This window comes from Triturus cristatus, chromosome 5_1 (assembly GCF_964204655.1).
Source record: "Triturus cristatus chromosome 5_1, aTriCri1.1, whole genome shotgun sequence".
In the NCBI taxonomy this organism is placed as follows: Eukaryota; Metazoa; Chordata; class Amphibia; order Caudata; family Salamandridae; genus Triturus; species Triturus cristatus.
Window position 1 is genome coordinate 505,498,883 of NC_140587.1, and position 288,358 is coordinate 505,787,240.

A 288,358-nucleotide genomic window follows, 5' to 3' on the forward strand; every position below is an offset into this window, starting at 1 on the left:
ACTGAAGCATTCTCAATATGCTATACTACGAAGGCATGGTTGTTGCTGATTTATCTTTTGCAACTAACAACCATTGACAAAGCCAATAGTACTGGCTTGCTGTAAGTGTAATGTTACTTGCTGTATTATATATCTGGATGTAATGACAGAAGTAGCACAAAACCAGTGGGGCGGCACACTAAGTTAAGCATAGATTTTCAGTTTATGTGCTTTTAAGCCAAACCCTTAATTACATCGGCCACGACCCTTTCAGAGACCCTACAGTTTTTTAATCCTACTTAAAGCCCTGCTTATACAAGACCCTTTACAGACGGGCCACACGCTGAGTCAAGGTATGTGCGCAGCCACCCTTTACCTCCCAACTACTTGCTACATGACCCAGCGCTTACCTACCCAGACACTCAATGCACGCTTCACCCAACAAGCAGACGACACTGGTGCTGGTGGGGTAATCGCTAGTGGATGCATGCCCGCACAGTCCTCTAGGTAACCTGTGCGAGAGCACTTTGAAATACTTGCCATGATTAGGCACATGTTGTTCCCTGCAATGTGCCCATAACCCCCAGGCTTCGCATGTTTTGATTTTTGAGCATCCGGGATTAAGTTATCTTCACCTTGAAAGCGACGCTGTTTAGGCTCTGGGGCTTCAGGAGTTAACTGTACTTGACATAGTTCTCGTTGACTAACACTGTTTGCCTGAAAGCAACGGTGTGCACTGATTCATGAGATGACGAGCACTGTACATGCCTCTTCCCGGTATCTCCGCGCCTAGATAAATCTTAGTTTGGAGTTCCCACCTTGCCATCCCACTTTTCCTGTGGCATTTGATCGTCCAGACAGAGTCGTGGATAGCACCACAGCAGCTATCACAGACTGTTAGAAGGATTTTTCAAAAACCAATGTCAGACTCGCAGAATCCAACAGAAAAACACATGTAAAGGATTAAACGAAATCTTTGTAATTCCAATACTGAGTACAAATCCATCAATCTATCTAACCTACCGTCCCTTTCAGACACTATGACTAGTAGGATGTAATCTATGATTATAATACCTTCAGGATTCATCTCAATTATTTTCAAGGAGAAAAATGGAAGTACACACAAGGCCAGGCATACACCCTCCCCATCCGCCCAAAAAAATAACGTAATGGGGAGCCACAGCCAACGGCCAATAAGTCAAGGGAGCCGCTGGTCTACAAAGTTTGGAAAACACTGCTTAAGATGTTCCTGGTGCCATCTGCGAATATGATGGCCCTAATTACCCCGTGGGCTGGCACATCTAGGTCCATGGAAAATACATTTTGTGTATAAAGTTTAGCAAAAAAAACAAATTGTAGCAAAGGTGCAGAATGTTTAAACTCTGCATAAGTGTTTCTGTGGTGGTGCACAAAAAAAGGGGAATTAGTTTGACTAAATAGATTTTATTTATGTATGCTGCTGCTTGCTGTACTTGTTATTGTTTTACCAGTCACTTTGAAATATTTGCACCTTCATGCACAAGCACAAACCAAAAGATCATTGGTTGACTAAAGTGGTTTGATTTTTGTATGCTGCTGCCTGCTATACTTGTTACTGTTTTGCTAGTCACTTTGAAATATTTGAGCCTTCAAAAAGGGAATTGTTAGTTTAAACTGGTTTGATTATTGTACGGTGCTGTAGTTGTTATTGTTTACCAGTTGCTTTGAAATATATGTGCCTATATGCACACACCAAATAGGGAATTGTGCGACTAACCTGGCTTCATTTTTGCATACTGCTGGACTTGTTTTTATCATGTACTTTGAATGTATTTTCACGTTGATGCAAGAAGTTAATTTTTTTGCTAAACATGCTTGATTTTTGGTTATTGCCAGACTGGTGATTGCTTTATTGTGCACTTTGAAAGTATTTGCACTTTTCTTTTGCTTTACCAATTACAGTTTGTATAGATTGTCATTAGGTACTTGCTGATATGGCTTGTTTTTATTCTACATGCAGTGTTATTTATAGTGTTGCTTGCACTTGTCTGTAATACGTGTGCCTTAAATCTTGTATTGACTAATACCGATTGTGTCCTCCGTGTGTACTGACTGGCGCGCTCATGTAAAGCCAGCCGCGCTAATACTTCCGAGTCGCGTTCCCGCTATATAAACATTAACACTTTTTGAATTGCAGAGTGACTACTTCTCTAGATTTTGTCTACAGAGAGTGAACAATACGTTAATCATAACATTTCTTCTTGAATGCTGCTAGTTTGTGACCTGTTTAGTTGTTTGTTTAGTTGTTTGCAGTCTATATAAAAAAAATCTGTGAGGTTCTCAGCATTGTATCTTGAAGTCTGTTATGAAGCTCTGTGGTTATACTGAATAAGCAGCTACCATGTTGTTATATGACATGCCTTTATTAATGTAATACCTGCACTTTCACAGTTGCTTAATTAACCTTCTTGCTACTCATATTTGCTTGAAAATGCACCATTTACCCACTCTTTTTTCAAAATTTTCTCGGGGGGAGACCCCCCCAAGCCCCCTTTTTATTTGTTCAGGCTCACTTGCTCACCACAGTGCTCTCCCACAGAACATTACTTCTCACCACTTTCAAATGTCACCAGCCACCACTGATTGTCAGTCGAGTCATAGTTATTCTTCAGCCATATGCAGTTCCTGAACAATAGGACCGCTCTTTGGCATTGTTCTGATTGCTGCCGTTCCTGGGACAATAGGATCGCTCCTTGGCATTGTTCTGATTGCTGCAGTACCTGAGACAATAGGATCGCTCCTTGGCATTGTTCTGATTGCTGCCTCAGTTAAATAATCTGCTTTTGACATTTTTGCTACAAATGGCGTAGTTTATATGTCAAGAGGGTTTCCCACTTTCGCATAAGAACTTTGAGAAAGACAATATAGAGGCATTTAATTTAAATGTTGGAGGTTTCAAATCAAAATATGCCAGATTTTTGGGCGGTGGGGCAAAGTGGTAAGTGGTGGGCCAAGCCGCCGTGGGGGGCCCCTCCATGTGTTTTGCAGGGGGGCCCCCTCAAGTTTCGTTACGCCACTGGATGTGTCTCGTCACCAGTTATCTCTCTCTCTCACACTTTTCACTTACATCTCCGAGTTGTTTGATTTTGAAATGTCATGCAACATTGTCTCATTGTGCATAGTTCAAGTATTACTTTTAAGTTTTGTTTGGCATTTTGATGTCTGGGTAAAGGAGGAATGTTAGGTTAGGTTATGTTCGGGGATGGACCACCCCATGGTGTAAGAAGTACTGAGGGGTGATCATGATGTGAACCCAGTGAATGGGACCAGGCAGGCAACTAGAGCCAAATTTCGGGGGGGGGGGCTGAAAAATATTTCGGGGGGGGCTAAGTCTTCGAGCCATAGGCAGAGTGGCTATAAGCAGGGGTGAAACCACAACAAAAGCCTCATTAACGAGTAAATGGTCTTTTAAAGACCTGTGAAGTACTCGGGTGCGGCTGCAATTAGATGGACGCCAGCCCGCGAGGCTGTCTCAGCCCGGCTGACACACACGACGGGGGGGGCTGAAGCCCGGTGAGCCCAATGGGTGTTGCGCGCCTGAATGGGACTAAGGTGGTTACGGTCGTGACGTCATGACCGAAGGCAATAACAGTGGCTGGGACCCAACCTCATGGCCCTTAGCCTGTGCGATACTAGACCACTTAGGTCCTCACTGTTATAGCAGCGATGCGCGGCATAAATACCAAGTATTGGACCGGCCGATGCGTGTTTTAACAAGTTGCCTTGACCTGTTTGATAGGTCCTGGCGTTGTGCGTGCAATACACGCGAATGCCCAGCAGAGGGCGCGGCGAATTATTTTAAAGAAGGTAGAGTACGGATGGAAGCATGAATTTAGCAGCTGAACGTAATTATGTACGTTTTCAAGATACACGTTTAGCGTGTCACCCGTCGCTTGAACCTTAACGTGTCATGCAACCGAGCGTTTTAAGGAAACAAAACGAGTTAAACGAAGAATGAAAAGTGCTCCTTACCCAACGTAGTATGGAACGGGAGCGTTATTCGAGAACTGAACCTGATTCTTTCACCTAATTAGGGTTATTAAATACAAAATAATCAAAATCCGACCTACGGCTTTTAATTTATTTTACAGGAAGCAATTCGCCAATTTATTCAATCACACTTCAATGTCTCACTCTAGTTACATAAGTAGGTAAAGTCTTACCGGAATGACCTTTCAAAGATGGCCGCCCCTTTTGTCTAACTTTTTATTTTCGCACTCTGCACTTTCTCTAAAATCTATAGAACCACAGATGAGAGAACTCTGCAGTAGCCGATCTGAAGAGTATTCGTTACTCCGATCTCTGTAGCCTGTCGGGGATGGCGGAACTGGACATTGGGCAGCACTGCGAAGCTGATCACTGCAGCCAGCTAGGTAAAGCATACCAAGAATGTGAGCAGTTAGGATGTATGGCCTGTGCATCTCGAGAGCTGACAACATAATTGATTAGTGACATGTTAACAAGCTCTTTAATGCACGCTCTTATATAGGAGACTCAAAATTAAACATTTTTTTAGAACTACTCAGTGGGAGAGAGGATGGCGTAATAGCCAGAGCTGCCGACTTTGGAACTGGGTTTGAAATTTAGCTTTAGCTTAACATCTGTGATTCTGAATTATTCTAATCTCCCCGTGCCGTCAAAACGATTGTGACTGGTACTGAGCTAGAGCGCAGCAATACCTTTGGGCCAGGTTAGTGCTATATGTATATAAAACTGCGAAAACAATTCAGGTTTCTCTGGTCCGCAGCATGAGCGGCTCATCTAGACCAGTTTTTTCGTTGCACGTAGTCATTATTTTAAATGGACCATACCTACAACTCTAGAATGCAAAGTTATATGAAGGTGGTGACAGAATGGCAAGAAAATTCAGGAATTAATAAGCTACTCGAGCTTGTATATAGGATACTTGAAAGCTCCTGCTCGATCTCAACCTACAGACACTACTGCCTCATTAGAGCTTTTGTTTGTGCAGAACAATTCCTGAGAGCCACAGAGGCTGGGCAGCTCTGCTAAGTTTTCCATGCCCATGTGTGATTTGCGGCTCCAGTTCAGATCTTTTTTCATTTGAATTGTGGTACTTGTAGTCTTATTTATTCCAATATAAAACAGGACTGGACTACAGGTCCCAGAATTAAAAGAGAAAAAATACTCCTTTGACATATACATTCTCCCCACCAAACTTGAAAACAATAAATTAACACACAGTCTCAGAAATGTTCCTTTTCAGATCTTCAGTATGAGAAAATCTAGACCTAAAACGTGGGAGGTTTATTGTATCTTAATCTTCCATTCGATTGTTACATCTCCCATTAACTCTTTATCAGTATATTTCATTTGGATTCAACAGTTTTGCTGGTGCCAGATTTTAGGAGGGAGTATGCTGCATTGAAGACATTCTCTCTCAAATTGTTCTCCTTATTTTGTCTTCAAGGGCTCCTTCTCATATCTTTTAGCCCCCTAGCCTTCTTCCTAGGAGGTGAAGGATATATGGTGCTAGATTTGAAAGCAATAGCCTTAAACTCTAAATGCATCATCTTTCAGCACTGTTTTTCCATTTTTCCTCTGGAGAGGGTGTCTAGGCTGCCTCTAAGGTTTGCTTTATAGAGTTGAATTCCAGCTTCAGAAACAGTCCTTTACCTATGATGTTACTTACCTCTTCAGAGCACCCCTCTTTATACAAAAATAGTGTGCTGGATTCCCAAAGCGAAAGCAGAAACTCGTGCATGAGTATTCTGCACTCTGTTCAATGTCCATGCAAATTCCTCCAATATAGCTGGCCTCCACTCCAACATTCACCCTTATAACTCCAATAACACAAAAAAGAACAATGGTACTCTTATTTGCATGTCGTACTGTTAAAAAGTGGATCTCTAGTTGGCAGAGGGTTGCACCCTCTCCAAGTAGGGACCACAATCCTAGTCAGGGTAAGCTAGATACACACTCTAAATTAACGTGTCCTCACCCTCTGGTAGCTTTGCACAGAGCAGGAATGGTTAACTTAAGAGGCAGTGTGCAAAGTATTTGTGCATCATACAGTACCACCATGAAAACACCACAAAAGACTCCACACAGGTTTAGAAAAATAAGGATTTATCTGACTAAAACAAGATGAAATCAACAAAAAACAAATTAGTAAGAACCACAGTTATGAATTTTTGAAGAATAAGTCAAAAACAGTGCTTAGAAGTCAATAGGGCTAAAAGGTTACTTGAGATTATGCCAAAGTTCAGCAGACAGCGATGGATGGCAAGCCGGCTACGAGATTCACGTAGGTCCCGCTGAAAAAGTGCCTTTCACTGAGCGAAATGTCAATGCTGAGGGTAGGATGCATCGATCTTTTCTAGTCAGTCGGGTCACTATGTTGCCGTCGTGCTCCATTGAGGTGAAGGCAAAGCCTCATCGGGCCGTGCAGGCTATAGAACGGCTGTTGTCGAACTGCCTCTGCGTTGAAGGGCGATGCTTTGGCTCCGATTGACGCAAAGGGGACAATGCGTCGGTTTTGAAGTAAAACAGCGGCAGAATCCACTTCTGAGGTCCAAGACTGGAGGGGCACCTCAGGCAAGGGTGGAACTCACAGATGGCAGTGTCCAACAGCACCAGCAGCATTTCAGGAAGTCTTTTGTGTCACTGAGACTTCAGAAAACAGGGGGCAAGTCAGCAATCCCTTGGAGTCACTCTGGGTTCAAGTGAGATGGGTCCAGTCCTTGTCCTGAGCAGGGCAGAGGGCAGCAGGACAGCTCAGCAAAGCTGAGAAGCAGTTTCTCAGGCAAAGTGGCAAACCGCACAGCATTCTTTACTCCAGCAGAGTTCTTCCCAGGTCCAGTAGTGTACTGATTTGGTACAGTCAGAGCACCAGTACTTGAACCGAAATGTACTTTTGAAGTGGGAGGGACTTCTGAGCAGCTTGTTGAAGTACACAGGTCTCCTTACAGCCCAGCTCTATCACCCAGGCTATCTGTGGATCTATGGGGGGGTGGGGGAGGCTAGCGGTAGTAATCAGTCCTTTGTGTGAGGACAGGACACAGCCTATTCAGATGTAAGTGTGAGCTCCCTCTCCCCCCTTTCTGCCCAGGAAGGTTATCGGAATACAGATGAGGCCACTGTAACACCCACCCTTCCTGTGTTTTTAGTGGTCTAGAGGAAATGCACTAAGTGTAGCTGTCACACAGCCCAGATATGTATTGGAGACAGCTACAAGGCACACATATCAAAGTTGATAACATAGGAATATCCACTTTCTGAAAGTGTCATTTCTAAAATAGTAATGTCAAATACACGTTGGCACTAAAGAGGGTTTATCATTACCATTCCAAAGGTATGAAACATGATTTAGCTACTTCTTTCTAATCAGGAATTATAGCTTAAAAGTGTTTTATGGAATTCCAAATGCTAGCCCATGAGAGGACTAGGCCTCACAGTAGTGAAAATCAAATGTAGCTGTTTGTTAATACCAGGAATTAAAAGTACATGTTCTACCCAGGGCCGAAATAGGAACGCAAATCTGCCCTGGCAATTGAGTTGTCCGGCTGTGGGGGGTTGAGGGGGGTGATGGAGGAGGTAACAAAAACGGCCTTCAGGGGTCTTCAACTAGCCCCTATCTTGGTGTCCCACAGGGGAAACACCTGGTGCCCGATACAGCCAGTCCGGCCCTGGTCCTACCTTTTACTTGCACAGCACTCTGCCCTTAGTGCTACCTCGGGCGTACCTCAGCAGTGGCCTATGTGTAATAAAAGGGGAGTTTAAGGTTTGGGAAAGGGTTTTAAATGCAAAGCCACAGTTTCCGAAAACTGCACACAGAGGCCCTGCAATGGCAGGTCTGAGACTTGTGTGGGTGACACAATCAGTGCTGCAGGCCTACCAGGCAGATTACAGGCCCTGGGTATATGGTAGACAACTTTACAATGGACTTGCAGGTAAACTGAATATGCCAATCAGGTATACACCAGTATCATCATGTTTAGGGGAGAAGTACATGCACTTTAGCACTGGTTAGCAGTGGTATAGTACCCTGAGTCCTAAGGACAAGAAAAAGAATTAGGCAAAGAGGAAAGCAAAAAGTTTGGAGTTGCCTTTCAGAGACGGCCATTTTATAACACTTACCTTCTCTCACTGTGCCCACCACCTCAGCCAGGAACCAATGAGGAAATATCTCTCCAAGGATCACCGCCACACTTTTCAGAAGATCCTTTGTCCTAATTGTGTGCATCAGACCTTGAAGGGTGCAGCTTCGGGAACCTCAGCCCACCAGTGATACCATCCTCTTACTTCCCATCTCAGTCATTAGACAAAAAAACAACAGGAAGAATTCTGGGAAGGCTATGCTTTTATAGCATCGAGGAGATGAATGGGCTTTCAGTCTTCATACTTTATGATTTTTTTTTCGTGTCATGAGGCAGATCCACCAATAAAGTAATATTTGGGATGAGAAATATGGATACTGGTATAATATAATATCTTATGTTGTCATTGACTTGAAGATACTGAAAACATTCTTAGAAAACCTAGTTAGTTGGATGAATACTTATTTTCTCAATTTACACCCCAATAAAATTGTGTTTCTACTTCTTCGCATACTCACAATCTACAGTTACAGCTCTGCACTCTAAAAAAATGGATTGTCCCCAAAATTAATTCACACAGAAAAATCCCTGGGTTTCATAATCTAAATATTTCATTGTCTGCACACAGTACAAAACGGACAGAAACTCCACAACTTCAACTCCATATTCTAAAGAATCTGAAAGCATACAACCCACTGGAAGATTACAGATCTACAAGGGGTAAAGCCTTACTTGTGGATCCACCTCAAATGCTATAGCTGTTCTCATTTTACATGGCTAGTAAGAGGAGCAAAAAAATCAGACCACATCACCCCATCTGGAGAGACCTACACATGCTACAGTTGCAGGTCAGAATCCACTTCAAGATAGCCTGCTTGACACAGAAAGCCAGTCACTTAAAACGTCCCAGCTACTTAAAAGTAACATTCCTTTTGTCAGGAGAGGTAGGAAACGCCAGGAACAAATCCTTGTTCAGCAGTGGAAATCCCAAAAGTAAAGAAGACAAAAACAGAAACACGCCTTCTTTTGTATTGCGTATAAACTTTGGAGCAGTATTCCAGAAGCTTTAAAATCCAATGGTTCCCTACTCTGTTTAAGAATAAACTGACTTATCTATTCAAAATATATCTGTAGACTTACATGTACATTCAAGAACTTACGTTTGTATCCCCGTGAATATCTCCGAGCAGCCTCTCTACCTTTTCATCTGGCCTTTCTTTGTATACGTGTAGCAGTAATCCCACAATGTTTTCTGTTTTATTTCCTTTTAATTATGATTTCCTTTTACGTATGACGTTTTTGGTATCCATGTGGCTAGGGCCTTCTCTATAAGCATTTTATAGGAAGAGTCGGACTGCAACGCATGTATACTGCACACCTGTGGCCTGGCTAGGCCAATAAGAGGAAGCTTGGCACTCTTGGGTTGCAGTTCGGACCAGAGAAGTAACTGTAGGTGTCCATCATTTGTGGCTGAAATATCTCATTCACAGAAATCACTGGCCGCTGATCTGGGACTTAGTTCGTGTCTTACCAATTTGAACACAATCTTTCAATGATAACAAACAGGCTTTCAGGACGTGGACTGGAGATGATGTTAGAGGCTTTGATTGGTGGAAAGATCTGGCCCTGCAGTCGAGGGCAAATTAAATAGGAAAAAAAAGAGCCGCGGCTTGCACTCCTAGGACTAGAGTTTTCGTTCTTTTCCCGGTTAGGCATAGAAAGCTTTCTCTCATTCAGTGATGGCTATGAGTCTTTTCCCAGGCAGATGCAGACTTATGTGTCTTCAGAATATTTTGGGAATTGGATAAGTTGTTGTAGAAGCAGAGACATAATATGTAGCATGTAGCAGCCAGTAGTTGGCTAAACCTTGGGGTAAACAACATAGTGAATCCTAGGGGGAGGAGTCGGTGAAACCCATGCATTCTTGTTGAGTATGTAGTCAGATTAATACATATTATGTAGCTTAATGCATTTCTGGATCTTCTGAACCACTCATCCAATCTGGATGCATTATTGTGTTGGTTGAAGGTGTAAACCGCAGGGACATTAAGAAGAATTAGGGCAGCTTGTTGGAATTTTTTGAGAGTGATGTGCGGATCCTTTCCGATGTCACTCAGGACTGATTCTGCATTCTTAGGTGTTTGAACTGTGATTGAAGGTTGCAAAGCAGTTGATTTCATTCATATCCTTGATCCATTCTCACTTGGTCCATAATATTGTTAAATAGTTCTCACTTTTAAATAGCATTCACTTCTAAGATTGCTGAGGACATGAGAGAATGACGCTCTTTAAGAGTGATCAATGTTGTTCCTGCCATCTTTGGCATGAACTCTTATACTCAAGCAGATGCTTGTGCTGGTATTTTCATCTACTTATCCCTCATTTTTATCAAGACCCACTTGAGGCCCTAGGCCCATCTTCATTATAAGTGTTGGTAGGCAAACTAAAATGTAGTGCCATAAGCAGGTCTCAAAAATCAGAAAAATGTTACTTGACCTGCAGGTCTAGTGACTTGAATTATCTACATGACCTAACTGTAATATGCTTGACCTATAAACTCGTCTCAAATTGTGTGATACTAGCCAAATATTTTATTTCACCAAGTTGCCTTTTTCTTAATAACCACATGCAAGAGAACCTTCAAATATATGAGTTCGGCATGTCCGCTGTATAAAAAACTATTTTGTTTTATGTAATAGACTAAACTTTTGTTTCATGTGTAATATAAATCTAGCCTACATATAGGGTACTCATGACCCCTGACTTACCTCTTTGTTCTCTAATAGCATTGTCATAAGTACGGGAGCAGAAGTGGTTCTCAGTGCATATTTAAAAAGTCTCACTTATAATAAATATAATATTAAAGCGCGATGTGGTAGCTCACTGTCATTTGCAGACAGACATTTTCCATTAAAATTCCCACAAATTTTCCCACTGACATGCAGTTTTACTGATAAAACTATATAGCGTGTAACCAATAACAAGTGGAAATCAGTTTTCAGCGAATATTATCATTTGCGCACCCTAAAGTACAGCTTTCTGATTTGTTTTGATCCTATGAAATCCCACTTCAGAATTTTTAAAAAGTGTTTTCTTAATCACGATATATATTTTGAAATATTGGTACAGTTCATATCCAGGCTATTCGATTGACACATTCCCAGCATGTCTGATCCTATTAAAATCTTTGTTTTCATCTCACTTCAGTATTGTAAAAAAGTGTTTTCTTAATCACTGCTTTATATCTTGAAATACTGATACAGTTCATTTACAGGCTATTTGCTTATTATGCTCAGCACGATTGTCAGATAGTTCACTCAGAGAAAGAAATGTAAACACCAAACTCCAGGATAAAATAAGCAGGAAAATAACCAGGAACTTGTGAGAGGCATCTCACTTAAGAGGCTCCTCCCTTATGATAAAATCCAGTCCTATCCTATTCCGATTCCTGCCTCCACCATGGACTGCTCACACTCCCACCTCTGCGGATCCCTAGGTGGAGGGTCGGTGAAGGAGGGCAGTATGTGGGGAGTGAGGTGAAGTGCAGGCATCTTCAGTCAGTAGCCGCACTGCCCTTCACTCTGACAGCAGGTCCCATCAACGCCAGGCCAGCAGCGGTTCTTGCAGATCTACTGTGACTCCTACTCTCTGATTCGTATGCATGATCTCAAGCTGTGTGTGACAAACTTGAGCATGTAAATCCCTGCTTTAGAAAAAAAGTTAAATATTTACTTTTACGATGCTCCAAATGCCCCCAATTTTTCATTGACTGATAGTTGGACACCAGACCATGGCTCAAGGTGGCTTTCCCCCAATCCCACTATTTGTTTTTGTAATACTTCTTATTGATGACAGTTTGATACAGTATAATCATTATGACATTGCTTCATACGGGGATCAACTTCAATACAATGGTACAATGAACATTTCGATTATCACTTCGCTACTACACTACAGGTCTACCGCACCCATCCTTTGGTTCCTCCCACTAGTCAAGGGGGGGGGGAGAGGAAGGGCGGGGGAAGCGCAAATATTTCCCCTATATTCGTTCCACTTGCTCCATATTTGCGACCATTTCTTAGGGCATCCCCGAGGTTCATATACTGTTTTTTTCTCTCGACATGCATCAGCCCATGTCTTTATTCCATGCCTTCACTGTTGGTGCCTCTTGTGCCCACCACATTCTTGCTATATTGCGCTTAGCAACTATCATCCCCAGGGTCACCCAAGTTTTCTCTTTGCTACGCCGATACGTAGGTTTCCAAATATTTAGCGGGCACCTTTTGGACTCTGGTTCCAATTTTATTTTAAGTGTTTCTTCCATGCAATGGAGCACTTCTTCCCAGCATCTTCTAATGTGGAAACGTTCCCAAATTATATGTATAAATGTGCCCTCCCAGTTAGAATGTTCGCCGTAGCCCATTTTGACCAGTTCCGAGCCTGAGGAGTATATTCTGTGAAGTATTTTGAGATGCACCAATCTAAGCCTGGAAGAAATTGTCACTTCTTTGGGAGAGTCCAGAGCCTCTTGCCATTTGTCATCCTCCAAGTCTGACATCTCGATTTCCCAGTACCTACGGAGCTGCGCCAGGGGATCAGTTGCCTTATTTACTTGTTTCTGATAGGTTAGGGAGATTGCTTTTTTTGGCATCCATTCATCAAGAATACTATCTTCTGGTGAGGACTCAGGGGGTATTTCTCCCTTGGGGATGTGTGCTTGTAGGGCGTGTTATATCTGTCTGTATCTAAACCTCTCTGTGCTTGCTAATTCATTTTCTTGTTGTAATTGCGAAAAGGGAATTACCCCCCCTTCCACAAGTCCCCCACTCCAGATATTGGAATCGTGTCCCAGCAGTCGAATCCCTCTGTCTTCCTCAGAGTACCCAGTCGTTCCGAGTCCCACAGAGGGGTGCCTTGTGTGATTTTCCCTGCCTATCCCAGGCTCTTGTGGGCTGTTTGCCACACCTGGATGCAGTGCAAAGTGGGTCCTGTTAGTCGTTGTCTTATAGATGTAGAGTATAGTGCCCTGGTGTAACTAACCTCCGGTAGAAGCCGCCTGTCCATTCTATACCCAGGGTCGCAGTGGGGTCGATATATACAGTGATTGATAGCTGCCAGCTGCGCCGCCCAGTAGTATTTCTTGATGTCTGGGAGTCCTATGCTTCCATCATACCACCCCCTCACCAGCTTTTGGAATGCAATCCGGGGCGGCTTACCTACCCAGAAGAGCTCCCTCTGCTCGCTTTCGATGTCTTTGAAATATTTGGTCGGGACCGGGTTAGGTGAGTTTTGTAAGCCATATAAAAAGCACGTCAAGGACATCATTTTAAATAGTGCTGCTCGGCCCAATAACGACAAAGGGAAAGTTTTTTCCAGTGTTTTACATCACACTTTATTCATTGCAATGGGGGTAGGAGGTTATGGGTATGATGCAACATCGGGTCATTGGTGATATATATGCCGAGGTATTTAAATCCCTCTGGGGCATCTGTCACCTCATATCCTGTGGGCAGGGGTGGGAACCTCCCTCTCAGTACGAAAATCACTGATTTGGTCCTGTCAATTGTGTAGCCCGAATATTTACCGAAATTAGTGAATATGTTTAGGACTGTATGTATTGACGTTTTGGGGGACGCCTGATATAACAGCATATCATCCGCACAGAGGAAGATATAGTCCTCCCATTCCTTGACAGTTTCAGTCCCCTTATTATGTGGTCATTTCGAATCCATAACACCAGTGTTTCCAAAGTCAATGCAGAGAGCAACGGGGACAGGGGGCAGCCCTGTCTCGTACCTCTTCCAAGATCGAAGACTGGGGACTTTTGATTGTTTCCTACCACTTGCGCCAGCGGGTCCGTGTATAATAGTTTTATCCAGTTCATGAAGTTGGGGCCAAATCTCATTTTCCCCAGCACAGCGAAAAGATAGGGCCATTCGATTGAACCCCATCAAACCCCATGGTGGTGTCCAGGGACATCACCACTGCATCCTCCCTCAGGGTGTCTATTCTCCCCATTACCTCATGCAAACGGCAGAGGTTTCATGATGTATTTCTTGTCGGCATGAAACCCGATTGATCGGGGTGGACTAATTTTGAAATTACCTCCAAACGTGTGGCCAGTAACTTTGCTAAGATTTTAACCTCTGCATTAAGCGCAAGATGGGCCGATATGACGAGCATTTATTTTTGGGTTTGCCTTCTTTATGTATGACTACCAAGGTGGCCAGTCTCTGGGGAGTTTACCTACCTCGCTACTCTCTTAGTACATTGCTTTGAGATATGGGGATATTTTGTTGGGTGTTAATTTGTACAATTCAATGGGGAGGCCGTTTGAACCCATCGCCTTCCCGGACTGAAGGCCTCTAATGGCTGCGCCACCTCTTGTTTCGTGAATTAACTTTCTAGTAGCGACTGGTCGTCGGCCGACAGATTCGGGAGAGCCATGTCCGACAACAGGGCCCTTGATTTCCCTTTCTAGGAGTGTAGTCTTGGATTTATATATTTGTTGATAGTGTTTGGCGAATTCGTCTGCTATCTCCTGTGGGCCTCTTAATGTTTCTCATGTCTTTACGCTGAGTTTTGTTACTAGGCGGTTCGCATGTCCATTTTGTCGAGCCTAGCCAGTAATTTTCATGCCTTAGCCCTTACTTCGTATAATCTGCTAAGCCTGCCTCTGCCTAGTGCTTTTACCATATCAGTAGCTAAATTGGTGTATTCTTTCCTTTTCAGTTCTAGTGTGTGCCTTGTTTCCTCCTCTGTTTTCCCTCGTCTCCCCCTACAACCGCAGGATTTCTTCCTGTAGTTCTGCATTTTTAGGTCTCGCAGACCTAGCGCTGGAGCGCACATGCGATCCTTGCTCTGCGAGGGCTTTTTGTCATCAATACGGTTTACAAAGGGGGCTTGAAGACCCGCCCCTTCTTCGCATTGGCTTGTGTCATAGCTTAGGCTAAATGCTTGCTTTCTATTGTGAAGGAGGCTTTTTAGTCCCTCCTTGTTACCGCCCTGTCCACTTTTAGCCCCGCCCACCCGGACTGGATCCTTTACTTGCGGCGTGATACTGTCTCCTTTAATGAAAGGGTGAGCACTCTCTTTTTGTCATTCCAGCTGTGAAGCGCGATGTTCTAAGTTGGATGTGGACACCGCGCTTCGTTTATTTATTTTTTTACTTTAATATGGAGCGTGGCGCACGCTTTAGGGACACCGCGCTCCATTTATTTATTTATGTATTTTTCCACATTCCATTCTTCCGACATAGGCGTGGCGTCGGCACGGATGTCAGGAGAGTCAGTGTACTTTCATTCCTTAGCTGGTTTCATTTAGCTGTAACTTGTTTAATAGTACAGCTTAATACAGAGCACACATTCTGTGTTTAAATATTTTGCACTGATGTCACGCGGTCTGCACAAGATTTGGACTGCCTACGTGTAACAAGCCCCCTGCTTTTTCCTTTTTCCCAAATCGATTTTATCCACACTCAGTGTGGGAGGGTATGCTCAGACGTGAGTCCCTTGCTCATTGCACCATCAGGATTCAGGCAAGCCGGGCCGACGAAGGCTGTGATGCCAGAAACCGGTCCCCGGAAGCTTGTTTCCTTCCCAGTATAAGAATTGGCTTGGTAGTTTGGTTTGCCCTGTTCCCATCATGCACTGGGACAGGTACAGACTAATTTGCATGTAGCCAGGTTCTGAGCTGGGATGGTGCAGTGAGCTAAAAAACGGTGATGGATTAAAACCATGATCTCTTGACTTGGTAAGAATATTCTGCATCATTCAGAAACTCTGTCCATCACCACCCCCTTTTTCCCAAATCTAAGTTGGATGTGGACACCGCGCTTCGTTTATTTATTTATTTATTTTTTTACTTTAATATGGAGCGTGACGCACGCTTTAGGGACACCGCGCTCCGTTTATTTATTTATGTATTTTTCCACATTCCATTCTTCCGACATAGGCATGGCGTCGGCACGGATGTCAGGAGAGTCAGTGTACTTTCATTCCTTAGCTGGTTTCATTTAGCTGTAACTTGTTTAATAGTACAGCTTAATACAGAGCACACATTCTGTGTTTAAATATTTTGCACTGATGTCACGCGGTCTGCACAAGATTTGGACTGCCTACGTGTAACAAGCCCCCTGCTTTCACTTTTCGCCGTTCAGGATGCTTTAGACTGAATAGATAAGGGGCGGTTTAAGTGGGGATATGGGCATGGTTGTAACACCCCACCCCCCCGGATATCTAAAGAGCACCGTGCATTCGGTAAAGGCATGCAGCATGTTTCGTCCCGGCAAATGTAAACAAACTTCAGCTCTATTTGCTAAAAAAAGAACTATTGTGGTCCCAGGTCTAAAAGGAAGATCATCCTGGAGTCATTCTGAAGTCATTCGATGACTTCAGCCAGGCTATTCCTGCAATTATCTGGGGTAGTCATCCGAAGCCATCCTGAAGTATGCCTATAGGGATAAATATTTAAATGAGATGACTCTAAAGAGTCATCAGAGACACTACCCCAAGATTAGTTCCCGATTACTTCAGTGGAAAAGATGTGATGATCATTTACTACTGCAGGAGGATCTCATGATGATTTCAGGATTAGGGTGGATTACTCCAAGATGGGTTCCTCATTACTTCAGCGGAAAACATGTGATGATCTTGTACTACTGCAGGTTGATCTTGTGATGATTTCAGGATTAGGCTGGATTATTCATGGATGATTTTATGAGTATTTCAGGATGGGGCTGTATTACAAAATGATCATGCAGCAATATGATCTGATAAGTGCCCATGCCTGACAGTTTGCCTACAATACATTACAATCCGGAGCATTTCTGTTATGGACTCAAACACCCAGAATGCAACAAGCATTTAACCTGTCATGAATGGGGAAGATTAAGTCTAAAAACAATATTCCCATGTTCTTGTTGTGACCTTACATCAACTTGGTTGATCGGTTCTCCACATGCATCATAGTGCACACTAAATATCACACAGGAGGTACCGAACCAATTAAAAAATGAGCGCATATAGGAGATTCTCACGTCTTTAAACCAAATTCTCTCCATGCAGTGACGTGCAGGCCTGCAAAGAACAACGTCCGAGGGTTTAAACCTATAATAAGCAGTGGCTGTATCAAAAGCCGTCACTTTGTTTCCAGCCCATAAACATAGCTGTCAACTTTAGCTTCTCTGGAGGCCAGGCAAAGCCCCTACTCACACCCGTCCCTTCGAAGTTACTTCATAGCGATGTAAAGCAATGCAGGGATAAGCCACGTTTTAACATAGGGGCATTTGTGCCTGATATATGCTCCAAGTTGCAAGAATGTGTCAGGGACCTTTAAACCCCCCACCCAACGTAACAAGCATTTGAGGAAACCATTAAATGGTGCTTGAAACCAGACATCTTTACACACGAGCATAACCTAGGTTTTTCAAACACTGTCCCATGTTTCCTTAATTAAGGCAGCATTCAGTTTTCCTAGCTATCTTAGAGGGAGAGAGTGTGGCTTAACGACTAGGGAAGCTGACCTTGAAACCTCGGAAGGAGCAAGTCTCGGCACTCTGCGCATATAACTTAATCTCCCCATGCCTTAAATGAATGTGTCGGTCTGTAATGCAGTGCTCAAGCGCTCTGATACCTTCGGGTCAAGTTTGCGCTATATAAAAAAAAAAAGAAACCATGCCAACACCATGGAAATATTCGAATGCCGGTCAGGTGCTCAGCCCAGCCTATTTTCCTTTGAATACTAGAACGCTGTCTTCTAGAAAACACAGGCTAATTTTAAGTCCTGCTATGAGTTTCAAGTCAGGGGCAAACTATGTGTGTCCCAAATCTAAAAACGGTGGTTTCGTGAACATTGCTCTCTGTTTATGATGCGCAATTTTCTCCAGGTGTGTGGAGTATTGTGTGTGGGGTATGAGTGTGTTCAAGGATCTGCTGAAGTGTGTGTTAGTCTGTTGCACAGTTTGAGGGGTTATGTTATGTTTTGAAACCTCTTTTTCATTATGGTTCTCATTATGAATGCCTGGTATAGGGAGAGTTAATTTTGCACTGCCAGGGTTACTGATGCCCTAGGCTTCCTTTAGCTTCAGGAGTGCAGAATTAACAGGGATTCGGTCTAAAACCTAGGTCGTCTATTTAGACGTAGCAATATGCACATAATGTACTTCAGCAGGTTCTTGATACCTTATGTAATGTATAATTAATCTGATATCTAAATAGAGTTGGATGTGCAGTAATTGATACATAATTCTGAAATAATTTTAATGGTTGAACATTTTTAATAAAACCAAAGAAAATATTACTATCATAAAATAAACAGCGCATCATGTGTAAATCAGGAACACATTTTCTTTGTTAGTGCTTGAAAAGTAATCTGAGACTAATTTTCCAATCTTCAAATCCTCAGAAATTAATTAGTCAAGTGAAGTCATTAAATACTCATTTCAAAGTCTTCCTAAAATCATCAGGGAGATCGCAGCTTCTGAAGTAATCAGATGGTCATTTTCAAGTCCTCATCAAATCATCAGGGAAACTTGCTGATGTCCTCAAGAGCTTGATGATGTCCGATGATGAGAAAATGACTTCTAAAGTAGTTGGCTGATCATCCAATGACTCTGGGATGGCTTCTAAAGTAATCCTGTTTGACCTGGGGTACTATGTTTTTAAACAAAAGAAACATTCAATTTCTACAATTGGTGTCTGGGAGTGTATAGAAAACAGTAACTAAGAGGTGTGGAACTGCCCACAGAATGCGCAGATTTGACCTCCATCTTCAGAGAGAACCTTAGAATGTATTCATCTAGGTCGCCGTTCTACAAAGAAAAATATTGGAAAGCATAACGAAGTCATTCTGTACCAGTTAAACACTACAATATGTGATTCATCCTAAAAATAATTTTAGACGTATTTTAAATACATGCTAGTACATTAAAAGTAAATTGCCATCAGGGGAAATAATGATGATCGAGCTCGCATTTATATTTTTAAAGCACTGATTTCAAGATGTTTGTTTCAGGTATACTAAATAAACTCATAGCACGAATACAAAGGTAGTGTGTTCTAAGATGGCGCTATTCGTCGCCATGCACATCGTTTCATTTGATGGAATCCTTCTGGAAGCATGCTGGAGCAGTAGAGCACTGTCTCGAAGCTGGCTGTTGGGGGCACGCGTGCAGTCTTAAACAAGTGCATGGCGACGAATAGCAGGCCTTGGTTGTGACATTCCACAGGAGCCTCTCCAGACCTGCCTGCAGCATGTCCGCGCTGTGTAGAGCCACCTGCCTGAGGCTGCTGCCCCTGGCCCGGCCCCCCTTCCACGCAAGTTCAGGGGACTGTCTAAATCGTTTATTTGCAAGAAAGAGGGGAACGTGCCCGTGTTCATAGGGTACAGATAATATTTTTCTTTCTCCCACTTAAAATATGATTTTGACTCAAAGTGGACTAGTTGCTTGCTGTTTTAAGTTGGAAAAAGCTGGAAAAAACCTCCCTTCATTTAATTTGGCAAATGGCATGTGAGGTTAAAGGAAAAAAAAAAAGCTTCGTCGTTTTTGAAGCAATGGGTTACAAAAATTTTGAGGATTGTAGTTAATTTTATATATAGTAAAAAAAACTTTAACGCAGTTTTTTAAATACATTTCTTAAGGGTGACATTTCTGAGATCGTGGGCCATGAAGGTTACTGAGTGAGGTCGGATTGCGGTTGACACTTACTTGATAGTTCTGGAAATTTGTAGTGAGAGTTCGCTTCTTTATTTAGCCCATGATTTAATATACTAATATATTTCTACCCTGGATAAAAAATAGTTACTCCTGTGCGGTTTCCTATCAAAAATTACACCCACTCGCCCCTCTAAAAGTAAAGTAAATTAGCAACACAACTTTGCAGACAGACTAGTGACTGCTGAGTTTCGTGTGCCCTCAATCTCTGCCTGACTCGGAGCACTGCAGGCATCAGATCACAGCCCGCTGTGCAAAAGGCCTCCAACTATCCAGCAGTTATTGTGCTGCCTTTTGGCAGCAGGCCTTAGTGTCTGTGAAGGTCCGTTCTGTGTGTGGCAGGGGGCACCACATACTCTGCATCCATGTGATGCCGTTTGCGTGCAGAAGGCTTGCATCTGTGTGCATGGTGTAGCTGTGCGCAGTGTTGTGTGCGTGCAGGAGGCTTGTGTCTTTGTGCACAGTGTAGCTGTACGCTATGCTGTATGGGTGCAGGAGGCGTGCATCTGTGTGCACGGTGTAGCTGTGCACGATGCTGTATGCATGCAGAAGGCTTGAGTCTGTGTGCACAGTATAGCTGTGTGCAGCAGACCTTCTTAGATTGCATGCCTCAGGCCTCATCTCTCAGACTCGGCCTACATTTGGCTGATGTCTGTGTGTAGCAAGCTCAGTCTGCATACAGTGCGCCCAAGCCTCAAACTCTGTGTGCTGCCCGCCTCAGGTTTGGCATCAAACACCATGGCTCAGACTCTGCAAGCACAAAACCCCTGTCTGATTGTTAGCTCCAGGTTTAGGCTTTCACTGCTCAGCAGGCCCCCAGCTATCTAGTGCAGCAGGCCTCGTGGTGTTTAAGTTTAGCATTCCGATGTTGTCTCCAAGGTACATGATTTTCTATCTTTGTCATTTTCTATAGCGCAGTGTCACAAGACCCTATGGGGATCAGAGCGCTTTATATAACCCTAGGCACACGCTTTCTTGAAATTAATATGCAGCTGTATTTCTGTACATGTGACACCGACAGCCTCAGTACTTTTCAAAGTGCGCGACGAGCACCTGCTGCCAATAAATATAAACAAGCATTTGCAATGCAATAGGTCTCGCATTTGCTAGAGTTTGAGCTATTGGTTTTGTAAATAACAATGCCTTTTATTTATATGTTTTGAAAACCTGCAAGCGGTGCGTAAACACGCACATTTCCTACTAGTCCTTACTTACAAGAAGCAATGCTGGCAGTAAAAGAGGCGCAGTTACTGCCGCTTTGCTTCTCGTAAGCAAGAAACATTAGTAGAAAGTGCGTGTTTACGCACCACTTGTAGGTTTTCAAACACATGATTAATAAGCATTGCCATATATAATGCCAATAGCTCAAAATCTCGCAAATGCGAGACCTATTGCATTGCAAATGCTTGTTTTCCTTGCGTGTCCCTGTTATCTGAGAGATTGCTTGCCCCGCAGTACTGTCTTGAAGGCCTTCCAGAGCATCTGAGCTTACCCCACGAGCCTTCATTCTCCTGAAAGTATAGCTCTATTTCCCTCGTAATCTTTCCTTTTACTGACGGGATTCTGAGGAGCCAAGGATTTATTGGTGATATTCTCCCCACCAGCTGTTCTCCCACTACCACGTGGGCCTATATGGTTGAGTGATCCAAGATACCCCACACTTGGTGCCACACCTCTTTAATCTGTCCAACCTGATTTGCTTGAGTGAGGATATAGTCTATCCTAGATAGGCTATTGTGGGCCCCTGAATGGAATGTCAACTGTCTCGTTGGGGTGGTGAATGTGCCATGCATCCACCAATCTCATTACTCCCAGAAAGTGGGGGAAGTGTGGTTGTGTGTCTGGAGGGGGAACTCCCTACACAACAGAATTAAAGTCCCCTCCAGTCAACAGCCGTACTTTAGGGAAAAGCAAGCAGTATGTTTCCCAAATCCTTGCATGCTTGTGTGTATAGGCCAGGAGGGACGTACATTGATACTATGGTGAGTGCACAACCCTCCTATCTCTCCAATACTGCGGCGTACCTACCCAGCGCATCAGTCCAGGTACAATCAATCGCCATGGGGAAGTACTTTCTCATCATGATCCCCACTCCTCTGAAACCCGTGGAGAATCCTGAGTGTAGGAAGGTGGAATCTGACTGCATGGTTACCCCCACTTTTTTCCTGGTGTTTTGCTGGTCTTTGACTAGTCTGACTGGGACCCTGCTAATCAGGACCCCAGTTTATCTGCTTTCTCCCTAAATTGGTTGTGCATGTACTTTAGATACACTCCATATTGGATACTGGGGTACCCTTATCAGTCCCTAGTATATGGCACACCATGTACCCAGGGCATAGGTACCCCAGAGGCCTCCCAGGGGCTGCAGCAAGTATTATGCCACCCCTGGGAGACCATTCAAACTGACACCACAGGTCTGCTACTGCAGCCTGTGTAAGGTGGTGCATGCACCCCTTACTTGGATATAGGTTCACTATATCTATTCTAAATCACTACACATAATAAACCTATCCGTCACCCCTATGACAGGCCTTATAAATCCTGAAGGCAGGGTGCTGGGTTGTGAGAGGGTGCCCATGCATGAGCAGAGCCCCTCGGCAGCCTTTGGAACCTATTTCTTTTAATTAACTTTATTTTTTAAAGTTTACAGCTCAAACAAGAAGCAAATTGCGGATTCCTGCGGTGCAGCACACACATTTAGCCTTTGGAAACTATTTTCTGGGGTTGTCTGTGATGCAGCCAACCATATATATTTAAGTGCATTATAACCTCATGGTAAATGCTAACTTTAAAACGGCAGCTTAGAAACATGTCATGTTTGGTGTCAAACAGCTTGGAATCATACCTACACCCCAGTAACTCGTGTAGGAGGCATGATTCCACCCTTCTAGAGGGACTTATGTTAAACACTGGTACACTCGGTACCAGCTTTCTCGACCTCGGCATCACAAAATGGATGCTGCCAGCCACAGACACGAGTCTGCCCTCATGCTGCTGAGCCAAGCTCGAGCAGGGAAGGCCTGACAATAGGTTTCCTGTCACAGGAAGGTGTGACCACCTCCTAGACAGGATTTAGTGTATTGGGGCTGGGTGGGTGCACTCTGAGAGTGTTTGAAGTCTGCACTGGGGGCACATTTGGTGTCCCTGTGCATAGTTCAGTTCAAACCGGTTGCAGGAGCCATTTGCCCCTGCACTTGTGTGAAACTGGACAAAGGACATGGGAGCAGCCACCCTTCTGTCCTGACCCTCCTATAGGTCGCTCCCCAGAGTTTGTCCCCCCCCCCCCCCCCTTTCTTGGGTATAAAGTAGGAACCCTGACTACAGGACTTTAGATTTTACCTAGACTAAACTCTGCTACAGAAACCAAGTACTTTGACAATCTACACTGCGCTGGATGACTGAAGAATCTCCATTGGAGTAAAGGAGTTATTCCCCTGCAAGGCAGGCACCTTTAACACATCTGACCGGTTTGCATCTCCCGAGATACTGAGGACTCAGAAGATTTCTGCAACACAGGTGGTGGATTCCCGAGGTCGATCTGTTCTCTCAGCAAATCTGAGACCAGTATCCCTCGTGGGGACCGTGCAATCCGAACCCCTGTGCACAGTGTACTTTTGCAGCAGCATACGCTTTTTGGCGATCCCTGAGGCTGTGCTTTGGGCTACGTGTAGTCCTGATCCCGAGCAGTATTTCCACCGAAGATTTCTGGCCTACACTCCACGAGTGTCCCATGGGCTGGTATTTCGTGATTCAGCTCGAGGTCCCCTTCCCGATCCCTGGTCCATTGGCCTGTGGGTCCCTGTGAAGGTAACTTTGACTTTCCTTGGGCTTTCCTGGTTGCTCCAGACGTGCCCCGACTCTCCATTGCTTGGAGAGTCCCGAGGACCTTGCTGGTCCTCGCCGAAGCTTATTTCCTCCCCACGTGGGTTGCAGTTCTCAAGGCTTGTTGGTGTTCGATCCGGACACTGACCCCTCCCCCCCCCACCCCCCCCCCCAGCACTTGACATCCTTCGTGGGACAGCTCACCTCCGGACTTTGGTCATCGCAGACATCTCCTGGTCCCCGTGGCTGCAGAGTCAAGCATCGCATCATCTCACCTGAAGCACCGACATCGGTGGGCATTCGTCTATCGTGTCCCTGATCACTCTAAAGTGACCCAGACTCTGTCCCCTGTGCTTTCAGGTTCTTTGCATCTCGGATCCAGGCTTGGATCCCACCAGACACTTTTCATCTTCCCGGCAGCAGCACTTTTTCGCATCACGCCATTGAAAACGATGAAGGTTTCTGACACCACTTGACCCCTATGCACCCGGCTCCTCTGGGACAGGTAACACGGATATCTCGGTACTCTCAAGGGTGCTGGCCTTAGAACCTTCTATGTTCCAAGGGGTTTGCTTAAAGTCCTCTCCGAAGTTTCCTTAAACTCTAAAATTCCAACCGCGACTTTCCCATAGAGTTGTACAGAGCTCGTGCCTGTGTTCACACACTGCACCCATCCTCCGTGGATCCCCTGTGTCACTACTTTGGGTGGTTCCTTGGGGTCCCAGCGATTCTACGTGCTCTTGGCACTGTGTCTAGTTAAGTCGTAGTATTTGGTTCGGTCTTCTCCTGGAGCCCACTGTGTATTGTGCTATTTACTGTCATTCTAGTGATTTAAATATTGTGTGCTCTGTGCTCTAATCTCATGAAGAGGTTAGTAGAGAGTGTTTAGTAATAAATACATATATTTTATATATCTCTTGTGGGGTTCTCCTTTCATTTGGTCATTCAGGAGGTTCTGATCTGGTAAAGCAAGCTGCTTTATATTCCTTCGACACTTAGCCTGAAGGCTGCTCTCCACAGCTACCACTAGGATAGCTTTCTATAAAGGTTGTCTTGAACCTAATCATCAATAAGGGTTGTTTGGACTGGTACAAGGTGCCCACTTTAATTAGTGGACAGCATATACCAGGCCAAGTTCTCACACTGAGTGCACCATGAGTTGATATCCCCACCTAGTGAGTGGTCTGCAAAAGTTGCCTATTAAATGTGTCTCCTGTAATAACATCACCTGGGGTAGTGTCTTTTTATGAACTGCAATACTGTCCCTCTTTGAAGCTTATCCCTTAGGCCATTGACATTCCAGGACAACAGTCTAATTCTTTTTTCTACAGGTGGGCCCATTGTTATGCTTACTGGTTTTCCCCTCCCCTGTGGATATCCCTTCAGTGCCTGGGGGATCCTTCCCTTCTCTGGATGTAGTCATAGGCCGGAGGAGGCCAATAGGTTTAACATATAGGTTAGATGACAGCAACACAGAAGATTGGTGATTGATACAGAACCTAACGATAGCCAACTACCCCCCTTCCTGCTCCCCTGTACTCTGGGGTTAGAACTGCCCATGTCCCCAACTATGCAGAGTCCCTGTCGCCTAGAACCCAAACTATGTTTGAGTAAGGGGGGGTGGATTAACTTCTCCTTTGTCTACCATCTTTTCCATTTTGGTGCCTAGTAATCTTCTTCATTACTGGAAACTTTATAAATAGAGTCACTTAGCGTTCTCCAGCCGCTGTTCTCTATGACAATGCAGGACTCGTGTGGCCTTCAGGTGCCTTCCTTATTCCTCCGATTGTTCATCATTGATGGGCTGAGTTGATCTTCCGTTACTAGTGAACAGTTTTGTCAGGGGTTGTTCTCTTCGCTGTCTGGAATTATTCCCTTTTCAAGGCCTCCACCCGTCCAGCCACTCCAGCACCGACTCCGGAGTGTTGAAGAACCAAGTCCTTCCCTCAGTTTTAATGCGCAACCTTGCAGGGAATAACATAGAGTATAAGTCCTTATCTCTGAGCAGTTTCTTGATCCCCAGAGAGAAACCTCTTTGACTTTGGACATTTATCGTGAAGTCTGGAAAAAAGGTTATTTCACTGCTCTTGTATTTGACTGGAGGGGTAGTTCAGGCGGTCTGTAAAATGATGTCTCGGTCCCTAAAGTTTAGGAGTCTTGCCAGCAGTGGTCACGGGGGTGCCCCTGGCTTAGGTCTTCCTCCCACAATCCTATGTGCTCTTTCCACCGTAAAAAAATTCGACAATCCCTTTGGTTGCAGGTAATTGGTTATTAGGTCTTCGACAAAGAGGTCAGCAGTGGGTCCCTCCGCCCTCTTGGGAACTCTAATTATTCTAACGTTGTTCCGACGTGACCGTCCTTCGTAGTCATCTAACTTGCTTTCCGCTATTTTGCTGGCAGTCTGAAGGTCTTTGATCTGTTGTTGCATCTGTTTGCTATCCTGGCGGACATCAGTAGTGATCGCTTCCATTGTTTTGACTTTGTCCCTTATTTGATGGAGGTTTGCTCTGATGAACATTACCTCCGTAGTGATCGAGTCCATTCTGTTTTCCAGCGATGTGCGTACTCCCGCAATTGCTTCCTTGATGTCTGTTAGTGTAGGGTCCCCTCTTTCTAGTCCCGGCCCCGCCGCTGTATGTCCTTTAGCTGCTGTTTCTGTTTCTACAGCCTTTTGCGTTGCATATTTATCCAGCTTGGTTTGGAGCGTACCTTTTGTTAACTTAATTCCAGACATTTTGGCGAATGTCCCTGTAGTGAGCCAGGGCAAGGGGAACCTTCACGATAGGTAGCTGTCAGACCCGCTAGGATACTGCTTGCGGCCTGCTGCTGGGGTGAGACTCCCCTCTTGGCCTGTCGAGGTTCTCCCATCGGGCCTTTATTGGTTGTGGGCAATGTTCGACCAGTTCTTTCACGCCTCCGCCACCCTATTCTCGCCTCCTGTTGATGTCTCATCTGGGGTACTGCTCCTTGTTTACATGTTATGGTGATGTGGTTGTCCCGGTTTCTTGTGCCCTTGCCCAATGCTTGTGTCCTCGCTCAGGTGTTGGTACCCCGGGTATGTGGTGGGGCCTTTTTCTCTGCTATGCCCCTCTGTAGGTACTGTTTGTTGTCTCCAGAGGGAGAGAGCTTTTAAGGTTTGGGCGCCTGCTATGGCCTGCCGGACCCCTTCCCTCTGCTGCGCTTCGGTTTTGTGACTGGTTGACCAAGGCATGGTGTCAGTACAGTTTCTTTAGGCTCCATTGCCAATGGCACCACCCCGCTCTGGTGTGATCGGGCGTCTGTGCTGCAGGCCTCCAGGACATTAACCAGCTGCCGGTCTTCTGGTCAAGATGGCCTTCTTCCGTCTCCTCTCTCAAGGATGTATGCCCACACTTATTCTCCCCCGTCGTGGCTCACCTTCATTTCTATCCTGCCAGCATGGTATTGCAGTCTCAAAGTGTAGCCGTTTTTCTTCACGCTGCGGTTCACTTGGGTAGGTCTTGGGGCCTGGCACACAAACCAAGCTTGCAGCTTTCGGGTTGTCTCGGGCCCCAGCTCCCCTCCTCACATGATCTGCTCGTCCGGCGAACACACCTGCTTGGAGATCTCCACACTAGTATCTCCAAGTCGAATTTCATACGCTGCCAGTGTTTCACGCATCTGACTCTTCGCGCCCCGGCCAACAAATCGAGCCCACGGCTTTCACCCCGTGTCAGGCCTCAGCTCCTCTCCTCGTCCCATTCTAATCATCCGGCGATCGTGTTGAATCGGATATCTCTTCGCCAGTATCTCTGGGTCTTTTGTCGACTGGATTGAGGTATGTTGTGGATAATTGAGCCGGATTAATCTATGGCAGGAACTAGAGTCACGGAGCTTCTCTGCTTTGCGTCCATCTTCCTGAACGCCAGGCCACGCCCCGAATCCCACTATTCTTGATTGTTTTCTTCAGAACAATGCTGCTTACTCTATTGCTTTAATTCTTTAGGTAAAGCTAGCCCTCAGAATTAGTACTTCTGCATGAGTCCTTGAATTCCTTTCTCGTTTTAGTGCCCCCAAGAGATCAGCTTTCTTTGTCTTCAGAGCATATCTCTAGAATTGGAGATTCATGAGAAGGAACATACAGTCCTTAGTCATTTTGCCAGGCAAACCTGAGTCTTCGAGTAGCAATATTCTTTTTTCTCCAGACATTGGAGCTGTGTCATATATGGCAGAACCACTAGTGAATAGGGGAGTACTATTCACAAACAATATTTCAATTCCTTTCAATCCTGTGCCGTCTTTTTCAGTAGTATGATTTCAATTTCTGTGAAGTGGGAAGAGAACCTTACCCAAAAGGCAATATTCTACCTCTTTACAAAATCACGATAGAGAGCCCGATATAGTAGGCCTCATCTTTTCAAATTCACATAGCAAGGCATATGGTAACCTGCAGCAAAGACTTTACAGCATGTAACAAATCCAAACATATAGAAAATTCATATTACACGACACCAGCAGTAATGTGAATATGTAAGTACTCTATTTTAAGATTCTTACAATTCTGTTATTTTACCTTTTGAGACATACCTGACCTTCTGGCAGTAGGAAACTCTAACCTCTGTGACACCCACATTTAACACTTTCATTAGTTATTAAACTATGTCAATATATAAAGAAATAAAATATGATATGATGTGTAGTTCACAAATTTGAATCCTTCTACGCCTAACTCTGCTGTTTATTCCTCCAGTGCTACTAGCAATAAGTCTTTAATAATGTTATTTGTTATTTACAGTGCTCTATAATGGCAAAAATGTGGTAAAATGCTGTATTAAAACAATTGAACTTTTAGTGTACGTTAAAAAGTAAGCTTGCATTTCTTTTGTTTCAGATTTCCTGCCCTTTGTTTGTGATGGCTGTTCTAGAGTGTTTTGGTAAGAATAATATTCTGAACCAGTTACTGCAATGATGCCTTTCAATCCCAATATATGTCTTTGTACCAGTACAGTCATTCTATTCTGTCCGTAAATAATTATATTTGCCCTTTTGCACCAACATTTGCTAGGTAAACTAATGCATCTACTGTTATCCCTACGTCCTCACCCCAGTCTTTAATATTGAGGTGAAAAGCAAATCAGAAAGAATAAGTGCTCTAATAACGCCGCACCCTTGTGGGTGTCTGTAAGTATGACAACTTCCCACAAGTCATCCTGTTTTTTTTTCCCCTTATCGTGACTGGAGTGAGAATATTGAACGGCGACCCAGCGTGGCTCCCACCCCCACCCCCCTATCCCTATTACTGCTCTTTCCGCTGCTTTAGCAGCGCGATGACAGGTAAATCTGTGTTTTGCTTCTTGATTTCAAACAGTTATATTTCTGACTGGCCTGAACTTGAGTCATCTTTAGAGAAAGATGGGACACACTCCAAAAAGGTTATGCATTTAGAACCTTCTAGCCCTGATTCTTCTTGATCTGGCTTCAGATCTGCTCCTCTAATGGAAAGATCTAGGAGACATTCTCATGATACAGATTTGGAGGAGAAAAAAAAGAAAAGTTTATGGGAAGCATTAACCTTGTTTAAACCCAAAGTATTCTTGAAGAATAACTTTGAAATCTCTGACATCTCTTTTAATACTGATGAAGAAGAGGTCATCCAAAACAATGAGCTAAAGGAAAACCTGATAGCTATTATATTCTTCAGGCAAACAGGACCTTAGGTAAAGCTGGGGGAGGGTTTGCAGCTATCATCCACCAGAAACTTCAGTTCACCTCACTAGGGGTCACGGGCTTACCCTCAGTTGACAGCCTAGTTTTGAAATTTGAATCTCCTCAGTCTTCTTTTATTTGCGCCTTATTTTATAGACCCCCTTATCACATGCCAACATTCCCCCAGTTACTGGGCGAAATGATCTCCCATCTAGTCATTGACCATGCTAGAATTCTTATAATCGGAGATTTTAACTATTGGCCCAATGATGTACGGGAGAGTACTAGCTCTGTTGAACTGGCAGATCTTCTCTCTGGGATGAATTGTACCCAGATTTTGAGCGCAACTACCCACATAAAAGGGCACATTTTAGACCAGGTCTGGACATCTAACCTGAAGATCTCCAAGATACTGATTTCTCCTTGTAGTTGGCCGGACCACCATTTTATTACATTCACTCTCTCCAGTGTTTTCTTAACCAAACCCCAACGAATAGAGAAGCATATGGCTAGAAACTGGAGACGTGCAAATATTGGCGATTTTTGCTCACTATAAACTGTTACGGCCCCATCGGTACAGGAGTCACTTCACAATCAGGCAGAAAGCATTAAGATATGGCTTGAAACTGCTAGTGATAGTGTTGCTCCTTTTAAGAAAGCCAAGAAAATGAGACCTCATGATGCCCAACGTTGGTTCTCCGATGACTTAAAAACAAAGAAACTTGCTCAAAGACGAGCAGAACGTAGCTGGAGACGCCATTATTCCTCAGGTAAGGTTATATTTTTAACCCAGCTTAAAGAATATAAAAATGCTATTCTTCAAACTAAGGCGGATTACTTTGCCAAGAAAATCTTACATTTGGTAAATAAGCCCAAGGATATTTTCTCTATAGTAGATGAGCTTGCAAAACCAGATAGTCATGGCGAAACCTGTCCACTCGCAATCCTTATGTGACTCTCTCTACTCCTATTTTATTGGGAAAATTGCCATAATTAAGGCTCGCATCCCTACCTATACCTCTTCCACATTCTCTACGCTTATACGCAAAAACCCACTTCTGCTTGATCAAATTCCTTTTATCTCTAGGGGGGTATTCTTTGGTTTGTTTAACAAGGTTGGTTCCGGTTCCCCTACTGACTGCTGTCCCCCTCACATATTACGGGAAGCCTTTCTCACTTATCCAGACCCCCGTCTTTCACTCCTGAACAATTCTCTCAAGCTGGGAAAAGTCCTAAATATATTTAAAAGTGCGGAAATTGTTCCAATCTTTAAGAAACCTAGCTCTGACCCTCTGGTCCTCAGTAACTATCGTCCTATTTCCTTGCTGCCCTACTTAGGTAAAATCTTAGAGGCTCATTTGGATAATTGCCTCAGCTCCTTCGTTAAACACTCCCACTTTCTTGACTCTCATCAGGCATGTTTTAGACCTGCACACTCAACGGAGTCAGTTATTCTTACAGTCATGGACGAGCTCAGAAGGGGGGCAGACAAGGGCATTACCCAGGCCCTGGTACTTATTGATTTGTCAACGGCATTCAACACGGTCGATCATGATCTCCTGATTGACCGTGTCAGTAATGCTGGGATCCAGGGTCTGGTGCTGAAGTGGCTCTCTTATTTTCTCAGCAATCGATTTCAAGCGGTTCGCCTCGCCAATTTCTCCTCCAACAAAATGAAACTGACCTGCGTGGTACCTCAGGGATCCTCCCTTTCACCCATTCTCTTCAATTTGTACTTACTACCCTTGATTTGCTCCCTGAGAGAAAGAAAGGTTGGAACCTTTAACTAAGCTGACGACCTTCAATTGGTATTTGATATCAATCCATTGGCATCTTCTTTGTCCAACTTCCAATCCACCCTGAATGTTATCATCTAATGGATGAATAGCAATCAACTAAAATTGAACCCTGACAAAACTGAGCTGATCCTTACGGGTGGGCCAGCCAACCCATGGAACTCCAACTTTTGGTCTCCGTTATTGGGAAATCCCCCACTCCCAGCAAGTTCTACCAAGAGTTTGGGTATTGTGGTCAGCAATGACTTGTCTATGAATGCCCAGATTGGCTCAGTGGTCTCCGCCTGCTTCTTTCAATTGCGAAGAATTAGGAAGATCAGTAGATATTTGACCACGGAAGCCCTGACCTTAGTCATCCTAGCTCTGGTAATCTCCCGTGTTGATTACGTCAATTCACTGTATGTAGGTATCCCAGCATATCAATTACATCGCTTACAGCTGTTGCAGAACCAAGCGGCCAGGTTGATTTTTCATCAGCCCAAATGGCATCACGTCAGACCGCTAATGAAAAGCCTACATTGGCTTCCTGTGGCCAAACGCTGTGCCTTCAAGTTGGGAAGTACCATCTTCAAAGCCCTCTCTGGTAATAGTCCAGCATTTATTTCTTTGAGGATCCAGCGTTGTACTCCTTCTTGGGAACTGCAGTCCTCCCATTTGAATCTGCTGGCTACTCCATCATTCAAACGCAAGAAATATGGGGGACTAAGATTCGCGGTCTTGGCCCCACAATTTTGGAACTCGCTTGCTGTGGAGCTGAGGTCTGTGACCTCTTATGCACAGTTTAGGAAACAGCTTAAGACCTGGCTGTTCTTCCAGGCGTATGACTAAGTTAATTCCCTCACTGTTGCAGCCTCCCTCCTGACTCCAGCGCCATGAAACCATTTGGTGTACGTGCGCTCAATAAGTGTCTTTAACATAACATAGCAAAAATATATTGATAAAGAACTTTGGCGTGACTCTTTATCTACAATCCACCTTAATATGTGTTTCCCTGATGATGAAGCATCTTCTACCTCAACTGAGCCTGTATTACGTCAGTTCCTCAAAACAAATGCTCCTTCTCTGCCCATCCATCAACATGTTTGGGATGTCATTCTCCGAGTGTGGAATGATCTAGACAAAAACGTGGTGCCAGGTTTTTTAGTCCAAGTAATATCCTCTTAATGAAATGGAGAAGAAGATACCAGAGTCTGTGTCTGATGTTTCCTTGGGAGTATGTCTTGTAGGAAGATCATCAATAGCAGAGGAAAATGTGCTTAAAGACTCTCTGGATTCAGCATTAAAAATAAAGGCATGTGTGGGATCAGATCTGTCCATGAGGGCAGGTATATACACGGCCAACATAAGTTTGATTTCTGGATTTAAGGAGCGCTTTAAAGTAGTTGAAGAAAGAACTGAATGCACAGCCCTGCTGGAAAGTATAGAAGACAGTGTGAATACCTCTCAGGGCCTTCGATGCAGTCAGAAGCTCTTATTAAAGGAGATATTATAGTGGCAAGTAGAAACGTATTTTTAAGAGACTGGTTTGCTGATTCTGCCCATAAGAATAAGGCTGTCCATCTCCCATTTGCTGGTCACAAATTGTTAGGCCGAGAATTAGAGAAAAAACTTCACAAACTTGTCTTTCGCCAGTCACAGGCTGCTACTGTTTCCACTGGCAACAACCCATTCAAGACTTCCTTCAGACAACCATCAAGAAAACAATTTACCAATAATCAGAAACCGACAGAGGGGTAGAGGATTCAAGACTACTACAGAACAGCAAAATAGGTCTCTTCAGAAAAACTCACAGTTCTACTGACTATGCTGAATATGGCCATGGGTGGCCAGTGGAGGTAGGATAAAACATTTCCTCTTGGAATAGGGAAAATATACTGCTGATTCTTGGATTTAAGAGGTAGTGACAATGTTTCTAGATGGAGTTATCCTCTTCTCCATGTTCAAGGACCATTCATATGCCAAAACCAAGAGACCCTCTAAACCTTACAGCAACAAAGGCAGTGATTCCTTCTCTTATAATGAAAGGAGCTCTAACTTGAGGTCCCAAATCGAAGCAGAACAAGGGACTTTTCTCGAGAATTTTTCTAGTCTCCAAAGTGATAGAGGGAATCAAATTGGTTATCGATCTCAGATACCTGTACCAGAACCTGGAAATATGTTTCAAAATAGAAACTCTATTGAAAATTATCCCTCTGATTCAACCAGGAGCCTTTCTTATAACAATAAAGTTAATGAATGCTTACTTTTATATTCCTATAGAGATATTTCACCAGATTTGCAATATTCGGAAAACACTTTCAATTCCAAGTCCTGCCCTTTGGCATCATATCTGCCTCAAGGGTCTTCACCAAAATGATGCCACCTTTGATTGATCTCTTCTCTACATCTTTAAGGTCTCCACGCGTTTTCATACCTGAATGACTGACTTCTGGCAGCATCTTCAAAGGAGTTAGCTTTTCAGGGATTACTGTTAATGAGAACTGCCTATCCAAACCTGGTCTGCTAACGAATGTCCCAAATGACATCTAACGCTCTCTCAGGATTGAATGTTGATAGGTGCTCGATTCAGAACAGATTTGGGCATGGTGTGCCTACAGCAACAACTTGTCTAAAGTTGCACGGTCATATGGCCTCATGCATATTTCTAGATCATTGAGACAGATTCCATCTGAGACCTTGCTACTCCATCTATTTCAGTACTGGAAACCATCATCTGTACATCAATACTTCAAGAGATACGTTCCAAATCTCTCAACATCTGCTTTCGTGGCTAAAAAAGGGATTTTTGGAAATGGGATTCCTTCTGTGCCTCCTGTGAACCCATTTGTAATAACTACTGAGGCGAGTCTGATAGGTTGAGGAGCAACTCTTTCAGATCTATCGACGCTGGGGAAATGGTCCAGGATGGCTCCACTTCTGTCATCAAACCAGAGGTAATTAACAGCCATCTGGAAGAGCGTATTCTGTTTCAAAACTAAAATTCTTTAACAAAATAGCAATGAAGGTAACCACTTGGACAGAACAGAATCTGTTATCACTCAAAGCAGACAATATCAGAGTGAAGGAGAATATGCAGGTAGATTCTCTGAGCTGCATATTTCCAAGATTCCAGGATCTTTGCAGCACACAGTTTGGGCCTTATTACTATGTCCGGCGGAAGGCCGTCTGACAGCTCGTCGGTGGAGTTCTGCCCGACATCTGAAGAAACGTCTGACTGCCTTATTATGATACAGGCGGTCCACCCGATGCCTGCGTTGGAATCCGCTCCACCTCCGACAGGCTCAAGGAGCCCATCGGGGCAGAGGACGGTTTGTAATCCCCAAAATGGAGGTGGTGCCTGTTCATGCACCACCGTGGGGATGCACGTTTCTGACAGCCAGAGCGCCATAGAAAGGATGCCGGAAACGGACTTAGGGGGCCCCTATCAGAGCCCTGAACCCCGTGGCCTCCGCTAAGAGGCCCCCCAAACATCCATGCACCGTGTCGCAGGCAACGCATGGTGCCTGCCACACGGTGCATGGATGTTTAAAAAGTGTATTATTCCTATTGCTGCTTGTGTTGGGGCCCGCACAACAAGCTGCAATAGGAAAGATACACTTTCCGACTGCTGTGAAGGCTGTCCCTTCCTAATTGAACAGGACCACAGACTACTTGTCGGGCGGTCCTGTTTCGGACATAATGCTGGTCGGATGCTCGTCCGACCTGCATCGTAATGAGGCCCTCTTTCTTTTAGGAGAAAGGCATCGGATTTAGGACACCACATATAGACATATTTGCCTCCCAAGAAAATTCTCTTATAGAGAACTTTTGTTTGTGATTTCCAACACAGGTGCTTGGAGTGGACACCTTATCTATTCAGTGGCGTCCTCTTCTTCTCTATGCCTTCCATACCATAATCACTTGCCTTCCTGTAAAGATTCAGAAGGAATCAGCAGAAGTAATTATGGTAGCTCCTTACTGGCTAAAGAGGTCCTGGTTCCCTCTCCTGCTCTCCATGTCTCTTGCTCTTCCTTGGAGAATCCCTCGTATTCCACCTCTGGTTCAGACTCTTCGATCTCTTTCTTTTCAAACTCTAGCTCTTTCATTTTAGAGATTGAAGGCTTGGGCTACTAAACCAGGCTATTTCAGATCATTAAGCATTTTCTATTTACCAGTCCAGGCAGACCTCCACTCTTAAAGCCTGGAAAAAGTTGACGTTTGATGTGCCTCGAAATCTGTCATTCCCACAAAGTACAACATTAACATGGTTTCTGTTTGAGGGTTTTCAGAAGGAATTCGCTGTTATCACTTTAAAAGCCCAGTGGATGGCTATTAGATCCTTCAAAAAACCTTGGGGTGGCTTCCTTCTGGATGTGAATCTGGGATTTATTCTACTGAAGAGCTTTTCTTCATCTTTTCCTTTGACACATGCTTTTTATCCCCCTTGGGACTTACCTTTTGTTTTCAACACTCTTCAGCATTTAACCTGTAAGCCTTTGAAAACTATAGAACTAACATTCTTACCCGTAATAGTGTTTTTCCTAGTTGCCATTATGTCAGCCAGGCACATTGGTGAACTAGGAGCTCTCCTGTGCACATCTCCTTATCTAAGATTCCTAGAAGATGTAATTGTACTTAAACCTGACCCCTAATTTCTAGCTAAGATGGCTTCCCTGCCACAAAGAGACCGAGAGAGTTTTCTTTACACTTTCTTTCCTATACCAAAGTCCTCAGAAGAAACATCTCTGCACTCACTAGATGTCAAGAGAGCTCTCTTAATCTGTCTAAAATGAACAAATGCTTTTAGGAGATCTGACATTTTATTTTTCAATATTTGGGAATTTCGATCAAGGGAATAACAATTCTAACATCACTTTCAGTAAATAGATAAGGAAGACGACTTCCTATGCTATACTTTAGCTAGGACTCTCCACCTGAACAGATACTTGGGCTTAAAGGTTTATCCCTAACTGGGATCTGCGAGCTCTGGCTCTTTGTCACCTCCTCACACTTTCCTCAATCAATGCAAGATAAAAGGGTTGGGCCTGTTTAGTGATAATTTTGGCTTAAATGTGTTGAAATGTCTTTGTTTGAAAGACTAAATGATGCAATTTGATTACTTCATTAATATTGCTTTTTTCACAATTAACCTCTGCTTGCATTTCATGGTGAAATTGTATCTCTTTTTTGGACGGCCAGCAAAGGCTTTGATATGCTTCACTACTAATGATTGGGACGAACACTTAAAGACTTGGGGATAATTTCCTAATTACTTACTGGTAATCTTGATTATCCTCCGTCCTTAATGTCCTCGTCATAGTTATAGTTATTGGAACCCACCCAACCTTCCTGAACTGGCTTTTGGTGGATTTGACAAGATCAAGATGAATCGTTGGCAGTCGTCATAATTATTGATACCCACAAGGCTGCACGGTAACTAGAGAACCACTCCTTCTTCCTGATTTCTTTTGCCTTATCTTGAGGTGGGATTCACCTCAATATTAATGACTGTGACAAGGACGGTTCTGACTAAGGATAATAAAGATTACAGGTAAGTAATGTACGTCGGAAGGAATGGTTTTGTTTTTTACTTTAATGTTTTTTCCATTCTCGTAAACAAAACAATGAGCAATTAGTGAGAGGAAATGTTAGACCTGACTCCCTTGGTTTATATTCCCCAAACCTTTTGCTTTCGCCCCTCCTATTTTGCTGAATTAATTTTTGTTGGCTTTAGGGTTTTGTGCACTTTACCACTGCTAACCAGTGCTAAAGTGTATGTGCTCTCTCCTTAAACATGGTACAATTGGCCTACGCCAATTGGCACATTTAAGTTACTTGTAAGTCACTGGTAAATGGTACTATGTGTACCCAGCGCCTGTACATTAAATGCTACAAAATAATCCTGTTGCCAGGCCTAATCCTTTGGTTATAGTCCAAGTTAGGCCCTAACAAATACTAGGGCAGGGTGGACAGTGTTTAAAAGGTAGGACATGTGAACTTAAGTTTTACATGTCCTGGCAGTGAGAAACTCCCACAGGTCTTTTTACAATGTCGTAAGACCTAGTTCTCCTATTGACTAACATTTGGTTACCATTCTATATTTAAAATTAATGGATTGGGAGCCGCTAGAGAGATGCTGTTTAGACTTAAATAAATTGTAATATAAAATCCTCTTTAATGGTAAAGTCAATTTTTAAATCGCAATTCTGAAAATGCCACTTTTACAAAGTTACAGTTCAAGGAAGTGGGCAACCCACTAGACCCTTGGAGGCTTGGGTAACACAAAATAAGTAAAAGGTAAAGATGCTTAGAAGGGATTTTTTTAGATAGGAATCTTATGTAATCCAAAACAAATTATGAAAGCTTTACTTAGTGGCTTCTAGCAAATGAATTCCAAAATTAATTATAATTCAAAAACATTGTGCCTTTTCCCAATGTCCTGGGTCCCATAACTGTAAGTGGATTTGCTGTTGTGGTTTGTGTGTTCCTCCCAGACCGTGACACACAGGGGACTAAGTATGCACAGGATTGGCCATTCTGCCAAGATAGCTGGGGGAAGAGCTGTGCCCTGCCCCGCTTAAACTTCAAAGGGCTTTCCCTCCAGCACACACAAATGAACCTGACACTAACCTTTTGTTACCCCAAACAGTTTGTAGCCTTGATAGGGGAAAGGAAGGACTTTCCAGAACCAGATATAGGGGTAGGACAGAAAGTACGCCCGCACACAGAGGCTGGCACCAGATATAAATATGGGAACCCCAGAACCACTCTTCAGATCACCTTTGGACCTGTAGAAGACTCAGAAGCATGACTGTCCTGCTGCTGGAAGGCCTGTCCTGCGGCCTGAGAAAGAAAGATTGGACCTGCTCCTTGCATCCAGGACCACCATTGTGACCTTAAGGGCCAGCTTCCTCCTGTTTGAGCTTCAGGCACTCAACTTTATCCAGAGACCCTGCAACTTACCTGCCTGCTGCTGGTCCCTGCCTGAGAGAGTCCTAGCTGCCAAATGTTGCTCCCCAGGTCCTGGATCCTTGGTGTGGTGCTAATGTGGCCTCCTCCTACCAAAACCCAAACCCTGGAGCTATGAAAAAGTTTCACGAAAAACTGCTTTGAGAACTGACAGGAGACCTACCTGCAAGCCGATCCCACAGGAGTGCATCGCCGGTGGTATTGACTTCACTGCAGCTCCTAATACTTTCTTCTCCGGAGCAGCAAATACTCTTCAGTAGGACCTCCCAGCGAAGTTATCAGGCCTCGTAGAGTCCTCTTTGGCTACAGCCTGCAACCTCTTCCGCTGGGTGAATCTGAGCTCCAGAAAAACTAAGTCCGACTGTAGAAGTCTTCACTTGGCTTGACAATGGCCAGCACCCTATTGATGACAACAACCTCCTTGACCTGAAAGTCCAGCTTCTCCCACTCAGAACCTTTCCTGCTGTAATTGACAGCTTCACAAGACCTGCTCCAGCGGCTTCTCAGCATTGATGACTCGTCCTTGGATACAGTCTGGTGCCTAGTTCCATTGGGACTCTACCTCCTCAAGAACTTTTTCAGAAATTTCTTCTAAGCCTGAAGGTAAGCTGAGGCTGGGTCCAATGCACCCCGTGTATGCAACTCGCATTCCATCGGGGTCAACTCTTGTTCTGCTGATTGGATTTAATTTGTTTTGGCATCAATTTATTTAATAAAATGTACTTTTTTTCTAAATTGGTTTGGCACATTCCTTGTGTTGTGTTTTCACTTTATTACTGTCTGTGTGCTGCTTAAATACTTCACACGTAGCCTCTAAGTAGAGCCTGACTGTTTTGTGCCGACCTACCAGACGGTTAAGCACAGGTTAATTTAGTGACTTCTGTTGTTTACCTTGACAAGGATTGTGGTTGTTGCCTGAGTGGGTCTTCCACCTCCCTCAACCAATGACCCACATTTCTTAAGGGAAGCTTTTCTATGGATTACAGCTACATCAAAGTGACGGATGGGAATGCATTACACAGCAGCATGTGAAAGGTTGACAGTATTCAGGGACAAGCACCAATCTGCGCATGCTAAAATGTTTCAGCACCGCTCGTAAAGCGCAGCTTTCTTGCTGCTACTACTACAGAGACTCTATTTGAGATCACCAGTAGCACAAACCAGCGGAATGTTGTTCAAAGTTACTCTTGTAGGATTTTGGGAAGAACAGTCCTCTTCGCCAGGGCAATGGAGGCTGTACTATCAAAATGTGGAAGTGGCCTGTAACAATTTGCATGGAGCTGTTGGGTCCCGCAAATAAAGAAGTTAAAACAGTGTTAAGAAATGAAAATCTTTGCTCCACAAGCCTTGGCACAGAGGTGCTCTATTTAACAAGGTGATAACCACATTTTGCACCAGCGAACTGCTGTCACTCAGAGTAACCCTATACGATATAGATATGCCCAAGTGTGTGTTTTCTTTGGGAGCGGGGTCAAAGTAGATCAGCATATCGTTGGCCTGCTTGTAATGATCCAAAAACATTGATCTAGAATGGAGTATTCACCATGGCTGAGATTAATTAAACCATTCCATTGATCAATTTTGGCTCTTGCACGCCGCAAGGACTATTCTAGCTTTTTTTTAATACTGTTGTTTGCAAAGTATCAAGAAGCTGCAGGTTATTGCTGTCTCGCTAAAGACAGAGCCAGCTTTCGGGAGACCGCATTGTATACCAAGCTCCACAAAGCCAATCTTTGCTCAAAATTGGATTGCGTTCTCAGTTGCCTTACACCTATGTGTTGCTTTCCTCTCTTTCTGTGTTTGATCCACCCACAGAAGCATTTTGGTTTTACCGTTGGTAGATTTGTCTTTTTTCCTACTCTGAATACAGCATCGTAAACAATCACGTGTGAACCACACCAGTAAGTTCCCGTCTTTCAGTGCCACCTAGGAGCCATTAGAAAACTGCAGTAGAAATGTGGAAGATACAGTTTTGCTCTTGAGTCCAATACAAGCATGCATTGGCAATACACTTTGTTTGTGAAGGTAAGCACGACTGATAGGCATTGCTAATGCTTGTCTAGTTGTATGGATCCTACCCATTTTTTTTAAAGTAGGTAATAATTGGTTTTGCAATTTCCAGCAGTAAGCAAAGTTGTAGTTCGGAAGTTGAAGCACAGGTAAATGTGTCTGTACTAAATCAGTTTGACTGCGAGTAGCTGATTTCATTGATTTTATTCTCGTTGATGGTAGCATATACATTTTCTGATGAAAGCTTTTCTGCTTCGAATTTGTTTATATTTTTATACGTTTCGTTTTTAGAATGTTTAACAAAGCATTAGAAAATTAATGCAGTAATATGCACCCTCTAGGTGTTAAGTGTTAAGCATATATAATGTTGTCCTGGCTATAAAAAAATTAGGAGCAATGCAAATTTTCATTGGAATAAAATATACACTAGTGTACCCAAATATCGTCCAAAATTGCGACATGAGATATTCAACTAAATATCACCTTGCCTTTTGAGATCTGATGTGAGAATGTGACTTAATCTGACACACATAAAAGTTGAATTGGCAGGTAAGTGGCTGAATTATTTCCAGGGTAGTTGTATGTCTTATCCCTAGAAGTTGATGGCAGTCTGGGCCTTCAGTACTGCCAAAAGATTTATTTGTGATGGCGAGGCAATGAATTGTTATAATGGTGGCAATATAATCTTAATTTAACAACATCCTAGTGTACCCTACCTGACTTGTGACTTCGCTACTGTAAGTGTCAAGGGCTACAGGGCTGTGCTTGGTGCTTAATTCTGTGCCCCGTCACAAGGGTAAGCCCCAGAAAAACCAGTGCTGAAATGTTTTAATTTTCACAAGCTGAGCCTTTAGCCCCCTGTCTGCCTTGGGACTTCCAATTAAGTGTTCACAGTGACACACTCCAGTTTCTGTAGTGGTGGAACCAAGTATTTTGAGTCCTGCTTAAAAAGTGAATTCTCACTCTGGTTGCAGTGGATGTTACCCCACATGCTTGAGTTTCATCGAAGACATGGATTTTATTTGGCTTACTCTAGCTTTGCTGCCAAAAGTCACAGAGTCTAGCACAGTACTTATCCTTAGTTCCAATTCGTCTTAACTTCGTGATCCTAGTATGCTCTGGAAGCTTTGCCTATAAGCAGTTGCTCTCGAGTCGAGGAGCAGGCAGGCCTTGGTAAGGGACAGTTTGTGCTCTGTTTATAACTTTGCTATCCTATCTTTACTACGGGTACTTGGTTTCTTAGCTACCAAGCACTACTATTACAAAAACAATTTGAGGCTTCAAGAGCGAACAGTCCCAAAACAGCTGAAAAGTCATAGGGCTCTACATACAGGTGTCTGCCTCAAACACAACACAAGTCACAAGCCTGACTTCTTTACCATTTTTGTGCACTGCTTAAGCAATTTCTTTTCACCTCTTGGATGCCGAAAACTTAAGCCTAATCTAGACAACTCAATCTTTCCATCAGGGTATTCCTGACTCCTATGAGGGTCTCACAATAGAAGTCCATCACAAACACCTTTGTATTTGTAAAAGCTAGTGTTTTACATCAAGGCCTTTTTTTCTGAAAGCACCCCAATCCTAGCCATCTGGTCTGCCCACAAAATCTTCCTCCTTCTCTATCGACCCCCGTTTACCCACTCACCAGATTAAGTTGCAAAGAAAACCTTCTCCTTAAAAATGTCCTATATCCAAAATAATCCAAGACTGTGGTGACCAACAAATTCAATCAACTCCCAATCTATATACCGTGTAATTTACTGTTCGTCGCTCTCCATAGGCCAGGCATTTGAGTCTTGTAAGCTCACCCAGAACAGCAAAGATACGCCTGAAATGACCTGTTTCCTACATAAGTGTCCCATTATCAGGCAATCCAACACCTCAAAATTAGATCAGATCAACTTTAGACCGAAAGGGCAAGTCTCAGGATCCCCCTAATAATCTCCATAATAATATGGAATCCACCCGTGCAGGGAGATGGAAGTGAAATGGCACCAATCGTGGTGAGCAGTAACCTGCTGCAAGATAGCTGAACATGACTCCCTTACCTTGCTCATATTAAGAAGCTTCTTTAATGGTGTTGTCCAACATCCTTCTTCATCATTTCCCAGCACAGTATCAAGCCATACACTCAAGTGGGTCCCGTTCTTCCAGTTAACCCACATGCTGAGTACAGGACTGGGAGGCTTCTTTTCCTTACCTGCTACCAACTCAAGGTCAATCTCCTGCTGAGCCCCGCAGCGCTATCCTCTTACACTCCCCCATGAAATTTACTTTAAGTACATACTTAACTACTTTACTGTCGCCACTCCATCCTCCATTTGTAGGTGAAATGCTGGCATTAATAATGCTACACACCAATATGTTACAGGAAAACAACCTAATTTCAAGAGTTCTTTCCAAGAGCCTCTAAGAGCAACCCAGCCCTATTCAGGTTCAAAATGAAATCCTTTTTCTAGCTCTAGCGCTCTCCCTCAGAAAAAGCTTACTGTTGAAAGGAGGACAGCACACTGAAGTAAGTACGAGCCTCTTTATTCCACCTCCACAGCGCTCACAGTTCGTCTGTAGTGTATTCCACTAAGGACGTTCCCAACATTCTAAAGCAGCCTCTCGGCCAACAGAAGGGAAGTACCAAGGGAGGACAGGGAGCAGGGGGGAAGGAAGGGAAGGAAGATTCCAAAGGAGGAGGAGAGGTACAAGGAAAGGACTAAGAGTAGGAAAAGGGACATAATTATAACACATCTTGTGGGACACCCCCGCGCCGCACGGCCACCAGCTGCTGCGTGTGCCCCTTTGCCTTGCCTAACTGCCTCGCCGCCGGCCTCGCTGCCGTCTTGGTTTCTCCCCATTTGTTTTCGCCATTTGTTTTGCCCCCCATTTGTGCTTGTTTTTCTGTAATCATTGTGCCGTGTTAACGTTTTTCTGCCTGTTTTCGCCATTTGTTTTTGCCCTCCATTTGTGCTTGTTTTTCTGTAATTATTGTGCCGTGGTAACAGTTTCCTTCCTGTTTGCCCGCCTACCTCGCCGCCCTCCGCTCTCCCTCCCCGCTTCCCGCCACCGCCATTTACCCCGGCCCTTTCTCTTCTGTACCCTCCCCGCTCCCGCCTCCCAGCTGCTCCGCCCACCCGCGCACTTGGCCTTATATGGCGACCGTGCGACACAGGTGAGTGTGACCCACTTGTGGGACACCCCCGCGCCGCACGGCCACCAGCTGCTGCGTGTGCCCCTTTGCCTTGCCTAACTGCCTCGCCGCCGGCCTCGCTGCCGTCTTGGTTTCTCCCCATTTGTTTTCGCCATTTGTTTTGCCCCCCATTTGTGCTTGTTTTTCTGTAATCATTGTGCCGTGTTAACGTTTTTCTGCCTGTTTTCGCCATTTGTTTTTGCCCTCCATTTGTGCTTGTTTTTCTGTAATTATTGTGCCGTGGTAACAGTTTCCTTCCTGTTTGCCCGCCCTCCGCTCTCCCTCCCCGCTTCCCGCCACCGCCATTTACCCCGCCCCTTTCTCTTCTGTACCCTCCCCGCTCCCGCCTCCCAGCTGCTCCGCCCACCCGCGCACTTCGCCTTATATGGCGACCGTGCGAACGCGCAGCGGCCACGCGCAGCGGGTGCGCCGATTGTGCGCCGAAGGCGCGCCAAAGGTAAGCCCGTCTGCGCCCGTCCGCGACCGGATCGCGACCAGCACCAGGACCCCTGGCCCACGAAGACCCCGACCAACCCGCCTGACGTACTCCGCCGCCACCCTCATCGCACTCAACACCGGCCGACTCCCAGGATGCCACCAAGCCACACCACGACGCACCCACGGACCCTTCAGCTGCCACGCCTGCAAATTCTCCTGCATCCGGACCTGCCTCGCACCAGCACCCGCCAAGTCGAACACCAGCAGCACCCACCTCAAGTGCATCCTGCTCAACACCCGCTCCGTCCACAGACACGCCATCGAACTCTGGAACCTCCTAGACGCCACAGCCCCTGACGTTGCCTTCCTCACAGAGACCTGGATGAACGCCTCTTCAGCTCCCGACATCGCCATCGCTATCCCAGAGGGCTACAAGATCGTCCGGAGGGACCGCACCGCCAACCAGATGGGAGGAGGCATCGCCATCATCCACAGGAACACCATCCGTCTCACGACCAGCACCGACAACACCCTGACCACCGCCGAACACCTGCATTTCCAGATCCACACCGACCCGAACACCACCCTCAGAGGCACCCTGATCTACCGACCTCCGGGACCATGCACCCAATTCAGCGAGGACATCGCCGACTTCGTCAGCCCGCATGCCCTCCCATCCGCTGACTACATCCTCCTGGGGGACCTCAACTTCCACTTGGAGAACAACAACGACCGCAACACCAGCACCCTGCTCGACAACCTCGCCAATCTTGGACTCAAGCAGCTGGTGTCCACCCCCACATCGACTTCAGCCACGCCACAGAGCTTCAATGGACGGACCACAGCTGCGTCCACTTCACCTTCAAGAGAACGACGACCCACCACCACCAGCAACAGGCCGCCCGCAGAAGCTGGAACAAGATCACAGCAGACCAGCTCGCCACCTCCCTGAGCCAGCACCCTCCTGCCAGCTCAGCAAACCCCAGCCAGGCCGCCGACAACCTCACGAAGTGGATCAGCATCTGCGTGGACGAACTCGCCCCGCTGAGGACCCCGCCCAGCAGACCCGGCAGCAACAAAGCCCCGTGGTTCACCGACGAACTCAAGAGCTCCAAGAAGAACTGCCGAGCCCTCGAGAAAGTCTGGAGAAGGGAACCTACACCGGACAACAGGACCACCCTCAAGCTGGCCACCCGGAAGCACCACCAGCTGATCCGCGCCGCCAAGAAAACTGCATTCAAGGACCGGCTGGACAACAACGCACACAACTGCAAGGAACTCTTCAACATCGTGAAAGAGCTATCCAACCCCAGCGCAGGAAACAACGACATCACCCCATCGCAAGACCTCTGCAACTCCCTCGCTTCATACTTCCACAACAAGATCGCGGACATACACAACAGCTTCAACAACCAACCAACGCACACCAAGACCGAACAACCACCCCCCACCACCACCCTCCACGCCTGGACCCCGATCAGCACCGAAGACACCATCCGCACGATGAACTCCATCCACTCCGGATCACCGACCGACCCCTGCCCTCACCACGTCTTCAACAAGGCCGACGCTGTCATCGCACCCCACCTGCGAGACATCATCAACACATCCTTCGACACCGCCACCTTCCCTGAGAGCTGGAAGCACGCCGAACTCAGCGCTCTACTCAAGAAACCCACTGCGGACCCTACCGAACTCAAGAATTACCGCCCCATCTCGCTCCTCCCATTTCCTGCCAAAGTCATCGAGAAGACCGTCAACAAGCAGATGGCCGCCTTCCTCGAGACGAATGGATCCCTCGACCCCTCTCAGTCCGGCTTCCGAGCCAATCACAGCACCGAGACCGCCCTCATCGCCGCCACCGATGACATCCGAGCCCTGATGGACAACGGAGAAACAGCGGCCCTCATCCTCCTAGACCTCTCCGCGGCATTCGACACTGTCTGCCACCGCACCCTAGTACAGCGCCTCAGCAACGTCGGAATCCTGGACAAGGCGCTGGAATGGATCATCTCCTTCCTCGACGGAAGAACACAGAGAGTCCGCCTACCACCGTACAAGTCAGAGGCCACCGAAGTCATCTGCGGCGTCCCTCAAGGATCCTCACTGAGCCCCACCCTCTTCAACGTCTACATGAGCCCCCTCGCGGCCATCGCACGCCAACACAACCTCAACATAATCTCCTACGCCGACGACACCCAGCTGATCCTCTCCCTGACCAACGACCCCGCCGCCGCCAGAGCTAACCTGCACGAAGGGATGAAAGAGGTAGCCGAGTGGATGACGACCAGCCGCCTGAAACTGAACTCGGACAAGACGGAGGTCCTCATCCTGGGCTCTTCACCCTCCGCCTGGGACGACTCCTGGTGGCCTCCCGCCCTGGGCACCGCACCCAAACCGACAGACCATGCACGCAACCTGGGCTTCATCTTGGACTCCTCCCTCTCCATGACCAGGCAAGTCAACAACGTCTCCTCGGCGTGCTTCAACATCCTACGCATGCTACGGAAGATCTTCTGGTGGATCCCCACCGAGACCAGGAAGACCGTCACCCAGGCCCTCGTCACTAGCCGACTGGACTACGGCAACGCCCTCTACGCCGGTACCACCGCCAAGCTCCAGAAGAGACTCCAGCGGATCCAGAACGCCTCAGCCAGACTCATCCTCGACATCCCACGAACCAGCCACATCTCCGGACATCTGAGAGACCTTCACTGGCTCCCCGTCAACAAAAGAATCACGTTCCGCCTCCTCACCCACGCACACAAAGCTCTACACGACCAAGGCCCGAGCTACCTCAACCGCCGAATCAACTTCTACGCTCCCAAACGCCACCTCCGATCAGCCAACCACGCACTCGCCGCCGTCCCCCGCATCCGAAGAGCGACTACAGGAGGAAGATCCTTCTCCTACCTGGCCGCCAAGACCTGGAACTCCCTCCCGACCGACCTGCGCCTGACCCAAGACCACCTCTCCTTCAGGAAGAAGCTGAAGACCTGGCTGTTCGAGCAGTAGCGGCACCCCCCCCCACCCCCAGCGCCTTGAGACCCTACGGGTATGTAGTGCGCTCTATAAATGTCATTGATTGATTGATTGATCTTTCCCCTTAAAGAAGAAGAATTGGAACATAACATTAGGCGGTAAAAGTAAGCAAGGTAAAGGCATTTATCATACAATATCATTGAAAAGTTATAAACACAGGCTAGTGAAATGACAAGAAAAACATATGGTGTTACGAGATGGGGACCGAAGAGCTGGACAGTCTATCCATACTCCAGCACTGGCCATTTTCGAGGATGACAGTATTCTGCCTAATTTCTACAATTTTCATAGGTTCAGAAAATTTCGATTCACTCTCCCCACTACGAGTGGGTCTTTTAACAACCACCCAGTCACCAATGTGCCACTTCTGTTCCTTAGTACCCTTCTTGGTATCATAGTACTGTTTGTATTTGGTCTGGTTGGAAACAACTTTCCTATTCCTCTCTTCCTCATCGTATTCTACAGATTCTCCCCCACCTATCCAATTAGGAAAGAATTTTGTTCCAGGTTTCCTCCCCCTTAGAGAAGAAAATGGGGATATGCCCGTAACTTGATTGGGAGTGGTATGGTATGCCCATAACATTTCTTGCAACACCAATTCCACAGCCAATTGATTATGACAAGCAAGTTGAATATGCTCCTTGATCATTCTGTTGACTCTTTCGACCATGCCGTTCGCCCTGGGACAATAAAGAGCTGTTTTGTGTTGCGTGATCCCTAACTTAGACAGAAAGGACGACATGGCAGTAGAAGTGAATTGCACTCCATTGTCAGTTACAATGGTTGATGGGATTCCTTCAGATGCAAAGGTATCCCTCAAGAAATTTATGAGTGTTTCAGTATTGGTTTGATTGACCATCTTAATGACCACCCAATGGGAGTGATAATCAGTTAACACAAATGCGAATCTTTTGTTCACCCCTTTCTTGTTGATGGGACCTATCATATCTAATGCTAGCTTGTCCCATGGTTTGCAAGGTATAGTTACTGGGGATAGCGGCGCTTTTGAGGTAGCTTTGGACTTGTCACTGTTCGCGCACACACTGCAATTTTTTACTTTACTCTCGACCAATGAATCCATTCCGGGGAACCAATAACGTTCCCTAAGTCTAGATTTGGTCAAACTGCGTCCTAGATGTCCTTCATGGACGAGATCAATGATTTTCTCTCTCATCCCTGATGGTGGTATAATTTTGTCATTCCTCCAAACTCGGTCTTGGTGTAGATTAATCTCATATCTCACCTCCCAATATTTTTTAATTTCTTGGTTGAGTTGATCACATGTGTTTGGCCACCCCTGTAATGCGTAATTCTTTAATTGTGTAAGGATCATGTCTTGTTCTTGCAAAGTGCACCACTCTTCAGAGTTTATAGTGGAAGATTGTATTTCCAGGATGGAAAATTCCGTGATCCCAAATTGTTCTTCCACATTTAATGGTGCTCTTGAAAGGAAGTCAGCAACCAAATTGTGTTCCCCTGCAACATATTCAACCTTGAAACAGAAGCCCTCTAACCCTAATACCCACCTAGCCACTCTTGGTGTGCTGTTGTGAGTTCCTTTCGGGTTGAACATAAAAATGAGAGGTTTGTGGTCAGTGCGCACTGTAAATTTTATACCCCATAAATAGAATTTAAAGTGTTTAATTGCCCAGAAGCATGAAAGGGCCTCCTTTTCTATTACGGAGTAGTTTCTTTCTGGTTTGGTAAGTACGCGTGAAGCAAACGCAACTATGCGTTCCTTACCATCAATTACTTGTGATAGTGTAGCACCAAGACCTTTGTTACTAGCATCTGTTGTAATTATAGTCCTCCTATTGGGATCAAAGTTGCACAGGTATGGAGTGGAGAGAATCGCTGCTTTCAACTTCTCAAAAGTATTTTGGTGTTCTTCCTGCCACTTAAATTGTGTGTTACTCTTAGTTAGATCTCTTATATTGCTGGTGAGATCTGCAAAATTTTTTACATAATTTGCCATGTACTCTGCTAATCCTAAGAAAGACAGGAGTTCTTGTTTGTTAGTAGGAGCAGGAGCATTCTTCACTGCTTCCACTAAGCACATTTTTGGTTTAAAACCATCCTTGGTGATAGTGTGTCCCAGGTAGTCAACTGTGCTCACCCCTATCTTACATTTTTCTTCCTTGAGCGTAAGACCAGCTTCCTTAAATTTCGTAAGTACTTGAAATAAGTTCTTATCATGCTCTACTGTGGTAGCACCATAAATTAGGACATCGTCCTGGAAGCACAAGGTATTGGGTATACCTTCCAGTGCGTGCTGCATGATTTTCTGAAATACTGCAGCCGCAGACGCCAATCCAAAAGGCATTCTGCAGAACATGAATGTGCCCAAAGGGGTGGTGAAAGCCGTAAGCTCTCTCGAATCCGGGTGTAACTCTACCTGGTGGTATGCCATTGATAGATCTAGGACACTAAAACAAGTTGCTCTGCCCATCGTACTGAGTATTTCGTGTATGCGGGGCAATGGGTGTCTTTCAACTATTATGCTGTCATTTAGGTCTCTAAGATCAATGCATAATCTGATGTCCTCTCCATGGGCCTTACGGGCAATTACAATGGGGGCGACCCACTCGGAGCAATCGATGGGACATATTATCCCTAAGTTCTGTAATTTAGTTAGTTCTTTTTTTAATGGTTCCCACATGAGGTGTGGTATAGGTCTAGTTTTATATACCTTAGGCTTAGCGTTATGTTTGAGTTTAATGCGATGCTGATAGTGTTTGAGAAGCCCTAACTCTTCTGTAAATACTTCAGGGAATTTTTTACAAATTTCTTTACCTGACAGAACCTGGTCCACGACCAGCACTTGTTCTGGGTTGTTAGGGTCTAATCTTATTCCTAATTCTTTTTGATGCTGCCAACCCAGCAGGTTTGACCCTTACTCCACAACGTAAATTTTCCCTGTGGTGGACCGGTCCTTAAAAGAAATTAGGGTCTTCATCATCCCTTTTATAGGAATTGAGTCTTTCGTGTAACTGCTTGGTGAAATGTCAGCAACTTGTAATTCTTTCTCTAGACCAATGTTCATCTCATTGAAATCAGACACATTAATTAGAGTAAACGGTGAACACGAATCCGCGTACATCTTAATCACTTTACCATTCAATCTGACATCACATTGGGGATATTTGATCTGATTGATCTCGCTGCCATCATGAATCTGAAATACAACTTTCTTCACACTCTCTTGTTTACTGTCATTAGTTTCGCTGCTGACATAAGGTTTCTTTTGGCTACTGTGGCATAACCTAGCCAGGTGACCTTTTTTATTACACTTCCTACAAATATACGATCTTGCTTGGCAATTAGGACTATTGGCTAAGTGATTACTGCTGCCACAGCGATAACATTTTAGTTTAGTATTATCATCATTACGTGAGTTTTCATTAGTTTTCTCTTTCACCTTACATACTGTATCCTCAAGGTTCAACTTAGCTACCTCTGTCACCTGTTCACTAGTAGTAGGTGTTTTCATTTCTTTGATGCATAGCGCTGTGTGTTCTATGGACTTCGCTATTTCTATAGTATTTTTAAGATCAGGTTGCTTCTGTAACAGTTTTTCTTGTATCCTTGGATTGTTAGTACATCTAACCACCTGATCCCTAATTAGTGAATCTGTAAGATTCTCGAATTCACACAACTCACTCAGACCCCTAAGTACAGCCACGTAACTTGAGACACTTTCCTGCTTTCCCTGAACCCTGCTAAAAAATTTGTGACGTTCAAGAACAATATTCACCTTATCACCAAAATGTAACCTCAATTTTAACAACGCCAAATGGTAAAGATCCAATTGATCATCTGCTAAGTTGGAATCTTGCGGGATGTCAGGAAGCGTATCGAAAACATTTCTGCCATGGGACCCAAGATTATGCAACAATATGTGCTGTTTTCTTATTGGGCCAAACCTTTCACCCCCAATGGCTATCAAATATGACTCAAACACTTTTTCCCATTCATTCCACGGACAATTAGGTTCTGAAAATTGTTTGCTGCCATTTTAACAAAATTAGTATGTAAGCAACCTGTAATTTACTCCTGAAAGTTCTTAAAACAATTTCAAAAATTAGAACAGAGTCTGTAACTTAGCAACCATCTGGTGTGAGGAAATGCCCAGAAGAATCCGGTAGATCGTTTTTAGTCACATTCCAAATCACCTCAGAATGCTTAGGAAAAGGACGACTTCCGCTGTAGTATAGAGATGACAGGCTACTGATGGTTGAGGTGTGCCTGTCACCGTTAACTCCACTGCGTATTAAAGATGGCAGGCTACCGAGGGTTCCCAGGTGTGCCTGTCACCGCTAACTTATGAATACCGTATTCTCCACAGAATGCAAAATAATGGAAGCATACACTGTATAAAGGAGATGACAGGCTGCTACAGATAGGAATGGTGTGCCTGTCACCGTTAACGGGGTAAACACAGCCAGGCAGTGAGGATGAAACTTCACACAAAACCGTTTTGGAAAGCGTGAACTGTGGGTATAAGGGGTTAACAGTTCGTGAGGAACCAGCCCCGCCTCTGATGACACAGCGATCTTCCGACAGCAGGCGTGTCTGAACTGAGGACGGCTGCGCCGGAATAGACGAACACGGAACAAGGAAGCTGACTTTGATTCTCTGAGGCAGAAGAGAAGGTTTGTCCGCTCCGTGCCCCCGAACAACAGCTATTTCCTGCACCCAGACTTGATACTGGACCCCATGTACATCAGACGCAGGCAGGAGATGGATCAAAGGATGCGTTCATTTAAAGATAATTCCCTCGGCGTTGAAGGCTAAGCGTCCAAGGAGCCAAGAGGTGACGGAACACCAAAGACTCGGAGGTTAAAGACAGACGTACCTCTAAGCGTGTAATCGCCCAAGGGCCCAGAAAAAGAGCCAGAGGACGTTTTGGGCTGCGAACAGAGGCACGAGCAGAAGGACGCTGAAGGAGTCTAAAGACAACGCCCAGGGGCTAAGTTCCACTACACCACTGCCACGCTGGACAAGTTACCAGGAACGGTATTACACTTCCTTTGACCACGTAAAAATACCTGACCTTGTGGGCCACAAGGTGATGAAAGACAAACCATGCCGAATACCAAAGGGATGGAGGTGGAAACTGCTCCCTCACGCAGTCATCTCGTCGCCAGTGTTGAAAGGAGGACAGCACACTGAAGTAAGTACGAGCCTCTTTATTCCACCTCCACAGCGCTCACAGTTCGTCTGTAGTGTATTCCACTAAGAACGTTCCCAACATTCTAAAGCAGCCTCTCGGCCAACAGAAGGGAAGTACCAAGGGAGGACAGGGAGCAGGGGGGAAGGAAGGGAAGGAAGATTCCAAAGGAGGAGGAGAGGTACAAGGAAAGGACTAAGAGTAGGAAAAGGGACATAATTATAACACTTACTCTCTGCTCATCCATTCCCCACTTTCTTTTATATGCTCATACTCGACTGGAACGCCCATGTAACAGCAGAAAGAGAAACAGACTTCTACCAATTGAAAGATCTAAGCAAAACCCTACCAGGCACGGTCGGAGAGAAGAGAAAGATGCCTGCTCCTGTATGGAAATTCAGAGGCGAACATTGGCACAGATCACCCCCTGAGCATAGCATATGTGGCAGAACCTGACTGCCCTGCTCTAAGCTGGTTGTCAGGTTCCCTCTGGCACTCATAGACTTCCTAGTCGGATGGCCCCAGGGGACTGGTGCTAAACCTCTCAGCAAGGGGTTATTTATCTTTGCTCTTTAGCACATGCCTACAGTGACAATTCCTATTGATTTAGTTTGGTTTATCAAGTCCAAATTATATACTGTTATTTTTATTTAATATTTCAAGCAAGCATTCAACCACATCTCCATTTCCTCCTGCTCCAGAAGGGCACCTATTGAACGGGTGCTATAGCATTATCTGTACCTGACATATATTCAAGCATTGAAAGAAGTAACATTTTCTCTATTACAAAATTAGGCTGAATGGCATCCCGGTGGGATAGCGTTCTGCTTGATTGCATCAGGTCTGGTATTCGCACACTTGGGACCTCTGTGTGCAAGAACACTGGGCATAATTTTACTGGCTTGAAATTTTGACCTGTGGAAAAAAAGTGAGATAGGGCTACAAGTAGAGTCCAGCACCCAGCCTCCCGCCTAAGGAAGGAGGGAGCAGACAAGCAGCTCCTTGCAAATTCACAGTCTCTCCTGCCCTGTGATGAGCCTCTCTGGCCTTTTCCCCCCAATCTGCACAGGTGCCCAATAAACATCTGCTCAGACCAGGTGGTAAATTGGAGCAGAATTGCCCCATTATGGGGCTCTACATGCTCATTTGGTTAGGATAATTCCAGATCTGCATGCAAATGCCCATTCAGAGGACAAAAACTTCCAATATAGGATTTAGGCGTGGGGATACCGGCCACAATTATTTCCAGCCTCACCATAACCCGGCATCTAAATCCACCTCAATAACAATCAGAGCCTAAGTGGTAAAAGTTTGAGGGAATTCAAACACTTAACTAGGCTATGCAGAGGATTTGCACGATTTCAAGAATGAATTAAAAAATAGAGACGAGATACAGAAAAACGGGCTGATACTGTTCTGAAAAGGTACATGTTTACTCAAGAATTCCATATGAAGTTGAAACTACGGCTAATATGTCGCTATAGTTGGGGTGATGGCAGATATGTGATTTTGAAAATATAACACATGACTGAGAGTTGAGGAAAATTATCTTTATGGAAACTTAAAGTCAAGAAGTCCAACTGAAGCTATGGAAAGGGTGGGACATTTCACTCTTTGCAACGCTTAATATCGCTGAACTATTGAAGCGTTTGCACAATGCATTAAGGAGCCTGTGAGAAATTACATTTGTGTTGTGCAAAACAGTAGCAACAAGGACAGGAATAAAGATGGGGCATTTATGAAGAAAGAAATTAATGTAAGGAATAAAAAAGTGTTGTTTCAGTATGGTATCGCCAATCACCCTAGCTAATTTGATATCATACTCCGCATTAGATCAAATTTGTAGAAAATCCAAAAGAAGGCGTCTTTTTAGTAAGCATGTAAAGCCATGGATTGCACTAAAGTAAATAAGTGGTGAATGGATTTGAGGGCTGTAAGAGTGTAGACTATGAAAGGAATGTGGTGGTAGGTTTTACGGAGAAGTAATATATGTCTAATTGGTTGCCCTATTGCTAAATAATGATGGATGGCGTTCAGGTAGAAGCGATTGTAGACTCAAGCCTCTGAAATGCTATTTTAGTAGTTGTAGGGCGATAGGAAAGTATTACACGCTGACTTCGCTGGAAGGATTCCATAGTTATAAAATTGACATGATAGGATATTTTTGGTGAGAGCTGGAATTCAGATGCAGAGGACGTAGCGGAAAGTCTATGTGGCTGTGACAGAAGAGACCTTTTTGGATTAGCCATACCAGGAAGAGATGGAAATTAGGTTGGTTCCTGGGAGTGAGCTTCGAAATGATACCATTGCAAGAAAAAAGGAAGTATGGGTAAGAAATTCGATATCAATGGAATGAGTAATGACATGGAAATAGTATTTAAAGTGAAATTTAAAGATGTTTTTAGAAACAGATTGGTTTCAGACACCAAATTATTTTTGTAAAAAGGTTCTGTTCCAGTTAGATATAAGGGGAGAAATATTTGTCTTTTATGAACAGACTTGAACAGTTTACATTAATCGGTTTGTGGGGGATTGGTACCCTCTTCTTAACATTGACAAAACGATTTACTCGTTTTCTGAGACAATTATGCTTTTTAGGTCTCGCCTGACCCAGCGCATGCGCTGGTCTGGCGAGACTTTTTGAGAGGGTTCCAAAAAGTGCTACCTGGCCAGCCTGGAGCTACAGTGCAAGGGCGCGCGCGCTTTACCGCGATTACTTTCACTTTAGCAGCCGCACGTCCGCTTTGATGTTTGATCGTGATCGCGATCACTTTCACTTTTGCGGCCGCACGGCCGCTTTGCATAGCCAATAGGTCTCGCTTTTGGGACCTTATAAGTATTTAGTTATGCAATTGTTGCATGGCTAAACACTTACAAGGTCCCAAAGGCGAGACCTATTGGCTATGCCAATGCTTGTTCTGTTTGGCCTTGATAATGCTCTCCAGCAAATTGAAGTTAATGATCGATCTAAGTACTGTGGAGCACACGTGGCTCCGCGAGGATTGATCCAATATAGGAGGATGATGTATGACCTTGCTACTGCTGCTCCAGATTTACAGCACTTTTATAAGCAACATCTGAGAAGGGTATGCTGGAGCAATGGTATTTCAAGACAATATTTTGAGATTTGGAAGGAACATAGCAGTCTAGAGAATGTATTACAAATATTGGAAAAGAGTTGGTTACAGTGGAGTCAAGTACATTTATGTTTAGCGATATCAGGTGGAGTATCTAGGCCGTTTAATTTCATAAGATGGGATGCAATCTAAGAAGAACCATGTTTGAGCAATTATAGAGGCCCTTTCTCCAGTACCAAGGAACAGGCAACTTCTTTTTCAGGATTACCAGAATTCTGTGTTAAATTTGTAACATGTTTGAACTTATTAGAAAAAAGATTATTATTGCTGTATGTCTCCGATTGTTCATTGTGGATTGTTGGTGTACTGTGGCAGTGGATTCTAGAAGTTATGGTTCCTGAGCACGCAAACACATTAAGGGACGCCAAGCAGAATTATTTGATAATAGAAAGGTGGGTATTAGCATGCACACAGGCTGATAAACACTATTGAATCTTTCTGTAGGGTTTGAAGTTCACACAACCCATGTTGAGTATGTGCCACCTGGCGAAGGATGAACTCGTACAGCTAGATTAGAAAATCAAGCTGCCAAATGACAGGCCTTTTAGTACAGGAGAGGATGTATCAGGAAAACAAACTGCATATCAGACTTGTGTTCAGATTACCTTTGATGGCGAACATAAATTTTAAGCAAGAGAATCAGTAGTAGCTTGCACAATTCCAGGTTTTGTTAATTTTGAAGCAAGTTAGTTAGTTCATGTGTTGTTGGCCTAATATGAATTTATTTGAAAGTTAGTGAGTAGTTAAACATTGACAGTGTTATTTCTATAAGTGGGGGTAAGGTTGCTTCTCCTTTTGCTTTAAGGAATAAGATTGTTCAGTTGGTTTGTCTGCAACTAAAAAGAGAGCTAGAAATGTTATTGGGTACCCTGAATGGACACCGTGATCTGTAAATGGTTGAGGGGTTGTTTTTATCTGTTAAAAGTGCTAAGTTTGTAAAGGCTTGTGTAGTACTTTTTTTTTATGGAATGACAAATTTTATATTTATCTCAAGTAAGAATTTTCAATTCCAATAGTTCATTACATTACTCAAATGTAACAATTGCTTGAACTACAAAGCCTAGAGGGCTTGTTAGACTAGACTACAAAAGATATGACCTGATCAACCAATCGGCAAACACAGAGTTCATATCCTGTGAAGTCTGGCGGCCTGTTTCCTTTTAGTGGATGATGACACCAACACTCATATGGCCAACCACGGATCAACCATTCCTCCACTCTTCTCCGTTGTTCCTGGTGGTTTTCTGTAACAGAATACACATATCATTATTAGACTTCCTCACACATCTTTGTTGAATATGTTGTCACCTGAAGAGGGAGAATTGCTTCCTACTAGATTAGCACACATAGCTACAAAATGGCAAGCCTATCAGTGCATTATTAGAAGATGTACCGGACAATAATAGTTGCTTGAAGATGATGTGGCTTGTACAAGTCAAGATTGTCAATTTGATGAAGTGTGTTGAACGTGTGATGAATTTAAACAACTTCACATTTTAACTACTTCACATGGTTACCTAATATATTAAACAGCTGTGTAGGAAAGATAAAAATAGCATTTTGAATACAATCATTGGGAATCAGCATATATTCAAATCTTAGCCGCACCATGAAATTTCAGGATGGAGGGGATGATCTTCAACTCTGTGTCCTTAATAGAAATGAAAATTCTTACTCACAATATATATAGATATTTTTTTCATTATATGGGAGGAACAGACGGAGGTATTATGGGACTAATTCACTAGCAAAGCATTATCTTTCGCATGTTTATCTAATTTGCACACAAACGAGATTTGCTTAGAGGTCAAGGGTAAGAAACAAATCTAGTCCTTCCCTTTTTCATCTGGTTGTAGTAAAGGAGATCCATTTGGGTGTAAATGCTTTACTTTTTAAATCCTAGGCACGCACGTTTGTCGTTCGTTTGCAAGGTTATAGAATAACAGCATAGATCTGGTTAGATGTGGGTTTATTGTAAGATCTTCATTAGCTGACCAGTAAGTTAACTAGCACAATACAATACTGACATCTCACATTCCGTTGTATTTTAGTTCAGGAGAAATGTACACCAAATATCCCTAAAAATGTTGCATACTAAAGGATGCTTCCACACAGGGGTATTGGATAACGGAAATTGACCTGTTGACATGTCTGCCCTTTAAGAATTTAAAATGTAATACCAAGGTACTCATTGACTAGTTGAGAGAAAAAATAAAAATCTTGAATGACATTGAATATCATGAGAGGTGTGTAGGACTGAGACTATTAACCATAGATGTGGACAATACATTTTCCTTATTTCAAAGTGCACTTACTTTTGAAGGAATGTCCAAAAAGATACTATTGTGTCATCCAGGAGGCATTAGTCGGAGATGTAATTGGATAAGAAATAAATCCATTTAATTCTCTATAAAAAGTGCAATTACAGGAGTTTCACCATTTGAGGTATTCAACGGGAGCAAGACGAAAACCAAGTTGCTGATGTAGTGATTTTCTGCAGTAGGAAAATCACACCGATGTCATTGGTGTAAACGTAGCAGATACAAGGACAAAATGGCAAAATATATGGAATGGGGGATGAACCAAATTAACACATTGAGCAGATTTGCCTTTGGTTAGCTCCATTAGCTACTAATATAAATATCACTTGAATGGAGGATTGACCACTGCATGGAGGCCCTTGCTAAACAGGCTGCGTTACTACTGGGTGAAAAGGTGATGTGGCAGCAGTACTGAAGAGCAAAGTGCAGCGTGTCGAGAAGGGAAGAGGGGAGCAGACGCTGCAGCTTACATGAGGCAGAGGCAAGCAAGGGGTGAGGCAGTGCCTACTTGAAACAAGCATTTGCATAGCCAATAGGTCTCGCCTTTGGGACCTTATAAGTGTTCAGCCATGCAACAGTTAATGTTTTTGCAGTAAGGATATTGTGCTGCATAACTAAATACTCATAAGGTCCCAAAGGCGAGACCTATTGGCTATGCCAATGCTTCTTAGCTGGTAGCGGCTGGCCAGAGCATGCGCACATGGTATAAATGGCCGATCGTTGCCATAGTAACCAACGCCGTCACACACATGGCTGCCGGAGACATGGCGCACATAAACGGACTACAGAGTCAGACACAGACTTAACCCCTACGATGATAGTGGTATTCAAGCGGGTACCCACTAGGTCTATGCCATAGGAATGTTTGAACAACTCCGCATTTGATGTGCACTCGTGATGCCTTGTTAGCGACCTGATGCACAGCTCATCAACGGGCCAGACTTACAAACAAACAAGCACATTCTAACCAAGCTCAAACACATTCTGTAATTAAACCGTTCCATCAAAAAATAAAAATCTATTCATCATGACAAAATAAGGAAACTCGTCTCTCTGCACTCACCAAGAGATGAGAACTCTGAGGGCAACCAGCGACGTCTGATAAACCAGCAGCGGCAGCATGAACGTACAGTTGCCAGCAGGGGGCGGAAGGGAGAGAGAGAGAGAAAGGGAAAGAGTGATAAAGAGAGAGAGAGGGGGATAGAGCGAGCGAGGTAGGGGGAGAGAGAGAGCAAGAGAGAGAAAGAGCGGAAGAGATAAAGAGAAAGAGAGAGAGCGAGAGAAAGCGAGAGGAGAGAGAGAGCGAGAGAGAGAGCCCGGGAGTGCTGCGTGCGTGCGCAGTCTGCTCATTTTCAAACACTGCACTCGTGGTGCGCCCCTGCTCGCTCCCGCAAGGTGGATGCCGCCACAAGCACGAGTGTGTGCTTGAAAATGACCAGAGCGACAGCTAAAGGTCCTCCTATGCAGCGCATGCGCGCTGCGTAGGCGAGACCTAAAAATAAGCAACATCAAGGTGACCAGTCAACCTTTCTGAAGGGCCTTCAACCATGTGGCAAAACACGTCACTGCATTTTTAGTAACTTTTAATCTGTTTGAGCTAGAAACAAAATATTTATTTTTAAAATCTGCAGATTACACAGCAGATGATGGTTTACGTGGCAAATATTTCATTTTTTTTAAATTTATTTTTGTACCACAGTAACACAAATATAAAGTATATTACAATTCTAAGAATTCATGAATTCATATGATCACTAAACACACCACAAATGCCAAGTCTAATCCTACGTATTTTAGCCCCTTTTACAGAGTATAAACTCCACTCTAAATGAAATAAGTTGTACATTTTGCCCGCCAACGTTCAAAAAGAGGAGGTTCAGATTGTAGCTACTCAGCAGCAGTACACAACCGAGCAACCGTCCTAGCAATAAAAATAAAATGTTGATGTTTATACAAGGGAGTCCCCTTGTCAAGTCCAGGACCAATTCCCAAAAGCATAATGGCGAGGGTGATACACATTGGAGTCTCCATTATCATAGACATAAACTTCTCAATCCCTGTAATATATGTTGATAGTTTAGAACAACTGAAAAAAACATGCAGACTATCCGCAGTATCCACCCCACACCGAAAACGTTTGCCATCGTACCCCCCCCCCATTTGAACATACGTGCAGGCGTATAATACAAATTAAAAACAGTTTTGAAGAATTGCACTTTCAAATTCGCAGAGAGTAGAACTTTCTTAGATCTCATAATGGCGTCCTCTATACATAAATTATCTATATAGCACCCCAATCTTCTTCTGACGCCTAACAGCCTCAACTACTATATTAGATACAGCTGATACATTTTTCCGATTTATGAAATCTCGAATTTGAAGAATTTTAAAAAATAGAAATTTTGACAAATGATACTGTCTAGCTAATTCTTCAAAAGACATAAGGGGACCACCAGAAACAAAAAAGTTCCCTAGTTGAGAGATACCTTGCTTCCTCCAACTAAGTGCTACACTATCCCAAAAAATTGGGGGAAGAATTTTCACAGCATCCGTGGGGGTATATTAAGATAGTCTCTCTACTAAACATAATTTGTGAATTCTATTCCGTACTTTAAAAGCATATTCCAATACTTTGAACCTAGTTTAAAGAAACTACCATCAATTTGTTTAAACAAACATTGTCGTGCCTCCGGCCCTAATAAGATCTGAAAAATCGAAGGGGCCTCTGCTCTGTTAACAATATCCTCCCCCGTCAGAAGAACCCGCATCTTTAACAAAAAACATGCATAAAAATATAGAGCAAAATCAGGAATGGCTAGACCACCAACGTCATGAATCTAATGGCATGTCTAGGTTTTCCGGGGGCCCAAAGAAATTTAGCGCACATAGATTGTAGATGTTGAAGTTGGGCCCCTGTCACTTCCAAGGGTATTGACCTAAATAAATATAATACCTTCGGTGAAACATTCATTTTGATGATGTTGCATCTACCTATTAACGTAAGTTGTAAACGGGCCCACCTATCTAATGATTCTTTAATATTACGTAACAGCGCAGTCCAGTTAGCATCAACAACTTCCAGCATCGATGACCTTATCTTAATACCCAAATATGTAACTTCTTTTAACACTCTGTCATCATCCAGTACAAGATTATCAGTGCATAATATTTGAGTTTTAGTGACATTCAATAAGTAACCTGATACCTGACCAAAAAGTGTAGCTAACTGCTCAATCTCTTGAAGAGCAGAAAATGGGTCATCCGAAGTCACCACGATGTCATCGGCGTAAGCAAACACTGAGTATGAAATATTTTGTGCAACAAAGGGCTTGATCAACGGACTATTACCTAGGTGCTCAATAAACGGGTTGATGTATAAAGCAAAGAGCAATGGTGAACAAGGGCACCCTTGCCTTGTGCCCCTTGTGATAACAACAGCATCCGATAATAGACCCATTGAAGCGATCTTATCGATCGGCGAAGTGTACAGTACCTGCAGGGCAGTCATGAACCTTTTCCCAAAACCCAGCCGAGACATCAGTTCCCACAGGTACTCGCACTCCACACGATCTAATGCCTTCTCCACATCCAATAAAATTAACCCAAGATCCTGTTTCTCTGTCTGGGCAACATCAAACAATGTCAACACCTTATTTACATGAGTGACAGTCCCTCGTGATGGTATAAAGCCATGCTGATTCTGAGAAACTAATGAGTTAATAATCTTAGAAAGACGGGAAGCCAGAATCTTCGAATACATTTTACCGTCACAGTTTAATAAAGAAATTGGGCGGTATGATCCCACCAATTCTGGGTCCTTGCCCTTTTTGCTAAAAACCTCTATGGTGGCTTCTGCCTAAGAGTTAGGGGCATGTCCATCCTGGGCAGCCCTGAATGTAGTCAACATATCCTGTTTTAATAAATCAAAAAAAGGCTTATAAATCTCCACCGAGAGCTTGTCAGGTCCGGCAGCCTTCCCTGAGGCTAAACTATTAACTGCGAGTTCTAGTTCTCCCATCGTAATTGGACATTCTAACTGCGCGGCATCAGCAGGATCTAAATGTGAAATAACCCCGTCCAAACACCTACCAAAATCAATACCCTTCTCTACCTGTTTCGTGTAAAGCTCCGTATAAAACTGATGAAAAATAGCTAAGATCTCTGCGGGTTCCTGACAAGCTATTCCCGCTTTGTCCTTTAAAACCTTAATACAACGTGTAGATTCTTTCATGCGCAGTTTTAATGCTAAGCACCTACCTAATGCTTCACCAAACTCATGATTTTGTTTTTCATAAGCCAGATATTTTCTGGCATTCTCTATATTCCAAACTCCCTGAATTTTTGCCTGGGATCTAGCAACAGCCTCTTCTAGCTCCAATATATTGTTGCCTTGCAATGTTATACCCCAAGTTAATTTACCCTCCGCATCTCTCAGAGCGGAATATAGTGTTTGCATCTCTAATTTTCTCTTTCTTTGCTGATTAAAACTAAAACTGAATTCCTCCCCTCTGAAACATGCTTTAAACGTGTCCCTGACAATTGCACTATGATCGGAGTATCTATTATTCTCAAAAAATTAATGAATCCAGCGAGACATATGATCTCTAAAATCGTAATTTAAACATAGTTTTTGATTGAATGAGAACAATTTAGGAGGTGCATAACACAACTGGTGAGTGATCCGAGGATATCCTCGGATATCCTCGGATACGTTTTAATCGTGGCCCATACCAAAGAAACACTGGGTGCAAAAAAGTAATCCAGTCGTACCATCTTTTTATGGGGAAAAGAGTAAAAAGTATAGCCTGACTCCAACGGATGTAATTTACCCCAAACATCCACAATACCATGATCATTTACCAAATTATATAGGGCATTAAATACCCGTGGTTTGCGACCTTTATACCATCGGGGGGCATTCTGCAACTTCTGATTAGTTAAATTTATATTAATATCCCCGCAAATTAACAGCGGGGTCCCCCAAGTTGCTAACTCTATATTTAGCTCCTCCAAAATAGTTGCCTCATGTAGATTTGACCCATAAATGGTGCAAACTGTATATTTACTATCCCCTAATCTGCATTCGGCTATAGCCCATCCACCCAATTTATCTGCCAAACTTCGTCCTGTGGCTTGTACATTAGGTTTAGCCAAAATAGCCACCCCACGAATCATTGAAGCTTGCTGCGAGGACACAACCAACGAATAACCGAGTGTTTCTAGAATTGCCCGTTGACTCCAGGGTATATGTGTCTCTTGGAGACAAACCTAATCCGGCTGAATAGTTCGCAGTTCTGCAGCTACCCTATTCCTTTTGTTCCAATTATTAAGGTCAGAGACATTTAATGAGCTAATCTTTATCCCCTTAAATACCGTAGTGGCAGCCATAAAAAAAAAAAAAGTAGCTACTAGTGTATAACATGAGCACCATAGTAGCAGACATACATTCCCGTATGACATATAATATAGCAATGAATTGTTCTATATTCTCTCTATTAGTTACTGTGGACTTTTTACCCTTTTTACCCCACCAGTGTGACCCCACCCTCCCCTCCTCACGTACCGGATTTTTGCCGATCTACGGTAGAGCTTCGATGGCAGCTGCAGGAGTTGATTGTACAATTCCAGACTAAAGGGGCCCAAGCATACTTACTGAACCCCGCAAAGTTAAAAGTGATTAGTAATGGTCATACTAGTGTTTTTTACTAGTGAAAGGTCTGCTAAGGACTTTTTAATTCAATCTAGGGAAGGTGTTTTTTCCCTTCTCTTTAGCTTATTGGTAGATAGCCACTGTAGGGCTTTCTCCCTTCTCTTTCTATATGATATAGGGTTGTGTTTTTTTTGTTTATTAAAGAATCAGATCCGTGAGTAATGGCAGGGGGCTATCGGGAGCCTGCATCTACAGGACCATTTGTCCTAAAGCCTTGGTACAGGGGGCATGGGGGGGGGGGGTGAGACTCTTTGGGGCAAATATTTCAAATATATAATTATGAGAAAACGCCACAGCCGCAAAAATCGTATACTTCCAATGGCCCTGCGCACAGCACAGGCTGTGCAGCAAGCACACGAACTATGCAATGATAGATTGTTAAATGTAAGACTAGGCAGGCCACAGATTTCTCCAGTAACTCGAGGCACCTAACCGTTATTATAACCTGGAAACTGCTAGTTATACAAAGATCTTTGAAGCAGGCGCCTCAGCTTGAAAGATATTTTAAAATGCAGTCTACTTGTCAGAAAGTGGCGTAACGCAAAATGATGGGGGTCCCCGTGTACAATGTGAAGGCTCCCCCCCCCCCCAGAAGTCTCCCAGTGTGGGGCTCCCTTGAAGGGCTGGGGGGTGGAGGGGGTTGCTACACCTACCGGTTGCGTGTTGCACGCTTCTGCTAAAGAACAAATAAGTAAGCTATACCAGGTTTTCAATGACAAACTGTATTGTCAATTTCTCCTGATCGGAGGCTTTAAAAAGTTAATTAATAAAATATGTCTGCTCCTAATAAGCCCCCTTCTCCATCCCACAGCCCCTTATTTTTTTGCTGCCATCCCTTGATCCTCATTTATAGGATTCTAAGGGAAAGGTTGCTCCATTTCCAGCACTGCTAATTACTATTTCTAAAACTTCTATCTTTTCAGTCACATAATGTTGGAATTACGGCGTACATGCCTCTGTTACTTAACAGTCAACATCATTACTACGAGTTCAGGTCTTTCTTGTCACAGTCCTTGCAGAGTGAAAGCAGGTCAGGGTCGAGAAAGACGGAGAAGGGGGGTAATGACATGATCCAGTGGTCTTGGGGCGTAGGAACCATTCAGTCTGTGATGTAGGGGAAGGGGCAAGTTTAGAAGTCACACAACCTTACCCTCTATAAAAAGTCACATTGAACACAAATACGCTGCCAGAATAAAGGACACTCAGCACGCCAATGTCATCATAGGCACACTTGACTCTGCTTTTCACTGAAGTCTTTCTGAACGCCATGGTTACAGTAGAAGGAATTATTTCCGCTCCACACGAGGTTAGCAGTTAAGCGGAGCCACAACTTTTACACCCAATATTATGCAGTTACCTGAGTCCCTTTGCCGGCTCCGGGAGGACCCAATAGTATGGCTCTAATGCCTTCCCGCACAGAATCCTGAAGCCGCTCCGTTGGGGACACGTTGGGAGCCATAGCGTGGCTTTCGGGAACAAGCAGACGAAAACAAGAACAAGCACGCACGTGCCCCGCGCGGCAGCAGGGGGAGGGGAGAGAGGAGGGGGCCTGCGCGATTCTCTTGCGGGAGAGAGCAGCAAGGTATGATAATTTATAACATATGATGCCAGCTGCTCGCTCCCGCAAGTGAATCGGCAGACGTGCACGCGTTGCCATTGGAAGCAATGCAACGCATGCACATTTTTGCCGGGAAATCTGTGCCGATTGCTAAAGGTCTCTTTCCTATGCAGCGCATGCGCGCTGCGTAGGCGAGACCTAAAAAGGAGGCGACTGCTGCTGAGTGGCATGAACTGAAAACAAGGCTGTATTGCTGCTTAGCTGGCCATTTATGAGGAGGCAGAACACCAGACATGGGTTGGACTATAAGGACCCAAAGCCAGCAAGTGGCCAGAGGGACTGTGGGCTGCGGTGGTCCGACGGGTATGGATTTCACAAGAGCAGAATCAATTGAGATTGGCTTCAAGAAGGAGCTGCAATTCTAGTAAAGCAGCACAGGCAAGCTCGCAATTACTGAAATAATATGTGAAGGAAACAAATTTACATTTCATCCTCAGCAATCCAGAAGCCCTCCAGAGGAAAATCCAACACTAAAAGCACAAACTCTGCTCCCCTGATACTATGCCAGTACATTGAAATGTACCTCCTCCTTCCCACCTCCCATATTACTGGGAATGCACAGGAAGGAAGAGAGGAAATGAAAGGCGACCAATGAATAAGCGATAATGAATTGGGGAATGGGCAGGAGTCACTGAAAGTGATGGCAAAACGCAGGCACTGATATCATAGTAAAGCAAACAGAATGGAGAAGGAGACGTGACCTAATGGCCAGAACTACTTTGAACTGCCCATTGCATGGGTTTTACTCCCCACCTACTTGCATTGTTCTGTGATAATATTATGTTGGAGGAAATTTACAAGTGCAAAGAGCTTTGTGAAACGGGCCTTCTTTGATATGGAGCTTTATTTACTTTTATTGTGACAAATCTTCTGATATGTGCTCTCTGGGATCTCCAAGCCTCCAATTTTGTCAATGTTGCTGAGCTCTGCCAGTGGACCCCTCCATCGCCTAAGTTTCCCAGGCTGCCCTTGGCATAAATGTTTCTGGATAGGCTTGCCTGTCTCTAGAAGACCTATTTTATTTCAGCACTGTATTTCAGCTCGCTGTACTCTTCCGTCCTTCCTTGTTTATGCATGGTGCAAGAGCCTTAACATGCTGTACTTTGTGTGGATGGTGCCAATCTATCCCGACTGCCTTTATGATTTTCTTGGTCTCCAGCTGTGTATTTGCTGTCACTGGGATTGTTCCACTATGAGGAGTTCATATTTCACGTGCTGTGTGAGTACTCCAAGGCCCCTTTGTGTTAATGTTGCTGAACTCTAAAAATACAACTTTGAGTTCTTTTGGTTTCAATGCTGTATTACTTTTCGGTAACAAGTGTGTATATTGCTGTGGTGATGCATGTTAACTGAACCATAACAAGTTATTAGTGTAATGATCAGTCTCTACTAAAACATAGCAACTTAGTCACTAGCTCCTTCTTTGCTCCCCTTATGATAGTTTGTGTATTTAGGGATCATTTAGATGCACAGACTGCATATCATGTTAAGGACAGGCCATTACAAAATTAATCCCCAATTCTGTCTTTTGGTCATTCTTTGCTATATTTGGAATCACTTTGCATTGATATTAATACAGTGTCACAGCTGAGCCAAAGAAAAAGAAAGAACTTACCTTCTCGCTGCTTCCTCACCATATCCCTCCACTATAGTCCCTCGCTCCAGCCGGTCTCTCTGTGGTCCCTGCTCCAGCCGGAACAGGAAGCACATCCAGGCTCCCCATAGCCAATCACAACGCTGCAATGCAGCATTGTGATTGGTCTGAGCGTCATGGTTCGGCACCCAGACTGACAGTGGGATCCTGGGCATGTTCTCTACCCAGGCTGTAATGCAGCTCTGGTGGAGAGCTTGCAAGTGTGCATGAAAGTTTGGCCAGCCCGGGACAGCCGGCCAAACATTCATGCGCACCTACTGAGAGTGTCTACCACTCCTCCCCCTGCTCTGAGAGCAGAGTAGCCCCTCTCATCCCACAGAGACGCCGCAGCAGGGACAAATAAAATGATAATATCCACGAGTTATCATTTTATTTGTCCTTTATTTCACTGCTAAAAAGCAGTGGGGCGATGCTGAGGAGCCGCCACTGATGAGCACTGTAAAGCCTGCAGCAACAAGGCTTGGAAACTGTCCAGCAGTCTCCTTGCACAGTGCAAAGACCTCTAGCAAGGACGAGGTAGCCACAGGTCACTTGGGTTCAGATTTATGACTTCAGGAATTCAGTAATGTTTCTAGAGTTCTGCCTGGAAACCGGCAACAGTCGTATTTTTCCAGACATTATCGAGAAAAACTTTTATGCATTCCAGTTTCGCTTAAGCATAGATGTGCATATCTGCTGATTTGAAAATCTACTGAGTAAGTGTAAGTGCACTTGCTAACTTCATCTTTTCTTTATTTTTTTTCTCTATGGGGAAAATCTCCCAGTCCGCTGCTCCTACAGACTTTTCAAGGATACCTTCCCAACCTAAAAAAGGTTTTACATTTGCTTTGTTAAGAATTGTGTTTTTGCGTACTCCTAAAGATTTAAATTTTGGGTGTGTACAAACTCAAATGGCATTCCAGCCCTGGAACACCGACTTCTTGCAGTAGATTTACTCACTTAAAAGTCTCTGAGTAACTAATTTCACAAGTGCAACCTTTTGCATGAGTATTTAACATTTTCAGGAAAAGAACTGGACATCATATTTTGAATCTGACTAGACCTTGCAGGGTTCATCTAGTTGTAAAATATAATTGCCCATCCATTGGAATAGCTCTTGCTATCCACTCACACGTTTAGAGAAGAAGGGAGCTGAAATACACCGAGTTAGTTGATTGTCCTTAGATTACACAATATGGTCAGGTGGAGTCGGTCAGACTGGGTGGCTTCTTTGATACTAAGTTGGTAAATAACCACGGCACTGGATCGATCACCAGTAGAATCTAGGCTTATGTAGAGTAATACTATGTAAGGTCGACTCAACGCTCTACAATAAATATACAAGACACATTCAAAAGATTCTTCCTCTGAAACTAAGGTAAGAAAGAGTGCAAAGGCATAAATAGTACGCAAGTGCATTCAGACCTTTGCAATAATCAGGACTCTTGCATAATGAAAGTGCTGGTGTTCTCCGAGCCCTGCTGTGATCCAAAAGCTCGCCTCAAAAACAGAGTCCATACATAAACAGGGCCTCTGAATATGCAGAGAATGCAAACATTAAATGAATTAACATAAATAGAGCCCTGGTATATACAGGGTCTGGTATAATCAGAGAAGTGGCTGATAGTAGCCTTGCTAGAATCCAGAACCCTGTCACAATACGAGTGGGTCATATCAAACCTCTAATATAATAAGAAAACTACCATAATTTGTAACCTCTATGCATGACACAACAGAATAACAATAATAATAATCCACATTTGTAAAGCGCGAACAATCACCCGTAAGGGTCTCTAGGCGCTGGGGGCCGTCGGGAAGATTAAGCAAGCTATTGCCCAGATTCACATGGTGCTGGGCTAATCTGCCGCCGGGGATCGAACCGTGATCCCCAGATTCCGGAGTCAGTCGCCCTGGCCGCGGCGCCACACCTCTTCACCAATGCGTGCACACTATAAGAGAGGCCAAGTTTGTGTGACTACCAACAGCAAGAAACAGACCCACAAGAATGTGACTCCTACTGTTCCCTCTCTGCAATCAGTGTTGACTAACATTTTGGGGAAAGTGCAAAGCAGGCATCTATCCATTGTAATGGGTATATTAGTCAGTAAAGGCCAGGCATGATTTATAGCGAAAAAAGACCTATCAAGCAGCATCCGCAGAGAAGTCCTCCTCCTAGGACATCTGTAAGGTACATGAGACCGATAAGTGATAGCTACATTGGTGGTGCTCAAGGCATTCAATACAAAAGACTAAAAATACATGGTGGAACTATCAAACACATTTAGGGTGGGGAAGACATTTATCCACTGAATCCTGCTCTGTGGCAATGGCTAGAATCCATAGAAACAATTAAATAGCTGATCCTTTTCTAATACAAAGAGGAGTGAGACCGGGTCGCACACTATCACCACTAATGTTTGTGCTAATGTTAGAATCAATGAGAAGATTATTATGCAGTAGACTTCTAAGGAAGGTAGATTTACAAATGACCACTGTTAGACAAGGTCACCGCATCACCACTAGCAATGTCAATCCACAATCGATTAACTGATACTATAACCCTGGGATGCAGCCATCAGTCATCCCTCACTTTTTCCAAGAGCAAAATAGGAATATTCTTTATGAGTGGTCGGGAAAAACACCCTGATTTACGTCACATTAATTCAAATTTGTAATAAATGTCCATTCCAATATAGGTATCTGTGGTCTCTGAAGCACGTCGTTAGGATACCTATGTTGGAACGGACATTTATAACAAATTTAAATACTGTGGCGTAAATCAGAGTGTTTTTCCCGACCGCACATAAAGATGCTAAAGAATGTGTTACAACTGGAGATGTGACTCGCGTTGCATCAGTGTATTCTTGGATGTGCTCTAATATCCTAAAACCCTGGACATGGCAAACAGTTTCGTTGATGAGTGCAGCAGTAGCTAAACTGGGGAAATTCTCAGGCTTCAAATTAAATATGACAAAATCAATCTTACATCTGCTCAGATGTACCAGGCTAGACATGTACAGAGACCCACCATTTGATGAATAACTGAACCCTTCAAATACTGGAAATTAACATGAGTCAGAATACTGAAGACGTGTATGAGAAGAGTATAGTATACATGCTGCGTAAACCTTAGGGATTCATTACACAATGGCTTACATATCCTATGTCGTCATGCAGCTCTGACAAAGATTATAAGGTAGCAGCAAGTACTGATAGTCTAATAATGCCAGAGAGAGGTTTGAAAAAAGTCTCTATTACAAACATTATGTGGGATAGATGTGCGAGGGTGGTGCTATTAACATTGAGATTTCCTTGGGGGGGAAAAAGGAGGTACCGGACTTCTGGAGATATTATGCATGATATTAGATAAAATAACTTTGACAACGTAGTGCTTTGGCTGGCAGGCTCAAGACAGTGACTTGGTTACCAGGCGGATCCAAAACGTAATTGCTCCATTGACAGAACAAACATTACCATTACTCTCCAGAGCAAAGTACCTAGATCACTGTGATGTCCCCGACTAAATCTCAATACGTAAAGCAGGCGACTTCACCACCAGGTCTGGCTGCATTAGGACATTTATATAACAATAGTAGAAAGCTTGGAGGATTGGAATTCTAAACAGGATGGGAAATGCAAAGTACAAGCTTTGTAGTGTATGCCAGAGTGAAAGCTAACTTGAGAAAGATATGGCTGGGATTCCCCAAAGATCCTGAAATACACCCAGTAAACCAAAAACTCCTAGAACTGGGCAGGGAGGTAAAATAATGGCAGATATCGAACGATCATGCTTGGTAAAAGAACCAACGCAATCAGCAGCCATTAAGAGAAACTAGGAGCAACAGGTGGAAGCAACTGTATGCTCAATGTAGACAGATCACAAGAAATGCAAGGATCAAATATATACATTATGAATGTATGCAGAGATTATATTCAAGTTCATAAGTAATGAGTAAAGTTATTCCTAATAACAGTGATTGATACCCTCGATGTGACACTTTACAAGGAACCTATATTATCATGTGGTGGTATTGTACAGAACTTGAAAGCTATTTGAGGAAGTTAGGGGGAAACTGAGGAACTTCTGAGGCTTGAACTTGATAGCCACCCCAAAGCATGTTTACTAGGAGATATACCTGTAATGAAGAAAGGTGCAGAATCCATTTAATTCATACATCTTGGGCTGGCATTGGCTAAAACAATAGCAATTACTGAATACATTTACGCGGCCGACACTTGATCAGTGTACAAGAGTCATGATTAGATGGGTTGTGGTGATCAGCAAAGCTCAGGAAACAGCTTGACTGAGAAACACAAACTGAACAACATATATGGGATACACTTTCCCCCTCCCCCAATAACACGAATGCATCCGTCTTATCTCGAAAAACTGATTTATTATTAATTATTTTGTAAGCATATGAATGTTGATGCGAATAACCTGTATGCTAATTGCATTGTTAAACGGCTCCTAAGTTGATAGATAGTGATCTGGAATGGACCAAACGATGTAATGCTGAACACCACTAATACCTTAATGTGAGAAGTCTACTGTGCCATGTGATATTAGTATTATAAAACCTTGGGTTACTGAAGGTTCGTTGGTATCGTATGAAACTCCATAAAACAATTGAAATGAGAGGAAAGTATATGGGTCGCAGGAGAGGTAGTAGCCGTTCTGGACAGGTTACAGTGATGGAATGAGTTTGCATTACAAAAAACTGCTGATGCTGGTGAAGAGACTGCGTGATAGACCAAACCCTTAAAGTGGTGGGGCTGTTCTTAAATGCTGTGTTGGGAGCGGACGAGGTCTTATGAAATTTGAATTGGATCTCAATTTGTCGTAGTAGTGTGGATAATTTCAAACACTTGTACGGAGAATAAGGTTGGTAGCATTTTCTTTCTACGTTTGGAGAAGAGCAAAATTTTATTGCTACACCCAGAGCATCAGCAGTTCCAAAGCAGTCATTTTACACTGAAATTACCACTGCTGTAAGGATTGGTAGGTCGGGGATGCGGAAACACCCTGGTGTTTCAAGTTACCCCTCATGGAATTATCCTTCACCTTGGAAGGACGTCCTAGATGTACAAAGTTGGTAGTAACCTATTCCAACATAATCGGCCATAAGATACTCACATCAAGTATCAACATTGTGGTTGATATTACCCAATCATGATAGCTTAGGGATGTATTTGTAACTTATAATTTGTTTCACAATAAAACACTTTTAAACCTTACGGGTGTGGAGGACAGTGTGAAAATAAGTGGGAAGAATACACATTTAAATGCACGAACTCACCAAAAAATGTAAACGAGTTCATGAGTATGCTCTAATCTTGAATAGGTAACTGAATTCCTGTCCCATTGTCAACTGTTGAGTCCTGCCACAGAAATGCATATATAAATAACAGTGATGTTTATTACTCTGGCTCATTTAAAGGCACGTAATGTAAATGTATTGATTTGGAGGTATAAGAGGCTGTTGGCGCTGCCAGGATTCAAAGATTCCAACTTGTGACCTCAGGTGACACACAAATGCCTCTAGCAAGCACCAAAATCAATGCACCTTCCGGCTAGCCTCAATGAGCCATACCCCTTACATTGAGCTCTAGAGCAGTGAAAGGGTGTTGACCCACAAAAACGTTGATCTTTCAGAACGCGGAACCAGACTTCTTAATACGCACAGTTTAATATTAGAGACGTGAAAAGGTAACTTTTTAAAAGTTTCTAATAATTTTTTTTTTCTTCTTAGCCTAGAGCACCGCAGCAGAAATTCTCACGACTGCAGCAAGGTAAGTGAAGAAGAAAGCGCAGTATTTGTCCGATGCCCACGTTGACCCGGAAATGTCCCCTCCATAGTAAATGGACGTGTTCCCCTGCCCTGAGGGCACAGTTGCATAAATCTGGAATCCTACACTTTTGATCCTAGCATTGCTCTAATTTACAATGTGCGCAAAGATCTAGTCCTCCTCCTGGACTTGTCCTATGACCTGGACTGAACAGGTGCACCAAGTGAGCCTTCATTTGTCGACAGTGGACTAATGTCCCTGTCATGGGGTTAGCCTGTAGAGCAGTGGTGGGTGCAATCCCAGTTTTAAGAATCATTAGTGTGACCTTTTTATCTGAGTCACTTGAGTGGAGGCTTACCGGCCCACTCGTGTAAAGCTCCGCTTTCAGGTACCTGCCCAGTCCTTTGTGTTAACAATCTAATTATGTGTTAAGCGTGTAGCCTTTCTTTCACGGTACACACATGATGTGTGTGAGTGTGAGCCAGACAAATGGAGGCAGGTGTGATCCCTTGTGGATGTCCTGCCCTGACCTTGCACACAATGGAGATGAAAACTGTGCACCCAAACAGTGGAAGTTTATTGCTCACTTTCCTGTAGCTGGAGCAAGGAGACCTAGACACTAAAGTGAGGTGAAAGGAGACAGGGTTGTTTTAGATATTCTACAAGGCCTTTTGCAAGGAGCTGCTGATTAGTTTTTCTGTGCACCTGTGGTGGGTGGTAGCGGTGAGGGGTGAGACTGCAGACTCTGTTGTGAATGTTGAGGAAACCTTTAGGGGAGGGGTTTACTTTTGTCTTTCCCTGATTACTTCTCTGGCTGGGCTCACGACAGCCAGGTACAGGAATCTTACACCTCTTTGTGCCTCTGTTGTGGGTGCTCAAGGAGGCAGATGCCCCTGCTGTGAGGTGCATCTGGAGAACAGCCAGGGAAAGGCACTTAAAAGAAGAATCATCCTAAACCAGTTCTACATTTTTACACACTGAATCCACATCTCTTGTCTACCAGTCGTGTCTAGAAGTGGGTCCCCCCATAGTACTTTTTTGTTTCAGTTCTAAGTCGCCCATGGCCATGGTAGAGGCTGCTCCTCAGAGAACTTAGAGGGCAGCTGTGCAACCAGGACTGGTGTCTTTCTGACTGCTGGTCTCCCAGAGATGAGGGGCTTCACCTGAAGTCTACATCTCTTGCTGCAAATGCTGTGTATCTGTCCTGAAATGCAGAGAATCCTGCTTGTACGCTGAGAGAGGGAAGGAGCCTGTCTACCCTGTAGGAGAAGAGACTGTTCAGCAAAGAGTGAGGTACTGCACGACCTAGGTGGCTGTGGGGCACCCAGAAGAGCAGACTCCTGAAGATGAATCCGGGAGGACCCAAGTATCAGTGCCCAGCCAGTCTCTCCCGACTGTTCTAGGCTTGAACTGTGACTCCACAATGATGTGATTGCCAAGGCCACTTCAAGACCGTGATTGCGGGTTGCCATTTACCATACAACCCCATACAAGGCTGTAACTGCCAAAGTTTTGATCAGCATGTGCGGGGCTGCAAATGGCAAAGTTGGATCGACTAGTGCAGTGCAGTGCAGGGCTGCAACTGCTGAACGTGTGATCAACCTGTGCGGGGCTCCGGCTGCATCTGCGGAAGTTGTAATCAACCTGTGCAAGGCTGCAAATGCCAAAGTGTGACCAGCCTATGAGGAGCTGCAAACGCCAAGTGGTGCAAGGTGCTTGTGGGGGCTTTGTATGTATAATTAGGAACTGCACTGGAAAGTCAAAATCACGTAGAATATCAGTGTTTCTAACAACATAACTGATTGGAAGGCCAATTTTGCATGGCGTTTGGAGGCAGTCCATTTTAATTCAAGAAGAGACTGAAATGTGGGGTTTAAGTGTTCTCTAAAGATGATAATGGAGGGCGCTCCATATGCTAACAACAGCACCAGCACAGTGTTTTGGGCACATATAATTTTGAACTAGGTATTTCAAGCTGTAGGTAGCTGTGGGTTTCCAGACCTTTTTGGTTGCCTGAAATAGTGAGTAGCTTGGAGAGGTTTGTGGTATTATTGTGGTGTGAGGCAAGATTACTTCTATGTCATTCTTGTAATTATTGACAGCCACTGCTGAGTATAGGAGTAACATGATCAAATGTTTTCATATGAGTGGTAAGTCTGGGCCTGGAGTATTGAACTGCCTTAGATGGAGCATGTGGACTATGGAGCCCTGGCTAAAGTTATGTTCGAGACATATGAGCTGCAGATTGTACACTTAGCATAGATCTCCATCTGGTGTTGGGCCCGGATGTTTGCAGTTTGTTTTTGTTCTTTGGACAGTCTTTGGAAGTCACGAGTTCGGTGACTCCTCCTTCGGTCCGTACTGCGCATGGGCTTCGGCTCCATCCTCAGATTGTTTTTTTCCGCCATCGGGCTCGGATGTGATACTTCGTGCTCCGGCTTCGAACTTCTACGGTTCCAGCCTCGACGGAAAATCCTCGTTCTTCGAGTTTTCTTCATCAATCTTCATCTCTCGAAGCGGCACTTTTCTCCATCCCGTACATCGGCACCGGCCTTCGGGCCCTCCTCGACTCCGGTCCCGGCCGATGGAAAGGACTCCGTTCAAAAAGTGCCCAAAATGTGGGTCTAAATTTCCCCACACCGACCTCCATCAGGTGTGTAACCTTTGCCTCTCCCCAGAACACGAGGCTAGAGACTGCCCCGCCTGTAAGTCTTTTCGATCTAAAAAGACCATCCGGGATCGAAGAGCTCGACGCACCATGGCGCACTCCTCGACCGCGGCTCCACCGGACATCTTCGGAGACGACGCCGAAGCTTCGGGGCAACTACACACCGAGCAGGAGGAAGACGTCGTCAGCGCTTCCGAGGCCGACGACTCCGACGTGGAGGACATCACACCGGCGCAGCGGGTCGTGAGTACTGTACCCCCTCCCACCCCCGCGCCCAAAACCAAAGAGACTCAGGTTACACCCTCGCCTGCAGGCCTGGGTAAAACCAAGCACACAGCTTCCATCACCCCACCTTCGGGCCCGGTGTCGAAGCCTCAAAAGTCTCACGGCAGCTCGGGCTCGAGCCAGCTGACGCCTGGTGCCGAAAAAACACCATCCGGCACCGAAGAAAGTGATACCCAGCTCGACTCCGAAGCCACCGGTGCCGAAGCCTGGACTCTCGGTGCCGACGAAACACAAACACAAATCTGTCGGCACCGACGCTCCGGCGCCGAAAACTCCTTCGACGCCGAAAAAAACGGAGGTTCCAAAAAAGCATGGCGCACAGAAACCATCGAAACCCTCGGCTCCGAAAACATCGGCGCCAGCGGACGATTCGGCGCCACTGGATCTCTTTACACCAGACCCTTTGCAAAAGACTCTATTTAAAGATCCAAAGACTGGGCTATTGACTTTAGTTGTCAAGAAAAGACGTCTTGACACACCGGCTCCTCCTCCACCGCCCAAACGGAAGGACTCTGCTACTTCTCCTCTCAGAGTGCCCTCCCCACTACCTCCTCCTCCACCTCCTCCACCTCCTCCACCTCCCAAATCTCCGCCACCCTTACCTTATCACTCCCCGACCCCGTCCCCAGATCCGGACTTCGGGGATCCACATTATGACCCAGCGGACGCCCCAATGGACCCCACTCCACCGGGGACCCCAGACCCATGGGAAGACTACCACAACCCTGACATACCTGATATGCCTCAGGACGACCTATACCCATCCAGGCCGTCTCCTCCAGAGGACTCCTTAGGGTTTCACCACTTAGTGCAGAGAGCAGGAAACTACCATGGGGTGGACATGCATAGCGAACCAGTGGAAGATGACTTCCTACTGGACACATTTGACATTCAGGACAAGTCCACGTCTATTTTGCCCATGCTTAAAGGTGTCACCAAGCATGCTGCAGAGGTGTTCAAAGACCCTGTCAGGGCCAGGGTACTGAACCCTAGAATAGAAAAAAAGTACAAGGCGGCACCCACAGACCCTGCATACATTAAGGGCCCTGCTCCCTTAGATTCCCTAGTTGTCTCCACAGCTAGAAAGCGGGCTAACTCCCAGTCCTCAGGGGAAGCCCCACCGCCAGACAAGGAATCAAAACTTTTAGACGCGTCTGGCAAACGCACCGCCTCCCAAGCTGCAAACATGTGGCGCATTGCAAATACACAAGCGCTACTTGCGCGCTATGACAGAGCACACTACGACGAACTTGAGGCTCTTATGCAGCACCTCCCCGAAAAACACAAGCGCAAGGCTCATGACCTGATACAGGAGGGTAAACTAATTACAAACACCTCCATTAAGTGTGCCCTCGATGCAGCCGACACTGCTTCTAGAGCAATAAATACCAGTGTCCTGCTTCGTCGTCATGCCTGGCTCAGGATCTCAGGGTTCAATCCTGAAGTCCAGGCGTCCATACTAAATCACCCTTTTGACCAACAAACTCTCTTTGGGCCAAAGGTGGACGAAGCGTTGGAAAAGATGAAAAAGGACACAGACACAGCAAAGTCTATGGGGGCACTCCAATCACAGGCCCCTAAACGTTCCTTTCGACGCTCATCCTTTCGTAGCACAGGCAGAGGCTTCTCCACCGATAGCGCCTCTACCTCCTACAAGTCCCCTCCTCAAAATACCTTTTCAAAGGGCAACCAAAGGGGTGGTTACAGAGGCAACAACAATAAGGGCAGGGGCAAAACTAACACCACCCGTTCCGCAACCCCGCCCGCACAATGACTTCCCTTCCCTCCCCCCAGACCATCCCACTCCGGTCGGGGGCAGACTACAACAATTTATCCACGCATGGGAGTCCATAACATCGGACAAATGGGTGACCCAAATTATTCGATCAGGGTACTGTCTCGAGCTAACATCTACCCCACCCAATATCCCACCAAGACACCGTCCAATGTCTCAAGAACATTCCACACTACTCAAACAGGAGGTGCTCTCCCTCCTCCAAAAACACGCTATAGAGCAGGTCCCCGTCAATCAGCAAAATCTAGGGGTCTACTCTCTGTATTTCCTGATACCGAAGAAAGACGGGACCCTGAGGCCCATTCTGGACCTCCGGCCTCTCAATGCATACATACATTCAGACCATTTCCACATGGTCACCCTACAACAAGTCCTCCCACTCCTCTGTCAGGGAGACTTTCTCACTACCTTGGATCTGAAAGACGCATACTTTCACATTCCAATACACCCTTCTCACAGGAAGTACCTCAGGTTCGTGGTGGACGGTCAGCATTACCAATTCACGGTTCTCCCCTTCGGGGTCACCACCGCACCACGGGTGTTTACCAAATGCCTAGCGGTAGTAGCAGCACACCTCAGACGTCAACAGATTCACGTCTTCCCCTACTTAGACGACTGGCTGATAAAAGCCGCGTCCTACCACCAATGTGTGCAACATACAAACAGCACCATCCAACTGCTCCACCAGCTAGGCTTCACGGTGAACTACCAAAAGTCCCACCTCATACCATCTCACACAAAGCAATATCTCGGGGCCACTATAGACACCTACAAAGGTATTGCCTATCCAAACTCAGCCAGAATCGCAAGCATACAAGCCTTGCGCAAAACATTCCTTCCTCAACACTCTCTTCCAGCAAGAGTGTTTATGAAGCTCATAGGAATGATGGCGTCTTGCATTTTCATAGTGCCCCATGCAAGACTTCACATGCGTCCACTTCAAGAGTGCCTAGCACAACAGTGGAACCAAGCCCAGGGTCAGCTGACGGATCTGGTGTTGGTGGACGGCCGCACCCATCACTCTCTGCAGTGGTGGAACACCACAAACCTCTCCAAAGGGCGGCCGTTCCTGGACCCGGTTCCTCAGGTGATTCTAACAGCGGACGCATCGCTCTCCGGCTGGGGAGCGCACCTCTTACACCTCACCATGCAAGGTCTATGGACGCCACAGCAAAAATCGCTCCACATCAACCATCTGGAGCTCCTGGCGATCTTTCTAGCCCTAAAATCTTTTCAAAAACAGATTTCGGGCAAAGCAGTCCTCATTCGCACAGACAACATGACTGCAATGTATTATATCCAAAAACAGGGGGGGGCACACTCTCCCCAGCTCTCCCGCTTAGCCCAGAGCATATGGAGATGCATCAGCAGACAAACGCAACAACTACACGAATGGGAACTGCATCCACAAGTTCTTCACCCATTCTTCCAACAGTGGGGGCATCCTCAGATAGACCTCTTCGCCACCCACGAAAACAAAAAATGCCCAAGCTTCGCCGCCAGATACCCACACCCATTGTCCAAGGGCAATGCGATATGGATGAACTGGTCAGGCAGATTTGCATACGCCTTTCCACCTCTCCCGCTAATTCCATTAGTGGTAAGGAAGCTACAGCAGCACTCCCTCACACTCATTCTGGTAGCCCCAACATGGGCCAGGCAGCCGTGGTACACCACACTACTACAGCTATCGGTGGTACCACATCAAAAACTGCACCTGTCCCCATGCCTCCTAACCCAGAACCATGGAGAAATCAGGCACCCGGACCCAGCTCAGCTCAACCTTGCGATCTGGCTCCTGAAATCTTAGAATTTGGATACCTTAACCTTCCCCCTGATTGCATGAACATCATCATGGAAGCCAGACGTCCTACCACTAGAGCATGCTATGCCGCAAAGTGGAAAAGATTTGTAATTTACTGCCGTAACAATACAATCAACCCTTTAGATGCATCCATACAGCACATCATATGCTATCTGCTCCATCTTCACAGGTGTAACCTGGCATATTCATCCATACGCCTACACCTAGCAGCGATCGCTGCTTATCTACAAAACAGACAGCATTTATCACTGTTCAGAGTGCCCGCTATTAAAGCCTTTATGGAAGGCCTTAAACGAGTAATTCTTCCCAGGGCACCACCTTCCCCTGTATGGAATCTAAATGTAGTTCTTACACGGCTAATGGGTCCACCCTTCGAACCAATGCATAAATGTGAGCTACAGTTCCTCACCTGGAAAACAGCTTTCCTCGTAGCTATCACTTCCCTTAGAAGGGTTGGTGAAATACAAGCGTTCACTATACAGGAACCCGTCCTACAAATACATCACAGCAAGGTCATACTTCGTACAAATCCGAAGTTTCTGCCCAAGGTCATTTCCCCCTTCCATCTCAATCAATCGGTGGAATTACCTGTCTTTTTCTCGCAACCTCAATCTGTTGCAGAGAGGGCCTTACACACACTCGATGTTAAAAGGGCTTTGCTGTACTACATACAAAGAACGCAACCCTTCAGGAAGACTAAACAATTGTTCGTTTCCTTCTCTCCACCACATAAAGGCAACCCCATCTCTAAATCAGGGATAGCTAGGTGGATTGTAAAGTGTATACAAATTTGCTATCAAAAGGCAAAAAGAACATTATCTGTTCCACCTAAAGCCCACTCTACTAGAAAGTTAGGGGCTTCTATGGCTTTTCTAGGGAACATACCCTTAGATGACATCTGCAAAGCAGCCACATGGTCAACACCGCACACCTTCACAAAACATTACTGTGTAGATGTGCATTCCAAGCAGCAAGCTAGTGTGGGCCAGGCTGTACTAAAGACACTTTTTCAAACCACTGCAACGGATACCGGTGGTCGCCGCTAAGGTTGGGTACTGCTATATAATCTATGCTAAGTGTACAATCTGCAGCTCATATGCCTCGAACGGAATATGCTACTTACCAGTATGCATCTGTTCTTGGCATGTAGAGCTGCAGAGTTGTACACGCCCACCCGCCTCCCCGGCTACCTGTATCCGTTCCAGTCCATCTTATTTAGATACAACACACATGGGTTTCTCACTGTTATTACTACGCTCCATCATTTCCCTGTTGGCGAAAAACAATCTGAGGATGGAGCCGAAGCCCATGCGCAGTACGGACCGAAGGAGGAGTCACCGAACTCGTGACTTCCAAAGACTGTCCAAAGAACAAAAACAAACTGCAAACATCCGGGCCCAACACCAGATGGCGATCTATGCTAAGTGTACAACTCTGCAGCTCTACATGCCAAGAACAGATGCATACTGGTAAGTAGCATATTCCATTCATGAAGTAAAGCCTAGGGACAAGAAGGGCCTGGACTTCTTTTTCTGGGTGGGACGCTCAAATTGGGTGCTTATTTTTAAGGAATGTGGAAAGAAGTTAGCAGACTTAGCCACCAGATTAATGTGACAAATGACAATGAGCTTTGAATCTGTAGTAATGCTAAGGGATTTTACTGTGGGTGAAGGAAGACAAGGAAGCCTTCAGTTTTGAGTACATCCAATGATAAGGGGTCAAATTTAGTTCTGTAGCTGGAGGAAATGAGAAGGAATTCTGCATTTTGTGGATTGAACATTAGGACATTTGGCAGCACCCAAGTGTAGAGTGTTTCAAAGACCGCATTAGTTAATGGTTTTTGTTAGATGTAGTGTTCGCCTATTAGTGGATGGAGGATCATTTATTCTCACTGGGCACCACTAGGTTGAGCATCGTAGGTGCTAAAATTAATGGATGGGAAACACCACACGACTTCAAGACATTTTTTCCAGTTTTAGCCACGGTATGCCGATGGGCGAGAAGTGAAGCGAGCCATCACAGGATGCAGGCCAGGGAAGTCCATGCAGCATTGCAGGTTTCAAAGTTGGGGGCAATGAGTAACTGTGCCAAAAGGAGCCAACAGACTGTGAAACTTGAGTAAACAAGGTTCTGCATGTAATCTGGGATCTTCAATGTAACTGCTTCCTTGCTGATTCCTGGACAGGAAATAAACTATTAGTCTGTTTGAGGCAAGGAGCAATTTGGCCTGCTTCTCGAGAACCCAGAGCTGCTTTAGTAAGAGATGCATTAGTACAAGCATGCAGGGCACATTCAAAGATGTGAAAGCTATCTTTAAAGATGTTAGCTGGCAAGTGCTGTGGATAATCATTTGTTGGTTTGAGGTGCTTGATGATGGAGTATCGATCATCAGTGCTGCTGGTAATGAAGCAGTAACAAGTCATTTTGCATTTGTAAGGAGTATAATCATTGAAGGTGTGATCGGATCAGATCCCTTAAGTGATTTTAACACTTAGCGGATCTGATCTTGTCAGTAAACCAGGTGATGAATTCCTCGCAATCAGAGAGTGAGGAAGAGTGTATAGATTCCAAATGTGGAAATGTGTTGGACTGAATGTGCTAGAAAATGAATCTAGCAGGGTTGGATGAGGTGTCACTTTACTCCTGGATAGTATTGAATATTTGTATGTAGGATGGCATATTTGTATTCTTTTTTCAGAGCTTTTAGTTTAGTATGCAGTTGTTAGACTTGGCCATTTTGACAGGTTTATCCCCAAACTTTTTCCCTTTTGCCTCCTATTTTTCTGACCCTGTTTTCATTGGCTATAGGATTCTGGGCACTTTACCACTGCTGATCAGTGCTAAAGTGCATATGCTTTGTATAAATTGTGACAATGATTGGTTATCCATGATTGGCATGTTTGAGTCCCTAGTAAAGTGCACAATGTGTACCAGGGCCTGTAAATCAAATGCTACTAGTGGGCTTGCAGCACTGGTTGAGCCACCCACATGAGTAGCCCTGTAATGTGTCTCAGACCTGCCACTGCAGTGTCTGCGTGCACAGTTGTGAACTGTCACTTTGTCCTGGCAAGTACACCCACTTGCCAGGCCCAAAACTTCCCTTTCCTTACATGTAAGGCACCCCTAAGGTAGGCCCAAGGAAACCCCCATGGACAGGGTGCAGTGTACTTGAAAGGTAGGACATGTACCGGTGTGTGTGACATGTCCTGATAGTGAAATATAGTGTACTTCATGTTTTACTGCTGAAAGGCTATCTGTCCCATAGGCTTATCATTGGAGTTGCACTGTGCCATTTTACATGTGTGACGTGCAAGAGGGACAAAATTGGAAAATTGAGTTTAGAGTCTCTGAACTCAGAATTTATTAACGCCCCTTTTGGTAAAAGTGGTTTTTAAATCCTGTGTTTGAAAATGCCACTTTTAGAAAGTGGGCATTTTCTTACTTTACCACTCTGTGTGCCTCTAGCTGTTTGTGTATTCAGCGTCTGGTGTGTGAGTGACAGGAGCTGAGATGTGAATTCACTCTAGACAGTCACTGGGGGGGTTGCGGTGTGCCCTGCCTTGCCTGGTGACTCATCGCAGCTGCTGAATAGACCTGGTCTGCATTTAGAGTGGTTGAAGGAGTTTTGATTACACCTGAATAGGCTGTGTCTCCTTTTGCACAATGCTGTCTCTGCCCCCTGTGGTCATGCTGCAACAGCGAGAACAGGGCTGGTTTGGACTGGATTTGCCACAAAGAGAACAAAGACATTTTGGGCTATAAATATTACATCTACAATCCAAGGACTTTAGATTGCTCCAAGGAACAAGAGGACCCTGCCAATAAGAAGAGTAGAAGGACTCTGTGAGGAGCGCTGCCTTTTCTGAGTGAGGGGTGGGTTGGCCTGCAGTTGTGGCTTCTGTCTGTGGTAGAGGAAAAGGACTGACTCTTTTTTTCCCTGCTGTGGTATCCTGCTTGGGAAGAATCTCCGAGGGCTTGTGTGTGCTGGCCTCCTGTTGGATACCAAAGGGGATGATGAACGGAGCGTTTGAGCAAATCAAACACTCACCCCCAGTCAACTGATCTGGGTTTAATCCATCATCCTTCTTTAGCTCACTCCACCACCCCAGTTCTGACATGGCCATATGCAAATCAGTCTGACCCTGTGCCTCATGGGAACAGTCCAGCCCGAACTGCCAAGCCATGTCTTCTCTGGACTGGAAACAAGCATCCTGGGACCGGTTACGGGTTCATAACCCTCATCCGCCAGACTATCTTGAATCCAGTGGCAAAGTGAGCAAGGGACCCACGTCTGGGCATACCCTGCCAACTTAGAGCGAACAAAGCGATACCAAAGGGGATGATGGACGGAGCGTTTGAGCAAATCAAACACTCACCCCCAGTCAACTGATCTGGGTTTAATCCATCATCATTCTTTAGCTCACTCCACCCCCCCAGTTCAGACATGGCCATATGCAAATCAGTCTGACCCAGTGCCTCATGGGAACAGTCCAGCCCGAACTGCCAAGCCATGTCTTCCCTGGACCGGAAACAAGCATCCTGGGACCGGTTTCGGGTTCATAACCCTCATCAGCTAGGCTATCTTGAATCCAGTAGCAAAGTGAGCAAGGGACCCACGTCTGGGCATACCCTGCCAACTTAGGGCAAAAAAAGCGATACCAAAGGGGATGATGGACGGAGCGTTTGAGCAAATCAAACACTCACCCCCAGTCAACTGATCTGGGTTTAATCCATTATCATTCTTTAGCTCACTCCACCACCCCAGTTCAGACGTAGCCATATGCAAATCAGTCTGACCCTGTGCCTGTTGGATGTCTGAGGGATAAAAAAGACTTCAAGAAGGTTACTTGCTATGCTTGAAAAGGACCTGCTTGGAGAACAGCTGGAAAAGCTGTGTGAGGAGCACTTCCCCTAATTGGTGTGGGATAGGACGGCTGAAGAAGTTGTTCCTGTCTGGGATAGAGGAAGGACTGGACTGTTCTTCACCTTTCTAAAGCAAACCTAGGAGGAGCGCTCTTGGCTTTGCTCCCTTATCAGCGCGTGTTGTGAGCGCTATGTTTATAGAATTGCAGTGCAGGTGGCTTTTCCAGCACTGTGCTGCGTGTACCGACTAGAGTACAGCAGGGGGCTCTGCTGAAGTGGCCCCGTGTTGTGTGGAGCCTGCCTGCAAAAGATTTGCGTATGGCTGGGTCTGAGTCTGAACTGGGGTTGCAAAGTGAGATCAATAACAATGATGGATTTAACCCAGATTGAATAGTGACTGGGGGGGGGAGTGTCTGAAAAGTTTCAGCACTCCCACCATTATCTTATTGTGTTTACTTTGTTTGCCCTAAGTTGGCAGGGTATGCCCAGACGGGGGTGCCTTGCTCACTTTGCCACAGGATTCAAGCTAGCCTGGCTGATGAGGGGTGTTACCCTGAAACCGATCCCAGGATGCTTGTTTCCGGTCCAGGGAGTACCTGGCTTGGTAGTTCAAGCTGGACTGTTCCCTTGAGGAGCTGTCGGGCGCAACCCGCTCACCAACTGCTGTCAGTGGGCGGGGAAGAGCTGGGAACACATAAAAAGGGCCATCTATGAATATAACCTGCTTCGCATTCTGCGACAGTTACCGCCTAGCATTCCCCGCACTCCTTATTGCTCCTTACCTGTTGTTTTTGCTGAAGCCGTCGGGTTTGACGAGACGTCTCTGATGCGTTCTGACTACTACGGGAGGAGTCTTCTCTACCTGGATCGGGGATTTTTCTTCCAGGTTGTCGTCTCTCTTGGTGTTCCCTCACCGGTGGCTCCCTTTACAGCTGCGCGAGTCCCAAACAGTTGGAGTCCTTTCTTTTCCATTCAAACTGCAGATAAATAGTGGAAAAGAAGAAATTTTAAAGAATCCTAGCCTTCTGAACTCACGGTAGGATTGTGACATAATTATGTTGTGACCTTAATACTTATCTGATTACTTGGATTCCACACAATGTGGTTATAGTATCTTCATTGGTTGTTTCTGCATTTTTTTTTTTTGGAGCTGGCAAAAGAGAATATAGTTATAGGTTAGTTCCCAGAGTCCTATAGATTAGTAGCTTATTTTCTAATCTGACCCAGCACCTTTTTGTGTAGTGTGTTTTTATCTTAAATTTATCCTGTCTAGGGAACTATGGGCCAGATGTATGACCATTTGTGACTCGCAAATAGCGAAAAATTGCGAGTCACAATTTACGAGTCGCAAAAGCAAAGGTACAACAGTGTCAGAGACACTGTTAGCGATTCCCAATGGGGTCACAAAATGCGAGGCTCATGAATTTTAATGAGCCACTCGCAATTTGCGACGCCATTGGAAATGTCTGGCCCTCCCAGGAATTGTGGCCTGCTGGGCTCAGCAGACCTCCATGCCTGGGACTGCTTTTCAATAAAGCAGATTTTTTACTTTTTTAAATGCAGCCCGTTTTCCTTAAAGGAAAATGGGATGCATTTAAAAAAAAAAAATTACAAAAATGTTTTTGTTTCATTTTTTAAGGGCCGGTAGTCTTCCCTGGGACCACTGCCTGTCCTTAAAAAATATTTCTGAGCCAGTCACAAAGGGGAAGGGGTCCCCATTTGCGGCTGCATTTGGTGGTAATTTGCGAGTATTTTGCAACAACAATTGTGGTCACAAAACATTGGTACATGGCTTTGCGGTCGCTATTAGGAAGGGGACGCCCCTTCCTAATAGCAAGTCTTTAAACACTATTTTGTGAGTCACAATTTATTTGCAAATCGCACAATAGTGTTTGTACATTGGCCACAGGTTTTTATTTTAGCATGCGCAAAATGGTCGCAAACCCGTTTGCGCATGCTAAATACCATCGTACATCTGGTCCTATTATTTTGTTTTTTTCCTAGTTTAACAGGATTTATATTTGATTTTTGGGTCTAGTGGAAATTACGGTGGCATTCGTTAAGGTCCGTATTATACAATCTTTGTAATTACATCTCCAGGGCTGGACTGGCCGTAGCGGGCACCGGGCAATCCCCCGGTGGGCTGCATGGGTGGGGGCCGGTTTTGGGTCCCTGGGGGCCGTTTTTGTTACAGGGCCGTTTTTGCAGCATAGCTGGAAAATCGGCCCTGTAACAAAATTGGCCGAAAACCGGCCCTGGCAAAGGGCTCGGCTGCACCCCCAACCCCCCAGGGGGGGGGGGGGGGGGGGGGGGGGGGAGGGGGCTGGCCGGGCACTTTGCCAGGGCCGGTTTTAGTTCCCAGTCCGGCCCTGTACATCTCTGGTTCCGCAGCCCTAACGTTAATTCATAGTATTTTCTATTTCTATAGACACAACCGTTCTCAGTTGGTTTCTGCATATTTATACCTTCAATTGAATTGGAAGAGGGATGTTCATCGGGTATACTATTCCTAAACATCTGTCCAGTTATTGTTAAATACTACCCTCATATCAATATAGAAAGAATACTCGTATGCTATTTCACATAAAGAGTATACAATCGGCATCCTAAGGACAGGGTTCCAGACGTGCCATCGTGATCGACTCCTTCTCCCTGTCCTTGTTTTGTTTTCCCCTCTTCCCCACATTAACCTCATTGGCTTTGACTTTGTTGGGCTGATGTAGTGGGGTAGTGAAGTTGGGATCCAGTATCGTTTCTGAGGAAACACCCAGTGAGTTCCACAGGAGCTGGGTTAAGACTGATTTGCATATGGCTGAGTCCGAACTGGTGGCGAAGTCAGCTAAATAACCCAAATCTAATAATGACTGGGGGCGAGTGTCTGAAAAGGCTCAGCGCTCCGTCTAGTATCTTATTGTATTTGCTAATGGATAATATGTACTTCAATGATGTTGGATGAGGACATGGGTGATGGCAATTTTAAAAGGTTCGAAAGTGGCATATATTGTGGTGCAGTGTGATTTGCAGTTTAGAGTCTGCTTGAAAGACAACAATTCCACACCCTGATTTATTTGATCTATTTTCCCCTATAATTGTGTAGCCTTGAGTTACCAGCAAGTCAGTGATGGATTGGGAAAATGTGGTTAGCAGTTTCAGAATGGGATGCGTTAGCGACCTAACAACTTGGTGTGATGGTAGCTTCTTTATAACGAAGTTGATATGAATAAATTGTTGGTGTTGGCAGAGTTGTATAAGAGTATTTGGGAAGAAAGAAGCCATGAATGACAGATTGTAGGAATGGAAATAGTTGATGGCACACTTTTTGGGGTAGACTGACTAGTATCAGATTTGGAAGTAAGTGATGAACAGGGAGAATATACAGTAATTGTACAGAGGGAAATATGATGGCGTGCTGAGTAAACAAAAAAATTTGTATTATGAGACGTTCTGAAGATAATTATGGAACAAAGTTAAGACCATTCTCCATCATGGAACGTATAATGTAAGATCGCAGTTAGTTCTTCGCCTAGTATGCAATCAAGGACACAGGTGCAGCGGATGCTCCTTTAGCAGGACGGACACATGCATAACATCGAAGAGTTTTATGCAGCATCTGCAAAATCGTCCACAAAATGGCTCAACTTTCCCTTTATGACCACATCTCCGCATATGTATTTTGCACCAATTTATACCAAGTTATGATAGATTTCTTCAGATGAAAGAAGGGCAAGATGGGACAAACATTAAGAATGCATGTTTTCAGGTTGTGGAATATTCGTCCGACAGTATTTACATAAAATCTTTTGAGGCTGGTTTTGTCTTTTCTATCTCATTCATGTTACTTTTGTTGGCTTGAGTTCTTTTCCGTAAGTTTTCCTTGTTTTGTATCGTTGTTCATTTTTCTTTCCCTTTAGTCTTGCTTGGCGTTGCCTTTATTCTCCATATTTCCACACCATATTTTAATGAAGAGTTTTGCTGTGTCAGTCTTTTCTTAATTCACGTGCATTCATTTTTGGAGCCTGGTATTTGTCGGTGCCAAAGGATTTAGCTATATTTACTGCAGCAGTTTGTTTCGCCAGCAGCATATATTTTCTTCATTCTTTTTGGATTAATGAACGGTTTTTGAATTGACTCAGCTGATGATTCTGCAAGGTGATAAATCCTGTATTTTACTGTGTGCATCTGAGTTTCTACTGGCGAGGATTCATTCTGTTTGATAGGGCTTGCATGAATTATATGCTTCAAGACCATCCCCGTGGCACCGAAATGTTTCTCTGTCACTTTCTGGGTCAATTAATGTAGTGACTGTCTAGTTTTGTGCAGTGCTGAACTTGGGAAAGTGTGTGCCGATGCCCATTAAATGTCAACACACAGATTACTACGGCTGTGCAGTCTTCAAACCACCTTATGCTTCTCTAATAGACCACCGGACACTCCCTGACCATTTATCTCACTCGAGCAGGTTCCGGCTTTCTCCCTTTGTGATGGTTTTTCCATCTTTCTCTTCCTCCTTCTTTCCCTTTTTGTGTGTTTTCCCTGTCTTGCTCTCTGGAAATGTTTGTTGTGGAAAAACAAGTGCCGGGCCCCCACCGGTAAGATTAAGCACTGGTTTTGTGAAAGATTTTACGTTTTGTATCTTTGTTAAAGTCAAAATAATGTTTGGGAACAGTGCTTGTCTTGACCATAACCTGGGATTCCTTTCGCTGTTCATCATCTAAATCAGAAATTGGTTAAGTCCGGGAAGACTCGGCCTCTAGAGTGTTAGCTGTTTCTGTGTCAGCTCCAGTTCACAAACATCAGCTCAAATATCTGTGTGCCACTAGGAACCAGAAAAGACTCAACTGAGCAAAACGCAGTTGTTTTTCTTCACAGTTTGCAACAAAAAACAAGCATTGGCAAAGCCAATAGATTTCCCCCCTTATAATGTGAGTACCGAGCTGTTGGCTTTGCCAATGTTTGTTTTGAAAATATTGTTTAAAAAAAAAAGTAAAAGAAAAAAATTCAAAATATTGGAGGAAAATCGGATGACCTATCTTATGGTATTTACAAACTGTACATTGAGTTTAGTTATCAATCTTTATAAATGGCATGGTTTTTTTCAAATACTTTCTCCTAGAAAAACTCTCAGCAGAAATTAAAAAGAGTATGGGAGTGTCAGAATGTCAAGGGAAGCACTTGCCAAAGCTAAATTACATTCCACAGATTTCAGCAGTTTGGTCCTCCGTAGAAAATAACAAAGCTGATTTGTGGGCTTCCAGGAGAAGTGTCATTCTAAGTACACTCTTTGCCTGAGACACCAGCTAAGTGAGCATAGCAGATGGCTCTTTCCCAGCGCCATAAAAGCATTAAGAGCCAAAGTTTGGGCTTTCAAGCAATGTATGGAACACAGGATATTAAAACAAAAACAATTTTCAAAGTCTGATGTTCAGCCATCCCCCAGATTCATATCCCTGTTGCATCAGCAAAATGTTGGGATATTTGATAGGGGAAGCAGCGCTTGGTGGAGAGAGCTATAAAACCCATGCACTCTCATGAAGTGGTTAATACAAAATAAAAAATAGTTCCCTAAATGTGAGCAGTGGATAGATACAAGTCAGCCAATCCAAAGGTTTCTGAACAGGCTGTGCTCTCGGGAAGGACAAACACAAGAAGAAGGGAAGCCATTGAATAAGAAGCAAATAAGAGCGCCAATAAAGTCAACCAATGCTAAGCAATTGGCGGGCTGTAAGCTCATAGCACTTTCACAATAGGTCCTTCGTACCCATACAGCTTGCACTGTCTGGTAGGTAAGATCGCACTGTTCGGTAGGTGAGACCAAAGGAAAGTCTTATTGCGAGGTTTACTCTGGTCTTGAGGAAGAGACAAATTACAAATAGGGTGTGAGGGTACCAAATGGCAGGCAGAGGTTGAAAGGCATTCTGTCCATAACCAGCTCTGGAAATACGCAATGAAGGCGTAAGGGAATATAGTAATTCTGTACAGCCTGCTTGTTCCACTGAATAACAAAGACTACTGGTAGCACCTAAACATCCCATGCACAGATCGGATGTGTTAAAATCTTTTTGATCAAACGGTCTGAAAAGGAATATTCTTCAGCGTATTTGTCCTCTTTTTGTATTCTGCCGGCTGAAAAGCCTTTATCACTGGTGATAATTGAAGTGTCTTCCTATTTTGATTTTCATTCACAGCCATACATATGCTTCCGAGCCTTGCAAGCTTCGGGTCTACGTCATCATGGGTCATACAGATTTTGCATATTGCCAATGCCCAAAAACTGTATTCATGTAAATAATGCCCTTTTGCTCATTTACTAGTTGGTTACATGAAGCTCTGATTATAAATCTAGAATAGGCTCAAGCTGTGAAACTGTTTTTAAAGGTAAGTAACTTTTTAGGTACTGTGCCCTGCTATCCCCCGGAGCAGTTCATGTTCTAATAAATGTTTTAATAAATCTAGTAAATGTAGAGTTAGAAAACTAACTTCTGGCCCTGCATTAGTTAATTGTAGTATATGGTTTAAAGCTCATCAGTGTAGCTGTTTACATGGTTTAGCCATTAATCATTCTTTTGTTTTTCATTGTTTTTTGGGGATTGTTTTTGGACATCTTCATTTTTATGAATGTATTAATTGCATTAGAAAATGTTTTAAATGTTAGATCGCAAGTATTTTTTATATGAAATTGATGGACCCTATTATGCAGTTGTAAAAGATCACACTCTCCCACATTTTTCTGTTTGATATCTCTGCATAGCAAATTCTTGCTACTTTGGAGACTTTTTCCTAATGTGATAAAGCCGCAAATCAGACTAAATGTAAAAGAGGATCCCACATTGCTCTTGTTTTCTTTTTGTTTTCTTGATCCCCGACATGTGACAGTAGGTAATAGTGGCAGAGAACAGGATGTTCGAGGCATATGAGCTGCAGATTACACACTTTTTTGCATAGATCGCCATCTGGTGTTGGGCCCGGATGTTTGCAGTTTGTTTTTCCTCTTGGAAAGTCTTTGGAAGTCACGAGGTCGGTGACTCCTCCCTTGGTTCGTATTGCGCATGGGCTTCGGCTCCATCCTCAGATTGCTTTTTCCGCCATCGGGCTCGGATGTAATACTTCGCGCTCCGGCTCCGAACGTTCCAGTTCGACGATCGAAGCAAATCCTCGCTCTCCGCGGTATTGTTTAGATACTAATCTCCTCAATCACCTTCTTCTTTGACTCACTTTCGATTTCAGTCATCGACGGCGGCCTTCGGGCCTCTCCAGGCTCCGGTCCTGGCTGATGGAAAGAACTCCATTCAAGAAGTGCCCTCGATGTGGGTCCAAATTCCCCCACACCGATCTTCATGAGGTGTGCAACCTCTGCCTCTCCCCTGAACACGAGGCTTGAGACTGTCCCGCCTGCAAGTCTTTTAGGTCTAAAAAGACTATTCGAGATCGAAGGGCCAGAAGAAAAATGGCGCACTCCTCGACCTCCGTTCCAGTCGACATCTTCCGGGACGACGTCGAAGCTCCGGGACACCAGCACACCGAAGAGGACCTCGTCAGTGCTTCCGAAGCCGACGACTCGGATGTGGAGGACATCACCCCGGCGCAGAGGGTCGTGAGTAAAATACCCCCTCCCACACCCGCGCCGACACCCAAAAAGGCTTCGGTCACGCCTTCACCTTCGGGCCTAGACAAGACCAAAGACACTGCTTCAAACACCCCACCTTCGGGCCCGGTGACGAAGCCAAGGAAGCCTTCCGGCGGCTCGGGCTCGAGCCAGCCTGCCAGCGGTGCCGAAAAACACCCTTCGGCACCGAAGAAAAGATCGGCCTCTACCTCGACACCGAGCTCCACACCAAAGCCCTCGGTGTCGAAACCTAGCCTCTCGGTGCCGACCAAACATCATAAGGCCCTCGGCACCGACACTCCCATGCCGAGGCCTGTATTGGCACCGAACAAAAAATCGGAGGTTCCTAAAAAGCACGGCACAGACAAGCCAAAGAAGCCGTGGGCCCCGAAAACGTCGGCGCCGACCGAACAACCAGTGTCGCAAGAACTTTTTACACCGGATCCTTTACAAAAGACACTTACCAAGGATCCAAAAACTGGACATTTGGCACTTTCTTCTAAAAAGAGACTTTTGGACAGACCAGCTCCACCTCCACCTCCAAAGAGGAAGGACTGTGCTACCTCCCCTTTCAGAGTGCCTTCACCGCCTCCTCCACCTCCTCCACCTCCTCCACCCTCTCCACCTCTGCCCCCTCCACCTTCTCCACCCCTGCCTCATCGCTCTCTTATCCCGTCTCCAGACTATGATGATCAGGGGGACCCATACTACGACCCAGCAGATGTGCCACAAGACCCCACCCCTACAGGATCCCCAGACCCCTGGGATGATTATAATAATCCAGACATTCCAGATGTCCCACAAGATGACCTATATCCATCCCGGCCATCACCACCAGAAGACTCACTAGGTTTTCACCACCTACTTCAGAGGGCGGCACATTATCACAGGGTAGAGCTACACACTGACCCAGTAGAGGAAGATTTCCTCCTAGATACCTTTGATACAGCGCATAGGTCTACTGCTATACTACCTATGCTCAAAGGGGTAATAAAACATGCGCCAGAAGTTTTTAAAGACCCAGTCAGGGCTAGGGTCCTAAACCCACGTATAGAGAAAAAGTATAAAGCTGCCCCCACAGATCCTGCATCCATCAAAGGGTCAGCGCCACTGGATTCCCTAGTGGTATCCACTGCAAGAAAGAGATCAAATTCCCAGGCGTCAGGCGAAGCACCACCGCCTGACAAGGAGTCAAAGCTCCTGGACGCATCAGGAAAACGCACTGCTTCACAGGCAGCTAACCTGTGGCGTATCGCCAACACTCAAGCGCTATTGGCCAGATACGACAGGGCGCATTAGGATGAGCTAGAAACCATCATGCACCATCTCCCAGAAAAATATAAAAACGGGGCCAATGAACTAATCCAAGAGGGTAAGACCATAACCAATACCTCTATACGCTGTGCCTTAGACGCAGCAGACACAGCTTCCAGGGCCATTAACACCAGTGTCCTACTCCGTCGGCACGCTTGGCTGAGAGTGTCCGGCTTTAAACCGGAGGTACAAGCCTCTATTTTAAACCACCCGTTCGATCAGGAACATTTATTCGGCCCAAGGATAGATGAGGCCCTCGAGAAGATGAAAAAAGATACAGATACGGCGAAATCTATGGGAGCCCTACAGTCACACCCTCCTAGACGCTCCTTTCGCCGCTCTTCCTTTCGTGGCACGGGCAGATGCTACTCCTCAGATACCGCGTCCACGTCTTACAAATCCCCTCCTCAGTCCACCTTCACAAAAGGTTATCAAAGGGGCGGATATAGAGGAAATAACAATAAAGGCAGAGGCAAAACAAGTACTGCCCGCTCTGCCACACCGCCTACCCAATGACTTTCCCCTGCTCCCCCCAGACCATGCCACTCCGGTCGGGGGCAGACTACAACATTTCCTTCACGTCTGGGAGTCCATCACATCAGACAAGTGGGTGACCCAAAATATTAGTTCAGGGTACTGCCTGGAACTCACATCTACCCCTCCCAACATTCCACCCAGGCAACGCCCAATGTCACAAGAACATTCCACGTTACTAAAGCAGGAGGTGATCTCTCTCCTACAAAAACACGCAATAGAACAGGTCCCCCACGATCAGCAAAATGTAGGAGTCTACTCCCTATATTTTCTGATACCAAAAAGAGACGAGACTACGACCTATCTTAGATCTCTGGCCTCTAAACACGTACATACATTCAGACCATTTTCACATGGTAACACTTCAGCAGGTACTTCCGCTCCTCTCCCGGAACGACTTTCTCACCACACTGGACTTGAAAGACGCGTACTTTCACATTCCGGTACATCATGCCCACAGAAAGTACCTCAGATTCGTAGTGGACGGGAAACACTACCAGTTCAAGGTGCTCCCACTCGGGGTCACAACAGCACCACGGGTATTTACCAAGTGCCTAGCGGTAGTGGCGGCACACCTCAGAAGACAGCACATTCACGTCTTCCCGTATCTGGACGACTGGCTCATAAAAGCCGCGTCCTACAACCAATGTGTACACCACACCGCCACTACAATTCAGCTACTGCACCAACTAGGCTTCACGGTGAACCACCAAAAGTCCCAGTTAACACCATCCCACATAAAGCAATACCTCGGTGCCACCATAGACACCTCAAAAGCCATTGCCTACCCCAATCCGGCAAGGATCGCAAGCATTCAAGCTTTGCGTCAAAAATTCATACTTCAACACTCCCTCCCAGCAAGAGTGTTTAGGCAACTGATAGGGATGATGGCCTCTTGCATTTTTATAGTACCTCATGCAAGACTCCAGATGCGTCCACTCCAAGAGTGCTTAGCGCGCCAATGGAATCAGGCCCAGGGGCAACTGACAGGTCTGGTGTTGGTAGATGGTCGCACCCAATGCTCTCTGCAGTGGTGGAACACCACAAATCTTTCCAGAGGTCGAACGTTCCTGAACCCGGTTCCACAAATAATCCTAACAACAGACGCATCGCTCTCCGGCTGGGGAGCTCATCTACTACACCTCACAGTGCAGGGCACATGGACGCTGCAACAAAAGTTACTCCACATCAATCATCTGGAGTTACTGGCAATCTTTCTAGCCCTAAAATCCTTTCACACACAGATTTTAGGCAAGGCAGTCCTTATCCGCACAGACAACATGACCGCCATGTACTACATCCAAAAACAAGGCGGCACACACTCTCCGCAGCTCTCTCAGCTAGCACAGAGCATATGGAGATGGGCAATTCCACACAAAATCTTTCTCCTAGCCCAACATGTCCCAGGAGTCCAGAACACCATGGCAGATCTGCTCAGCAGACAGACGCAGCAGATCCATGAGTGGAAACTTCACCCGCAAGTTCTTCACCCGTTCTTTCAGATGTGGGGGCATCCACAAATAGACCTATTCGCCACCCACGAAAACAAAAAATGCCCAAGCTTCGCCGCCAGATACCCACACCCATTGTCCAAAGGCAATGCGATATGGATGAACTGGTCAGGCAAATTTGCATACGCCTTTCCACCTCTCCAACAGCACTCCCTCACACTCATTCTAGTAGCTCCAACATGGGCCAGACAACCATGGTACACCACGCTGCTGGAACTCTCAGTAGTGCCACACCAAAAATTACACCTCTCACCATGCCTCCTAACCTAGAACCATGGAGAGATCAGACACCCGGAACCAGCTCAACTCAACCTTGCGATCTGGCTCCTGAAATCATAGAGTTCGGATACCTTAACCTTCCCCCCGACTGTATGAATGTTATCAGAGAAGCTAGACGTCCTACCACTAGAGCCTGCTACGCTGCCAAGTGGAAAAGATTTGTTGTTTACTGCCATAACAACACAATCAACCCTCTAGACGCATCCATACAGCACATCATATGCTACTTACTACATCTACAAAGATGTAACCTAGCATATACATCTATTCGGCTACACCTCGCAGCAATTGCTGCTTACTTACAAAACAGACAACACCTATCACTTTTCAAAGTGCCTGCCATTAAAGCCTTTATGGAAGGCCTAAAATGCATAATTCCCCCCAGAGTGCCACCCTCACCTGTGTGGAACTTAAATATAGTGCTCACAAGGCTAATGGGACCGCCTTTTGAACCCTTGCATAAATGCGAACTGCAATTCCTCACATGGAAAACAGCTTTCCTTGTAGCCATCACCTCACTTAGAAGGGTCAGTGAAATACAAGCACTTACTATACAAGAACCTTTTCTCCAAATGCACCCGAACAAGGTTGTTCTCTGTACCAACCCAAAATTCCTACCCAAAGTCATCTCACCCTTTCATCTAAACCAATCGGTAGAATTACCGGTTTTTTTCTCGCAACCTCAAACTGTTGCAGAAAGGGCTCTACACAAACTGGATGTTAAAAGGGCCTTACTTTACTACATCCAGAAAACACAAACTTTCAGAAAGACAAAGCAACTGTTTGTCTCTTTCTCCCCACCTCATAAAGGCAACCCCATCTCTAAATCAGGGATAGCTAGGTGGATTGTAAAATGCATACAGATTTGCTACCACAAAGCAAAACGCACGGTATCTGTTTCCCCTAAAGCCCACTCTACAAGAAAGATAGGGGCTTCTATGGCTTTTCTAGGGAACATCCCATTAGATGATATCTGCAAGGCAGCTACATGGTCAACACCGCACACTTTCACTAAACATTACTGTGTAGATGTGCAAACCAAGCAACAAGCTAGTGTGGGCCAGGCTGTACTGAAAACACTATTTCAAACCACTGCAACAGATACCGGTGGTCGCCGCTAAGGTTGGGAACTGCTATATAGTCTATGCAAAAGTGTGTAATCTGCAGCTCATATGCCTCGAACGGAATATGCTACTTACCAGTATGCATCTGTTCTTGGCATGTGATGCTGCAGATCTACACACGCCCACCCGCCTCCCCGGCTACCTGTATCTGTTCCAGTCTATCTTATTTAGATATAACACACATGGGTTTCTTCACTGTTATTACTACGCTCCATCTTTCCCTGTTAGCGAAAAACAATCTGAGGATGGAGCCGAAGCCCATGCGCAATACGAACCAAGGGAGGAGTCACCGACCTTTTGACTTCCAAAGACTTTCCAAGAGGAAAAACAAACTGCAAACATCCGGGCCCAACACCAGATGGCGATCTATTTAAAAGTGTGTAGATCTGCAGCTCTACATGCCAAGAACAGATGCATACTGGTAAGTAGCATATTCCTTCCTGTTCACTCCTAATAGGTCATATTTTCACTCTCATTAGACTATCACTAACACTATGTTTTCTGAAACATACATTTTATAACTGAATCTCACAGGATGTTTCCTTTAAATCCATAGGTCAACTTAATCTGAGAGCATTTTTTCTTCATATCCACAGGTCAGCAGCATAAGCACCACCATTGTGAAGTCTGGAGAAAACATCTCTCATCCATGTACATTTAAGAGCTGTAAAACAAAGGAGTTGGTGCCAGTGCTGTGTCCTAACTGTGATAAACATTTTTGTCTAGGGTAAGCATCATAAGTTGTAACTATATTTAATTGTGCACCTATGAGAAGTGTTGCCTCCTGAAATAGAAAAAAGTCAGTAAAGCTGATTTGTCCACAGATAAAGATACAGATTTACCTTATTAGGGATTCAACATTGAGCTGGACGGTGTAGAGCAAAGGCATATCTGCCTACAGTAAGGCACACACTGTTTCTGCCGGATAATCCAACTTCAATTCAGATTTTTTTTTTAGCACTTGGGCAGTCTCCTAATGTGTTTTTTTAGGTTTTGTCTACATATAGAGCTTAAAGCTATGTTAGTGGAAATAATAGTGCCTCTAGTGGTGGTTGAGTCAGCCCATTGCTTGCCATTGGTTGGCTTTCTATCACTATTATTTGACTGCTTCTTTTTTTATGTCTTTTCTTCATCTTCTTGAATTTGTCCCTCTCCTGGACCATAGTGTTTTAGTCATCCTTTTGACCGGATGACTTGTATCGTTCCACTGTTCACATTCAGGAAACTACGTGGTTTCTTTTGCACTCCTTGGGTGTGCTTGTGCTTGCTTTCTCACTCTCTTCCCATGTGCTCCTTTTCTTTCCACATCTTAGCCTCCCATTTCCTTGCTCTGTTCACGCTAATGTTCGTCCATTGCTTCCCTACGTCCAATGCTTCCCTCTCACCCACCATCCTGCTGTGCTTTTTGATTGCGTCTTTTATTGTCTTATTCCTTTTTTAAATGTAAGCTCCCCAACTCTTCTACTGCTTGACCTACTGTTACACCCATTATTCTTGGCAGCGTTTAATCCCCTTCCACACTGGTCCACTGTTTCTCGCCATCCGTTCCCTCCCCGTTTTGTCCTTTTTCTATAATTTAATTTTTGGGAGAACCAAGCAGCTGCTATTTGCTGCCCAAGCACTTCTTTTTGATAATGTGCTTTTGTGCATATTTAGCATATATATTTTGTGCTTTACCGGTGTAACATTGGGCTCCGCCACCTTGGAATGGTAAATAAAATAAAATTGGCTGCTACATCATGTTGAATGCAGAAACATGCATTATGATGCCTATGCATGCACCTAACAGTATGATACTTTTTTCTTTCCTTTTTTTGCCAGTGCTGCACAGCATCGGCAAAAAGCATTGGCAAAGCCACTAGATTTGTATTGGTCGTCAAAAAGCAAGACCTATCGGACTTGCCAATGCTTTTTCCATTTTCTTTTTTTTATAGAGGAAAAGTACTCTCGGGTCAGATTTCCTTTACTCCTAATTTACCAGAATAGGGCCGTCTCCAGAATAGGGCCGTCTTTTAGCTCTGTAGTAAAACGTGTGATATATATATATATATATATATATATATATATATATATATATATATATATATATATATATATATATATATTACCTACTGGCGGTCGCCAGTAGGTAGTTATAGTTAGGACCACGTTTCCATAGGAAATCCGCAACATTCTATTTTGAATAACTTTGGCGCCGGTCGACGAATCCTCGCAAATTTTTCAAAATAGGTGGGGCGCTACGCTCCGCTCCTACCCTGAAAGTCTCGGGGGGATTCGTCAAGCGGGGGCTGAGATAAAAGGGGGGTCCCAAAACGCGTTTTTCCCATGCATTTTTCCATAGGACCTTTAGACAGGGCTACAGCCCGAACGGCTGAACAGAATTACTAGAAATTTGGCAGAGAGGTAGTTCTCAGGTCAAGGAAGTGCCTTTTGTAGGTTTGGTGTAAATCTGTTCAGTAGATTCTGAGAAAATAGCCTTTAAATCAATATATATATCTGAGCCAGCTTACGGTGCGCTTACGGTACGCTTACCGTACGCGTACGGTGGCGTGCGCGAGCGCGATTCTGATTGGCTCTTAGATCTTAGTAAACATTCGGATCGGCCGAAACCAGGAAGCGGCGGCCGCCATTTTCTCTCTCGCACTGAGAGTGATGTTTAAAATATAAAGCACAAAAACATGTAAAGGGGCTGTTTAGACAGCTCCCACACACATAGCAATGTTGAGGGAGTCCCCAAAGATCCCCCAAGGCCAAAAACGGAATTTTTATTTTTTCGCTAATTTTGCCGATTACGCTTACCGTACGCGTACGGTAAAAAATTATAAAAAAAAAAAAATTATCCACACTCTCCCCACCCCGTGTGCAATTGGTGCCCGAAGGGCACCAATTGTGCATGGCTTATTAAACTTTTGAGTTAAACTAAAATATTTAAAAAAATAATAATAAAAAAAAAAATTATCCACACTCTCTCCACCCCGTGTGCAAATGGTGCCCGAAGGGCACCATTTGTGCATGGCTTATAACATATACGAAAAATTAAAATATTACCTTTCAAAACGAAGTGCATCATATGTCCTCCATGTGCGCACGGTGCGCGAAGCGCATCGTGCGTACATGGCCCATCTAGCGTAACATGGGCACGCGGTGCGCATAGCGCACCGCGTGCCCACCGTGCGTGCACGGCACTAACTGCGTAAAGTGGGCGCACGGTGCGCGAAGCGCACCGCGTGCTTCGCGCACCGTGCGCGCACGGAACGAACTGCGTTAAGTGGGCGCGCACGCCACGAATGGCGTAAAGTAACTTAGCATTTAAAAAACCGTACAAATTCACTGAAAAAACCATAGGTTTCACACACGTTATAGTTAGGAATTAGCATTTAAAAAACCGTGCAAATTCACTGAAAAAACCATAGGTTTCACACATGTTATAGTTAGCGGAAATTTTACTGATAAAAAACCAATGAAATTCCCCCGTTATAGTTAGTGCAGGCAACTATAACTCACGCGACCGCAATCTTCTGCTGATGACATATGTGTCTTTATGAAAAAAAAATATTTGTAATATATGTATAGCTAAAAATGTATGGAAGAAGACATGGGCAAATAAGTGTCTAAATACAGTATTAGCATCAGCAGAGGATTGCGGTCGCGTGAGTTATAGTTGCCTGCACTAACTATAACGGGGGAATTTCATTGGTTTTTTTATCAGTAAAATTTCCGCTAACTATAACATGTGTGAAACCTATGGTTTTTTCAGTGAATATATATATATATATATATATATATATATATATATATATATATATATATATATATATATATATATATATATATATATATATATATATATTTTGAGGGTCCTTTTCCCTCACCAACGCCACCAAATGCTGGAGGTGGGAGTCCCTGTCCCACACCGCTGCTGCCAGGTGCGAGATCCGGACCCCTCGTTTCAACGACACCATCTGAGATAGCCCTGCTCACTCCCTTAGTAGCTTGGCACAAGCAGCCAAGCTTATCTCCAAGGCACGAGTGTACAGTATGCGCAAGCACACTTACAGCAACCCAATGATGTCCCCACAAATAGACTCCACACAAGTTTTTATAAAACGAGTATAATCTTTATATAAGAAGATATACGATATGACCACATAATACAAAACCAACATATAATAAGGGGTAGTATTCCTTCCGGTGGATTGGTAGGTTCCAATCCCAACCACCGCTTCTAACCAACAGTTAAGCTTACTTCTAACCGTTTCCAAAAGGTTAGACAAGTCATATTCTTAGAATCACACACATTGCGAAAGAAACTAAATACTGCAATGCGTAACGATATACTCCTGTACTGTGCAATAGAGAAACAATGCCATACATAGCGCCACAGTCATGTACTTTGCAATAGAAGGAATAATGCAATGCGTATCACTACCAGCATGCCCTGTGCAAGGAAGAAACAAAGCAATGCATCACGCTACAATCATGTAGTGTGCAATGAAGAAATAATGTAATGCGCCATGTTATAATCATGTACCGTGCGATGAAGTAATAATGCAATGCGTCACATTACAAACATGTACTCTGCAAGGGACAAATAACGCGATGCGTAGCACACCAAGCATGTAGTTCGTCAGGCACAAATAAGGTCAGGCGTCATACGACAGTTCGATAGTTCGTTAGTAGCAATAATGCAAAGTGTAATACGACAGTCTAGGTGCTCCGTTAACAGTTGCCCCAACATGGATCAATGATGACACAAAAGTACCGCTTCTCACTCTGGCCCCCAGTACTGCCCCTCCATGGGCCAGCACGGGCCTCGATCTGAGCCGAAGCAACAGGCTCGCGCAGTTGACAGAAGTGAGAGACCGAGAGAGTGTCCACAACACGCACCCTGCGCGTCTGAGTCTCACCTCTTCTCCCGGTGCACACGCCGAACAGGGGCTCTTCACCAACGCCTCGGCTGCACCACGACACGCACCCTGCGCATCGGAGTCTCCTTTCTTCTCCCGGTGCACACAACGACCAGGCGCTCTTCACCAATGCCTCGGCTGCACCACAACACGCACCCTGCACGTCTGAGACTCACTTCTCTCGGTGCACACAACGACTAGGCGCTCTTCACCTACGCCTCGGCTACGCCACGACACGCACCCTGTCCGTCTGAGTCACACCTCTTCTCCCAGTGCACACAACGACCAGGCGCTCTTCACCAATGCCTCAGCTTGCACCACGACACGCACTCTGCACGTCCGAGATTCACCTCTTCTCCCGGTGCACACGATGACCAGACGCTCTTCACCAACACCTCGGCTGCACCACGACACGCACCCTGCGCGTCAGAGTCTCACCTCTTCCCCCGGTGCACACGATGACCAGGTGCTCTTCACCAACGCCTCGGCTTGCACCATGACATGCACCCTGCATGTCCGAGACTCCGGTTACTCTGGTGTGCCCACGATCACAAGGCACAACTTCTGAGGGCCTCAAGGTGCAAAAGCACGTGCACACCGCCTTGCTTGGGACTTCTCTGGAAACTTTTATGTTCCTGTGTTTCCAAACAGGGAGGTAGCTCACCTCGGGCCCTTGGGGTTCAGGACACAGCACAAAGCACAGTCCTGTTCAAGAAGGGGGGACACCACCCACTGCAATGTCCCTTCAGTCTCTTCCTTAGGAAAAGCTACAAACTTCAGGCCAGCCCCAGATCACGAAGCAAGGGTCAGTCCTATCCAGCAGTCTCTTCAGCAACTTCTTCCTTGCCAGAGGTTCTTCTTCACCACAAAAGAGGTCAAAGCCTTTGCAGACTCGACCTGTCCATTTCGCCATTCAAAACTACACCAAATTCTAGGGGTTTCAGTTATCTTAGTTATACCCCTTCATGTCTTTGAAGTTCGTTGTGCTCAGGGGTCCCTGACCCCTGCCTAAATCCATTCTGGGTGTCTCACTCCCAGTGTCACCTTTTTTCCTTTGATACTGGGGGCCAGGATCCTTAATCACTCATCAGGAGACGGGTCAATTGGTTTATAGCACCAGCCCAGGCCTTTTCACCTCCCATGCTTCTCCTCCCCCTATGCTCCAGATGCAGGTCAGCCTGGTGCCATCTCACCCCTCCCTTGGGTCAAGACCTCCCCCAGCTCCTCTCACCTCTCAGATCCAGACAGTCAATCCACATTCAACAGAGACACACAGAAATGCTTAAAGCACAAAACTCAGCTACTTTCTAAAAGAGTGGTTTCTGAACACACAGTGACAAAACCACTTTCATAGAAAGATGTGATATGACACTGTGAGTTCATACATACTAAACTTCACCTCTCTATTTTAAACTTATAGAAAACTAGGCTAACAAAAACAACACCCAGCCTCCCCCATTCTGTCCTATGGGCAGAATGGCCTTTCACCAGTGAAAAACAAAATGGAGTGTTTTTCACGGTCCCACCTCAGTATATGTCCTGCCTTTTACTTACACTGCACCCTGCCCTGGGGTTACCCGGGACCACAGGGGTGACCACTGTGTATGCAAAAGGGAAAGTAAGGCCTGACAAGTGGTTGTACTTGTCAGGACAACATGCTAACTTAGCATTCTGTGCGCAGGCCCTACACTGAAGGCCTGAGTTCCCTTTTCTGCGCCCCTTTGCATCACTAGCCCTTGCACACACACAGTGCACATCACTAGGGACTTTTACTAGTAAGGCAAACGTACCAATTGTGGCCAACCAATTACCATTGTACTTTACATAGGGAACCCTTGTACTTTGACACTGATCAGCTGTGGCAAAGTACCCAAACCATCTAAATTGTCAACTCTATGTCAGGAAAACGGTCTAGGTGGAAAGCAAAAAGTTTAGGGAACTTTAGCCAAAAAGGCCAAATATCTATCTATCTATCTATCTATCTATCTATCTATCTATCTATCTATCTATCTATCTATCTATCTATCTATCTATCTATCTATCTATCTATCTATCTATCTATCTATCTATCTATCTATCTATCTATCTATCTATCTATCTATCTATCTATCTATCTATCTATCTATCTATCTATCTATCTATCTATCTATCTATCTATCTATCTATCTATCTACATAAAATGCCATTGTTTATCTTGCTCTTTAAATATATATATATATATATTTGCCTTGCCCATCATTCAGTTTGAGCCACCATAAAAAAATGAAAAATAAGGGGGATCCACCTATACCCTGGAAAAATGGAAAGAAGAATTTTTTAACTATAGTGGCAATAGAAGGAGAAAGGATGTATGTTGAATGCTGTAAATACATATTTCTACATTGAGAAAACCTCTGAGGCAAAAGTGGCATTCTATGCCTTTCTTTTTCACACATTCACCATTTTATGTGTGAATCTGCTTGGAAACCGAATTGTGTATGTCATCCAAAACAGTGAAGGCACTTCTAGCTTGTATGATTGGAAAGCTTTTCCCACAATCCTAAACATATTACAATTGTGCATGTTTATTGCCTCAGTGAATCTATCTATCTATCTATCTATCTATCTATCTATCTATCTATCTATCTATCTATCTATCTATCTATCTATCTATCTATCTATCTATCTATCTATCTATCTATCTATCTATCTATCTATCTATCTATCTATCTATCTATCTATCTATCTATCTATCTATCTATCTATCTATCTATCTATCTATCTATCTATCTATCTATCTATCTATCTATCTATCTATCTATCTATCTATCTATCTATCTATCTATCTATCTATCTATCTATCTATCTATCTATCTATCTATCTATCTATCTATCTATCTATCTCCGGTACCAGGCAGACGATTATCTCTGCAATAGGAGTGAGTGAAAATGTAAGCCGGTATGTGGATTTTTATCTGCAGAATCATGTACAGAAACTCCCCAGTTATGTGAAAGATACTGGTGACTTCTTTAACAAACTAAATGAGGTTATTTGGAAGGAAGGATATTTCTTAATAACATTGGACATAGAACCGCTTTACACAAGCATCGATCATCATGTAGGACTGTCCGCAGTAAAACATTATTTGGACACTAAACCGTTAAATTGCCGATAAACTAAACCGTTTATTGCGGATATCAATGTTAACAGTGCAAATTTAAAATTTACATCATATATAAGTTATTAAAAAGTAGACTTTTTGAATACCACTATTTACGTAGCTCAAGGGAAGTTAGAAACAACACTGCACAGAAAACCCACATCATGCAACTCTACGTTGCATGCCATGAGTTCACACCCCAATCACTTAATTTCTAGCATTCCATATGGTGAACTACTAAGATTAAAAAGGATCTGTAGCACAGATGAAGAATTGTTTACATGCACATAAGCGTCTCTAAAAAGATTTAGACAAAGGGGTTACAGTGAGAAAATGTTATTTGAAGCTAGCAAGAAAGCTAAATTACGAACCAGAGAATCCTTGTTGTATCAAGATAACGATACAAATAACATGACTCAAACATGGGCGTCTAATGTTCAGGACATTACTAATGAAACTACTGCACCTAGACTTATCACAACTTACAATAGACAACAAAGACAAGTGAGGGCAATAGTGAAGAAAAACTGGCCCATTTTGTTGAAGGACGGAGTGCTGGCACCTAGTTTATTTACAACACCAACACTCACTTTTAGTTGTGCTAAATCCATGAAAACTGAGTTGGTTAAAAGTAGCCCGGAAACAGTTTCCAGTACCACATGGTTGAAACCTCAACCTTGGTTTTTTAAATGCTCATCGTGCAGGGCCTGCAAATTCTGGGAAAATACTACTCAATATATGGTGCGATTCAGTCCTAACAAAAGACAAATAAGAGGTCACTACACTTGTCGTACCGAATTTGCGGTGTATGTTCTCACATGTACATGTTGTCTGAACTATATCGGCAGCACAAAGTTACAGGTGCATGTGCGTATTTTACAACACCTGCGTGCTATAGTCAACAACAATGTCAAGTTCGAGGCATGTGGGCTGCTGAACTCATATCTGTGCATAGATCGCCGCCTAGTGTTTGGTCCGGATGATTGCACATTGTTGTCCTGGAAGAGTCTTCGAAGTATCACGAGATAGGTGGCTCCTCCCCTGGACTACAGTGCGCATGGGCATCCTCTCCATCCTTAGATTGTTTTTTTCCGCCATTGGGTTCGGATGTGCTTATCTTAGCTCAAGTTAGGAAAATTCAGTTTAAGGCCAAAAGGCCTTTCGTTATCGTCGGTACTGTTCCTGTTCGGTATCGACTAGTTTCTTTAGTGCTTTAGCACCTTCTTCAAGCTTTCGGATCCGCTTGGTCCGAACATCGAACTTCGATTGACGATGGAATCGAGGACTCCCTTCAAAAGATGTCCTTTATGCCACGCGAAATACCCACACATCGACGTCCACCCAGTATGCAACAAATGTCTCTCACCGGATCACGATGAGTCGAAATGTATGGCCTGTGCCCGGTTCCGCTCGAAGAAGACTCTCCGGAATCGACGGGCGGCGAGATTGGAGGCGCAGCAATCGGCGCCTGCCCCGGCCAACATCTTTTGCACCGAAGACGAGGACGCCGAGAGCGTGGAAGACGTAGACTCCAGCCCCGCTTCCGAACACGAATCACGATCGAAAGACAACGATGAGGTGATCTTTCAGGGAGAAGAAGTCGTCGAAGAGGTAGGAGACTACGATGAGGCCCTTGGGGCCGAGGAAAATAGCTCCAGCGAAGAGCTAGGCCAACCCGTCGATACGGCGGCTGAAAAAATAAGTCGTCATGAGGCTCAGGTCGAGGTATCGCCTTCGGGCCTTACCCAAAATCAATCTCCCGGTTCTTCGGCCCCGCCTCCAGGCCCGGCCTCGAACATTTCACAAGAGCCATTATTATCGAAGACGACTGGATTCCCTTCAGCGAAACCGAAACCATCCATCGCACCAGTTCCATCGAAACCGAAAGTGAAACTGGTTGTGATCGGCTCGAAGCCCTCCACTCCTTCGACGCCGGCAAAGGTCATCGGCTCCGAACGCGCAAAAAGGGATTTCGGCGCCGAGCTCACCGCAGCGGATGCGGGTGCCGAGCCGAAGAAGAAGGCCCTCGGTCCCCACAAGGCGCCTCGGCCTCTGGCACCGAAGATTACGGCCCAAACCACCAAAGTCAAGGTGGCCACCCCGTCTGCGTCGACGTCGAAGACGGCAGCGCCTGCCAAGTCATCGACTCCAACGAGCGTCGATACCTCTCTTCGGATCGCTGACCCCATGACTGCAAAGAAGTCGGATGCCGCTTCGACGCCTACCTCCAAGGTGCCGATCGGTTCCAAGGAGCCATCTGCGTTCACCGTGCAACAGGTCTCAGCATCGTCGCAACGCATCAGAGAGTGGGCAACCCTCCACTCTACGTCGGGTCCCGACACGCACAAGGCTGCGAAATCACACTCGGCGCCGGCCAACATCACGTTTGGGTTGCCGCCACCCACGGCGCCGAAAATGTTCGAGATTCGGACACGTGTCCGCCAAACACAGTCCCCATCCACTGGACAAACTGATTTCGAGCCTTCACAGGCACAATTTATCGACGCCAACACTGGTAGGTTGATGCTCCGCAAGCGGAAAATCACGCCAGAGAGGGGATTGGACTCCTACAAAATTCCTCTCAAACACAAATTGCCGGCAGGATCAGAGCCAGTGCTTCATAAACACTTTCAACCCTTCCATCAGGATCCACCGTCCTTTTCTCCTACGCCTTCAGAGGCAGACGCAGGAGAGGACTTTGTAGGGGATGATACCACCTACCCTGGGGATATCGATCCTGATGATCACCTGCAAGACCCAGATCAGGCATGGGATGACCCCACCGACCAGGGTACCGCACCAGATACCCATGACACGCAGCTTTATAACATAAAGACATCGCCTACAGAGGACACTGCTGCCTTTAATGCCCTCATAGAACGGGCTGCTGCCAATCATGGAGTAGAACTCCATTCTGACCTTGTCGAAGAAGACTTCTTGGTGGACACTTTCGCCTCTTCTGAAAAAACGGTCAAAACTCTGCCCATGTTAAAGGGAGTTCTAAAACCTGCAAAAGACATTTTTAAAGAAACAACCAGGGCACGGGTGCTAAACCCCAGGATCGAAAAGAAATACAAGCCTGCACCCGGAGACCCTATGTACATTAGGGGTCAATTACCTTTAGGCTCCATGGTTGTTGCTAATGCTCGCAAAAGAGCCCACTCACAAACAACGGGTGATGCTCCTCCCCCAGATAAGGAGTCCAAAGTGCTGGAGACATCAGGCAAACGGATTGCAGCGCAAGCAGCAAACATCTGGCGCATTGCCAACACACAGGCACTCCTGGCCCGTTATGATAGGTCCCACTACGACACACTAGAATCACTGCTACAACATTTGCCAGATGAATATAAAGAGGCAGCGGAGCTCCTTATCAGAGAGGGACAACTCCTTACCAATGCATCCATCAAGTGTGCACTGGATGCAGCCGACACAGCGGCGAGGGCAATCAACACAAGCGTCATGTTGAGGAGGCACGCATGGTTGAGAATCTCAGGCTTCAAGCCTGAGATTCAGAACAATATCTTAAATCAACCGGTCAACCCAGACTATTTATTTGGCCCTGAAGTTGACACTACCCTCGAGAAAATTAAAAAAGACACTGACACTGCGAAATCAATGGGGGCTCTGCAGGCGCAGCAGTTTCATAGTGGCTCCTTTCGTCGCCCCGGAAATAGAGGAGCAGCTAGAGGTCAGGGGTCACAGCAGCAGCACACTAAAGGGGGCACACAAAGTACCTATGATAAAACCACCAGGGGTGGATATCGTGGCTCCAGCACCAAAGGCAGAGGACGTGGGTACGGCAACACCAGGTCCTCCCCCAAAAACAAACAGTGACGCCCTCTCCCTGCCCCCCGACCACATAACACCTGTCGGGGGGAGACTCCAACAGTTCCTGTCAGCCTGGAAAACCATCACCACAGACAGGTGGGTCAGGGACATCATCCAGCACGGTTACTGTCTCGAATTAACGTCCACTCCACCCAACATACCGCCAAAGCACTGTCCTATGTCTGTAGAGCACTTGGCATTATTGCAGCAGGAAGTGCTAAGTATGCTGCAAAAAGGTGCAATAGAGGTCGTGCCCGTCAACCAACAGGGGACAGGGGTGTACTCTCTGTACTTCTTAATCCCAAAAAAGGATGGTTCGCTCAGACCTATACTAGACCTGGGACCCCTCAACCACTACATTCTCTCAGAGCATTTCCATATGCTCACCTTACAGCAGGTTCTGCCGCTACTCAGTCAGGGGGACTTCCTAGCCACACTGGACTTGAAAGATGCGTATTTCCACATACCCATACACCCATCACACAGGAAATATCTCAGGTTCACTGTTCAGGGGCATCACTATCAGTTCAAAGTTCTCCCCTTCGCAGTAACAGCAGCACATCTACGGAGACGACACATTCACGTCTTCCCTTACCTGGACGACTGGCTTGTTCAGGCAAAGTCAGCCCAGCAATGTGCCAGCCACATGTCCCTCACCATTCACCTTCTTCACAATCTGGGATTCTCACTAAATTACCCAAAATCACATCTCCAACCCGCACACGTACGACAGTACCACTGGCAGCCACAGCTCAGCCAAATTTAGTGAGGATCAACAGCATGCAACTGCTGATCTCCAAGTTCAAACCTCAACACTCCCTTCCTGCGCGAGTGTTCATGCAGTTGATAGGCATGATGGCCTCCTGCATTTTCATAGTCCCGCACGCAAGACTACATATGCGCCCGCTTCAGGAGTGCTTAGCACGTCAATGGAATCAGGCTCACGGACAATTAAAAGACCTAGTGTTGGTGAGCGGTCGGGCATACAACTCTCTGCATTGGTGGAATCCACAAAACCTTTGCAAGGGCCGACCGTTCCAAGAGCCTGTTCCGCAAATAATACTGACGGCGGGCGCCTCTCTCCAGGGTTGGGGAGCTCATGTACTCACTTACACAGTGCAGGGACTATGGACAATACAACAAAAGAAGATGCACATCAACGTTCTGGAACTGATGGCAATCTTCCTAGCCATGAAGGCATTCAAAGTACACTTGTGCAACAAAGTCGTGTTGATCCGGACGGACAACATGACTGCCATGTACTACATACAGAAGCAGGGAGGAACACACTCTCCACAGTTGTCTCATCTGGCTCAGAGCATGTGGAAGTGGGCCATTCAGAGGAACATGTTCCTCATGGCGGAACATGTCCCGGGCAAAGACAACCAGATGGCGGATCTGCTCAGCAGACACAGCCACCAGATGCACGAGTGGGAGCTACATCCGTCAGTACTCCAACCATACTTCCAGCAGTGGGGTCATCCAGAGATAGACCTATTCGCAACACACGAAAACGCAAAATGCCAAAGCTTTGCCGCCAGGTTCCCACATCCGCAGTCACAGGGCAATGCGATATGGATGAACCGGTCCGGCAGATTTGCGTACGCTTTTCCCCCAGCGCCATTGATACCGCTAGTGGCACGCAAACTGCGACAACACTCACAAACACTCATCCTAGTTGCGCCCACATGGGCGCGCCAACCATGGTACACCACCTTTCTAGAACTTTCCGTGGTGCCGCATCAAAGGCTGCGGATCAAACCCGCACTTTTAACGCAGAACCATGGCGAAATTCAGCACCCAGATCCGCAACAGCTGAACCTGGCAATCTGGCTCCTGAGGTCTTAGAGTTTGGCTACCTAAACCTGCCACCTGACTGTATGGATATCATCAAAGAAGCCAGGAGACCCACGACCAGAGCCTGCTATGCGGCTAAATGGAAGAGGTTTGTCATTTACTGCAACAACAATGACATTGACCCGCTGGACGCATCCATTCAAAACATCATCTGTTACCTCTTACACCTATACCGATGCAATCTGGCATACAACTCGATACGTATCCATTTAACCGCGATAGCGGCCTATCTTCAAAACAGGCAGCACCTCTCTCTATTCAGAGTGCCTGCCATCAAAGCCTTCTTGGAGGGACTCAAACGAGTAATTCCCCCAAGACACCCACCGGCACCGGTGTGGAACCTCAATTTGGTCCTCACCAGATTAATGGGTCCACCCTTTGAACCTCTCCATTCATGTCAGATTCAATTCCTCACCTGGAAAGTAGCTTTCTTAGTGGCAATCACTTCGTTAAGAAGAGTTAGTGAACTCCAGGCACTAACCATTCAAGAGCCCTTCATACAGGTTCACGCAAACAGGGTTGTACTACGTACCAACCCCAAATTCATGCCCAAAGTGATATCGCAGTTCCACATAAATCAAACTATTGAACTGCCTGTTTTCTTTCAAAATCCACAAAATGTCGCAGAGAGAATGCTCCATACACTAGATGTAAAGAGGGCCCTCATGTACTATATAGACAGAACTAAGGACTTTAGGAAAACAAAACAACTTTTCGTTGCCTTTTCTCCACAACACAAGGGCAACGCCATTTCCAAAGCAGGGATAGCCAGATGGATCGTTAAATGTATTCAAATTTGCTATCATAAAGCTAAACGCACATTAACGATTCCCCCATGAGCTCGCTCAACACGAAAGTTAGGGGCGTCCATGGCTTTCCTAGGAAACATTCCTTTACAGGAAATATGTAGAGCAGAAACATGGTCCACTATACATACATTTACCAAACACTACTGTGTAGATGTACACACAAAACAGCAGGCAGCTGTAGGACAGGCTGTTCTCAAAACTCTTTTTCAGACTGCTGCAGCTGGCACGGGTAGCCGCCGCTAATGGAGGAACTGCTATGTATTCTATGCACAGATATGAATTCAGCAGCCCACATGCCTCGAACTGAATATGCTACTTACCAGTATGCATCTGTTCTTGGCATGTAGGGCTGCTGACATTCATATCGCCCACCCTCCTCCCCGGCGCCTGTAGCGGCTGCAGCACTCAGAATTACTGTATAGCATGGTCATCACTTACTGTATCTACTCCATCACTGCCACAATGGCGAAAAACAATCTAAGGATGGAGAGGATGCCCATGCGCACTGTAGTCCAGGGGAGGAGCCACCTATCTCGTGATACTTCGAAGACTCTTCCAGGACAACAATGTGCAATCATCCGGACCCAACACTAGGCGACGATCTATGCACAGATATGAATGTCAGCAGCCCTACATGCCAAGAACAGATGCATACTGGTAAGTAGCATATTCATTACCCTGTGGCCAGGCACTTTAAGGCAGTACATAATAACAACTTAAACCGTTTTAAATCCTTTGTAGTTGATGCCATCCCCGCCCCAAGATGTGGTGTTAATAGGGAGCTCATGTTAAGGAAACTGGAAACAAGGATGATCTTAGAATTTGACAACAAGGCACCGTTGGGTTTAAATACCACGGAGGACCTTCACAATTTTTTATAAATCATAACCCGTCTGTCCCCTGAATTTTCCTTTGTAGCAAATACACACAAAATAAGTCCAGCGTTATTTATTAGGATGGCTTTTTTTCCAGTGAGAATAACATGCTAGAGAAAAAATAATATGAAACAATCACAGCCTCTATATATTGGGTTACATTACCATCTGTTGATCAAATATTTAATTTTAATCACTAAAAACTAAAACCCCCAAAAGATTTTTTTAGATGTGTTTTATATATTTATTGCTAATATTTTCTATGTACTGTATGAATGGTGCACAATGTATAGCACTTTATGGTTGCGGTATTATGCACATAGCTATGAGCTACCATGCATTAGTCACTTTACTGGCAAGGTTTACACAAGGGTATTAGCCATTGTGCGTCAACAATTTGTGAAGCAGGTTTACGCAAGAAACAATGCTTATGATATGAGATGAAACGGGTCGAGATATATATATATATATATATATATATATATATATATATATATATATATATATTCACTTAAAAAAAACATAGGTTTCACACATGTTATAGTTAGGAATTAGCATTTAAAAAACTTTGCAATTTCACTTAAAAAACCATAGGTTTCACACATGTTATAGTTAGCTGGACATTTCACTCGTAAAAAACCATTGAAATTACCCTGTTATAGTTAGTTCAGATAACTCGCGCGCCCGCAATCCACTGCCGATGACGTCACATATTACATCACTCATGACATGGTCAGTGGCATCACTCATGACATCACTGATGACATCATCCTTGTGATAGAGTGGCGGTCGCACGAGCTAACTATAACATGTGTGAAACCTATGGTTTTTTAAGTGAATTTGCAAGGTTTTTGAAATGCTAATTCCTAACTATAACGTGTGTGAAACCTATGGTTTTTTAAGTGAATTTGTAAGGTTTTTTAAATGCTAAGTTATGTATGTTTTATTATATTTTTTATACATTTATTTTACAATAAGCTACCTATGTATATAGTTATAGATTGACTGTATCCTGTAATATGGAATGGCTCGTTTAAAATGGTTTTTTTTAAAGGTTTTTCACCGTGCGCGCACCCCGCGAATGTTTGAAAAAAAATTTAAAAAAAATTTCACCCTTTGGGGTCCTTCAGGGACCCCCTGACAAAGGCTAGGGGGTCAGGAACTCTCTACCCTGCCCCCTTTTCACGTTCTCCACCTTTCTTTTTCACTGTCACACACCAAACACACAACACGACACTTCCTGATTTCGACCGATTCGAATGTTGACTGACATGTAACCACCAATCAGAATTGCGCTCGCGCACGTTAGGGTGCGCGCACCGTGCGCGCATGGTCCGTGCACGTTACGCGCCTATAGATATTTATGTACTTTTAACTGCAATTTTCTCAGGAACTACTGAACAGATTGACTCCATATATGCAAAAGGCACATCCCTGACCTGAGGACTACCTCTTTGCCAAATTTCAAGTAATTCTGTTCAGCCGTTCGGGCTGTACCTTCGACTAAAGGTCCTATGGGAAAATGCATGGGGAAAACGCGTTTTGGGACCCCCCTTTTTTCTCAGCCCCCGCTTGACGAATCACCCCGAGACTTTCAGGGTAGGAGCTGAGCGGAGCGCCCCATTAGTTTTGAAAATTTCGCGAGGATTCGTCAACCGGCGCCAAAGTTATTCAAAATAGAATTTTCAGATTTCCTATGGAAACACGGTCCTAACTATAACTATCTACTGGCGACCGCCAGTAGATAATGTGTGTATATATATATATATATATATATGTATATATGTGTGTGTATATGTTTTTTATTTTTTTTATTTCAAAGACCCCCGTTTGAAGGCGCACTCTCAAGCAGCTGATTACCGGCACCGGCTTCTCCTTCTCAGAATTAGCATGCAACTCTGGCTATAATCATCTGTAACTTTTGACAACAAATTTAGCCCTCCAGTGAGCTGTTTTTGTGTGTGTCATGAAGTCTTTCTTTCTAATTCTCATCCCCATCTGCGGGGATCAGTTTTATTGTCTATTGTGTGAAAATACCTAATTCGTGATTTCTTTTGTTAAGAATATATACAAGTAATAGGAAGCAAATTTCATAGTTTATAGATGTATGTACAGTTCTTCACTTTGGTTCAATCCATATGGATTGAATGTTCTCAAATTGAGAATTTCTTGTGATTCCCTTTGACGTAGTTTTCTCTCCTGGTTTCACCACGATCACTTTACGCTACTGTCTCCAATGCATAAAATTTCTGGAGTTTCCAATCACTTCGGTGATGTAATTCCATATGTTTTGCTACTGCGTTTCCTCTGTCTTTATTAATTGTAGCACGGACGTGTTCCAGAATCCATTTTTTGAGTTCACAAATTGTGCTCCCTATGTATTATAGGGGGCATGGACATTCAATTGCGTAGATCACAAATTGACTTTTGCATGTGATCAACTCTTTGATTTGACACATTCTATTGTTTGCCATATTTAGGTCGAGCCTTAGCGCAGCGCGCATGCGATACTCTAAAGATACGGCCTCTTGCAGCTGAACTCCACTTTTCACAAGCTCGTGCTTGTGTGGATTTTTCAGCATTATTTTAATTGGCGTTTGCGTGCGTCTTTAAAACATCTTTAAAAAAAGACAGCACGCAATTGGGTAAAGGCGGGCACATGTCCCGCCTCTCCCACCCAATGTATCCGCCCACGGCTTAAGGCTTGTGGTTACACGCACAGGCACCATCAGTTTTAAATTATCATGCCCAGACACGGGTGCGATAATTGAAAAGAGATTGCCTTTGACCCTGTCACCAGGCAGTTCGCTCCCCCCATCCGCCACGCAGCCCCCTGTGGGTTGAACCTCCGTTGCCGCTTTTGCCGCCTGACTGCTCGCTCCCTTTTTTATTCTGTACCCCTGCGCTTGGCTTTCTGTGCCACTTTTTGTTTTCATTCTGTGCCCCTGTGTTTTGCTTTCTGTACCCCTGTGCTCTGTTGTCCCTCTCCCATCGTCTTTTCCCGCCGTTTTTTCCCCGGGTTTCCCCCCCGCCGCTGAGCCCCTGTGGCCCCGCCCCCTTCACTCCCATTGGCCGCCCCGCTCCCACCTCCCAGCTGCTCCTCCCTCCCTCTGCCCTCATATGGAGGCCGCAAAGCGGTGGTAGAGAGCGACCTTTGACCCTGTCACCAGGCAGGTTGCTCCCCCCATCCGCCACGCAGCCCCCTCTGGGTTGAACCTCCGTTGCCGCTTTTGCCGCCTGACTGCTCGCTCCCTTTTTTATTCTGTACCCCTGCGCTTGGCTTTCTGTGCCACTTTGTTTTTTCATTCTGTGCCCCTGTGTTTTGCTTTCTATACCCCTGTGCTCTGTTGTCCCTCTCCCGCCGTCTTTTCCCGCCGTTTTTTCCCCGGGTTTCCCCCGCTGCTGAACCCCTGCGGCCCCGCCCCCTTCACTCCCATTGGCCGCCCCGCTCCCACCTCCCAGCTGCTCCTCCCTCCCTCTGCCCTCATATAGAGGCCGCGAAGCGGTGGTAGAGAGCGACCTTTGACCCTGTCACCAGGCAGGTCGCTCCCCCCATCTGCCACGCAGCCCCCTGTGGGTTGAACCTCCGTTGCCGCTTTTGCCGCCTGACTGCTCGCTCCCTTTTTTATTCTGTACCCCTGCGCTTGGCTTTCTGTGCCACTTTGTTTTTTCATTCTGTGCCCCTGTGTTTTGCTTTCTGTACCCCTGTGCTCTGTTGTCCCTCTCCTGCCGTCTTTTCCTGCCGTTTTTCCCCGGGTTTTCCCCCGCCGCTGAGCCCCTGCGGCCCCGCCCCCTTCACTCTCATTGGCCGCCCCGCTCCCACCTCCCAGCTGCTCCTCCCTCCCTCTGCCCTCATATGGAGGCCGCGAAGCGGTGGTAGAGAGCGACCTTTGACCCTGTCACCAGGCAGGTCGCTCCCCCCATCCGCCATGCAGCCCCCTGTGGGTTGAACCTCCGTTGCCGCTTTTGCCGCCTGCGAGCCCCTACGGCCCGCCCCCTTTACTCCCATTGGCCGCCCCGCTCCCACCTCCCAGCTGCTCTTCCCTCCCTCTACCCTCATATGGAGGCCGCGACGGGCGCGCCGCTGACGTGCCGAAGGCGCGCCTAAGGCAAGCCCGTCTGCTCCCGTCCGCGCCTGGACCGCACCCAGCGCCAGAACCCCTGGACCCCGCACCCCCTGCAACGCCAGACTGCACTACGACGCAAGCACCCTCCACGCACTCAACACCAGACGAGACCACCCCTGCTACCGGGCCACCCCGGAACGCACCCAGGGGCCTTTCACCTGCTGGAACTGCAGATTCACCAGCATCCAACCCTCCACACCACCAGCCAGAGAACCCAACCACCTCCACTGCATCCTCCTCAACACCCGCTCCGCTCGCAAGGACGCCATCGAACTCTGGGACCTCCTCGACTCCACCGCCCCCGACGTCGCCTTCCTGATGGAGACCTGGCTGAACGCCACCTCAGCACCAGACATCGCCATAGCCATCCCACAGGGCTACAAGATCTCCCGCAGAGACCGCACCAACGGAGTGGGAGGAGGAATCGCCATCATCCACAAAGACTCCATCAAAATCTCAATGAACACCGATGACACCCTCACCACCGCCGAGCACATGCACTTCCAGATCCACACCGACCCCAACACCACCCTCAGAGGAACTCTCATCTACAGACCTTCCGGACCCCGCCCACAGTTCAGTGACACCATCGCCGACCTCATCAGCACCCACGCCCTCGCTTCTATGGACTACATCCTCCTCGGGGACCTGAACTTCCACCTCGAGAACAACAACGACGCCAACTCCACTGCCCTGATCGGCAACCTCGGACTCAAACAGCTCGTAACGACACCTACTCACGCCGCTGGACACATGCTCGACCCCATCTTCTCCGCAAGCCCCCACGGCTCCTTCAACCACACCACCGAAGCACACTGGACCGACCACAGATGCGTCCACTTCACCTTGAGAAAACCCACCACACACCACCGCACCCAACAGCTACCACGCCGCTACTGGGGCAAGGTCACCGAGGACCAACTGACTACCGCCCTCGCCCTGAGACCACCCACCGACCCAGACACCGCCGCGACCAACCTCACACAGTGGATCAACGACTGTGCCAACACCCTCGCCCCTCTCAAGACCTCTACAACCAACCACACCAACAAGAAAGCCGCCTGGTTCACAGAGGACCTCCGGATCTCCAAGCACACCTGTCGGAAGCTGGAGAAGAAATGGCTCCACGACCGAATACCAGACAACCACACAGCCCTCGAGCAACACCCGCAGACACCACCAACTCATCAGGACCGCCAAGAAGACCGCCTTCAAGGACCGCCTCGACAACAACGCACACAACACCAAAGAGCTCTTCAGCATCGTGAAAGAACTCTCCAACCCCAGCTCCAACACCAACGACATCCCGCCATCTCAAGACCTGTGCGACTCCCTGGCCACCTTCTTCCACCGCAAGATCACCGACATCCACGACAGCTTCAACTCCGACCCCCCCGCACCCACCACCGAGTTCACCACCCCTGCGACTACCACTCGCACCAGTCGCCTGACAGTCTGGTCCAGCGTCAGCGACGAAGACACCATCAAAACCATGAACTCCATCCACTCCGGATCCCCATCGAACCCCTGCCCTCACCACGTCTTCAACAAAGCCAGCGCAACCATCGCGCCCCACCTTCGGAAAACAATCCACTGTTCCTTCGAGACAGCAACCTTCCCAGAAAGCTGGAAGCATGCCGAGATCAACGCCCTTCTGAAGAAGCCCAAGGCGGACCCAAAGGACCTCAAGAACTTCCGGCCCATCTCCCTGCTCCCTTTCCCGGCAAAAGTGACCGAGAAGATTGTCAACAAACAGCTGACCCGCTACCTCGAAGTTAACAACATCCTGGACCCTTCCCAATCCGGTTTTCGCAGCAACCGCAGCACCGAGACTGCCCTCATCGCCGCCACTGACGACATCCGGACCCTGATGGACAAAGGAGAAACAGCCGCCCTCATCCTCCTGGACCTATCAGCAGCCTTTGACACAGTCTGCCACCGCACCCTATCAGCACGCCTCCATGACGCCGGTATCCAAGAGAAGGCCCTGGCCTGGACCACATCCTTCCTCTCCGGCAGAACCCAGAGCGTCCGCCTCCCACCCTTCCGCTCCAAAACCACCGAGATCATCTGCGGCGTCCCACAGGGATCCTCCCTCAGCCCGATGCTGTTCAATATCTACATGGCCCCCCTCGCCCACGTCGCACGACAACACAACCTCAACATCATCTCCTACGCCGACGACACCCAGCTGATCATATCCCTCACCGAAGATCCCCACACTGCCAAAGCTAACCTCCACAGAGGAATGAAGGCCGTACCCGACTGGATGAAGGACAGCAGACTGAAGCTGAACTCAGACAAGACAGAGGTCCTCATTCTCGGACCCACCCCATCAGCCTGGGACGACTCTTGGTGGCCCACGTCACTAGGCACAGCCCCGGAACCCACGGACCACGCACGCAACGTGGGGGACATCCCCGACTCCACTCTCTCCATGACCAGGCAAGTCAACGCTGTCTCCGTGTTCTGCTTCAACACCCTCCGTATGCTCCGCAGGATCTTCAAATTGATCCCCCTCAACACGATAAAAACCGTTACCCAGGCCCTCATCACCAACAGACTCGACTATGGGAACACCCTCTACTCAGAAACTACAAACAAGCTCCTGAGATGACTCCAACGCATCCAGAACGCCTCGGCCCGACTCATCCTCGACTTCCCCCGCCGCAGCCACATCACACTCCACCTGAGAGGCCTGCACTGGCTCCCCGTCAACAAAAGGATCACCTTCAAGCTCCTGATCCACGCACACAAAGCACTGCACAACACCGGACCCACCTACCTCAACAACCGACTCAGCTTCCACACCCCCACCCGAAGCCTCCGCTCAGCCAACCTCGCCCTCGCCACAGTCCCTCGCATCCGAAAAACCACCTCCGGCGGCAGATCCTTCTCCTACCTCGCCGCCAAGACCTGGAACACTCTCCCCACCATCCTACGACAGACCCAGGACCTGCTGTCCTTCAGAAGACTCCTCAAGACCTGGCTCTTCGACCAGTAGCACCCCCCCTCACCAGCGCCTTGAGACCCTCTCGGGTATGTAGCGCGCTTTACAAATGCAGTGATTGATTGATTGATCGCTCTTGCGCGCACCACTCGCGGGCTTATCCTTGCCTGCCTGCCGTCAGGACATGGATTAGTGAATGCCATATGCTTAACCTAAGTGAACCGAAAGTAACCTTTCAAGTAATCCTGCATCTAATCAAGCTCTTTGATTTTCTTACATGTAGTGTACCTTTGATAGAGATTTTCTGCCACGTTCAATTAAACTATTTTTAATTTCAACTTCAGCGAACCATATCAGACGTGTCCTGAATGCAGTACAAATGCTTGTGATGATTTTGTATTAGACATGCAGGGTTAATTCCACTAATGTATTTCTTCCCACAGACGCCCATTTTGTTGTCAAACAACCGACGAATAAAGTTTAAAATAAAAGGTGTTAGAGTTTTCGGTATGGCGCTTCATGGTTGCTGTCTGGTGGTTGGGATGTGTATTAACCCCGCCAGATATATTCGGAATTCCCCTTTTCTCTTTTTTGTCTTCCCCTCTTTCCTATTTGGTTGCAAAGCTAGCAATGTTGCAGCGACTGCTTTAAGATTTCGTCATCGACTTCAACACAGCGCATACGCAACTGCCTTGCAGTCCCAGCCCCCCAAAACTCACTAAAAACAAGCCGGAATTGTGAGATGCGCTATGAAGACGGTATTTTTGTTAAGTATTTTTTTGTACAGCATGCGTGTTATGTTCTGGGCCCTAGGCCCACATAATGCATGAGTGACCACGCGGACACCTGGATCTGTGGTACTAATAACTGCCCCGGAGCACGTGCGCCCGGCTCTTTTATTTGCGGGGTCACCTGACTGGTGACACCCGTGTTGGATGGGTGAGGGGGTGTGTGTGGGCCAGCCCTCGGGGGAGTGGCTGGCAGAAACACTAGACTGTGTCCAGCAGGACACAACAATGCGTATTTCTTGTTTGAGTGATATTTTACAGCTCATGCGTAGACCTTTTCGTCACAAATATTTTTCGGTGAATCCGACAATTTTTATAGTATGTTGAGGAATTTTCGATTCCCATAGTACGATTGGTTACCCACTTGATCTCACAAATATTTACATTTTCCTAGACTTTTTAATAACTTCCACTGGGAGGGGTTCTAGCGTGATCTAGTTCTCCCTCACTTGGAACTGATTAGTAATTTCAGACCGGTAATATAGCCGTGTGCCCCGTAATGTTTTTTGTTTTTTTTGGTCGCTAGTTTTGTAAGAATTCTGGCAAGGAGTAGGGGGAACTACATTTTAAAGTTTAGGCATTTAATCAACCAATAAGTTGACAAAATACTGGACGATCGTACCAGATATCGATTCAATTCAATTCAATTCAGCTTTATTCGGTACAAATTAATGACCATAAAAGCATACACCATCACAATCACAAATACAAAATATGAACGACTTAAAGCAGACATGATCACACATCACTAAATGCTATAATCAGTTAAAACAATAATTTACACATTTAAAATTGCATATCTACATCTAAAAACACATACTTTTCCTCGAATTGATGCATTTATTTAAAAAAGTTGCAGTATAAAAACAGATGTCCGCAGATTGTAAATTAAAAATCAATTTCATTGCGTGCTCAACCGTACGTGTACCGTATTTAACAAACATGGGTTTAAGCAAAACGATACGGAAATTAGAGTACAGCTTGCAGAATAATATAAAATGCATTGTACTCTGCTTGGAGATCCCATCACATCTACAAGGTCCTAAGGGATATTTTTTCATTACTGGATGGGCCACCAGATGATGCACTATTCCAAATCTCAATCTGGTCAGCACATATTTATGTGTCGGCCTGGTGACAAGGGTTAAATAGACAGGGAATCCATCCATGGCCAAATATCTGTTATAAAACATAACAGTGGACAAAGTACCAGCAATAACTGTTCTCTTCCTCTCAGCAAAAGCTAGGAAGACCCTTTTTAACTCGACTTTGGGGATCAATAAAACAGCGTTCGGATCATTTACAATATTCAGGTTAAAAATATATGAGAAACACACAATAATGTATTTAATCCAGGGTATTGCTATGATTTTATCTAATCGCAAACAGTCCTGGATAATAGACCTTGTGAAGGACTTTTCCTCATTCAACCAAATAGACCGCCAAACCATCAGAGGTCTAAGTGACAAAAGGTCAGATAGGTAGTTCACAGATAGTTCTTGATGGCATAAGGCATTAGAGGCCGAAGTGGGTAAACATAAAAGTTTTTTAAAAAAGGAATTCTGTTCCAGTTGCAATTCATATGCGCAACTGTAACCCCAGATTCCTGCCCCATACAATGCAGTTGATACACATCTAGCCTGATAAATTTTTACCATGTCTCTGGTCCTACGATCCCCAATTTTCTGAGCAAATCTAAAAATTCCATGGGCATTTCTAGCCATTTTATTGCGTATATTATTAAATTCATGTGTCCACTTTTTGTCATTAGAAAAGGTTATACCTAAATAACAGAATTTGTCCACCTGCTGTACTTTTAACTTATCAATAAAAAACCCTTTCACTACATGTTTAAATTTCTTTGGGCCACAAATCATAGTGTACGTTTTACTTTTGTTAATAACTAATTTTTTGTCGTCAATAAAGGAAGCAAAACTATCCATCAATCGTTGTAACCCTATCGGAGTTCTTGACAACAATACAGCATCATCGGCGTATAGTAACACCATTAATCATTGGAGCATCTGCATGTACTTCCTTTAAAATTGCATCAATCCCATTTATAAATAAAATAAATAAAAGAGGAGCTAAAACACAACCCTGCCTTATACCTCGTTTTACGCTAAAGTTCGGGGTACATTCTCCCTTCCTACCAAAACGTACGCATGTTTTTAATCTCTCATACATCCTGGCGAGAAAATAAATTATGCCCTCTGGCGCACCCAATTTCAACAGGGTCGACCACAGAATAGAGTGGTCGACCATGTCGAAAGCGCTGCTTAGATCAGCAAAGCACATATATATATGGCCAGGTTTGGCTTCACTATACTTCCCGATCAATAATTCTAAATTGATACATTGATCGAGCGTACCCCTGCCTTTTCTAAAACCATATTGGCTATCTGCCAAAATATGATCTTGTTCGGCCCATTCTTCCAATCTTACCAGCATAATCCTACTCATAACTTTTACGGAAGCATCCAGTAATGAGACTGGTCGGTAGTTTTTAGCCTCAGACCTGGATCCTTTCTTATATATGGGTACGATTATAGACTCCTCCCATGTCGACGGAGGGTCTATACAAACTGCGGCGTTAAAAACAACAGCCAGCAAAGGACCCCATACTTCTGGCGCATCCTTATAGACGTCGCTTGGAACCCCATCCGGGCCTTGGGCCTTTCCTCCCTTACTTGCCCTAATCCCCCTTTCAACTTCTTCCACAGTAATATCAAGTGGTAATATAGGCCATCTATCTGACCCATTATTACTATTTTTACCTGAATCAAAGATTGTTGAAAAATGGGTAATCCAGCCTTCGCATGAGACATTTGCTGTTAACTCAGGTGTATTTGTCTCCTTAAGGAATGGGGAGTTGACTGTTGCCCAAAATAATACAGAGTTAGAAAGTTCCGCCGCTTGGTTAAGAGAATCCCATGCCTGAAGCTGTAGAACCGTCTTCCTAGCTGTAATGGCCTTTTTATATTCTAGCCTCAAAGTTGTTACTAATTTTTTATCCCTAGGTCTTATTGCTAGGGCCTGCTTAAGATCAGTCAGAGCAGCAGAACAGGTTTTATCAAACCAGACAAAACCAGGTTTTGTACCACCCCTACTACCACTTGTGAACTTTGCGTTAATGGCATTGTTGATTCCTATAAAACTAGATAAGACCCGCTCATGATCCAATCTATTTTCTAAAATAAAAACAATGTCTGCTAAATTCTTCATAATAATGGATTCAGTCAATTCGGATGCTTTTGTACCTATCCACCTCAACCTTACCCCATTAGCCCGATGGGCTTCGATATTTCCAACCGTGGTCCCTGTCTCTCTATCATTCTCCCCCCACAAAGTCATGGGCACAATAATACAATTGTGATCACTAGTGTCCATTATTTCCATTTCCAATGGGGCAAAACAATCGGCAATACTAGAGGATACCAACACATGATCAATTACAGACTTGGAGCGCCAATTCCTAAATGTGGGGATAGGTAAGCCATTACTGTCCCTGCAGCAATCCAAAATTTCCAGGTCAAGGCACCCCATTAATGTATTCACATTTTCCCCATACATATCATGACCAAAGTGTGGGACCTCCCATCCGTCATTATTCGTAACCCCACAGGCCTTTGTAAATAATAATTCACATAACGGTGTATTGAAATCCCCACACCAGATAATATCAAATACTACATTGGAGTCCAAACTTAAGGTATCAATAGCGTTGGCCAGTTCGGTTATTATTCTACCCCTGGTGCTATCAAAAATGTTGTTATAATAATTGATCAGAAGGATGTTACGACTTTTGCCTTCGCGAATCCAGATCATCTGTATTAGATCGCCCACCGGCACATATTTTGTCACCAGCATCTGGCGATTGACCGATACAAGGGTGAGTAAGCCCCCTTTAGCTCTTCCCGGGCCCCCTCCATATGCTGGTAGGTTATATGAAACAAATCCCTCATAATCAATATTATCTTTGCACCAGGTTTCCTGGAAACATAAAATATCGTACCTATTAATAAAGGATTTCCAACCAGGGTCTCTACTTTTAGATTTCAGACCAGCTACATTCCAGCACACCATCCTGGAACATGTACCTGTTCTGGTGGTAATCCCACTGATGGAACCTCGGGCATTTCCCTCCATGTTGCCAGCCCCGCCTGATTGGCCCGCTTCACATACATTCGTACTACCCTCATGATTATTCTCTGCCTCATTCTGATCAGGCACAAATCCGGAGACCATAGAAGTTATTTCAGGTACACAGTCGTCCATATATTGATCCCTATCGGGACCCTCTTCCCTTGCTAAACCTATCTCCGTCTCTTTTGTGCGTCAATCATTGGAGTCCAGGGAACTAAGTGCATGAAATCTATTCTGTGTAGGGATATCAAAATGAGGTTTAAAAGTGGGCATTAAAAGTGTCCGGTTGACATTAAGGTGATTGTAAAAGTAACCTAGTGCTCGGGCACATACATTGCCATAGTTAATTGGGAGGGATGCCGCTCTTAGGAGGACGGTAGTAACATGCTGTGGGTATTTGAAATTAATAATTACACAGTCCCCTTTTGAGCTTTTCCTATCGTTCCCGATCCATTTGACTCTTCTGGTAGTCAGGACATTATCAGAGAAATTCAATGGGAAACCACATTGTCTATTTAGCCAAGATAGACATTTGTTTTTTAAGGAATCATGGGTTTCCTGGTGACCCCTGTTATCAAGCGGCGGTACATTTGTAAGTACCACCACATAAGGAGCACACTCAGGTGGGAGGTTAATAGCGCACTTTTTGTTAGTTTCCTCCCATCTATTTATATTATCTATGGCAGGCAAAGCCTTGCTAATTAAGTGCATGCTCCTTTGAGGTGTTATGGGGTTAACACTATTGTTCCCTTTATTTCCTGTGGCTTCCTTAGAAGAGTCTCCCTGTCCCTGATGCTTACGTTGATTGCTAGTAGTGTCAGTTGCAGCAATTGTGACAGTAGTAGCAGCGGACACCTCTCCTGGTTTGTCTAAGACCTTTCGAAGCAAACCACCCAATCTAGCAACTTCTTTTGTCAATTCCTCAATTTTTAAAACTAAAGGATCTATAATGCCTCTAATCTTTAAACCAATAATCTCCTCTAGGTTAGTTACTATATCATCCTCCACTCCCACCTTATTAGATTTGCTCATTACATTAGTATCTGCGACTTTATCTGGTGAGGCTGCTCGTTTCCGCCCATTCCGCAGTGCCCCCTTTTTAATAGGAAATTTCCTACATGTTCTAACTGCCCGTACTTTTGGAGTCGGTAGACATTGTTCCACCATATCAGGGCAGTCATCTATTCTTAACTCATTGGGGGTAGTTTGTTCAGGCTCGAGATGTCCCATCTCTACCAACTCTACCACTTCCGGAATAATAATGTCAGAGTGATTGTTCGCATCCTCCATGCTAGATGCTGATGAACCCCCTACAGGGCTCTCTAATTGCGGGGTGCTAATTTTTCCCAGCGACTGTCGCCTTTCAGAGTTTATCTTACTAACCTTCTGGACCAAATAATTATCCATAGTGCGTGGCCCTGAAAGGGGCTTAGATCTAGACATATTATAAAAACGGCACAGCCCCGTCTAAAGCTTACTGAATTGTTATAACGGTTTCCCCGATTATATTTATCCTGTGTTTAAAACGTTAAAACAATAGCACAGTCTTAGCAGCCCACTCAATGTCACCCCCGGAGCTTGTGTACCATATATGTTCAGGAACAGCGTCTCTGGCCCAGCCCAGTCTCTTCTGGCCTCTGAGGGCCACAGAGGGCCCGCCCTTTGCCCGGGCTTAGCCCGGCGCCGCCCGCGCGCGTCCCGCGACGCGGAGGGAGCCTCACAGTTTTAAGCGCCTCCGGGCGCGCAGGGAAGCGGAAGCGGGAAGTGCCGCTAGGGACTCTGGGGGCTGTAGTCCCCAACGCGGCGTCCAGCAAGGTCTTTGGCGGCAGAGAAGAAGACCACAGCGCCTCCGGACCCCCGGGCTATGCAGAGTGCGCAGCGGACCGTCCACCAGCCAGGTATGTTCCTCGTTATGCCCCCGCTCCACCGAGGGAGCCTCACAGTTTTAAGCGCCTCCGGGCGCGCAGGGAAGCGGAAGCGGGAAGTGCCGCTAGGGACTCTGGGGGCTGTAGTCCCCAACGCGGCGTCCAGCAAGGTCTTTGGCGGCAAAGAAGAAGACCACAGCGCCTCCGGACCCCCGGGCTATGCAGAGTGCGCAGCGGAGCGTCCACCAGCCAGGTATGTTCCTCGTTATGCCCCACCAGATATCTTAATTACATCTCAAACTTCCAGGCTGCGTTAAAAATCAAATATAAGACCTGCTTTTTTATTTTTAAAGCACATGGTTCAATAATGGCTTACTGTAGGTTACCGAGTCAACTGGTGGCAGAAGGAAACCATGTAAATGCAGGCAGGACCATCTTTGCATACTGCTTCCAGTTTAATGAGGCTGCGGACTAATACGACAGTTTATTTGATTTATTTTGTTCTGTATATGGGTTTCATGACTTGTGCAATAAAGTCCAGTTCCTCCTCAGTTGGTGTGATTAATTTATCGATGGCTTGCAAGTTCTTGTTTAGTAGGTAAATAGTAATATACCTGTGGAATTTTATAAAATATTCATTTATATAAGCGAAGTATGCTTGGTTGTTTTCCTTCAAAAAAAAAAAACACACATACTTGTCCCATGAAGTGATGTGGCAAATTCCGGAACTCGATGCCACAAAATATTCATAATAAACCGTGATTATATGTGCACTCCACTGCTTGGGTTTCCTACGGAAAGTCAGTGAGTCTGTTCGCTGTTGCGTTCTCCACTTGGTCCCGTTGTAAACATTTTTGGACAGCTCACGTCAACATAATGTGCATCGGTCTCCTAGTTTGCTACATTTTTTGTGAACATACGTGGAGTACTATTTAGTTTACTGTTTTTCATTTTTTAAACCTGCCGGTTTCTCTCAAAGTCAAAAAGTTATCTCAAAGCTGCTTATGCATGTAAGCTTGGTTTACGTGTGTAGGCGTTGTATTGTCCCGGAAAAGATTATTAACAGAAACCATATTTGAGGCAGAGTTTACTATTCCAGTGGATAAAATAACAAGCATTGTAAATGCAATAGGCCTCGCATTCGATAAAGTTAAAGCCATTTGCTTTGGTAAGGGTATTGTATAGCAAATCAAATGGCTTCAACTTAATGAAAGGCGAGACCTATTGCATTTTTAATGCTTGTTATTTCTGTTGTTGGTTTTGATATTTGACAGACACTGCAATTGTGACATTTCATGAATCCTTTGGTTTTTACCCCCTGATTTGATTTGTTGGTCTTTTTCTGAAAATTACTGTGGACTAACCGGTCCTTCAAGTTTCTTGCTCTCTGGAATGTTACACTTGGGTGTTTGCCCATGATTCTACCCACAGTGGAATCCAATTGAAGTATCTTCCAGTTTTTTCACAGCCCCTCGGTCTCGCAGCACGCAGCTGCTGGCACCCGGGCGTAAGAGGGCATTACTTGGACGCATTGTTAATAGAGCACGATAAAGAACTACACGAGTTACTACAATGTTGAGGAACCTTTTCGCACTCCTCCTAAATACTGTCACATTAGTTTTGAGTGTAATCTATATCTCTTTGTAAATGTCAGTATATAATTCATATACAGCTCTGGTAAAGTGGTGACATAAAATACCTTAAACTAATACGACGTATCCTTGAACTGCTGTGATTAAGGCTGAGAATGAGGGACTGAGGCTTTATTACTCCTTTACATTTTACAAAAAGTAGCTACATTTATTTACTGATATTGAGAATTCCAGAAGAATCCTTTTAGGAAGCACGTTGGTCATTTTGATATGAGGCAAATGCAAGGTCAGCCCTGTAAAAGTGAAGGTGTATTACTGCACTTGATAAGCACACATGGACCGTCTATCGTCTTCCAGCCTACTGGGGACGCCTTGCTGCTTTTGTGGGGACGCCTTGCTGCTTTTGTTTCTGCCCGTTTGGAATCGCCTGTTGCCAGCCTACTTCTTGCGGAACCCGCTCCGCGGGTCCCGCTGCGTGAGGAGTGTTGACCGCAGCGCCTTGAAGGGGACACCGAGGGAAGTACTTGCACGGGGCTGCGAGCGAGTGCGTGAGCTCCTTGGGACTGCATTTCCCAGGAGCACCCGCCAGCCCTGATCAGCTACACCTGGGCCGCTCTCCCCGACCCCTCCTACCCCTTCCACCTATTGTGTTCAGACTCCTTATTAAGCCACAAGTACTCCCGCAGCGCGGGAGAGCGCGCGGGAGAAGCCCGGGACAAGGGCGGGACCGTCTGTGGCCGTCCGGGGCCGAAAGAGGCCGGGCTGGGCCACCCCCCTTACCAGTGACATACAGTATCACCTCCAGTAAGTGGCTTAGGAAAGTTGGATTTGTTTAGTGTTTAACATGGCAACGTCTACATCAACAAACTCTGTAAATAGCCATCAAATAACTCCTCTTGCAGAGTCTGGTCCACTGGCAATTGGCCCCCTAGATAAATTTTTCTTTAATCGTTCACTGGTAATAGACAAAGAGTTGACCTTGGCAGAGAAGCGCGCAGAGCGTAGGCTGTCAATCGAAATACTTAAGAATTCAACGGATACGTTTTCAAATCTAGCTTACCCCACCCTGGTAACTCCTCTGTCATCAGTGAACTTGCCAGTTGTAAACGACCATTTTGAGGTCCAGGCCCAAAAACCAAACAAGGATGTTGTGATAGAACTAAATAATCCTTGTGGCGGCAAAATCCTACCAGCACCGCTCACTGATTCTGGCGCCCAGGTTACATTGGCCCAACCCAAAATCGGGTCCAAACGGAAACGACCAGCATCTGTAAGAAAATGTAAAAGGGTGGTCAAACCCCCTCAAAAACTCAGGAAGTTACATAAACTCGTGAACACAGGAGAGGTAGCTACTAACGAAACTCAAAGCACAGAAAGTGTTACACCTACTAATCTTGTCTCCTTGAACAGCCAGGACGGAGATGACAATCCTTGTACCGACTCCACTGTACCATGTAAAGATAAGGAGCAATCACTTGTAACTGTTCTCCCTGAACTGGAAAAATTGTTTAGATCACTACTCACCCCCATTGAGGATAGAATTGCAAAGCTTGTAGATAGGCTAAACCATTTTGAACAGACTACCTTAGACAATTTTTATTCCACAAAATCATTGATTAAAGCGAATAGGGTGGAAGTAAGCACAAACTCTCAGGTCCTAAACAACCCTGTTATTCAGGATAAGGGAAGAAATCCCCGAAATAGCTCTCCTTTACCTCCCAAACTGAGCAAACCTACAGTTAAAGCCATTACAAAATCCTCAGACAGAACAGAGAGAGCAAACGTTGGCCCTGATTTACCTCAGTCGACCATAATACACCCTACACAGCCCACAATCCCCCCGACACAAAATCCACCAATCGCAACGAGTGCTGAGGCTACAGTGCATCACCAAGCGGGAATAGTACCAACAAACGCAAACGTAACTAATAGTACGCAGAAAGCTCAGAATATTCCGGTGGGAGGGAATAGGGCTAACACAGGTTTGTTGGCAGGTAAAACTTCAGTACCGTCCCAAATAAATAACAAACAACAGGCGCTGAAGCCTGTCCCCCAATATGTCCCCCAAGTTCCCAAATCTATCCCACCGCCCGTGGCAAAACAACCCTACAGAAAACCACCAATTAATCTCACCCCAGACTCCTTTCCCTATGTAGCAGTTCTTATAAACGTCCCACCATTACCCCCAGGACAGAGAGAAACTTTCCAGATGCTCAAAAATAAGATCATGCACTGGCTAAAGGAAAACCGTCCTCTGCCTGGTGACATCGACGGGCTAATCATAGGGGTAAGGAGAATAGATTGGATGGGATATACATCGAAAACCTTGGGTGGGGATTGCATAGTGGTCAATTTCCAAGACCCAAGGGTGGCGGGATGGATAACAAGGCAGGGATGGGGAACAAATAAGGGAGGTATCGGAATTGTAGACCTTACCTTTTTTTACCCCCGACCGACTAGTGTAACGACTAGTTTACTCAATGAACCCCTTATTCCCCCTACTGTATCATGGCCAGTCAATCCCTTACCACCTCCTCCTGTAGGTCATAATCATACCACTTACACATATTACAACCCTCATGTAGGATGGCAGGAGCCGGGATGGGGATATTGACAAACCAGTACTGACAGTTTAGGAGGGAACACTAACGAGCCAGAAGGGCAATGTGATGTTCATGGTAATACAACTGTTACAAACTTATTGGTCAATTACATCGAGACGGGGGGTTTGGTCGAAGAAGGTGGTTTTAGACTGGGAACCCTAAATACAAATGCCAAGATAACATACCCAGCCAATACGACAGTGGATCCGACAGATGACCAAGAAAGGCAGACTAATTCTACTGAAAGCCCTATGTTAGCCCAAGTATTTCCATTGACTAACACCCGAGATGGGCTAGATGCTAGCATTGGTACGCTTTTATCTTGGAATGTCGCTGGGCTGGCAAGTAAATTGGATTCCCAACCCTGGGTGGATTTTATAAGTGGGTATGACATCTGTTGCTTCCAAGAAACCTGGGCTTGTGATCCCCTTTTCTGTCTTGGTTATTTGAACTATTGTATACCAGCGTCAAAAGGGGGAAGAGGGCGGCCCAAGGGAGGCTTAACTGTTTGGGTTAGACAGGACCTGCAGGTCAACATCAAAATGTTGGACCTAGGAAATTGTGATTTGCAATTATTATTTTTTTTTTTTTGTTTTGAAAAGTTTTTATTGAACAATAATTCGATTACAAGCACGGGCCTACAACCACCAGGGCCGGCCGCTAAGTACAGAATGAAATATACATTTATCAAAACTGCAGTCGGTTCCCGGGGGTCGGCCCCGTAGTGAGTCCGGATAGTTCTAGAGGCACAGGAGACTTAGATCCAAAAAACACAGAAAACTAAAAGAAAAACAAAAGGCGAGGCATAAAGACAAACGGCGCAGGTCAGGCTTCCTCCGGGGAACTCCAGGTCAGACCATTAAGCAGCACACGAAAGGAAGGAGTACCGGGAGGCTGGGGACGGGGGAGGGGGCCAAGGGAACTGAACGTCCATATGTAGTCATTCCGAAAGGTGCCAGGAACCGTCAAGGGTCAGGGGGACATGGCGATATCGGTGTCCACCAGGGGGGGCGTACAGATACCCCCGCGATATGCATTCCATTGCCCCCAGATTCTGCCCCATGTCCCCGGCCTACCACGGGCAACATACACAGTCTTCTCCCTGAACATACACCAGTCCATATTCTCCTTCCATACTGACACGGTGGGCGGCCGCTGGGCACCCCAAAGCTGCGCTATATCTCTCTTGGCAATCATGTTCCCCAGGGCCGCCCACCGAGTCTGAGCCGCGCTATAATCATTGGGCTCCCACACATTCAGGACACAGCGACGCACCTCCGGCAGCAGCACAACCCCAGTGACCTGTCCCATAACCGTATGTACCCGGCGCCAGTAGTCCGCCACCTCGCAGCACTCCCACAGGATATGGAGAAAGGTGGCACTGAGCCCACAACCCCGCTTACAGAGCCCATCGTCGGAATATCCCATCGAGACCAAGCGAGGACCTGTCACATACACCCGGTGAAGAATCTTAAGCTGTACCAACCGGAGACGGGCTGGAATGGCGACCTCTTTGGGGGACGACAGTGCAGACTGCCAGTCCTCGTCGTCCAATTCCACCCCATCCCCCGTCCAAGCCTCCCGAAGGCGCACCAAGAGGTCAGCCCGATGATTAATCAGTTTCTTATAAATTAAAGAAATAGTGCTGTCCGGGACATGTCCGTCAAGTATGCGGTCCTCGAGGGGCGAGGAAACCGGGATCGTGGTCCCCTCTCCAAAGACCGAGAGCAGGGCGTGTCGAACCTGGGCATAGCGGAAGAACTCCCTGTCCGTAAGCTCATATTCGGCCTGAAGAGCCGCGAAAGTCTTAACCGCGCCCTTATGCCACAGGTCTCCCACTTTGCTGATACCAATCGTGTCCCACTGGTCAAACCCCTTCGTAGTCCAGAGGCTCCCCAGGCGATCGGAGGCAAACAAAGGAGTAGCACATGTCAGTCGCTCACCCCAGCCCGTGGCCGCAGTGGCGGCCCTCCAGGTCCGCACAGCAATCTTAGTAGGACCCGTAAGGGTCCGGCCAGCCGAGCGGGAGTACAGCGCCCTGTTATAGTCCCCGCCGGGAAGCAGGAACTTGTCCATCTCATACGCCGGGTTCAGGCCAGGCGCATACGTGGCATGGTTGATGGCCGAAAGCTGCGCGGCCCAATAATACCTGCGAATGTCGGGAAGCGCGATGCCCCCGTCATACCAGGGGAGAGTAAGCTTAGCAAGAGCAATACGCGCCCGCCCGTCCCACACCAGTCTCCTCTGCAGGCTCTCTACCTCCCGAAAGTAGGCCACTGGGATGACGTCGAAGGAATTCTGGAGTGCATAGAGGAACCTGGGAAGGGACATCATTTTGAACAGCGCGGCCCGACCCAGCGGGGACAGGGGCAGCCTGCACCACCGGGCCGTATCCTCTCGCAATCGCCGAAGCGGACGCAGGAGATTCAGCTCATAGCGAGCCACCGGGTCCAGCGAAACGTGTATCCCCAGATACTTAAAGCCGCTCAGTGATACCTGGATCGGAAGCCGAGGCGGTAGGAGTGGAGGACCACCGGAGATCGGATAGACGCAGGATTTAGACCAATTGATCGTGAGACCGGAATTATTCCCAAAGGAAGTCAGAACGTCAAAGAGGACGTTGAGCGACTGCCGCGGTGAGGTGAGATATAGGAGAATATCGTCCGCATACAGCGAAACCCGATCTTCAAAGCCCGGGGCCCACCGGATCCCTCGAAGCGAGGGCTCCCAGCGGAGCCAAGCCGCGAGTGGCTCCAGGGCGAGCGCGAAGAGCAAAGGGGACAACGGGCATCCCTGCCTCGTGCCCCTGCCGAGGGCAAAGGGCCGAGAGACCCGCCCGTTCACCACCACCTGAGCCATGGGTCCCGTGTACAGAAGCTTCACCCAGCCAATAAATCCTTCCCCAAAGCCAAATTTAGCCAAGACAGCCCAGAGGAATGGCCACTCGATGGTGTCAAAAGCCATCGTGGCATCCAAAGAAACCAGCACGGCCGGTTCGGAGAGGAGCTCCGCCCTGGCGAGGGCGCCATGAAGACGCCGCAAGTTAAGAGCGGTGTTACGATGCGGGATGAATCCGCATTGGTCCGGATGAATCAGATCGCACACGACGCTCAACAGACGATTGGCAAGAACTTTCGCCAGGATCTTAGGCTCCGCATTTAGCAGTGAAATAGGCCGGTAAGAAGTACAGCGATCTCGCGGCTTGTCCTCCTTGGGGATAACGACTATCGTGGCCAAACGCTGATCGGCCGGGAGGGAACCCGCCGCCAGAGACTCACGGAACATGCGACTGAGGAAGGGCGCAAGCTTGTCAGGGCGCAATTTATATAGCTCAATGGGCAGACCGTTGGGACCCATAGCCTTGCCCGAGCGAAGGGAGCGGATCGCGGTCGCTATTTCATCCACCGACAAGGGGGCGTCCAGCCGCTCACGGTCCTCAACAGACAGGCAGGGCAAGGCGATATCCCTCAGTAGAAGGCGAGAGTCGTCCTCATCCCTGTCAGTCACTGGGGAGTACACAGCCCGGAGGTGGTCGGCAAAACATTCCACAATCTCGTCAGGCTCCGTCACACACACACCATCCGCAGCACGCAACTCCGGGACCACACGATTCACTCTCTCCTTCCTGTCCAGCCACGCGATCAACTTTCCCGCCTTGTCCCCGGCATCGTACAGTCGACCCTGCTGCTCCCTATACATAGTTTTGGCCGCGTCAGTGACCAGGGACCTATATTCAAACTGTTTCAGGCTGAGGGCATGGAGCCCGTCCGGAGTAACATTCGCCTCCAAGGCCGACTCCAGCTCCAAGATGTCAGTCTCCAGCCTCACCACTGCCTCACTCTTGACCCTCTTAGCCACCACTATCTGGGAAAGGGCGTGTCCGCGGATCACGGTTTTAAAGGCTTCCCACAGGGACATTGCAGAAGACACCGACCCCTCGTTATCCAGGAAGTATTGGTCCATAGCCTTAACCAGGCTGTCACGAGTCGTAGGGTCTCGCAGGTACCATGGGTTAATGGGAGCGATCCGCCCTGCAGACCGCGGCCCGGTGTCAAAAACAAGCCACAGCGGAGAATGGTCGGAGATACCCCGCGCCAGGTGCCTGACCTCTCGAATCCGACCAGTCTGCGCCGCGGGCATAAGGAAGTAGTCTAACCTAGAGAGACTCCCATGGGCCCCCGAGTGAAAGGTGAATTGGCATTGGGTCGGATGCATTAATCTCCAACTATCCACCAGGCCGAAGGTCTCCAGCATCCCACCCAGCCATGCCTGGGCAGCGGGGAGGGTCCTTGGTGGGTGACGATCCAATTCACCCGAAACCACAGAATTAAAGTCCCCGCCCATGAGCAGGAGGCTGTCCGGAAGGTCAAGCAGCATTCGACCCAAGTCAGTGAAGGTGGAGTTCTGGAGGCCCGGGGGGACGTAAACTGAAACCAGGGCAAGGGGCTGCCCCTCCCACCTCCCAATCAAACACACATAGCGCCCTCTGTCATCCGAGACTATCTTAGTGATCTCCACCGGAAGTGAGGTTCGCAGCAGAATGCCCACCCCCCTGGAACCAGTTGTGAAACCAGAATGGGCCACGAGGCGGTATCCCCCCCTGTTCATTGCATGACAAACATTGCCAACCAGATGCGTCTCCTGGAGAAACACCACATCAGGAGTCAAACGACGCAAATATTGCAGTACTACACCCCGCTTGATACGGTCCCCCAACCCATTAACGTTCCATGACATAAGCCTCAACCCATCCCCCCCCATCCCCCCCAATAGATCAAGGGTCCCCCAGCCTGCAGCACAGTTCCCAAATGTGGACAAAAATCAGTACCTCGCCCTGTAAACAAAAAACACACAGCAAAACAAACCCTCCTCCCCCCCATCCCCACCCCAGGACCAACTCCCCCCACCCTGCACCCCTGCGGGCCAAAAAACCCCCCCAACTTGCAGTGTGCCTGTCGCCCCACTAACCCCATTCTACGAAAAGAACCCAGAGGAGGTAAGGGACCCGTCCCCGCCCGCCCCCCTCACTGGTCCTGGTAAAACACAATATGCAAATGAAATAAGACCCGACTGTACAGTGCAAAAAGGCAAAATCAAGGACCAAAAGTCATTCTAAAGGGGACCCATCACCTGCGGTGCCCGCAGAGGGTCCGGGACGGCCACCTCCGTCCGGCAGAGAGTCCAGCCAGTCACTTACAGCCACAGGAGAGTCAAAAAAGGCTGTCCGATCCCCATGTTCCACTCGGAGTTTTGCAGGGTAGAGCATCGAATACTTTAGGCCCAGCTCACGGAGACGACGCTTCACCCCTTGGAATCCCATCCGTTGTTTCTGGACCAGTTGCGTGAAGTCCGGGTAAAAATTGATGGTCGAGTTCTCATGACGAACCGGGCCGTGGGTCCGTGAGGCCTGCAGAATAGCGTCGCGGTCCCTGTAGTAGAACAGTTTGGCCACGATAGGCCTCGGGGGGGCCCCCGGCCGTGGCCGACCGCCCGGAACTCGATGGGCCCGCTCCACGGCAAAGAACTTACTTAGGCCAGCCGAGGACAACTGTTTCAGGATAAGTTCCTCGACCACGAGGTCAACCGGGCGGCCGTCAGAGGACTCCGGTACACCTATGACGCGGATGTTGTTGCGTCGGGCCCGTCCCTCGAAGTCCTCAAGCCGCCGGGCCATATGGTCGTTAACCACCCTGATGTCTCCAAGCGCGGCCCGCAGATCCGACACCTCCGCACCGAGGGTAGAGGTCCGTGCGTCGAGAGCCTGGACCTTCTCGTTAGTTTTGGAGAGGTCGGCCCGGATCAGGGTGACATCGATCGCGGCAGTGTCAATCTTACGGGCCAGGGCCTCATATTGCGTCGCGATGGTTTCCCTGATGCCATCAATGGCGCCCATAATGTCCTGCAAGGATAGTTCCGTAGTGGCGGTCGCGCCTCCTTCCGCAGTATCCGAGGGGAGGCCAGCAGCGCCAGAGGGCCCCCTGCCCTGGGTGTAGCGGTCCATGTTATTGCTCTGGACTGCCCCCCCGCGGAGGGAAGCCTTGGTCTTGCGGCCCTCGGGACCCCCTTTGCCCCCCATGTGAACACGGTCACCCGAGGGGACCTCCAATCAAGAGGTGTAAGGCACCAGCAAGAAGACCACAAAATGTCGGTATAGGGGGTCCGAGGCGATAGGCGCTCTAGTGGCAGATGAAAGAAAACCTCATGCAGAGGCCCAGGAAGCACCTCTCCACCCCGAGCGCACCTCCCTGCCGGTCTCCTGAAGTGCAAAACCGAAACCGAAAGTGGTGGATCGGCAGCTGGCACCGCGCTGAAGCCGCTGTTGTTCAATTGCAGCCCGGTCCCTCGGGTCACCTTCACCCCGGTCACCTCCGTCGGGTGGGTCCCAAAAGTTCCGACGACGACAACTCAGGATTCCCAGGTCCGATTTGAGTTTTGAAAAGAGATATACGCTCAGCTGGTCTTTATCTCCCAGATTCCATAAGCCACGTCAGGATATTCTCAGGATAAATTCCGAGGAGCAGAGAGGGTCCGGGGAGCCCTGTGCTCACGCGACCATCTTGGATGCGCGCTAGGCTCCTCCCCCCTGATTTGCAATTATTAAGAATCTCCGTAGCAAAGGGTCAATTAATAGATTTGTACAATGTCTACGTGAGAGGTAGCAACATAACCAATTTACCCACCATTGAGCTGTTGTCTACTGCCATTGAGACCAAGTCTCAGGAAAGTGTAACGATAATTGTAGGGGACCTCAACAGGACTTTTGAACCTCTGGACTGTACAAATGACCTCTTGGAGAGCGAAGAGGACAATCTCTGGGGAGTACCACCTCTATGCCTAAAACCTGTAAGGAGATGGACAAAAGAGATCTTATCACTGAATGGAATTTGTATGGAACATGGCTTAAGAGCACTGAACGGGAGGACACCTGGGGACAAGGAGGGCAGCTACACTTTTGACAATGGCATCAACAGGAGCCGAATCGATTACATTTTGTGCAGTCTCCAACTGTGGAAAGGGGTTGTTGACATGACAGTTAGGCCCCGGGTTGAAAGTGACCACAACCCCCTCTGTGTGACTCATAGGTGGTGGAATACTGGTGCGGGCAACCCTCTAGTGATATACGATGAAACCCCTGTTATGAGTAATGATGAACGCAGGTTAAAATGGCCCAAGGTACTGGCAAACGAGGCCACTATGACTTACATCAATAATGCTGTTGATTGTGCAATTTCCGCGATGGAAACAGCGGTTCCAGTGGTTCCAGGGGATAGTGGAATCACCGAAATCCACAATAAGTTATTCTCCCTCCTGAGACCATGCTTCTTCTTTAAAAAAACGAAATGTAAGAAATCTAAAGAAGTGGGAAGGTGGTTTGATAGTCATTGTAGATCAGCACGATTAGCCCTGGGACAAGCCATAAGGAATAGGGACCGCGCCGCTGTGACAAAGAATAGGGAACTGTACAAGATGGCCTTCTATCGTGCAAAAAAGAATTGGGATGAAGGCCACTGGGCCGAACTAAAAGAGGCCTCTGATAGTAAAGACTCCAGGGCATTCTGGAAAATCATCAAGTGGGGTAGCGGAGCCGGTCCTGCGAAGCCAGACAACAATGTAGCAGAGGAAGCTTGGGTTGATTACTTCAGACCTCAGTACGAGGAAGTTAACCATCCTGTGGCAGCTGATAGTATAACACCGGTTTATGCAACCGACGATTTGTTCTCCCTTAGAGAAGTGGAAATTGCCATTGGTTCTGCGAAATGTGGGAGGGCGCCAGGTCCAGATGGCATTCCACCTGATATTTTTAAACACGATATGACCAGATGGGCGAGATATACCCTCCTTGTAGCGAATGCCCTAGCCAAGGGGGAAGTGGTCCCAGACCTCTGGAAAGGCGCAACCATTATCCCCATCCACAAGAAGGGAGATCGTTCACTGCCTGCAAACTATAGGCCCATAAGCTTAATAGCCACCTTACAGAAAGTAGTTGGGAGAATGGTAACAAACCAGCTTATGGACTGGGTTGAAGACAACAACGCCCTTTCTCCATACCAAGCGGGATTCAGGCGAGCAACCAGTACCATCGATCAGGTCTTCCGCTTTACCATATTAAGGTGGAAGACCGTTGTACTGGGAAGGGGCTGCCTGTACGTCGCGTTCGTCGACCTGCGGACGGCGTTCGACCTAGTCCCCCGGTTTAAGTTATGGTTGGTTTTGCAAAAGTTGGGGATCCCTGCTGATCTGCTAACATTAATTATGCGACTGCACGAATCCAACTTCGCTAGAGTCCAGTGGGGTGGAAGTGGAGAGACAACAGAGGATTTCCCAGTGGAAAGGGGTGTTCGACAGGGCTGTTCCATGGCCCCTTTACTTTTCTCGTTATTTATTAACGGAATCGTTGAGAGGATGCTGAAGGCTAGTGTTGATGCCCCATCGTTAGCGGACACCAGGGTTCCGATCCTGATGTTCGCTGACGACACTCTTATCTTGTCTAAGACCCCCATGGGGCTGCAACGTGCATTAAACATTTTTGATGCTTTTTGCACTGAGCATGGGCTAGAGGTAAATGTGGGAAAAACAAAACTAATGGCTTTTTCCCCCGGACGCAGGAACTACCCCAAGGTAACCTTAAACAGCAGTAGGTTAGACATTGTCAAAGAATTTACGTACCTGGGTGTACAGATCGCAGAGGGCATTGGCTGGACGCATCATGTAGATAAAGTGGTCTTAAAGCACCAGCAGCTTTCTGGTGCTTTAAGGGGGGAACACCGCAAATCCAAAACAAAACCCATAAAACCCGCATTAATAGTGTATGACGCGAAGGTTTTGGGTGCCACATTATATGGCGCGGAGCTATGGGCCTGGGATGGTTTAGCGGCTCTTCAGACTTCAGAGAACAAGTTTATGCGAGGGATTACAAGACTCCCACAGAGTACCCCCTTAACCCCACTGTTTTTGGAGTTAGGTAGACGCACCATTGTAGATAGAGCCCGATTGCGCCCAGTCCTTTAATGGAGACGTCTCTGGACGACTCCAGAAATAAGACAATATGCGGAGGGTTTTCAATGGATTATCAAGGAAGATACCTTCCATAAGATAAAATGGCTAAAACATCTGAAGTCCATGTTAGTAAACTTAGGGTTTTCAAATCTTTGGAATAACCCTGAGGGAGAGATCTTCCCTAGCAAAGAAGCCCTTAAAGAACAATACTGGGATTGGGTTGGCGGTAAGATGCTGAATGACACCAGGGCCGACTCTATGACTGGTCGCTTCCTGGAGATAAAATTTTTTCCTGCCCTGGAAAATTACTGGGACAACATCACGGTACCAATGGACAGGAAACTTGTATTTCAGCTAAGATCAGGATCTATCCCCCTCAAGAAACTGACATCTGGCTGGCACAGACCTACCAATAACTTATGTCCAGCATGCGAAAATGCCGAGGAGAGCATAGGCCATTTTCTTTTCGTATGCCACGCTTATGTGAATCCGAGGAGAAAATGGCTCTCGCCGGTATGCAAAAACTTGGGGACACGAGACAGCACAGTGGCTCTAAGAATCCTACGTACAACAACTCAGGATTCGATAGTCATAGGGGTAGCTAAATACCTGGGTTGGGCATGGGCAATTAGAAGACGGTCCCTGGGGGGAAGCAGGTAACAAGGTATTCCTCTCAACAATGATTAATGTAATACTATTTGTAAATATGGTTTTTATATGCAAATGTTGTATGAGCTGTACTCTATGTTTAATGAATTTTTAATCCGTAATAATGTATTATTGTATAACTGTGTTGATTTTATGTGCTTTTATGAGAATTGTCTCGAATAAAGCTTAAAAAAAAAAAAAAAAAAAAAAAAGAATGCAGCCTTCTGCCATGCATGCATTACCGGTACAAGAGCACACTTCCTTTTCATTAGGACAGCAAATGTACGCGTCGCTAATGGTTATAATGGTTAGACAAGCACTCCTTTTCCACCGTGGCCTTTTAAAATCAGCATACTTTGTGTTTTCAAAGGAAGGTTATTGCCCCCTCCCCTCCAGAATGGTAGAAAAAGACAACTATACCTGAATCCTGGTGCTGTGACACTTATGCATCAATGATAGCTAGGCACCTGACAATACTTCAGTATCAGACATCCTTCTCTTCCTCGTCTGAGTTGGAACAATATCCTACCCATTACAGTGAAGTATCATTGGATACCTGGAGCCAGATGAAAACATCAATAATAATGTAATGAACCCACTAGAAGAAACGAAAGAAAGGAAGGTAGGACTTTCAATATACAGCTAAATATGAAATGAACTCTGTTCTATCTACTGTTGGTACATTCCTGGCCACCCTCCTTTCCCTAACCCTTTGGAATGTGCTATTAGAACTGTCACCCGAAGGTTCTACAGCTCACTCCAGCCGGCTGGAAACCGTTGTGGTGTTAAGACATGAACAAACGAAGTTTTCTTCAACATTATAACAAACTGTTGAACGATGTGAATGTTTTTTTAATGAAAAGATGGGATATGGAAACATGCAGTGCTTAATTTGTAAAAAGTGAAGTGGCAGGACCCAAAGTATTTCTTATGTGGCAACTGCAGTTGGTGTAACCCACATGCCACTTGAAACTTCAGGGATTAAGTCCGAGTTTTATAGTTTTTTGAAGATAATTTAAACAATTAAATGCTCCACTGATGAATTTTGTTTATAAATTACACACACAGCACCAGCATTGGAGGATTCTCATTAGTAGGTGCCGGTATTTAGAAATAAGTGCTGGTGGTGAGCATCTGAAAACACTGGCACAAATTAAGCACTGGAAACATGGTGTATAGTTTCCAGATTTGCGCATACTTTTGCAGGCTCTCTAACGTTTCGTGGCTGGGCAAAAGCAGTGACCCATGTTGTTTAATCCAGCTAACCAGTGCATATTTCTTCTTTTAAAGACATCGTCATCAGTCAGACCATGAATGTGAGAAGCTGGACGCGCCTCAGCCTCGTATGGCTGCCACACAACAACTGGTCAAAGACATAATAGGCAAGTATATGCTCTGCGGTTTGAGGGAATGTGTTCTTTGGGAAGGCCTGGCCGTGGCTCGTTAGGTATACAAGCCACATGCCCATGGCTGTTCCTGACCACTTGGATTTCAAAGCAAGGATTGTCTTAGCTATGCTGATTACATTTCAGCAACTTTCAGGGCATGATCTTGCATTAGATCCTGCTCGGTGCCGTGTTTTCGAGGTCAAAGTAACAACACTTTTATGGTTCGCTCTTGAGTGTGGTTTTCTGAAGGATTTGCTTATTACCTCCGCATAAATCTTCCTTGCCACCAGAGTCTTGTAGTGAGCGTTAGCTCCACACCAGAACCCTCCAAAGCAAATTAGCATCCCATGCTTTCCATCCCTCCTCAACATGGCCGACCACCCGTCACCATAAGGGGCGGGTCGGCCCATCCCACTTCCTGTTTCTTTTGTTCTGCGCTGCAGACTCTTCCAGAGCACGGTTCAGGTAAGTGGGGTCGAGGTCCTGCTCTAGCAGGTCCCATGGCCCTGGGGAGGAGGCCCTGCGCAAGCTGGCTCATTTTCTGGGTTCTCCTCCCCTCCCCCCAAGCCTCATGGCTACCAACTGGTGTCAGGGGTGTCTCCCCTTACGCGGTTTGCTTCTGTGGCTAACCTGCACTAGCAGGCATAGGTGGTTTGGGGCTCTGCTGTTTTTTCCCGCCCTGCTGTATCGGGCTGTGGCGGTTTTGGGCTCTGCTGTTTTGTTATGCCCTGTACTAGCAGTCTCTGGTGGCATGGAAATCTGCCGTATTGTGCGGCTCTGCACTTGCGGGCTCACCTCGGTTTGCCCGCCTCTCTGCTCCGGCGGTGGTTGCAAGCATGCAGCAATGTTTGCTTACCCATGTCTGTTCCCGGTCTGTTTGTCTTCTGCATTTCTGCCTCTCCGCCGTCTCTCTGTAGGGTCGTGGGGTGCGAGACGCTCTCCTACGCATCTCCCGATGGTGCGGTTGGCGACCGGACGTTCTTACGACCTACAGTCTTCCTTCCTGTCCTGCTTTTGGGGGAGGCGCCTCATGTGGCTCATTGACCCAATGTACTACAGCCCTTTTACAATCCTGTCGTTGTGCTTTTTGCACTCCGGCTGTTTTGTGGGGGTTATGCATTTTACGGTATCGAGAGGGTCATCTCATAGTGCACTTTTTCAGGGGTTCACTGTATGGCCTACCTAATGGTTATTTATTGGGCAGATAGCGATTGAGACCCCTTGAGATTGGTGGGGAATGCATGCATGGATGGCATGCCACTGCCTTTACATTATCTTTCCCAAGCTGGAAAGTACAAGGGTTCAGTGTTTCTCTTCGACGCGCGTGTTTCACATGGGTAGGCAGCATGGCGGAGCAGGGGGCGGGTGGTGGTCCTGCGGCCTTCTGTCTGCTTCTCTCCATGTGTTACTATGGATTCCCGTTTGGCTTTCTTTTTGTGATGCGGTTGTCACCCTCTGTGGGGTACTGGTATCTTTTATTTGCTTGGTATGTGCAGTCGTGGGCACATATTTTTGATTCTTCTCGTTTTGCATAGCGAGTTGGTGGTGTCTTCCCGTTCCCTCCACCTTATGACTTACTCATATTCCTATTGATTCACTTAATCTACTTTTGTGTTTTGGTAAGGCCCTTTCAGACTCGCAGTTGGAGTCTGGTGATTGCCTAAGACCTTTTGTGGTCTCAATCAGTGCTTTTGCTATGCAGTTGGTCAGGTGCTGAGTACCTGCACTTCTTTATTGTTAGGAGGGAGATTACCTTCACTGTTTGTCTCTGCTGCAGTGCAATATTTTTCCATTTGTAGCATTGGTCGCGTACCATTTGATTTTGTGAATCACAGGGCTGTGACTATGAATTTGTTTGGTATATTTGTCCCTGCTTTGCTTGTTCCCTTTCCCTGACTTTGGTTCCTCCTTGGAGGATATGGTGTGCATGTCTGCTGAGGGCTGGAAGCTGTTGGCTCTGGTCCGTCCTTTGCTGGGCCGATTCTTTAGTCCCATGTGGGCTTTTGCTTCTACTTCTAGAGGGGCTTGCTCTTTCATGGACGGGTCACAGCCATGGCACCCTGTTCTCCACCAACTCCCGTTTTCGGCAGGCTGCTTCTGCCCTCGCATCAGAGTCCTGCTTATCCTCGGGTTCCGGCTGTCCGGGCTTCAATAGGGGGGTGTCTGTTGCCGCTCATCACGACCTGGATGGCCTCAGTCTCGGATCCGTGGGCTCTGCCTACAGCCATACCACCCTGAAGGCACCTGTTCTCAGATGTTAAGCATGATTGTGCCCGATTAGTACCTGGATGGGAGACTGCCTAGGAAGTCCAGGTGCTGTAGGCTAGGCGGATTTTGCGAGGAGGTTCCTGGTTGTTTTCGTCTCTCTCCCTCTAGAGGCTTTCCTTCACACGCCCCTGTCTTCTGCCGTGCCTACTTGGAAGGCTCTGTTGGCAGGCATCCTCGATCTTCTTGTGCGGGTCCATTCGTCAGGTTCCGATTTGTCTGTAGGATCCTGGAATTTACTCTGTCCTGTTTCTGGTGAGTAGGGTTTTTGGGGACTTCCATCCAGTGTTGCTTTACAGAGGGTGTGTTTGTTTCTCTCTTGCAGGATATTCTTCGCTTCCTGGTTTAGGGGGTTGTGTTGGCTTCCTTGGATTTGCTGGTTGCCTGCCTCCATGTGCCTGTCCCCCTTCGTCTTGTTGTTACCTCCATTCTTGTGTGTGGGGCACGCTCTTCCGATTCCAGGTACTCTACTTTGGTTTGTCTTCTACCCCGCGGGTCTTCACAGTGGGTTTGGCCCCCTTGGTCGGGATCCTCCACGGGGAAGGGATTTGGGTATTCACGTCCCTTGTTCACGGACTGTTCTCTGCCTCGTCTTTCTCTATGAGGGCTCTTCCCAAATGAAAGGTCTACGTGGTCCTGGGCCATCATGAGTTCCAGTTCTTCCACATGTAGTCCCATCTGGATTCTAACCCAGGAATTGGTGTTCATCAGGGGTCCTCTGGACATGGTCAAGGGGATAGTGTTCTTTCCTGCAGGGCGGAGGGCGCCCTTGAGGGGGCACCTGGGTTGTCACCTGGCCACGGATTACGACCCTGTCTGTCAGGGGTTGTGGTTGCAGGGGATGATGTCTGTGGCTGTCAGTGTGCTTTCCTGGGCTCGTCTTCGTCTGTTCCCGTTGGTGAACCTTCTCCTGCCCCTGTGGTCTCCTTGTTCTGCAGATTCCATTCTGTCGGTGTTTGTGTATCCACAGGTTCGGTCCGATCTGAGTTGGTGGTATCCAATCTCTCCTGAAATCTTCCTTTTCTGGTGTCCCCTTCCTGGGTGGTTACGACCATTGCCAGCCTGAGTGCTGGGGGGGGGACATTGGATTTCCGGTCTGTGCAGGGTCTGTAGGACCGCCTGCAGGCAGGTTGCTGGTCCAGGGATATGTAGTCTGTTCCTTTCCCTTGTCTGGACTTTGCCCCAGCCCTCCGGGGCATCCTGTTTCTGTCCAGGCAGTCACTCAGGTGGTGATGGGCTGCCTCATTCCCCTGGAGCGTTGCTCCCTTTGGCTCCTTGTACAAGTGGTTCTGTCCTGGGCAGAGGTGATGGTGTTGTCTCTCTCGCCTGCTTTTCTCCCTGCATGGTGGTTCCCTTAAGCGGGGTTTTTCCTTCCATGGCTTCCATCTCCCAGAGGGCGACGGTGTCCCTTCTGTGGCAGGCTCGGTGGCTCTTTTTGCTTTCGAGTTCACTGCTCACTTGCCTTGCTTCTGCGCTCTCCTCCCGTGCTTGGGGGCGTAGCGGCTGGATGCGCTATCGTTCCGTTGGCTGGGCTACCTGCTTAACGCTTTTCCTCTGTGTCCTGTGTTTGCGTGAGGTCTGTGCATGTTTGGCATGGACAGGGCGTTTGTTCTGTTGGTGGTGCTCAGCTGGGTTCACCGTCCTTGGTTTACTTTGCTGTGGGAATTGGCAGTCCTGGAGTGCTGGGCATTTTCGGTTCTTCCTTGCCCTTTGCGGAGCCCTCCGCTTCCTGTGAGGGTTCTGCTTCATCTTCATCTTCGGGCATGGCTCTGGTATTGTTGAGCCTGCTGTCTCGGCGTTGCTCCCCAGGGATGATGGTATTGCTTTGGGCTCTTGTCTCCCAGCTCCTCTTCTGTCTTGTTCTCGCCGTTGGGGGTCTTTTTCTCAATTGTGTGTTTCTGTGGGGTTGGCCTCTGTTTCTGTGGCCCGAGAGGGGTGTTCACTTTCCTTTCTGATGGCTTTGCCTTGGGCCTGGCCCTTTCTACTCTTCGGGCTCAGTAGGACTCATTGCAGGCGGTCCGCTGTCCTCTGTTGGACGGTTTAGATCCTTTGGTGGCCGGGTTGCTTCAGTGTTGTTTCCTGCAGCGTCCTAGGGCAGTTTGCCTTTCGCCATTCTGGGATCTTCCGTTGGGGTTATGGTCCTTTCCGGAGGGTCCGTGGCCTTCTGGTACCACACCATGAAGGTGGTATTTATGTAGATGGGTGTGGTGCTTTGTTTCACCATGGCGCCCATTTTCATTTTTAAAGGAGGCTTCACCACTAGAGAAACCAGGGGTTATACCTATCCCAGAACCATCCCACTGTTTTATTCATGTGGCTAACAGGCATCCCTTCTTCTACTGTTTTCTTCTCACAGTCCGCAGGTTTCGGAGAAGAGCTTTGGACACCAGCGCTTATGCTGAACGGCAGGTCGGTGCGCGTAAAGCGTTTTTGCTGTTTGTGGGCATAATTTATAGCCTGGTGAATGTTCAAATGTTTTAGAAAGACTTGCACCATGCTTTGTTTCACCACGGAGCCTGTTTTCATTGTAGAAGAGGCTTCCCCACTAGAGAAACCAGAGCACAAGGGGTCAAATCCGTCCCAGAACCATCCCTCTGTTTTGTTTTTTAAAAAAAAGTTTTTTGTTCTATATTTAATCAAAAATATACATTGGAAATGTTACAAAAGAAGAAAAAACATGATCAAAATAAACATACAGGCTAACATACACATATATCCCAATTGGCGAGCTGTGGGTGGGACACAATAATACAAAATAATGCTCTTGACATTACTGATACATGCACGACCCAGTTTGCAACATGTCTTTCACCGAGGGGGATTTAATCAATCGGATGTGACTGTAGGTAGAGAGTTAATGGTTGCCAATAGTCTCTTGTTTTCGATCCTGATGGAAGCTCTTCTTCATAAGTTTTCAAAGTGTCCTTACAGTATATCTTATCTTGCATCCATTGTTTACATGTGGGGTATTTCTTGCCATTCCAGTACATAGTCAGCCTTCGTTTAGCCAATAATAAGGCAATCACACAAAGTTTACGGTTAGTGGACCTCAAAATGGACACCAGACCTAGTAGGCATATACGGATCGTGCAGTCAATTTTGATTCCCAGTATAGCACTTAACGTAGCTGTTACGGATTCCCAATAATTTACCAACATGTGGACACTGCCATGCTAGGTGTATAAAATCTGCTTCGTCGGCACCGCCTCATTTGCAACATGCCTCTGTGCGGGGACCGCATTTTTTTAATTTAGCCGGTGTAGATACGTTTGATGTAAGTATTTATAATGAATGATTCTTAAATTACCGTTTGGGGTAAGTAGTTCAGTCAGAGCGCAGCATGTGGACCATTCCTCGTCAAGGATAGGCGAGTCCAAGACTACCGACCACCTGTTCCGTGCTTTGCATGTGTTGTCTGCTATGTCCGTTTGTAATAGCACATATAGCTTGGTTACTAAGTGTATATTGTGCGGATTAGTGATGCTCATTTGTAATGCTTGAAGAATAGGTGGTTCCGCTGGAAACGTGGGATATAAATCTTTGATTGCTCCCCGCAACCTGTGGTAGGTGAATCTAAAAAGGAGTGTTTGGTTGCTAATATAGTGAAGGTCTTCAAGTTCAATAAATATACCATTGTGGTATAAGTCACCCAGCTTGTCTATTCCAACCTGCTGTAGTAGTGTCATGCCCACCTTTTCCTTAGTTACCGATATATCTGGATGGTGTGGCAACAGTAAAGCTGGTGCGTATAGCGGGAGCTTGTGTGCCAACTTCCCCACCTTCCGCCATGCTAGATTTGTTGTGTGGATGGTATTTATTTCTTGTTTCGATAAGTGTGTTTGAGGGTGCGGCAAAATATATTGAAGCAGTATTGGGTGGGTGTCCCCATCCTCAACCGTCGTGTGTGGGAGATATCTGACGGGATGGTACCAAAAATGCGCGTATTGCGCCTGAGCACAAAGCTAGTAAAGCAGAAAGTCATGGACCTTAAAACCGCCTGCAGAGTATGGAAGTATCAGCGCGTGCAGTTCAATGTGGGCCTGCTTTCCAGCCCAGATGAGGCGAGTCACACTGGATGTCAGTCTTTGGAATACTGCGTTCGGTGGAGTTATTGGAATAGTATTTAACAAGTATAGAAATTGTGGCAGTATGACCATTTTTACGACAGCTATTCTGTCTGCCAGGGATAGTGGGAGGTGTATCCATCTGTCTGCTTTGTCCTCCAGTCTAACTATGGCAGTGCCGTAACTAGTGCGAATGACCACTGTTGGGTCTCTGTGATACCAGATGCCAAGATAAAGAACAGGGTCTGACTGCCACTCCAGTGGAAAGTCTACTTGGTGCGGCATTGTAATTTCCGTCAGGGGATGATGGTGGATTTACTCCAGTTTATTTGGAGCCCGGATTGCCTGCCAAATTTAACATATTCCCGTAGTAAGGGAGATAAATTATCTTGTGGGTCAAGTACATAAAGCAACATATCATCAGCATATAGGGAGATATTTATGGGTCGCTGCAAGAAGCGCAATGCTGTATGTTGGTGATGCTGCCTAATTTTGCAAGCCAACGGTTCCAGCGCGATGGCAAATAGGAGGGGTGACAGTGGGCACCCCTGCCTCGTACCCGGCATAATTGGTATCGCGTCGGAAACATACTGGTTTATTTAAATACAGGCAACAGGTTTTGCGTATAGGATGCTAATCCATTGCAACAGTATTGGGGGTAGACCCATTTTTTGTAGTACTGTGAATAAGTATGTCCATTCTACCGAGTCAAATACCTTGGCGGCATCTAACAGGACTGACACCGCTTTCAGTTCCGTGTTAAGTTGATGGGAAATTGCGGAGAGGGTGCGAATATTGTGTGCCCTGGAGCGAGTGGGTATAAATCTCGACTGATCTGGGAGTATAATGTTTGTCATGAGTGGTTGCAGCCGCGTAGTTATAAGTTTGGGCAATATCTTTGTATCTGTAGTTATTAAAGATAGTGGATGATAAGATTCACAGTTTTCAGGGTCCTTATCAGGCTTCAGGAGGGCTATAATCATTGCCTCTCGAAGTGTGGGTGGACGGATTTGTTTTTCGTGTGCATCACCATACATTTCAACAAGGGGTGGTGCCAAAAGATCAATCTATGCCTTATAAAATTCGCACATGAATCCGTCTGGACCAGGTGCTTTTCCATTAGGCAGAGTTTTTATTATGTCTGTGACCTTTTCAACAGTAATTGGTCACGCCAGGTATTCATGTTGATTGTCTGAAAACCAAGCTATGGCAATGTCTTCAAGATATGTTAAAATCTCGGGTTACTGGGCTGTGTCGCGTGTGGCATAGAGGTCACCATATGTGGACATGAAGGCTCGCAAGATACCCTGAATATCATATGTTAGGTTACCCTGTTGATCTTTAACTTTCGTAACCGCTTGTGGTGTGCGTTCATGACATATTTTATATGCTAGCACGCGCCCTGATCTGCCACCCTCTCCGTATGTTCTTGCTATTGGCCTTTTTGTCACATAGTTAAGTTTGCTAGCTGCAATGTTCTGGTATTCAGATAGGGTTTCATATATATCGCCCAATAAAGCAGTGTTGTGGGTATGTTCATATTCCCGCTCTAATTGCCGAAGTTTATTTTCGCATTTAGTGATTTGGGTACGAATGTCTTTTAGAATGCCCGCAGTGGTATTAATACATGCATATAGTGGCTTTGAATGCTTCCCACACTAAACTAGCGTCATCTACAGAATCTTGGTTGAATTGGAAATATTCCTCAATTGCGTGCTGAATGGCCACTCTATAAGATTCATCCAATAGCGCTTTGGCATTAAACTGCCAGATATATGGTGGTGGAGTATAATTAGGCAGGTCAATGGAAAGCAATACTGGGTTATGATCCGATAATGTCTTTGGCAAGTGTCGTATGTCACCTATCCAATTGCTTGCTGCTGTGGTTGTGAGCCAATAGTCTATCCGCGACTAGCTGTTATGTATTGTGGCTCTATGTGTGGCTTGCATGGCAAAAGGATTTCTTAGTCTCCACGTATCTACTAAATTTAGTTCCATCATTCCTTCACGTAGCATTCTCACTGCTCGAGTGTGCGGTTCTTTAGTGGTACCAGACCTATCAAGGTCATCATTCAATGTCAAATATACAGCAAAATAGACAGTTGGGGAAAGCAACAGCTGCACTACCCTCCTATACACAGGTTGTAAGTGGTTTGTTAGATTCAGGTTGCCCACCTCTTTGGTCCACTGCCTTAGGACCATAAACATTTAACACAAAAAAATCCAATACAGAGAGGCAACACTCCAAATTATAAGAATTATATGTAACGTCTTAGAGTGCAAGTTTTTTTTCAATATAACGTGAATTCTTATATGTTCAGTGAAGGATGCACCTAAGGCATGTGCGCTTTGACTTCTCACGGCAGCACGCAGTGTTCCGAGTGTGGTCCACACTCGGAACACTGCGTACTGCCGTGAGAAGTCAAAGCGCACATGCCTTAGGTGCATCTTTCACTGAACAGTCCATTATTATAGGACTTAACCTTGACCAGCTGGGTCGGAAATATCACCGGCGGAGCGGTCTTCTGTGGTTGCTTCTGGATTTGTGCTTCTGCCCCAGCTGTCTGGAGTAATATTGCCCCTCTTTTAACCACAAATAAGGGATCAATAGTGCTCAGATAAATTTCACCAATCGTAGTGAATTTTCGTGACTATACCTAACTTTGGATCTTTTATCGTGAATCGCGGACTTACTTATGTCACAGTTTTCTTTGGGTGGAACACTCTCTTCAAACTTGGGATCAACCGAAGAATTCCCGTCTTTCTCTCTTCCTTATAAATTTGGATATTTGAGAATAACTCATGACAAAGTGCCAAGCATTGCAAGCTGGGACTGTGACAATCTAAAGGATATGTACTAGATTGGATTATTTTCTAATCTTGCCCTGAGGAATCCCGCTGTTGGGCGAAACGCGTTGGCTGTACTTTTGATGCTGTTCAACTTGCAACAATAAAAGAATTCAAGTTATATTGAAAAAAAAACTTGGACTCTAAGACGTTACATATAATTCTTATAATTTGGAGTGTTGCCTCTCTGTATTGGATTTTTTTGCATCATTCAATGTCAGGTTAAAATCCCCTCCCCACAATGTTTCCATCTCGGGTAACTCTCTCAATTGTTCCCGAATATGAGCATAAAAGTCAGGATCATCTATGTTTGGGCCATAGACATTCACTAATCGCAAGTGGTGACCTCTAAGTCTACCAGTAATGATATACCGGCCTGCATCATCTGACTGTGTGTGAATTACAGTGTAATTGACTCCTTTTTTTACTAGAATCATAACTCCTCTGGAGTAGTAGGAGTATGATGATGTGAAAACGGCTTCAGCCCATCTGCGTCCCAAGTGTTGATTGGTGGCTTTCGCTATATGGGTTTCCTGCAGAAGGGCAATGTCTATGCTGTGCCTGTCAAGATATGCTAATATATTTCTTATCTTTTTGGCGTTGCTCAACCCTCGGACATTCCAGGTAATCAATCTGAGTTGTGTCAGTAACGCTTTGCTACTCATAAGGATGAGGGAGAGATACCATATCTTGTGGGTGTGCTCCCTGGTGGCGTACATGCGCCAGAGTATCCAAAAGAATGCAATATATTGGTATCGTACTTTTAGCATCCCAGCGTGTTGTCTTGTGTTGTGTGGTGTGATTGCCTGATAAACAAACTAACAATACCCCAATCCCTCCACCCACTTTAGCATCCCAGTTATGCCAAAGACATACCCAATAGAACAGAGTTAACATCATATCAACTGTCATGGGGAGCACCCGAAGGGGGGCCGCTAAGTGCTCACAATAGCATCCGCATAGGTGGATGTGGTTGGGAAAGACTTATCTAACATGGCCTTTACAATAACAGAGATTACTAACATGCGTTACAGTAGAATAAGTAACAGTTAGAGATTTTCTACTACAAATGCGGATACTGTGCTCTGTGCTCTACATACTGTGAAAACAGAAAAAAAACGCTTCATAGAATGGCGCATCAAGTAACCTGCTAATGTTAGGGGGAAAATTTGCATTATTACATTTGGAGGCTCGCTAACTGGAGTTCGTCTTAAACATTATCAATTGTTGACTGCGCAACCATTTCTAAGTATAACTACAACAGCCGTAAATCCGGATTCCAAAAGCCCCCCGCTGCTTCAGATTACACTGCGCCTATTGCACAGGAAACAAAGACAGGTGATTCACCTAATCAAACTCAGTTCCAATAATACAATGTATTACATGTAACAAAGTTTTTACATTACATGGGGTTCATGCCACATCAGTCCGAGTCCGACGCCGCATTGGGTCAGTCTAGCTTTTTACATTTTGTGGCAAGTGTTTTTATTAAGTCTTGTGCGGCTTTAGGCGTGGTCAGTATTTTAGATCGCCCATCATGAGTCACACGTAGTCTTGCTGGATAGAGCATGGCGTATTCCACTCCCATGTCACGTAGTTTCTTTTTCATGGGCGCAAATTCCTTACGAGCTGATTGTACTGACAACGTAAAGTCAGGGTAGAACGCCACTATATTGCCCTTTTAGTTGACTTGTTGCTTCTCTCGAGCCAATCGCAGGATCATATCCCTGTCCCTGTAATTAAGGATCCGGGCGATAATAGGTCTTGGTGGGGCTCCTGGAATTGGTTTGGATATGAGAGTTCTGTGCGCCCGCTCGACGATAAACACAGGGGAGAATGCCTCCAGGCCAAAGACCTCATGCACCATGTCCTCCACAAATGTCTCCATGCGGCCGGTGTTTGTACTTTCTGGAATTCCTACGATGCGGACATTGTTGCGCCTCGATCGTGCCTCCAAATCTTCATTTTTATTCCTGATGACCTCTAGTATTTTATCCATCTCTGAGCATTTTCTAGTAGTTCAGGTAGATTCATCCTCAATTGCTGAGATACGCAGTTCCGCATCGTCCAGGCGTTCTCCATGTTTGTCACTTTTATTTGCCATATTGTCTACCCGCAGCGTCAGGGTGTCAATCTTATTAGCTATAACCTGCAGACTTTGTTGAATAACCTGTAATGCATCTTCCATTTTGGAATTTTTGGCATGGTTTGTATCTAGTTCCATGTCAGAGTGGGTCGACGGTCCCCTGGGCGTATGGCGGGTGTCCAAGGACAATTTAGTTTGTTGTTTATCAGGTATTCCCATTGTTAGCAGGGATGTGAGTAGTAGTTGTAGCGGGAAGTATTAGCGAGTACAGAGATTCACAGTGTCTGACGTGAGGGTAAGTACTGGCGTCGGTCGCAAATGTCTCTCAACGTAGAGTCGCGTACACTACAGTGAGTATTGTTTAGCACACAGATAGGCAGCAGGGAGGATTAGCCCTCCACATGCGATTGGGATAGCTATGTCAAATGGCAGATGGTTGATAGTATCCAGATTAGTGGCGTAACTAAGAGATTGCTAGATATGAGCACTGTTCAGGTCGAATTGTAATGGGCCCAGCAATGACAGACTCCCTGTGTTTGACACAACTTAATAGTACTGACAGTCCTGGTGCCAAACTGTACAGGCTGCAGTCACAACAGAGTGGGATCCTGGAGGACTGCAGTATAATTGCACAGTCTATAATAGGTGATATAAGCTCAGGAGGCACAACAGAGTTTAGGGGCCACGTATCCTACACAGGCGTTGCAGTCGGCATATATCCGGCAAACAAACACAGGATATCTGTAATGGGTATGCCAAAGGATATACTGCGTTACTCCGCCCCCATAGTCACCGACGTGCAGACAGACAGTCCTTCGCAGCTCCCAGCATGTCACCACTCTTAACAGCCCTTCTTATTGACTGGCCACTTGCCCCCAGGGAATCGGTGTAGGCGGCATGCAGCGCATACGTGGGCGGCACAAATTGCTTACCGGGTCTGCATGTGGGGTTGTCACGCCATGTGAGGCACTTCACCACCTCCCGCCAAGTCACATACAAGTAGAAGGGCAGAGGTGAATTATAGATGGTACCAGATATCAGCTTCCGCAGCGTGTTTGCGGTCGGGGCGGGAGATCGTAGGGTGATAATGCAGCAGGTACTTAATCACCGGGGACAATCACAGCGGGCGCCAGTTAGTTCGCTATATCACATCGGGTTGCCGCCATTTTATGCCGCTCTGGTTCTCCGGCGGGCTCTGGCTTTCACCTCAGAGGGGAACCAGGTTTGCAAAAATGTGTGTTTGCAGGGTGGTTTGTATTTGGGAATCCACTCCGACTTGACATGCAGGGAGTGCTCCAGCCAGGGTGTATCACGGATCGATCGTGTGGGAGGTCACACTGTACTGAAAGAATCCTCCACCTCTCTCTCGGTTACAGTCAATTTGCGTTAAGGGCAGTTGGGTGAGCCAGAATCGATGGAGGACAGCAGCCCTCGCAGTATGCCAGCGATCCCGCTGCAGTATCCTAGCGGCGCTGCGCGGCGAGACAGCAGTTACTCACACGCCGGTGATATGCTCAACGCTCTCCAGTCCGTCAGCAACCGCGCAGGTCGCCGCCCATTTACGCCACCTCAGCCCTTCGGTCGTCTTCTACTTTCACCTCCGATTTTGGCAGGATCCTCTGGAGCTTACGGCTTCAGGATTGCATCACTGGGTAGCCACCATGTTCCGCTGCAGCCTGCGATGATCATACGGTCGTCAGATGTCGGCCAAACCGCTAGTTATTTGAAGGATAGTGGTCCCAACCAGCGGAGCGACACTACCGTACAGCCATTCCGATGTGCGCCCTCTAGCGCCCCCCCCCATCATCCCTCTGTGTTTTTAGCATGGCTAACAGGCATCCTTTCTTCTAATGCTCTCATCTCACAGCCCCGGACATTTTTCTGTGGGCAGTCCCCTTCCCCCACACACTACCCCGTACTCCAATCATTAAGTCTACCTTTGTAGGAAAACCGGTGAACACATGATCCCAAGAACAGGAACTATTTGGCAGTCAAGAGGAAAAATGCTGAAAAGTTACCATCCACTCGGGAAATCAGTAAGTTTTTTAAAAAGGCATTGGAACAGAATAAGAGACCGAAAAACAAATCTCGTTTTATAGGTCTATATATGTTATTAAACCTCAAATTAAGTGCCCTTTAAAAAAATGTAATCTTAAATATTAACTCGTGTTTTAAAAGCTGGATAATTTTCAGGGCAACAGTGCAAGACACCATACTCAATGAAAAACACAGTGGGAATAAAGCGTCCATATCAGTGCAACCTTTAAATGAAGGGGTTGCATTTCCTCTTTTGTATTGCGTCTCACTCGATTTCAAGCATTTTAGTTTGTACATATGCAGCTACAGGGCAAAGAACGGAAAAGTTAATGCGGTTAGGGGCTGAGGTGTAACTTTTGATTCCTTTGCTTCGGCCTCAGGGTGCAAACTTTACAATCACAAGCTGGCAAGCTTTAATGATATTTCTGAGAACATGCCATTGCATTAATTCTGCAAGAATAAAACCTAAACGGTTGGATTGGCGTATGCTTTAAAGCTTTCGTATAGTACACATTACTCCTCCAAATAACCACTGAGAACTATACAATGGTTGGTTGGTTATCGTGTTTGAGTGGAGAACCTTGGCTTTTTTAACCAAACAGACCATGAACAACTTACTAAAGAATGATACTGATGACAAAGTACATCAGAGGGGGGTGTGTATCAAGTTACAGTTTTGGGGCAAAGAAGGACCTACTCGCTGCTCAGAATTATATGTTTATTCAATCGCATTTGTTAGGGAAGTGCTCTATTTTCAACAACTATAAAAAGTGCAGGTGCTTAAACCTTAATTTAACAGTACAAGCACTGCTGAAAGTTAATATTAGGAAACACAAAGACCACCTCGTTTGGCTTCCAACGCAGTTTGCATATTTAAAACGAAACATAAGCATACGTGGAGATCAGCTCCGCATGAGACAATAGGAGAACTGATTTCTTTTTTTTTCTTTTTTTAAACTTCTTTTTATTAATTTTCCATCCATATCACCACCAACAATCGTGGCACATATTACTCAGGTAGCATCCACAGTGTAAATATGTCTACAAAATTTGCAGCTATACATCCAAGCATTACAGTGTTTCTGGCATCTGTCATTCTACAAAGCCAACTGATGTTAATTCAGAGAGATCGCCAGCACATGTGACCCCCCCTCCCGCAGCCCCCTTCCCTTGGCATTTCCTCACTCCTTCATACAGTAGACCTGTTATGGAACCTCTCCCAAAGTTATCGCTCTGCAGTCTCCCTCCAAGGCAGCCCACAGCTATTGTCAAATATCGTAGCTTGTGCAACCTATTCCCTTATCCCTCACCCCCACCTCGTCATTAATGTGTACTTCTTTCGCTCTATGGAGCCGTGCCCTCTAGCGGGTGTTCGAGTAAGTAGCATGTTAATAGTGACCATATATTCCGAGGCCTAGAGGCTCTAGGCAAGAGCTCCGAATATAGCACAGCCTCCTCATGGCAAGTTACCAGATCGGCAATCCATTCCTTGAACTTCGGGGCCCTCCCTCTTCCCCACCAACAGGCCACCCTCCTCTTTGCCATTAGGAGAACTGATTTCTACGCCTTCATGATCTGTGTCATTAATATTCATTTCTGCGGGGCACATTACTTTACACAGAGGAGCTGCAAGCTGCTGCAGGACATTCTTAACTCATTTCCAAACCAGACCACATAATTCTACACCAAGCCACATAATTCACATCAACAACACAATTAAACACCACATACATCCAAACCACACAATTCCACATCATGCCACAAAATTCAACAGCACACCACTTAATTAAAGTCCAGTACATACCACTCCACAACACAAAACATCATTCCACATAATTACACTACTTAACACAATCCCTCTCCACATAACAGTACACTCAAAGCCACATAATTAATATCCACATAATTCCACTGCACACCATGCTACAAATTTCCACTACAAAATGCACTCCACCCCACACAATTCCACGCCACTCAATTCCACAACAATTCCAATCCAGCCTACATAATTCCACTACACACCACATACATATACTCCATAACTGATGGGTAAAACACTGTCATTTATAACGCCAATAGCTCTAACTCAAGCAAAGGAGAGACCTATTGTATTCCCAATGCTTGTTTCTTTATTACTCCTTAATTTTGCACCAGTTACTGTACTTGGGGTGTGCTCTGGATGCCTCTCCTGCACAGGCCCATAAGCCAACTTTCTTTCTTATTTTTCTGTTCGCCAGGTTCAGCAATGTCTTTCAGACTTGTCTTGTGGTGGCCTGGCGTGCTGACTTGGGCTGCTTTAGTCGCTTTAGCGGTGTTGGTCGCTGGCAGAGGTTTATTCATTGGTCCCAGGTCCTCGCTCTTGTCTGTGTCAAGACGTGTCCGTCCTTTCAGGTGGTCTGTCCATTTACTACCCAGTCTCATTCATCAAGATTGCTCCTTACTTGGATCAGAAGAGATCTAGATTACAGACAACCATCTACAGTTGCTAGACCCTGAGTTACTTTCGTTTTAACAGACAGAGAGCCAAGATCTTTCTATACAGGTTCAATCTTCTATTATTGGGATACTTACAGGTTTTCGGGGGTTAGCTGGTTCTCCTTTATTAAAACATGCATGGTTTGTTTTATATTCAGGATATCAATAATGTTTCAGTGCATGTTCGATTTCAAACCCTGGGTGGAAGGAGGTGCTTAGTTATTTAAATAATCTTTTATAAGTTGCAAGAAATGTGCTTATTTTCCTCTCACAGCCAAGGATGTTTCTTGAACATCTATTCTGTCCACTCCTTAACCCTGCCAAATATCTAAAAAATAAGGGAGGTAGTTGCAGTTATGTTGTGTATCTTTCACATTTCCAACTTGGTTGAAGCCAGCTGTTTTTCCACACTTTTCCTGGGTTTTAATCTACCATTTATTTGTAGAGGACTGCTGTACGAAGCCCTTGCTGAAAATTATTCCCCAAAGATTGAATTGTGACTATATATGAGCCTGTTGTTCTCAGATAATTTGCTTTCTCTTATCTTTAAGGAAACTGTAATGTACTATAAGAAAAATCAAGTGAACTTCCGGGTCTCAACGCACAGGCTAAAATGGGTCATGTTTGTGTTGTTGATATGGCAACTATAGCCATAGACCTTGTAGCTAATGAATATCGGAATGGCATCTCCCTGTAATGTGGTGTTTCTGTGCTAGACAGATAATTTGTTTCACATTTGAGAAATAGGGCCGGTTTCGCCTGTTTGTTGGTTAGGACATTTCCTTATTGGGCTTGTTCTAGTGTTAAGGATTTGCCTTGTGCTACATGACAGGATGTGTATGTGTCTAGTGGTGGAAGTCCATTGACTTCTCATGCAAACGTGATGATTGCCCACTGTTGCATGCAGGATCCCATTTTGGCTAATGCTTGATAAGTCACTTCTCTTTTGAGGTCTCATGGTTCTCATTGGTAAGCGTGCGCCGTTTTTACTTCCTCTCTTCATGTGTTTATCTTTGATGGAGCGTGGACCAAGTACTGATCAATGCCCTTATTAGTGTCCTTTCCACTGCTCACTAGCGGATTGAAGCACTTTAACACTGTAAAGGCTGAAAATGACGTGTTGGACACAAACAAGAACACAGGGTTACGGAACAAATCCACCTTTAATCCTCCCTTACACCTGGTCCCCACCGAAGTGGCAACATTTGAGAAAGTGGTCATTAAGGACTTTGAAAACCAAAACTCCAAGGCGAAAATTCCGTTCCTCAGTTTCTCTAAGGAAGAAACCAAATGCCTACAGAACCTAGGAATGGGCTAGGAAATCATAGTGAAACCAGCTGACAAAGGTGGAGCGATGGTAATACGGGATTGTACACAATACCATGACAAATGCATCCGGCAACTCTCAGACGTCAAACACTACACCAAACTCCAGAGTGAACCGACACCCAACCTACAGAAAACCATCAAACAACTAGCTGAGAAAGGCAGAGAAGAGGGTTGGATACCTAAACGTGAATTCTACAACTGAACAAACCACGGACACCATACTTTTATTTTCTCCCTAAGATCCAGGAACCTGCTAGACCTCCACCAGGAAGGCCTATAGTGTTGAGCATTGGCTCTATACTAGAGTCCTTCTCACAATGCGTGGACTGGTTCCTTCGGCCGTTTGTAGTCAAGATGTCGTCATATCTACTAGACACCAAACATGTACTGAATGTCATCACTGAGATTCCTTTCGACCCGAATATCCAATATCCAGCTTCCTTTGATGTGGAGTCTCTATATACGAATGTTCCTCAGGATGACACCGTATTGACCATCAAAACACTCTTGGATGAATGATCAGAAGGAGACATGACACAAACTGCTTTCGGAATGGATCTAGCTACCCTGGCAATGAAGGAGAATTTCTTTCAATATCAAGCATCCCTTTTTTGGCAGACATCAGGGACTTCCATGGGGAGCACATTTGCGCCTAGCATGGCAAATCTGTACATGCACTAATTCGAGATGACTCTTATTTACCCTCCTGAGAAGCCATATAAACAGAATATAACCATATGGAAGAGGTGCATATTCTGGTCATCTGGGAAGGCGACCAAGAATCCCCCCTGAGTTTTTCCACTCAACTTAAAGTTTACCTGTGAGTACAGCAAAACAACATTACCCTTCTTAGACCTGCTACTGTACCCCAAAGATGGAGCCTTATGTTCTGAATTGTACAGAAAACTCATGTCACGGAACTCGTTATTGTTCTACAACAGCTATCACTCACGTGCCCTGAGAAACAACTTACCTGTAGGACAATTCCTTAGGTTAAGAAGAAATTGTCCTGAATTGTAGAAATTCAAGGCCCATGCAACAAAACTCAGCAACAGTTAGCTACAAAGATCATATCCTCCGTATCTGATTAGGAAGTCGGCCAAAAGAGCTCGGAACAACAATAGAGCAGCCATGCTGGAATCATACACTAAACCACCATCAGGCAGACTGGTTTGTGTGACCACTTATAGTCACCTAACAGGCACGATAAAGAAGGTGATCGGAAAAAAATGCCCGATTCTGAATGTAGGCAATAGGTCACTTCCCGAACCCCTTTTTGCATTTAAAAGAAGTAAGAACATAAGAGATATAGAGGTACAAACCAGGCCACGGACATCAACCAAAAAACCCACATCACAACTCTGGTGGTCCCTAACCTCAGTAACAGGACACTTTACTTGCAGGTCATGTGCATTATGTCCATACACAAGACCAACACGGGTGATAGATGTAGGCCTACAAACACCCTGAACACTTAACAAACATACAAACTGCAACATGGAGGGAGTCCTATCTCTTGAAATGTCCCTGCAATCTAATGTATGTAGGAATGACAACACGAAAAATAAAAACAAGGATTACTGAGCAACACAGTTCAATCAGATGTAAGAAGTCAAACACGAAGCTGACTAGACATTTTCTAGACCAGGGCCACACAGCCAACATCTTCTAGCTTGTATTATACAAACCCAATCACACCGGGAATATGGGCCCACTAGAAAGAGTACTCTTTCACAGAGAACAGCGATGGGTGTTTAGATTGAAGTGCAACAGCAGGGGTCTGAACAATGAGATTCCCCCGACGAGTCTATTCAGATAAGTAGACATCTCTGACTTCAGTCCACAAGCAGGACGGCAGGGCAGTCGCTTGGGGTGCATAGTAGCTACAGGAGGGACCCAGACGTGTATGCATCCCTTTATCCACAAAGACTGCTAAGTTGATCTTTCGTTGACTATCCACCTTGATCCCTTTCAACTACAATTAGCAACCCCAGCACAGCACTTATTGGATGCTGTGCTCCCTTAGAGATGGTGCCATCTCTCCTTCCCTCAAGACATTGTGCCTTGTTTCTACCACATGCCTGACATGCACAGGCAGCACTAGGTTGCACACTTTTTCGGGACACGAGTGCCAGCTCGGGCAACGTTTCCCTTATTACTCCGCAACCCACACTTTTTTTCAGACACTTTATTCAGACACTCCTGACCTGACTCATCACCAGCAGGCACATCCTTCGCACCGACATTCTGAATCTTTTTTATCTTTTAGCTGATCCGGGATATAATTGGGTTCGTGCTTCACAGCCCATGCCACCCTTTAATCTTGTTTCCACACCATGCCTGACAGCACCGGGCTGCTTTTCCTGAAGCGCGGGGGCCACCCTGGGCAGCGCTGTCTCCGAGTGGCTGTCGTCACAAGTTGGTCACAAACCCCCCCCAACCCCTTTTTCCAGACTCCTTTAATTCTGATCTCCCAGCAGGCGCGGTGTACGCACCCCCATACATGGAAGCACACCTCACTTCCGGGTTGTTAGCTCCCCCGGCTGGGGGCTCGCATACTTTCTTATGAGTCAATGCGCTGGGCTTTTTCATCTTTGGTGTCCCCCACGCGGGACATCATGAGACCATGCCATGCGGACACAGTCAGTATTTGCACCAGAACTACGGGTCCCTTAATTCTCAGAATCACACCACCAGCACGCACACTCCCGTATGTGCTGGGTGTCCTAACGTTATAACTTTGTTGCAGGCAGCGGCTTCGCCACTCTCGCCTGACGTCTCCGGGGCCAAGTGCACCACAGACACGAGATAAGCCACGTCTCTCAGTCAAAATGAGAGAATTAAGAGTTGTTTTACCTCCCGCATGTGAGCCGTAGACTTGCTTAACCCCCTGTCCAGGCTTCATCTCCCTTGATCGCTCTCCCTGCGATAAATAGGAGAACCATCGTGTTTTGGGACGAGGAACATTAATCGTAGTCCGGTACCGCCCATCCACTGAACCCGCCACACACGCTGGGTGAGACGGAGCAGGGCTTTAAATACAGGCTGGTAGCACACAATATACACACTGCCGTTTTTACTTGGCAGGTCCCTGACTGGACCATGCTCCACCCGCCTTGTTCCTCGAGCAGGTGTGGCACGGAGTATTTCTCACTCTGGAAGCTCTTCCTAAGTGGTACTGACTGGCATGCATCATGCGCTGGGTCTGACTGGGCAATGATGCACTAGAGAGTGATACCTGTCAGATGGCCTTAAGGAGGACAGGAGATGCTGGGATGCACTAATCCCCAAAGATGGGATTTGAGTAACACTGTACATAGAATGGTAGACACATAACACAGAAGTGCGACCATACTTGCACAGCCTCTAGGAGACTTAACACTGAATCATGTCCTCCACAAAAGACCACAATATGGCCCTTTGTGCCCACTAGCTAAATTTTGGGATAAGATGCATACGTTAGGTTTGCACGCTATTAGACACTATGCTCTATGTTCTTCGCAGTTGGGCACCACGAGACGGTAGAAGAGTACGGAGAGTGAGTTTGATATCTCACTACAGGTAAACGCTTTCTTGCACGGTTAAATAGAGTACACAGTGTGTAATGTTTCACCACGATTGAACTTTGTTGCATTTGTACTAACAATATCATTTTTTCACAGTAAACGAACCCCTTTGAAGTGAATAGGGTCGTCAAACAACTGACCGCTCAGTTCCAGTGTTGGCCAGTACATTCAATTTCTTTATCACATATGGAGAGTGACTATCTAGTTAAGGTCCTGACGAATGCCTTCGTATCCCTATAGGGGACCAATAAATGGCAGAAACATGTTGACTTGAACTAGGGATATATTGATTGAATCCCTAGCCCTCTTGCTTTTTAAACATGTCCCTGTGACGACCTAATAAAAAATCAGTGGATCCAGAGAGTCATTTTTAAATCACTCACTGACTTTCTCTGCCCCTCATTCACCTGTACTTTCTTAGGCTCATCTTTGAGAAAACACCTCAACTCCTCCCTTCGGGGAGTCGTAGCCCACACCACGGTGTGAGGAGGGAACCCATATGATGAAACATGTCATCTAACGGTGAATGAGGGTTCCTGTCCTGAAGGAAATTTCTCCCTTTATCTTTTCCTCAAACATCACACTACCTCCATCTTCTCTTTCCTCTTGTTCATGTCTAGCCAGATGGACTCTTGTGTGACTAGGACTTTAACACTGACGCCATGGATGTATTGGATGTTTAAAAGCTCCAGGGCGATCCTGCATCAACAGATTTATCTAATGTTTAAAAGCTCTTGTTTGTTTTCCAAATGCAATCTTTACTACAACTTTGCTTTCATATCATCCAGAGAGACACTGTAGTCACGGACTAATTTAATGTTTAAAATCAATTTCTTTCTTTTCAACATGCAACTTTACCTTTTTATTAAAGCAGTTCGTGCAGCTGCGTGTTTTTTTTCTGCTGTGCCTCTTCTCCACACTAACACTGTATCCAGGAAAAGCAGTTTGTTCCATCCATGCCATACCATTCAATCACGTGTCATACCATACCATACAATGACAGGCTCTACCATACTATACAATGAAAAGCCTGACGTGCCATACAACGGCAGGCCATAGCATACAAGACAATGACTGGCCATACCATATCATATCATACCATATTATACTATAAAATGATAGCTCATACCATTCCACACCATACAGTACAATAACAGACCATATCATATCTTAACCATGGTATACTGTCACAACCCATATTATACCTTACCATACAATGACAGGTTATGCCATACCATATTATAGCATACAATTAAATACCATTCCATATTCCACTATACAATGACTGGCTATATCATACCATGCCAAACCATAAAATGACAGGCTATACAATACCGTACCGTACCATACTATACAATACTATACTAGTACTTCATTCATACTATAAATGACGTCCAAAAGGAGAAACCTAAAAATTGGGACAATACTGAGTCTTAATTTTGCTACCAATGAACTTGATATTTATTACTAATCACAAAATATTCCAGTAAGTGAACAGCCACAACAGCTAACATTTGACCATAACTTTAGTTAAGTCTTGCCTGTAATGGATTATGTGTTGTCAAAGATGTATGAGGATATGTCCCTTCAATATACTTCCCCTATGCCTTAACTTATAATTGTTTATCCTCTTGTTTCAGTCCTGATGATCATGAAATAAAACATTCTAACCTCAATGGTAACATTGCTAGCAAATCAACTTACTATTGAAGATCATTGTCTTGAAATGTTAACATCTGTACTTACTGCTTTGAGTTCTGGCAAAGTGGCACTCGCGTACAAATCCATACAAAATGAGGATCTATTTGTGGTAAACTCATTGAGCAAACAGTTACTCTCTTCAACTGAAGGGTCCTGCACACCTTTACCGTGCTCAGGTTTCTTTGGGGAACTCTTCAGAGAACTCCGTAACTGATCCAGTACATGATTCAGTGATTAAAGATTATGTCCGCACCTTGTCCCTTGATGTTGTTACACTATGCATTCTCAAAAACCTCCCCCTTCTACCATTTCAATTAAGAAGAACAAGGAAAAAAGGGGAAGGCCTCAGGCAATTAATAAAATTAAAACCTAATTTGGGGATGTTGAGTGCCATTAAGCAGAATAAAAATAAAATAGGCCAATCGTAAAGTGAGATTCCATCAGTGACTGTTGACCATGATGTCCGCCAAACACTGTCCACCACCAAAGTAGCTACAGCTGAAGAACTTACCCATTAGCAAACTCTTTCAATCCTGATTTGGCTGGCCCTAAAGTGGGTACATTAAATGTAAATTTTTCGTATCGTGATGTAGGCAGCAATATAGGTAATGCTGCCTCCTCTTGTTCTGATCACCATCTACATGTTGAAGTTGAGCATTCTGAGGCAGACTCATAAATTTTGGCTCATTTCTCCACTCTGATTGTTGAAAAGTATTTCCAGATGTTGACCATGTACAGCCCATGAATCGTTCTCGCATATTAAACTTCTTAGTGATCATAACTCCATTAATCTATATTTAGTTTGTTATACCCACAAAGACAAGTCGTTGCAAAGGGTGGAAGAGTATTTTTATTTTGAAAATCATGTTTTAAAATTCGATATTGCACAGATCAAGTTGGCCCAAAGTTTTACTTCTATTGTGGTGACAAACTTAGTCAGTCAGTCAAAGTATGCTTTATTCGAATATTATTCATAAAAGCAAGAACATTTTACAATAAAAAATTCATACATGGGTAGAAAGGGATTAAATTGAGATCAGTATATACAAAGCATACATATATCTTGTACATGACCATAACATGTCGTTCTTCGACGGTAAAGAGTTAAAAAAAGGTTTTAAAAAGATAAAACATTAGAGAGAATAATCAAAGGACTAGCAGTCTCTCCTAGATCACGAGAGTAGTCAAGTGACTAGCAATCTCTGTCTGATTGTCCACGCCCAGCCTAAATATTTTGCAGTGGCTACTGTGATCCATGGCAAAGTATTAGTACGTATTATACGCAGGGCCACAGTGCCACTAGTTGTTCCTAAATTTTTGCACATCGGAGACAACCAGTAACGCCTTGGGGCCGCGTAAGACCTGCAGACAAATAAAAAGTGTCCAATAGTCTCCCTGTCTGCACCACAAGCAGGACATCCATCACACGAACCCCCTGCCCACTTAGATGTCAAAGATTTGAGGGGAAGAGCGCCTACTCTCAATTGGAAAAGGAGCTTTCTTTCCAGGGGCCTCGTTATGATATCCCAATATGGTTCCAGACAGGGATACATCTTGACCTCCATAAAGTCTGCAGTCATGGAACCAGCACACAAGCTGCTCCAGTTCCGTCTAGCAGCCGACTCCCAATATATGTTCTTTAAGGTGATTTTAGACGGAAAGCTTGCTCCCGCCGGGTCATCCCAAAATGTGCGCAAACCAAGTTTACACAAAGATGTCCTAAGTGCCTTTAACCATTCTATTTTATGGAAAGCATCTGACCTTATAATATCTAGAAAACCATCTACATAGTGAGAAAGGGCAGGAGTTGTCCATATCCTGCGCCAATACAAAATAGGGCGCAGTTGTACCAAGTCTGAGATTGCTTTTCTGCCTAGGTCATATTTAAGAGGCAACAATGGGGTACTTTTAGGTAGGCCTGTTATTGCCCTTAAAAATTTATTTTCTGAAATTTGAAGAGCAGCAACCTTCTCAAAGCCCCAGAGCTCTGCACCATATAAGGCGGAGCCTATAGCTTTAGCTTCGTACACCTGTAAGACCGGTTTTATAGGTTTGGTCAATGATTTTCTATGCTCTGAGGAAATAGCACCTGCCAATTGTCTGTGCCTAAGTGTAGCTATATCAGTGTGATGCCGCCAATTTTGCTCGGTAGAGATATGCATTCCCAAGTACGTGAAGGTGTTCACTACTTCCAGCGGGCGATCATTCAAAATAATTTTTGATTTAAAGCTACAGTGAGGATTGAATGTCATTAACTTTGTTTTGGCAGTGTTAATTTCTAATCCATATTCCCTACAGAATTGGTCAAAGATGGATAAGGCACGCTGGAGTCCACTCGGAGTTTTAGATAGGATGAGCGTGTCATCAGCAAATATTAAAATGGGAATTTTAATCCCAGCTAAAAAAGGGGCGTCCACTTGAGCAGAGGTCATGCGGGCTACAACATCATTAATATATAGGGTGAAAAGAACAGGAGCCATCGAGCAACCCTGCCGCACTCCCCTTTCAACAGGAAAGTCCGTGGTTACCGAACCGAGTCCTCCCCACTGGATTCTGGCATAGTTAGATTTGTGCAATCTCATAATCAAAGACAATAAGTCGCTAGGAAGCCCCTGCTTATTTAAAACCAGCCAGAGCTTGGAACGGGGAACGAGGTCAAATGCGGCCCGTAGATCGACAAAGGCAGCATACAAGCTACCTTTGCCCAGCGTCACCGTCTTCCATTGTATTAAAGTGAAGCGGAATGCCTGGTCCACCGTACTTGTGGACCGTCGGAAGCCAGCCTGGAATTGTGAGAGAGCATTGGTCTCATCCACCCATTCCAGGAGCCTATTGACGATCACACGTCCCACGACCTTCTGAATGGTATCAATAAGGCTTATTGGCCTATAATTGCCTGGCAGGGATCGATCGCCTTTCTTGAAAATAGGAATAATGACTGCACCCTGCCAAGATTTTGGGACCGTAGCACCCAGGGCAATAGCGTTAATAAGGAGAAGAATATACTGGCACCAACGGTCCTTATCATTTACAAATAAGTCTGCTGGGACACCGTCGAGACCAGGCGCACGGCCACGGGCAACCGTGTTCAGGGCCGACATGATTTCATCTATATCGAAAAGATTCACTTTGGGAAGGTCTAACCTGAGCTCCTCGGCCATGCTATCATTATTATTATTTGGGGCAGCATACTGGTTTTTAAAATTTTTTATCCATTCCTCTTCAGGCACATTGTTATTTGGGGACCCTGGAAAACCCGTTTTACCCCATCTAACAATATGCCAAAATAACCGGGAGTCCCTACTGTCACTGGCTGCCTTTAGCTCAGACCAGTGATGTTCATCCCAATCTTTTTTAGCCTTTGATATACTTGTTTTATAATTCTTTCTAGCGGCTTGAATTAGAATAGATTGCCCCCCTTGATAGCTTCGCCCAGGGTTAATCGTGATTTTCTGCATTGTTCGTTATACCAGTTGGTTGGCTTAGGAACTCTAATAACTTTTTTTTTTTACAGGTTTGAAGAAATACTCCTTAATTTTACAAAAGAGAGAGTTGTGTAAACCTTCAACCTCACCTAAGCCAGTCCCAAGTGAATTAACGAGTTTTATATCCGATATTGCAGTGTCCACCCGAGAATTAATCTCTGCAATGGCCTGGTGGTTAATAGCTACCTTTTCCCACCTTAATCTCCGCATGTCATTTGTGGGGACGGCCCGGGGAGGGGCAGTCACAAAGAGGCAAGACGATAAGGTGGTATAAAGCCACCATTTATGAGTGACACACAAAGGATTTTGATCGCTCTCTATCCTCTTCACAACCTCCATATCACAGATCGAGGGCCATAATTTTAGACTACAGATCACATAGTCAATTCTGGAGTTATGCCGGCCATTGTCAAATGTGCTTGACCCATTTCTGTCGCCAATAGTCCTGCCATTTAGAGCTCTGAGGCCCTTTTCATAACATAAAGTGTTTAGGGCTATAATATCTACCGTCCATCGCAGAACTGGTGAAAGTTCTAATTTAGGAACACCCCATTGTCGATCCTCTTCATCATCAAATAAGTCATCGTTATTCAATAGGGGTTCGAATGTTCTATTACGGTCACCCGCAATAATAATATTGTTATTTGAAGAGTTAGTATCTATTAAACTGCTTAAAGCACCTAAGGTATCAGACCTTCTCCCCTTATTACTCCGGACATAAACATTGAAAATGTCCAGTATGCCTGATTTATCTGTTGCCAGTCTGATCAGTTGGATATCTTGGTTCTTAGTGTCAATAACTTTAATAACCAGCTTAAGACACTGGCGAACCCATATTGTTAGCCCTCCCATGGGTCTGCCCCTAAGACCCTTGGAAGCCGGCACAGAGTAGTTCAAAAATCCCTAAACAAAACAAGGTTCACATGACCATGTCTCCTGAAAAATACAAAGGTCATGATTATTAACAAAACCAATCCAATCTTCTGATTCCAATTTGGAATTCAGGCCAGCAATATTCCAAGACAATAAACTCCCCCTGGTTCCCTGTGCATTATTGGGGCAGGTATCAGGTGGTAGAGGATCATAGGTTTGTTTAGAACAAATATCTATAATTACCTCCTTTTCGTGGTTTGGTGTCATATTGCTAAGAGGGAAAGGATCAAACGGTGGCTCAGCAGGCTCAGCAGCTCTTACTGACATGACCTGGTTATTATCAAGTCAATCTACCTCTTCGAGGTCAGCTAGCACCTCAAATCGATTTCTCATCGGGATCGATACATTTGGTTGAGCCCTTATTGAGGCCCCAGAATTAAAGGTGGAAACTGACCTAGGTCTAGGAAAAAAATAAGTTAGTTCCCAAGTACTAATTGCGGACCTCCCAGAGTCAGTATGCCAGTTTAAAATGTAAATTAACAGCCCTGGAATCCCTAAAATTAACCAAAATGATATCTCCACTGATGTTTTTCGGTGTGTTGCCTAACCATGGTAAACGCCTGACATGTAAAATTTCTCCATTGATGTAGGATGGAAGGGGACGATTTTGTCCTAACCAGTGAATAACCTTATTTTTTAATTGAGAGTATCCCTCCATAACCTCGCCTTTCAAAATAGGGACACCAGCAAGCACCACTGCAAGAGGGACAGCTTCTGGTGGAATGTTGACAGAAAGAGATTCGTGCATCTTTGCCATTAGAGCCGGGCATCGACTCTTTCTGTCAGAATTAACAACCCCAGTTGGTGGAATAGTCCCTTCCTGACATAAAATGTCCTTTTTTAACTGGGTTGACATAGAAGTAGTGGTTCTCGCTGCGCAATTATTTGTCGGGTTAATCACACTACTCTCACCCTGTCGTACTGTCTGGAGTGAGGGTAAGATAGGAGATGATACCTGAGGGACAGACACAGTAGAAGACTGTCCTGGTAACGTCGCAGGACTCGGAGATGTAACTCTTTTGTTACCCAATAAAGATTCGACTTTCGCCAGCCTAATTTCAATAGTTTGTAGGCTGTCGACAATGGGTAGCAAATGAGTTTTAAACAGTTTCTCTATATTGCCCATTAATTCCGCTAATGTAATGTCATTTATAGAGCAAGATAACGAGGTACCAGGAGAGGGCATGTCAGTAGAATCATGAACGGGGCCAGTACCAGTGTGAGCCAGATTGGGTTTATTACAGGCTATATAATTCCCTTTATTCTTGCGAACTACTAAATCCAACTTTCTCCTTTTCTTAGGTAATGGGCCTACTAGATTAGGTACCCCTGGAGAAACAGTAGTTTGAGACGGGGGTGCCACTAGTTGTAAGTTATTCAATGCAGCTGGGTGGCAGGTTGCCTCAGTGGGACGAGATATGATAGTGGAAAACAGGTCTTTACACGGTTCGTACATGGTTGGATTACCAGGGGGTGATGACATATTTGTAGTGTCCAAACTTGGTATAGAGTCATGACAAGAAAGGGCACTATTATCAGATAGAATAACTTCGTGGGACACGTTGGCAGTGTGAGACAAGCTTTTTATATGCTCTATAGAGCTACGTCGTCTCGCCCTTATTTCGGCTAAAGTCGCTTCTTTATCAGCTCCAGAATTAACTTTCCATACGTAACCATCAAGAGTACCCTTATTCGATTTACTAGTCATGATGATATAGCTGTTAATTCACGGTCCCCCTAAGGTACGTGTCTAACAGTAACTAAGCAAAACACACAAAACCTACTTGAACCAATGCAGCATCAAATAGTGTCTATCTCGCAATAACTGCAGTACCGCCAAGAGTCCAGAGTCAAGAGAGTAGGCCCAGCCCGGCCTCCTTCTGGCCTCTGAGGGCCACAGAGGGCCCGCCCTTTGCCCGGGCTTAGCCCGGCTGAGACCGCGCGCGAGACCGCGACGCGGGGAGTGATTTCAATTTTTAAAGCGCCTCCTGGCGCAGCTTCCGGGATGTTGGGGCCGGGGAGGCTGGGAACTGTAGTCCTGTCCCCCTCCTACTCCGCACAGCGGCCACGCGATGAGAAGAGCGGCAGCGGGAGGGAGGGAGCGCCAAAGACCGCAAACTCTGGACCACGCTTTCGGACCACGGTAAGGGTTCAAAAAGCACACTGCGCTGACAGGACGCCCGCTCCACCGGGAGAGATCCCAATTCCCAAAGCGCCTCCCGGCGCAGCTTCCGGGATGTTGGGGCCGGGGAGGCTGGGAACCGTAGTCCCGTCCCCCTCCTACTCCGCACAGCGGCCACGCGATGAGAAGCGCGGCAGCGGGAGGGAGGGAGCGCCAAAGACAGCAAACTCTGGACCACGCTGTCGGACCACGGTAAAGGTTCAAAAAGCACACTGCGCTGACAGGACGCCCGCTCCACCGGGAGAGATTGCAATTTTTAAAGCGCCTCCTGGCGCAGCTTCCGGGATGTTGGGGCCGGGGAGGCTGAGAACTGTAGTCCTGTCCCCCTCCTACTCCGCACAGCGGCCACGCGATGAGAAGCGCGGCAGCGGGAGGGAGGGAGCGCCAAAGACAGCAGACTCTGGACCACGCTGTCGGACCACGGTAAGGGTTCAAAAAGCACACTGCGCTGACAGGACTTTGATATTGAGGAATTTACTCATCTACATTCATTAGTATTTGATATTACCCATACTTCTCATGTTAAATGTAGTTCAACTGGGCATAAGAATGTGTTTATTTTTTCTTCCAGTGATAATAATAGGCAAATTAGAGACTTGCAAATAGCCGAAGCTTGGCAACACAAGATCTTAACCAAGAGAAGCATGCAGCAATTTTGGTTCTATGTTGCCTCCATAACTGGTGCAATTACTCCGAAAATCCAGTGGGGGAATTCATATAGCATAAGTCCTTTGAAGATTTATAGATTTATTCATGGTCACCACAGTTGTCCCTCCTTTTGTACCCACTTCGGTGAATGATTGAGCTGCTTTCAATAGAACTCTGGTTTACTGAGGAATATATTATTAACCATATTTCCTCACTCTTACTGCCCAATGGTGGACGAAATTCCAGCAGTGGATACTCCTCTGGGTGTAGCACTTCGTCAAGAAATCTAAGGATTTTCAATCACCCCCACCTACAGATTAGGGTCTTAGGGCCAGATGCATCAAAGGGTTTTGCCCATTCTGTCTCTATGGGAAAATGTGTTCAAGTGGCGAAAGGTATGTTATGTCCTAGCAAGAAATCTCCAGGTGACTACTTCTGTGTTTAAGGTTATCTTTTAAATGAACACTTCACCTCCTCCAGGTATTTTGAAGTCCCAGCAACTCTTAGATGGAGTATACCTCCAAGAGAAATGTGCAAGGATACCAATTGGTCCATTCACACTGCAACCTCTATTGCTTCGATTCTGATGCTTAAACGGACCCACTGATAAATAGGTCTTGATAAACGCCTCAAAGTGGTGGATGTTTGACTACTTGGTTGTCTTTTCTAAGCTCAGAACTTTGGGGGCAATCCTTGACTGGAGAACTAAGTTTGCTTGTCTGGAACAGAGGTTTTTCAGTGAGGATAGCCTCCACAAACTAAACAAGCATTGGCATAGCCAATGGGTCTCACCTTTGGGACCTTATAAGTTTTTTAGCCAGGCAGCACATTATCTATTAAATTAGCCATTTAAGATATTAAAGTTTGGGGTAAATCAATGGCGGAAGACAATTCATATGCTGTCAAAAAAAGCCATCAAATAAATAAATATGCAAGCACATTAGTAATAATGATTGTTTTGTCAGAAATTGATTGATACGTTGATTAACTGCTAGAAGGAATCGGACCAGGTGTTTGCTATGTGCAGATTCGCTTCTGTGTTCTGTCAACCCCACACTGCATGGAAGGCACAGACATACCCAGTTGGAGCAATAAGCTTTTGCTTGATTTTTTAGAACTGGGAGCTCCCTGGGGGCTGGTCCATGTAAAGTCATCTCTGTTACCAGCCAGTGATCATTGTAGCAAAAAACAAAAAAGCCCTGTCCCCTAAAAATTGGCATGGTACGATGAAGAATGTATGATGCTAAGCAAATGATAACTGCTTCGATGCAATGACGGGGTAAAAACTGCGCCGCTCACAAGCTGTCATCAGTGGCTTACTCGAGGAGGCCGCTGATGGCGACGAAAAATACAAATGAAAAGCGGCAGCAAGTCCTAAACCATGCTAACAGTTATGGCACACTCTTAAACGCCTCATTTTGTAAATTGAGTTTTTGATCAATACTGGTATTATCTGACTGCAGCTCTAATACCTACAAAACCCTCATTAAAAAGAACAAGAGAGTTAGAATGGAAAGGCGGAAAGGAGAAGGAATATACTGATGATGCACACAGAGGGTGTGACAGCAGATAAGAAACTCGTGCATTTGGAGGACGGTCACAGCAAGATGTAAGTTGTAAGAGGTAATGCGCTGTTGGTTAAGCTGCCTGCCATGACACACGGCCAATGAAGGATTCTTTATTCAATTAGATGCGATCTCACGTGTTTTTCGAACAGCAGCCGCAGGTCACTGTAAAGACATCGGTCTGAGGCTGTAAATTCTATTTATCGATCCGCAGTCAAGCACCGGGTGCGGGGTTTTTGTATACTTAACAGCTGTCACCAGAAGTAACCCATAGGCCAGCCCCTCACCAGGACCGTCACGTCCGATCTCAGCGAGACGATGAAGTACAACATGTCCATATAGCGCGGACTCGACCCGAAGCTGGTCTTGGAGCGCTTTTTGTAGGCACTGGCGGGAGCAGGAGAGCCCGGGATTAAACTGGAAAAAACAATGCATGGGTGGACAGGCTTCGGGTCTCATGCTATTAAAGCCTTCCCTCGCATCACTATGCTACAAGCATGAGCTTAATAATAATAACTCCACGACGGTCATGTACTGCATCGTCTCGTGCTTCTTACACCGCCTCGAAGCGCTGCAAGTTAATAGCACTTGGTACCGATCTGGTAAGGATGAAAAGCCGAGCAGCCCCTACAGCGATTGAAGTTCATGGTGCCCTGCAGTCACAGACAAACCTCGACATTCAACCGAGCGATGCTCGGATAGTGTAATTAAGTGGCAGTGTGCGAGACAACAAAAATAAGGCACATTTTACACACAATCAAAAACAAACCGAGAAGAGATCAGGCAGGCATTTTCAGAGGCCGTGGGTTGGTTATCTCAGCGTTCCGGTATACAAGTGGTTCGTCCATTGAAAAAAGAACAACAATAGGAGAGGAGGCTTTAACAAGCGCGGCCGCACGAAAGCTAAATGAACAAGCGCGGACGCGGAAAAGCTAAACGAAAAACAACCTTTGAAATCTGACCCGAAACAGATGGCACATTGCGCAAAGCTGCTCGTAACCGCAAGCTGTAGGCTGTGGGCGGATTCATTTCCTGGAAAAGGCACGACATGCACCTGCCGTTGCCCAATTGCGTGCTGTATTCACACGCAAAGCCCAATAGGAAAAATGCTGGGGGAATAAAACACACGCTCAAGCGTGTGAAAAGTCCTGAATGATTCCAAGAGGTCGTTTTCCTAGAGCAGCGCTTGCGCACTGCGCTAGGCTCGACCTAAAAACGGCTTGTGATGCTACCCATTTTTCAGAAATTTGGTTTGTGCATGTAGAACACAAATATGAAGGTAAAACAGTACCCAGGCCTTGCCTGCGGAGAGGATTATTATACACTTTTATATGGAAAAATATTTGCGACACATGCATAACCTTTGCTTATTGATCTCAACCTCTCTGTAAACTTGCATGCCGTGCATAGTGTTGGTTTGTTTTCAGGTCTCTTGACATGATCAGGAAGAAGTTAGTTGAAGTTCATTTTTTTTTTTTGCTCCTAGATTCTAAAAAGGGAGCTGTGGCAAAGAAAGGACGTAAAGGAGCCAAAAGCAGTGAAACAGCAGCAAAGGTCGCACTGATGAAGCTCAAAATGCATGCTACTGGGAACAACTCTGTGCCACAGGTTAGCAGTTATCCTTGTATTTTTCATAAATGTACCTAGAATTGAATATCTTCCCAAACAGGTGTGTACTAGAAACGAGCATTGACAAAGCCAATAGTCCTGGATTTTTGGGGAGATGAGGTTGGTAACTGTTAGGTGACTTTATGTGCATTACTCTTAGCTGACTCGGAAGAGAAATCTCATAATGAACACAAATATCTTGGGCAACAGCAGTATGAAAGCTGGGAATAGGACTGTGTTGCTGAACAAACTGCATTCACTGAATTAAGCTCTACCCACAAAGAAGAGTATTATGATGGTGAAGTAGACTAAGGGTCTGATTACGATACGGTAAGAAATGGTTCTGACCATCGGTCGCAGCCATTCTTACCACATCGTAACCTCCTGTTTGGAATAATTTCCGACCGACATTTTAATTGAGTCGGTCGGAAATAGGAGTTCCAAATGGCTTACGACTTGCTCAGAGAGCCCGTCCGCCATTTGGAAGGTCTTCAGTAATCCCTCGGCTGGGTCTCTTTCCGACACTGAAAGGCATTGGAAATCTGTCTCTGGGGACCCCTAGCAGGGCGCCCATGGGTGAAAGGCCGCCGAATGGCAGCCTAGGAGGCTACTATGGTGTCACCCTGTTGATCCTTGCACCCGGTGGCAGGCATCTTGCGGGGCCCGCCACGGGGTGCAGGAATGAACTGCACCTCGGCTCTTTACCATAAGTGCATACATTCCGTTCGAAATGCATGCTCTCATTGTAAAGAATAGGAATGTGACCGAACAGGATTCGGTCGCATCCTCATTCCTGGGCTGGAACTGACGACAGGAGGTCGTTTGGTTCTAGTTCCAAACCAATGTTGGACAGACTCCGGTCCGTCGGACATCAGAATCGGGGCCTAAAAGTCTATTTTAATTGGTGAGATAAAAAGGCATTCACAGCGAATTACTTCTGTCTCAATACTTTTGACTAAGAGACCATATTTTCATTGCATCTTAAAGAAAGCCTATGCCTTTACTTTGCAAACAATAACGCTGTGAATCCAACATCTTTAACATGACCCAAAGCAAAAACAATTGAACACACAAGGACAGTTAGTGATAATAAAATATCTTTATTTGATAGTTAATAAAACCATTAAAATCTTTAAAACACGTTGAGTTCATGCTTCTGGTACAGACAATTAATGTAAGCCAAGTATATGTCAAATGTTTAAAACTTAGAGTAAAGTTCTAAAATGTTAACCAAGGGTGCAGGGCTGAGTATACTTTATTAGAAGTCACAGGTGTGCTGCTTTTCAGGGATCACACAGTTTGCTAATAAGGAACTTCTCGCGGCCACTGTGTCCAACAACTTCACAAAATGCATTGTCTGTCGGCAGTCCCTGTCCTGAAAACAATGCTCTGTTGCATCCTAAAATAAGTGAGTGTTCAGTTCCAAAAATAATGGCTTAAGCCAAAATTACCTTTCCCATTCAAATCCGGAGCACAATACTTGGGCAGTGATTCCTTCTGTTAAGGGTAGAAGCAACAGTGATCTCCTGCCTGTGTGAATTTCCATCTTTGGGCTATTTCGCCCACATCGAACAGACACATTCTCAGCCTTAAAAACCTTAATTTATAGGACTTTGACAAAGAGAGTCACAGATAAGGTTGCAAATTCACCTCACCATAGGTCGCTACTACAAACCGGTTTTGAGACTTGGATTTCAGTGAAAGGATGTTGTTTTGTACTGACTGGTTTTTTAGGGTCTTCCGTAAAAGGCTTTTGAATGAGACACATGAGATGTTCAAAGCCCAAAAAGGGTCATTTGTAGGTCAGTCAGAGTAGTCGGAATTGCATCTTGCCAAAGTGATGAAGACAGTTTGAATAACTCTTGACCTAAATGGAATACCATACAAAATGGAATTTGAAAGTACCACCATCTGCTTGTTTTACTTTAAACCACAATTTCAGTAGGTTGGCACTCTGTCCCAATATTTGGTCTGTGAGGCCAAATTTGAATCTGAGGTTCTCTAGAGGAATTAGGCAGCTCAAATATTTGACGAAATAGCTTTGATTGCTGCTGATGTAGCCGCTGCCCACATTTGTCAGGGAACACTTCCAGGCCATATACAAGCAAGAGCAAAAAACTTAGCTTTTATAATTTGCAATTCAGGCAGGCAGGGACCCGTGAGGGTTGGTGTAGCTTTACATTGACCGGTGGCAATCCCTACGACTTATTTTTGCAGGGCTCCCTTGTGAAGGCTAGAGATGCCTGAGGCCTGAATCTTAATACCAGGGTATTTTATGCAGTTGTTTTATCGATGATGTGGTCTCCAAATTTCCACGACCAAGAGTGATGCTTTCGTAGCCTTCTAAAAGTAACTATTTTGGGTCTTCCTGGATTTATTTCTAACCAGTTGTTACTGCAGTAAACGGCTAAGTATTTAAGTGAGGATTGCAGTCTATTGGCCGAAAAGTCGAATAGAACGATATCATTGGCATACTACATGACAGATAACGGTATGTTATTAAGTTTCGGGGAGCACAATTTTGAATTTTCTGGAGCGGTTGCTGTTTCTGGCTGGACAGGGTGTCTGCCTCGGTAAGTTTAACTTGCACCCAGTTCAATAAAAAGGGGTGATGGTGTTGAGTATTGTGTCGGGAGTCCCCAGTTGCTTAGTTTCTGCCACAGCCTTGACCTATCAGTGCTATCAAAAGCTTTTTTATAGTCTATAAAGCAGGCATGTAATGCATGCTTGGTGGATGATGTTGAGTGGATTAGGAGAGCCAGTGCTAAGAGTTATCTGTGGGCGTAGTGTTTTTACGGAGCCCAGTCTGGAACCATGGAATTATATATGCTTGAGAGGCTCTGTCTTGGAGATCTTGTAGGACTAACAAGGCAAAAAATGTGTGTACACATCGAGCAGGGCTATCAATTGATAGTTCGCTGGATCTTGCCTGCTCCCATTTTAATGTATTGGGACAATATATGTGCCCTGCCAGGATGGAGAGACCAGACTGGTTTACAAAACACTGTCAAAAACACTGCTCATGATGTCCATCCAGAATTGAGGATTTGCTTTAAAAATTTCTGAACGTTGGACCTGGCCAAGATGGCGGCTAGATAAGACGCTTCTTACGGTCTCTCCGGCTACGCCAAGAATCTGCATTGGTATAGCTTGCCCTTCAGTATAGCCACCGTCTGGAAAAGAGCAGACTGGGCTCCGGAACACAGTGCTCAGAGCCCCGGAGTCTCGAGTAGTGAGCCCTACGGGAGGTGAGTCGACTGCGGCCTACCCGGACTGGTGCGAAAGCGAGGGCCTGCGACGCTTCTGCCTGAGCCGCGTTGGACTGAGGGGGTGGTCCTTGACCCCCACCCCACACGGCAAAACTGCTCCCCACAATCAAGAAAGCGACCGAGACAATAGAGGGAAATACCTTCATATTTGCTATGATGTAGTGAAGTCATGGGGCAGGGTTGGGATGTCTCCTCAATATCCGGTATACTGTGGGCTCATCCTTAATCTGTGGCAGATGGGGTACAGCTGCTAACCAGGTTCCTCTCACATAGCAGGGGGGGTGACAGGCACTCTGCCTAGTTGGGGTGTGGGTAGTTCCTGATTCACTGGCAGGGAGGCAGGGAGGGTGGGATGTTGGGTGGTTAAACAGGTGTTTTTGAATGTTGTAAGTGTTGAATCAGCAAATCAGTCGGACATGTATGCAGAGGAAGCCAAAAAGTTACGCAGAGTCAAATGGGTACTCATTGGGACAAAAGTGTTAGAATCCTGAATTGGAATTTCGATGGGCTCTGAGATAAGGTCAAGCGTCATCCTACAGTATGTTAAACAGCAAGCCCCCGACATAGTCCTTCTCCAGGAAACCCACCTGGTGGGTAACTCCTGTAAGGCTCTAAATAGATGGGGCTACAAACTAATAGCGCATGCCGGCTTTTACGACCAGCTCGAGGGGGGTTGGTATCATGGCGAGACACTCCTTTCCACTTTCTGTAGAGTCCACGTGGACGGATGGTCGGGGCAGATATATTGGGGTCACGGGCTTATGGGAAGGAACCACACTGACACTAATTTCTGTGTATGTGCCGCCTGGCCTCCAGAGCGAAACATTTAAAGATCTGGGCTCACTCCTCCTTTCAATCCCGGAAGGTCTCCTGGTAGTAGGGGGTGACTTTAATGCAGTAGTCTCGAGCACTCAGGACCGACACCCTACTCGCGCGATTGGGCCTTCTCATCAATGGCTACCTGACTTCATGGAAGCACTGGGGTTGGTGGATGGGTGGCGAATATACAACCCAGACAGAATCCAGCATACCTTTCTTTCTGGAGCCCACCATAGTCTCTCCCGCATAGATTATATACTAGTTCCGGCCTCTCAGGTGAATAATATCCTAGAAATCAAACACCTAGCAAGAGGAATCTCCAATCATTCCCCGGTATGGATGCAGATAGTTCTCAGCCAGGTAAGGGTGGGGAAAAGAGAAAGACAGAAAGATCTTGTTGAAGCAGAGAATGACATCCTCCAATTGGAGGAAGAGCTAGAAGCTAATGTAACACATGAAAAACTCCACACTTTACGACTTAAACAAGACGAATATAAAGCATTGGCTACGGACAGGGCTAAAAGTCTGGGGAGGGAAAAACTGGGTTGAATATACGACCTGGGCTTGACAAGAAGGAATGGGCTAATAGGCTGGTGCCGGAGCTCATGGGCGCTGACGGTAAATCCCTGACATTGTAAACCAATTCGCATCTCACTACAGCACTGTCTAGTGCAGCTCCACACCATTCCCCGAGGAGGACTTCCAGTCTCTCTTACAAGATATAACACTCCCTTCCCTGTCAGAGGACGAACGTCACTTCCTGGAAGGGGAATTGACAATCGAAGAAATTGCGCAAGCTATTAGGTCCTTGCACTCAGGAAAAGCCCTTGCCCCAATAGCATTCCCATCTAGCTGTACAAACATATACCCGACAAACTGGCCCCATATTTGCAGGCCATGTTCGAAGAAAGTAGGGACCTGGGTATCCTCCCCTTGGATCAAAGAGTTGCCACATTAATCACTATTCATAAGGAGGGCAAATCGAAGTCTGACTGTGCCTCTTATAGGCCGATTTCCCTGCTCAATGCAGAGCCCAAAATCCTCGCCAAGCTCCTCGCAAATCGCCTGGTTAAGGTGATCGGCGGCTTGGTCCATCCTGATCAGTCGGGGCTCATACCGCACCGAAACACCGCCTTGAATTTGCGCAGGGTACATGGGGTGTTGGGGAGAGCAGCCACGAGTCAGGAAGCAGCAATAATCGTATCATTGGATGCCACCATGGCATTCGATACTATCGAATGGCAATATCTCTCCGCAGTCCTTGCGAAACTGGGCTTTGGCCCGGGCTTCATTCAGTCGGTGCGGCTCCTGTATTCGGAACCCCTGGCACAAGTTGTTGTTAACAACAAGAAATCTGACGTGTTCGGCCTGGGTCGAGGGACCCGCCAGTGATGCCCTCTCTCCCCTCTTCTCTTTGCCCTTGCACTGGAGCCGCTTGCGGTGTGGATCCGCAAAGACCCGGTGATACGAGGTCTGCGTTGGTCCCCCGAATGGGAGGACCGTATTTCTTTATACGCAGACGATATACTGCTGTATTTATCATCCCCGAAAGCATCACTTATTGCAGTCCTGGACATCTTGGCGATATTTGGGAGATACTCTGGGTATTCCATTAATTGGAATAAGTCCCTCCTATACGTCCTCAAAGGCGACCCTCCTGTCACACCACAGGGCTGCCCCATCCAAATCAACACAGTATGCTTTACCTATCTAGGTATTTTTGTTTCCCTGGATCAGACACTCTGCTTCAATCGCAACCTTCTTCCACCACTCCAAAGGTTCAAACGCGACATTGCCAGCTGGAAAACGCTCCCGCTCTCACTTCTGGGTAAGGCAGCCCTCTTTAAAATGATGTCCCTGCCACACTTTCTATACGCACTACAGAACTCCCTGGACCTTGTTCCAGCGTCGTACTTTAAAGAAATAGAGGGCTTGCAACGGGACTTATTATGGGATGAGAAGCCTTAGCCAATTTCACACTGAATTGGTACGACGGGGGAATTGACCTCCCTGATATAAAAAAAAACTACTGGGCGGCTCACCTTGAAGCTATTAACCACTGCACTTATGGCGGCCCGGACGATCCGGACTATGCCATGGATAGGTGGGAGAACTACAATAGGGCGCTCTATTCGAAACCCAAATGTACTTCCCTCACTGGGCCGGCCGCACACTCGGTCCAAGTGTGGCATACAGCAAACAAGTCTCTGGGGTGGGACCAAACACTCACACTGGCAACCCCTCTATGGGACTCGTAGAAGTTGGCCAACTTGTGGAGAACGAAAGGATTCGATAAATGGGACCTCACTGGAATTTCCCAGATCAAAGATATCTGGGTGTAAGGCGATGTGACAACAACAGTATGAACTAGCAGACTCGGAATGTTTTAGATACACACACACACACACACATTCGCCACGCCCTACGTTCACATATCCCGATGGGCTCCTCCCCCCCGGAATCCTCTCCTCTTGAGGATCGACTGCTAGACGGCCACATGCCTGAAAAAGCTATATCTCTAACTTACAAGAAATTAATCAATAATATGGCAGAGCCTCTCGGACCGCTCCAAGAAAAATGGGTGAGGGACGGCATTGAGCTGGATGATGAGGAATGGCGAGAGGCAGTGTCCTCCCCAAAGGTAATGGCGATCTCGGCTAGACTCCGATTAGTACAACTCAAAATTCTCCACAGTGTATATCACGGGACCCGGTCTGGTATGCATGGTTAGAGCAGAGAGGAGATTGTAAATGACAATGCGGTCAAGTGGGCACATTTATGCACATACTATGGGAGTGCAATCACATACAAACGTACTGGTATAAAATACATGACATTCTCAATGAAGTGCTCACGTCTGTCCTCCGTCCGGAGGCACGGAGGTGCCTTCTCAACATTTGGGAACCTACAGACCTCAACAACTATGCACAGCAATGGGTCACTCTGGGACTAATGCTAGCCAAAATGAATATTGCGCAACTGTGGGGAGCCCTGCATTCGCCTAGTGTAGAAAAATGGGCAGCGGACCTAGATTGGTGTATGTGTAGAGAAAAGACAGTGTATGTGGCTTGAGGCTGCCCTTGAAAGTGGTCAAGGGTTTGGAGCCCCTGGAATGCCTATCGAGGGAATATCTGCAACCCACCGCATAGTAATGATCTGGACGAGCCCCCACTCCCTAAAATGTTTTCCCAATGTACTATTATGCAATGTTATTTGATAATATTTTTGCTATCCAGAAGGTGTAATTCGTTTCCTCTGTACTGCATATTTTATGCCGCTGACGTAATGAAAATAATTATTTAAAAAAAGAAAGCGACCGAGACGTGAGCGGAGAAGCACTCTGATAAAGCAGAGGCACGCCTTGAGCGGCTCGAGCGAGGCACAGCGCGCGGGCGGTTGGGCCCTGACGAAGGCCGCACTGCGGGGAAGGGTTTGGATCGCCAGTAGCTGTTAACATTGGAGCTGCGGACTGAGTGACTCTGGATCGTGGGAAATTGACATCGCTGCCCCTACCCCCCCCCCCCCCAGGCACCCACCTCGCGGAAGAGACAGATATGCTGATTGTGAGTTGCACCCACCTCGCGGAAGAGACAGATATGCTGATTGTGAGTTTGGTGCGCAGGGGTGTGCTTTCCGGAGATCCTGGGTGCCTGGCTCTCCGCGGGGCAGAGACCCTGCGGGCATTATTACAGACCTACGGAGGCAAGAGACGGCTATTGTCACCCTGATGCAGAGCCAATGAGCGGGAGATCAACTTTGACTCCATGACGCATTGCCACTGCGTAGCCCCTCAAGACAGTACCATTGAAGGGAGATACCCCGCTAGTGAGCAGCGAGGGACGATGAGGAGGCACTCTTGGGCGGCACTGGACACAGGGTCCCTGGAAGAGGTCTGAACACGTGGCCCGCATGTGTGCGCTGTTCAATGCCCCCCTAGAAGGGATCAGTGAACCGCAACAACAGTGGTCCCATCCTCAAGCTATTAATGAATCGCTCCTGGCTGGTGAAAATGCTTAACGGCTGTCAGGGCCCGGAGAATCTACGGCCCACTACATACTCAGCGATTTTCCCCGCAGCGGATCAGCGAGGTTCAGGCACACAGTCGGAGGTTCCTGACTCCCTGGGTGCAGTGGTTCGGGAGCCTGAGCAAATAGACATAATTAAAGCAGGGCAAAGACGTAAGTTCCCAGATGGCGAATGCCCAAGTAAAAAAAAGCACTTTTGTCAACGAGATACTTTTGAAACAGCCCTCACAGGGAGCTACCGGAAATCTGGCCCAAGACGGAGAGGGTCTGCAGGAGGGGCAAGAGGGAGCCGATGCCCCAGCCACAAAGGCCTTCATGACTGCACTATTCTCATCCCTGCGTGAAGATCTACAAGAACTAAAAGGGCAATTTGCAGCCGATCTAAAAGAACTAAGGCGTGATGTGGAAGAAATAGGCGACCGCGTTACGATTCTAGAAGAACACGATACAGGAAAAGACAAGGAGCTGGAGGTGATGCAGCAAGAAATTATTCAGCTAAAAGAATAGCATATTGCGTTACAAGGCCAAACGGAGGACTATGAAAACCAATCCCGTCGAAATAATGTACGCATCAGAGGTGTACAAACAGGTGCGGAAGGACAGGACATCAGGGCGTATGTGCTGGCCCTCTTTCGACATGTGTTGGGTGAGGACCACACGGCCGACATTCAGATTGACAGGGTGCACCGTTTAGGCTTGTCGCGGAGTGGCAAGGCCCCTCCAGCATACATTCTGGTCTGTGTGCATGACTTTCCGCTGAAGGAGCTAATCATTAAAAAGGTGAGAAACGCACACCCTATACAATTCCACGGTCATTCTCCAACCTTCTACCATGATCTGTCGGCTACCACTCTATTTAAACGCAGAGAATTGCGCCCTATTACAATGCAGCTGAAGGAGAAAGGAAAAGCATACTCATGGTGGTCACCCTTTTCGGATCATCTTCCGCTACGAGGGCAAGATTCGACTACTGCGTTCGCTCCAGAAGGCCAGGGAGGTCCTAGGGATAGCAAAACCTTTATTCCCGGAGGAGCAACGCAAGTCATCTGAGAGGCTGAGACACACGCAGCCCCGCTAGTAAAGAGTGGGAAATTCCTCCTCTTCCCACAAACCGGACACTGCAACTATAGTCCAAGAAAGAGAGGCAGTAATTTCCTCATTGACCACTGGCCCGGTTCAGTCATCCCCAGCTGAATGTTTAAAGAACACATGAAGGGCAAATGCGTGTAGGGGAGCCTGAGTCTGCCCTCACTTTAATTTGAAGGACTGCCTGAGCTGTTGCTCCCTCGAACAGTTCTACTAAGACGAACTTTTGTCTCAAGGGTTTATATTTTTCGCTCCTTCCTAAGTGATGAAAGACATTATATTGTTACTATGTTTTGGGATTATACATTTTTGTCAAGTCTGCACCAGTCGTTGTACAGTTAGATACTCGAATGCTTCGATACACACCATTAGACCTACTTCACCCTATTTATCCCATCATGATTATACCGCACAGCGCTGCGTTGACACCTGTTATGGCCCATGGGTAAAGACCTCAGGATTGTAAGCATTAATGTACGTGGCCTCAACCACCCAGTAAAGCACACAGCTATTCTCTCTCTGTTGGAGAACTCCGGCGGTGATATTTGTATGCTGCAAGAGACTCACATCTTATCCAGAGACACAGCCGGCATGCGCCCACGTCGATTCCCACTCCAATACTGGTGATCAAGACCTGCTTAAAAGAATGGAGTAGTGTTGGACTTGGCCCTTTTTGCAGGGTCATCCCTGAACTTTTTGCCTTCCTCCTAGCCTTTTTTCTGACATGGTGTTAGTGGTTTTAGGACTCTGGGCACTTTAGCACTGCTGTCCAGTGTAAAGTTTGTGTGCTCTCCGTGGTAAACATGGTAAGATTAGTTTACACCTGGTTGGCATATTTAATTTACCTGTCACTCCCTTGCAAAGTGGTATCTAAGACTCCCAATGCTACTGGTGGGCTTGCAGCGCTGATTGTGCCACTCACCAAAGTAGCCTTTCAAACCTGTCTCAGGCCTCTGCCATTGCAGGGACTGTGCGCACAGTGTTACTGCCGCTGTGACATGGCACCTAAAGTGTGTGCCATGTCTGTGGCCCCCCTTTTATTGCATGTCAGTCACCCCTTAGGGAAGCCCTAGCTAGCCCTATGGGCAGGGTGCATTGTAGGTAAAAGGTAGGACATGTACTTTAAGCATGTGACATGTCCTGGTAGTGACAAACGGCCATTTTGGTTTCTCACTGCTGTGGGGATTCCCTGATAAGTGTTTCAGTGGTATTCCTGATATGAGAGGAGCAGCATGGTCAAGTTTGGTATGGTTGGAATAGTAATATTAAATGCTGCACAATGTTGTGCGCAGATTTATTACCACTATTTTAGAAATGCCACTTTTAGAAGTTGGCATTTCTGTGTGCTATGTGTCTGCCTGCCTGATGTGGATTGCATGTCTGGCTCTGGAGTGACAGGGGCTGGTGAGGTGTGTGTGGCTCCAGGGAAGGCAGGGTGAGTCAGCGCTAGTCTGAGTAGGGGAATCTGCATTTGGAGAAGTGGGAGGAGTAGTCCCCTGACTCAGAATAGGTCTGTGCCTGCCTGAGTGAATGCTTGCTCCGCCCCCCTGTGGTGGTCTGAGGATCGAACCTCCATTTGACAAAGGAGGATGTGCTTCAAAACCTCCCAGAACCAGTTGAGACTGGTTCCCCCAAGCCCTGTGCTAGGGCAGAACAAAGAGAAAATGCAGTATAAGTACTGGGGCTGCGTCCCCATTTTTCTGGTGCTTCCTTGTGCTACTTGGGGACTTACTATTGCTGGGACCCAGGAGGAACCGCCACGAGGGACTGCCTCCCTGCTGGAGGGCCCTGTGAGCTGGCCTGCCTGGGCCCAGCCTTTGCCCTGACAATTTTTGGGGCTTAGCGCCTCGTGAGCGCTATCTTTTTATTGCTGGGGAAGAGGAACACATGTGTCCTGCAGCACTGGGCTGCGACGTGCTCCGAAGGAATCCCGGTATGTGGGTTTCCCCCTGGGCTGCCTGCCACAGGAGCCCACCCCGCATTTGTGCACTGAGTAGCGGAAGCCTACCCCGCATTGGAGCTCATATTGAAGCAGGAGCCTACCCCGCATTTTGCCTGTGAAGCGGGAGCCCACCCTGCACTTTAGTATCGCCAGAGAGGAGCCATCGAGAGCGGAAGCCAGGCCCCCGTGCCTGACTATGGGCGTGATCGGCAGGGCAGGAAGGAAGGCCCCGGAGACCAGGAGGCGGGACAGCCAATTGCAGCGCAGCTGGAGGCGAGGCAGCGCGACGCTGCCACCAGGTCGACCGTGACCAGAGGAAGGCGGGGCCCGCATGTGCCAGTAGTAGCCCCGCGTGCGGCCAAGAGGAGTCGGAGCCGTGCAGGCTCCATTTCGCCCCTGTCTCTTGGAGAGAGAGGCGAGCCCCTGTAGGAAGACCGGAATAGTCCACTTGAGAGCCCCGGTGAGTGGGGCTGCACTTTGGCCTTGTTCTTGGTGCCAGTAGCACAAGAGGAGCCCCTTGAGGGGGGCTCGCAGAGCAGTGTTGGTGTCGGTTTATTTTGGTTCCACAGCTGCACCGCAGTTGCAGGCAGCTGCAACGTGGGGTCAAGTTTGTGTGTAGAGTCCCAGAGTGGGGCTACCCAGCCGCAGTGGCGCCAACGCCAATTTCCACAGCTGCACCGCGAGAGCGTGTGCAGCTGCAATGACGGAGGTACTTCTCGTGAGAGTGGGAGAAGCCAGGGTGAGTGCACCCTCACCCCAGTAGAGCCCTGACATTTGGGACAGAGGGCATTTGGGCCCCAGAGAAGGCCAGTTGGCCTGGGGTCATTTCAGTGTTTATGCTAAGGTGCTATGTGCACTTTATCTGTGGTACTGGGGTGCAGTACTCATGTTTTCTGCATAATGTGTTTTATGCCTAATGAGATGCATAATGTGTTTTATGCCTAATGTCATGCTTTGATGTTTTAGGATGATGCCTAAGGCGTATGCCTAATGTGACTTATGCAAAGTGCTGGTACCAGTAATTACTGGTTGTTTCATTACTAGTGCTTTCTAAAGGTTCTGACAGTGACCCGATTGGCCCTGTCATGTATATAATCCCCTGTAAATTATGACCTGGTGCCAGCTGGCGCAGTGTATATGTGTGATTATGATTCTAATGTGTTTTGGATAATACAAAGGCTATTTGATATATAACCGTGTGCGGACTCTCTTTTGTGGTGTGCCTAGTGTGTTGCTGCTGTGTGTGTGTATGTTGCGCAAATGCTTTACACTTTGCCTCTGGTATAAGCCTGACTACTCGTGCCAAGCTACCAAGGGGGTGAGCAGAGGTTATCTTCAGTGTGTAACTCCCTTGCCCTGACTAGAGGGGTGGTTTCTGCCTGGCTTTGGCGCATGCCCTAGCCAACCAGAAATCCCATTTCTAACAAGTAGCTATCCTTTTTGGTACCAAATTCGAGGGCAAAGTAATTTCAACGCTCTACGAAGTAAAGGGAAGGGTGCTGGGCTCCGCACATTTCACTTTAATCAACATATATACTCCAAACACGCAACAGGAACCCTTCATTGTTAGGTCCCTCTCAGAAGGTTTGGCATCTTCCGACGCGACAATTCTGGTGTGTGGGGATCTTAACCTAGTGATGGACAAGATCAAGGATAGCTCATGCCAAAGCCTCGCACAAATAGGGGCGCTCTGGCCAGAGAGTCGACAGTGTCTAGAAGAAAACGGTAAGCATGATGTTTGGCGCCAGCTACACCCGGAGACACAGGATTACACACACTACTTGACTGCACACTAATCTTGATCATTTGCTCCCCAGGGTGAGGGATGCAACTATCGAGCCAGGATCCCATTTCGGACCACGCATTGATCACGGTCACTGTAGAACCAGAAGACTACCAACATAAATTCTCTAGATGGCGCCTGAGAGACAGACAATCTCCAAAAACGGTACAGGAGATACGCCCAAAACTAGTAGATTATCTGCAGCACAATGATAGGGAGGACACTCCCCTGGCTGCAATTTGGGAAACACTGAAATTAGTAATGAGGTGGGGATTTATCGCAGTATCATCAGCTGATAATAGAAGACGTCGGGAAACTCGGCAAAGCATAGAGCAGGAGGTTAGAGAGCCAGAGACTAGTCACAAGCGCACAGTATCACCAAGGATATGGAGAGAACTGGAAAGGAAACAGCTCCTACTGAAACGTCTAGACCTGGACAAGGCGAAATATGCCCTGCTCCCCCTGCGACACAAATTCTACCTGAGCAGCGACAAATGCAGGAGAATGCTTGCACAAAGGCTTAGAGCTAAGGCACTGGTGGCAGGCGCAGAGCTTCAATCCGTGAAAAGACGGGCCAGCTGCCTCCGTTTGCATAAGCTTCCATACATCAGGAGCAAGCCTGCTACCTTGACATCTCCGGCGTCTCGCACTTGGAGTCTGGTGTAGAAGCGTTGCTGTCCAACTAGACCATATATCTGTGAGAATAGGACTGGGACTAGTTAGGGGTTTCTCATGGATAAAACAAAGCCGACCTGAGTACGTGTATTGTTGTTTATGTATAAAATGTATTGTATTTTATGTGTACAACTTCATCGTACTCACCTCCCTGTGTTTTCACCATTGTGTAACACCCATATTGTTCTTTTGTGTGTACATGTCCTGGGTTTCATTATTTACTTTTTGAAAGATATGATTTTCTTCTTATATAAACTTTATCCACATTTTATGTGGTGTAAGTAGTCTAACTTGTAGAGAAACTGTGTTGTGGCTTATCGTACCATGAATTGGAGTCCTCCCATCTGTGGGGACAAACTAAGAAATGTTTTAAATTTATCTCGTGGCAGAACCACTGTTTGCGTAACGTATATAGCCCCAGGTTCTGTGCGTAACTGGGTTACCCCATTGGTATCAACAACGAGACCCTAGGTTGTAGGCACGGAAACTGTGTAAACTTGCTCAAGTTCAGTTGCCCTACGCTGCCAGCCAAAGTGGTTGTAGGCACACAGCTGTGTATTGTCTTAAGGATTGTCTAATAATAATGTTAAAAAAAAAAGATTGGTTCTGTAAAAATTCCTGAACGTGAGCTGTTCTAACCTGGGGTACCGTTACTTCTTTCCTTGGTGATGATCTTTTTGATAGCAGCAGGACAGCTAGTGCATATTGCAATGTCTTAATGACAGGCCAAAGCATCCAAATATCTAGTGGGAAAGAACATTTCTACTCAAAGCTGTAATTCCAAATCCATTTTTCCTTTAGAGGAATGACCTGTTGGAATCCCTAGTCCACTGCATCATAAGGTGGGAGTAGCTTTTGAAGCCAATGCTTAGAGTTTTGTACATTGATCTTAACTGCAAGTGTGGGCACCCCTGACAACTCTTTGTCACCCAATTCTGTGTGTTAGTTGCCGCCATCTGAAGAGGTGGCCCGAATGAATCTGAAAGCTTATGAATTATACTACATTAACAAACAACCTTCATTTGTCTAATTAAACTGTTCAAGTAGTCTTAGGTTGGAATCACATACAACAGGCAAACATTTACGTGTAGGAAAAAAATAAATCAAACCACAAGATTTGCAACACGTCCTTGACGCACTATTTCTATTCTGTCTCCATGAAGATAAATTGTGCTGCAACATTTGAGAATTACATTTCGGCTAACGTTTTCCAGTGGAGTTGCTCTTGTTACACGGTGCTTATTACCCCTCAGGTATCACACCTTATCTCAGTTTCCTTGCTTTAAAACCATTTCAACTTATTTAACTGATATCAATGAACTTAATGATAACCCCTAAATTTATGGTGCTTAAATACAAATGTTCAATAAACGTAAGAGACTGCAGCTGTTTGTTGTTTTTTTGTTTTATTCCAGTGTCTTGCTACTAGGTTCTCCCAACTCATCCTGTGTCAAACCCTGGACGTGAGCCACCCCGAAAAGAACAAGCATTTACAATGCAACGGTCTCGGCATTGTTAAAGTTAGAGCTATTGGCATTGCTCATGACAATGCCGTTTCTTTAACCCCTTCAGCGCTGCGCGGATTCCCCCGCGGTGCTGAAGGGTTCTAGCGCGGGCGGGGCCATGACGGAACGGTTCCGTCATGAGCATCGAAGGGGTTAAATGTTTTAAAAACAAAAACATAAACAAAAATAATGTCATGAGCAATGCCAATAGCTCTAACTTTACCAATGCCGAGACCATTGCATTGTAAATGCTTGTTCTCATCTTCCTCCTCTTGTCTCTCACCTTTGATTCACTCACTTCAGCAGCCTCCTCTGTATTCAACAACATCTGCGCTTCGCGGTCGACCGCCGCAGCGTCATTGGCTGCTAGTATCACTGACGTCACACTAAGAGAGGCGAGTGTTGAATAGCATGGGCACAAAGAAAACGGGGATACTAAGAAAACGAAGAACACGAGATAGGGTGGCAAAGGGAAGAGAGTACGTTACATTCATTGTAACAGGAAAATACTGGTCATTTTTCAATGTAATCTCTTTTCGTCTCACTAGTGAAGTTCCGCTTGCACTGAGTGTATGCACAGTCCATACTGAGAGGACCCGATGTGGGAGACTGCAGTGAGTCAAGATCTCCCTGTCGCTCTACATACTGAGTGCCAGAGGAGGCTGGACGCACGCTTGCAAAATTAGGGACAGAAGTCTATACATAGCAGGCATCGTGTTGCAATACACACCTCAGATTTGTTTTTGTGTCTTGTAAATGTCCACAGGTGCTTTCTTTGTCTAGTGCACGCACAATCGCCGTAAATGTCTACAACGCGATTGTGAAAAAGGTCAACGTTGTGAAATGTTTATAGTTTGTTGATCGGCAGTTGTGCTGCACGTCTATGAACGACTATTTGATCTGTCAGTGGCGAGGAAACCTGGCGATTAGAGAAACCCGCGGTTCACCTTTGGTCGCAGGGCAAGATTCGAACCGTCGTGTGAACTTTGGTGTAAGAAAACAGCAGCACTCGATCCACCAGGCGTGGATAAGCCCCCTTACCGGGACACAAACGCAGAGGGGTTTTAATGCATGTGTACCGATCACAATGTGCTCTTTGTCTGCTACAGCCGACAACATCTTTCCGTTGCACAGAGCACCTGAAAGTGGATTCAATGCCAACGCCTGCTGGATAGTAGGGTGTGGGAATTTGTAATTGCATTTAAATAGCGCGAATATGACACGCCCCTCTTTCTACACACCCCACGTGCCTCTTGCTGGAGGAGGATGTAAACATCCCCGTGTTGGAAGCAGTATCCAGCAGCTCTGCAGTGGCGTCAACATTTTGTTGAGTGCTCCATAATGACTGAACTAATAGTGTACGGTGCGCGGGCTCAACACGAGTCTATGGTTTACTATTGTAACTGATTGGAAACAACAACGCCTGCGTTACAGCTCCACTCCAAAGTCACAACATCCCAAAATTACTTTTTAAAATCTGAGTTACTTGTCAAAAACCTCCTGTAGCTCAAATTTATCAACTTCTACCTTCCACTTCGCACATTACCTTTCTGTCTACTCTTTTGTCGTTCTCCACCACATCACTGTTTTCTTTTGCCCTCATCCTAACTCATAACCCTCATATTCCCTAATGACCTGTGAACTGCACGCCATACACGTCAAATATAATGTGGTCAACGTTTATATGAGTATAATTTAATGAAAATTGCACAGTAAACTATATATTGTTGTACACTGGAGGAGGAGACCAGTAAACACAAGCCTGTGTTACGATTCATTGTAAATGTCACACTACTGTGTGCCCACTCTCAGAACTGCAGCCACTGACTGTACCAGACTGCCTTATAGGTCTGGTGACTTTACATCAGCCGGAAGCGTCCATTCTACTGCGGCCCTGCCTGGCTGCACACACTGCCCTTGTTTCACCTTTCCTATCTGTGAATCATCTAGCTTTTCTCAAAAGAAATGTGCCCGTCTTCTTCTAATCTGTGACTCATAAAAAAATAGTCCTTATCAGATAGGAAGCCTCTAACCTCAAACAAAAGGGTGACCTTTAAAGCCAGACCTTCGACTTTCAGTGGACCTGTTCTCCGGCACTAATCTTTCCATCAAAATCTCGATATTTACAGAAATTGGTTCCTCATCTATAATCTTAGAAGATCAGTAATTACCCCCATAAATTGTCAAATAATATCTATCGCCCAGCACTGCGTTAACATTGGCGTTCTGACAGGCTGGGACTAGCGCAAGTGACCCTACATACATGGCTGCAACAGGTACATTGATATACTGAGCTACCTCCGTATAGGGAGAAAATGTGTCAGAAACGTGAAGACCTCTGAATTAATCCCCCACAAAAGATACCCCCAATAAGCATTCAGTGTTCTCATTCTGATCATCGTTCTGCTCCATAAGTGGGGGCTGGGCAGGTTTCGAAACTGCTTTGTTGTGACAGGCTGCCGGGTGCAGCATGGTCTCGTGTTGCTGTTTTCCCTCTGTATTTTGCCGCACATCAATCCGCAGCAGTTGCCTTCTTTCACAGTGAGTACCGGCTATGCAGCCTCCCAACTCGGGCTCCCTGCACACATGCTGTCAGTCACCAGTGGGGTATCGGGTGGGTGGTGGTGGGGCAGGGAGAGTTGTAGTGCTGTCGGGGTACGTTCTCCAAACACTAACACGGGTTTCTGTGACTCTGAATTAGCCTGTCTCCCTTCGGAAAGAAGACATGGCACCCAGCCTACTCACTCCTCGAGTGTTCGAGGGGACTCGGTTGGGCTAGGGAGGGGGGCTCCGCCTCGCACCAGAGGAAGGGGCACAAGGACACTTGTACCACGTGTCGTGAGTACATGATTGTATGATTAGCGCGGAAGGAGGGATGTGGCAGAACAGGGCAATGAAGAGTATCTGAGGCAATGGCAGGGGTGGGTGACTTTGATGCGGGGGAACCGGGTTCAAGCCAGCGCTCTGATACCTTTGGAGTGCCTGTACAAAAGTTTAAAATCACAGAGAGAGAGACACAACTGCCTTTCTCCGAGGCGAAGCAGAAATGCCTCGGAGAAAGGCAGCGGAGCTTTCGGATTTGGGGTCGTGTTCTCCTCCTGCCATTGGCTGGAGGAGATAATTGGATTTCTTGAAAAAAACACGCCCCCGAATCCGAAAAGGACGGGGCCTGTTCGGAGTGACGGACCTCTTCTCCAATGGCTGGCCAGCATTCAAGAGGCCAGCCAATGGAGAACAGGGGAGAAGAGGGGCGGGTTCAAGCCCCTCTTCTCCAAGTCATTAACTCTCCGACTTCCGGTTCTGCCTTCGGCAGACCGGCGGTCCTCGACCTAAAAATCAATGTCTTGATTCAAGTACATTAGAGTACGGAGAGCCTCAGTACCATGAACAGCAACCTTGACATGCAGTGGACTTTATAGTCCACAGGCATGTCAAGGTTGCAGGTAAACTGTACACAGACACAAGACGTATTAGGATAGCTCTATTAGAAATGACTGGAGTGGAACGTAGAATCAGAGGCGTTCGACCCTCTATCACTCAGTGTGCGAGGGCAAGGAAACTATTTACATTAGTTTTATATACAAAACCGCTTTGCAGAGCGAACAGCAGAATTAAGATTTTGTGAAGGCGTTTCACCAAATAATAGCTGCTGATGCCCTCAATATGCCAGATAATGACTCAAGCATTCTAGGTTGCTTAATAACTGGGAGCAGGGATGATCACTGGTGCCTACTTGGTGCCTGCCTGTGCGGTGAGGAACAGATCCCACTACTATGGAGGCAGTTTAAAGCCCATGGCAGGAGTGTCAGCTGGTACAGAGGATGCCACAGAGATCTTTCAGACAGCAAACCTCTTAACAATTATTACTGACATTTTAATAGATAGACCCGCTGTTTTATATTTTGCATATCATTTATACATTTCAGAGACATTTTTGTCGTGATTTTAATTAATTGAACAATAAAAGATTTACTACCACTACCATCGACTAATATCTGCTATAAAATCTATTGAACCATTTCCAATGGCCTATGCTAAGCTTTCATTAGCTGCCCACTGAATCTAAGTCACTTGTGATGTGTTCGGCCACTCTCTTGATTTTAAACAACAGGATATTTAGGGATCATACTTACGGAAAAATAAAACTAAAGTCCCAGACTGTAAATTTAGACATTGCTGAAAATGTCAAACATGAAATGGGGACCAAGTGGCAGCCCTTCGAGTCTGGGCTGCCACATTTAAAGATAACAATGACAAGTCTAAATTCAAATCACATATAAAATGTGTTACACCAATAAATAAATAACTCTAACACTAATTGTTTTCAGAGCAAATGTATTGTACAAATATTTGTACGAAGAGTGCCAACATGCACCTAGTTTAAACAACTGCAAACCTAAGTGCAATTACTGTCACTATTGAGATGAAAATAGAATGCTTGTTCATAACCTTAAATGCTCTCCTGCTTTACCTTGCTTACTCATTACTAATACTTTGCTGTTGTCTGTTACAACAGGCTTTTCTCACTCACCAGGGCTATTTCGTCTGTTGGAAGGTTCTGTGAAACATGCAATTATAAGTGAAACAGTGAAAAAAAACATATTTGTTTACATTCTGTATATATGAAATGCATCGGTTCTGCATGGTCACCCTATATTTTTTTCCTTTTGCTGGACCCTGTATAACAAGGCGAGGGAGTGAAGAGGTAGTGTCGTAAGTGGACACTAGGGCAGATACGTCCTCCTCTAGTACTGCTGAGTCATTAAATCAAAAGGATCCAACATAAAAATCGAACAGTGTTCAAGGGAAATGTTTCTAGGAAATGTGTCGCTCATCCAGATGAGGAGGCACACAGTGTTTGCTTAAATACCCCTCACACACCAAAAGGGCCCTTGGTGTCATGCTGCATCATAGGGGTCTTCCCGCCCCGCTGCAGGACGGGGCAGGCTACGACCAACGACTACGCGGGAGCACTGTTGAACAACACTATGTGTGGTGATTGGGTAATGAGAGGAGAGGTCGGGAGTGAGTATCGGTTAAAGTGATTAAAAAGGACCTGGCCTCTTTGACTTAAAAACCTTTAATAGGTCGTCGAGGCTGGACCTGTTAAAGTGATGCGGAGGTGTCCTGCCTATATTGTGCGGCTACTCCTATAAAGTCAACATGTTTCGAAGCAAAGGCTTCTTCATCAGGACTGAAAGATCCCCTCAGTACTCACTATGTTGAATATCCCCAATGAGTGTGCTATATACTAAAACTGAAAAAATAAAGAAAAATTAAATGAAATGCATGAAATTTATGCACTTAATACGATACCCACTAGTATCAAGTATGTGTTAATCCGAAAGAGAAAGTACAATTAATAGCGCTTTCCCAGGTGCAAACACTCGAGATCTGTGGAAAGATACTGGTTAAAAACAGTGAAACAACCACAAAGTGACTTTAGCGTGTTCCTAGTATTATTGATACCGTGGTCTATCAGTGCGAAGACCTGTGGAAAAACAAAGGACTCACATGACACACACACATAGAACAAAAATCACACACTCTATTTATGTGGCTAGGGTAATAGCTATCTGCTTCCTAAGTCATCAAAAGTGTTAACAGTCACATCGATGATGCATACTATGTAGTGTGGGAGGTAATACCCCATGAGCCTCTCGTAACGGGAAGTGAAGGAAATCGCCAAAACGTAGTTCTGTTGAGAAGTAAAGAATAAATGCATATATGTGGTATAGGAGAGTAACGGTATGGTGCTGGCGGTGGTGAAACGCTGCAGAGCCAACCGCTCATTACTTTCTCAAACAAGGCGATGATGCCATGCTTGTAAATACAGGGGCAGTCATCCGCGGCTGTGCCGTACTTACGTTTCGGTCGATGTAGCCTCGCCTAAGAATAACGCCAACCCGCGGCTCCGTGATGGAGAAAGAAAGGGTTTCTCAGTAATAGTGTTCCATGAAATCGTTTTTCTATGAAATCACATACAACCGCCTTTTATACTAAATTTTGTTAAATTGCCTCATCATAAAGTATTGTTGTTGGTTTGCGTATGTTACAGGTTAAACCACCTTATAAGCCCGACTTTGTCAAATCTTCGGATGTAGGAAAACAAAAACAAGCATTGCAAAGCATGAGCTATAAATGTTATTTACACATACATTGTCACTTAAAAACTTGTTTAAATATTCATATGGTGCAAATGTGACAAAGATTTTAATTTTTCTTTGCAGTCTGAGCGGGTTTACTTCCAAGTCTTCTTACCTAGGGTCCTGAAAGAGAAAAGTAAACCTATGTTCTTCAGCAGCAAGTGGAGTCTCGGCAAGTTGGTGGACTTTGCTGCAGCCTCGACTAACCTTAAAAATGATAACAACAGGACGTGTTCCAAGGTATGCCACTTTTTCAGTTTAAAAGTGCTTTATTGAGAAACAATTCTCACATTAGTAACCACATGTTCTCCAGTATTGTATCTTTCATAGGTTCACATGCTTGAATCTTCCCCTTCGTCGTGGTGAGAGTCCCACGATAACAGTAAAAATAGCAGGGGGGGCGGAGCTTGCCGGGGATCATGGCGGACGCGTGAGCGCGTAGCTCCTGGCATCAACCCTCAAACGATCCTCCATTTATCCTCTGCTCTGCATAGCTCGAGCGCCTACACGCGGGGAAACCCTCCCGCACCAGACTGCCTCGCCTGGGAACCCCGGAATACCCCTACAGTGCAGCGGGGAGTCGGAGTGAAGAGCGGGACTCAGTCGGGCGGACTGGGCCGTCATCCCCGACCTGCCTTGGGACCTGCCCCGGTGTGCGTCGCTCGACGTGCGGACACTGGCGAGGGGGAGGACCCGTACCCCCGGGGGCGCCGATCGCGGAGGAGCCGGAGACGCCAGGACGCGGACGACACCCGGTGGGGCCCAGGAGATACGAGCACCAGTGGGGGACGGGGGCGGAGAGCCGCTGGATCTGCCTCCCCCCCCCCCCTTCCCGAGTCGGGCCTCAGCCGGACGGACGGGGACCTCGCGGAGCACGTGGAGCCCTCGTGCTTCGGGGCCTGCCGCTGGCCTCCCCCCTCCCTGGCCCCCTCTGGGAGGAAACCGAGCGGGCGTCCCCACACACGCAGCCCCAGCATAGGGAGGGCCCGAACCCCTGCTGCCTCGGGGCGAAGTGGCGTGACGCTGCGGCTGCCTGGCGGACAGGCACTGGTGCTTCGGCCGCGGCCTCCCAGCGAGCCCTGAGGAGCCCGGCGAGGCGTTGGGGACACTCGGAGCGCGCTCCAGACGACTGCCGGACCAGTGTGGAGAACATTGCGGACCGAGACCAGTTGGCCCCCTTCGGGACGCCGGCCAGGAATCAGACGGCGACGTGCGGCCTGGAGGGGCAGGTGGAGCCTTGCTGGAGCGAACATAGCGGCCCCTTTGGGGGAGACAGCCGGGAGGCACCCTCCGGACATAGGGCAGGAGCGATTGCTGGGCGACGCGGCTTGGCCGAGCTGGGGGGCCTCCGGGCCTGCGCCTTGACGAGAAACGGCTGAGCCCCCTCCTGGCCTCGTGGGGGTCGCCGGACGCGGGAGCCTCCGGACGGATACCGGGGCCGGCCGTGCGGTGCTGAGACCCTAGGGAGTGCGGAGCTTCGGAAGCATCATGGGCAAGGGGGACAAGACCCAGCCGAAACTGTCCTTCGACCCGCGCAAGACGAAGGGGCCTGATGTCGCGGCTCCGGCGCCGCCGCCCGGTGGACCCTCCCCGGAGACCTCTATCTGTGCGGACATTAAAGAAATGCTGGCGACCATGGAAAAGGGGTTGCAGGGCAGCCTGGCGGAGATCGGCACCAAGATCGATGCACTCTCCTATCGCATGGACCGCATGTCGGAGTGGGTGGACAAGAACTCAGCGCGCCTGGACGAGTCTGAGAACAGAATAGCACAGATCGAGGGGGCGCAGACGGAATGGGACTCAGACCGCAAACACTTTCGTAAACTGCTCCAGGTCATACAGGACAAGTCAGAGGACTTGGAGGCCCGCTCGCGGAGGTCAAACGTCCGCATCACTGGGGTTGCTGAGACGACGCAAACGGGGCGGATGGAGCCCTTCGTTGAAAAACTGCTTCGCACTCTGCTGGGTGAGGACGTGTTCTCGCCCATGTTCGTCGTGGAGAGGGCCCATCGCTCGCTGGGACCTCGCCCCAGGCCGGGCGCTCCTGCGAGACCTATCATAGCAAAGCTGCTGAATTATAGGGACAGGGACACAGCCCTGAGGATTGCGAGGGAAAAAGGGAAGCTGCAATTCGAGGGAATGGACATCTCCATCTACCCGGACTTCACGGCTAAGGTGCAGGAGGAACGGAGACCGTTCGCCCCCTACAAGAAACAATCGCGCGACCTGGGGCTGGACTACGCGATGCTGTATCCAGCGAAGCTGCGGATCAACAGGCAGGGCCAGTCGCACTTTTTCACGGACCCGAAAGAACTGCATCGATCCTTGAAGGACTGGTCCAGGGGTCAACGCGGTGGCTCGCGGGAACGCGCGGGCGCCTGTGCCGGGGCCTCTGGCTGTGGAAATATGGATTTTTCTGGTCAGTTATGTCCCCTATCTTGGACCCCAACGGTTCTATGTGCATATCATAAGTACATGTATGTTCCCTCCAGTTCCAGTTATGAAGACGCAAATACATGTGCGTCCAACGTCAACATGTCCTCTGTCAGATCCGCCATGAATAGGCCGGATATTCCATTCCTAAATATGAAAGGCCACCAGCTTTATATGGTTCACTTATGCCATTTTACAGTCCAGGCAAGTAGGCCCTGATTCTGTCATCAAAACTCTTCTTGCTTTCTGCCTCTGAAAGCTCCAGTCTGAGCCTGCATCTGTGACCATGAACTTTGTCTCATTCTCTGCGCGGCTCACGAAGCCTGACATCAGCCTATTCTCTGCCAAGAACTGTATTTCACCTTCGAATTATCTGCTTCCCCCTCAGCCGATGCATTCCTGCCTAGTAGTTTAAGTAAACATTCTTCCAGTTACCGAGCAAAAGGCCCGGCTTCTCTGCCCTTATGCAAGTAATTCATAGCCCTGTCACCATGGAATATTCCTACCCCCTCGCATTCAGTGTAGACACTTAGACGCTTGTACACGCACGCACAGTCAGTATAGAATAGATTCTGTCCGAGAGTCCTTCTTTCTTGGATAACATAGTTCTTTAAACATAGGATGTTAGATATGATTTGGGATTAGGTTGACTTGACCCCCCAGACTTTTTGTCTCCACATGTAGAGCTAAATGTCAAGTCCCCTTCACCCCCTAGTTACACGTCAATTACACGTCATACTGCTGCGCGCGCATCTAGGCCAAGTATTATCTTATAGATCCACCTATATATGACATCATAACCAATTATGTTCCTTTTTACTCTTTATTACACCCATTTCTGGTTACGCAGAACAAATCGTCATTTTCCTTATCAATTGTTACGCCTACTGCATTCGCTTCATTGTCATGTATGTACTATAAAAGTCATTTCTTGTCAATAAAGTATGTACTTCACTTCCTGAACCCCCGTGGTGATGGAACTTGGAGCAACCGATTATAATCGATAACTGGAATAAAGCCCATTCCGAAACTCTAATATCACGGATTCTGCCTCTCATTTTACTGAGCTATTTTATAATGTTTCTGTATCAAATTCAGTCCCGGTAAAGGAATTTTATTTACCACATGATGGCGCCCGAATAGGGACACTTTCTCATCTCACGCGCCGGCGGTGAGTTGCAGGCCCGGTCTCCTGCCACAGCTGGACGGACAATAACGCGTACCAGCAGGATTTCCTGTATCTCCCTCCGGTCAAGCGGGGGCGACTGAGACTGCGATCAACACCCAGACGAGGCGGTGAGAAGTGCGAAGTGTCCCGACCAGAGCCTAGCTGAGAGAGCAAGATCCGAGGTATACAGAGACCCACCAGTTCGAAGTCAAGCCCAGTGTCCGACGAGTCAAGTCGAGTCCAGTCCGGTTCAAGTTCAAGTTACCGAGGCCTTCCGTTTCCGAAGCTACCCGGTGAGTACCATTACTGGGGAGGCATTTCTGACGTGCACATAGGTTGTGCCGGTCAAGACGGGTTTGGGTACACAAATCCGGTCTGCACTGTTTTAGCAGTGTATCTGTACTGTTTAGCAGTATATCAAGTATTCCGAAGTATCTAGTTAGTGTCAAGAGTTATGCTTGGTGATTAGTTATGCAGACGATCATCATTGTTGTTTATTTTAAAGGTAAAAAAAATGTTTAATGTTTAATGTTTGATGTGTTAAACGTCCTGTATATTGTGGTATGAATGATTGTTCATTATTGTGCTTTTGTATTAAGTGTGGTCAAGATTAAGTGTCAGATCAGTTGTCAATATGCCGCTCTTTTCGAAATTAAGACAGATCACGACTAGAAAAGGGGTTCTCGAAGAAGCCGTCCCTATTCCTCCTAGGGACACTCCAGGGCACTTCATGTATCACAAACATGGCTTAGACGCTATATTATTTCTTGATTTATGGGTAGACTATACCAAGGGATTACCAGAAAGTCAGAGGTGGCCCGCAGCGGGGACCTGGGATGCAGAGTGCATCATGAAAGTCGAGGAAGAGTTATGGAAAAGGAAAGTCAGACAGTCACAGAAAGACGCCGTTGAGTTATGGCGTAAAGAATCTCATAGACGTACAGAAAAAGCACGTAGACAGGAAGAAAGGAATAAAGAAAGTTCAAATAAAGTTCAAGGAAATCTATTAATTGAGGAAGGTATCCGAGTGAAATCAGAACAAGTAGACAGACAAAGAAATGCCCTTATGAATGGTATGTATCCCCTTCTGGCCGAAGGATTACCTAAGGCTACTCCAGAGATACCGAAAGACTTGCCACCCCCATTATTCCCAATCAAGGTACATCCTAAGGGGCATCCTAGAACCGCAGAAGATGTTTTTCTTTCCTCATATTTAGATGACGCAGCTCCCGAGTATGCTAATTCCGCTCCACATAGACCGCATATCAGGGAGGTCCTACGCCAAGATCCAGCACCCGTATCCCTACAGCAACAAATCGAGTCACAAGTTCCGGCAAGCACATCTGTTTCTGTATCTGTTCCTACAGCTACTTCTATAGCTGTGTCCACACCTATAGTTGCTGTGTCACGTTCAACGAATCCTTTCACACCCGACGCCCCAGATGGGGCCACGGGAGGTGCTACCAATATCTTTTCTACGCCACCTAGAATAAATAAACTTACTTTTCAAGAGTCAGCGCATTCACGTACACCCAAATTCGTAAGTGCTCGTGCACTTAAAGAACTTCTCGTAGATTGTAGATATGACCCGGTGCCCGGTATAGAGGACGAAATGACCCTGGCCTCATTGCGTATCAGACGAGCCGCAGTGTATTTAGCGAAGTTACCAGGAATGACTGCGCATCTAGACGAAATATATCATTTTGTCCAAACAGGGCGAGATCCAGAATGTATTAACAGAGCTATGGAGTACCAGAAAGTAGAGATACAGGGGGAACTGTTACGTTTCCTCATAAACTGTGTGATCAGAAATGTAGACCGACCGGGGGTAGACCCGGAAGCAATGCAAATTCTTACCAGATGGAGTCAGAACATATCAGAAGGGAGACATGACAAGCAAAATTGTATAATAGCCATGTGCCGAAAGATCCGTAAAGAAATAGAACGCCTACACAAAGAGAGATTAGAGGCAGACGAGTTCGAACAAAGCGAGGAAGAAGGGTCAGGACTGCCCGCAGGACAGTCGGACACCATAGCCTATGTAGGTAGAGGAAGATCTTGTAATAGGAATCAGACTAGATGTCATACTGACTCGATACGTCCGATATGTCCAGATAATAACAGGAATTTCCAAATACCTATAATTAATATAAGGTCTAACGAGCATTCGTTCCAAACCGCCGACAAACTACTCCGAGAACGAAGGGGTTATCATTTTCTCGATTCTATGGACGAACAAGATTTAGCCAGGGCAGCTGTCCATTGGGTGGACAGTCCCGGAAAATATAGTGATGATACAGTAGTACGCACATTTTTGAATCTCACCCCAGATGAACAGAGGTTAGCTGGGATTTATATGATTCAACAACTCATTATACTATATCGGAGTCAGCATTCGGACCCTGGTCCCTTACCTGACATACTGACTGAATTGCTTATGAATAAATGGAGAGGTCCAGGTACTAAATTAATTAAAGAAATTCTAGAATCAAGAAAGCAGTATATTCTTTTTGTATGCTCAGAGCAGGTCTCAGTGCCCGTCAAGGAAAGAACCACGTATCACATGGATAGACAGAATCCGTTACGAGAAGTGCACCCAATAAAAGGCGAGGACAACGAGTTTAAGCGCGTATTTGTATATACGCCCATATCAAAAATAGAATTGTTACAAATGAAGAAAGTGGTACCCAGTCATGACAAAGATCCAGCGGGTTTTCACCGAGAAATTAAAGACATGTTACTCATGGGAGAGTATACCTATCCCGACATTATGACAATATTAAAAGTATTGATGCCTGCTGGCATTTATGAAAAACTCAAGGAAAAAGAGTGGGAGGTAGGTGACCAAAAGATAGAATGGTCAGTGTTAGAAGCGGAAGAAAAGGCCCGAACTGCAGGAGCAGGACTTGGGGATAAAACTAAAGCATTACCAGGTTTACTAGTACAGGTACTGCCACGTTTATTAACTACGAAAAAGGAAGATTGGGGAACGATTTCAGCCTGTAAGCAGAAGCAAGATGAAGACACTAGTGATTACTATGCCCGATTTGAAAAATGTTTTGGTATAAATAGTGGCATAAAAGCCAGTAGCGAATCATACCCGCATCTGTTTGTAACAAAATTAGTAGAAAATGCCCTGCCCCCAGTAAGGAATAGAGTATTAAAATTCGAGAGTACCTGGCAAGGTAACACTCCATCACAAATGTTACAAATGCTACAGTACCATCACAATAGAATTAGAGAGGAACAAGAACATGAACACAGACGCATGAAAGACACGAAAATGAAAATGCTAGTTTCCCAGACAGTTCCAGCGGAAGGACATAAAAAGGGTATGACACATTCCGATTCAGCAGGACCTGTAAAAGGGACATGCAATTATTGTAAAAAGCCAGGTCATTACGTACACGATTGTCCAGTTTTAAAACATAATATCGCCATAGGTAAAACACAAGAAAGATCACTCAGACAAGATCAGAATGAACAAGGAGCTATGCAGCATGCCCAGGCCATGCCAGCCGCACAACAGCCAATACAGTTTGTGCCAGCTGCACCACCGTTGCCTGTTACTGCCACACAGACAACAACACGACAAATGTATCAGACCGCACAGTATGAATATCCCGAGTATCAGCGTTACGCATGAACAAGCCTAGAGAGGGAAGTTGATTTACCCCTTATCGAGATTCCTGTAGATCAAGAAGGACCTTATGTACATAGTGAATTATTAGGCCAAGATAGGAAGTTTTTACTCGATACAGGGGCAAGTCGAACAACTATAAAACGTAGTGAAGTTCCAGGGGCACCCCTCTCAGGCTCTCAGAATATTTCCCTTGGTTTTTCAGGAAAACCTATTGTTAATGAAGTGTCACAACCACTGCCACTTACGATAGGACCTCTGACCCGAACTACAGATTTATTGCTTACTAAATCATGTCCAGAAAATCTGTTAGGAATTAAAACCCTGAAAGCTCTAGGAGCCATAATATGTTGTTCTCCGGAAGGTGTAAGGTTGTTTTTGCGTGATTTTAAAGGTCACTATGTGTCTAGAGACATGGATCCCCGACTGCAGATTTTACCTACACATCTATGGGCACAAGGCCCTACTGATGTTGGTTGCATGAATATTACACCATATCGAGTCACATTAAAGGCAGGAGTGGTGCTACCACGAATGCGACAATACAAGTTACCACCAGATGCTGTAGTGGCTTTACTACAAATCATTGACGAGCTCATTGCCCAAGGAGTAGTTGTGGAAACAGACTCCAATGTATGTAATTCACCGATAATTCCGATTCTTAAACGAACGGATCCAAAGGCCCCGCCAGTATATCGATTGGTTATTGATCTGCGCGAATTAAACAAGTGCATTGTGCCACAATTTCCTGTGGTCCCAGATATCTCGTCATTACTGACAGCCATTGATTCCGAAGCAACATTCTTTACTGTAATTGATCTCAAGAATGCCTTTTTCAGTGTCCCAATAGATCCGGAAAGCCAATATTTGTTCGGATTTAGTTTAAATGGACGTAGCTTTAAATTCTCACGCGCACCTCAAGGATTTACAGAAAGCCCCAGCATCTATAGCCAAGCACTGAAACGAGAACTTGACAGTATCCACATGCCAGTTAACACTGCACTGCTTCAATACGTCGATGATCTGCTGATCACCGCAAGAAGCGAACCGGAATGTGAAAAAGCATCACTGACAGTTTTACAATTTCTAGCCGAAAAGGGGCACAAGGTGTCCCCTTCTAAGCTGCAATTCTGTGTTCAGCGAGTTGTTTATCTTGGACACTCGCTGTCCAAGGAGGGAAGGCAGCTTACACCCGACCGCATTCAGTTAATAGCTAACATGCCTATACCTAAGACACAAAAGGAGGTACGAGCTTTCATAGGCCTCACTTCATATTGTAGGCAGTGGATCCCTCAGTATGCATTTCTAGCAAAACCACTCATTCAGTTAACCACACAGGAGGCAGCCACATCGACTGTTCTCCCTTGGACTCAAGAACATACACAAGCTTTTGAAAGCCTAAAGAAAGCTTTATGCCAAGCACCTGTTTTAGCAACACCATGTTACAGAAAACAGTTTACACTCTTTGTTACAGAACGCGAAGGTACTGCCTTGTCAGTACTCACACAGGATCAAGCAGGAGCACACAAACCATGTGCTTATTTTTCTAGTACATTAGATCCCGTAGCTCAGGCTTTGCCTGCATGCCTGAAATCAGTGGCAGCGACAGCTTTAGCAATCAGACAAAGCGATGCCATAGTGTTAGGACATCCATTGACAGTTCAAGTACCACACGCAGTGGAGGTTCTTGTAAATAGAACACAAACACAACACTTGACTATAGCGCGACTTACAGGGTACGAACTTACACTGTTTCAGCCACATATAGAAATCAGACGCTGTAACACATTGAATCCTGCCACACTTTTGCCAGTAACCGGAACAGACCCACTAGCTCATGACTGTATTGAAGTTATTACTATAACGACAAAACCCAGACAAGACCTGACAGATGTTCCATTGTCCGATCCAGACCTGACGTTGTATGTAGATGGTTCATGTATGAGAACAAGTGCAGGAGAATTAGTGGCCGCTTACGCAGTCACAACAGATACTGAAGTCATTGAAACTAATCGTATAAATACTTTGTCAGCTCAAGCCGCAGAGCTCATCGCTCTGACACAAGCCTGTATTCAAGCCACGAATAAAAAAGTCAACATATACACTGATTCACGTTATGCATTCGGAGTTGTACATGACTTCGGCGTGCTGTGGCGAGAAAGAGGTTATTTAACTTCCCACGGTGCCCACATTCAGAACGGACCCCTCATTCATGCCTTATTAGATGCGATACATCTACCCACTGCAATATCTATTATGAAATGTAAGGCTCATACAAAGATTACTGATATCATTTCCCAAGGCAATGATCTAGCCGACAGAACAGCTAAACAGACTGCTCAAACTCAAACCCCCGACATGACAAAGACAATAGTCCCGACACTGACACACTGTATGACAGTTAAAGATCCTACCCTTGACGTAATTGACATACAGACACATGCTACACCAGACGAAATAAAGAAATGGACTGAATTAGGAGGGATCCAAACGGACCAAGGATGGATGATAAAGGAAAAGTCTGTGTGGTTCCTTCCTGATTCAATGGTCCAAGTTATAATTAACACTATACATAGTCCAGCACATCTAGGAGAAAAAGCTATGCTAGACAGCATTCAACACATTTGGTTCAACAAACATTTACGAGCAGCAGCCAAACAAAAGGTCCGTACCTGTATGATCTGTTGCCAGTTTAACCCAGGAAAAAGCGTTCCCGTAGAACAGGGTGGATTTCATCCTCCTAATAATCCTTTTGAAGTACTCCAGATGGACTATATCCAGATGGAACGATGTCGAGGATTCAAATATGTTCTCGTAGTTGTCTGCGCTCTGTCCCGTTGGACAGAGGCGTACCCGGTTTCAGATTACACTGCCCCGACTACTGCCAAACAGTTGGTTCGAGAATTCTTCCCACGATACGGTTTACCACGTGTTGTTCACTCAGATAACGGCCAGCCGTTCTCATCCGAATTAATGAAACACGTTTCACTTCTGTTAGGTTATCAGTGGAAATTCCACTGTGTCCGACACCCCGAGGCAGCAGGTCTCGTAGAAAGACATAATCAGATACTGAAAATCAGATTGTCCAAAATATGCAGAGAGAAAGGTGTCGACTGGATAGTAGCGTTACCAGTTGCACTCTTTTACATGAGAATGGTAGCACACTCTCGAACAGGGCTATCCCCGTATGAGGTGATCTTCGGTAGACCACCAAATATGTGGGGGACGCCCGTACCACGCAAAATAACTGATATTGACTGTAATATGCTGACAGATTACTTGGCTTCCTTGATGTCTGCACTACAATCTTGTCGTTCACAGGTAGCTGCAGCCTTTCCCGACAACACCGAGGTGAAACCCCATGACGTGGTTCCGGGGGATCTGGTCTTTGTGAGGAATTTCGACCGAAAGACTCAGCTGGAGCCCAGGTGGAAAGCACCCAAGTTGGTCCTGCTGACCACAAGGACAGCCGTGAAGATCGAGGGCCGCAAGGGCTGGATTCATTCAAGTCATATCAAGAAATTTCATGGACTATCCTCGGATATAGACATTGTGCCCCGCACTCCCTCACAGACTGATTCAAAACTTCCTTTGGTTGAAAAGACTGAAACCGAACTTTACAAACTAAAGCTTAGGCCCAACAAGTCGAGCAATTTGATTGTTTAAGTCCTCTCCAAGGTGAAGCGGTTGAATTGTCTCTGACATGTATCCCTTGGACCTGAGTAGAGAAAATACCCGGAAAATGTTGAAACGACAGGCGTATTGTAAATCACTGCGTAGCCACTGCATAGTGACATTATTAATTCTGTTTTTATTAAGTCTTTTAATAATTGTTACAAGTATGTTGTTGCACATATATTACCCTATTTCTAGACATGTTTATAATGTTGCTGCTGAACATTCTTTTAGTGACTTACCTCCACATGAATTGTCTTATAGACTTGCGCTGCGCAATAACACTTTCATTAGTATGTTACATCATTCCCATCAGACTAGTAATGCTACTAATTGTTGGGTGTGTGGTCGGCTCCCTCCCTATCAGAATTATGAAGGAGTCCTGCCATTCTTTCCACACCCATTTACACACAATGGCTCCTGTGGAGCATGGTTTAGTTTAATCAATTCCATAGACTCAGACACAGCAGTTTACCAAGATCATTGGGTATGGGGAAACCTGAACCTAGTTTTACTCAAGGTCTGTTACCGCGACAAGGAGGGTCGCCCCAAAAGAACAGGAACTGATCTAGAAAATGAAGTATATGGATTAGGTAATTTTACACCTAATCTCATGATTCTAAATGTCGTATCCGAAATTGAACTAGTCTTGCCCACCATGTCAGTATTCCCAGCGAAGGGTGAATTATGTGTAAGAAAAGTTGGTTCCATACATATGGGCCATAGTAAATGCACCACTACAGTAGAATTCAGTGATCAAGGCAAATCTTTATTTAGAGCTTCACGCCATTCCTACTTTGTATGTGGTCAGACTGCATATATGCGTTTACCTCTAGATTGGGATGGTACCTGCTACATTGCATTCCTTTTGCCACCTGTTTTCCTAGCTCCTCCTGATTATTACAGAAATATTCATTTAGTACACAACAGGGAGCGGAGAGATCTCCCCATTGTCGATTACACTGAGACGGCATGGGACAAGTATGTAGATTTTAATAAAGGCATCTTTCCCTACATAGGTACCGTTACTAATAGTAAGCTGATACGTAGATTAACTAGAACCCTTGAAGCAGTAGTGAATGAGACTATTTCCGCCTTAGGCAATTTAACAGAAGAGCAGTCTGCTATGCGGATTGTTGTGCTTCAAAATCGTCTTGTCCTTGACGTCATCCTGGCTGATAGGGGCGGAGCTTGTAGGGTCATCGGATCAAGCTGCTGCGTATTCATACCAGAAAATTCGCCATCTGTATATAAAGCCATCACTCGCCTTCATAAGATTGTAAGCCAGATACACCAGAACCCAGGCACTTGGACTTGGTCCAGTTGGTTTTGGAATGTGATATCAGCCTGGGGATGGAGAGTTTTATCCTTCCTAGGTATTGGCCTTCTCATACTATTCAGTTGCTGTCTATGTCTACAATGTGGACCAGCGATCTGTGGTCTGTGTGCCACATCGTGTATTCCACCACCAAGATTTCATTCGTCACGGAAGAAGAAAGAAGAACAAATGATGCTATATGAACAGATCAATGGATTAATGAAGATTGATATCTCTTGAAGGGCAAGTAGGGGACAAGGAGGGAATGTGGAAATATGGATTTTTCTGGTCAGTTATGTCCCCTATCTTGGACCCCAACGGTTCTATGTGCATATCATAAGTACATGTATGTTCCCTCCAGTTCCAGTTATGAAGACGCAAATACATGTGCGTCCAACGTCAACATGTCCTCTGTCAGATCCGCCATGAATAGGCCGGATATTCCATTCCTAAATATGAAAGGCCACCAGCTTTATATGGTTCACTTATGCCATTTTACTGTCCAGGCAAGTAGGCCCTGATTCTGTCATCAAAACTCTTCTTGCTTTCTGCCTCTGAAAGCTCCAGTCTGAGCCTGCATCTGTGACCATGAACTTTGTCTCATTCTCTGCGCGGCTCACGAAGCCTGACATCAGCCTATTCTCTGCCAAGAACTGTATTTCACCTTCGAATTATCTGCTTCCCCCTCAGCCGATGCATTCCTGCCTAGTAGTTTAAGTAAACATTCTTCCAGTTACCGAGCAAAAGGCCCGGCTTCTCTGCCCTTATGCAAGTAATTCATAGCCCTGTCACCATGGAATATTCCTACCCCCTCGCATTCAGTGTAGACACTTAGACGCTTGTACACGCACGCACAGTCAGTATAGAATAGATTCTGTCCGAGAGTCCTTCTTTCTTGGATAACATAGTTCTTTAAACATAGGATGTTAGATATGATTTGGGATTAGGTTGACTTGACCCCCCAGACTTTTTGTCTCCACATGTAGAGCTAAATGTCAAGTCCCCTTCACCCCCTAGTTACACGTCAATTACACGTCATACTGCTGCGCGCGCATCTAGGCCAAGTATTATCTTATAGATCCACCTATATATGACATCATAACCAATTATGTTCCTTTTTACTCTTTATTACACCCATTTCTGGTTACGCAGAACAAATCGTCATTTTCCTTATCAATTGTTACGCCTACTGCATTCGCTTCATTGTCATGTATGTACTATAAAAGTCATTTCTTGTCAATAAAGTATGTACTTCACTTCCTGAACCCCCGTGGTGATGGAACTTGGAGCAACCGATTATAATCGATAACTGGAATAAAGCCCATTCCGAAACTCTAATATCACGGATTCTGCCTCTCATTTTACTGAGCTATTTTATAATGTTTCTGTATCAAATTCAGTCCCGGTAAAGGAATTTTATTTACCACATGGCTTGGAGGAGCAGGACTAGCCGTCGGGAGCTGCCCCCCCCCCCCGGTGGATGGCCGCCCGGCGCGGATCTGTGGCCCCCGCCTCCCGGGGGCGTCTGGGTCCCCCGAGAGTGGCCTGCCTACTGGACCTGTGTGCGGATGGAGGTGATGGTGACGGCCCTTGACGAGGTCGCTGCTGGGTGAGATCTTTCTAAATTGTGGAGGGCGCCTTCCTATTGTAACATTGGACCTGGGGGGGGGGGGGGTTTTCGCTAGCGGTTGCGGACTACCGCCAGCGCGGTGCTTTGGGGTCTCATAGTTGCGGGGTTCTCCATAGGGGTGGTTCTATCCGGACGCGGAGATGACCTATTTCTGTCCCGGCCAGTGGCTGAGCTAGGTGCCCATGCATAGGCTCCCTGGGACGGCCGGGCTCGGCCTGCTGGCGTAGGTATTGCGCCCCCGAGAGGTCAACTCAAGGGCCCACTAGAACTATTGACTGGGGAACATCACCAGCTCGAGCCCAGCAGACAAGTGAGGGTAATGGTGCGGGGGGTGCGTCTGCACAGCGGTGTCCTGACGGGTAGGGGCGTTAGACCCCCGGTGGCCGCTGCCCCAGCGTTGTTAAGCACGGGTGGCCCTCTTGAGGGCCGATTTGGGGAAGTTATCTCATGTTTGTTGCTAATGGAGGTTGGCGGGTGGGGATGGGGTCCTGTCTGGCCAGGTTGGGGGTGGTCGGCTGTGGGAGGGGGGGCTGGGCGGTTGGGGAGTTGTTTTGGGGTTGGGGACTGGGAAACGCACGGTATGTCGAGAAAAGGTTCTTCTGCTATGTTCTTGCGTGCTCGAGATGTGCTGTCAGGCGGTAATAGTGGGGGGGGGGTCCTTCGCTGACTCTCCTCCTATGGAAGCTATGAAGTATGACTGCAGGAATGCCTGAAAGTGGGGGATGGCCGTGAGGTGACCCTCCGAGCGCTCACATGGAATGTGCGGGGATTGAACGACTTTCGCAAATTGCGCAAAGTACTGAACTACTTCAATAGGCACAACATAGACTTGGCACTCATGCAGGAGTCTCACCTCCCACTCACTAGCAAATTACTCACCCACAGAGGGCTGTCTGGTTGCAGCTTGGCGGCAGGCTTTACTTCACACTCTAGAGGGGTGGTCACATGGGTGAACCCGCGATCCAAACTGTCGCTGCAGAAGCTGGCCGCTGACCCGGACGGACGCTACTTGATCGCTAGGTGTATCGGCAAGGGTCATGACCTTATTGTGGTCAATGTTTATGGTCCCAACTACGATACCCCGGAGTTCTACGCCGCACTCGCAGCGCAGTGCAGGAGTCACACCCAGGCGCGCATGGTGTGGGGGGGGCGATTTCAACTTCATATTCGACCCGGCCTTGGACCGCTCCACGGGGCGGGCCCGCCGACCGGCGGCGGCTGCGGTGAATATGCAGGCGGAACTGACCAAACTGGACATGGTGGATGTCTGGCGGCATAGAAGCCCCGGAAAGGCAGGTTACACACATTACTCGGCATACCACGATGTGCATACCAGAATTGACTACTGGCTGGCGTCCCGGACGCTCCTAGCGGCTGTCAAGCGATGCGAGGTTCTACCTCGTACTCTGTCAGACCATTCCCCCCTTCTCCTGGTATTTGCTGCCCCGGGCACACGACTGCCGCCGTTCACATGGCGGATGCCGCCCTACTCCCTGCTGGACGAGGCATATAGGGGGGAACTGGCGGACGAGATTGACGCTTTCTTCGCGGCTAATCTGGGAACCGTGCAGAGCTTCCAAACGGTATGGGACTCGTTTAAGGCCTACATTCACGGCGTGGCCATGGCCAAGCACTCCGGTGTTCTCAAATCCATACGGCAGCGTATGAAGACATTGGAGACGCAACTGGCTCAGCTTGAGGAGCGACACAGGAGGTCCACGGACCCCGAGGTGGCCGCCCAGATTCAGACGTTGGTTTCAGACTTCAACGCCGAGGCGGACAGGGAAGTGCAGCACATGGGCAAATACGCTACGGCTCGCACCTATGGGGAGAGCGAGCGCCCGGGCTCCCTGTTAGCGGGGATACGCCGTAGTACCAGGCGGCCCTTAGTCGTCGACGAGCTGGTGACTGCATCTGGGTCGGTGATTACCGACGAAACGGAGATAGTGGAAGAATTTCGGGGCTACTACGCGGGGCTGTACACAGCAAAATCCTCCCAAATGGAGGAGGAGATAGACGACTACCTCAGTTATATAAAAATGCCCTTCCTGTCGAATTCACAGAGGGAATTCCTGGCGCTGCCGGTGCAAAAAGACTAAATCCTGAAAGCACTGGGGGGGCATGAGGGCGGGTTCTGCCCCGGGCGCAGATGGGCTAACGGTGGCGTTCTACAAGGCCTTTCAGGATAAACTTCTACCACACATCATGACCCTTTTTGATGATATCTGCCAGGAGGGTAGCATGCCGGACTCGATGCGGGAGGCACTGCTCGTCACCATTCTGAAACCGGGGCGGCCCCCGAACCAGTGCGGCTCGTACAGGCCGCTTTCCCTGATAAATGTTGATGCCAAGCTGTACGCAAAGGTCCTAGCTACGCGTCTGGCGTTGCTGGTGCCGGAGCTGGTGGCCCCGGAGCAGGCGGGGTTCATCCCGTCCAGGAACCTCACTTATAACATCCGCACAGTCCTTGGAGCCATGCAGCATGTGCACCCGGGAGGTAAAGCCTTGGCGATTTTCCTTGACATGGAGAAGGCATTTGACTCTGTCGAGTGGCCCTTCATGGTGAGAGTCCTGAGGAAACTAGGGCTGGGAGAACCGTTCATGCAGATGGTGGGTGCACTATATTTTAGACCCACGGCCAGGCTGCGCATAGGGGACCGAGTCACGGACGCCTTCGCTGTCTCCAGGGGTACTCGGCAGGGGTGCCCCCTTTCTCCCCTCTTATACGCTCTAGTGGCGGAGCCGCTGGCGTGCGCTATGCGGGAGTATCATCAATTTGAAGGTATCAACTTCCCCTCCTATCGGATTTGCATCTCTACCTACGCGGATGATACGTTGCTCTATGTACGCAACCCCGAGGAGAATCTCTCCTCCGTGCTGAGAGAGGTAGTTCGGTTTGGGGCCCTCTCGGGCCTCCAGGTGAACTGGAATAAGTCGATGGCGTTCCCACTGACTCCGCTCACAGTGCCGTTCCCCATGGAATATCCTCTCCAGTGGACAACGGACTCCGTCCGATACTTGGGGATCCAGCTGCACAAGGACCCGGAGGTCCTGCTCCGGGAAAACTACGGGGTAGCCTACTCCAAACTTGTCGACGACGTAGAGGTGTGGATCAAACTCCCTCTGTCGCTGATGGGCAGAGTGGCCATCATGAAAATGGTGGTTCTGCCGAGATTTCTGTTCCTCTTCGCGAACATCCCCGTTGTACTCTCTAAGGCTTTCTTTGCGCAGCTGACCCAGACTCTGGTGCGGCTGGCCTGGGGCGGTAAGCAGCCCAGGGTGCAGTGGAAGATTCTGACGCTCCCTTACGAGATGGGGGGGCTTGGGGCCCCTGACCTGGAAAGGTATTATAGGATAGCGCAGGCGGCCCACCTACATACATGGATCCACGCCACCACGGATATACCCCACGTGCTGATGGAGCGGCTATTTGCGGAACCGCTTCCCCTCCCGGCTACTGTCTTCCAGTCGGTGGACCGCAGGGTGGGAACATTGGACTCCCTGAGGGCCACGAATCATGCATGGCATGCGATTCGGAGGGCGCAGGACTGCGATCTACTGTATTCCCCACTGATGACAGTGGAATGGGCGATCTGGCTCCCCCCACTGAGGGACGCGGGGGTGAGGCGTGCACTGGGCGCCTTGGGCGTCGCCAAACTGGCGGACCTGTTCCAGGATGGGGTGGTTAAAACGTGGGAACAGATTTGCTCGGCCCGGCCTGGGGCTACCCAGCTCCAGCGCTTCCGATTCCATAGGATCCGTGGTGCGCTCTCGGCCCTGCTGGGGCCGGGCCTGGAGGAGCCGCGGGAGGTCCCGGAACTCACATATGTCATCAAAACGGTGGCCCCAGCCAAACTCGTTTCGGCTCTCAAAAAACTTGGGGACCAGCACCGGGCGCCTGAGTGCTCGTCGGCGCGACGGGGGTGGCAGGCCGACCTACAAATGGAAATAACTGACGAGATGTGGGCCTACTGCTGCTCTAGCACTAAAAGGGTGTCGCTAAACGGTAGGCACCGACTGATACACTTTAAGTTCCTGCAGCGGGTCTATTACACCCCAGAGAGACTACACAGGTATGGGCTTCGCCCATCGGCGGAGTGCGAACGCTGCCATGTCCCGGTAGCGAACTTCATACACATGGCCTGGCACTGTCCGGGTATAGCCCGGTTCTGGACAGCGGTGTTCCTGGAACTGAGCTAGATACTAGAAAAGGACATACAGCCTAACCCGGCGCTCGCGTTGCTGGGTTTCTCCAGGCCGCTCCCGCGGGCGCTCAGGCGCCTGACGGATATAGCGCTTCTAATGGCTCGGCGAGTTGTGGCGTCGTGCTGGATGAGGGGGCCGCTCCCCACCAAAAAACGTTGGGTCAGAGATATGCTGTACTGCTGCACGCAAGCGGAGACATACGGTGAATTGTTGCCCCCGAAAAGCCGGCCCAAGAACTTTTGGGGACTGTACAGAACATATTTGACGGCTGGGGAAACCGAGGGGCGAGCCGGGGAGCGTCACAGGACAACGGACATGATGCACACGGCGAGGCGGAGGCAGGTGTGATACTGGAGAGCACGCTGGCGGACGCTTGACTGGATGGAGGGTTGGCGTGACGCCTAGGAGGCGAGCCTGTGGGCTGAGTGTGCTGCGGGGCATTACCCGGAGGGACGTGGCATGCTTTGAGTGGAATTGCGGGGGAGACGGAGTGTGGATGCGAAGTGGACGGCGAACTGAGAGTGGAGCGCTGTTCTGCCCGCTTAAAGCTGGAAGCAGGGGCGGCGGATAGGACAGTACGCAGATGCGAGTGTGATGAGACGACGTGCGCGGGGTGGGTGGGATGGGAGGAGGGGAGTTGGGTCTTGTTTAACAGAAACTCAGGGACTGGCTCAGGTTAGCTGGTGAAGGAGGCTGCTGGTGGAACCGCCCCACATACATGACAGTCTGTGGCGGGGTCTGAGGGCTGGTGCTGCCGCTAATATTTGCAGTATAAGCAATGGGATACCTGGTGGGTAGATCTCCCTGAAACGCCGCCGGTCCTCCGGGATGTCGGCTAAATGGCCGTGTACTTGTATACTGCACCTCCCTCTTTTCCCCCCCCCCATCTCCTGTGGATCAGGGGGGGTAACACATTGCTATGTGACTTCCTGCTGTGCTGACCTGTCTGCTTACTTTTTGTTAAATAAAGGTTTTTGAAACTTTAAAAAAAAACAAAAAAAAAAAACAGTAAAAATAGCAGTCCTAAAGCATTAGCTTCAATCTCCATTGAAAAACAATAGTAACCTATTTACATTGTTTTAAAACATCCAAACTTCAGAAAAACAGAGCAGAGACCCTGAAGTATCTATCCCCTGCAGAGACACCATACCTCAGATTTTTTACAGCACGTCGTGTGTTAGGGAGTCTTCCTGAGCTGTGCTCAGTCACAGTGTTTCTTTATTACCCTTTTGACCTACAGCTTCCAGCTATCATTTTTTCACCTATCAACACCTAAAGTACTGTTGGAGTGTGTGTTTTTCTGTATTTCACACAGAATGCCAGAGTCTAAAAAAAGGGCTGTTTAGGCCCTGCTAGACCTGTGGACAAAGCAGACTTTCTGAGGGCCCTCATAAGGAGTCTCTATATAGGATTTACCCTCACAACAAACCCAAGAACTGCAAGTACTGCCATACGTTTTCTGCCAAAACCCTCAAGGACAAAGAGGGCAGACTGCTGTGGCTGCAGAGTAAAAAGTCAACCTCTGACTTAGGCTCTGACCGTGAGGAGAAGGCCCATTCCTCATCCAGGAACACAAAAGAAGTACAATCCTTTTCTGCTCACACGGACTCTAAAAGATGGATGTCTCATGATAAAGAGGTTTCTGAGAAGAAAAAAGCCAAGAAATGACTACGCTGACCCTTCCACTTCTCATCAGAGGTCTGGCTCAGCACCTCCGTCTGCTCCTCATACTCCTTTCAGAGAGGCTTCTTCACTATTGGACCGAACGTCAATGGCTCCGACATCAAGTATTCTGCTGTCTTCAGCGACAACAGCAGTTTCCACACCGTCGGTGGTCGCGTCGGCGACGTTCACCCCATCGACAGTCGAAGTCAACGGCAACAGCATTGTTGAGCAAGGAGAGGGCTGCTACCACGTCGTCGACTATGACGAGACCGTCCTCGTCGGCGAGACCTTTTTCGTTGGCTACATCACCATCGACGGCCGCATATAAGGCTGATCCACGTTGCCCCTAGCTTTGTCGTTGTCTATGTCGATGGAGGGGAAAAAAGAAGCCAGTGTTCCAGGATTTTTCTAAAATCTGGCCATTGCCCCCAACTCACCTCCTGGATTTCCAAGAATCTGAAGATGAAGGCTTATTTGGGCCTGCCTACAGTCCTTCTTATTAAAAGGTTAAATACCAGGGATCTGATAAGGAGGATGAAACGAATGACAATCCATTCAGCTACCTTCAGGGTGTCTACTCCTTCACCGATAGGGGTCCTCCCTCAGCCCAATGCCTAGACTCCTTACAGGAATATTATCCTTATGAGGAGCAAAAGGAGGAGCACCAACACCTCCAGGAACCGTCTGTCAGCGTCCCTGTCTCCTTGGTTACAGATCTGCACTTCATGATTAATGACTATTACAGATGCTTATCTGATGCAAACTCTGCTCCGCGTCCTCCGCAGGAGGTCCCTATTACCAGCCCTGCTCCTCAAAGTACTCCAAAACGCCTAGAGAAAAAAGTAGCCACTTTAGTTCTTTCCAACCCCGTTGATCCACATGACAGCGATGACCAGCAAATGGAGGAGGGTGAGCTCCATACATATAGGGATGATTATTTTGCCCAATGCTGTCATCTCCTACTCCGCCAGTAGCTGATTCGCCACCTGCGGATATTGGTGAGTTCCATGATCTCTTGGAGCGGGCCTCCAAGCGCTTTGACCTCCCTATGCCAGCCAAACAAGCGGAGTGCTTTCTGTATGACTTTAAACCTGGCACACAGAGCATCATTCGTGCTACTCCTATAGTGGATTTCTTGTGGCAAGAGGGCCGCAAATTGATGAAAACACCAGCTTCCATTCCAGTTGTCATGCTGAAGCTTGACAAAAAATATAAGGCCACTGAAAACTCCCCGATGTGTTTCATTGGGCATCCTTGTCCCAATTCTGTCATCATGCAGGCCGCACAACGAAGGGCCAAGAATCAATTTTCTCCATGCACATCTCCACCAGACAAGGAAGGGTGCCGCCTACATAATATAGGCAAAAGATTTTCAGAACTGGCTGCCACTTCCATGAGAGCTTCCAATGCCATGGCCGTCCACAGGAGATACGACCGACAGATGTAGTCCGACATCTTGTCTCTGTTGGAGTATATCCCGGAAGACAAGAGACAAGAGACATTCTTTCTGAAGGAGAAAAGGCCTCTTCTGAGTTGATTGCCATCGCCATGGACATCTCCTCCACCACCTTAAGGCAGATGGCTGGAGTGGCGGCGTGGCGCCGACAGGGATGGCTTAAAGCCACTACCTTCTGCCTGGAAGTGCAGGCTAAGGTGTTAGATGTGCCATTTGATGGGGAATGTCTTTTTGGGAAGCACATGGGGGATGCGCTCCAATCCATCAAATCAGACACAGTCAAATCGCTCTGCAGTTTACAGAGTGGAGATGTCAGCCCTTTCAAGGCAGAGGTAGAGGTCAGTATCTATCTAGGCTGCAATTTTAGCAGCATTTCCAACCTTATTCACAGAAGACCTTTCACCTTTCTTATTCCAGCCAAACCTACCACTTGAATACCACGTCAGCACATTCAAGGGCATCAGGGTGCAGTAGTCAACCATCAGCCGTGAAGTCTCAGGATTCCAACATGAGACAATGAGAAGCAACAGGCCCCTGTCACTACTTTCCCACTTTGATTCAGTCCCACCTCGTCAAAATTCTTACGTCAATAGAAGTCCATCTCGTCAGACAAATGGGTGTTGAATGTTTTTGGGCATGGTCACACCCTGGAATTTGTTCAGCAGCCTCCAAATTTCCCTCCATGGAAGACATCTCATCGTCATCTTCCAATTCTCCGAAAATAAATACTATCTCTTCTTTCCAAGCATTCAATAGAGGAGGTTCCACGCAACCAGCACATTCTGGGATTTTACTCCCACTTCTTCCTCATCAAGAAGAAGACACGAAAACGGAGGCAGGTAATGGACCTCAGGCTACTAAGCAAGTTCAACAAAAACCAACGGTTCAGGATGCTCTCTCTTTCCAAGAGATCCTGCTCCTTATGGAGGAGGGAGATTATCGCACCTCCCTCGATCTTCTTGATACTTATTTTCACATCGCAAGCATCGCAGATTTCTCAGGTTCCAGGTGGCAGGGTGCCATTATCAATTCAAAGTGTTACCCTTTGGGTTGAAGTCAGCACCCGGAGTGTTCACCAAGTTCATGGCCACGGTGGCAGCTTTTCTCCAACGTTCTAGTCACTAGGTATTTACCAAGCTGGACGATTGCTTAATCAAAGCTCCATCCTTCCGGACAGCCAAGAAATCCATGCAAGACTGCCAGCAACTCTTTCAGCCAGTAGGTCTCTGCCTCAATGAGGAAAAATCTTCTCTCATCTCCTCCAGGTCACTGATTTTCCTAGGGGCGATTCTCGACACTGAGCTTTCAAAAGCTTTTGCCACGAAAGAGAGGATTTCACGTCTGCAAAGGATAACACGTCTCCTGTCTACAAGAACGTCAGTTTCTGTAAAGACATACAAATCTTTTCTGAGGATGATATCGTCCTGCATCCCATTGATCCCCAATTGCCGTCTCCGCATTAAACCATTGCAGGAGCAGTTCGATGCGCAGTGGGCTCAATATCGTGGTTTGTTCGGTGACATAATTTCCATAACCTCATGAAAGACCTTGGTAATGTCCAGTTGGATGGTCACAGACAACAGTTCTCAGGGTATCTCCTTCCTACAAAGTACACCACAAATGGTGATGACTTCAGATGCCTCCATGGAAGGATGGGGAGCCCACTCCCAGGTTCTTCAGGTTCACTGCAAGTTTCCAGCCAAGAAACATCGTGCCACATAAATCTTTTGGAACTAAAGGCAGTATTTCTTGCCCTTCAAGCCTTCCTCCCAAGGATCCAGGGCTCTTCAGTACTTGTCAGGATGGACAACACCACCACCATGTTTTATCTCCTCAAACAGAGTGGCACAAGGTCTCAAATACTATCAGGTCAAGCACAACAGATTTGGAGGTAGCTGATAATCAATGGAGTCTTCCAGTCATGGGGTTATCCAACCTTAGATCTGTGTGCTACATCTCTCAACAAAAAATGCACTCTATTCACCAGCAAGGTTTCTCAGCCAGGATCTTAGGGAAACAACTTTCACTTTTAACCGGCAATGATTTTCGCTTACGCATTTCCTCCATTCCCTCTCATCCCAAGGATTCTGCAAAAAACGAAACCGGGACCATGCCAACTCATTCTCATTGCCCCGGCATGGACGTGACATGCTGATACACCGAGCTGCATCTCCGATCATAGTGCTCTCCTATTCAGTTTCCACCGGGGGAGGATCTCCTTTCTATAGATCAGTGCCAAGTGGTTCATCCGCAGATTCACACTCTTAATTTATCGGCTTGGCTCCTCACCACTCTGAATTCGAAAATTTGAATGTATCTGACGAATGTAAATCCATACTTCACAAAGCTCGAGCTTCTTCTACCCGCAAGTGCTACATGGCAAAATGGAAGAGATTCTGTGCATGGTGCACTTCACAGTCGCATCATCCCTTTTCCTTCTATGCCTGAGCAAGTATTACCATAACACCTGCATCTTGCCAAATCAGGCCTCTCTCATTCATCCATAAAGGTTCACTTGGCATCCATTTCCCTATACAGGGAGCGTTCTGGCCCACTCTCCTTGTGGTCCAACAGGCTTGTCAAGGAGTTTATGAAGGGTCTCTTCAGAGCTTACCGACTGTAAAGCCTTCTCCAGTGCTTTGGCAGCTGAAAACACTCTTATCACATCTCATGAGGCCTCCTTTCGAGCCTATTCACAAGTGTGACTCAAATTCCTTTCTTGCAAAGTGGCTTTCCTCTTAACCATCACGTCTGCAAGACGCATTCGCGAAATCCAGGTTTTCACCATAAAAGAACCTTCCCTTCAGTTCCTACAGGATAGAGTAGTCCTACGCACTAATCCTTCATTTATTCCCTAGGTGCCTTCATCGTATCACCTCATCGAACCAGTTGTTTCTGCCTAGATTCTTTCCCAATCCTTCTTCAACGGCGGAGACAATAAGCATTGTTTGAAATTCTACTTGTAAAGAACTAAGTCTCTCCGCAAATCAACTCAGTTGCTCATCTGTTTCTCTGCTCCTAGAAAAGGTCAAGCCTTAACATGGGCTAGTATTGCTCGCTGGGTTGCCTCAGCCGTACTCTTCTATCACGAAAAGGCTGTACATTCACAACCTGCAAAGTTGAAGGCTCCTCAACTCGAAAAATTCCTGCCTCATCAGCCCTTTGCGCAGGTGTTTTTTCTGCCCAACATCTGCAGGGCAGCGACATGGGTTAACGCCTACAGCTGCACAAAGCATTATTGCCTCGCTGGAGAAAGGCAGATGAGGCAGTCGGTCAAGCTACCCTGCGGCATCTCTTCACATAAGGTATGCAACTAATAAGCTACATTTTGTTTATACTTTAATGTTTTGTATCTGCTGTTGCTAGGTTTGGTAAAAGATATTTCTACGTATCTTCTAATTTTGTGCACTATTTAAAGTCATATCTTTGGCTTGTTGTACTTTTATTTCATTTTCATGATGGGATGTTTTGCCTTCCCACTGCCATTAGTCTTCAGATACTGCTAACTAGTCTGATTCAAGCATGGGAATCTATAAAAGGTACAATACTCTAGAAAAACAAGTTGCTTACCTGTCACATGTGACCCTCCCTCCCCGTTCAACCTCACCATTACATACCCCTGTTGCTTTTATTTACACTTGTGCTCGAAATCTAAGGTGTAGTTGCTCTGCAGGAGATGGATACTTCAGGGTCTCTGCTCTGATTGGCTGAAGTTTGGATGTTTTAAAACCGTGTAAATAGGTTACTAAATACTATTATTTTTCAATGGAGATTAAAGCTAATGCTTTAGCACTGCTATTTTTACTGTTACCCTGGGACTCCCACAGTGACGACGGGGAGATTTAAATCTATAATAGATATCAATACTGGAGAACCACAATGCACGGGTAAGAAACTTGTTTTAACTTCCAAACGAGATATGCGTCTGCAGTATTATACTTACACCAAAAAAGATGTAATTTCAAAATAAACAGAAGCAGTTGTAAGCAAAGAAATAACAAACCTACCTCTATATGTAATATAAAAATTGCAGTTTTAAAGAAAAGAAATCCTACATAGCATGAAATAGAAACTATGGGCCAGATGTACGACCATTGAATTTTGCAACTCACTAATTGAGACAAATTGTGAGTCACAAAATTCAATGTGCAGCAGTGTGTGACACTGTTTGCGATTCCCAGTGGGGTAGCAAATTGCATGCCCTTTGAATATTAATGAGGCTGTCGCAATTTACGCACTCACTGGGAATGGCTAGCACTCCCAGGGACGGTGGCCTGCTGGGGTTAGCAAACCACCATGTCTGGGACTGCATTGTCAATAAAGCAGTTTTTTTTAAGGCAGCATGTTTTCCTTAAAGGAAAACGGGATGCATTTAAAAAAGAAACATTAAACTTTACAGTTTCGTTTTTTGAGGGCAGAATGGTTTACCACCTACTTGAAGTAGGTGGTAAACTGTGAGTTTTTTGCGACCGAAAATGTGTTCACAAAACACTCATACATGGCATTTGCACTTGCTATTAGGAAGGGATGCCCTTGGTATGCCCTTCCTAATAGTGAGTCGCTAACCCTGTTTTGCGAGTCGCTAATAGATTAACGACTCGCTAAATAGGCTTAGTACGTTGTGCATCTGTTTTTTGTGGTCACAAACGAGCCAAATGCCCCTTTGCGACTGCAAAAAACGGTCGTACATCTGGCCCTATGTTTCTTATTTTATGTATGTAATATATGTCATAAAAACCTTGAAATATCTAGAATGTAATTATTTAAGGAGGTTTTAAAACTTCAGTCGAAGTATTAACATTAATACTAGTTTTGCATCGAAATGGACCAATTAAATTCCACCAGTACAATCAATATTATTAAAGTTCTTTCAATTTGAGGTAATCGCTTGCAATTTGATGGCAATGGTGAATGAGAAGATCAGTAAACCTACCTATAGATATGTTTGTAGAAAAACATTAGAGCAACCACCAAGAAAGATGTGCACAATAGAAAAAGTTACAGTTATAGAACAAATGTCACTAATTTTATGCCATACTTCATTCCAAGTATACCTCAATTACTCTTTGACACTCAGTTTACGTCCTTTGATGAGTTGCAAACAACATTTGATATCCCAAATTCGTTCAGAAACAAATATGAGTTGCTTATAACATCTGTTTGACAAAATATTATTGATTATTCCTCCATTTATCTTGAAGCTCTTGCCTCGTCACAGATATGTTTTTTCCACTAAAGTCAAAACTTATTTCTTATGTAATAATTGTCGGATTCTGAAACAGAAAGACCTAAATGTAAAATTGAAGTACTATGGGCTTAGAACTTAATACAGTCTTTTTCATAAGATATGGTTTAAAATGAATTGTACTTCTTGTTCTGCTAGGTCCACTCAGACTTTATTTTTCTTTCATAATAGGTTATTTCTCACACCCTGTTCTTTATAGAAAGATAATAATGTTGGTCTTGTAATGCTGACAATAGTGATTTTAAACGTATGTTCTTTGGAACTTACTGTTTGTCTAGTAGTGGCGTCTGCCATTGCTTTCCTATAGCTCTGGCGTTACCTGCGTTATTTGTTCTTCCTTTTCAGAAACTAAGACTGTGCCACCCATCTTCAGGGGAATCCTTGCCATTGGACCACACTTTGGAGAGCTGGCTGTCCCACTCAGAAAATCCTCTTTTTAACGGCGGGAACGTTATTTTAGAATATCTTGACAATGACTGTGAATTATTGGAAGATGTTGATGCATATTTATAGTTATTAGTGCCAATCAGGTTGTGGCTCAAACATCTTAACTGCTACTCAGGATTTAAAAAAATACATATTTAAATGTGTGCAAAAGAAAGTACTTTGAAACTCATTTGTGAAAAATCTTTTTGGTTTTTTTGTTTTTTAACAATTGATACAGACTGCTCTGTATTTCATGCCCTATCAACTGCAATGCAGTATGTAGTACACATCTCTGGTACTTGCATCAATTTGGACTTAAAAATACATACATTTTCCTGTATATCTGCACTTCTTTATTTGGCTTTCCACTGGTGGGTCTGTTAACTTAAAGCATTCTGATATACAGAACTTTCCAGGCATCTGGTTGGTATACTTTGCTTCATATCTGTGGCGTGGCTAGTCCTTTCACAGTACCCTAATAACATGGTTATGTATCAACCGCCTATTGGTGGCATGTGTTGCTCAGGCAGTCCCCTACAAGACTCTGATGGGTGCTAGGTAGAACTGTTTATTAATGGCACGTGATGCAGATAAGCAGCAAGGTTTATTGGTGACCAGCTGGACCAAAGGTCCTGGCTTTGTGGAGTGTATGTACCAAAAGCAGTTCACAAGCCAGTGGAGCAAAAAAACGAATGTAGTATTATGTCCAGCAAATTGATGGTGAAAAACACACAGGTTGATGTTTATTTAAGTTTTTCTGTATAGTGCTGCCCTACCTGTTGGATGGCGTAGCACTTTACAGTGAGACAAGATATCATTAGAGAGCGTGCAAGGTGTACAAATTACTGTCTGGGAGCAATTAAGTTAGACAAATAAGTAAACATGTAAGTAAAATTGTTTAACAATTACAGGATAGTTAGATAAACAGAAGACAGAAGTCGTTTTTGGAAGGTGCATCAATTATTTTATTTGGATAGTTGCACAGCTCAGAAAACAATGGCATAGTTGGGGGGGGGGGGGGTGAAGAGGGTTATCTAAGACGCCACAAAGCTGGCTTCAATGTTGAGATCAGCTGACCTGCTCATTGATATGCAATAGTAGGAGACATGCTTCCTTTTTTCCTCCGGACACATTTTTCTAATAAACATGACTAAATGCTGTCGTTCACAGCATGTTTCCTTATAGGCAAAATGCAATTGGCTTCTGGATGTGGTGCCATCATCCTGAAGGGGCGCACTCAAAATATGTTAGGGTTCTTCAAAAATCACTAAATGTGTTTACCTCACAATGCCCAAGTAAGGGTTGTGTCCTGGCATCATATTTACATTTTATAAGGATGATCTCAAACAACCAATTTCTGTCATCAGTTAATTTCCTCTGGAATTGGAACCCAGACGTAGTAGCTTACTGTTGGGTACTTAATATTGTTAGCTCACTGAGTAGTGGCACTTATTAATTTTCAAGCTGATAGTCTAGTAATAAATACACAAAAACTTAAATTATAGGCTTTGGGAACAAAAAATTGAAAAGATTTGGCACATCGATGGAGTGGATTTAAAGCAGGTAAAATATTATGGCTATCTGTGCATTCATGTATCTTCTGTTGTGCGACTGAAGCACTATAATAAAAATTTGGAATTAGGGCAAGACCCTTTATGCAGTAATTAAATTATAGTTCTATGTCAGCTCTCACGGCAGAGTCCATTTTGCAGGATATCACTGCCAAGTTGTGTGGGGGTTATGTTATTTAGTGCCAAAGTAGTTGTTTCAAAATATTTTTCCCTGCCCAACTGAGGCTGGAGTCTGAGCAGACAAAACTTTCCATTTTCTCGGATGAGTTATTTCTGAAATACTTTCGTAAACTTGGCAAATCCAAGGAATATACACTACAAGACCTAATGAGGTTTGAAAAGATAAGGCAATATGTATTTTATCTTAATGCTTGGCATTTTTTGTCAAGCTTGTCCGAAAGATGTGGATTCATTTAGAGACTCTGTCCTCCCACCTGCTCTCCTGAAGAATGACACTACATCAGGGAAATATTCTTCAGAAGCCAGTCATGGTGAAACATAACCTGACAAAACCGCCGTCAACATCTCATCTACGATGGCACCATCTATGATGGCCTCATCTACGGTAACCTTGTCTACGATGGTCGTCGAAGATACCCTCATCTACAGTGACATCATCTATGATGGTCGTCTACAATAACCTCATCTACAATAACCTTGTCTATTACGGTCGCTTATGATAACCTCCTCTACGATGATCTTCATTTACGACAGTTATCTGTGATGGTCATCTACGATAATATCATCTGCTACGGTCGTCTACGATGTTCGTCGACTACAGCCTCGTCTACGACGGGCATCTACGATGGCCTTGTCTACAACTGCCTTGTCTATGATGTCTTCGTCTACAACAGTCGTCTACGAAATCCTCATCTACGAAAACCTTGTCTATGACGAAGGCCTCATCGATAGTAATCTTGTCAACAGTACAAACGACGACAACAAAAACCAAAGACACCACAAAGTCCATCATAACTTAATGTCAAGAATGAACAGGACTAATATGAGCATGCCTACAACAGGCAGCAGTATATGGAGAGGCAATATGTGGAGCAATTTCACCACTTTGTTCTGCCTCCAACTTCAGAGTGCATGGTTCAGGTCCCTGTACTTCTAGAACTGGACTACAGGATATGTTACAGGATTACTACAAACACTTTCCTGAGCCTGCAAGGTCACATCATCTCCAATATGTCAGCACCCTCCAATGCTCCTGCCATTCCAAGAATGACCCTGTGTCAAATATTGCTGTACTTCCTCGGAACTACCTGTTCACCTCGGGTGATGATAGAAAGAAGGTAACATTCACAATACACAATCTGTACCCGATAAATGGGACAATTATTTAATACCAATGTCTTCACCTGTGGCAAGAACTGGTGGATTTCCCACCAGATGATTTCTGGTGGTTTCCATACCCTCATGGAATGGGTGGCCAAATGCTTCCAACTTCCAATAACAAACAGGCTGTGAGAGTTATTTGAATTGTTGATTATATCTGGGAGGAATTACAATCACTCAGCAGTTGTATCAAGAATCGATAAGAAATACAAAGCACCTGAAAGCTCACCACCAACTTTGGTGAACACCCAAGCCCAACTCGGTCATCACACAAGCGACTCACTGTTGTTCGAAGAACCCTTCCACACCAATCATAACTCTGCATGACAAGTAAAGCAGATGCCTTGATAACATAAGTAAGAGATTCTCATCCATGTCCGATGCTACTGTACGGGCAGCCAATTCACTGGCAATACTGGGCAAGTATGAGCGCCAGATGTGGTCGTACAGGAAATTTCTGCTGGAAGACAAAAGGGAAGAGGCAAACAAAAAGAGATTCAGAAGGGGGACAAAAACTCCTCGGAAATCATAGATTGCACTATGGATATAGTTTCAATAGGATCCCGACATCTGACGGGGTCAGCGGTCCTTGGACGGCAACGTTGGTTGAAGGCCACAACATTTAGTCCTGAGAAGCAAAATGTTAGATATGCCATACAATGTTAACGCTCTGTTTGCGGACACTGATACCGCAAGATCTTCGGGAGCATTACAATTTCGAAAAACACTCTTTACAGGCCTGCTAAAAGACACTTTTTGTATTGAGGAAGATACCAGAGGCATCAGACTTATCAACCCTCTCAGCAGCCCTTTACATCCGCTTGCCAGGCGGCAGCCTACCCCATAAAACCCCGAAGGAGAAGGCAGGCAGAAACCAGTGACAACGTTATAGGGCCGGTTACGCCCCCTCAGCATACCAACCTGTGGGAGAATTTTTTTTTTTTAAATGTCATCTATGGTGTAAGAACACCTCAGACAAATGAGTCCGGGATCTCATCACATATGGTCACACATTTGGGTTCACCCAGATTCCGCTCACCACTCCTCCAAAACGAAGACACCCACCTTATCTACGGAAATGTTCTTTACCTGGGGTCTCCACAGGCAATCATGCGTCGCCTTCAATTGGTGCAGAACGCTGCAGCAAGACTGCTCTGCAAGTGCAAGAGAAGGGAACATATGTCCGGTCACCTCAAGGCTCTCCATTGGCTACCAATCGCTAATAGGGTCAAATTTAAAACACTTAGCCTTATGCACAGAATCAAATGGGGCAATGCCCCCAGTTATCTGCAAGCCCTTGTGCATGCTTATACTCCGGCTCGCTGTTTGAGATCTTCATATCAAGGTCTTTTCTGTGTACCCAAAGTTCGCCTAGCGAGGATGGGGGGTAGATCTTTTTCCCTACTGGGTCCTAAGCTCTGGAATTCCCTTCCTCAGCATTTACGTCTGGAAAGCAGCCATATCCGCTTCCGCAAAGCCATCAAGACCTGGCTCTTTTGCCAGTAATTTGCTCCAGCCCCTCCTTTGAGTTTTTTAGTTCTACTCAAGTGGTTGATATCTCTTAGCGCCGGGAAACCCTGTTTGGGTGGCTGTCGCGCTTTAAAAACCTACTAAATAAATAAATATCTCCATCTTCTTCAGAAGGAAGTGTTAGCTATGCTAAGCAAAGGTGCCATAGAAAAAGTCCTACATTCTCAGCAAGGAATGGGCTTCTATTCTCGTTTTGTCCTCATACACGAGAAAACCAGGAAATGGCGACCCATCCGAGACCTCCAGAAATTAAATAAGTATTTATGGACACAGTCTTTTCGCATGGTCACATTCTCCGACATCCTACATCTCGTAAACATGGAGACCACAGGCCAACGCTAGATTTACAGGATGCCTACTTCCACATCCCCATCCATCCCAAACATTGCAAATAGCTATGCTTCACCCTAGCTAGTACCCATTAACAATCCAGTCTTCCCATTTGGCCTCAAATTATCTCCCCACATATACCAAATACCCAGCCCCTGTGGCAGCTTCTCTCAGGAGAGACAGTCCTCAGGTACTCCCCTTTCTCCATGACTGGTTGATAGAAGCACCTACAGCATTTCAACCGTTCAATGCCACAGAGGCTTGCCTAACGTTGTTTCAATGTAAATTATCAAAACTCATCACCTATTCCATCCAAGAAATTAATGTTTCCGTGTGCAGTTCTAGATATTGGCCAAGACAAAGGCTTCCTATCCTAGAACAGGTAAAGAAGGCTCATGCAACTGGCTCTCAAACTATCCAGAAAAAAGACTGTTTCAGTACGTCTGTTCAAATAGCCTCTGGGCATGATGTTATCAGCGACCAATTTGATTCCTCTTACACACCTGAAAATGAGAGCCTCACCGAAACTGCTCCAAAACCATGGATTCAAACAGAAGGATCGTTCGATGACCGGCTGAACATCACCTCAGGTGGTCCACAGAACTCCCATCTATCAGAGGGCTTCACGTTCTTACCTCAAATACCCGGCTTCATAATAACTATGGATACCTTGCTAAAGGGCTTGGGCAGTCATCTGCAAGACCTGCAAATTTAAGTTAAGTAGTCTCTGCTCCAGAGGAGCAGGCAAATCAATCACCTGGAGCTCAAAGCCCTCTATCTCAGTCTCCAAGCTTTCCTGCCAAGCATAGCAGAGTCTTAGCTGTTAGGCCACACAAACAATACCACCAGCATGCATTATGTGAACAAACAAGGGGGCCCAAGATCACTGATGCTGTCCAAGGAAGCTCGAGAAACCTGGAGCTGGCTGGCAACACACAGAATAACTCTTTGTGCCGAACATGTTCCTGGCACAAGTAATGTCTTAGCAGACATACTAATCAAAAGTAGGAACAGCTGCCAGGAATGGGAGCTTGATCAGTCAGCGCTAAACAGGATCTTCTCCCTCTGGAGCCAACGGGCACCAGATCTCTTTGCTACAAACAAGAATCACAAATGCCAGTTCTATTCAAGTTGGCATCCACATTCAGGATGGTGAGGGGATTCATTTTGAATCAGATGGCCCGGGATCTATGCCAATGCTTTTCCCACGATACCTCTAATACCAAAAGTTTTCAGCAAGATGAAAGCGACCAGTGTCACTTCATCCTATTAGCCCCAATGTGGCCCAGGCAGCATTGGAAATAACCCAATGCCAGATCCTTCATCCAGTCTTGACTTCTTTCCACTTAGGTGCATGGCTCCAAAATTCCATGAAGTCAAAGATCTGAATATTCCTCAGGATGGCAGTGATAACCTCTCCAAAGCAAGGGTGGAAGCCATGATAAAAACATAATCGCAAATAAAAACGTTTCAGCTTATGGTCTCAGAAATAAAATCTGCATCCTCTACAGGCATCACCTGACCAGATACTACCCAGTTTTCTTTCACTAGCTCAGTCTGGGTTGGTGCATGACTCTATCAAGGTACATCTCGCTGCAACAAAATCATCAAACATCTCATGAAAGTATGGTAATGGCTCCTCCCCGGACTGGCACTTGAACGTAGTTCTTTTTCAACTCATGAAGAGTCTATTCGAACTCATACACAGAGCAGACCTCAAATGTCTCACATGGAAGGCTGCATTGTTGCTAGCGCTCACTTCGGCCAGAAGTGTGAGTGAGATGCAGGCTCTCACAACTCTAGAACCCTTCTTTCATTTCATGGTTGATTCTGTCATTCTCAGAACCATTCCAAAATTCATTCCTAAAGACCCTTCTGACTTTCACCTCAATTAACTTTTAATACTATGGGTTTTCTTCCCGAATCCGTCCTCACCAGTGGAAACATCTCTCCATAAGCTAGATATTAAAAGATGTTTAAGTTTCTACCGACATTGCACTAAACAGCTGAGAAAAACTGACCAGCTGTTGATCTCATATGCACACACTCATAAGGGTGCTGCAATCAAAAGCAACCATCGCTGTATGGATCTCGGTTGCGATCCAGTTTTTGTCACTCGAAGGTGGTGTGAAAAGATGTTGTGCTGCGACCTCGAAGAGTGTGCATACATTTGTGCAGCATTATTACCTGGAATCGGCATCCAGCGGTTAGACAGGTTGTATTACTCCACTTACCCCTCACCCACTGAAACCTGATTCAGTGTCATGCTTCATCATTGGGGTCTTCCCGCCCCTCTACGGGACGGGGCGTGCTACGACTTACGTAGACGCAGGAGCACTTTATTCAGTGATTGGTGAGTATGTGTAGTGCGTGGGATCGTAAAAAGAAAATGTGAGATGGTTAAAAATTCATATGCATATATGTTTATTTTAAATTGCACTTCAACTACGGATAATGATTCAAGCAGGTGAATCTATGAAAGATACCAATACTGGAGAACTACAGTTATAGGTAGGCAACTTTCTTAAGATGAAAGCATGAACTTTATCAATTAGGAAAATATGAAGAACCCGTTTGTAGGAAAGTGCCCTTTTTGACATGGTTACCCCCAACTTTTTGCCTGGTATCTGGTACAATTTTGACTGAGGGTGTGCTGGGTTCCTGCTAACCAGGTCCTCAGCACCAGTGTTATTTCCCTAAATTGTATGATTGTTCCACAATTGGCAACCCTTTAGGATCCCTTGTAAGTCCCTAGTAAGTGGTACCCCTGGTACATAGGCTATTGGACCTAAAGAAGGTCCCTAAGAGCTGCAGCACAAATTGTGCCACCCTAAGGGACCCCTCACCAAGCTTGTGCAAACTGCCATTGCAGCCTCCTTTTCTTGGTGCAGAGAAAGCCAAAGTGTCGACATGGCACACATCCCAGCTTTGACCGACTAAAAGATTAATAGTACAAAGAAGAGCTGCTGAGTCCGAGAACTGAGTGCCAGCTGCGGAGTTTTGGCGCAAACCTCTGCCTGCGCCTTCAAAACTCAACAACCTGGGTATACTGTAACGTCCTGCTGCTGTGTTGCCTCTAAGAACCCCAGAGGACTACCAGCCTTCGCAAACTGCCCAAGAATTTCCTTGAAGTAGAGGAGCTACTCTCCTGCAGAACACAGGCACCAAAACCCCAGAGTCCAGACCCCCAACTTGCAGCTCCCCAGCCTGACCAGCACAGCAACCGACGGGAGCCATACAGTACCGCTCCCCGGGGTACCGGACACCCTGCAACCAAGACCAACATTGAAGAGTCCAATCGGAACTCCAACTGTAACAGAGCCCAGCAGCCACCGCGGGACATCAAGACTCCTGAGACCCATTTCGCGAGTGGCCCAGCAGTCCTGAATTTACCTCTGCCAGCTTTTTGCCCCTGACAGAGAGGAGCACCTTTATGCACCGGTGCCGGCCAACCTACCTGCTCTGCACCCTGCCCGCCCGGTCTGGGAAACGATGAACCGGCTATGCTCACTTGTCCCTAAGGCTCTTGTGACCTTAGTACCCCTTTGGAAGCTCTCGGACGTGCCTGCAAGTCCCCCTATGCAGCCTGTCTTCAGAGGGCTCCGCTTTCCCGTAGTGTGCCAGCTACCAACTCCCTGCTACTGGCGGAATTCGGAACGCACCCAACAAACTGTTGGTAAAACATTGGACCTTGGCTTCCTGCCACCCTATACCCGGAATGTGAACCTCTACAATTGTCTGTGCTGTGTGCTTTACCTACCTGCTTTTTCCTCCCATAGGATTGTGTGGTGCGTAATTGTGCACAACTTTGAACTATTTGCTTATCTTTGAAAATTCATAAGAAGTGCAGTACTTACCTTAAAACGTAGTTCTTGGTCCAATATTCTATGTCAGCTGGTAGCTTAACAGTGCTCAGCCCATGTTCTGAAGTTCACTTACCAGAATGTGTCATCTTTTCAACCACAGAGATGCTATGGTTCGAGGATGAAAAAATTAGATGTCCGCTAAAGTCACACACTCGTTAGATTGTTGGAAGCTGTCAGAGTGCACAGCCTTTTTGGTCACTGCATGGGACTGTAATTGTAAAAGTCTGTTTTAGGTCATTGTGGCTGCACATTTATTTATATTTCGACCCCCAAAAGTTTTTAACGTTGCATTTTGTAATGGTTTTAAGTAACCACACAAATAAAGAAAGAATTCATTCGTTCATTCATTGTGGCTGTACATAAATTAAAATTACTGGTTTTAAGACACAGCTACTATAACTAACGTGGTTTTGTTTTCTTTACTGAAGACAAGTGCTTGCTTTTCTGACAAACTTGTTATTTATTTGTAATGGTTTTAATCAGCCTTGCACTAAATAATTATTTACTATCTATTTCAATACTTCACAGTCCGCAAAACAGTAATAACCCTTCCTGTGGGTTTATGATGCCTTATGGTTTGTACCCAAAAAGTCCTTGCAAGAAATGGGGTGAAACAGTGCAAAAACTAGCTCAATAGTTCAAAGAATTTTGCTAAAAAGCCAATTTCAAATAGTCTGTTTATGAAATTTAGCAATGGCTCCTATCAACTGTCTTACAGGAACGACCGAATCCACTCTTTTACTCGACATTAAATACTGTTGACGATACAGGAAGTGTGGGTGGGACTGGGAGCTTATCTGCATTTTTGTGATCTGTTTTGTGACTCGAGTAGCATGTTTGAAATTCAGGTAATTTCCTTCCAGGTATGTGGACTTTGCTCTCCAGGGTGATAAGGAAATGCTTACATGGCCTGACTCCTGTCCTGACGAGCATTGGTCAGGGAGACCCTGGACGGCTCTCGTCTACACACACACACACACACACACCCTGCTGCAGATGCCGCCTCTAGTTGAAAATGCTCTCGAGGCTTGTAGTGTTTTCGGTGTTACTGGTGATTCCGGGACAGGGGAGGCAGCCGAGCTTTCTCTCAATCAGTGACCACGAGGAAATCCTCCTTCCATCGGAGACGCAGAGCGCGTTCACCGTGAAGTCGAGATACGTGGAGAACGCGTCGTGGAGCTACATAGTGGTGTCTGTGCAAGACCAGGAGGTGCTGCAGGTGGTGAACGTGACTCGAAGCACACCTAACGTCACGCACTTCCTAGTGGTGGTACAAACCCACGGCCCAGGGGACACTGCTCTGAAAGTCCAGCTGTGGGATGTGAGGGGCAAGCAGCGCAGGCTCATCGAGGAATCCGAGGACGTGCACGTCAGAGTGGTCAGTGGGCGCCTGTCGCAGCGCGCGAGGGATCTCACCACACTCGCCCTGGTCATCATCTTACCCGTGGTTCTGCTGAACAAATGCGCCTTTGGGTGCAAGATAGAGCCGGAGACCCTGCGCGGTCTGTGGAGGAAGCCCCTGCCGGTGGTCCTCGGGGCTGCCATCCAGTTCATCCTCATGCCCTTCTGGGGCTTTCTCTTGACCCGGGTCTGGCAGCTGCCCCGGGCCTTGGCTTTTGGGTTTGTTCTGACTTGCACCTGCCCGGGCGGGGGAGGGGGGTATCTGTACGCCCTGCTCCTGGACGGAGACATCACCCTGGCCATTTCCATGACCTGCTCTTTAACAGTGCTGTCTCTGTTCGCGATGCCCGTGAACTCCTATGTGTACAGCAGGGCTTTGGGGTTGTCGACTTCATTGCATATTCCCCTGGTAAAAATGATGGCGACTCTTCTATCAATTGCAACACCAATATCAGTCGGAGTAATCATTAAGCAAAGAGCCCCCCAGTATGCGCAGTACCTCGAGCGCATCATTAGACCTCTCACCTCCCTGCTGGTGGTTCTTGGCATCTACCTTGGGGTGCAGATGGGATCCCACTTTTTGACAGGGGTGCACCTGGACTTGCTCCTGATTGGGCTTTTGATTCCTCTTTTTGGGCTTTTACTTGGACACTGCCTTTCATCCAGACTTTTTAAGCTGCCTGGCCCAGTCAGCAAAACGGTGGCCATTGAGAGCGGGGTGCAAAACGCCTTCCTGGCCCTGGCTGTCATACAGCTTTCTTTCCCGCCAGCAGAAGCGGATATGATGTCAGTCGCCCCCTTCGTCGTAGCCTTGAGTGCTGCTGGTGAGATGCTACTGATTGTGCTGGTGTACAACGCCAGAAAGAAAAGCGCAAGACTGGACTGAATAAAACAATCTCATACATTTACCTCATTTTGTTTTTTAATGTCTGTGCATGAGGTTGTATTCATTTTACCCAAAGGCCATGTTGTTGTGCTTTAGTTTTGCTTTCAACTTCAGGGAAGGAAGAATGTTTTAACTCCAAATATTGTACTACCCCAAACTTTAAAATCTGAATGGCTGATAAAATCATTCTCATAATGCTACATTTAACAGCATATGCATGCCGATACCATTACTTCAGTATAATTTATTTGTAGTTTACACGCATGCTTTTGTTCCGAACTTTTCAAAACATATATTTATTTTATGATTCTGATGGGAATTCCTTTTGACCAGTTAGGAATGGTTTATGCTGTATGCTGTTGCTAGTATATTGTTTTCTGGACATTTAGTAGAATGGTATAGGGTGGGGTATGGACCGCACCAGCTAATTTCCGATTTTGGGGCTAGGTATTTATTGATTGCGGTAAACAATTTGTATTAAGAGTTTTGGGTTAGAAATGGGAATGACATTCATAACCATTGTGCACTGCACTCTCACCATTTCTGGCCCTCCTGCCATAGAGTACTAAAGAGAGAAGGGACTGCATTGCTGTGGATGCCTGATTCTTAGGTTTGATCTCCGGCGAACAAAAGGAATTAGGGTATATTTGACAAAGCAGGGGGAGTCGCATAGTATCATCCTGGAAAGAGGACAGGTTCACTGCCCCTTCCCAACCCCTATTCTCTCTTCATCTCTAACTTAGTGCCAAGGAAAAGGCAGGCAGCGTGAGACAGGCGCACCGAGGGATGCGCACTTATTTCTTGCAGGCTACCCAGTTGTGGCTGGTGAATTTTGAAACTGGTGAGGCTTAAATTGGTGACGTTAATTGCAGCAGTAAAAAAAGCAAATCTAATCTTTAGAGTGTTCTGGGAGGGGAGGTCTCCCCAAGACATTCTTGAAAAGAACAAGGCCAAATGGCATATTCTATAGTAAAATTTTCTTAATTCATTTGCAGAAATGACACATTTTACTGGCAGCCCTAAAAAGGCACTCAAAACGGTAATTGATAGAGGGTTTCTGTTGCTCAATATGTATTCCTCTCACCCCCACTCTCCCCCTCTTTCATTCATTCCTTTCACCTCACTCCTGTTAACAGCTTTCCATTTTCCTCTCACTCCAATCGCTGTCACCTCTGATCTTCTTTTCCTGTGTATCTAGCAGAGCTCTCCTCTTCTCTCTTAACCTCATTCTTCCTCACCTTCTCTTGCAGATAGGGCATGATGCTATGGACTGCAGGAAGATGTGCTGTTGAGTGCCCCAATGGTTTGCAGCAATGTGAAGTATAGGGAGGATGTGTGGTCTCTGTATGAGAGGAGCTGGTTTCACTGGTCCATCAATGCCAGAAAGACAGGGTTTATATAAGTCCAGAAGTCATATTTGAATGGCAGCCTTTTCAACGTCACCATCCTCACCAACCAGCATTGCTGCTTCACAGGACCTTATGGTCGACCAATGCCAAACTCTTAGTTGTCCCTAGATTAAAGCGAGCAGTTTGGGGCAGCGGGAGCTTTTTGTTTGGGCGCCTCGACATGCTAGAATGCAGTTCCGCTGCCCATCAAAAATACCCCCAACCTTCTGGCCTTCTGGAAACCACTGAAGACCTGGCTTGTTAACTCTCCTTAGCCTCCCAGTTTCCTCCCCTTTACGTCATTCAATGCTTTTTTTTAAATAACGCAAGACGCCTCCGGGTACTCGTTGCGCTTTAGAAATCCTAATAACATAACATAACTGTCCATTGATCTAGAGGCAAAACAAGCGACAGCTGCAAACTTGCTGCACAGCATATGTGTTTTCAGTATGAATTATCAGCTGACCAGGCTCTGAGAGACCCATAATAGCCTGCTTATAGAGATTAAACAGTTTCTGGAAAAAGAAGCTATGAAGCTAGGTCGTTCAAAAAGGTTGGGATGCTGTAAGGGAAACAGAACCAACTGCGTTTCTCAGCAAATGCGGTTTCAGCCTGCAGAAAATGCAGCATGTGTGCTCGTTTGGTCCAAGAACCTGAAAGTAAATTTCCAAATGTAAAAAGGCAGCGGCCTGCATGAGTAGAAACATTTTTGCTCAAGTGAGCCGTTTAATTCGAAGATTTCCTTTCACCAGTTTTTACTGTGCCTTATACAGAGGGGTCTTATCACATTTCGAGACCTATTTGGTAGGAGCTGGGGCTGGACATTTAATATCTGGAGGTTTCTTGGTGCAGCAAGTTATAAGTTGTTGCTACCATGGGACGGCAGGTCTGCTGTTTACTTCTTATTATGCTGTTCAGTACAGACAAGCATGTGCAAGTTCCCCGTGGCAGCACCTTTATGTTCATTTGATGGGTGTGGTGCAAAAGCTTGACAACCCTTTTAAGTGAAGCAAATATCTGTATTGGTATTGTAAGGCTCCCACAAATACTTTTTCCAAAGGCACAGAAGGGCTGCTGGGCAGAAATTTCTTTTTGAGAAAAGGTGTGATATTCTTGCCCTAACAAGTCCACAAGAACCTGAGAAACTTTCCAGCTTCATTTAAAATCAGTCACTCTGCTATTGCCTCAAATTAACAAGCATTGACAAAGCCAATTGTTCTTGCCTTTTGGATCTATTGGCTTTGCCACAGGTTTTTAGCGATGCTGTACACCTTGGGTACTAGCAAATATTTTCCTAGGGGCCAAAAAGTATGGTCTGTGGTGCAGCAGAGGGCTGTAATGATGTTGTGAGGGTGATGGGACAGGTGAGTGTAGGTGGAATGAAGGATGTACATGATGTGGACTGTGAGTCATGGAGTTATTCTGAGGGTTTCATACCGTCCTCTATCTCTTATAGTGACTAGGGGCATAATTTACAGATTTGATAATACTGTGTTCTGCTGTATCTGAGTCACTGTCATACCCTGGGGTAAGCCTTTTCTTCTTGCTATTGCTAACTTTAGCAAGTCAAGTGTGCAAAGGAAGTAACTTGGTTATTGAATTTGAATGAAAAAGATTATTAGGCCTTACAATCTCCTTATTCCTTTGATCTCTCATCTGTAAACATTAAGAAATTAGGAATGCTTAGAAACAGGCTCCGCTAAGGTAACAGGTGCTTTTAAAACTTTCACGAGGACCTCCCCATATTTTCGAAACTTGCACTATAAGTGTTGTTGATAAAAGGAGCATATTGGACGGTTCTTCTAATAGTCAGATGTAATGTCCATGCATAGACTTCCCGTGTTGCTCTTGATTATATCACTTTGTAGTTAAAGATACTTGTGAACAGTCCTCTGAATGTGACCCTGCACTGTTTTCAGCTGATCCTATTCAAATCGGTTATAAGGTTTTGCTGAGATGTGAATTACAAATACCACATGATGTATGCTTCATTGATGAAGACTAGTCTTTTTCAGCACTTGTGTGTTAACTCTCAGTACTGAAGTAAAAGCTGAGAAGTGCTCGCAAGATATTCAACCAAATGCTATTTCTTCTTTCAAGACCTGCATAGAAACAGGATAGTTGAAAAGATGTTTACCAGCAAGGGCTCCTGCATGAATTGAGATTTCACAATTGGCATTCGCTAGTGGTGCTGGAACCATTTTCAGAGTGAGGTGCTACCCTTAATGTTACATGACAGAAATCATAATGTTGGTCCTGTCCTTCTCTGCAGGTCCACCCCAAAACGTTTTGCCTTCACCCCTCCTATTTATGCTGAATTTATTTTTGCTGGCCTTAGGATTCTGTGCACTTTACCACTGCCAACCAGTGCTAAAGTGCTTTTGGTCACTCCCTAAAACATGGAAAAATTGTCTTACTCATGATTGTCATATTTCATTTACTTATATGTCCCTAGTAAAGTGGTATACCATATACACAGGGCCTAAAAATGTAATGCCACTACTGTACATGTAGCAGTTATTGTGCCACCCACTTAAGTAGCCCCGTAAAATGTGTACCAGTTCTGCCATTACAGCCTGTAAGCAGTTGTAAATGCCAAATTCGACTCAGCAATATAGCCCCCTTGCCAAGCCTTCAACTCCAATTTTATTGCATATGCATCATTCCTAATGTAGGCCATAGGTAGCTCCTAGGGAGGTCACATTGTAATTTAAAGGTTGGACATGTAATTTTAAGTTTTACATGTCCTGGTAGTGAAAAACTCATAAATGTGTTTTTCACTACTGTGAAGCCTTCCTCTCCCATAGGATAACATTGGGCTCCCTTATTACATTTAATAAGTGCTAGCTTTTGATTGGGAACAGGAACATATTTAATCTTTGATATCTGAAAAATCGTAATTAAAAATCATCTTTAATGGTAAAGTCAAATTTTTATTTACAACTTTGAAAATGCCACTTTTAAAAAGTTGGCATTTTCCTGCCCTGTTTGGTGCCCACTGCCTGTTCCTGGGTCACATGACTGAGTACAGTTGTACAGTGTTTATTCTTCCCAGACAGCCACATAATAGAGGGATTAGGTGTGTCTGGATGGGCCATCACTGACAGGATGGAGGGGGTTGGGCACAGCCTCCCTTGCAACTGAATAGTCTGTGCTTTTCCTTCACACAAAGCAGTTGTCACCACTGTATTGCATTGTACCTGCAGTCAGTTTTGAGCTAGGGTAGGGAAGCAAGAAACTTTAAGAACTTCAAAGGAAATTCTTTAGAAACGTCTTGTACTCAAACAAAGGCACCAGGTATAAAAATAGGACCCTCAGACTTACTCTTCAGTTCACTTTCTGGACCTACGGAATGAAACTCGCAGATCTGCCTGCTGCTGTGTTCATCAGAGGACTGGGTTGCTGCACCTGGCGGACTGCCTTTCTATCTGAAACCTGCCTTCAACTTCAGAGGCCTGCCATACCATTTGAGCCCTGTTCTACTGCAGAACCCGTGACTACTATTAGAGTAACCTTAAGAGCTTGTATTCTGGTCCCCTGGTCATAGCCTCGTGAAAGAAAAGGCTCCAACCATCTTGAATCCAAACCTGGACCCAGCCTGAGTGAGTCCTAATCCCCCAAGTGGTACACCTGCAATCTTGTACCCTCTGTGGTGGTGCTAAAAGTGTCCAGATAGCCAAAATCCAAAACTTGTGACTTAAGACATTCTTGACAAAAAGCTGTTCTAAAAACCGAGGGGAGACCGGGAGCAACCTGCTTGCCAATCCGCCCAAGGTGCTTCTCCTGTCCGCCTGACTTTGCGGGAACTCCTGCTAACTTCTTCTCCACAGCAGAAAATCCTGTTCAGCGGTCCTTTGCCAAAGGGATATTCAGCGTCATAGACCTCCCTTTGGCTACACCCTCCAGCCTTGTGCCGCTGGAGATTTTTGACTTTGAAAAAATGACTACGTCCGAACAAAGAAATCTTCACCACAATTTTATCCTGTGGCTCCCCACCGCTGACTCTCCCCTCCTCGGATACTGCCTGCAACCTTGCCCTGATGCACTTTACTTTCTTCAAACATTTTTTCTTCAAAATCAAAGGTAAGTGCTGACAGGTCCAATCCATCCACTCACGCTCAATCATGAGCGGCCATATTTATCGACATTGACCTAGTCTTGCACAACTAGATGTCTGCGTTAGGTGCTTTGATCTTTTAGGTGCTAGTTTTTACCCTAAATGTACACATCCATGACTCCGGGACTACTAATTGGAATTTTGGTTGTTTTGGTGTCAAATAATTTATTAAAATGTTCTCTATTTTTCTAAATTGCTGTGGGCTATTTCTTGTGTTGCGTTTTCACTTTATTACTGTTTGTGTGCAGCATAAATACTTTAAACATTGTCTAAGTTAAGCCTGACTGCTTTATGCCGAGCTACCTGAGGGTTAAGCACAGCTTAGTTTAGTGACTTTAGTGGTTTACCATCTCAGGGATTGTGACTGTTGCTTGAGCTGAGTTAACACCCCACTCAACCAACTACCCAATTTCTCTCACACAGGGATTGTGAAAGTGTATGTGTCAGTCAAAAAACAAGTGTAGCCAATGTATTCAGCCGCAGAGTGGCAAGGATGTAGTATAAAGCTGGTGCTACACCTTAGAGCGCATTGCAGCAAATACAATACTAAAACATTGTGTGGTATAGCACTGCCATTACAGACAACAGATTTTCCATTAAAATGACCATTACATTTGCCCAAGCATACAGTCTTACTGATTAAACCATACAGTGCACAAACGGTATTGTGTGGAAATTGGCATTACATCGGCATCACCTAGTGTACTGATTTGTTTTGAGTGCATTAAAAACTTGTTTCCACCATTCTTCAAAATTACAAAAAAGTGCTCCATTTGTACTTTCCTAATTCTTAAATATTCTGAAATATGTGTTCAGTTCGTTTACATGCATTTCGAAATCCCTATAATCTTTTTACACCCAGTAAGATTGTCATATACATCATCTCACTTTGCAGTCAGAGAAAGAACAGTAAACACCAAGCTCCCTTTAACCCCTTCGCCGCGGCATGAATTTTGCCGCGGCGCTGGGGGGGTTCGGGGTGAGCGTGGCGCCGCCATGCTCTTGACGGAACCACTCCGTCATGAGCCACGGGCGCGCTGTGCTCATGACGGAGTGGTTCCGTCACGACTCCGCCCACTTGCATTGTTCGCCCACACAGGTGGGGAATCAGTGCCGCGTGGGCGGAGCGGCCGCAACGGCCGCAGCATGACGGAACCACTCCGTCATGAGCACACGGCGCCCGTGGCTCATGACGGAGTGGTTCTGTCATGAGCAGGCAAGGGGTTAAAGGAATACAAAGCCTGACATTTGACCTCTGTCTTTGAATGCTCAGCAAATGTGACAAGAAAAAAACGAAATGTAAAGGGCACTTAATTGTTCATTCCACTTCTGAAATGCAGCATGTTTATTTTTGGGATACTTCAGCACCCACCGCTCTTCTACTTCATGCCCCTGGCATGGCTATGAAAATGAGGAAGAGTACTGTTAGACAACCTAAAACCAATAAAGCCAGCAAATAGAAAGCAAGAACAATTGATTTACAAAACACACAGCAAATGGTAAGAAAAGGGCAGAATGTGTTCCTAGGGAAGCTTTCAGCATGACGCTATATGTCTTTGCTACGAAGCAGTTGTGCTGCCTGATAGGTTTCAACATAAAATGGACAGGCAATTACTGACAGCCTAGCCCTCAGGCTCTTATAATGAAGCCAGTGAGAACAGGCTACTGCACTGTAATCTGTTACAGATCCTCTCTAACATCAGTGAATGCAATTTGTGTAATAGGTTTTGAACAAATTAGTCAGATAGTCTACAGAGCCTCAACTAACTTTTAAAAAAAAGGACTTAGCAAATATCTGAAAAGCAAATTACTGAATTCACAATTGTAATCCTGCAATTCATTTCAATGTGGATAACTTTTATGCAAAGAGGTATTTATTGCCTAGGCCTTTGCCAGCAAAATAACATTTTAGGGCTAGTCTGAAGTAACATTTCCCATGTTGGTAGAACTGTCTCAGTAGGTGTTTTTAACAAGACACTTTCCATGTGTTGCACTCGATTCTACAGGTTTAATGTGTGGAAAGTTTGCCAGTATCAAATGGATTGCTTTTACAAAAAGAAGTGGCAATGATCCAGTTGTGTTTTAAGCATTTCCAATCAAATGTCATACGTAATGACAAAAAGATGAGGGATACATGTTTATTAATGAGTGAATTTGTTGAACACAGTGGTCATTGTGGCATGCTGTGGATGTCTGCTATTTAAGTGCTCATTGTCAGCCTTACCCTCATAAAGTAGAGGCGCTACGGGCTGTGTAGTGGCCCGATCCCCATCTAAGTCTCCAGTAGAAATACATTATTGGCACATGACATCCTTGTAGGGCCTGCAGATAGACTTGAAAGGATGATGTGAATCGAAACTATTGTCCTGAGTGAAATGCAGGAAAATGCAGAGAATGTGACTGTGACCTACCTGCAAAGAAACAAGTGCACAGTTGGTACTGTAAAACAAGGATGTCCAACGTAGTTGCATGAGGCTGAATCAAACGTGGATCCGAGACATATTTTCAAGGCTAAATGTATATATGATGCCAGGTGACTTTAATTTACGTTGCCATATCTTATCCTGAAAAACCATGTATGTAATTCATTATTCATTTAAAGATTTTGTGAAGCGGGTGCCTTTTACACAAAGAGCAAAAGGCTGTTTTTTTCCAGCTTCAGAGATCTCTGTGGACTTTTAAAACGGGATTTCTTTGAGAATTGTTTGTTTATAATAAAGAGGCGCCGATTAAACTTATGAAATAAGAGGGTTTCCTCACCTTTCTTGGGGCCTTCAGTAAACAAGCATTTGCAATGCAATAGGTCGCGCATTCACACAAGTTTGAGCTATTGGCATTGTAAATGACAATGCCTTTTATTTATGTTTTGGGTTTTAAAACATAAATAAAAGGCATTGTCATTTACAATACTAATAGCTTAAACTCTTTCAAATACGAGACCTATTGCATTGCAATAAAGGGCCTTCTCGACCTCTTGTTAGATTGTAAATAACAGAGGAAGAGAGCGGCCTGCAATGTCTTCAAAGTAGTGATAAATAGTGCAGTGAAGCACATGTGTAAGTGTTGTACATTAAACAGACACAAAGTGTGAAGTGAGAGTTACATATGTTCCAAGCTATAAACACTAACAAAGCGTTCTGTGATTACACTCTCGTGGCTCAGGAGGAAGAGCAGGAGGGGGTGGCTATTTCCTGCCCTTTCCGTGATTTGAGTGTGGCATTGCGTAATGTCATCACTATCTTTGGCCTAATAAAAAATCACTCCAGCTGTAGTAGAGCCCTGGCTTCTCCTCCTGGTGCAGGGCAGGCTGAGCTTTATGGCAGGAATGGAGGGAGGGAGGAAGGGATGGTTTCGGCTGCAGCTCTGGTCTCGTACAGTGCCCCTGCTATTACTAGTGAGCGAGAGGCGCTGATGGTGGTATTGGTGGTGGTGGTATTGGTGGTGGTGTGGGTGGTGTTGGTGGTATTGGTGGTAGTACTGGTATTGGTGGTGGTATTGGCATTCGTGGTGGTATTGGTGGTGCTGGTTGTATTGGTGGTGGTGTTGATATTGGTACTGGTGGTATTGATATTTGTGGTAGTATTGGTGGTGGTGGTATTGGTAGTGGCATTGGTGGTGGTGGTATTGGTGGTGATGGTGCTATTGGTGGTAGTGGTATTGGCGGTATTGGTGGTGGTATTTGTTATGGCAGTGGTATTGGTGGTGGTATTGGATTGGTGGTGGTGGGATTGGTGGCAGTGAAATTGGTGGTGGTTGTGGTGGTGGTATTGGTGCTGGTGGTGTTTGGTACCGGAGGTGGTGGTATTGATAGTGTTGGTGGTACTGGTGGTGGTATTGGTGGTATTGGTGCTGGTGGTGGTATTGGTGGTGGTAGTGGTATTGGTGGTGGTGGTATTGGTGGTATTGGTATTAGTGGTGGTATTGGTAGTGGTGGAGGTATTGGTGGTGGTGGGGGTATTGGTGGTGGTGGTGGTGGTGTTGATGGTGGCGGTGGTATTGGTGGTGATGGCATTGGTGATGGTATTGGTGGTGGTGGTAGCAGCGGTATTGGTGGTAGTGGTTTTGATGGTATTGGTGGTGGTATTGGTTGGTGGTAGTGGTATTGGCGGTGGTGTAATAGTGGTAGTATTGGTATTGGTGGTATTGACGTGATGGTAGTCTTGGTAGTATTGTTGTTAATGAAACAGGCTTTTGAAAACAACCCTTCAGGTGACTTTAGTACAGATGACATGTACCACAGATGTGCTGTTGTCAGCTGCAGCCCATTAGCACAGGATTATGTGCTACCTGGAATTCACCTGAATTAATTAGCTCGTCATTTTTAAATCCATTTTACTTGGAGGTGGGGGGTTTGAAACAGACACAAGATAATGCCGGGTTAAAGTGATTTAAATCGGGCGCCTGTGTTAAGGGGGTGGCTATCCTGCTTAAAAAAACGCTAGCTTTTTCAGCTCATGTCCTGCCTGCAGTAAGAGAAACTCAATAAAGTAAATAGTGCTTACAGACTAAATAACAGGTCCAGTGTAACAACTGAAGTAAAAGGTCCAGTCGCCATGGGAGGTTACAAATGAAGACAAGGCCGCACTAAGGAGGGACTAACAAGCCTAGTAACAAATCCGAAGGCAGCATTTACGAAAGACAATGACACAAGCCAATGAAAAATATGGTAGAAGAGTGGGCGCGGCTTCTCACCCATACTCTACTACAGCAGTCTCGCAGAGCATGCACGCTGCCACTAGGCTCGACCTAAAAAGCCTGTGCTGCTAGCCAAGGCTTGAAGGCATTCTGAAATGAAGAGCCTTCATAGGTTTCCTGTATTTAGTGTAGTTTTATTCATAACACAGCATCCCAGCAAATACAGCTTCAACAACTCAATCTTCCTTGTAATAACCGCTCCCCACTAGAATCCTCTCTCATTTGCATTCTACTCGTAGCTAGGTGACCAACCTGTGACATCAGCACTAGATATCTCTACATATCTCCCTTTTTTGCAACAAATAATATTGAAACATATAAATAGATATATAATGATTATATACAACATTTGTCAAACAGAATTCTAACTAAGGTGGCACACAATACATTACTTTTATTCCTTACTAAGATTCCTATCTACATATCCAAAATACACTACAATTAACATGACATGACTGACCATCTTACTGATATCCTCTAGCATTTTTACGGTTGACACACTTTACAAATATTTCCTAAACTCCAAGTTGTACCATCTTCTAAGTCAACAACATTGGATCTCACACTTTTGACTTGAAAAGGTCCAAGATATTTGCTTTCGCCTTTTCGGACCCACTCATTTTTCCGCACTACTACCCAATCTCCTCTTTGGACACACACTCGTTTTACACCCTTCCTAGAATCATATATCCCTTTCATTTTTTCTTGATTCCCTTGCACTTTTTTTATTATTTCCTCACGGTCAACCCATATTTTTTCCTTCCTACATAACCAAACAGGACACTCTTTCTTCCCAGGCTCCCTTCCTTTAAGTGACACAAAAGGAGCTACCCCTGTTCCAGAATGGGGAGTAATTCTGTGCATCCACACCATCTTTCTCAATTCTTCCTTCCATGATAATCCATTAGCCAGTGATAACTGTATGTTATCCATAATTATTCGGTTAGTTCTTTCCACTAAACCATTCGCTTGTGGTCTGAATAAAGCTACTCTCTCATGCACAATTCCCAACTTTTTTAAATAGTCCACCATCTCTCTTGATGTAAACTGCACCCCATTGTCAGTTACAATACTCCCTGGTAATCCCTCTTCCAGGAAAACCTTCTCAAGAAACCTTATGACATTGCCCGTACTGATTTCCCCCATAGTCTGAATCGTAAACCATTTGGAATGATAATCTACTAGGACTAGGATAAACCTATCCCTCATTCCTAATTTATTAATCGGACCAATGAAATCCATGGACAGTTTCTCCCAAGGTTTTGTTGGAAACTTGGTACATTCTAAAGGAGGTTGACGTACCATTTTTGATTTGTCACTATTCCGGCAAAACTGACAATCTTTTACTAAAGCCTCAACATCGCTATCAATTCCCGGCCACCAGAATGATTCTCTAACCCTTCTTTTAGACATTCCTTGACCTGGGTGACCCTCATGAATTATTTCCAAAATCTGCTTCCTTACTTCCTTCGGAGGTATAATCTGCCACCTTCTCATAATGTTTTCACCACAAAGACTTAATTCTTCCTTAACTTTGAAAAACTCTGTCAAATCAAGATCCTTGCAATCATCCAAATGCCAACCCCTAACAATTCTCGTCTTCACCTTTTCCAACACTGAATCATTTTTCATAGCTTTCTCCCAATCTTCAGACAACAACGCACACACTCTCACATTACTACAGATATCTCCATTTATATCACCACACACTTCCTCAGAATTCTCCTCCAAAGGCATTCTCGACAAACAATCTGCAACCAAATTTTTCTCCCCCTTGACATATTCCACATCATAATTAAATTCCATAACAGATAGTAACCATCTAGAAATCCTTGGTGTTACACTTCCTTCCAATCCTTTTCCCCCTTTAAAGATGTACAGTAAGGGCTTATGGTCAGTTCGGACCTTGAATGGGAGACCCCATAAATAAAATTTAAAGTGGCACATAGCCCAGCAACACGCTAAGGCGTCCCTCTCTATTACAGAATATGACCTTTCTGCACCTTGTAATCTCCTACTTGCAAACCCAACAATTTTTTCCTCGCCGTTAATTACTTGCGACAACACTGCACCAATGCCAACACCACTAGCATCTGTGGTTAAAATCGTTCTCCCACCAACCTCAAACCGTCCTAATGTGGGTGCCTCAGGAATTTTCTTTTTTATAAGTTCAAAGCTCGTTTTGCACTTCTCTGACCATTCAAACGGGACACCCTTCTTCATAATTTCCTTTAAGGCCTCAACAGTTTCTGCAAAATTACTTACATATTTTGAACAATACTCTGCGAGTCCTAAGAACGATCTTAATTCATCTTTACTCTTTGGTTCCGGTGCTAAAGTTACAGCCTTAACAATGTTTTTCTTTGGTTTTATTCCTTTTACACTTATTTCGTGTCCCAAATAGTCAACTACATTCTTTCTCAACTGACATTTCTCCTTTTTTATGGTCAAATTATGTTTCTCAAGTCTCCTCATCACCTCTTCAAATAACCTATCATGATCAGAATGATCTTCCCCAGCAATCAGGATGTCATCTTGAAAGCACCAGACCTTCCTCATGTCCCCAAAAATACTTTTCATTGCCCTCTGAAAAACAGCCGAAGCCGATGCTAGTCCAAACGGCATCCTTTTGTATCTAAATGCACCTAAAGGCGTGGCAAACGAGGTCAAATGTCTAGATCCTTCATGCAAACTAATTTGATGGTACGCTGCCGACATATCTAAAACACTAAAAACTTGTCCCTTCCCCATAGTAGATAGCATCTCAGATATATTAGGTAGAGGTTCTCTATCAACCCCAATGTTCTTGTTTAGATCGCGCAAGTCAATACAAAGGCGAATCTTTTTACCATCCTTTGGCGCGATTACAATTGGAGCCAACCATTCAGAGGCCTCTATCGGCTCAATAATTCCTTGATTCAATAAATTGTCAATTTCTTGGCGTAGAGGTTCTAGCATTAAATTGGGTACATTCCTTACTTTGTGGACGACAGCCTTTGCATTGTCTTTTAAAATGATTTTGTGTGAAAATCCCTTAAATAATCCTAATTTGGAAGAAAACACATTAGGATATTTATCAAATAGTCTCCCATTATCAGATATATCTTGTACATTTGCTTTTTCTAGGACCAGTTGGTTAAAAGCTTCTTAATGACGCGTCTAGTATTTGTTTAGCAATTGATCCCGTTCACGATACGCTTTGAATAGACTTCACGCATTTCAAACGATGTGAAGCTCTTAAACATATGCGCTCATCGTTCTAGTAAAACATAAACAGCTTGTGTCTTTGAAATTACGCGTTAGAGTTAACGTTGAGTCGATGTTGGTTTGTGCTTGAAAAATGCAATATTCGGCGTCATTGAGGCATTACAAACACTTATAGACACTTCATTGTTTTTTGAAAATAAAATACTCACAGAGATGGGTGTTAAGTTTTCTTGCCTTGTTCTAATGCTTTTATCTTCTTTGCTTTAATGCCTTATGTTCTTTGCTCCTATGCCTTTATCTTCTTTTGATAATCCAAGGATGGGATGCTGTTTCTGCTTCCTTGCGCAGACCACTCGTCGCCATGAAATGAAGAGCCTTCATAGGTTTCCTGTATTTAGTGTAGTTTTATTCATAACACAGCATCCCAGCAAATACAGCTTCAACAACTCAATCTTCCTTGTAATAACCGCTCCCCACTAGAATCCTCTCTCATTTGCATTCTACTCGTAGCTAGGTGACCAACCTGTGACATCAGCACTAGATATCTCTACACATTCCTATGAGAAGGCCTTTTAATAATTCTTCAGTTCATTAGTGGCAACTGTTTCTTTTTCTGTTAGCAGACTTACAGATAAGCCTTCTATGGGTGCAGAGGACGAAGTCAATGGCTATGCCTCCTAGAGTGGTTCTGATTTCAGTGAGCCTACGTCACAGCTACAAGTTTGAACTGAAACAAAAGACACAACATGCTGCAACAATACTCTTGTTTACTTTTCATTGTCCTTACTCAGTGCAGAGATGTGCATGTGCCAACACCCTTACCGGCCGCTGTGTTATTAACTTCACTGCAAGATGCTCCAGTTCTTGAGGATACCAACTTGTAGTTCTTGAGTCTTTAGGGCGTCTGTGCACCACACGAATCTTGCAGGTTAGACAGGAGCGTAGCTGCTACATCAAGCAGCAGATTGATGCTTTAGTCAGCCTACCCATGCAGTGTCATGATTGGTGTAATTTTCATTTGCAGGAGGAGTTGGCCAGTAATAACACTGAAAATGCCTTTCGCCCCACCCTTTTTCATATGTCAGAGGTTGGGGTGGGTTTAGATCCACTCTCCCCACCTTTAGCCGTTGACAAGATGGGAAGGGATGCTCCCCGTCTGACTCCACCCTTTTGTATCTTGTAAAAGGCTGGTGGTGGAAAGACTACAGGTGGCCTCACCCCAGCTTATGACGTCTAGGAAAGAATGGCATGAAAGGCAAGCCTCTGATGATTGCAAAGGCTAAGCTCTGCGCCCGGAGGGGCTGTCTTTGCTTTAAAACTGCTGGGCCGAGTCATCTTCAGGGCCTGATGCATCTCACTAGGGACCGAGGGCTGGACAAGAATGAGCTCTAGCTTTCCCTACAGGTGCGCAATGGGCCGGGCTCGGCAACATGGCTGGGCTCTAGTCCTATTAAACATCTCCAGAGGCTCAAACCGCGTGTCCAATCCTCAGCACTGTTTATTGATAAGGAAGGGATGGGCATAGCACAGCGCCCTATGCAAGGAACCTCCCCTGAGGCTACGCATTTCCATGTGACCTTCTCCTGGTGCCCGCCACTGCACTGGACACAGGGTCAACACAAGAAATGCTGCTGCGAGTGCGACTGCTTGTGTCATTTATCTATGTTTGTGAGGGACGCTTGTATCTCTAGTGCTGATGCATGTGCTGCATGTACCGTGCATGTGCATATATGCATACATGTGCATGACTGCCACTTGTCTAATATTTGTTCTGTGTGTTGGATTGAGCATTGCTCTGCTGCTGATGCTGACTGACCCATATCGATCTTTAAGCAATGGAAGCTCGAACTGATTCTGCCTGTGCTGTAGCTGTTTCGTTTTTAAGTGAAGCTTATTAAAATACTCTTCGTGATACAAAAATATATACTATTGGCTTTGTCAAGGCTTGTTTAGAAATTACAATACAATTTACAAAGAATGGTTCAAGTCATAAAGACATGACAAAGCACTGTACAACAACAAAATCCCCCATGATCATTAATAGAGCCATGGTGCGGCTCTACCAGGAAATGTTTTTAAACTGTTTTTGTTTTATTGTCAATTTTTGAAACTTTGACAGATTGAAAATACTGTAACACAAACAAATACATTAAAAAATGTATTGTTCATTTTGAAACAATATAAAAACAAGCATTGGCAAAGCCAATAGTTCTTGTATTGGCAAGCTGATGCAAAGGCCAATTTTCGATTTTTTTTTATTGCAAGAATGTGATACAAGAGTAAAAACAAGGAAAAATAAAACATGCTGATGCCTAAATGTGACAGCCATATGCTTGCAATGAAAATGTAAAATAAAACAATCAAATAACCTTCACATATCATTTTCAGTTAACATTATGGGTGCATGGTAACAACCAGATGTACACAGGACAGGTATGGAAACCCTTTGTAGTTTTAATGTACATCACAGGAAAATAGGATTTGTATTAGTACGAACAAAAGGTATTATTGGCTTTGAATTACTGTAACTTGAAGGCATACTATCAACACACAAGGATAATTGATCAAAAGAAAAAAGAAATATTAATGTAAAAAGCACATGTAAAGTATTGCCCACCAGTCCTGGTAATGAAGCGTACTTTAGACAGATGTGCACGTGATCAGGCCATCACCCACAGGGCAAGAGGTCCAGTGGCTGAAGGAGGCTGGCCCATTTTCCCATGCGGAAGGCAGTGGTGGGTGGAACCAAAATGTAAATGATAGATGAACAGTTGAAGACAATTGACCCAGAGCCCCTCAATGTATGACTATCATATGTATTTGAATTGCTGGGGCCAGACCCGTCAACAGTAAGCCTTATCAAACTTAGTAATGTTGAAATTGGATTGCTCAGTCACAGCATTACCCAACATGTAGGTAAAGTGGTCAAGTGGTTATGTCGATGCCTTTCAAGTCACAAGGCCCAGAGGAGCTGAATGCATTCCGGGGAAATAGTTTAATGCCTGCACTATGTTGCACCATGCAAGACTGACCTTCTCTAGGATGGTCTCTGGATGAGTGAATTCTCTGAAGAACATTTTACAAAACATAGCACTGCGTTCCAAAGAGATACATCAGTAGTATGGACACGTTTTCCTGGGATTATATTTCATGAATAAACAAATGAGGATGAATAATGACTTTTATGGTGGATCCAATACGCAGATGCTATATTAATATGATTACAGTAGAAAATAATTTAAAATGATGTATAGAAGTGTGTTTTTTAACGTGATATCTTTGTTCCCCATTTTTATAAAACGCCATGTTGGTTAACATGGATGCAGTTCTGACATTCCCTTCTGATCTTCCCCCTCCCATCTGGTCCCCCTGCGCATCCTCTTTTCTTCACAGGCTCTGCAGAGCGAAAACAAGTTGATGTCATAGAATTTTACAGTGTGCATGTATTGTGAATGAACTTTGTAGTGTTCCCAGCTGTAACATTGCTCAAGGTCCTTCCGCTGTAGTTCCGTTGTTGGGCTCATCTTATTTATTGGTGTGAGGATTCACTGCTAAAATGTTGCATAGTAATTTGGGTAGCTCCAGATAGCAATAACACAGAAGATGCTGGGCGTGCTCTTAGAATGGGTTAGTGGTGCATATGAACTTACTACGGACATAGAAAACTCTGAATTGCCGAATAATTTATGTGTAATTATGCCACCTTGAGACTGGGTTTTCCTTTGTTTGGGAATGAAAGCATTTTGTACAATAACCTCTTGGTTTGGGGGTGAGCCAGAATACTTTCCTTTTCTTATAGGGATGCTGCCCAATTTCTTTATGATTTTGCTGCGTCTTTGATTCTTGATTGCTCTGTATGACTTTGCATTTGAACTTTCCTTACATTAATTCTATATCGCTTGATTTTGAGATTTTGTCATAATACCCTTGAACTTTTCTCCTGATCTAGAACTCTGTTATTGAGGGGTCCCAGTTAATAATGATTATTACTGTGCTAAATTGATGTTGGGGAGGGTGTCTTTTAATGCAAGATCAACCTTGAGCAAAGCCCTCAGAGGTAGAATTGGGGTATTCTAAGTTTTGGGGGTGTCCTTAAAGTTGGGGTACTGGGTTCTGCTTCCCCAGCAGACCACTCCTTAAAATGTAATGCGGACAAGACGGAGGTCCTCTTCGACCCTGGCTATGCTTCTCCATCAGACCTACCCAATAGCTTTTGACTAACCTCCTTGGGGTCTGCACCACCTTTGTCAGCACTGTATGAAATGGTAGTTGTTTTTTTTATACGTTATTGCTGACTAGCTAGGTCAACCATCTGCTCACCAACTGTTTCCTTTTTTCTTAGCCTGCTGCACAAATTTCTTCCTTTTTTACTACCCCGTGTACGGTCATTAATAGCGCAGGCAACAATTCTTAGTCCTTTTGGATTACTGTAACTCCCTATTTCTCGGTTCACCATCCAGGCTTTAAAATGGTTCCAATGTCTTCAGAACTGTGGTGCATGACTGGCCTTAACAGTGGCCTCAGCTATCTTCTGCATCTGCAGCTTTGAATACTGTGCAATGGCTCCCAATTTTTCACACAAATTTCTTTGTTTGGTTCATTGTGCCTTATATGGCAAGGGCTGTAATTATCTACAATGCAAATTTTCCCATCACTCACTATGTCGTTACCTTCGAACCTCTGATCCAGTTGGTTGCAGTGCCTGTGTTCCACCAGGCAAGATTGAAAGGAAGGTCTTTTTTGATTAATGCTGCTCAGCTCTGGAATTCGTTACACCCCCTTCTTGAGAATGGTCCACTAATTACTAACATTTTGAAAAGTATTAAAGACCCGGCTTTTCACACGGAAAGTGCCCTTGTATATTCTCATGTTTCTTTACCTGAGCGCCAGGATGCCTTTTTGGGTTGCAGTAAGCTCTATACGAAACTTTAGCCTATTGCGTGCCTAGAATGCTGAGGATGGAATCACAATGGGAGAAAAGATTTGATGGGCAGAAGTTGGAGGAAGGAATCTAAGAGGCGGCTGTGAGTTGGCGTGGCTTCTTTTCCTATGAAGCAAAACCAAAGGGGATGATGGACGAAGTGTTGAACATTGCAAGCACTCACTCCCAGTCAACTGATCTGGGTTTAATCCATCAGCATTCTTTAGCTCACTCCGCCACCCCAGTTCAGACATGGCCATATGCAAATCAGTCTGACCATGTGCCTCATGGGAACAGTCCAGCCCGAACTGCCAAGCAATGTCTTCCCTGGACCGGAAACAAGCATCCTGGGACCGGTTTCGGGTTCATAACCCTCATCAGCCAGGCTATCTTGAATCCAGTGGCAAAGTGAGCAAGGGACCCACGTCTGGGCATACCCTGCCAACTTAGGGCGAACAAAGCAAAACCATGTCTTTGCATTTATCACCCTGAGTGGGACGGGTATGCCCAGACGTGGGTCCCGTGCTCTCCATGCCTCTGGAATCAAGCTATCCTGGCTGAAGAGGGGTGAGACTCCGAAACCGGTCCGAGGATGCTTGTTTTCAGTCCAGGGAGGACCTGGCTTGGCAGTTCGGGCTGGACTGTTGCCATGAGATTAAACAATTAGAATGCTAATACTGCCCTAAAACTAAAAGCTCCATATTATTTTGGAGGACACATTTTGAAAGGATGAAACAAAAAGTGTGAAAAAAGTATTTATTCTTTTGTTTGAATTAATCAATATTTAGTAATATAATTTTTAAATTTTTTAAACCTTCCTGTTGCCAAAGCAGCCGGATTTAGAAAAGGAATCGCAAAAGAAGAAAAGTTCTTTACACAATATTTACATCACAACGATCATTCGCTCATTGCTAACATACTATAAACAAATCTCATACATTCTGATCCATTCATACAATCACACAGGCTTGTTCATTGAGACACAGAAAGAAAAACGTTTTTTCAATTATAGGACCACAGAAGTGGATTGTTCAAGCGACAAGCTTAACTATAAACAATTCCTAATTATTTAGATATTTGGACTTCTTGTGGTCGTTATATAAGGTCAGGACCACAGAAGTGGATTGTTCAAGCGACAAGCTTAACTATAAACAATTCCTAATTATTTAGTTATTTGGACTTCTTGTGGTCGTTATATAAGGTCTACGCGTTTCGAGACCCTTAGATCACTGGGTCTCTCGTCAGGACCTTGTATCACATGGAGACGGGCGAGTAGTGATAGAAAGTGGTTTTATGTTGAGGGGAGGGACGTGTATCACTTGACCATAATTGATTACTTTGTGCTTAGAAAGGACAGGAAGGGGACGTGTTGGGCTGGTCCTCAATAAGTAACTTTAAAGAGAGCCTCTTGAGGTCATGTCGTTTCTATCCGCTCGGTTGTAGACGCTAATGGTCGTCTTAAATTCTCAACCGGAACTGCATAAATCAGAGAGTTAGTCCGCACTGATGGGCCGATCGTGTCCGAGTTGGTTAGCCGATTTCTCTGGCGGATAAATTGGCTAACCAACCTATCCTGTCCTTTCTAAGCACAAAGTAATCAATTATGGTCAAGTGATACACGTCCCTCCCCTCAACATAAAACCGCTTTCTATCACTACTCGCCCGTCTCCATGTGATACAAGGTCCTGACGAGAGACCCAGTGATCTAAGGGTCTCGAAACGCGTAGACCTTATATAACGACCACAAGAAGTCCAAATATCTAAATAATTAGGAATTGTTTATAGTTAAGCTTGTCGCTTGAACAATCCACTTCTGTGGTCCTGACCTTATATAACGACCACAAGAAGTCCAAATATCTAAATAATTAGGAGTAAGTAATGTTTATTATTTAGTTAATTAAAACCATAATAATCTAAAACAGGTAGCAAAAGCACAAAATTACAGTGAAGAGTTAAAAACAGCAATTTAGTATAAAATCGTTTTGTTTTTTAAAAATTCAAGCAGAAAATTAAACATCATTTGTCCAACTTCTGACCCTTTTTAGCAATGCTTTTTGAAGGCTTTAAGAAATTTGATCAGTCTACTATGCAATGGAGGGTCTGAGGGGCTTAGGCATGCCATTATTGCGGCTCTACAGGATCTAATTCTTCTTTCATTGAAACTTGTCTTTAGAAAGATTACACGTTCAACCCGCAATTTTTTACATGTGCAGATTATATGAATAAAGTCTTCTTTATAGTGATTGCACAGCCGGCACGATATAGGGCCTGTGTGCCGCCAAGCTGGCTGCTCAGCCTGAGATGGTAATGTTCCAAAACGCAGTGCCATAAGTTGTTTTTTTATATTAATTGAGTAAGTTTCACATAAATAAGCTGCCGGTGCGAGGGACTTATAGTGGTTTATCACCATCCAAGCATGCGACCTTGATCTTAGAATATTTTTGTCCCATAGCAATGAATGAGTTTTTGAAGCTTTATTTACGACTTGTTTGAACGATTGGTATGGTAAGTTTTTGTTCCATATTTCCGTCGTACATGTGACCGAAAGGGATTTACAAAGGTATTGATTAAAAGGAGAAGAACTATCTTGATTAAGTTCAGTCCAGATGGCCTTGTTGATTTTTGATTTTACAGCATTTAGCTTAAAGCGGTACCAGGTTTTCACCGTCTCATACCTTCTGCCAACGACTTCATTTATGAGACCGAATTCCAGCCGGACCTGAGCTGGGGAAGCTGACCTTGGAATCTGGAATACTTTTTTGTAAATGGAAGCTATTAGTTGGTTTAGGAGCTCTCCATCCTCGCCATGGAACGCCGCACTGGCATATGTTAGAGTTGGCAGGATTTTTGCCTTCATTACGGTGAGCAAGGGTTTATAAGAAGGGCCCTTCAGTTTTTTGGCTAATAGGCTGAACGCAAATATTAGTGCACTTGTTCTCTGAGACATATATTTTTTGTGCTCCATAAGATTTCTTGTGTTGTCGATATAAAAGCCTAAGTATTTGTATTTTTTTACCTCCTCGAGTTGGACTCCGTTGAGCCAGATTGTCTGTTTTCTTAACTGTTTTTTCCCAATCACCATAGTTTTTGTCTTAGTTGTATTTATTTCAAGTTTGTTTTCTGAAATGTAGATTGACATTTCATTCAGGCATCTTTGCAGGCCGATCTTAGTTTGGCTCATTAGTACCACATCATCCGCGTAGGAAAGATGCGAAAGTCTCAGTTCGCCAAGCTTTGGTGGGTGGGAATTAGTGCAATCTAGCCTTGGAGAGAGGTCAGATAAAAATAAATTAAAAAGGTGAGGGGCCAGAACACACCCTTGTTTCAAGCCTCTGGTGGTTGTCAGCTTCCTTGAGAGTCTGGACCCATCACCTATCTTAATTCTTAGCCAGGTGTTTGAATAAAATAACAAGATGCCTTTTAGAAGCCTCTCGGGGATACCCCAGGCTCGCAGCTTTTTCCACAGAAGATGGCGATCAACGCTGTCGAAGGCAGCTTTTAGGTCTATGAAGCAGAGGTAAAGATGCAGTTTCTTCTGCTTACACTTGTTTGTAATTAGCGAGAGACCTAAAATGTTTGTCATCGTACCAAGGCCTTGTCTGAAGCCCGTCTGGTTTCCCGGAATTAGGTTATGGTCATCAGACCATGCCTTAAGCTCTTCAAGTACCAGGGAGGCATAATATTTGGCCTCTACATCCAGCAGGGCTATCAATCTGTAGTGCGCTGGGTTTGCTCTGTCTCCTCCTTTAAATAAAGGTGTCAAAATCGAACCTTGCCAGTTTACCGGTATGATGTTTAGTTTCTCTATTTCTTGGTATAAGTTGAGAAGGTGTTTGCCCCAAAACGGAATATCATATTTAAAAATTGCTTGGGGGATTCCGTTGGGGCCAGGTGCGCCGTCATTTCTGCCTTTCTTAATTACTCTTCTAACTCCTTCAATTGAAGTGGACGAGTAACTTATGGCTGGGATCAGAGAGACATTTTCCTCCAGTGGATTTCTGACCACGTTCAGTTGCTCCTTCTGTTTTGAATTTGCGACGTCAACTGGGCTGATGCTTTCCAATAACCCAGTGGGCTTCGCATGAACTGCCCCTTGATCGTCGGTGTTTCCCGCTGATAGTTCTAACAAGGGAGCTTCCCAAAATCTCCCGGATAGAAATTCCACCCACTCAAATTCTTGTATGTTTGAGGATAACACTGTAACTGGTCGATTCAGGTTATTTATAATGGTCCAAAACTGTTTTGAATTGGATTTTTTTGAGCTACAGAGGAGTTCGGCCCAGAATTTGTCATTGCTCTTTCTTTTTTCTTCCCAAATGTCTTTTTTGTAACATTTCCTGAGCTGTCTCACACTGTCCCATGCTGCTGTGTCAGGAGTTGTTCTTTTTAGCGTCCTTATGCATTTTTTGAGTTTGCGTTTCATGATTCGCAGACCTAACGTTGTTGTTTTTTCCTGGCCGATGGGCTGTTTTTGTCCTGAAGCCATTAATGATTTTAACTCAGCTGTGAAATTTTCCCATGCTTGTATTTTATCCTGGGCTCCAATTTTGCTAATAATTAACAAGTTTTTTATTTTAAGCTGTAATGTTTCAATTGTGTCGTTTGACCATTTTAGACGTTTTAAATCCACTGTGTGTATGTTGCCATCAATAGTTGTATTTACTTGATGTTTGGTAATTTTTGACCTAAAGTGTATCAACTGGTATGAATGGTCACTCCTGGTTGTAAACTCTATCGAGAAGTGAGATAGGGATGGTATCAGCGAAGCTGAAATTGCTGTATAGTCCAGTCTTGACCTTGTCTTCCCCCCGTGGAATGTAAACTTAGGGGGGAAGTCATCTGCTGTTCTACCATTCAGAACTCTGAGCCCAAGAAACTCTAGGGCGTTAACCAACCCTTGACCTATGCGGTCCACTTTTGGCCTTATTAGCTGGAATTGATGTGGGACGGACCAATATATATTGTCTGCTGAGATAGATTCGTCCTCATCCGGGGTATGAATTAGGTTTGAATTAAAGTCCCCTGTGAGTATCAAGTCCCACATGGGAAAGGTGCTCCGGATGTTCGTGATGATATCGATTAGTTGTTTATTGTGGGCCAATTTTTTCCTGACCGAAGGATGTGTATATGTATTTATCAAAAGGACGATTTGTAATCTGTTAGCAGGCCCTAATGACAATTTGATTAATTGAATATTTGGTCCTTCTGAATCCAGTTGTTCACTCACAATCTTTAACTCCGAAGAGATATAGACTGCCAAGCCCCCTTTAGGACGACCAAAGGTTTTGGTTTTGGTTGCTGGAACTGTATAGTAGATGTAATTTGCCAGTGGGAGTGCTTCTAGAGCCCAGGTTTCCTGCAAGGCTATTATATCATAATTTTCCCATTTTCTTGGGGGTTCTCCGTTCTCCAACCATTTTTTTGCCCCCGCGATGTTCCACGAGAGCACCTGTATGTTGCTTGAGTCTTGAGTTAGTAATTTATTTTCTGTTGGTCAGGGACATGCTTTCGAAGTTAGCACTCCAGGCAACCATCCCCAGTTGTCCTTATTCCTGTGCATTCTATTTAGCCTGTCATTTTGTTGCTCCTCTTTCTGTGTTGTAGGGAGGTTGCCACCAATTGCCCCTTTGAGTAATGTTTGAATGTTAGGTGTGTTATCATTTCGCCTTTGAACTTTTCCTTTACTACGGTTAAGAGCGTTGTTTAGAGGGCCGGGATAGCGGGGGGTCGCTGGTTTTAGCAATTTAATTCCCCATGCTTCAAATTGAACCTTAGAATCCATGATGTGCTGCGCGTCTTCTTCAGTCAGCCAGGTGGTCAGTGTTTGTTCCTTACTCTTTTGGTGTTCCATTCCTATGAATTCTACTGTCAGTAGATTCACTGATGTTAAGTATTTTAATGCCGGAATGTTTGATGTTAACTGCAAGATGTTCCCTCTATTTAATATATCGTGCGGTCCTTTTGAATCATATTCAGGGATTAGCAACAATTGCCGTTCTGTTGGTGCATTACAATGGCCTGCCAGGGTCGTTGGGTGTTCTTCCTTATTTCCAAATGTAATTTGTTTTAAGTCACCTGTGATTTCGACTTTTATATTGGCCCGGTGGGGCTCGAGATCCATCGCCGGTTGCTCAACCTGAGGGTCGTCCACCCAACATCCGGCACTCAAGGAGGTTTCTGCTTCCTGTGCCCTACTCCTTAAAATTGAGTCGGCTTCTTGTATTAGTTGTGGTCTCTTTTGGTTTACCACCAATCCGTTGGTTCCCCCTGGTCTAAGCATTTGGAACTTTGGAATGACCGTTTTCAGGATAAATAATTAGGAATTGTTTATAGTTAAGCTTGTCGCTTGAACAATCCACTTCTGTGGTCCTATCATTGAAAAAACGTTTTTCTTTCTGTGTCTCAATGAACAAGCCTGTGTGATTGTATGAATGGATCAGAATGTATGAGATTTGTTTATAGTATGTTAGCAATGAGCGAATGATCGTTGTGATGTAAATATTGTGTAAAGAACTTTTCTTCTTTTGTGATTCCTTTTCTAAATCCGGCTGCTTTGGCAACAGGAAGGTTTAAAAAATTTAAAAATTATATTACTAAATATTGATTAATTCAAACAAAAGAATAAATACTTTTTTGACACTTTTTGTTTCATCCTTTCAAAATGTGTCCTCCAAAATAATATGGAGCTTTTAGTTTTAGGGCAGTATTAGCATTCTAATTGTTTAATCTATTATAGGCTCAGCTTGACTGCTCTTAGCCTACCTCCAATATTGTTCATGAGGACTGTTCCCATGAGGCACAGGGTCAAGACTGATTTGCATATGGCTGGGTTCAAACTGGAACGGCATGGTGAGCAAAAAAACGATGGATTTAGGCCCAGATGTCTGTACTGGGGTGAATGTACGACATTGTTCTGCATTCTGTCCATCAACTGTTGTTTTTGCATTTTTCTTTTCCTATGAACCATAATTAAATTATATTGAAAGATCTTACCTGCAGTTGATGCGTCTTCCTTCCTTTTTCAACAATGGTGACGAGGATGAGCCACAGAATGCCATGAAATATTCTGATACCCGGCCCTCTTTTACCAAATCCAAGAGCATTATTTCTCCAGCAGCAAATCAGGGAGCAGCCTACATGTTCCCTCAGGGCCCCTTTCACTGGTGGATGATAGGAGGATCTCATAGCCCACCCTCCTCCCCAACAGCACAATCCTGCAGTCCGGCCTGCTCGGGGTTTGCCCTGTGTGCTTTATGGCCTGTCCGGCCATTCCTCAGTCACCTGCTCCATGCTGACATTCTATGTAACCCCTGAGCAAATCACTGGATCACTCTGTTAATAATTAGATTGACTGTGTGTAAAAAAAAACGACAAACAGAACACGTTCCCCTCTAAAGCATTCTGGAAGTTTTGAGAAATTCTTCTACTTTCAGCATACCGACACATTTTACAATGAGTCTCCCTTCTGTTTGCCGTTCAGCTTTGTGGGCGCAAACTTGTGACATCACAGGACTTTCTGTGACCTCCTTGGGTAACGCCAGAGCGTGTTCGGGCAACGGGATTCCGTCTGATTATGACATCGGAGTGTTGATTTTGGCAACAGGTGTGGGTGTTTGCATCCACTGTAATGCCTGGCACCACTTAAAAGCTGGTGTGTTGGTAAACCAGGCTTGATGGGCACATGGAGATCCCATAAGCACAGTGGTGAATACACTGCGGTTTGCATTACTTGCTCACATAGAGCTACTTGAACCTGTACAAGTATTTTATCCGACAGGAAGCTGTTATGTAGAAAAACACCCCGGGGCGCTGGACAAAGAATTCACAGTGGGTGGGTGTTTCTGGTTTCCAGGTAAGGCACTGTTCCGACTACACGTCGCCACTTGCTAAACTTGTTCTTTGGCTGTACAGTATAAATACCTTCCCCCCCACCCCATATCTGTGCTGCGAGTCACTCTCAGCTGGGAGCGCTCGTGTGCAGAACCAGAGCAGGCCTGCAGCACCCGGACGCGCGAACAGTGGGATTCTAAAATGACGGCCTTCAAAGGAGTGTGGACCCGGCAGTTTTGGACATCTATGGGAGGAGAATTTTTAGCTGTCTTTTTGTTCCTTATTGTGAGTTTGGGGTCTACGGTGACCTTTCCCCCCTCCCCCGGACCCAGCAATACCCACATCGCCTTCTGCTTTGGCCTCAGCATCGCCATCTTGGTGCACTGCTTCGGACATATCTGTGAAGCCTTCTTGAACCCCGCGGTAGCACTGGCCATGGTGTGCACCAGGAAGATCTCCTTCGCCAAAGGGTTCTTTTATATCCTCATCCAGTGCCTCGGGGCCGTCGCCGCCAGCGGGGTGGTGTTTCTCGTCACCCCCACGGACAACCACCCCGTTGGAATTACCACAGTAAGTATGTGATAGATGGCGCTTTGGAGGTTTCCCTCTCCAGGGACCTTTAAATTACATATATCTCTCACGAATGTCTTTATCTCAGTTTGTCATTATTTTTGCTTCCAGCCTGCTGTGTCAGTTGATTAAGTCTTTGGTAGGCACAGCTAAGCGGCTCATTGTGAACTAGCTTTTTCCAGTGTAATTGAAACTATCACTGAATGGACTTATACACTTGATACCTTAAGATTATGTTTCACGACGGTTTAGTTCATTTCGGTTCTGGGCCGCTGCTCGTTGGGATCGTCTTTTTCAACCTTGCCCTGAGTTGTTTTAACTGTCTTTATTTCCTTAGTTGTGTTAGCTGTCTTTATTTCCTGAGGTGTTTTGCTGTCGAGGCTTGCCCTCCGGCAGGGAAGGGTGCGGCAACATTTTTTTTAAAATAAAACTTTCATAGTTGAACCATCTATCGTCTTTCTAAAATCGGATTGATGTTTAAGTTAAAAAAAAAGGTGATGACACTTCTTTTTTTTCAATTTCTTGTCTCACAGGTGAATAAGAGCATCTCGCACGGGCAGGCCCTGCTGATTGAAACTCTCATCACCTTCCAGCTGGTGTTCACAATCTTCGCTTCCTGCGATAAAAAAAGAAAAGACATTAAAGTTCCAGTTCCGATGATTATTGGATTTTCGGTCACCATCGGGCATCTTTTTGCAGTAAGTATTGCAGGAAACGGGTCCCAAGTGTTGTAAAAAATCCATAATCAGCGCAAGTGTACAAGAAGCATGGTGCTAAAAAAATAAGTAAGAACATTTAAAATGGATAAGATGTCGACCAAGCTAAACCACTGTATATTTGAAACAGATAAAGGAAAAGGAGAAACGTCATTTTGTTTAAATTTTTGCCAAAATATACTTTTGTGAGTGTAGGACGAACAGCGGGTGGCCCGTGTTGTCTGGTAATGGTTGTGGCATTCTTCATACAAAGCCGTGTTTCTGTGTATTGGAACTGAGAATTCACGAAGCTATCAGGCAAGCGACGTGTACACGTAGTCCGGGGAAACACAGAGATTCAAGATCCTGAACAGAATAATGGGGTGCTGGAGCAAGCGCGCCTCACGCACAGCTTCAAGCAACACGAGCAGTTGGGAGGTTCCCTAATGGCAGATGGTTTGTCCCTTCAAGAAACGTGCTTTCGCTCATTCTGGACCCGGAGGAAAGAGCACGTTAGCCGTGTTTCTGCTTGTATGTCCCTCCTTGGTGCACAGCATAGGAAGGATTATTTCCTCTGGCATGTGGTTGACAGTCTGACGCTGGCCTGGCCCTGTGTGCTGCAAGGGATTTTTGGTCAGGTAGGGTGGTGTGGTGACTGTTACCGCCCAGGAGGTGACACAGCAAGGGTTGAGGATGACGTGAGCCTGCAGGGATTGAAAATATGCTTCCATCAGGGTTGGCGTGATGTGCTCATATTTCTTTAGTCTTTTGATCATTCTAGCAATACAGCACTTCCACGGAGACATGGGATTAGGGGAGCCTGCTAGTAGAGTGTTTCTCCATGCAGGAGTCATGGGGAGGGGGCAGGGGAGGGATGCCTGCTAGTAGAGTGTTTATCCATGCAGGAGACATGGGGAGTAGAGGTGCCTGCTAGCAGAGTATTTTCTCCATGCAGGTAAAAAACAAGCATTACTTCCGTGGAGGTTCTCTAGTCTGCTCTGCAGTCGAGCGATAGCTGGTACCCGGATATTCTGAAGCAAGGGGAGATTGCGGTTGTTCATGGGGGTATTTGTTCCAATACCCACTTACATTTTACGATACCGCATAACAGGAAAGCTAGATTTAGGGGGGAAGTTTTCTCACTGCTTGATTCAAAACCACTGAATGATCTTCCCTTAAGTTCATATCCATCATTTGTCCACTTATTTAGGAAAGCTCTGAAGACCCATCTATTCCACTGATGAATCTGCTATGTTGCTGTAATTGTATCAGGTGCTGTTGTTTAGCATTAAGGTGCCTTGTTGGTGAATTATGGCTTCATAACTCTTGTTCTACTTCATTGTGAATGGGAGAGACTTCACATTTCAACGTGTGACGATTTTGGCCACGTTTATATCTAAAAGCCATTTCTCGACCTAGAATTGTTTGGAGCTGTCTGTTACCAAGAGGAACTTTGTCTTGGTGCATTCCTAGTTGGGCCTCTGCATCTAGCCGCAGTTAACGGCAAGGCAGTCTTGGGGCCAGGTGATGACATTGCATTTAAGGACTTTCCATCTAGAGCTGCTGTGGAATGAGAACTGTAGCTGTCCTGTTTGTGGTACTAATAAAGAAACTATCGGACATTTTTTATTTGCTTGCAAACTCTATGCGGCACCAAGGCGTATCTGGCTGTCTCCGGTGTGTAAAAATCTAGGAACAACTAGCAGTACTGTAGCTCTGCGCATCATATGCACCAGTACATTGACTTGGATTTCTGTAGCCACTGCAAAATATTTAGGATGGGCGTGGACGATCAGACAGAGACTGCTAGTCGTTTGACTATTCTCTTGATTAAGGAGAGACTGCTAGTCTTTTGACTATTCTCTGCCATGCTATTTTTCTGTATTTTATTCCTTGTACTTCGTTTTTAAACTTATTCCTACTTTTCTTTTTTTTCCTGTTTTTAAACAAACAACATCCATTGTTAATAGAATGGAATGTTTTACCTAGGGTTTTTTATTAAGTCAGAAATTTGTTGAAGTAAACAAACAACATCCATTGTCAATAGACCAGAATGTTTTACTTAGGGTCATTATTAAGTCAGAATTTGCTGATGTATGTTTTGTATCGATCCCTTGATTGGAATTTAATCTTTTTTTAATTTATTGTATGTAATTGACTACTGTAATTGTATTCTGCTTTTATGAATGAAATTCGAATAAAGCATACTCTGAACTGAACTGAGAACTGTAGCAACTCAACCCGATGACAAGACAGGTGGGTGGATTCGGAACCAGATCTGTAAATAGATTCTTCTGTAGGATCTGTAGAGCTGTTACAAAGTCTGTTCTTTTCATGAAAGTAGTTTGAATAATGTAGCTTATGTTCTCAGATGAAAGGCAACGCCAACCTGTAAAAAAGAGATAAACATGACGCCTGGTCCATTTTGAGTGTTATTTGACCAATAGGCCAATAATTACTTGAAGTAAAAAACCACAACAGACGTTTTGGTCAGAATTTGTCCTTCCGAGCAGCCAGATGGTACAGAGGCATCTATGTTTGCACTCATACGTTCATCATTTGGTAACTGAGACAAAACAATGTCCCTGCCCCCATCCATCCTGCTTGTAGAAGGTGAATGCTGGATTGGGCTGATACTCATAGCCAACTTGCAGCTTTGGGGTAACCCAAATGTAATTAATGTGAAAAATAAAATAAATACTAGCTCCTGATATCAAGTGCCACTCGTCGAGGGCACAGTTCAAAAGAGTACAAGTGAGTCACATGTTGATTCCTGACGGTAAATAGACCAATTGAGTTATCTGGTCAAAGCCCATCACAATAAACCATAACCGAGCCATGCCTGATAACGTTGGCAGCAAGGCCAGCGACTGGAATGTTATGTCCAGGTCAGCGATGCTAAGAAAAAGCAATGCAGAGTCAAGCAGAGCAAGGTGGCGAGCCAGGCTGACCTCAAGTGTCTCCTAGTTCTTCTGTGACTCAGAGTAGGGTAGCTCTGCACATGCAGTAGAATGCAGTCTGATCGACCTGCTAAGCAGCCAGTCGAGAGTGAGGCTGTCTGGTTATTTAGTACTCGCGCTAGTATCTCGATGGAAGTGCTGTATTGCAATAGGGTCTTGACTTAATGCACGGGGTCCAAATTGAAGTTCTTAAAAATGGAAAACTGTCTACAGCTGGACACCTCAGCTGAGAACGTGCATTACTCAAGGAGAGAGGCGTGGTCACGTTTGAATGACTATGGTGCTGAGCCGGTCTTTCATCCTTCCAAGGTTGATGTTGATTGATATTAAGAGGACTGTTGATCGGACTAATTATAAAAACTGCTGTGTAAGCACTGAGGTTGAAATATTTGGTACTCCCTGCTATACTGATGTTCTTTTGAATAAAAGGGCGTGTGTTCATTAAGAAGTTCCTCAGCTAACAGGTAACTGAGAATGTACTTCAACTAAAAGTTGTGATTCTCAGCTCAGTGATCACGGTCAGACCTTTTCTTTACTAGAAAGTGACCCCTTTAAAAATTAAGGCGCAGTATTTGCCGTTAACATCCATAATGCTCACCAGCCTTAAAATCCACACACATAGTAATGTCAACCAGACTCCTAACCCAATGCCCTGTCCCGGTGACAACAGAAGGGAGTGAGTCTTGGGGACTCATTAGTACGATCATTTACAAGAAGTTGATAGCAGGTGGGTTTTCCTTTGGGCAAATGATAGTCCCATCTACACCACAGCACTGTACCCAGCAGCGCCCAGAGTCTCCAAGTAGCCTGAAGAAGGACATCGCCGGATGGCACATTTCCATGTCCACACTCGTGCCAAGAAAGAGTTCTGTGAGCTACAAAGCACTGGGTACCTGAAATCAGAAAACGCCTTAGGTTATGCACGGTAAACATCTAAGGCCAAGAGCAGGGAGACGTCCCTGCATGGAGACATATCTTCAGTTTTCTATAGACCGCAGATCAGGTTCAAGTCTTTCACGGAAAGCACCCAGGTCACCTTCACACATGAATGTCTGTCTACAAGTTCCATGCGACAGACGTCAGACAGGTCACAGCATTCACAACAATGTATATCAAGTGCCTCCATCTTTGATGGTACTCTCAAACCTGCCACTGCACCCTTCTACGTCACCTGCAGTGTCCCCTAGAGAACTGTAGGCCTCGGTGCAGATCATGTCTTGGTGCAGTTGCACATACTAACAGTAGTAGAATGGCACATTGCACCTCGCATAGAGGACAATTCCAACTCTCATGCAGCTCAGCCCCCCCAGTAAAGTGTTGCTAAGTTAAATCTCCCAAACCAGAAACTAGAGGCGGGCAAGCCACTAAAAGCTCAAGCCAGATACTTCCCTCTGGCTCAGCTCAGGCCCTATTGGACCATAAAGCTCAAAACAAGCAGAGCTTTCACGTGGCTTCTGCCTGCCACCAGTGCTCTTATCTCATGCACCAAGAATTGACAAATGGGCAGAGCTAGCTAAGTTGTGCATGGTGCAAAGTCATAAAAGGTGATCAAAGCAGAACAACGTTTTGAAAAACTATTTACTTTCTGTTAGACCTGGTACCATTGGTGTGAGTCTCCCTTCCATTTGTTTGCTCTTGTCTCCTCTGTTTTTGATATCTTTTTGCTGGTTACCAGCTTTGGGCACTGTACCACTGCTATTCAGTGCCACAGCACAAGTGCTCCCTATTGCACATTTTTGTAATGGATTAGTGACTCCATGATTGGCTTATTTGATTTACTTGTCAGACCCCAGTACAGTGCACCATGTGTGACCAGGACCTGTAGATCAAATCCTGGTAGTGGGCTTGCAGCACTGGTTGTGCCACCCACAGAAGCAGCTTGTAAAGTGTGTCTCAGGTCTGCCATTGCAGAGCCTGTGTGCAGTCTAGTACTGCCATGTCGACTTGGTAAGTGCACCCACTTACCAGTCCCTAAACTTTCCCTTTTCTACATGTTAGCCACCCCTAAGGTAGGCTCAAGGGCAGGGTGCATTGTAAGTAAAAGGTAGAACATGCCCTGGTGTGTGTGGCATGTCCTGATAGTGAATTACAGCCAATTTTGTTTTTCACTATTGCAAGGCTACCTGTCCCCATAGGCCAGAATGGGCAGTTTGATTATAACACCTTATAATCCTAAGTGACCCAGGGAACATGGTAGAAAAACAAATTTAGTATGCCTGAACTCAGAATGATAAAATACATACTTTAGTAAAGTTTGTTTTAACATTCTGTGTTTGAAAATACCACTTTTAGAAAGTAGTTTTCTTCTGACCTAACCATGCAGCCTGCCTCTGCTAGGTTGTGTATTGCATGTCTGGTTTGTGATTAACAGGAGGGCTTGGGCTCCAGCAGTCTGATGAGTCAGAGCTGGGCTGATTAGGACCTTGGCTGCACAGAGAGTGGGGGGGGGGGGGGGAGATTTCCTTTTACTCCCCTGAGCACTCATAGAATAGAGAGTAGGGGGAGGAGATGTCCTTTCAGCTACTTGGGCCAGGTCTGCCTTCAACAATGCTGTCTCCACCTCCTGCCAGGAAGCTGCACAGAACTGGTTCTGGCTAGGTACAGGCACCCTCTGCCATCAGAGGACAAATGATTTACTAGTATAAATATTGGGGCCCAGACCCCAAGACTTTAGACCACTTCTGGACATCAAGACGGACCTTTTGCCAAGGAGAAGAACCAGATAATCTACAGTAGTTGGACTGCCCCTGTGCCAATGTGTTACTTTCTGGGGTTGGCCTGCAGTGGTTTCTTTATTGCCAAGGAAAGGAGAAAGACTTTTATTGCAACTTTCATCATCTTGAAGAAGAATCTCCAAGGGCTTGAACTGTGCTTGCCTCCTGCTGAAGTCTCAGAGATACAAGACTTCACTAATAGCTCCCCCCTGAATTTCCTTGCTAGGAATTCTGTCTGCAGAAGCCTGCGTGTTGTTGGGAGCTGGAAGCGCGACTCAACGAGAAGAAGGGTGTTGCATCCGCAGCTGTTGGCGTCGCATCATCGGAGAAGCGTCTCGCCACCGCAAGGGTCACGGTTGCATCACCGGAGAAGCGTGTCTCCTTCGCAGCTGTTTGTCGTCGCATCCCCAAAGAAGCGTGTCACCACCGCAAGGGTAGCCGTCGCATCACTGGAGAAGCATGTTGCAGGGCCTGTGGCGGCTCAGAAGTTCCAGAGGCGCCGCACAGCCGTCGGGGTGTAAACGCATCACCTTCACGTCATCGCATCAAAGACGCCATCTTATCGCATCGCACCGGATCGTCGCATCGCATTGATGTGCCATCTTGTCGCATCGCAACCAGGACGCACCACGAGATCGTCGCATCACCTCCTCTCCGGTAAGGAACAGACGCATCGCCTACTTTGCGCAAACACTGAGGAACCGACACATCGCCTCCCCCATAGCAAGGAACCGACGCATCGTTCTCCTTGCGAACCTTTTGTTTATCTTGCGTGACGCATCCAAAGGTACTTTGTGAGAAACGTGTCGCATTTACCATCTAAAGTGAACTGAGTTATTTCTACCATCTAAAAGTCTTTTTCTTAATACTGTATTGTGGATTTTTGTCGTTTGGGTCTTGTGATAAGTCTATATAAAGAATTCTTATTTTTATAAAACCTGTGTTGTGCCCATCTGTAGTGTTTTCACTGTATTACTGTATGTGTTCACAAATGCTTTACACACTGCCTCTGAGATAAGCCTTACTGCTCGTGCCAAGCTACCACAGGGTAGAGCAGGGGTTATTTTAGGAGTGTAGCCCCCTTACCCTGACTAGAAGCAAGGGTCCCTATTTGGACAGAGGTGCAAACCATTGCCAACTAGAGACTCCCACTTCTAACACTTTCCAGCACAAAATTGTTTTGCACTGGAAAGTTGCCTAAAAGTAACGCCAGATAGTGCTTTCATGAGTAAGACATGGGCGCTCTCAAGCTACCACCCATGGTTTTTGACGCAAAATCTTTTTAATGATGGTAGATAGGACTTTGTGCCAAGGTGCAGTGAAATGTTTTATTTCACCAGACTTTGCATGTGTGGTGCACTGTTCAGCACACGTACAACATTAAAAACAATTTAATGTTAACCTAAGCATAGAGCTTTGTACTGGATGAGTACCTTTCCTGTACAGAACTTAAACTAGTCATCATGCACTGTGGTGCAACGGTGTGTACATGTGGCATCCTGATTGTACACCAACACTTGGGAAGAGAGGAGCACTTGTATTTGTCTGTAGATATAATGCTTTCCCTTTTCACACAACGTAGCACAACTGTGGTTGCTGCACTGTGTTGCATGAAATGTAAGTAAATCTGCCCAGAGCATTAACCTTTGATGTAAAAAAGGAGAAAGAGATACCCACCTAGTTGATGAATTGCAAATGTGAAACCAGAAAAACTAGGATCAATCTTGGCCTCCTAGTTTGTCCAAATTGTGTGATCCTAAGGCAATATTTTATTTCACTGAGTCTCCTTTTTCTTCACTATCACACATGAGAGCACCTTCAAATATGTGACTTAGGAATGTGTGCTGTACAAACCCCGTGTTTCATTTAACAGGCTGTCCTGTTGCTCCATGTATAATCAGAGTTTAGCTCATATATAGGGTTATAGGGTACACGTGACGACTGACTTATTAACTAACAGCATTGTCATCAGGGCAAGGGAGCAGGAATGTTTCTAAGTTCATGTTTAAACACTATCACTTTTAATGAATTCCTCTCAATGGAGTGATATCATCTGATCTCATGAGGTGAAATGCCTCCGTGTGTTAACCAAATACACCTTTTAGAATTTTTTAGGAGGCTTTTGCATATTTTTACATGATATCTGTTGCATCGTTTACGAACAGAATATTCTTGTGGCACAGTCTATGCATGTCTCCTTGGCTCGTCTCTGCCTCAGCCCTTCCTTTAAATTTGCTGGCTCCTCCATCTCTATCAGTAACCGTAATTATTTCTCAGGCACTCTTTCATCCATAAGACTAAGTACTCCTCCCTAGCTTCCAGTACGTGCTTCTGAAAGAAAGTTTATGTGCAGGTGAATATTTTCTGTTTGATACATGTGTGGCTTTTCCTAGAGGTCTTATAATGTATCTGCACAGCCAATGACTGCATGTCAAAACCTCACTCAGGGGTGCAATGTCATGTATTGCTCCGGTATCTCACAGCTAGCTGCTCATCAGAGCTCAGTTTTCACTCTGAGAGCAGTTTTTCTGATATGGCACTCCACAAATGGATCACTCTCTCCATACACACTAACAAACATTGACAAAGCCAATAGGTCTCGCCTATGAGAGAGCTAATGACTGTCAATGTCTTTTAGCCATGTTGTACCGGAGCGCAGAGGCAACACGGAGGATGGGATGAGAGCAAGACATACAATGGAGGGTGTGGGAAAAAAGCACTATGATGGGTAAGCGTACGCCGCATCATAGACATTTTTTTTGAGGGGTGGGAGGAGGGAGCCAACACACAGGAAGTGGGGGCAGGAGGCCATTAGGTGGGGGACAAGTCAGGAGGCAATTATGAGAAATATCAAAGCAGTGACAATAACACAGTGACTGGGTGGATTACTACAGATGTAGATGGGGTAGAACGGAAATGGTTGGGGGAGAAGCCTTTGAAACTTGACCTTGCTCATACATATCTGCTTTCTATCTTACTCAGCAGTTATATTTATTTATGGACTGATTTGTATATTTATTTATTTATTCTGATTACTCAAATGCCAAATACTTGTGCCCTTTGGGAACTTCAGATCGCTAATATACAGTTACAATAGCTCCCTAGTGCTGTCTTTTGTGCCTGCATCGTGTTACAATCTATCTCCTGGGTTACAGTCTGGGTGCTTGCAAAGGGGTAGATTCAAAGTTCGAGGGGCACAGATGCAGCTCACGTGTGTGAAATTCAGGTAGATTTCGAACAAGATTCAAAGTAAGCCCTTGATCAGCCTTTCTTCAGTCAGCGAATTCTACTTTTTCAGTTTTTGTCCTGTGGTTCACACCTGTTCCATTGTTGGCCTGAGCAGGTTGGGGCCTTAACCCTGTGCCTTTGGTTGAGTAAAGGTAATGCTGCATCATGGCCCCTTGATTTAGTAAGTCTTCAGATAGGTGCAAAGAAAGTTCGATCCGTCTTCCTCGTTTTGACTCTTATAGTAAATTGTTTTGGGGGAAGCAGGTCTGTTCCATGCCTGCTCAATTGCACGTTTGTATATAAAAAGTAAGCGGAGTAAGAATCACGACCTCTATCTAGTTTTATTTTACATCCTCTTATTTTGGTCATGAAGGTGGTGTCTTATGAAAGAGTAGGGGTGGATTAACCTGACAACAACACTCCTGCTCTTTTTAGAGTTGGGCAAACTGTCCTGTTTCTTCCAATGAAGCCTTCGCTGGTTCCATCGGTAGAAACCTTTGATAGAGGACCTGACTGGAATTGGGGAATCCGTTGAAGCACAATGGAGCTTACACCTTATTTCTGTAGACTTTCTGACATACTTTCTCTTGTTTGAGATCGCCAGGGAAAACTTGGTAGTCTTAGCTTGTGTAGATAAGCCTCCTTCAGCCTTTGCATCAATTATGTATCCATCATGTCTTGGATTAGTCGACGACCTTTCGTGGATGCTTACATGTTTTCCCATGTAGATTTTGTATTGGTGATTGGTAAAACAAAGTACTTTTTCTCAATAACTGCAGCTATTCCATGGATTCGCACACACCAGTATTAAGCATTGCCCTTTTTATTGTACCATTCAAGAACTGGGGGAGTGGGGTATTGGGGGCAGGAGCGGCACATGAAATAGAGTGATGAAAAGGGGACAATAGAATCTGCGTTTGTGGTTGGCAAGATGCCATATTGTGACACGTCTTGCCAATCACAATAATGTTTCTTGCTAACAGCACTAGAAGACTGTGTCGCTGCCCTGAAGGTCACTGCTCAACAGTGCAAGAGCCAGCACTCCATGGTGCTCTGTTGCTTCCCTTCATTGGCTGTTTGGTCCCTTGCCAGGCAGGCCACTGCTCTCGCCAGGCACTGGTGTGAAATTCAAAGTATCTGTTGTATCCCCTGCTCTGAGTGCTGTGAGTGCCTGCAAAAAGGGATCCTTTGCTCAGCAGCCCAACCTCGCTTCTGGCCACAGCTGCTGCAGCCCTACATGAGAGGATGCATTGGAAATTGCATTGTCTAGGTACACTTAAGAGGAATTTAATTGTTGATTTCACATTCGTGAGAGGGGATGGTTGGCTAGGTCTGAACCTTTCACAGCAGTGTGCACTTCTGAAACGTCCTACTAATCACTGACAAAGCTGCCTGGCCTGTTGAGAGAAGAGTGCTGACTCTGTGCACATGATGTCCTTGGTGTCACCATTAAGGCTGCTCAAAGGAGGACGCCCTTGGGAAGTATCTGTGCTGCTTTTGGCTGGAAATATAGCAGTATTAGTTGATATATAAAAAGTAAGCAACAACTGGTACAAATGGGAAGAGCAGAAACAGGGGACTGTCGTAGGCGTTGTGGACACACAGGCACTTTTATGCACATTATCTGGGAATGCGCACACATCAGTCCTACTGGAAGGACATACATGAAGTAATGGGGGCGGTCCTTGCAGTTCCTATTCACCCGGAAGCACGTAGATGTTTATTGAACATATGGGAACCAACTGATCTGAACACACACCAGACACAATGGGCCACTCTGGGGTTCATGCTAGCAAAAAGGAACATCGCCCAGGCCTGGGGGGGCAGCAGCACCACCCACATTGGAATCATGGAAGTCAAGTATGGACTGGTGCATGTTCCGTGAAAAGACAGTTTATGTTGCTCGTGGCTGCCCAAAAAAGTGGTCCCGAATATGGAGGCCTTGGAACTCGTACCGGGGGGACATTTGTACTCCCCCCTCAGCAACTTGCCTTAGACGACTTACTTTCTCTATGATTTGTCCTTACTGTGTATAATGTGAATGACTATTGCCAGATTCTGTCACGCCTATACAGGTAGTGACGAGCAGTGTGCGACCAACTTTTGCATTACAGATAGTGTTAATATAAAGATTTTTTTTTTTAAAGTAAGCAACAGAACATAGCACAATAACACACAAAGGAACTTAATACCAAAATGAAAACATAACATGAAATACCACAACATGATTAAAAAAGAAACTGCAAGAACAGCAGTACAACACAACAAAAGCACATTTAAAAAATACACCAACAATAGCATAATACCACAACATAATTCCACGAAATAAATGTGCATAAACATTCTTATCAAATATCATCACCTCCCAAATTCCCTTTTCATAATACTGTGGTAAGGGTCTTTGCAGCAAGCACTGCCTTAACTTACTGCAAAGCATATGAAACTGCCCAAGTTTAAAATGTTCTGTGATCTAGCCCCTTCATGTCTGTTGTGGTAGCAGTTGGTTTTATGTGCAGCAGGTCGGTAGAGGAGCTCTGGCACAGTTCTGTATTCCACAGAGCTGCCTTTGATTTAGATTCCAGAAGAGCTGTCAGAATGCATTGGTGTGTGGCCATGTTCTAGCCCCAGGTGTTGTAAAGATCACCATGGTGCAGGAATGAACCTGGAGCATCCCTTTACAGTGTCAGTGTGCTCTGTACATCTTCAGGCATCAGATGAAGGCTAAACATACTAAAAGGTGTGCTGTTCCGGAGAGGGGTTGATACTTATTTTGTATTTGAATTAGTTAGTTCAGACGGGGAAGCATCCCTTATCAGATACACAAGCTGCCGAAGTGGCATGCTTCATCATCGGGCCATGCTCCTTGCTGGGTGGGTGCTGCAATGCCCAGCGGCTCCCAACTAGGGGACTCTTTGCTGCAGATATATTCCTTACCCAAAATTTCCAGGAGAAGGCAGTTGTGTAATGTCCGGAACATAGTTTAGAGGAGGGATAGAGGGTAGGATGGTAGATTTGGGATAAGTAAGGTTGAAATTGGCTATGGATTATCAATATTTTTTTTAAATTTATGCTGAGAACTCATGCGAAAATTAAAAGCAGATATAGAACCTAGAAGGATACCAATGAATCCCAGGTTCAAAAAGAGGTCAACATGTTTCTTGGCTAAGTCTGCTCCCAAAGAGTCAAAGGCAATTCCTCAGGACCAGCTAAGAGAGCCCTAATCTACCTAACTAGCAGTGCTATTCATGCAGGTAATAAATCCTGTTTCAGGTGAAACAAAGAAATGTAAAGAGTAGGTCCCACATCTTCAGAGTGCCAGCAGGCAGGTAGGTTTTCCACCACGCTGTCCGACTACCACACTTGGGAGCCCTGGAAGCATTTCGTTGGGATTCCACGGGCCCGTTCACCTTTGATAATGGGTCATACAGAGAAGACCCCCATTGTGAGACCCACTCTAGGGCTCCCCTACTTTGAGGCTCTCAAAGGTGTTTGCAAAATCCCCTCTTGCCAGTATCGAGGTAGCCGGCCTTCTGCAATTCTCTCTAGCTACAGGATGGGAAGAATTACACGTATTACGTTGTTTTCGGGCCTTTTGACGTAAAATGAAATAATGACTAGTTGGGGCCCTAAGGCTGCTGCTTTACGTCGCCTTACGGAAGCTCCAGCGCTGACTAAATTCCAGTGTACTCTGAGGTAAACCCAGTGAAAATGTCTGAAGAGTGCTCTGTAGCAGAACTCGCATGTTCTGCAAGATACTGCGTCTTCGGATACCAAAACTAGCACGTGTTTCTCCCATGATGAAAGAATGATGTTAAACGATGGAAGACAACTGGCTCGGTTGTTGCCTCTCAGTAGCACAAACAAACACATCAGTCAAACTCTGCAAAAGGAATGTGAGTGCAACGAGGAGAACCTGGCAAACATCCAGAATCGAAAATACCGAGCAGGCTCAAATATCTACCCACAACTTCGTCAATATTTCCAAATGGAGGTCAACCACAGTTCGCCCCTACTGTAGGAATGGGTTAAATGCTGCTGTAACTCCAGTTCTCACATATCTGCGGGAGATGTTTGCTGTTGCCATTCGGTGCATGTCAATATTATCTCAGTCACTGTTGCTGAATGAGCTGCAAATTTACCGCCTACATTTCTCCTCTTTTCTGAAGCCTCTAGACTCTTCGCACGCTACAGTTTGTTGTGAGTGTAGCTACATTTATAGAGCAACCTTGTTCATGAAGTTTCCACTCACTAAATAATCTCCTGTACTCCAAACCAGGTTTACCAATGTATCACTAATGAGACTAGTTAGTCTTGGTCGAGCCCTGTCCACCACTGTGAGCAACAGAAGGCACTTCTTGCATATCAAGGTTCTTGAACATTAAAGTTTGGAACACAATATGCATTTAGGGGTCTATGATCCGCTCCCCAGTACATGACGACACAAGGCTAGCTATTTTAATTTACATAGCACATATTAAATATAGGTAGCGACATGTCAGAAGAAACAAAACTTCTTTTTTATTTTTTTGTAAACCTTTAATAAGCGTTAGTTAAAGGCAGGAGTATTGTCACGTCCACTGTTAGGCGGTTTAAAAGAGAAGGCAGGCATAGACTCCAGCTCATACCCGAGCACTCTGGCTCTTGTATGGTTAGAATGTTTTTAACATATGTATGTTAAACTATTTCTCAGATATGATTTCTGCTTTTTGAATATTTCTTTCTTTTTAATAATATATTTAAATGTTTTCTCCGCAGATACCATACACAGGTGCAAGCATGAATCCCGCAAGGTCCTTCGGGACAAGTCTGGTCTTTAATGACTGGCACAGCCACTGGGTAACTATTACTCTTTATACCTTTAATTTGTTTTTCACTTACTTGATAGAAAGGGCTGGGAATGTTTACATCAAGAATAAAGTTTCCGTCTAGTTTACAAGTAGGCCTGGCGAAATTTCTGTTATGCCTGCGTAATATTTAATCATTTCATCAATTTTTTCTTAAGCTTGATACGCCAAATACCTGAAACTATGCTATGGTGCCACGTGGCGTAATTATGTTGCGATCACAGAACAATTAAGCGTAGAAGCACAAGAACAGTATGAACAACTAGAATGCGAGCGTCTGTTGTTCGTGTCACTTTTTTGTGCTAATATTTTAGCAAAAAAATGCGTCCTTGAATCCATTTATAAAATCTAGGGCTAAATACTAGTTTTAGGTATTTCTTGTAATTTCACATTATTCTTGTGTAATTTCGCTTAATTGTGTTTCAGCATATTATGCACATTTCTCACACTTAGAAATTTACCATCAGGTAGAGTCTTTGATGGCCTCCAACAAGTATTTCCATGAGGTCTGGTAAATTATTTGGGTCACCATAGTGGAGAGGTTTTTAAGATCATACACAATGTCTAGATGGCAGGAGGCATCTCCCAGAGCTGGATGTCATGAACGGCTTTGCCATTGGCCCGAGGCCCAGGAGCATTTTTTCCCTCCAGTGGACAATGACTACGGTTCCAGGCCATGAATACGGTTCCATGACTTCAAATATGGCTAGTGGTAGCTTGCAACCAAAAATACTTTTTGAAGTGCCTCCATTGACAATTCTGTAGTAGCAATTATAGGGACTCATTCGACTGATCTGGAATGCTTGGTAAATCATTTTCAACGCTGTCTCTTTTCTCCAACAGATCTATTGGATTGGCCCCTTCATGGGCGGTGTCCTTGCTGCCTTTGTTTACGAGTACTTGTTTTGCCCGGATCCAGAACGTAAATTAAGGTTTCAAGCTAGTTTTCGAAAACCCCAAAATGATCAGGAAGACTCTGCTCAACTAACGGTGCAGCCCGGGGGTGAATACAGCAAGCTGGAGTCGGCTGCATAGCTCGGCCCAGAGAGAGCACTTTCTTAACTTGAAGGCCTACTGAGTGGTCCTTCAATGTTCAGACTTCTTTTGACTGTGCACTTGAAGATGAACCCTATATAGCCAAGGTCCAGAATGCAAGACTGCCAAAGATTGAAAGAGACACACCTCGATGAGTTTGGGGGGTGCTCATGTCCCAATTTAGTTTACAGAGTTCTTGGAAAATTGTGTTTATACAACTTTGGGGAAAATAGCTCTTAAAATAAGATTTGAATGTACAATACAGGGGCACTGGAAACTTTAATTGTTGTAGATTTTTATAACATCATACTTGCTATATGACTGCCAGTGTGCACTGAAGACACAGTAGGGAATTTCCAAAGCATAAAACCAAGCTTTCTCTGAGAAAACGTCCGAAGAATATTTCAATCAGGCTTTGCCAATGGTATAAGACCCTTCCTTCATGTTCTGTATACGAGGCAGAGTACTATTTGGTGGTGTAAATGCTTTGGAAAAAGATTTCATCACTTGTTCGCCAAAAAAGGCTCACCTTGTTGTACAGTGTGTGCTTCGTAATGGTGAGAAATCGCACAGAATCTGCACCAGCAATGTGTGTGAACATGAATAAGGAATACAATATATTACATTGTAAAATTAATTTACAAGGGTAACATTTTAAGGTTAGGAACTCTAATATCGTCAATGTCTGATATTGTCATGTTGGAGTTTTTACACATACATATTGTTCAGAGTCCTCAAAACATAAGGTATGCAATCTTCAGGATCATATGGATACCCTTCCTAGAGGTGAAAGGTAATAGATCATGCAGTGTAATTTTGACACAATTAGTGCCATGTTGAGGTTGTATTAATGCACAGCCACAGTAGCGAGTAAGAAGCCCATGCCGGCCACCGCTAGCTGGGGGAAGGATCCTGACTGCTCGTAGGTAATAAGTCCGCAGTTTAGTCGTACTACTGGCTTTGTGCTAACTTGCGTTAAAAGGCAAGCGGAATAAAGAGACTGTATAATAATTACCCTACTATGCAAGATCTAGTGTGAACAGGTTCAGAATACCACCATTCATTTTGACTACCAATACCATGTCTGGAAAAGGGGATTAGGGAATGGAAAAAGGACTAAAGATGCACACAAACTCAAGTAAAGGGATGGTATAAATGTCATTACCTTCTGTTAAATTGTATTGATGTACAATTGTCTTGATGTGTTTGTATTTATGTACTATTGCTTAAGAATGTTTGTAAAGTCTGTGTGCATTACAATAAATTTAAATTAATTAAGTCTTGCATTATGGGAAGAGTCTAAAGGGAGCAGAGTTTAATTTCATTGGAGAAAAGAAAGTAGGAGGTAAAATGGCCAATCAGGAGTAAAGCCATTGAATTGGGCAGAACATCACTTCATCAAGGACCAATAGTGAGAGCATAGGTTCTCCCTTGAACACTAATAGGGCTGCTAGATATTTTATCTCACTTCTTTTGCAAAATATTGGCGAAGGTTCCTTCGGGATTTTGGGTGCTTTCCTCTGGATCCCCACAAGGCAGCCTTCCAAGTTCCGATATTCAGATTACTTGTATATGAAGGGATGCTAAACACAGCTCGACATTAGATTTACATTCATGGGAATGGGATGAAGAGGGGAGTGAGTATAAGTGAAGAGACAATAGACGCATGCGTGCGTGTTTGTGGAGTGGCAGGGCTATAAATGGGGCAGTCTGCCCATTGCCTACACAATACATTTTCACATAAATGAACACCTATCCTCCTATTACTACATTCTTCTTACATGATGGCTTCCACTGGATTTCTAAATGGTGGTAGATTTGCTTCATTTCTCCTCCATGTGCTTATAAAAGCCTTCACAGATCATATTTTGGAGGATGCCAGGCATGTTTTATTATGCATTCTTCCCAAAATAGCCTGTAGATCAAGATGGTTCTTTTCTGTCCATTGCCAGACAAATGTTAGAGGTGGTTGAGATAAAAATGTTTCCCATATCTTTCATTCATTTTTTGAATTAGGTTTACATGTCGTACTTCCTAGGAAGTCTTCCACTCCAACATGGCGACGGTGGGCACAGAGAATATGACTTGCTCTGCAAGTGAATGATGCACACACAGCGAGCGCATTGTAAGGCGTGTATGAGAAGCCGATCCAAGCGTCTACCACTGGGTGTTGAAGTGGTAAACCTTCATCCAAAACAAAAAGATAACATTGTAAAATGGACAGCGTGATGATACGCTGCTCCTGGATTACCTCAAGGTAGTGCACGTGACTCATGTTAGCACCATTACTTTTATGGAATGTCGGAGCTGGGTGGAGCAATAGGAGCCGCTGCTGGTGGGATTTCCACTAAATTGCAAAGACGAATTAGGGTGGATATACAGCCAGAAGGGCGAACTGTAAATGCACCATTTGGTTAAATTAGGTTAAATCAGGGCAGTACTTCAAAAAAAATGTTGCAGTGGTGTAAGTAACAACAATTCAAAAAACAAAACAACAGATTATATCATATGAAATACCATAAAGGGCCCTGAAGACGTGGTCACAGTTACCAGCATACTGAAAACAATCAAACTGCACGTCTGTCTCTCGCACTTCATCATTCACCACACTGCCGTGAGCTGTGTCCCATACACGATATCCGCACCTCCGTGCTCATCGCGCACAACATGGAAACACTTCTCACTTAGGATAACAAAATAAAGACAACCCCCTTCCAATAATACAGCCCACATGGCGTAACTTGCAACACATGTAGTAGGTAAGCACTTTGGTGCCCCCAAATGAGGGGCGTGGGCGCGATAGGAATGCTGCAATACAATACAGTTAAAGGAACAATGAGACTGTCCAAAGAAAGTATAATGAAAAGTAAAGTTAATTAAGTTGCACAAAACGTTTGAGAACATTTTCATTTTGTTGACTGTGATGGAGGAGTTTCCATTCGGTGCCTGGCTCTCCTTTAAAAAGGGCAATGAAAAGAATGCTGTATTCTTCGGTGGACGGATGTCACAAGGGTGGAGTAGCCTTCAAAATTGAGTAAGGAACCATCATCAAAGGTTACTTGTGCCAAAATGGGAGGGGGCCGATCACAAATTTAGAACCTCCCTTCTATCATTATATTGCAAGATCTGTCAACGTGCAGAATGGTTTTCCTTTTTAGGTCAAGCCTAGGCAGCGGGCATGCACTGTCTGCAAGACATGGAGTAATCACTCTAAGAGCTTTCATCCCTCCTATTAGCTTTACTTACACTGTCCTTTAGAAAGCTCTGCTTTCTATTGGATAGTGTTTCTTTTTTGCTCTGCCTTTGGGTGCTTAGTTCCCACCCAGGCGATTTCACTCATTGTTTGTTCTGGTCGGCTAGCGTTCACGGTTCCTCCTGGTCAGCCATCGCTACGCTGCGTCTGCATATTTTTAACATTTTGTCGGCATTCATATTTTTTTAATGGCCGTTCATCATCCTCATTTTGTTTCATTGCATTGTTTAAGTGACTTTCTTTTTTTTTTTTTGACGGCACAATTACTGATGCACAAACTCGAATCCAGTTCCCCAGCTTTGATATCGGCAGCTCTGGAGGTTACACTACAGCCTCTCACTATCAAATATATCCCAAAAATATTGTATTTCCAAAGGTTCAGGCACAACACACCTGCTTGATTGTGTACACTGTGCGCTCCATAAAGGAGTTAGTTGGAGTTTCTGATTTAGATTATATTTCGGCACTAGCAGTGAACCTCCACCAGCGTTTTAGTCAGCAGTAACAGGTGGTCACTTTGAAGGAGTGGCATTATGTTCTGGAATCTCTACATGTACGGGGCAAATTTCACAGTACACCGAAGTCCGCTCCAGAGATAGATTTCAGTGTCATGGGCTAAATTATATTTTGCTACATGGGCGCCCCCTTTTGCTGTGCAAACAAGTAATTTTGAGACCTTTGTTGCTATCTGGCATCCTCTTCAGGTTATTTTTGGTATAATCGAAAGGCTGCTGCATGCAGTGGCTTTAAGATATACCAGCCCTGACTAAGGTTAATTTGGCAATTATGCATGAGGCATTCTGGTTCTGTGTTGCTGTTATGCTGTGTGTGTGTCAAACACCAGATTTGTTAGCATAAAGCTTATTTCTTTTTTTTTTTTTTTTTTTTTTTTTAAACCGTTTATTACAAGACTCAAAAATATACAAATATGGGCCTACAACCTTCCGGCCGGCCGCTAGCAATGAAAGGAGCATACGATATACATTTATAAAACACATGGTGCTGCGGCTGAGCATGCACAGGAGTTAACATCGTTGCGAGCCACACTATCCAGACCCCACTATACGGTTCCATTTAAACTTAAAGAACAACAAATACAAACAAACCCACAAGGCAATCCTCAATCGGAAATAGCAACACGTGCTCCCCTAGAGGGGGGATCCTAGCCATCCATAGGAATCTCAAGAGGGGGGAGAGATCAGAACTAGGGCTGGGTACACCTAATGCCCAGGTACCGGGGGGATGAGTTGGCTAAGGGGACGGGGCCGGCGACGGATCAGGCAATAACGGTGGAGCACAGATTCCCCCGCGGTAGGCGTTCCAGGGGCCCCATACTTTCACCCATGTCGCAGGCTTACCTCTCGCCACATACACCACCTTTTCCCGAAACATGCACCAATCCATATGTTCCTTCCAGGCCGAGACAGTCGGGGGCCTCTGGGATCCCCACAGTTGGGCAATATCACGCTTGGCAACCATATACCCCAGAGTCACCCACCACGTCTGCGGCACCGAGTAATCGGTAGGCTCCCACACATTCAACAGGCATCTCCTCGCTTCGGGCAACAGCGCCACATGCGTAACCACTCGCAGCACCTCATGCACACCACGCCAGAACCCCTCCACCTCCGGGCACTCCCACAAGATATGCAGAAAAGTCCCCAGCGCACCACACCCACGCTTACACAAACCGTCCTCAGCATAGCCCATACGCAGGAGCTTTGGCCCCGTCATGTAGACCCTGTGGAGTATCTTGAGCTGGACGAAACGAAGGCGAGCCGGTATGGCCACCTCTTTCGGGGAGGCCACCGCGGAGATCCAGTCCTCGTCGTCCAGCTCCAGCCCATCGGCTACCCAAGCCTCACGAAGGGCAGTCAACAAGTCTGAGCGGTCGTTGATCAGTTTTTTGTAGATCAGTGAGATCGTGCTGTCAGGGACGTGTCCATCCAGCACTCTATCCTCCAGGGGGGAACACTCCGGGATGGAGGCAGCGTCCGGAAAGACGGAGCCCAGCGCATGCCGGACCTGCAAATACCGAAAGTACTCGCTGCCCTGCAACTGAAATTCCGTCTGCAGCATCTCGAACGTTTTAAATCCTCCCCTCGTCCAGAGATCCCCCACTTTGCTAATGCCTATTAAGTCCCACTTCTCAAAGCCCTTCGAGGTCCACAAGGAGCCCAACCGCTCAGACGCGTATAGTGGTGACGCCCGGGTCAAACGGTCCTTCCACCCCATAGCTGCATTGGCCGCGTGCCACACTCGCACCATGACACGCGTGGGGCCCGTTAGGCGAGCGTCGGGCGCGCTAGAGTAGAGCGCTCGATTATGGTCACCACCTGGAAGTAGCATCCTATCCATTTCAAACGCCGGGTTTAAGGCGGGCCCATATAGGCCCTGATTAATCGCAGCTAGCTGGGAGGCCCAATAGTACCGTTTAATATCCGGGAGGGCAATCCCCCCGTCATACCATGGGAGCGTCAGCTTAGCCAGGGCAATACGTGGCCTCTCGTCCCAGAACAGGCGGCGCTGCAAACTCTCCACTTCGCGGAAGTAGCGCGCTGGGACGAGGTCCATAGTGTTCTGCAACGCGTACAGGAAACGCGGCAGCGACATCATTTTAAACAATGCCGCCCGGCCGAGCGGCGAAAGCGGCAAACGCCGCCAGCGCGCGACATCCTCTTTCAGACGCTGGAGGGGGGGAAGCAAGTTCCGATCATACCGAGCCTCCGGGTCCAGAGTAATGAAGACACCCAGTTACCTAAATCCCTGCGGGGCGACCTGGATCGGACAGCCCCGCGGGAGGATAGGAGCCTCCCCGGAGAGAACATACACACACGATTTAGCCCAGTTGATGACCAGACCGGAGTTACGACCGAATGAATGCAAAACATCAACCAGTACTATGAGTGATTTACGTGGGGAAGCTAGGTACAAGAGGATGTCATCAGCGTATAGGGATACGCGGTCCTCATACTCAGGGGTCCAGCGGAGACCACGGATGGAAGGCTCCCACTGCAGCCACTCCGCCAGGGGCTCCAAGGCAAGTGCAAAGAGGAGCGGCGATAAGGGGCAGCCCTGCCGTGTGCCCCGGCCCAGCTCGAACGGAGCCGATACTCTTCCGTTCACCACCACCTGCGCCAATGGGCCCGAATACAGCAATTTGACCCAACTGATGAACCCTGGGCCAAATCCAAACTTCGCAAGCATCGCCCAGATATATGGCCATTCAAGCGTGTCAAACGCCATGGTGGCGTCTAAGGACGCCAAAATGGCCGGCTCCCGTATGAACGGGGCACGTGCGAGCACACCGTGCAAACGCCGCAGATTAAGGGCTGTGTTGCGATGGGGAATAAAGCCAGACTGGTCCTGATGAACCAAATCGCCCACCACGCCGACCAGCCGATTGGCCAGTACCTTGGCGAGAATCTTGGGCTCCGCATTCAGTAGCGAAATGGGCCGATAGGATGTAACCCGGTCCCGAGGTCTCCCCTCCTTGTGGATGACCACGATTGTAGCCAGACGCTGGTCCAGCGGGAGGGAGCCCACCGAGTGTGCCGCCAGGAACATAGCCCGGAGGTGGGGTGCCAGCGTATCCGGTCGCAACTTGTACAACTCGATAGGGAGACCATTCGGACCCATGGCCTTGCCGGAAGCGACCGAGCGTATGGCGAGGGCGATCTCGTCGGAGGTGGGAGCGGCGTCCAGCGACACCCTGTCATCCCCGGAAAGGGACGGCAGCGCGATATCACTGAGCAGGGCACGGGAATCCTCTTCCGAGCAGGGAGACACCGGGGAATACACCCCACGGAAATAATCCGCGAAACAGGAGACGATTTCTTCTGGCTCAGTTACACACACACCATCCGTTTTCTCAATCAGCGGGACCACACGATTCGCTCTCTTTTTTGTCCAACCACGCTATAAGTTTACCAGCCTTATCACCCACATCATACAGTCGCCCCTGTTGCTCTCTACTGAGGCCCCTGGCCGCCTCCGTGACGAGGGCCCTATAGGCCGCTTGCTTGAGTTGGAGGACATGTAATGCGGCATCCGTCACCCCACCTTCTAAATTACCCTCCAACTCGGCTATTTCAGCCTCCATCCGGGTCACCTCCTCCCGCTCGCGCCTCCAGGCGTGGGAAATAAGGGATAGGGCCTCCCCTCGGAGTACTGTCTTGAAGTCCTCCCATAGTGGTACAGCCGAAGGCACGGACCCCACATTCTCATCAAAATATCGCTGAAGGGATTTAATCAATTCAGCGCGAATGGTGGGGTCGCGCAGGTACCAAGGATTGATTGGGACCACCCTACCCTCACCCCTCGGAAAGACATCAAAGTGCAGTAGGAGCGGGGAGTGGTCCGAAATACCCCGTGGCAAATGGCGCACCTCTCCCACCCTCCCAACATAGGCCGCCGGGACAAGGACATAGTCTAGTCGTGAGAGACTACCATGGGCTCCCGAGTGGAAAGTGTACTGCAGCTGCGTGGGGTGTTTTAAACGCCAGCAGTCCACTAATCCAAATGTATCCAAGAGGCCGGGTAGCCACGCCTGTGCCCGGGGGAGGTCCCTAGGGGGGTGACGATCCACAGTCCCAGATACCACCGCATTAAAATCCCCCCCCACAACTAAAAGCCCCCCCGGAAGGCCAAGGAGAAGGCGCCCCAGGTCCGCAAAGGTGGTCGACTGCAGCCCCGATGGGATGTATACTGACACAAAGACAACCACTTTGCCCTCCAGTCTTCCCACCAAGACCGTGTAACGTCCCCTGTCATCGTGGAGCACCTCATCAATCTCCAACGGGAGCGAGTTCTTCACCATGATGCCCACACCCCTTGAGCCAGACGTGAAGCCCGAGTGAGCCACTAGGCGATAGCCACGCCGATTCATGGCGCAGAAGGAGTTGACAATGAGGTGTGTCTCCTGCAGAAAGACTACATCGGGCGAGATTCGCTTCAAAAACTGCAGGACCACACCTCGTTTGATCCTGTCCCCCAGTCCATTCACATTCCAAGACAACAAAGTTAATTCCCTACCCCCCATCATATACAGAAGCCATCATTCGTCCCCCGGAGAGCACTTTAGAACTAACACAAAAATACGTTTGCCTTGTGATAAAAACGAACAACACCCCATCCCTACCCACCCACCCCAACAGAACTCCCCCCTCCCTCCACCCCTGCATGAGCCCGAACATCCCCCCCAACGTGCAGTGTGCCTGTCGCCCCATATATAGTTAAACTAACTAGACCCCCTAGAGGAGGAGGGAGAACCCCCAATAGACCCAACACAACCTCCATAGGAGGGGAACTTACAAAAACTGACGCAGAATCGAAAGTGGCATCATTTTCGTCCAGAGTGAGGCCCAATATTAAACCCTCAGTCCCGATCCAGCGTGCTGTCCCCCCCCGCTGCCCCCCCCCCGCCCCCCCGATCACGATCCCCGGGCAAAGTATCCAGCCAGTCCCCGGCCGCTTCGGGACGATCAAAGAAGTGCGTGCGACCATCCACCTCCACTCGCAGCTTGGCTGGGAAGAGCATGGCGTATTTGAGGTTTAGGTCCCGAAGACGGCGTTTGACGCCTAGGAAGCTCAGTCTCTGCTTCTGGACCGCTGGGGTGAAATCAGGATAAAAATGTACCTCCATATTGTCAAGCTTGACCGGTCCATGCAGTCTGGAGGTTTGCAGGATAGCGTCTCTGTCCCGAAAATTGAAAATCCGGGCGATGAGAGGTCTCGGAGGGGCTCCGACCTTCGGCCTTCCCCCGGGAACCCTGTGGGCCCTCTCCACAGCGAAGAGTTTGCTCAGCCCCCGTGGCTGGAGATGGGTAGCAATCAGGTCCTCCACAAAGAGATCCGCCGCCGCCTCCTCGCGTCCCTCGGGCACCCCGATAATGCGGATGTTGTTCCTCCGTGCCCGACTCTCGGAGTCCTCCAGGCGTCGATCCATAAGCGCACTCGCCTGACTAAGCCGACGCACCTCTGTTTGCAAGGCCGCCACATCTGTCGTTAGGCCCGATGCGGTGTGGGCCAAAGAATCTACTCGGTCGTTGGTTTTGGAAAGATCGGCCCTCACCAGGCCAACATCCACGAGGACCGAGTCGATCTTCTGCGCCAGTGTATCAAACCGCTGGCCCACCGAGGCCTTCATCTCGGCAATGGCGCCCATGACATCTCGCAGAGTCAGATCTGCGGGCAGGTCTGGGGCATCAGGAGGGCTCTCAGGGGACTTGCGCGGTCCATCGGGAGATCCCTTCTGGAGGGTATAGCGGTCCATACTGTTGGCCTGATGGACGGCGCCACGCCGGGTCGATTTGGTCTTTGCCCGGTCTCCATCTTGTTTCGTGGCCATGGCCATCAGTCTCCCAGTCGCACCAGCCACGTCGTGTAGGGCAGGAAAGCAGGGCCACGAGCTCCGGGGGGGGCCCCCTCAGAGCAGCGGGGTGGATCACAGCCTGCAGGCAGGCAGGGTCTCCCAGCAAGGCCACACCAACACCAAGGGCTCCGCGACCCAACCTCGCAGAGACGACAAGGGGGTGTGAAAGCAAAAGCGAAAGTGCGGGGTACGCGAGTCGCCAGGCCCTGCCTGCCACTGTTGTTCACTTCGTCACTGGATCACCCCACAGCGCAAATCCGGGGTCCGGCGAGGGGAAGGCCGCAAACCTCAATCGGTGCTCACTCCGGTGTCCGAGGTCCAATTCGGAAGCGGGAAACGGGTGCCACCTCAGCTCAGGTTCACCAACATAGTCCCCTCATCCAGGGCAGGATAATTTCAGGATAATCGTAGGAGGTTGCGGAGGTCCTCGGAAGCCTCGCACCTACGCGGCCATCTTGGTTGCGCGCTAGGCTCCTCCCCCATAAAGCTTATTTCATATTGGCTCCTGATGTTTATCATGAAAAGGAAATTAGGTCGATCCAGATAAGAATTGTAATGTGATTCGTGGATGGATGGGTGTGCCAAATGACATGGCGGTTGTTCGTTGAACTGCGTGGTAGATTGTCCATGCCAGCCTGTGTAGTTTGTTATCCAAGAGACTGCCATTGCTAGATAAGATTATATGTATGATGGGTGATGCGTCTAGTTGGAATGCTTTAGCTAACTTTATTTGAATGGTTTGAGGATCCATATTGGTAGGGTGAGTGAAGAACATTTATTAATTTACCGCACACACACACACTGCATCATCTCCCGTCTGTTGCTGGCGAGGCCACACTTTTCACAATCACCCCAGTGGAGCCCCTGATGCTGTCATGCAGATGTGAGATAGGCAGAGGGAGAGTTCGCTTCTGAGGTCTTACATTAGTAAGAAGAAGAGTGCTGTGATCTTGTGCACTGCCTGCACCCCTGCCCATTCTATGGGTCACTTCAGCTGCTCCCTCTTCCCAATTCAAAAGGGAAGCATCGGGCAGTAGGCTACATCTTGTTAAAGCTGGCCATGCAGCTTAGTGGGTTCAAGCCCCTTCTGCAGAGCTCCACGTATAGCACAATAGCTTTGCCAACACGTTTGACTTTTTCAGCCTGTTATCCTTCCGAAGTTAAAAAAAACATGCGATCCACTGAGACAGCTGTTTCATGAAGCTGCAAAGCTTCAGAAAAAAGCTATATAAAAGACTGGGGTGCATTACTGTCATTCAATGTCCATCCCTCATACCTCCAAGAGCAGAGAATATGGCACGGCAAGGCTCCCCTGCTCATGAAATTGGACCTCAGACAGAGCACTATTACCCAACTCCTTGTGTAATGTAACTAGGGTTAACGTTAAGCACTCCAAAACCTTCAAATCTAGTTCACGCTATATAAACCTGCAAAAAAAAAAAAACTTCCATGTTAAAAAACGCTAGATGTTGTAGCACCCAGGATAATGTGCTGCTTAGCAAAAAATGTATAAGTTCCCAAAAGCGAGACTTATTGCATTGCAAATGCTTGTTATCAATAGCAGCGATGCTCCAGGACATCGGTATGTGTTTGGTGGCTAGAACAGACTTTACTACCAGTGAGAACAGCGCATACTTACTTTCCTGATAAATTAAGGTCACTTTGTTGTGGGCAACTGTGTGTGTGGTGGTTCACCTATTTTGTTTATGCCTTGTTCACAAGTTTATTTATTTATTTATTATTATATAGGTCGGACATTAACCAAAGGTATTAGAGCACGTTACAATAAAACAAGTTTCATTACAATTAAGTGAAAAAGCATTTATAGAGTGCAAACACCTAGTTCCAGAGGAAGCGTCCCAGTGCTAAGAGATTGTTCACGAGTGACTTCACTGAAAAGAAAAAAAAGCCTCATCAGGCAAATAGGAATTGAGAGCAGCAACTGGAAAAATAGCTGCCTTTATTGCATTAGGTATAAACAATTGGTGAGTGATTTACCTTCTTACCTCCAAAGGAAGGTATTATTATTCGTCTGTGCATTGTTATACCACAGTAAGTCACGGAACAAGATGCTACACCATTGCAGACCAGGTGTGGTTGCTTAATTTTTAGGTTTTGCCTACAGCGCGCATGCACTGTCAGCAATAGGTATTGTTCTTTAAAAAAACTAAAAGGGGCTTAGAGCTTGCCCATTACTTACCATTGGTTGGGTCCTACATCACTCTCATTTCCTTGCTTCCTATTGGCCAGCGCCTCCAGCTTTGATCTTCATCACTCTCTCCCTGCATAGAGCATAGGCCATGATCTGTTTCCTGTGGCCAGTGTGCTTCCACTGGCCACAGGCCCCTTGAGGTAATCTTTTTTTAATTTACTTATCGTCACCCCGTCTTTCTTTTTAACCCACTCAACCCGCCGCCATTTTTTGCCACCCTTTGCCCTCCTCCCTCGTGTTTATTTAAAAAATATATATTTTTGAAGGTTTATATAACACAAACTTGACCCGAAAGTACTGGCGTGCATTATTTGAGCAACATTTACTTTACACAAGGACACATTCATTTTTATTTTTTGGCATGGAGAGTTTAAGGGATTTGCCCAAATTCTCAGGATGTTGTGCCTATGCTGAAACTTGAACCTGTTCCCCAGGTCCACAGACGACAGTACTGACATCACATACCCTTTACAATAGCTTGTGCAGAGCTATTTGGCTTTGTTAATGTTTTTTAAAGATGTCGCACACCAGTGCGAGCTGCTGTGTAATAGGACAAAGTAAAAAATAAAACTATGATGCAGGTAACATTTTTTCTTATTTACTTTGAGTCTTGTTGTACAGCAGTTTGCAACAAAAAACATTAAGAAAACCAAATAGCTCCTGCAGAGCTATTTTAATGAGAACCAGTGAAGAAAGACCCAATGATGAAGCTTGTCACTTTTGTGGGCCAAGGTCGCCGTCCTATTTAGAGAATAATCTGCTTAACTATTCAACTAATAATTCTATACACCATATTTCAACATATTGGACCCATCATCTTTGGTGCTGTGGTATCTGATGTTGATGTTGATGGTGGTCTAGCGTGCCTAAAGGGAGCAGCCAACCTGATGTTGGAGCAGATGGCAGAAAGACAGTTGTGTCTATCATCGGAGAAGCTGCCTATCCTTGCCCTCCTCGGGCGTAGAATGTGCATGAGACAGACAAGAGTTAAGTCATTTTTTGACTGAAGTCTTATTACCACAAACTTCTATATACACCCCATACAATAAAATGAGCAAAATGGAGACATAAAGACAGAGCGGGGGGAAAAAAGTTAGTCACAAACAATGTGGGAATTACTTGCGAGTGCACATACATGCATGTCAGCTCAAGCAGCAAATGTATAGCGGATCAAACAGCATAGGTATGTATGAGCCTACGTAAAAACGTAAAGCTAAAAAAACCCTCAAAGGGTGAGCTCAGGTGGCACACGATTACTGAAACTGTTCATCAGCATGGTTAGTGTACAGACAACATCAAGTTAGAGACTAAAAGGCTAAATTTAGCTGCTATGGTTTCTCCATGAAAACCTCACAAAGGAGTCATAACTGCTGACATGGTACAGATTTACGCCTGTTCACACACCTATAGGAGTATACAAGGGAAGTGTACTAATAGTGTAACTCTCCTGGTGTATACCTGTTTAGCCTAACCCTACCTGTACGGACTCCACACACTACTTTTTAACCCTTTCTTCATCAGTGACAACATCCTCTTTGATGTGTCTACCATTCTTAGACTTCCCTGTGAAAGAGAAGTGTGATGGTGCACAACCCCACACTATCTGCCCCACTTACAACCGGTGCAGTCAGAATTACATTGCGTGGAGCTTGCTAGTTTTAGGGAAGCGTTGAAAACGTTAGCGACTGACTACATGTGTATGCATTTGAGTGCGCATCTTTTGCATTTTATTTTCCTGACAGCTTCTCTGTCACTTCCCTGAGAACGCCTACTTCTACACATGCGCATAACAAGGCAGACGTTTTGCGTATTTTGAGAATAAGTGAGACCTGTGCATCTAGAATATTTTATACATTTGTCAATGAAAGCCAAAAAGTCAGGGTATTAATGTATTACAATGGAAAGAAGCGAGACTATTAAACACATGTTGTTACACAAGATGTGTAACAATGAATATCTTACAATTGTAATAAAACAAAGAATACAATAGCAGTGTTGGTGCGATCTTCTATCTCTATGGGGATCAGACACTACACAGAGGTCTATAGGCTCCTCAAGTATGAAACTGACACACTCATTGTGTTTGCCATTTC

The 288,358-nt window shown here is 45.7% G+C and overlaps 3 protein-coding genes across 3 annotated transcripts; all 3 read left to right on the top strand.

Annotated features, from left to right (window-relative positions):
* Positions 1-4,238: 4,238 nt before the first annotated feature.
* ZFAND1 (zinc finger AN1-type containing 1) lies at positions 4,239-221,638 on the top strand. The gene is made up of 8 exons (XM_085605359.1): positions 4,239-4,391; positions 28,463-28,505; positions 72,035-72,074; positions 96,469-96,599; positions 140,298-140,389; positions 173,065-173,186; positions 194,521-194,676; positions 221,218-221,638. The coding sequence occupies exons 1-8, from the start codon at positions 4,337-4,339 to the stop codon at positions 221,383-221,385; spliced, it is 807 nt and encodes a 268-aa protein (XP_085461485.1). The 5' UTR covers positions 4,239-4,336; the 3' UTR covers positions 221,386-221,638.
* A 5,361-nt stretch (positions 221,639-226,999) lies between these two features.
* On the top strand, positions 227,000-232,245 carry SLC10A5 (solute carrier family 10 member 5). The gene has a single exon (XM_085605358.1). It carries the CDS (start codon positions 230,952-230,954, stop codon positions 232,221-232,223), a length of 1,272 nt encoding a protein of 423 aa, XP_085461484.1. The 5' UTR covers positions 227,000-230,951; the 3' UTR covers positions 232,224-232,245.
* A 26,233-nt stretch (positions 232,246-258,478) lies between these two features.
* LOC146831124 (aquaporin-4-like) lies at positions 258,479-275,705 on the top strand. Its single transcript, XM_085605360.1, has 4 exons — positions 258,479-258,951; positions 259,485-259,649; positions 273,304-273,384; positions 274,236-275,705. The coding sequence occupies exons 1-4, from the start codon at positions 258,583-258,585 to the stop codon at positions 274,425-274,427; spliced, it is 807 nt and encodes a 268-aa protein (XP_085461486.1). The 5' UTR covers positions 258,479-258,582; the 3' UTR covers positions 274,428-275,705.
* The last annotated feature ends 12,653 nt before the right edge of the window (positions 275,706-288,358 follow it).

Excerpts from the sequence above, each read along its gene's own strand:
- SLC10A5 (XM_085605358.1), top strand. The coding sequence starts at position 230,952 with ATGCTCTCGAGGCTTGTAGTGTTTTCGGTGTTACTGGTGATTCCGGGA.
- LOC146831124 (XM_085605360.1), top strand. The coding sequence starts at position 258,583 with ATGACGGCCTTCAAAGGAGTGTGGACCCGGCAGTTTTGGACATCTATG. Across the intron at positions 258,952-259,484 it reads ACCCCGTTGGAATTACCACA|GTGAATAAGAGCATCTCGCA; the intron begins GTAAGTATGTGA and ends CTTGTCTCACAG. Across the intron at positions 273,385-274,235 it reads ATGACTGGCACAGCCACTGG|ATCTATTGGATTGGCCCCTT; the intron begins GTAACTATTACT and ends TTTCTCCAACAG.
- ZFAND1 (XM_085605359.1), top strand. The coding sequence starts at position 4,337 with ATGGCGGAACTGGACATTGGGCAGCACTGCGAAGCTGATCACTGCAGC. Across the intron at positions 4,392-28,462 it reads TGATCACTGCAGCCAGCTAG|ATTTCCTGCCCTTTGTTTGT; the intron begins GTAAAGCATACC and ends CTTTTGTTTCAG. Across the intron at positions 96,600-140,297 it reads GATAAACATTTTTGTCTAGG|ACATCGTCATCAGTCAGACC; the intron begins GTAAGCATCATA and ends CTTCTTTTAAAG.